The sequence below is a fragment of the Mustela putorius genome, unplaced genomic scaffold (assembly GCF_011764305.1).
Source record: "Mustela putorius furo isolate JIRA1106 unplaced genomic scaffold, ASM1176430v1.1 tig00000765_pilon_pilon_pilon, whole genome shotgun sequence".
Classification (NCBI taxonomy): Eukaryota; Metazoa; Chordata; class Mammalia; order Carnivora; family Mustelidae; genus Mustela; species Mustela putorius.
Genome location: NW_025421470.1, coordinates 3955528 through 4170172, shown reverse-complemented (window position 1 = coordinate 4170172; position 214645 = coordinate 3955528). Strand labels below are relative to the sequence as shown.

At 53.2% G+C, this 214645-nt stretch overlaps 4 protein-coding genes and 3 long non-coding RNA genes across 37 annotated transcripts; 3 read left to right on the top strand and 4 right to left on the bottom strand.

Annotated features, from left to right (window-relative positions):
• Window positions 1-4205: 4205 nt before the first annotated feature.
• FAM3B (FAM3 metabolism regulating signaling molecule B) lies at window positions 4206-61226 on the top strand. Of its 5 annotated transcripts, none has more exons than XM_045084479.1 (8): window positions 4206-4273; window positions 25399-25542; window positions 40786-40909; window positions 51851-51909; window positions 52812-52862; window positions 53830-53917; window positions 54935-55067; window positions 55552-56628. In XM_045084479.1, the coding sequence occupies exons 1-8, from the start codon at window positions 4213-4215 to the stop codon at window positions 55717-55719; spliced, it is 828 nt and encodes a 275-aa protein (XP_044940414.1). In that variant the 5' UTR covers window positions 4206-4212; the 3' UTR covers window positions 55720-56628. The 5 variants fall into 5 exon arrangements, with proteins under 5 accessions (XP_044940414.1, XP_044940415.1, XP_044940411.1 ...); XM_045084480.1 differs by lacking the exon at window positions 4206-4273 and adding an exon at window positions 19554-19644; XM_045084476.1 differs by lacking the exon at window positions 4206-4273 and adding an exon at window positions 24574-24921.
• LOC123393201 lies at window positions 25966-28664 on the bottom strand. The gene is made up of 2 exons (XR_006607928.1): window positions 28531-28664; window positions 25966-27765 (listed from the first exon to the last, which is right to left on the bottom strand). It is a non-coding gene; the product is annotated as an uncharacterized LOC123393201 (long non-coding RNA).
• Window positions 52780-65358, bottom strand: LOC123393199. Of its 6 annotated transcripts, none has more exons than XR_006607924.1 (8): window positions 64819-65358; window positions 63445-64076; window positions 62140-62231; window positions 61647-61806; window positions 58347-58844; window positions 57892-58026; window positions 55535-55632; window positions 52780-55044 (listed from the first exon to the last, which is right to left on the bottom strand). It is a non-coding gene; the product is annotated as an uncharacterized LOC123393199 (long non-coding RNA). The 6 variants fall into 6 exon arrangements; XR_006607925.1 differs by lacking the exon at window positions 55535-55632 and having other exon boundaries at window positions 52780-53322; window positions 53410-55044; window positions 64819-65344; XR_006607921.1 differs by lacking the exon at window positions 55535-55632 and having other exon boundaries at window positions 64819-65356.
• A 920-nt stretch (window positions 65359-66278) lies between these two features.
• MX2 (MX dynamin like GTPase 2) lies at window positions 66279-94897 on the top strand. Of its 14 annotated transcripts, none has more exons than XM_045084471.1 (15): window positions 66282-66416; window positions 71886-71934; window positions 72045-72197; window positions 72747-72939; window positions 73846-73983; window positions 76043-76197; window positions 78221-78359; window positions 81765-81963; window positions 85207-85285; window positions 86903-87025; window positions 87337-87478; window positions 88451-88609; window positions 89064-89140; window positions 90598-90852; window positions 92099-94897. In XM_045084471.1, the coding sequence occupies exons 3-15, from the start codon at window positions 72084-72086 to the stop codon at window positions 92327-92329; spliced, it is 2004 nt and encodes a 667-aa protein (XP_044940406.1). In that variant the 5' UTR covers window positions 66282-66416; window positions 71886-71934; window positions 72045-72083; the 3' UTR covers window positions 92330-94897. The 14 variants fall into 14 exon arrangements, with proteins under 14 accessions (XP_044940399.1, XP_044940406.1, XP_044940396.1 ...); XM_045084461.1 differs by lacking the exon at window positions 71886-71934 and adding an exon at window positions 70418-70630 and having other exon boundaries at window positions 66289-66416; XM_045084473.1 differs by lacking the exon at window positions 71886-71934 and adding an exon at window positions 66502-66562 and having other exon boundaries at window positions 66371-66416.
• Window positions 94898-97596: 2699 nt separating this feature from the next.
• LOC123393200 lies at window positions 97597-100689 on the bottom strand. The gene is made up of 3 exons (XR_006607927.1): window positions 100363-100689; window positions 99027-99195; window positions 97597-98392 (listed from the first exon to the last, which is right to left on the bottom strand). It is a non-coding gene; the product is annotated as an uncharacterized LOC123393200 (long non-coding RNA).
• Window positions 100690-102378: 1689 nt separating this feature from the next.
• On the top strand, window positions 102379-131621 carry MX1 (MX dynamin like GTPase 1). 6 transcript variants are annotated; one of them, XM_045084268.1, is made up of 16 exons: window positions 102379-102435; window positions 106112-106192; window positions 107586-107697; window positions 110988-111023; window positions 111521-111713; window positions 112772-112909; window positions 115525-115679; window positions 116360-116498; window positions 116969-117260; window positions 118734-118812; window positions 120351-120473; window positions 120821-120962; window positions 123380-123538; window positions 125097-125173; window positions 126557-126808; window positions 130961-131621. In XM_045084268.1, the coding sequence occupies exons 3-16, from the start codon at window positions 107608-107610 to the stop codon at window positions 131189-131191; spliced, it is 2106 nt and encodes a 701-aa protein (XP_044940203.1). In that variant the 5' UTR covers window positions 102379-102435; window positions 106112-106192; window positions 107586-107607; the 3' UTR covers window positions 131192-131621.
• Window positions 131622-136330: 4709 nt separating this feature from the next.
• Window positions 136331-170754, bottom strand: TMPRSS2 (transmembrane serine protease 2). 4 transcript variants are annotated; one of them, XM_045084265.1, is made up of 15 exons: window positions 170671-170753; window positions 161978-162048; window positions 159822-160044; window positions 154540-154626; window positions 153712-153831; window positions 148225-148351; window positions 146968-147078; window positions 144713-144756; window positions 143213-143384; window positions 141870-142045; window positions 140889-140984; window positions 139091-139233; window positions 138852-138947; window positions 138457-138609; window positions 136419-137885 (listed from the first exon to the last, which is right to left on the bottom strand). In XM_045084265.1, exons 2-15 carry the CDS (start codon window positions 161990-161992, stop codon window positions 137874-137876), a joined length of 1575 nt encoding a protein of 524 aa, XP_044940200.1. In that variant the 5' UTR covers window positions 161993-162048; window positions 170671-170753; the 3' UTR covers window positions 136419-137873. The 4 variants fall into 4 exon arrangements, with proteins under 4 accessions (NP_001373056.1, XP_044940200.1, XP_044940201.1 ...); XM_045084266.1 differs by lacking the exon at window positions 170671-170753 and adding an exon at window positions 170514-170615; NM_001386127.1 differs by lacking the exon at window positions 138852-138947 and having other exon boundaries at window positions 136331-137885; window positions 170671-170754.
• Window positions 170755-214645: the final 43891 nt, after the last annotated feature.

Genomic DNA, 214645 nt, shown 5'->3' with positions numbered 1-214645 from the left:
TCTCCTCTGTCCTTCATTATCAGATTCACGGGCTCCCAAGCCGGGGCTGCTTGACCTGGCAGGGAGGCGTCTGTGGTGGCCACAACGGGGTGTTACCCACTGGCCCACAGGACATAGAGATCAGGTGTGCCGCCAGATGTCCTACCCTGTCCAGGACGACCCCATGGCACAAAATTATCAGGCCCCAAACATTAACAGTGCCTAGGTTGAGAAACCCTATACACTAACTCGGTGGGATCTAATTTTGCTTATACATTTGGGTTACCTAGTATCCTAAAAATGTCACCTCCTGGAGTCTCTCCCAATGACTTCAGAATCTTGGGGGTGAGACCTTGGCACTGTACTTCCCAGATGCAGTTGTGGTTCCATTGTGCAGCCCCAGCTGAGAAGCGGGCCTCCCCCCTCCACGGACTGTAGTGATGGAAACTGCAAGCTGGGGAGAGGGTTGGTATTAGGGACTTTTCATCACCCTACAGTTGCACGGCATACATTTTTTATTTTTATCCTTTTAATTAACATTGAATGCATCATTTGCTTCAGGGGTACAGGTCTGTGATTCATCAGTCTTACACAATTCACAGCGCTCACCACAGCACGTGCCCTCCCCAGTGTCCATCCCCAGCCTCCCCACCCCCCACCCGCCTCCCCTCCAGCAACTCTCCGTTGTTTCCTGGATTAAGAGTCTCTTAGGGTTTGTCTCCCTCTCTGGTCTCCTCTCTTGTTTCATTGTTTCCCTCCCTTCCCCTATGATCTTCTGCCTTGTTTCTCAAATTCTACATATTAGTGAGATCATATGATAATTGTCTTTCTCTAATTGACTTATTTTGCTTACCACGATACCCTCTAGTTCCATCCACGTTGTTGCAAATGGCAAAATTTCATTTCATTTTTGATGGCTGCATAGTATTCCACTGAATATACATACCACATCTTCTTGATCCTCTCGTCTATTGGTGGACATCTGGGTTCTTTCCATAGTCTGGCTATTGTGGACATGGCTGCTATAAACATTCGGGTGCACGTAACCCTTCAGATCACTACATTTGTATCTTTGGGGTAAATTCCCAGTAGTGCAATTGCTGGGTCATAGGGTAGCTCTATTTTCAACTTTTTGAGGAAGCTCTGTGCTGTTTTCCAGAGTGGCTGCACCAGCTTGCATTCCCACCAGCAGTGTAGGAGGGTTCCCCTTTCTCCGCATCCTGGCCAGCATCTGTCGTTTCCTGACTTGTTAATTGTAGCCATTCTGACTGGTGTGAGGTGGGATCTCACTGTGGTTCTGATGTGTATTTCCCTGATACCGAGTGTGTGGAGCACTTTTTCATGTGTCTGTTGTCCCTCTGGATGTCTTCTTTGCAGAAATGTCTGTTCATGTCCTATAAGTTCTTTATACATCTTGGGTACTAGCCCTTTCTCTGATACATCATTTGCAAATACCTTCTCCCATTCTGTGGGCTATCTTTTGGTTTTGTTGACTGTTCTCTTTACCTTGTTACCCGCATGGGCTGCCAGGGTGTGGAGTGGCCTGAAGACAAACCACGTTTTGTGGTCTGCATTGTCAGGACCTGGGAAAATCCAAGGACCTCCTTGTGCACTTGGGGGAGGGGTCTCAGCCTCTTCCCTGGGGGGAGCCCAAGGGACCTCTGTTGCTCCCTTTCCCATCGATGGGCAGCATTTCACCTTGGCCTCTGCAAGCACAGGCCCTACAGGGCGGTGTTCACTTCATTCTTACGGAAACTGTGGAGGTCGGTGGTTAGTAACAGTAACCACCCTGCCACGGCGCGGGTGACAAAAGGAACGGCTGGCTACAGAAAAGGCGTAGGCGGGATTAGGACCTAGAATTTATACATTCGAGTCACATGAAATCTCTGCTTTATTCTGTTTTCCATACAATTCATTTGTTCACTCATTCATGCTTTCACGCATTCATGCATTAAAAATTTGCTGTATGCCAAGGATCATTTTAGTTGCCCGACACACAAGTCTGGGAGAGTTCTTCCCCATGGGCCACTCATGGACTTGGACCTGTGGGTGGGGAGATGAGCGGACCGGCTCATTATAACGCAGTGTTACAGACGCCCCAGGCAGAGCACAAAGGACAGGGCCATCACGCTCCCCTCAATGTGATTCCCATCAGCTGTGTGACCTTGAGCAACTCACTGCACTTAGATCCTCAGCAGCGGCCCCATCTGTGAAATGGGCATAACGATGCTCCTCTCCTGCCCGGTTGTTATAATACGAGGTCATTGAGGTAACAGGTCTGAAGGAAATGTTTAATTCACTCCCTCACCACCTCATGAAGACACTGGACAGAAGAGAGGGCGGGCAGTGACTGGAAGAACTTGAATCAGAGGAAAAAGTGAAACTTCTTTTGTTTTATCCCTTTAGCAAGAAGGCAGAGATTTTCATTAAACAGGTTTGGAAAATTCTCTTGTCACCTTTAAAAAAGATGTATGTGTATTTAATTACTTGCCACTCTGCTGATCCCAGTTTCACTTTATAAACGAGAAGCAGCTTTTTGCTTATGTCGAAAAGGAAGTCTCCATTTTCAGAACAGAATAAGGCAGGACACTTGGTGTGACTGCTCGGAGGCAAGGTGGCCCAGGAGTTTTTGCTTTGCATTCTTAATCAGGCATTCTGACTTGTTCTGTACCATGAGTCAAGAACAAATTAATGGTTTCATTTTTCCCCGAAAACTGTTTTCCTCCAGCCAAACCCTATACGGATCAAACATACCTTCTGTGTCAACACTCAAGCCTGGGAACTGAAGGTATGACATCAACTCTCTTCTTGATCCCTGTGGCCCAACTCAAATTACAGTTTCCTGGTAGGAGCTAAAAGCATTGCGTTATGCAACAGAGGTTCCAAAAATGCTGGCGTGTTACTTTTGCCAGCTGAACCCAACATGAGCCCTTGGAGATCAGGCCTTCAAAGACAGAAGCAGACTCCCCCTAACTTCCTCCGGGAAGGTGGCATGGCCCTGGGTGTGGATATCACACTGCTCTGGACTGAAGGCTGGTGTCCCCCTCAACATTCTTCTGTCGTAGCCCTCACCCCAGTGCAATGCTGTTTGGCGATGTGGCCTTTGGGAGATAGATCAGATGAGGTCGGGAGGGTTGGAGGCCTCGTGATGGGATTAGCGCCCTTCTAAGAGGAAGAAGAGATAGCACAGAGGCCGGTCTCTCTCCGACCCACACGGAAAGGTCACGTGAGCACACAGTGAGCCTGCAGGTGTCGGCAAACTGGGAAGAGAGAGCTCCCCAAGAACCTAATTTGCAAGCACCCCAATCTTGGGTTTCCCAGAACGGTAAGAAGATGAACTTGTACTGGTTACGTGGCCCAGTCTGCAGTAATTTGTCATAGCCTGAGCTGACTGAGAACTGCCAGCCTGGGCAGAAAATGGCTTTGAGGGAGTTGAATAACGTGAAGCCGGAACGTTTCCCCAGCCTTGCATTTTAAGAGGCATCCGTTCAGCACACATATAACTGAGGAAAGCTTAGTGAGCGCCGCACCCAGGCCTGTGCACTGGGGACGGAGAAAACCCCTGCCCTGCCTTCCAGGGACCCACAGGAATGCAGGTGCCTGGAGGTCATTAACCCGGCTCTACACCAGCTGTGTGGAAGCAGCCCCGGCAGGATGGGGAGAAAGAAGAGCATTTTCAGAGAAATATTTTACCGTGGGGGTTCATTCTAAAGGCCTCCTCACGCTTCCCCCAAATGAGGCAGGATGATAAGGGGCAGAGGAGAGTGGGGAGGAATCCGGACCCTGGCTCGAAGAAGTGCAGCAGGTGTGGGGGCCGTGGGGGGCGGACGGCTAGAACCTGGCTTGGGGCCTCCTGGCCCAGAGAGCTCACAGGCTACCTCACAGGGGGCCTATCCCAAAGGCCTGTCCTTTCCTGACCCTCTCCTGGGCCTCCGGGACTTCCCTCCTGCAGGGAGGGACGTTTCTGAGCAGTCCCAGCCACCCTAACTCGGGAAAAGCGCCAGGCGCGGCCTCCGCGGCGCTGTGCTCTCCCTGTGCCTGACCCACCCTGGGTCCACCCAGCAGGAGGGGCCTCGGGTTTGGGGAGGTCGGGTGAAGGCGCAGGACGGATGGCAGCTCCCAGGGGACACGCTGGGGTGAGGGGGCGGGGGGCGGGGGGGGGGGGAGAGGCCGGCCGAGACAGCGCCCCCAGCGGCGGGCCGGGGAGGCGACGCGCCTGCGCAGTCCGGGGGGATGGCGCGGGCCCCACGAGGCGCACCGACTGCTGCACGCGGCGGGGGGCGACGGCGGCCGGGTGAGAGGACGCGGGGCAAGGCCGGGCGGGGGGGGGAGGGGCGGGATGCTGGTCCCTCCGCGGGGGCGTCTGGAACCGGGGCTGCCCCTCACGAAGGCCGAGACCCCGGGGTCGAGGGGGACCGGCACTGGGGTCGCGGGGACCGGTACCTAAGGTCGGGGATGAGGTGCGAGGGATGGACCCAGGCTCCTTCCTCTCGGCCGCCTGGTGCCCCAGGACCCCCGGGCTCGTCCCCGACCGCACGAGGGCAGCGGACAGGGCAGGGTGAGCCCCCGGGTCAGACCCCCCGCCTCGGCTTCTCCGGGAAAGAGGGTCCCTGCCGGAGAGCAGCCGGGGCCGGCGCGCGGGGGCGCCTGGGAGGGAGGAGGGGCCGCCCCGGGGTCCCCCGTCGGGCGCTGTCGGGGTCCCCCCCCCCGGGGCGGGCGGTCGGCGGGACGTCGTGGGGCCGCGTGGCGCGGGCGGGTGGGGCTGGGGACCCGCGCGTCGGGCGGGAGCGAGCGTCGACGGAGCGCCAGGACCGCGGCGACGGCCCCGGGCGCTGTCCTTCCCCGACGCGCGCCCGCGCTTCCCCGGGGACCCCCGGAGGAGCGTGTGAAACGCCGTGCCCGGGCTCGGGACCGCACCGCGGGCGGGGTGGGGTGTCGCCAGGCCCGGGCCGGGGCCGCCGTCCTCCGCGCGCTTCGCGGGAGGCGCGCGAGAACCGGGGTCGCGGGCGCCGTGCAGGGCCGGGCGGTGCGCTCGGCCTGGCGGCCGGTGGTCTGGGGGCCGCGGCGGACCAGGGCGGCGGCCCCAACCGCAAATCCCTGTTTCAGAAACTCTTTGTTTTCCTACATTTAGCGGTTTGGGGCTGTTAATACGTGTGCGGTTGAGCCATTTTCTTTTGTTTTCTTTCCCAAAGGACGGACCTTTAGCAAACATCTTTTCTCGGGGCGCCCGAGTGGCTCGGCGGGTGAGCGTCCGGCTCTTGTTTCAGCGCAGGTCCTGATCTCGCGGACCGACAGGGCCCTGGGTCTGTCCACTCTGCGCGTGGCGCCTGCTTAGGATGCTCTCTCTCTCTCCACCCCTCCCTCCTGCTCCCCCTCTTCCTCCCCCTGCTCTCACACTCTCTTGCTCTCTTTAAAAAAAAAAGAAAGAAAGAAAGAAAGAGAGAAAGGAAGAAATATCTTTTCTCATTGGAATATTCTAGAACAGGTGTCAGAGTGGGGCTGTGATAGTCCCTTAACTTTTTTCTAAATCAAAGCTGAAATTCAGCTCATTTTTCTCTTGATTACTTATGACAGTGAGACACAAACTAACTCATTAAAATAACACTCGCGACCTAGGGTGCCTTCAATCAGCATGTTCTGGTACCTTCTCTCCTCTCATTTCTGAGGTGGGTGTTGTGGACCCCTTTACTCCTACATTAGTTCACACCCCCAGACCACCCAGCTGCTGAGAGAGACAGAACTAGGGGGTCAGGGTCAGTCTGATCCACTTTCAGTGCTCTTTGTCCTAAAAATTTGAGCCACTGCAACCAGCAAAAATGATTTCATAAAAGGTGAAAAACAGCTGCAAAGCATGCGAGTTGGGGAGTTGGTTTGCTTGTTTTTATTTCTCAGGAATCTTGCATTCTGGGTGAAGTGCGAGTCAGCGGATCACAGGAGGGGATAAAGGTGAGGAGGAGGCGACACCAGGGGTCACACAGAGTCTGGGAGGTCATTGTGAGTGTGTGTGCACTCTCCCTTGGCCCCTCAAAGACCGGTGACCTCTCAATTCTTATACATCTTCATGAGAGAAGCACGGCCCTCCAGGAATGTAGGACCCCTGCCTGCAGGGCCTGGGAGCTAAGAGAGCCAGGTTCTAGCTTAGTGCTGTGAACTACTAAAGTGTCCTGTGTGCGTGTCCAGGTGCAGTGCCCAGGGATCTGGCATTGAGCTGACGGGAGCGTATGGCATCAACCGTCTCCAGGATCAGCCAGTTAATACCAGTTTATATTACCGATTTGTATTACACTTTTGGCCAAAACCTCTTTTCCAGGCTCCCATGGACCCTCCCTTCTGACAAATGGGCAACGAGTGTGTTCTCCGGGAGTGTTCTCTCACTTCTGTCTCATTCATGTCCATGACGCTTCGGTGCCTTTTCTCCGCACAGATGATTCACTCCCTGCACAGGGCCTCTTCGTGAGATGGTGAATTCTGCTTCAGCTCCTCCCTGCCCCGGGATACCGACTGTGACCAACATGATGGTGCTTGAAACAGAGAAAGGAACATTTTGAACTATAGGATATAAACACTCCCCATTTTGGAGTGTTTAGGAGAAAAATACTCCAAAAATTTGGACTCTTCCTCACACCGTAAGTGTCCGTGTCAGGGTAGATTTCTGTAGCTAAGGGTGTGACTCAGTTTTTGGTTTCTGTGAGCAACACCTTTTCAAATGAAGACCCTGATGTCACCGTGGATTATCTGCACAAAAGCATCTGGCTCCTTGGAGAGATTCGCAGAGAAACAGTCTGCAAGGAACAGCTTGACAAGCAGGAAAAACAAAACCAGTTCGGAAGCTTAGACGTGCTGCCCTGTACTCTCACTGCCCAGTCCTTTCTAAGAACAATGGCTGTTCAGGAACAGACGGCTGTACGGTCAGCGTAGGACCTTCCCGAGTGTGCTACCATCTGGCCCACCCAGGTTGCTTCCGGAACAGCCCAGAAGGGCCTCTGGAAGAAGGGCACCCGGCCCCTCCGTCTACACTCTCAGCTCGCCTCTCCCCATGGCTTTGGACCTCATTCAGACTCAAGACATCTCTAAACTAAGTCTGGGCCACCTGCCAAGCCAGAGTTCACAGTACCTGGATTTCTCCTCTCAGCCTGTTGCAGACAAGGACATTTTGACCAAGTTGTGGTATAGAAAAGGGTTGAAAGTTTTCAACCAAAAGCTGCCTTCCCCAACCTCAGGCTTCTTGCTTTCCGTCCCGTCTTGCCCCAGGGCAGACTCATGTCCTGCTTGTCATCAACATCCCTGCCTCCGCCCTGGCATTACCAGTGCCTTTCCGCATGACCCCTTGCACAAGAGCTTTGGGGCGCTTGCCGTGCATAATCTCTTCCACTTGAGGGTTTCCCACTGGCATGCTCCTGTCTGCGGGACTTCCCCCACAGGGGATCTGTGTTTCTGCTTCACTTTTCATAGCTGCCCAAGTCCTGGTTCTTTGTCAGTTTTCTTCCTGATGTGTCTCTGGGGCATAAACAGTGCTTGGTGTCTAGCAGTTGCTTAATAAACGTTTGGCTAATTGAATTGAATTGAACTAAGGCCTGTACCTTTCCCAGAGCTCCTCTATCTGGGTTTCTGGCCCCTTGAAAGATGAACACTTCCTCCCCTAAGGTTGGAGAGGCTCAGAAGGGTCAGCCCTTCCGCTGTCCTTCAGCCTTCCCAGGAGGCTTTCCAGGGCATGGAAGCCTTTACTTTCCTCCTGGCTGTCCAGCTGACCAGGATTCTGAACAACTTCACCCCCAACTCAGGAGAATCTCTGGCTGCCTAAGCCTTGTGGGATAAAGTCCAGAGTGCATTAATAATTAAATGTCTCGGGGCCTGCTTAGCTTCAGGCTGTCTGTGCCAGTACGTGCCACATACTCATCTAATCACAACAGTTCTAAAATTTTATAATACCATTTAATTAGCACCCCCCAAAATGAAATACTTAGGTATAAACATAACAAAATATGTACAAGGTCTATGTGAGAACTACAAAGTGCTGTTGAACAAAATTAATAAATGGGAGAGATATACCATGTTCATGGATAGGAAGACTCAGTGTTGTCAAGACCTCAGTTCCTCCCAACTCTAGATTCAGTGCACTCCCAGTCAAAATACCAGCAAGTTATTTTGTGGGTATTGACAAACAGATTCTAAAGTTTATGTGGAGGCAAAAGACCCAGAATAACCAGCACAGTGCTGAAGAAGAACAAAGCTGCAAGACGAACATTACCCAACTCGAAGACGTAACTATAAAGTTGCAGTGATTAACATAGCACAGTGTTGGTGTCAGAATAGATAAATAGATCAATGCAACAGAATAAAGAACTCAGTAATACACCCACATAAATATAGTTAACTGATCTTTGACAAAGGAGCAAAAGCAATACAATAGAACAAAGATAGTCTTTTCAACAAATGGTCTTGGAAGACTAGAACATCCACATGCAAAAAATGAATCTAGAAATAGACCTTATACCTTTTACCAAAACTAACTCAAAACTGATCCCAGACATAAATATAAAATGCAAAACTATAAAGCCCCTAGAAGATAAGATAAGAGAAAACTGACAGGACCTTGGGTGTTGTGATGACTTTTTAAATACAACACGAAAGGTATGGTCCTGAAAGAAATCACTGATACACTGGGCTTCATTTAAAGTTAAACATGCCTGCTCTCCGAAAGACAGTGTCAAGAGAATGAAAAGAGAAACCACAGTCCAGGAGAAAATATTTTCACAAGACACAGCTGATAAGGAACTGCCCCCAAATATACAAAGAACTCTTAAAAGTCAACAATAAGAAAACAAACAGCTAGATTAAAAATGGACCAAAGGCTTTAACAGACACTTCACCAAAGACAATACATAGATGTCAAAGAAGTGGATGAAAAGATGCTCCATGTCCTATGTCAGGAGGGAAATTGAAATTAAAATGTTGGCACCACTAACACACCTATTAGAATAGGTGAAATCTGGAATGCTGGCAACACCAAATGCCGGTGAGGAAGCGGAGCAAGAACCCTCGCTCCCAGTTGGGGGGAATGCAAAAATGGTGTGGCCACTTCGGATGATTTGGGGGGTTTCTTACAAAGCTAACTCACTCTATTCTTCCTGTATCATCCAACAATCACACTCCTTGGTATTTACCCAAAGCCGTCGAAAGCTTATGTCCACATGAAAACCTGCACACACATGTTGGTAAAGGCTTTATTGATAACTGCCAAAACCTGGAAGAAACCAAGATGTCCCACAGCTGGAGAAGAGAGAAACGGACGCCTCCAAACCATGAGTTACTCAGTGCTAAGAGAAATGAGCGATCAAGTCATAAAAAAAAATATATGGAGGTAAGCAAAATACATATTGCCAAGGGCGAGAAGCCTGTCTGGAAGCCTTATACTCTGTAGTATTACGGCTGTGTGGCGTTCTGGAAAAACCCAAACCGTGTGGACAGGACAAAGATCGGTGGTTGCCAGGGCCTGGGGGAATGAGGGATGAGAGGCAGAGCGCAGAGGGTTTCTTAGGGCAGTGAAACTACTCTGTAGAACACGGCAGGGGGGAAACCACTGTTCAAAATTTGTCCAAAGGTATAGAATTTGCAACCTCATGAGTAAACCGTAGTGTAACCTGCGGACTCTGGGTGGTTACGACATGTCAATATAGATTACGAATTTTTGACCAGTGTCCCCTCTGGTGGGAGATGTTGATAGTGAGAGGGGCTGTGGGGGGGCAGGGGGTCTATGGGAAACATCTGCTTTCTGTTCCGTTTTGCTAGGAACCTAAAATGGCTCTGGAAACATGGTTAATTAAAAAAAAAAAAAAAGACACCTAGTATATATTTGGCTCTAAGACATTGAGGTTCAGTATCTAAATCAGACTCCTAACGCTTCCCCCTGCTGTCTGTTGTCCCTCCTGACCCGTGTCACACACCTTTAGTGGAGTCGGCGATTCGCACGTTAGTTCACGTGTGCATGGGTTCTCCAGAGATCTGGTGAGAATCCCTTTGGCGTCAGGCTCTGTGCTAGGCACCGGGGCCCGGCAGTGTGGGATGAGGCCCTGCTTTGGTGGGGCCTATATTCTGCTGAAGGAGGCAGACATACGCAGGTCCTCAAGCAAGGAGAAGGGCAGGGTAGTGCTAGAGGTAGTGAAGACGAGAGCAGGCAGAGAGGGGTGAGGCTCTGGGCTTGGCTCTTGGCCATTCAGGGAAGGCCTCTCTGGAGAGACCCCCCGGGAGTGCTGGTGTAGATGTCATGGAGGGGCCTCATTATCCCCAGCTACCAGTCTCAGGGCTAGACACACCTGCCCCTCATCTTTTATCTCTTCTGCTGGCTGTCCGTCACAGTCGACGGCACTTCTGTTGAAAACGCATTACTCCTTGTTTCCTGTACTGTTCCTCCAACACCCCAGCTGCCATTTGCCCCCTACTCCATAGTAAGCTCACGGTCTTCCTGGGCTCCCCAAAGATGCACCCTCACCTCTGGGGGAAGCGTGCCAGGAAACTACATTTTATCCAAGGGTACTTCTGAAGTACCCAAGTTAGCATCGAGGAGTATGATAGTAGATCCTCCAATGCAAAAAAAAAAAAAAAAAAAAAATGGAGCCCAACTCCATCAGGATAGACACCGACTTCAATGAATGGCTTATGTTGAATTATGGCCCATTTTCAATTAACTGGGTCACCCATGAGTTTTCAAGCCTTGACTCTATATTTTCTTAAAGACGCCCCAGAGTGGTAATGACTCAGGCCCTAGCAAAAACGAACACAGAGATTTTCAGGACTGAATTACCTCCACTGGCCTCAAGGCATTTTTTCGTATACATATATTTTATCAAATACAATGCCCAGTGCATAGCCAGTCAGGCAAAATCTCCATAATCTAGAACCAGGAAAAAAGCTTGAAAATTTCAGACAAGTTGTAATCAGCCGATGTAGACTGTTAACTAGCTAGACTAATTACGATTGACAGAACAAGAGGAGACCGTAAGATACCTTTAGTAAACAGAAAACTAGGAAAAACAACCTAGCAGTTCTGAGAAATATCCAAATCACATTTCTAGAAATAAAAATGTGACCATAATAAGACTCAAAAGAACAGGTTTACCAGCGGATTAGATAGAGCTGAGTGTGTGATTCGTGAACCGGAGAGTGAAGTCTGAAAAAGCTCAACATAGCCCGAGAAACAAAGGATGGGAAAGAAAGGGAAAGACACCCGCGGAAGCAGAAGGGAAGTTCATGTCCAGAAATTTCCAGGCATTTCAACACGTTCAGTCTCCATCTGTGCAAGAAATACGAAAAACACTCAACTTCGTTGTAAAGAAGCTAAATCTAGTTCTTTACAAGAAAATTTGAGAGGCCTCATTTAGCATTTTATATGCTGTGGATCTTTGCGATGGAGAATTCAAGTGAGCAGCTGGGTGACTCTGCCTCTGCAGACCCACGCAGACAGAACTGAGGGGTCGTGACTGTGGAACACAGCTGTTAGGAGGCCCCGGTTGTGCTGTAGCCGTGATTTCAGTGAGCACGCGCTCTCACGGAGAACATCCGCTTGGACTCCCATGGAGTCCTCTAGAGTCCCCACTCGCTGAGCGATGGCCTTTGTGGCAGTGGATGCTTCACCTCGCCATCCGTGAGACAGCTGAGAGGGCCTCCCTTCAGGCTGTTGTGAGCGCACAAGAAGATCTCTCAGTACGGCCTCCAGGACAGAGCATGTCCTGTGCTGGGGACTCTGCAGCCATGAGCCATGACGGCGGAATCCCAAGTTCATGTGTCAGAGGAACATGCAGAGATCACTAAGAACTATCAGAGCAGGAGACAAGGCAGAGAAAATAGACTACAATGTCCAGACATCAAAACAAGTACACATGGGACTTCATAGGATGAAGGGGCCATTCAGTCCATGCTGGGAAGTGATCCTTCCAGAAAGAGTGAGCCACTGGCTGGCCAACTGGAAGAAAGGAAGTTTGGGTCTCTATCTAAATCTTGTGTCGAGAGGTCAAATTTTTTAAAAGATTTTTATTTATTTATTTGACGGAGAGAAAGATAGTGAGATAGGGAGTGGCAGAGGAAGAAGCAGGCTCCCCATTGAGCCAGGAGCCATCGGTGCGCGGCTCGACCCCAGGACCCTGGGATCATTACCTGAGTTGAAGGCAGATGCTTAATGACTGTGAGCCACCCAGGTGCCCTGAGGGGTCAAATGTTTTAATCAAGAAATGGAAACCCAGGGCTCCTGGGTGGTTCAGTCGGTGAAGCATCAGCCTTTGGCTCAGGTCAGGGTCCTGGAGTCCTGGGATGGAGCCCTGTGTTGGGCTTCCAGCTCAGTGGGGAGCCTGCTTCTCTCTCTCCCTCTGCCTGCTCCTCCCCCTGCTTGTGCTCTCTTCTGTGCACACTCTCTCTGTCAAATACATAAAATCTCTTTAAAACTAATTTAAAAAAAATTTTTAAAAAGAAATGAAAACATGGGGGGAGGAGGGGCGGCCTTTCTATGCGAGACAAGAACTCAAAAGCCGCAAAAAGAAAAATCAGGTAACTTTTTAAAATTGTGCCAGGGGGCAAAGTCCATACTAAAAAACAGGAAACATTTTTTAATTATCTATGATAAGGGACTAATTACTACAGAATCATAAAAAGTGTCATATACAATTTAGAATTACAGAGCAGTGTGTACAGCAAGTGTTCCTTAGTTGGGGGAGGGGCTATCCCATATTTAGGTGCATGAGAGTGTCCCCTCCAACCCCAGCTCTTTGTTGTTGGCTGTTTGCCTTTGAGTGTGTCTTAGCAGGAGACGCATCCGAAACGGCAGTGCTTTCCTCAGTAAACGGAGAAAATCCTGAAGGGTAGACACTAGCCTAGAAAGCCCTTAAGATGAAATAGGTGTGCACCAGCGAAGCTAGAGGCAGGTCAGTGAGTGCCACACCATCCAGGTGTGTTTTGGCAAACTTTGGTCAAAATGAAGGTAACACAAGCCCAGCGGTTCCATGTCTACGAATCTGTTTCATTTATGATTTCAAAGTAGGCTCTGCGCCCAGTGTGGGGCTTGAACTCACAACCCTGAGATCTAGAGTCACATGCTCCACCCACGGAGCCCGCCGGGCGCCCCAAGCCCGAGTATTTGTTGTTGTTGTTTTATTCATCTCACGCAAGTGAAACGTCCTGTGTGCAAGACTTTTGTCGCCGTTTCAGTCCTCGGAAGACATGAGAAAATCCGATGTCTATAGTCGGGAGCCGGTGGAGACCTCACGGGCCATAAGCGCTGTCAGATCCCTTGCAGCCCTTGGAAGAGTGTGGGAGTCTCTGTCTACACAAGGGTCAGCCGCGCTGAGATACCTTGAGAAGCCAGGTGTGGGGCCGCGTGAGCGCGTGCGCTGGTTGGCCGAAGCAGGTGCATTATTTGGTGGGGAGAGGGTTTGGTGAGGTAGGTATAAAGAAGTCCCGGAAGGACACCCAAAAAATCAACAATTCTCATTTTCTGTTAGGATGAGGAGGTGATTATCACAATTTATTGTGAACCCACTCTTTAAAAATTGACTACATATAAATGTATTATCTAGGCAAAAAAATCATTTCTCACAGCTACTACAAATTAAAAAGAAAAAGACAAACAACTTAAGAGAAAAACGGGAAATTTATATGACTACACTCCTGGTTCCTGAAAAAGAAATACACACAAACCACAAATAGACTTTAAACCTATGAAAATATGCCCAAGCCATCCCTTTAGTGAAAGAAGCCAACAGAATCATACAAAGACGAGTGAAGATCAAGGAGGTGGACGATAGGTTGTGTTGGGAATTGTTTGGACGCAGGGACCTTCTCCTGTGCAGCGGGCAGGCATGGGGACTGCTGTAACTTCTCCGGAAATACCCATTAAATCCAGAACTCACCAACCCTCTGATTCCGTAACTGACTTCCAGGAATTTATTCTAAACGCACCTAAGCATTTATGTCAAGGTGAACGCCGGCAGGTATTACAGCATTGTTAGTAGCACGACAGACACAAATGACCCAAACTGCCCTCTGAGCCCGTTTTTAAAATGTGTCCATCCAACAGCAAAAGCCTGGGTGTGTTTCTGTAGGAAGCTTTCTAAGATTTTACAGCGCAAGAGGCAAGTTATGAAACACCATGTACAATGCAGTGTTTGTGTCTGGAGGCCGAGGGAGAGACACGCTGGTTTGCATGTGCAGAGACCGGCTCCGAGGGCTGGCCCGAACTGCTAGTGACAGCGGCTGTTCCTGGGGAGGGAGCCCTGGGCCTCGGGTGAGCTAAGGAAGAGCTGTGAAGATGAGCCGGTGGTCCAGGAGGCCCAGGGGCACGTGGGGGAATTGAGGGGCGGCTGTTCGTGTCAGTTTCAGGCGCACAGTTCCATGCGTTACTGTACGTGCTCCCACGGCTACTTACCCTCTGTCCCCGTGCAAAGGTATCACGATCTCAAACTGTACCGTTCATCCCTGTGACTTACCTCTATTACACGTAGAAGTTTGTGCCTCTTCGTCCCCTTCCCCGGGTCCCCCGTCCCTCCACCCCCGGGCCCCCCTGGCAACCACCAGTTTGTTCCTGCACTTATGAGTCCATTTCTGCCTTTGTTTGTTTGTTCCTTTTGTTTTTTAGATTCCGCAGAGACGTGAAATCATACGGGACTTGTTCTCTAACTTAACTTCCCTGGGCATAAATACACTCTAAGTCCCCCCACGCTGTCACAGACGGCGGGATATCAGTCTTTCCTGTAGCTGAGCGTAGTCTGCGTACAGCACGGCGTCGTATCCATGCCTCTCCCCGGCGGCACTCAGGTTGCTTCCATATCTCGTAGTGCGGATTTACTTAAAGAAATTTTACTGTGACGTGGCTGTATCGTACGCTCAGGCAAATGTCATTTGCCAGTTTGTAGTATGCAGCACTGTCTTGTTTTTATGTGTCTCCTTCTAGCCTTATATGCGTGAATGTCCACTTCGGTTCCTGCTTTTCCACTTAACGTGCATCTCATGTGTGATTTCCATGTATATTACAAACAACATATAAGCTTTTAAAAAAAGACTTATTTATTTATTTATTTTAGAGGGAGAGAGAGAGTGCGTGTGCATGAGCGAGTGCAGGGCCAGATGGAGAGAGAGAGAGAGAGACAATCCTAAAGCAGGCTTCCCGCTGAGCAGGGAGCCCAAGGTAGGCCTCGATCCCAGGATGCTGAGATCATGACCTGAGCTGAAATCAAGAGTAGGACGCTTAACCAACTGAGTCCCCCCGGGGAACCCCAGTAATATATAATCTTGATAATATATAATCTGATGTTCTTGACTAGAGTTCCAAGTGTTTAAAGTGATTTATTTAAATAGTCATTTTCTTTTATTAACCTCATAGATTGCTTTACAGTTTTCACTGTTAATATACGTAGCATTTCCTCTTTAGAAAAAAAAAAATTCTTAGTATAGACCAGAAGTGGAAATTATGTCTTTTTATAAGATTTTGTTTATTTGAGAGAGAGAGGGAGTGAGAGAGAGGGAGAGGGAGCAGGGGGGCGGGCAGAGGCAGAGGGAGAAGCAGGCTCCACGCGGAGCAGAGAGCCCACCCCGTGATCATGACCTGAGCTGAAGGCAGAGGCTTAATGGACTGAGCCACCCAGGCGCCCTGTCTTTTTAAATTTTTAAATAGTGGGAGCTGCTAGGGGTAATTGGAGTGACCATGTTTGTTGTAAACCTGCTAAGCATGGGGAGTGGGGTTGGCGTATAGACAATGAGAGCAAGATCAAAACAAACCCTAACTTAACCAGGCGGCGGAAACCTCGTGCCCTGAAAACTGTAAGACATCGCTGGAAGAAATGAAGGAAGTGGCCCATAAATGAAAAGACATCTGGTGTTTGCAGATTGGGAAGTTAAGTATCTGACGCTATCAATATCACCAAAAATAATCTATACGTTTATGCAAGCCCTATCAAAATCTCGATGGTGTTTTTTGTAGAAATAGAAAAATCCAACCTAGGGGCACCTGGGTGGCTCAGTTGGCTAAGCGTGTGCCTTCGGCTCAGATCATGATCTCAGGGTCTTGGAATCGAGCCCCGTGTTGGGACTTCCCACGGAGCCGAAAGTGTTTCTCCCTCACCCTCTGCCCTTCTGGAAGTCCATTCGTTGTCTCGCTCGCTCTCTCTCAAATAAATAAAATCTTAAAAAAAAAAAAAAGAAAAGAAAAGAAAAAAAAATTCAACCTAAATTTCCCATGAAGTCCAAAGGGACTCTGCATAGCCAAAACAACCTTGAAAAAGAAAAAGTTGGAAGGCTCACACTTCCTGATTTTGAAACTCATCCTAAAGCTACAGTAACCAGGTGGCACTGGCCTAACGACAGATTCTGTACATGTCCACGGAGTCTACTAGAGAGCCCAAAAAGAAGCCCTTGCACGTGCGGTCAGATGATCTTCCACATGAATGCCAAAACTGTCCAATGGGGAAAGGCCGGTCTCTTCAGCAAATGGTGTGGGCAACACTGGACATCCACATCAAAAGAATGTGGTTGGCTCTCCCTAACACCACACACAAAAGCTAACTCAACAACTAAGGTCAGTCCCCAAACTGTGAAACTCCTAACAAGAAACTTCCTAACACTAGATTTGGTAATTTTTTGGACAGGACACCAAAAGCAAAAGCAGCAACAACAACATTAAAACTACGTAAATGAGACCATATCAGACTGTGTTGCAAGACACAGCAGCTGAGAAAGCGACCTATGCCATCAGCGAGTACATTTGCAAACAATACATCTGATAAGGAACTCATACCTAGAATGTTTGAAGAACCCATACAACTCTGCAAAACAACAAAACCAGACTATAAACTGTGCAAAGAACTGGAACAGGCATTTCTCCAAAGTGGATAACAGATGGCCAACAAGCCCAGGAAACGCTCAACACAGCTAAGAATTAGAGAAATGCAAATCAAACCATGGTGAGATACCCACTAGGATGGCCACTATGTAAAAATTTTAAAAGTAAAACAAAATGTGTTGGTGAGGATGTGGAGAAATTGGCATCTTGTACACCGCTACTATGGGAAACTGCACGGTGTTTCCTTAAAAACTTAAAAATAGAATTGCTATAGGGCCCACCAATCTCTATTTCTGGGTATGTATCCCGAATCACTGAAAACAGGCCCCTGAAGAGATGTACCTATGTACGTATGTACATATGTGTATAGATGTGTACAGATATGTTCATAGCAGCATTATTCCATTAGTCAAGAGCTGGAAATAACCCAAGTGTTCATCAACAAATAAACGGGTAAACAAAATGTGGAATACACATATAATAGGATATTAGTCAGCCTGAAAAAAGAATGAAATCCTGAGGATTTTATATTCAGTGAAATAAGCTGGTCATAAAAAGACAAAATAGTGTATGTTATACTTGGGTGAAGTTTCTTTCTTTCTTTCTATGATTTTATTTATTTATTTGAGAGACAGTGAGCGAGAGAGATAGAGAGAGAGCATGTGCAGAGGGAGAAGCAGACTCCTCACTGAGCAGAGAGCTCGAAGTGGGACTCGATCCTAGTAGCGCGGGATCATGACCTGAACCGAAGGCAGATGCTTAATCAGCTGAGCCACCCAGGCGTCCCTTAGGTGAAGTTTCTAAAGTAGTCGAATTCACAGAAACAAGGATGGTGGTGTGTCCAAGAGCTGGGGGGGGGGGTGGGGAGTCGATATTAACAGGGACGGAGTTTCAGTTTCGAAAGACAAGAAGGTCTTAAGGTCTGTTGCACAGCAATGTGAATATACTTAACGCTCCTGAACTGTTCCCTTAAATGTAAATTTTTTAAATGTAAATTTTTAAATTTGGGAAAGATAGTAGATTTTATGTCTTGCATTTTTTTTTTTTTACCATAATCCGAAAGAAAATGAAAACAGGACATAAAACTCAGTCTCCAAAATCAGGTGAGCTACTCAAAGGTGAGACTTGGTCAGTGAAACCAAGGTCCACTTTAACGAGCTGGTGTGCTTGCTTAATGCCCAGGCAGGCATGCGTACACGTCTCAAGTCCTAGGAACTGTGCAGACCCTGTCTTCTGATCTCCTGGATTTGGGAGCCAGTGGGGTAAGAGTGACCTGGAAGAGTAAAGCCAAACTATTCACAGGATATGTCTCCCCAGGCCCCCTGGCTGGGGCCACCCAGGAGCGGTCAGGAGGCAAAGGCTGGTGGAGGAGGGTCATGGTGAAGCCCCTTCTGACAGCCACAGCATGACGGGTATCCCGGGACGAGGGGAGGGGACTTTGCGCTGCACTATTGAGGCCTCTGGGCTTTCCAGAGAGGAGAACCAGGAACGGGGGAGAAGTGTGGAGCCGGCGGAATCTGGGAGTGGGAGTGGGTCTTCTGTAGGACCCTGCCCACCTCGAACACTCTTTCTGCAAATGACCAATGGCGCTTGGAGCCTTAACTTGCCCTTGGCAGCCTGAGGCCACTACGACTACAGTGTATATTCCAAAGAGTGACAGAAGCCTGGTGGACGTCAGGATGTAAGTCCACAGAGAGCAGCTGGCTTGTCTTCTGGGAAGCTTTCTTCAAACACCTGCCAGACTCCCACCCTGGCACCCCTGGCCTCTGTATGAACAAAAGGACCTGCACACCTGTGACCCTGACCATGGAGTAGGGGGCACTGCCCTTACCCCACTCCCCCAAATCAAGCCCTAAAGTGAAGGAGACAAGAGGTGGAGGGCTGTGCTGGGCTGTGCAAACCACCGCGGCAGCAGGACTGTCCCTGAAGAAGCAAGGAGCCTTGCGACCTTGGCCCAGGGGAGTTGACCTCCAACTTGGACCCTGCTAGGACTCGCTTTGACGGTTAAGAGGCTCAGGCCATGCTCATTTATCTTAGTAGCCATTTCCCCCGTGAGACATTACACTGGCCACTGAGGCTGCGAAAGAACGGTGAAGGGACACAGTGTCGCTGGGGCCTGGGGGCTCCGCAGTTAAGCATCTTCCTTCAGCTCAGGTCATGATCCCAGGCCCCTGGGGGGGAAGGAGTCCTGCTTCTCCTCTCCCTCTGCCGCTCCCCCTGCTTGTGCTCTCTCAGGTACACAGAATCTCTGAAAAGAAGGGCAGGGGGTGGGGGGGCGGACACAGCGGCCTCCGCGGGGAACAAACCCTACTGGGCACTCCTGGCCCGCGTGAGCCCGCAGAGGGCCGGGCGGAGGGAGCATCCCGCCCCGCTGCCGGCCGAGCTCGTGGGCGCCGCCCCGCGCACCTGCCCGGCCCGCACCCGCCGGAGCTGCAGGCACCCGCCCCGCGCACCCGCCCGGCCCGCACCCGCGCTTCCGTCAGGCCCCGTCCGCCCGCCCTTGGCTCTCCTTCCCGGTCGCCGCCGGCCGCTTCGAGGCTGCGTCTCTGTCGCCGCGGGGCCCCTGCGAGGCTCGCTCGGGTCGCCACAGAGCTGCGCCTGGAAGATGCGCCTGGGGACGCCGGGTGAGTGCGACCTCCCGGAGGAGGGCGGGGGACGCGGGCCGGGGAGAGCCGTGCCCTCGCCCTACTTGGGACCCCCCCCCCGCCGCCCCCGCCCCTGCGCGGGCCCGAGGGCGGGGCAGGCCCTGGGGCCGGGTCTTGCCCTGACCCTGGGATCAGAAGGTGGCTCGGGCAGGGCCAAGTCGCCGGTTCCCATGCGGATAGTCCGACACCGGCTCCGGCTCCGTGAGTCTGATGCGCTGCCTGAAAAGTAGGGGGGGCGGGCAGAGAGGAGGGGGCTCGGTCCACGGGGAGGGCACGTGCTGCGGAGTAGGGGCGCTTCTGGGCTCCCCCGCTCCCCGCGCTGCTCTGGCGAGGGTCGAGGGTCACTAGCCACAGGTGCCACTGACCAGCCCAGGAAGTCATGACAAGTGAGGGACCGTGAGGCAGCCTGCTTAGGTCGGTGCGGTCGGCTGAATGCGGAATGCCCCGTGGACTCTGGCTATAAAATTTCTGCTAGCATCTCTCTATAAGGCCATTTTTATATTTTCCAAATACCAAATTACTTGAGACTGCAGAAGGCTTGGGGAAAACTAGGAAAAAGGGAAGAGGAGACGAAAGTCATCCCACGAGGCATGTTGTCTCTCAAAGCCTGCCTTCCGGACAGCAGCCTCTGCCAGCGGTCCCTGGTGCCTCGCCACAGGGCTCACTCTGGGGTTCCAGGTTAACCCGCCCGCCTTTGTTCCCCCTGACTGGGTTTGCTCTTTTCTTCTGGAGCAAGGCAGCATACCTTGTGCAAAAATGGGCAGGTCTGAAATGGCAAGTTCTCTGGGCTCCTGTAGTGGCCCGTCGCCCTCCCTGGAGGGCAGCTTGTCTGCAGGAGGTGGTGGACTAAACCATCCTCTTGCCTTGGGGCACACATTCCAGCTGTGTGGTCACACTCCAGAAAGTTCTAAACACCACCTTTGCGGCTCCATTCCCAAAGTTTGGCAAGACAGATTTCAAGACTTTTCTTTATTGTGTGAAATAGTCCTGTTCTCTACAAAACTGCTTGTTTATGAACAGCAGTGTTTTTGGTAACTTGTGTGGATTGTATAAATGGGTGGCAATGTATGTTTCTTTTGCGGGGAGAAAACGTCTCCCTTGGGGCATTACTTTTACTTGATCTTAGCCCAATGTCCGAGAAGCGACGGGGCGTTATTATCATGCTAAGTATTTTGGAAGATTTTTTTTTCATGATTTCTAGATTTTTAAAACATTTTGCTGGCTACTTGGTGGAAAATGCTGAGTATTCTTAGACTACTTCCCCTTACCGACCCCTTTTCCACACATGGCCCTTGTGAGTCACTCGTGGCCCATGTGTCCTTTTGCATAAAGCTTTGGCATAACTCAGATCTGTATTTATATGGATATATGTGCTTTAGAGAGAGTTGCCGCAGAATCTCAGAACCATGTTACTTTGGACTTTGTGAGCTCGGGATTTGGCAGCATTCTCGGAAGCGCCATTTTCCTGGATACTTGGGTCAAGCCCTGGGTCTGTCCCAGGTAGAAAGATCACGGGGTCGGGGGGGGGGCATTCCGATGGAAGGAAGGGATGAAGTAAGTTAAGCCGCCACGGCTCTTCCCCTGTCCTAGGACAGCTGCCTAGTAGCGGTTATCCGAAGTGCTCAAAAGCAGGTCATTGGTGTGTGAAACTTTCAAGGCAGATTCCCTTCCACACCTCCTGTGATGTTCAGATGTGTCTGTTCCCGGCCTTTCTACCAAAAAGCCTCAGTCAGTAGGACAGGGACAGCAGCTACAAAGCGGCTCACCCACCCTCAGCCCTCTCTCATCCCCCTCCCCAAGACAAAAGGAGCAGGTGTGGCCGTCTCCAGGGGGATTTGGTTTCCCTTTGGCAAGGCTGCTAGTGACAGCTTCCTCGTCCTACATCATGTTGAAGGAGATGGCACCAAAGTGTGTTCTTAGGGGTTCAGAGTTGCCTTCTTCAGGGTCCCCGGGGTAGAGGGGCAGGAGGGTGCCCTGAGATCCCCTGACCTGTTCCTGGAAGTATCTGGCTGCCAGGGGGACAGACCTGGGAGCCAGACCAGCTGGGGCCAGCCAGTCTCGGGGCTGGACACCTGCTTCAGTCCCCAGGGTGAGTGAGTGCACACCAGGTGGGACTTGAAGCAGTTCCCTGCGACAGGCTCGGACCCTCGGCAGCAAATGACCCAGGAACATTTGCATTAGCCTGGCCGAATGCAAATTGGTTTGGGGACTGCTGTCTTCTCCAATGTAAGTGAAGGGTCCGGGACCAAACTGAGACCCCAGGAGTCTGAGCGTGGGGAGGAGGGTAGGAGACACACACAGAGGCACACATGCAGGGTGGGTGAGGGTCTCTGAAGAGGAATTGAGCTGACTCCCTGCCCGCGCTTGGACCTGACCTTTGCTCCAACCCTTCCATGTGGCACCTGCTGGTCAGAAGCCCGGAGGAGGACATGTCTGTCGGCCACTGCGGATGACTTCATTACTTTACAGGAAAAGGCCAGATCCTGGTTACAGTATCACAGAACTCAGCATACTTCCTCCCTGTCCTTACCGCCCCGCCCCCGCCCCCGGACGCCCCACGCAGGTCCAGGAGCCATCTTAGCTGGGGTCTGGTTCCTACTGTTCCCAAATGAGTGCTCACCTGTGCCCCTCTGGGACTCGTGGTTCTTTGCTGCCCAGGGTCCGAGCCTGTCGCAGGGAACTGCTTCAGGTCCCGCCTGGTGTGCACTCACCCTGGGGACTGAAGCAGGTGTCCAGCCCCGAGACTGGCTGGCCCCAGCTGGTCTGGCTCCCAGGTCTGTCTCCCTGGCAGCCAGATACTTCCAGGAACATAAGGCCTGCACACGGGCTGCAGGTCCAGCTCCCCACTGGCACGGGTCTCCAGACTCTCCAAGCGGACTGGTCCCAGTCTGTGCAGCCGGATCTGCCCTCCGCCTGGAGGTGGTTCTGGCTCTAGGTCTAGGCTTCTCTCTAGTTCCAGAATCCAGCTGCTTCCAGCTGGAACTTCACTGGCTCACCCCTCACCCGAAGCACGGGGACTTTACAGCCGCGCAGGGAGCACTGGAGCGTGTCCAGGGTCGGGAGCTTACCGCCTTGCAGGCCAGGCCGGCCACGGTTCGCAGTTGCGCCTACGAGGACTCGGGACTGCCGGCCGCTCCTTGTGGCCCTCCAGGTCACTTCTGCTCATGTGTCCTTGTTCATCGCGACTGGACCACGCCTCCCTGCCCTGTCGCTGTCCTTTACGCATGTGGAAGGTAGCATCGTGTTCTGCTCCAGGAGCTAAACAGCACCTCGGCTCAAAGACCTCACACCAGACACGGTGACTAGAAGGTTCTGCGGAGAGTCTCTGGTTCACTGATTGTCTTCTTTAACTACGACACTTGGACAAAATAAGTCCAGCTGTGATCTGACACACACGGACACACTGGACTACTGCTGACACTACCGATGCTGACTCTGCTTCCAGCAGTCATTCCACACTGCTCACTCCGTGTGCGTCCAACAGAATTTTCTAGAACCTCCACGACCCACACGCTGTCTGGCTCCGCGGGCACAGCCCTGGAGAGGGAAGACCCTCGGTGTGCTCTGCCAACAAGGCGTGCGAAGGGCTGGTGTGAGGGTGTGTGGCAGCCTGCACTGAGGGAGGGGGAGCCGCAGAGGAAGAGACAGAGGGGGCCGGAGGTCACGGAGGAGCCCACCCCGAGGCAGAGGACAGACTGATGCAAAGGTACCGAGGCCCGCCTGGATCCGTGGGACCCAGCGCAGAGCAAGCAGAGGTGCCAGAACTGGCACTCAGTTTGCTCCCTGGGGCTGGTTTTCTCTGCTTGAGGTGTCCCTTCCGCGCTGCAAACGGCCCTGGTCTACCCCGTCCCGCCCCTGCATAACCTTCTAACAACGTCAGACCGCGTGGTCTGGAAAACGGAAGACTGTCGTGGGTGTGGACGCGCCCACTTGAGAAAGACCAGCTCGCCCCGGTGAATCTGAGGGATCCCACCCGAGTCCGCCATCAGCGCCGCCCGCTGAGCTCAGGGGCCGCCCCAGGCGTGAGCACATCCCTGTAACCTTCCACAGACCCAGAGGCCAACCAGCGAGGAGGGTTCCGGGTGGAATACAGGGAGGGCCCCAGCCTGGGAGGTCTGGGCCTCTGCCCCTGCCGTCACGGCGCATCCCCAGCCCCACACTTCCACGTGTGAACCAGCAGGAAGGGGCCCCACCTCGGGCCTCAGGAGTCCAGAGCTCTCGGGTCCCACTGTGTCATTGGCTTCATACCCCGATCAGGCTCCCTTTCAGCTTCCTCCTGGAGCTCCGGGGCAGGGCGGAAAGCACCAGCCCTGTGGGCACGCGGCCAGCCCCTCCCTTAAAGCTGCCTAAGGGCCTGAGGACAGCCCTCCCCACTGTCCCCGCAGGAGCAGACTCAGCTGTGGCTGATAGAGCCGTTAGCAGCAGGTGTCCTAACAGATCGGAGACACCAAGGGCTTTAGGCGTCTGTGCCGGGACCGGGACAAAGCTGCGCTAGAGCCTCTATTACATCCCCTGCGATGCGTCCACACGTTGTCTGGAGCACGGGGCGGGAGGTTTCAGCGAGAGGGAAGACTTAGGACGGTGGTGGCCTGGGGAGGGGGAGGCAGTAGAGACAAGAAGAGTCTCTGGAGGGAGATTGATGGTGCTGGTAAAGCCTGCGAGGCCGCCCGCGGGTTCCATCAGGGCGGGGAGGGGACGGGACGTGCGAAGGAAAGGAAGAATCCCAGGTACTGGCCTCTGACCCCATCCATCTGCTGAGATGGGCCACACGGGGTCAGGAGCGGCTCTGGGGAGCTGGGGGCGGTGAAGGGGTTTCCTCTGGGACATCTCAGAGTGCGGAGAGCAGGCTGGCATACGGCCCCCCCATGGGGAACTCAGAGCTGAGTGTGGGCAAGCTCAGCTTGGGATCCGGAGGAGAGGCCCAGGCCGTGCCCGGGGAGGGAAAGCCGGCGGAGAGGGCCAGGACATGCCCACAGAGTGGGAGCCCCGTGGAGTGTCGTCGAGGGAGGACCGGGGTGCCTGTCATGGGGGGACGTGTTCCGGGCCGCATGGAGGATGTGGAGGCCTTGGCCAGCCCAGGAGGGGAGAGGCCTGGCAGCTGTGGGAGGGGTGGTTCTTTCCAGGTGCTTGGCCCAGTGTGACAGCCAAGGGCGTTGTGGGGTCAGGTGGGAGGGCCTTCCCCTCCCCGCCGCTCCCCTCCCTCCTTTCCTTCCTTGTTCTGCCTTGTAGCCCTTTGGGTGATCATGAACGAGTCCTGCTCTCTGAGATGTTTAGTGGGTAAAATCGGAAAGGCCTGGCAGCCGTTTGCCTGTGAAGGGACAGGGAGCTGTCCCCTCAGCCTCCCCGGACCTCGGATTGGGAACGCCTTTTCCTTAAAAACTGGGAGGAAGCTAGCAGAGCCAACCAGCCAGAAGGAGCACCTCCAGGGATTTGCCGCGGCTGCACAGCTTGGGTTTCCCTGCAAGCCGGTCTGTGATGGTAATGACGGGTCCGGTGGCTTTTCCCAGGGTCATGAGGACGCTGGGCAGGCTCACAGGGCGTCAGGTGCTGTTCTCAGCATTAACAAAACAGTCCCTGCCCTCTGGACTTTGCAGTCCACTTCCAAAAGCCTCCTCCCAAAGGAATGAGCCACTTTGGTGTTTAGGCCCATGTCAGGCGTGTTGGGTCACGAGGCCACTAATGAATCACCAGTGTCACCATCTGAGGAAGCTCTAAACAGCAAACAGAAAAACTTGGTGTGGAAAACACCCATGTCTTGTTTCTGTTACCTGTCGCCGAACCCCAAATGCTTAGTCCAAACAACACCAACTAAGCCGAGGTGGCGTCACTACATCCCCACCTGCCACTTCCCCGGGGGCGAACTTCTCAGAGTGCGGGGCAGACCCTGGTGCAGGAAGTGGGCTTAGGATGGCACCTGTCCCCCCAGCATCACAGTGGCAACTTGTCTGTCCCCAGGCACTTTGAGGACCGTGGTCTTCTTCTTCGCCTCCATATGTGCATGGTACTCCGGGTACCTGCTTGCGGAGCTCATTCCAGAAGTCTCCCTGACCAGTGCTGTCTATAACCTCAGGAGCATCTCGGAGAAGCCCCTCCTGAAGGGTGAGTGCCGAGCCCCGCCGCGGTCGTGGCAGTGAGGAGCGGGCCTGGCCTCCTCGGCTCTGCCCCAGCTGGCCGTTTTGTGTTGACGTTGGTGATGAGGATGGTGAGAGTCGTGAGAAAGTGAGGAGGAAGGGCGGGGGGGGGGGAGGAGAGGGGGCGGGGGTGGGGGGGGGTACCTGCCCCTTCAGTTCCCATCCCTTTCCAAGGTCGACACCCCTGCTCATCCCTGTGTGAGACCCCCCCAAGGCAAATTATGATGATAGGAAAGCAAAGAAACCCCATTTCCAAGATGCGTTAAATAACAATCAGCGCCGGGAATACAAGTCCGTGAGGGAATGACGTGACATCACAAAGTCTTCACTAGACTCTCCACTGGCAAACAGGCGGGACGCTCAAGGCGCAATCGGTCCCTTTTGGGGAATCTCATGGTAAATAGGCATATTTTTAATACAGACATAAATTGTAGAAAATTAACTTGCACAAATATGCAGAACTGGGTGATGATTTTAGAAATTTGTAAAAGTTGGGGGCGGGGGAGGGTGGCGCCTGGCCGGCTCAGGCGGTGGAGCGTGTGACTGTTGGTCTGGGGTTGAGAGTTCGAGCCGCACGTTGGGTGTAGAGATCGCTTAAAGAGAAAATGTTAAAAAATAATAAACCCTTTTTGAAAAATGTATAAAAGTGATTCCTTTTCAGATTACCTCTTACGACCCCACCCCCGAAACCCGACAGTTTCTAGAAATCAACTGTGACCAACTGTTTTATTTTTTAATTTTTTAAAAAAGAATTTACTTATTTAGAGAGAGTACAGAGGGGGGAGAAGAGGGAGAGGGAGAGAGAGAGCATGTCAAGCAGACTCAGCACTGAGTGTGGAGCCTGACGTGGGGCTCCATCTCAGGATCCTAAGACCTTGACCTGAGCCCAAACAGAGAGTTGGACACTGAACCAGCTGTTCCACCTGAGGGCCCCTTGGTGTTTATACATTTTAAAATAGATTTTATTTGTTTATTTGACAGAGATCACAAGTAGGCAGAGAGGCAGGCAGAGAGAGAGAGGAGGAAACAGGCTCCCGCTGAGCAGAGAGCCTGATGTGGGGCTCGATCCCAGGACCCTGAGATCATGACCTGAGCCAAAGGCAGAGGCTTTAACCCACTGAGCCACCCAGGCGCCCCGGTGTTTATATTTGTAATAAAGTTTCCGCAGTGCCCATGCTTGCCATTGGGCAGACCCGGGAGGAGGCCCAGCACTGAGGCAGAGCCCTGCACGTGAGGTGTGGGGGACACCCTCAAGTCTTTCTCATTTTCTCTGTTCTCACATGAAACGTAAAGTCTGCCCAGGACATGGGTTTGCTCCTAGGAGCTGCCTCGATGCCAGCCCTTTCAGAAGGGCCCATTCACGAGTTTTCCACTCCTACCAATGCCGGCCAGGGAGGCCCTGTCACCTTCACCGAAGCTACAGCACTGTCCGGTTATTGGAAACCCAAAGGGGGCAGGAGCACAGTAGAGGGGTGGCTGCAGCTGGTGTGAGGGCTGCGTCCTGACTCTGGCTGGCTGGGGCTCCACTTTGGAAGGACGCAGCTTTCCTGGGCATCTGGTGGGCTCAGAGTTTGGGGGCTGAGCCTAGTGATTGATGGAGGGTCTGGGGCTCATGTGGCTAAGAGAGTAGAAGGCACTGCGCCAGGCTTGGGGCTCTGCGGGCTCTGTAGCAGGGCTCACTCTGTGCCGTTGTCAGGCCCCCAGGGAATGGCCTCAGAGAAAGCACAGGTGCCCTTTGGTTTGGTCAGATGCTGCCTCAGCCGGTGCCTGGCCCCTCTGGACACCTGTATTCTTCCATGCCTGCGGAGTACCCAGGGAGGTGGTGATCCCCGGCTTTGGACAGGGTTCACGGACGAGTGGAGCTCCTGCCATCAGCGCGGGAACCTCTGTTGCGCTCGGCTCAGCACAATGACTCTGACACCCTCCTGGGAATGTCTATCTAAACGCCCTCAGTGACCCCTCATGTCTGGTCCAACGAGAAGCAAAGGGAGGGGCATGTTGATGTGTGAGATCAGTGTCCGGCATGGAGAGAAAGGGGCGGAGAAGCCAGAGGCACATGTGAGCACCTCCCCCCGTGGCCAAGGCCATCCAGACTGAGCCCACTTGCTCTTGGCCCTGACGCACACACGCCTCCCCCAGATCTTGGGCTTCCACCGAGTCCATGGGTTGCTTTTCCACTTCGTAAACTAGTCTTTAAAAAAAAAAAAAAAAAAAAAAGTTTTATTTATTTGCCAGAGGGTGAGCAAGAGATTGAGCACAAGCTTGGCGGGGAGGTGGGGGAGACAGAAGCAGGAGAAGCAGGCTTCCTGCTGAGCAGGGAACCCAATGCAGGACTTGATCCCAGGACCCCAGGATCGTGACCTGAGCTGAAGGCAGATGGTCACCAGCTGAGCCACCCAGGCGCCCCTAAACTATTCCCATAAAGGGACCCAACTCCCTGTGTGGCCTCAGAGGCCCTGCGATCCTGGCTTGGGTTTTCTGAAGTTAATTCTTACCCTGTGAGTCCGTGCTCGCCAGGGTTCATACCATCTTCATGTCGCATGCTGGCCCCCGCCCCCGCTCTGCCGTCTTTAGGAGACTGTAAATCTGAGCCCATCCCAAGTGCCCCTGAATCTCTCTGGTTTTCTAGACCTGGTCCCTCTCTTCCTACTCCGGACCCTGGGCTGTTGTTAGGAGTTGGCGCACTGACCGCTCTGGGTCACTCCGTTCCTCATACTGAGCGAGAGGGCTTCCTACCAGTCTGGCGCCTTCATGAAAGAGGCCTGCTGTCCGGGAAAGGCAGAGAACCCCGTGGCTCCCTCTCTCCCGGCGGGCCTCAGTGTCCCTCCACCACCCCTGCCCCCGGCATGGAGCAGGGCTGCTCTGGTTTTATTGTCTCCTGCCCCTTCTCCCCGGTTTCCGCACCAGCCCCCGCAACCCCTCTGAGGTGTTAAAGGACATCTTTCTGTTTGAATACCTCGTCGCAGAACCAGCTGTCCTATTTTGCGGATGTGTAGCTGTTACCAAAATGTGCTGACCTTCGGCCGCGGGCCGGGGGCCGTTGGGGCAGGCTGCAGCTGTGCGTACCGGACCTTTGTCCCCGTGCCCCGCCCCCTTCTGCAGCTCTTGCGTTTGTGTCTTGCCCATTTTCTGCGGGCTGGTTCTGTTCTTGTTGATTTGCAGGGAGTTTTTAGATATGTTGGAGGCTGTCGATGCCTGTTCCCCACATGGCATGTATCACAGTCCGTGATGATCTATCCTAGCCTGCTTTCTGTCTCTTGCACTCAAGATGAGAGCTACTCTGTTCACTGCTGTCCCTGTGGCGGTGAGGACGGCATGCAGTGTTGACAGGTATTTTGTCAGTAAGTGTCTGTGCAGGGAGAGTTTGTGCATCTGTGGACGAGTAAGTCCGGTTGGAAGCCACATACACCCCCCCACACACAGCTTAGAACCCTAGCCCCCAAAGATCAGTTTCAGGAGAGAGCCAGTACAGGAGGATCCTGTTGAAAGTTTCTCCCATATACTCAGATGTGAGGTCATTGAATCATTTTCTTAGAAGCTCTGGTGAGACCGAACCAAGCCAACCAAACCAGCCCCGTTGAGCCACCTTCCTAGATCCTCAGCCAAGATGGAATGAGCTGGCAACCGCTAACGCCTGCTGTCGCAAGAAAAAGCCGGAAAAACTACATTTAATTCTAATTCTGCCCCCAAGTACTGGTCATGGCCTTCGCGATCCCTCCTCTGTCAGGGAAGGGACATTGCCGGTGTCTCTATGTCTGAGGTTCTTCCTGGTTCCAAAATGAACCCTCCCGTGCAGAGTGCTGCATCGTCTAGCTGGTAGGGCCTTAGCAACCTTACTTGGCCCCACAGCGAGGGCACAGAAGCAGCAATGTCACTGTCCATGGGGGGCCTTGGAGACAGAGGTCCAGGAGAGGTGAAAGAGTGCCACACCCCACAGTCTCTCCGGGGGCGCCCTTCCTCGTCGGCATCACCGAGCAGGACAAACCGGTGTGCTGACATCTCGTCCCCCTTCCCCGTCCTGGGGCGCCCAAGAAACCATGATCACGACGGTCAGAGAGACCAGCACTCTTCGGTGGCTTCTGGGCTGTTATTTCTGTGGACTGGACTTTAATCTCATCCAGAACAATGAGGCGCGTTGACCTGGCTACAATGTGGCCAACGCAGGCCCAGGCAGCACCCTCTTGTTTGCCTGGCTTACGCAGCAGGAACACATTTCTGGAATCGCCTTGCTCACTTAAAGGGTGAGTGTGGTCATGGTTCCCAAATCAGGAAGTATTGCAGAAAGACAGGTTCCTGGACCCTGCTCCAGGAAATTAAAAATCTATGGGCTCCAGGTGGAGTCTAAGAACCTCTGTTTGTTTTAGTGAATGTAAGGATAAGAACTAAGCTAAGAATTCTCTCGGCAGGAGAATGACCTCTGAAACTGCCCTTCATGGCAGAGGCCCGCCCTGCTGAGCCACACGGCCGGTCAGGGCCCTGGGCCTTACTTAAACCCACAGGCAGGCGTTTCAGGAGACAGGGAAGCAGGATACCGAGGAGCAGACCCACTGCTCCTCCTGGCTGGGCGTCCGTTCCCACGTATTCTTGTGGGCTTTACCATCCAATCTTTGGGGAAGGAAATTTCAGAAAAAGCGCTGAGGACCTACATGGAGCACAGTATGTGGTACTTAACAGATAGTTTTGGAATAAAGATCTGTGAATCAGGAGTGAATCTGGTGGGGAACATGGTCGGAGAGGGGGGGTTTGGAAAGAGCTCTGTCTTCTGAGAAGGTGTGTCTCCATCTCCACACCCTCACCCCGAACAAAGAATATGATCTTATTTCTTTGTTCCCATAATGACGTTTTGTGCTTCTAGGGAATGGGTAGAGTGTCAAGCAGGCCTTTCTGAAACGCCGCACAGACTACGCGACCGCGCCAGGCCCTGGGAGAAAATACCTCCGCCCTGTCCTCCCTCGTCCCAGACACATTGTCCTCCGAGAATCTGATGAAAGTCAAGGCCCTTCCTCGGGGAAAATGCACCTGTGCATACCCACCTGAACGGCACGCACATTCTGCTGGGGCCTCTGCATGGCAGGCCACAGTCGTGGACCTGCCCTCGGCACTCCCTGCGAGGCATGGGGTCCTGCTCCCAGTCCACCTCAGCACCTCGGGGTGCTGGCTGCCCTGCGGTCAGCCGTGTGACCCCACGGGATGAGGACGCAATGGGAGATCATCCACATGGGCCCCCAGGGACGGCAGTACTGGGAAACTCCGGCATCAGGCCTTCAGGGGTTGCGGGGTAAGAGGATGGGAGAGATGGGCCGGCCGAGTCTTGTCTGGTTCTGCGCTTGCTGTGCCGGGCTGGTCACCTTGTTTCCGTCCCTGAGCCCCAGCCAAGTGCAGCTGGGTGGCTCAGTGGGTTAGGGCTTCTGCCTTCGGCTCAGGTCGTGATCCCAGGGTCCTGGGATCGAGCTCTATCTACATCGGGCTCTCTGCTCAGCAGGGAGCCTGCTTCTCACTCTCTCTCTCTACCTGCCTGCCTCTCTGGCTACTTATGATCTCTCTCTGTGTCCGATAAATAAAATAAAATAAAATCTTAAAAAAAATCTGTTGGGTACGTGGGGGACGGTCCCCCTCTGCCAGTGAACACATCACACCTGTCAGCGTGCCCAGCACATTCAGGACAGACATGGTCCTTTCCATCACTGGGCTGAGAGGATCCCGTAGCCGTGCAGTCCTACAGCCTGTGATGAAGGCATAAGGACCCACCAAGACTGTCCTTCTCCAAGAGCAGAGGGCAGTCCGTGACTCTGGTGTCATCCGTGTGGGTCCACCCAGAAGTGGGCAGGTCCCCGTGCTTGTTAAGGGGACAGCATCTCCTACACCAAGCAGTGCAGGTGACAGGTAGGATAAATGAGGATCCAGCCCACTTTCCAAGTATTCACTCGGGGGGCGCCTGGGTGGCTCCGTGAGGTAAGCGGCTGACTCTTGATTTCAGCTCCGGTCCTGGGACCAAGCCCCATGTCAGGCTCCAAGTCCACTTCTCTTCCTCTTCTTCTGCTCCTCCCCAGGTTTGCACACAGGTGCTTTCTGCCTCTCTCTCTCTCTCTAATAAGTTAATTAAAAAAAAAAAGTATTTGCACTGGATTGGCTATATACACAGGATGTCTGTAAGTCAGGAAATAGGACATACCTACTTTTTTCTTTTTTTTTAAGATTTTATTTGACAGAGGGAGAGAGCACCCAAGCAGGGAGAGCCGCAGGGAGAAGGAGAGGGCGGAGCAGGCTCCCCGCAGAGCAGGGGCCGACGCGGGGCTCTACCCGGGACCCTGGGACCATGAGCTAAGCCAAAGGCAGACACCCAACCGGCTGAGCCACCCAGGCACCCCAGGACACACCTACTTTTAAACAGTATGTTACATTTTCAGATTTGCTCAATGTGTTTTTAGGTGAATTACCTCTACATTTAAAGTAATGGTTATTATTATTAATTTTTTTAAAGAGCTAAAATAAATACACTGTAGTGTCCCAAATCTAGAGACACCGAGAATATATGTACTTATAGCACTTTTTCACATAAATGGTTGGACCCTTGCTCTAAACTTAGGTAGCTGGAGATTGAGAAAATCTTAGCGGATATATTGCTTGAAAATTTATGTAAGTGACATACTGCTTGAATATGTTTGATCTGTGTTCACCAACTTTGCAGATGCCATCTGTATGCACAGAAAAGTCTGGAAAAAAATGTGCCAAAAAGTAGAACAGTTAAGATTCTTTAGAGTGAGAATGTGTAGGACTTCTTCCTTTATTCTGATTTTCTTTTACTTCTGATTTCCTTCTGCAGAAATTAAATTAGGAAAAGGAATATCCTGTGGCCCTTTCTTGTTTAAAAATATCGACTAATAGGAAGAAAAATCAGTAAAGGTGGACCAGAGCTATAGCCATGAGCGCTCAGAGAGCCTCCCTGTCCTTTGTGGCTTTTGCACGGGGCTCGGGGCAGGGACAGGGTTCAGGTTCTCTGACGTCTGGAACATTTCTCCTCCTCCAGAGGACAGATGTCTGCTTGGTCAGTCAACAAACAGTGGGGCAGCTGTGTGTAAGCACACCCCCTTGGGGCTGGGAGTAGAATGGAGAGGAAGCAGGGCAGCAGGGAGGTCAGCCCGGGGCGGGGCAGGTGAGGAGGGACAGGGTGATGGGAGGGCTGTGAAGGGGCGCGTACTCCCTGGAGAACTCTGTGTCCCCTGCCCCTACCCGGGGCGCCCCGAGGCTAGGGGCACACCGGCTTCCCCACGCTCCCCCCTCCAGCTCCGCGGGGCAACACACTCAGCCACCCATACCTTGAGGTGAGCAGGGAGGCTCACGTGCAGGCGATGGCCACAGAGCGCCCAGCCACGGGAAGGGCCCCCTCAGGCAGGTCCCCACCCCTGCCGATGGCTGAGCCCTGCAGTGTGGGTGTCGCTCTCGCCGGCAAGAACGACTCGGAGACTCCCGTAGGGGCGAACCTTCTTCTTTAATCGCTTTTTTCTTTCTTCCCCTTTACCCTCGGCGCATGCGTTTTTATACAGGCAGTGTTACCCAATCACCGCAGTGCTCATGCACCTCCCGCGAGAGTGGACCTAAATGAACAGCCAATCATATTCAGTCCCTTACGGCTCTTACAGTAGGCCTCCTGTACTGGCTCCCGACATCTCCCCCTTTTTTATTTATTTATAATGGCTGAGATGGTGCCTGTCTTAGGTTGCCAATCCTCAGCACACATGCTTACCCGTCATCGGGTACTCTCCCTGGTCGAAGAGCCCCTGTCTTAGGTTGCTATGGTGTGGGATCAGTCTTACCCGTCTTTGACTACCGATCTAGCATGCTTAGCCCTATCTGGGGGGAGGTACCAGCTTCAAGAGCCATCATGGCTTGAACCATGAGGTGTTATTGTCGTTGATTGTGACGGACACGGCCACACACCCAACGTAACATTAGTACGTTAGCTGTGATTAAGAGAACAGCCATGGCACCAAGTCCGGCCCACTGTTTGAGGAACAAAACAGATTGCTGTAACATTTTTTTCCACTCACTAACAGGTGCAATAGTTACTTTGGTAGAATTTATGGATATAATTTGAGCTCGTAATTGCCTAGTTAAATTTTGAAATTGACGGGTCCAGGTACCATTAAGCATATTTCCTAACTGTCTAGAGAGGTTAGCTGCTAGGGATAAGTTGTTATGAGCTATAGGGGTGATACAAAGTCCGGCCATATTATGTATGTATCCTATCGACACAATTGACTCTAGGATATCAAGTTGTTCCTGTACAAGATCAACCCTTTGATTTACAATAAGGATCCCAGCATGCAAATGTCCATTAATTTGTTCTTGTGTAGCCAATGCTTCAGCGACCATTCCTGTGACGTTGTTGAGCGCAGCTGCTGTCTGTACCGAGGTTGTCAACACTACCGCGGCAGCAGTAGCAGCGGCGGCGGATGCTGCGATAGCTGCAATAATGGCTGCTGTTATTCCAAAGTCTCATTTATGTCGTCGAAGCAGCACCGGCAGGTTGTCGGGGTTCACAAGAGAGACTAGATGACGTCATCCACAGGATCCATGGGCTCCATGGCCACCAATCTCGTGAGCCTCTCTGGCACCCAGATGGGTGATGGCGCATCCTGTGGGAAAACACAAAGAGATCCTCGGTGCCATCGAAGCACCGGGTCTGGGCCTTTCCATAGGCCCGTAAGTATATCTTTCCATTTTACCATTGCTTGCGTATGCTTTTGTTGCCCCCAGTGTCGCTCTGCTGCAGAGAGACCATCTTGATCTAGCGTTAAAAAATTTAAAATAAAATTTACAAGGTTTGTGAGGTCATTAGGTGTTGAGTAGCTCTCCCCTATTCCCCCTTTTTTTATTTTTTTGTAGGGTAGTTTTCCATGTTAGGTGTGCTCGTTCTACAATTCCTTGACCTAGGGGATTATATGGTATGCCAGTGCTGTGTTGGATATTATAGCATGCTAGAAAATTTTTAAAGGTATTTGAGGTATAGGCCGGGGCATTATCTGTTTTCAGACTTTTAGGTATTCCCCAGCACGCAAAGCTGCGTAGGCAGTGGCTCATTACATTTTTTACATTTTCACCCCTTAAAGGGGTAGCCATGATGATTCCGGAGCAAGTATCGATGGTAAGGTGTAAGTATTGTTGTTGACCAAACGAGGGCACATGAGTTACATCCATTTGCCAAAGATGGTTGGGCATAAGGCCTTTAGGGTTTACATCCAAGGAAGGCGTCGGAAGATGAACACAACAATTGCCACAGCTTTTTACAATGTCACGGGCCTCTGCTCTTGATATATTGAATCTTGTTTTTAGCGTTAATGAATTCACATGCCATTTCCTGTGATAATCTTTTGCTTCTTCTATTGCTCCACAGAATTCAAACCTTGCATTATTATCAGCTATTCTATTTCCAGATGCTACTGGTCCAGGTAGCTCAGAATGAGCCCTTACATGCCCAATATAAAAGGGGGCTGGCCTTGCCAGCACCGTTTCTTGGAGGTTTTTTAGTAGGGAGGCGATAGGTGATTGGCTTGCTGAAAAAATTGCTGTCTCTATCTGCCTAACGGCTAGTACTGCATACTTACTATCTGAATATATATTGATGTTTTGATTGTGAAACCTTTGTAGAACCAGCATAATGATTAATAGTTCTGTTTGCTGTGCCGATTCACCTGGTACTACCGCTGTTATGACTTTTCCCTCAACCACATAAGCGCCTGTTCCTTTCTTACTGGCATCAGTGAATATAGTGATGGCATTGGCCAAGGGCTCTGATTTGCAAATTTTTGGCCAGATAAGATGTGTATCTTTACAGAACTCAATCAATGGATGTGATGGATAATGATTGTCAAATGGTATGGGATAGGATGTCGCCAGGATGGACCACTCATCTATAGTGTTCACAAGGGTGGATAGCTGGCTCTTGTCATAGGGGACTATGCATGAGTCGGGTAGCTTCCCGAGAACTCGTATGCCAGTCTTGATAACTTTGCCTGCCGTTATTGCCACAGCAACGGGATAAGGGGTGATGATTCGGGCAAGACTATTATGTAAATACACCCACTGAAGAGGCCCACCTTGCCATAGTACTCCTGTGGGCGAACCTGGGGATGGTACAACAACTGCATAAATTGGTTTGTCTAGATCGCACCTATCTGCTGTAGTCGAAGCCAATCTTTCCTCAACCAATTGTAGTGCCTTTATAGCCTCGGGCGTGAGCGCCCGTGGAGAGTCCAATTTGGAGTCTCCTGGCAAAATATCAAATAATGGTTTTATTTTTTTATTTTTTTTAAAGATTTTATTTATTTATTTGTAAGAGAGAGAGAGTGAGAGCGAGCACAGGCAGGCATAGTGGAAGGCAGAGTCAGAGGGAGAAGCAGGCTCCCTGCGGAGCAAGGAGCCCGATGTGGGACTCGATCCCAGGATGCTGGGATCATGACCTGAGCCGAAGGCAGCTGCTTAACCAACTGAGCCACCCAGGCGTCCCTCAAATAATGGTTTTAATTCTGCATTTGTCAGTTTCAGATAGGGACGAATCCAATTGATATCCCCCAGGAGTTTTTGGAAATCATTTAAGGTCTTTAAATGATCTCTGCGAATTTGAACCTTTTGAGGCTTTACTGTGGAGTCAGTGAGTTGTAGGCCCAGATAGTCCTTTAAATTTGCTGTTTGTATTTTCTCAGGAGCAACAATTAGCCCCCACATCGCTAACTGTTGCTGCAGAAAGGTGAATGCTGAGGTGAGAACCGATGTATTGCTATGACAGATTAGGATATCATCCATATAATGGTAGCAGCAAACATCTGAGAACTTATTCCGTACTGGCAAAAGAGCCTTGCCCACATAGAGCTGACACATAGTGGGACTATTAGCCATACCCTGAGGGAGCACTGTCCATTCATACCGTTGGTCAGGCTCGGAATGATTAACAGCTGGCAAGGTAAAAGCAAACCTCTTCATGTCGTCCGGATGGATCGGGATAGAGAAAAAGCAATCTTTAATATCTATAACAATAGAAGGCCAATCTCTGGGCAGGGCAGTAACAACGGGGAGGCCCAGCTGAACAGGCCCCATTATTTGCATCTGATCATTTATCTGTCTCAGATCATGTAATAATCTCCATTTTCCTGACTTTTTCTTTACCACAAATATAGGGGTGTTCCATGGGGATCTTGATTCACGTAAATGCCCTGCCTCAACTTGCTCTCTAACTAATTGTCTAGCAGCCCTCAGTTTTTCTGTAGTTAACGGCCACTGAGGCACCCACTGTGGAGTACTTTCCTTCCAATCTATTTTTATTGCCTCAGTGGCCGCTGGGGAAAACCCTGACCTCCCATGGGTGTTGGGTCAGGGGTCCCTTGTCCATTGGTCCATGAGACCTCGGCCTGGAACATATCCCATGGCTTTCATCATGTTTCTTGCATTTTCACTATAATGATTCTCAGTAGTTAATACTATATTCATTTGCTCTAACACATCTCATCCCCAAAGGGTTACAGGGAGAGAACAAACATATGGCTGAAAGACTCCTTTATGACCCTCATCATCTTCCCAATCTAAAGATGCTGCGCTGACATCTGGGCTGTGAGCAACTCCTAGTCCTCTTAATGTTTGATTGGCCTTGACAAGGGGCCATTGTTTTGGCCGATCAGCTAAATTTATAATACTTTTGTCTGCCCCTGTATCTAACAGCCCCCAGAAGGGTTTTCCTCTTATTTTTAATACTGTCATGGGCCTGTTGCTCATATCCATAGTCAGACACATCAAATCATTTCCTGTTGATCCAAGCCCTCCATCTCGCAACCTTCCTGTAGACTTATATCTGTCATGGTGGCTGGGCAGGATTAGGAGTTGAGCAATCCTATCCCCAGGGTTGATAATGGTGATGCCTCTTGGAGAGGAACCTAAAATTTTTACTTCCCCTGAAAAATCTGGGTCAATAACCCCTGGGTGGATAACGAGACCTCTAAGAGTGGTGGAACTTCTACCCAGAAGTAATCCCACAGTACCCTCTGGCGGGCCCCCATGGAAATCCGAGGGCACCGCCTGCACACCCATTTCAGGGTTTAAGACCATTCGGGTGGTGGCACGCAGGTCAAGTCCTGCTGAGCCTGTGGTGGCTCTTCTGGGTCCGTAGGGGGAAACATCTGTCTCGCCTTCTGCGGCAGCGCCATGACCGCCCCGTACATTTGGTTCGGGCCCCGGGGGGAAAGGCCCTGGTTCCCGTTTTTTTGAACTCCCCCAATTATTTGGTGGCAGCCGATTTCCGTCCATATCAGTGACTGAGTGGCAATCGCTAGCCCAGTGATTCCCCTTTCTACATCTGGGGCATAGCTGTGGTTTCAGTCCTCCATAACCTTTATTTGGATGCGCCTCTTCCACCTTCACAAATTGGACTGGTTGACTCTGTCTTCCTCCTCGTGCCTGGCTGTTGCGCTGTGGGCAGTCCTTTTTCATATGACCTTCTTGCCCACATAAGAAACACCCTTTGGTCCTAGCCCCATTTGCACCTTGCAATGCTTGTGCAAAAGCAGCAGCCATGACCTGGCCCTGAACTAGAGGTCCTGTGATATCCCTGCAGACCTTGATATACGCTGACAAGTCTTTTGCTTTCCAGGGTCTAATGGCTTCTCGGCACCATTTATTGGCATTTTCAAAAGCCAATTGTTTAACTAGGGGCATAGCCTGGTCTACGTCCCCAAACATCCTACCAGCTGTTTGTATCAACCTGTCCACAAAATCTGCATAGCGCTCATTCGGCCCTTGTAGCACTTTGGATAACTGTCCTTGCAAATCTCCAGCACCCCTTAACGTCTTCCATGCCCTCAAAGCTGCGGTTGCTATTTTGTGATATACCCCTGGCGGATAATTACTTTGTGCCTGTGACCCAAAATATTGTCCCTCACCTGTTAACATGTCTAGGTTCCACTGTGGGTTACCTGCTGCTGCATTTCTTCGCGCCGTGTCCTGGCAATTGTCCTGATTCTGAATCTTCCATTCTAAATATTGCCCACCAGATAAAACTGCTCTAGCCAAGTTACTCCAGTCTTCAGGAGTGAGGTAAAGGCTACCTAGCGTTTCAACCAAAGAAACCGTAAAAGCAGCCTGAGGCCCATAGGACATAACTGCTTCCTTCAGCTGCTTTACGAGTTCAAAATCTAGGGGCTGATGATATCTTTGCTGATGTTGATCTTCCATGACGGGGAAAAACCCTTTTTCTGGCCCTAATACTTCTCTCCAATTCTGTGCGGTGCAGCTTGCACAATAGCAGGCCTTGGCGCAGCAAGGTTTATACGGAGGAGGCCCCTCGTAAGGTGGCGCTGTTGGGGCTGGGCGCGTGGGCACAGGATCTAAGTTATCTACCACTTCTGTCTCTGTTTGGAACTGCGCCATAGCTCCTTCTTCCGCTTTTAATCTCAGCTGCGCCATAACTTCCCCCTGCATTTTGAGCTGCGCCATGGCCTTCTTTAGTTCCTCCTCCTTTTTTGCAAGCTCTCTTTTCATTTCTTCCACTCTCTGATCATCGGAGGGACCCCCTCCCGTCACTTCTCTTATCACCCGGACGGGCGTTTTCCTCGTCTGAGGTTTCTTCTGAGCTTTCACTTTCAGAACTGGAATCTCTCCAGGATCCTTTGCAAGACTCCTCTTTTACCTGTTCTAAGATCTCTCCTCCCTGTAGAACCGCCTTGCGTATGGGTTCGCAGGACGATTGTAAGCAGACCTTCACTAAGGACCAAACAGCGAGAGTTCCTGGCGCAGTGCGCGGGTCGCGCCTGAGGTCCTCCCCTAGATATTCCCATTGGGGAATATTAAGCAATCCCTCCTCTAAGAACCACGGAGCGGTTTGACCCACTTCTTTTAGAAATAAGCGAGCCTTCTTATTTTTCAAAGGGGTCCCATTTGCTTTAAGAATGTCAGTTAGCGGCCCCAGCATTTTATATGCAGCCATCTCGTTTCCCATCCCGGAAAGCTTTACTCTCGTCCTTATCCTAGGAACTTTGCAGCCATCTCGTTTCCCATCCCGGAAAGCTTCCTACGCTCGTCCTCGACTTGAGGAACTTTCCCTGTCACTAGACAGAAATAGGTGCACTCTTTACCTGATCGTCGCCGACGCCATGCGTCTCTCACGATGAGAATCCCGGGTTTCGGCACCACCTGTCGCTCTCGGCCGCAAGAACAACTCGGAGACTCCCGTAGGGGGCGAAACTTCTTCTTTAATCGCTTTTTTCTTTCTTCCCCTTTACCCTCGGCGCATGCGTTTTTATACAGGCAGTGTTACCCAATCACCAGTGCTCATGCACCTCCCGCGAGAGTGGACCTAAATGAGCAGCCAATCATATTCAGTCCCTTAGGGCTCTTACAGTAGGCCTCCTGTACTGGCTCCCGACAGTGGGGGTGCTGGGGAGGGAGCCCTCTCCCTGGCCTGTCAGCACTGACCTCATAGCACCCCCGGCAGCGGAGCCCAGTGCCTCAGGCTCAAGGGAAAGGAAGGGGGTTCAGGATAGCCAGAGTGGGGGTCCGGGCCTGTGTGTACGTGTGTGTGCATGCGCGTGCGTGTTTCAGGGTGTGTAAATACACAAGCCGGAGGACTGTTCCATGTCTGGCTGTTTCCTAGTTCGCCAGCCCTCTCAGACCCAACGAGCTCTCTTTCATTGGGGTATAAAACTCACATTGTGGGGCGCCTGGGTGGCTCAGTGGGTTAAACCGCTGCCTTCAGCTCAGATCATGATCTCAGGGTCCTGGGATCGAGTCCCGCATCGGGCTCTCTGCTCAGCAGGGAGCCTGCTTCCCTCTCTCTCTCTCTCTCTGTCTGTCTCTCTGCCTACTTGTGATGTCTGTCTGTCAAATAAATAAATAAAATCTTTAAAAACAAAACAACACACATTGCGTGCGGGGACCGTCCGGGAGGCGAACAGCCCCGGCAGGCGCGCCCGCCCCTTCGGAAGCTGTGACCCCGCCCCACGTCCTCTCCCTTTCACGGGTTTGTCATCGGAAGACAAACGCCGACGAAGTCTCCCGTCTGTTTAGGGGAATTTCTGACGCGCCGATGAGACGCTGGTGACCCCTTCTCCCCTCCACCGGGGTCTGGCCAGCGCCAAGCCCCGGGGAAGGGCCGCTGTTGCCGGCCGGGCAGTGGGCTCGTCTGATAAACTGTTGCGGGCGCTGACTCCTACCCTCTTGTTTGCTGCAGCCCCAGCCCCTAAAAGGCAGAAATGCGATCACTGGACCCCGTGCCCCTTGGACAGCTACGCGTATCGCCTGCTCAGCGGGGGCGGCAAGGACAAGTTTGCCAAAATCTGCTTCGAAGATGAGCTGTAAGTAGGCGTGTTGAAGAAGAAAACAGAGCGGTCCCCCTCGATTCCTCCCCTTCCGCGGGGCTGGCCAGGCACCACATCTGCGCTCAGGAGGGAAGGGCCCGGCCCTGGTCCTGGGCACCGGCTCGGAGCCCGCTGTGGGACGGAGCGCGCCCCCGCCTTCCCTGCGGGGCGACGGGCAGCCCGCCACGGCTGGAACTTGCCTTTGACTGCAGGCGCAACAAATATGTTGTGCTTCTCTTTGAACGGGTGGCAGGTCCTTCCCAGTCACAGAAACAACAAAATTCATCAGACGCGGTTTTGCTCGCATTTTACTTTACGAGCCTCACTGCTGAGATGAAAGCGGGCGCTGTTTCTCTTTGCCGCCCGCCGCTCCTTGCTCCGGGTCTGAGTGACTGCCTGCCCCACGATAGCCTAAGTAAATCCCGCCACCTGGAACGGGCATGGCCTAGTGTTTGCACCGGCTTGGGCAGTCACCAATCGCCACAGACCGGATGCTGAAACAACAGACATGTATTCTCCCGGCCTGGAGGCGAGCCGTCCAAGGGCAGGGTTGGGTGGGGTTGGTTCCCTCTGAGGGCTGTGAGCTTGTGAAGGGCCCTGTTCTCCCTGTGTGCTGCCATGGTCTTCCCTCCGTGCGTGTCTGGGCCCCAATTCCCCCTCGCCGCCCGCCCTTCTCTGCCACTCTTACTTCGTTGGTCTCTGCGCTGGCCTTGTCCTCCTAAAGGGCATGTGGCACACTGGCACACGAGCCGCCTTGGGCTCGGCTTCCCCTCCTTGCGTGGCCTCAGCACATCCCCAGTCCCTAGTGGGAGGAGACGGGAAGCCTGGCTCCCCTCTGCGGGTCCATCGCTTGCCAAAGGCTTCCTTCACTCAGCCACGGAGTTTCTCCACAGACGTTTCTCCACACACACCCCCGGGTGGGGCACCCCGTGAGCCAGCTACGATGAGAAACGTGGCCCTCGTGCTCCGGGGGCTTGCCTCACGGTGCAGGGTTCCCCAGCTCATGGCAGGCCGGCGAATGGGATTGCCAGTGAGGTCTGTGGATGGAACAAGGCGGGATGTGGCTTGAAAATGAGCCGGGTCCCCTGAGAAAGAAGTGGGGGGCCTGGGAGTGGGCGGCGGCCGTGGGACGGGGACCGGACGCTCATCCCAAATCGTGTCACCAGGAGGGGAGTTGTTCCGAGTCAGACCCCAGAACCTCCACAGTGCCCGAAGCCTTCTCTTGATCCTTCAGAGCAAGAGCACCACGCTTCCCTAGTGTAGACCAGGCACAGAGACACCAGCTGGGTGGGACTTCCGGGAGCTGGGCCATCTGTCATCCCTGCCCCCCACCCCGGTCACAGTGCAGAAAAGGAGACGGCTTCACAGGCAGATTCAGTAACTCGCCCCTCGTCACCCAGCTAGTTAGCGGCCAGGCCCAGATTCCGCCCTGGCGTCCATGTAGGTACTGCGTAGACTGACATGAGTCAGGCTGTCTAATGGAACAGCTAACGTACAAACACGGGGGGGGGGGCAAGTGCCGCTTGCCTGCTTTCAAACAGTGTCCCAGGTGGTCTTCAGAATGCAGTGTGGCCTAAAGTGGGGTGGCCTCAAAAAAAAGCAGGTAAAAAAGAACAGAGGAGGGAACATGGACAGAGACCCAAGGGGAGCCTCTCGCCTGGCTCAGCGTCGCGTTCTGTTGTCATGAACTCCCCGAACAAGGAAGTGCTGGGTCGTGGCGACTCATCATCTTCTAAAGAAAAGATGTGTTTATGTAGAAAGACAAGCAGGCTCCTGCTGCTGGTTTCCTTTGTAGGACCAGCCCTCCCCGGGGGCAGCCACCTCCACGGCCTTCCTTCACATCCCCACACAGCAGCTCATGCCCACGCCTCTTGGTCCCCCGCGCCAGGCGTGATCCGGGGACCGGCTGCCGCGCGGCTGAGCAGTCCTTGGCCATCGGCTCTCCCGTCGTCCCCCACACCGTGGTCCTGACTCGGTTATTGTCCGGCCTGCGCCATTGTAGTTTGATCACAACCCAGCGACTGCATAAAAGTAAGGCCACCAGACAGAAATCCGAAGGGCTTTACTGGATCTGAATGTGCCATTGAGGGAGGAACGGGGGAGGACAATGGCCAGGAAGTCCAGACAGGAGTCACAGCTCCGTGTGGGAAGCCGGAGTAAGTGCGATCTTTCAGTGTCATTGTTCCCAGAGACCCGCATCCGTTACCTGCTCTTACCTGAAGTCACAGGGACATGGGGAAAGCTTCCCTTTGAAGGGCAGAGTCAGCATTTCAGTCGTGACCGTGAGCGTGTGGTCTGCAGACACACCCAAAGGGTGTCCTCCAGGTTAGCTGGCTTTTTTTTTTAGCCTGGCTAAGCGAAGGTCCTCCGTAGCTGAAGCATGTTGTGTGTGTGACTGTTGTGGACCCTTGTCTTTTTGTTCGTTGTTGCTTGCTTGGCTTTCCATGTACTTACATCAGTGTCAACCCTAAGCATTCCTCTAGTGAAAATAAATCTGATCTCACACCAGATACTCATCAGGTTCATCTTCTGGAGCCTTCTGACCCACTCGGGTCCACCAGCTTGCTCTTAGGGCACCAGGCAGCTGTTGCCCAGCATTCCTATCCACTGCTGTCCCGGGATGACCTAGTAGCCCTCTCTGGAGTTGGAGCTCCGCTTTCTAGGATACAGCACCTTCCAATTTCCTAGACTCCTCCTCTGTTTTGCTGAAGATAGGGTGATCAGACATCACCTGGGTGGGGCCCCAATCGGGTAAGGAGGGTGATTGGCCATCAGAGGGAGGGGGATCTGGAGAAACTGAGTTGCCAGGAATCTTCTGAAACTGGACACTGCAGAAGTAAACACAGAAGTCCAAAAGTCAGGCCTCATTAAAGAAGGAGCTCAGGCGACTCCAGGGCGAGTCTGGTGAAGGAGAGAATCTGTGTAGGCACAGAGGGACCCCAGGCAGGCCTGTTCCTGCAAGACCCAAGCTCTCCTGCTGGCCAGCATGGGTTCCAGATGCTCCTGTGGCCTTGCCAAGCCCTCCTGAGACTGCATGGCAACCTGAAGCACGTCCAGCTGGGCTTGGTCCCCATCCTTTGCTCAGGGTCAGACTTGTACTGTGGTCTGACAGCTCTCCGTGCTTAACCCAGCCCCTTCCCCACCTCCTCTAGTAGGCATTTCCCTATACAAATTCTTGTGTGTTCTATCCGGTTCTGACATTTGTCCCTCGGAGGACTCAGATTAACACAGCAAGAATGACTGTTTCCCCATAGTCTGTCCAGCACAGCACACTGACAGACACTTGGATCTCTGGCATTCTGAGAGATGAAAACAGAAGTCTCAGGTCAGATTTTTAACTTCATTGTTCTTGTTAAGAGTGAATTGAGGACCTTTTATGCTAAGAGCCTTTGTATTTATTTTCTGTAAACTCTGTTTATACCTCTTGTCCATTTTCACCTCTTTCCTTGGCCTTTCTTTGTCTATGTACAAGATTCTTTATATATTAAAGTAATTAGGCTTTTTTGTGTGTTGTAAAACTCTTCTCCATATTTTATCTTTTCACTTACTTAAATGGTATTTTTAAATATGCTTGTGCTCTAGTTAATATAAGATCTTTAACAAAGAAAAAAAAACAAACTTCATAGTGAAAGCAAAAATTTTAAATTTAAAAAAAGCAACAAAACTAGAAAGCAATCCAAGTATGATGGTACCACAGAGAACAAATGTATCTCACATAATAGGAAGTGGTCTGAAGGTCACCAGTGAAGGAGAACAACTCTTAGATCATAGTACATCAACTCCCAATGATGCTCCAGACAAGAAACACATGCATACGGAACTGAGGTCATGGGGCAACCCAATGCCCTGAAAATGGGAGAGACAGGTGAATTCACAGCATCACACCTCAGCTAGAGCCAGTGTCAGACAGGGATCCTGCAGGGGCAATTGACTAGTTGCTGGAGACTGAATTTGGACTGTTTTGAGAGATTAAAACTCCTAGAGAAGCCCCTACACTCTCCTGGTTTTTCTGCCAGGAAGCCCACCTGGCTCAGAGTAAAGATCAAAGAAAAATCCCCTCATGCTTTTGTCAGGGGGAAGGGAGAGTAGCTATTCTGAAATATACCCACAGTGTTCTCTCTTCTCCTTAACAATGGTCTACCTTCAAGGGAAATTGTTTTGCCAGAGTCTAACCAATGTGAGTTTTACCAGGTACTAACTGCCCTGTTGGAGGAAAATACCCAGCATCATTCTTTCTCACCTTTCTGGATCACCTAAGGAGTGAAAGAAAAAAAAAATATGGCCACCTGTGAAGGCCACCGCCTAGTGACACAGACTCACCAAAAGAATGAGACCCAATCTTAGGACTGTAGAACATTTCCCCTTCCCCACAACTTACCACCACATAAATAAGCTCCTTTAAAATAACAGGGGGTTACAGCACAAAAGAACCACAAGGCTAAAGCCCAAAAAGGAGTCTCAAAAAATAAATAAATAAAAGATAAAAAGAGGGGCACCTGGGTGGCTCAGTGGGTTAAGCCTTTGCCTTCAGCTCAGGTCATGATCCCAAGGCCCTGGGATCGAGCCCCACATCGGGCTCTCTGCTCAGCAAGGAGCGTGGTTCCTCCTCTCTCTCTCTCTGCCTGCCTCTCTGCCTACTTGTGATCTCTCTCTCTGTATCCAAAAAAAAAAAAAAAAAAGATAAAAAGAGTCTCTTGGGATACCCAAGACATAGGGGAAAAGTTTTAGTCTTTGACACCTACAGCCACAGCATATAACAAACACAGCTCACTCCTAGCCAGATGAACATAAAGATTTCAGAATAAAGTTCTATTTATCTCTGTTCCTTTTAACTGACATACAAATGTCTGGCTTTTAACAAAAATAGCAAGGCATACTAAAGGCAAACAACACAGATTGATGAGATAGGGCAAGTATTAGAAGTTAACTCAAATATGGCAGAGATTTTGCAATTAGTAGATCAGGAACTTGAAACAATGGTGATTATTATGCTCCAATAGAAAAGGTGGGTGGAATAAAGGAACATATGAGTAATGCAAGCAGAGAGATAAAAAAACCCCAGGAAGAATCAAAAGGAAATAGTGGAAATTGAAGACTGTAACAGAAATGGAAAACACCTTTGATGGGTTCATCAGTAGAACAGATACAACCAAGGAAAGGATCAATGAGCTTGAGGTTATGTCAAAGGGATTTCCCAGAGTGGAGGAGGAAAAGAAGACAAAAATGACTGAAGGAAAAAACAAAAACAGAACAGAATATCCAAGAACAGTGAGACAAGTACAGAAGGCATAATGTGTAATAGGGAACCATAAGAAGGGAGAGAGGAAGGAACAGAAATATTTGAAGTAGTGTTGTGCTGGAAATTTTCTAAAATTATTGACAGACACGGAACCACAGATCCAGGGAACTCGATGATACTAAGTAAGATGAATACGAAAACATCTACACCCAAGTATGTTATATTCAAACTACAGAAGACCAAAGGCAAAGAGAAAATCTTGTAAGAAGCCAGAAGCAAACAAACCAAACTAAAACAAAACAAAAACAAAAAACCCCACTTACCTATAAAGGAAGAAAGAGAAGAGTTATATTGGGCTTTTTTTCAGAAACCATGCAAACTAGAAGAGAATGGGATGAAAGCAAATGGTTGAGGCTGTTAGGTTCCCATCAGTGTATGAAAGTTGGTCCACCATCATACTCACCAATACTTGTATGGTCATTTTTCTAATCTTGGGCGTCCTAATAGGGATGTAATGGTATCTGAGGTTTAGTTTGCAATTTTCTAATAACTAATGATTGTGCATATCTCTTCCTGTGTGTTTATTTGCCATGTGTGTATCTTATTTGGTGAAGTATCTATTTAAGTTTGTGGTCAAGTTTTCATTTTTTTTTTCTTATTACTATTGAGATTTCTTTATATATGCTGTATACAAGTCCTTCATCAAATACATGATTTGCACATATTTTCTCCCAGTTTGTGGCTTGCCTTTTTCTTCTCTTAACTGTGTTTAACAAAGAGCAGAAATATTTTAACTTTAATGAGGTCCAATTTACCAGTTTTTTTTTTTTTAATTTTAGGATCATACTTTTTGTCTCATATCTTAGATCTTTTTGCCTAACTCAAGGTCACAGAAATTTTCTTCTATTTTTTCTTTCAGAAATTTGATGGTTTTAGATTTTTCATTTCATACACTGTGAGGTAGCCATTTGGGGTTAATTTTTATGTATGGTATAAAATATGGATTGAAATCATTTTTTTAATGTTGGTATCCAATTGTTCTAGCACAATTTATTCAGAATACTGTCTTACTCTACTGATTTTCCTTTGCACCATTGGCAAAATCATGTGACTATATATGTGTGTATCTAATTCTGGATTCTCCAGTCTCTTCCATTTATCTGTCTGTCTTTTCACTATATACAATGTTTTGATAAATGTAAATTTACAGTAATTCTTAAAGTTTAATAACATAATTTCTTCAGTTTTGTTTTCCTTTTTCAAAATCATTTTCTCTATCCTAGATTCTTCCCATATTTATATGAATTGTAGAGTCAGCTTATAAATTTCTATGCAAAATCCTGTTGGTTTTTTATTGGAATTGCATTGGAACTCTAGATCAATTTGGGTAAAACTGACATTGTAGCAATATTTAATCTTTTACTCAGCAAACATTGTTGTTCTCCATTTACTTAAATTTTCTTTAACTTGATTCAGAGATGTTTTTATGGTATTCAGTGTACATATCTTGCAGCTCTTTTACTATTTTTATCTCTAAGTATTTCATTTTTGATGCTGTAGTATATTTTTTAAAATTTTTAATTTACAACTGTTCATTGCTTGTATATAGAAATAGAATTGATTTTTGTATAATGATCTTATATCCCACAACTTTGCTAAGCTCACTTATTAGTTCTAACAGTTTTTTTTTAACATTGGATTTTCTACATAGATGGTAATGTCAGCTAACTATCCCCAACCCAGCCCCAATAAAAGGCAGTTTTACCACTTTCTAATCTGCATGCCTTTGTTTTCTTTTTCTTGCCTGAATGCACTGGAGAGAACCTCTGTTACAATGCTGAATGGAAATGATGAGAGTAGACATAATTGCCTTTTTCCTTGTCTTGGAGAGAAAGTATTCCACTATTCATCATTAAGTATGATGTTAATTAGGGATTTTTTTTGTAGGAGTCTTTCTATTTCAAGGTTTCTGAGAGTTTTTAATCAGTGATAGATATTGGATTTTGTCAGATGTTTTTTCTGTATCTCTTGAGGGGATTATATGGTTTGTCTTTCTTAGTCTGCTAATATAGTGAATTACTTTTTTGAACATTAAACCAACCTTGCCTTTTCTGATAAATCCCACTTGCTTGTAATATCCTATCCTTTTAATATGTTGTTAGATTCAGTTTGTTAAAATTTTACTAAGAATTTTTATATCTGTGTTCTTGAGGGATATTTGTCTGTGGTTTTCTTGTTATTTTTTCTCTGGTTTTGATATCAAGGTGGAATGTGGTGGTGAGTATTCACTGCAATACTCTGAGACAGTTGGTAAAGAATTAGTATTATTTATTTAAGGATTTGGTGCAATTTCCCAGTGAAGACTTCTGGCCTAGAATTTTCTTTGTGAGAATATTTTTAACTACAAATCTCATGTTCTTCAATAAGTACAGAGGTACTCAAGTTATCTGTTTCTTCTTGAGTGAGCCACATTATTTGGGGGTGCACAAAGGAAAACAGTAGTTTTCTACTACTTTCCTTAAACTACTGATTTCCTTTATGTTCCCCCCAGTACTCCGAGTGCATTGTACTCTGGTCATCAAACGTGTGGTCGTTTTCCCCCACTTCAAGCAGTTATCTGCAGTACCAGCTGGTGGTTGGATCTACAGTTCAACTTGATTCTGATATACCTACTTGAAGATGGCCTCAGACTCCGCAGGTTAAGGGCTTTAGTTTCACAAGACTTTCCACCACCACACCCCTGCCAATTTCACATACCAATCACAAGTCCCAGATTGTCATTATACTTCTGACCGATTGCCTGTAAACCAGAGTTCCCATGCACCCCTCTTTGGGTTTGGTTATTTTCCAGAATAGCTCACAAAATTCAGAGCAACACATTTTCCAACTCGTTATAAAAGAATACAGTAAGGGGGGAGGGGCACCTGGGTGGCTTAGTGGGTTAAAGCCCCTGCCTTTGGCTCAGATCATGATCTCAGGGTCCTGGGATCAAGCCCCGCATCGGCTTCTCTGCTCAGCAGGGCACCTTCTTCCCCACCCCCTTTCTGTGTCTGCCTCTCTGCCGACCTGTGATCTCTGTTTTTCAAATAAATAAATAAATCTTTAAAAAATTAAAAAAAGAAATAAAGCTGAGATACGTCCACCCATGCATCAAATGTGTAATATAATCACACAAACGTCTGTTTGTGCATATGTGCATGTATTTCAACTGGGTATTGTTCTGGGGGGGGAATTGCACAGATACCCTCAACTTCTGTGATCTCCTAGAGGAACTTATAAGACTCAGGAACAGCTAATACTTACAGATAAGGTTTATTACAGCAAAAGACAGAACAAAAGTTTCTGTATGGTCTGCTGGTGGTGAATTCTCAATTTACTTTTCTCTGAAACACCTTTATCTCATCATCCTTGCTGTAAGATTTTCCCAGGTAGTGTTTCAGCCCAGACAGAGACCGTTCCATTGTCTTCTGGCTTCCATTGTTTGTCTTGAGAGTCAGTGAACAATTGAATTGCTGACATGATGAAAGTAATGGCCTTTTTCCCCCCTCTCCGACTGTCTTTCAGCATCTGTACCCTGTTTCTGTTGTTACTGCTTTATTTTCTTTGGGGCTCATTGGGCTTCTTAAATACATACAAATCAGAGTTCTTCATCACATTGAACAAATTCTCTGCCATTTTCTCTTCTGCCCCACTTACCTTCTCCTGAGCACCTGAGACCCCTACAAACATATGTCAGATCTTATTACTATGTTCTCAGTAGCTTTCAGTCTGTTTTGTATTCTCCATCTTTGTATCTTTCGTTGTAGACAGACCTGTTTTCCTCTGAGCTGTGGCTCAGTTTACAGATCTTCTTCTGTGCCTGATCTGCTGTGAATACCCTCCACTGACTACCAACTGTGCTTGTCACATTAATTTAGATTTAGAGCTTCATTTAGAGCTTCTAGCCAGTTTGAAATGTTTTGCTTTTACTTACTGTCTTCATTAGTATTTTAAGTATAGTTACTTTGAAATATTTTGGATAAATGAGGTATTAGCTGGTCTCTTCTTTTTTGAGGGTTTTTGCTTGGTATAAACCAGGGACTTAGAATCATTAGCAGAATAGAATGGTCTGAATAAATGTTAAAGACTGAGATTTAGGGGGACCCACCTGGTTGACTTAAAATCTGGCTGCTGTTATTCAGCTCTGATCTATTTCTGGTTCATTCTTATTTTTGAGATTCAACCATTTTTTACCCCAACCCAATAGATTGGAAGATTTAACATGGCCTTCCCTTTGGTGGGCCTGGTCTTCCAACTTTTATCCCCCAAGCCTCACCTCACATGGTTCTCAAAAGTGCTACTCATCTCCTTTGATACTTTTTCTGGAATTAGTTAGCAAATGCTCCTGAGGCAAAATAACTTCATTTGCTGGGCTCACCCCCTTGAAACTCAGTATTCCCCCACATCCTGGCTTCAGTGCTCTTTATTTCCTTGTGAAGTCTCCAATACAGTCTAGTAGGTACTCTTTAAATCCCATTTTTAAATTTTTCTCTATGAGAAGTTAGGTTCAGATCACCCCCACTTCCATTATCATAAATGGAACTTTCTTTTTCTTTTTCAAAATATTATAGAATATTCTCTAAAGTTGTCAAAAAGCTACTCTTCCAAAAAGGACTCATACTAGAAAGCCCCCAGGGGAGTTTAGATAAATGTGTTAAGAGCAGATAGAAAATGACAGTGCTGTAACCACTATTCTGAAGCATGGGAAAAGGAGGAAAACTTTCAAATTCTTTTTGTGACACTAGCAAAACCCTGACTCTAAAACCTGATGGGGGTGTCAGGCACCTGAGGGGCTTAGTCAGTTGAGTGTCTGCCTTCGGCTCAGGTCATGATTTCAGAGTCCTGGGACCAAGCCCCACATCAGGCTCCCTGCTTAGCAGGGAGTCTGCTTCTCCTTCTGACTTTCTCCCCTCTCATGCTCCCTCTCTTTCTTAACTAAATAAATGAAATCTTAAAAAAAAAAAAAAAAAAAACTTGACAGAAGGGGCAAACACACACAAAATTCTAGAATCTTTAATAATAAATACCACCTCCAAGAAAGTCAGTCTTCTTACTGGTTTTAGGTCACAATTCATTTGAAGTTGGCCCTATTCTCCAACTTAAAAGTGAAAATTAAGTGAAATAATAGGAAGTATTTATTTGAGGAGGTAAACTGTCTTCCATTTTGTGGCTTGATGAAAGGATCACCAAGAGTCCAACCAGGCCTCTGTCAGTATGGGGAAAGAGAGTGTATACATGGGGAGCAGACTTGGGTGAGATCCATGCCCAACTGATCGACCTCTTATGACTTCCTGTAAGATGGAAAATGAATGCTTAGGAGGTGGTGGAAGAGTGTGAGAAAATATTTGTAAAGAGCCTGTGCTCAACAAATCCTAGATTTTCCTGTCTCCGGCCATTTGTCTAGATTGTAGGAGTAAGAGCAGCTTCCGTGTTCCCCAAGGGACTGATTCTGTAGAAGCTTGGGGGTGGGTATGTGTGGAGCAAGGATGAGGGTGACTTTCAAGGGATCTGAGCCAAGGCCCGTGCATCTCTTCGAGGAAATGGCAAGTGCCAGTGATAGGGACCAGCGTTCTGCCAAGAGAAGGGCTTATTGAACAGGGAGCCCTACTCATTGCTTAGTAAGACAGGGATTCTTTGACTGACTCTTATTTACATTTCAGGCTCATGGGAGAAAAGACTAGAAATATTGGAAGAGGAATAAATATTGCCATTGTCAATTGTGAGTTATTAAATGTTTTCTTTTAAACTTCCCAAAGTTTCCACGGTTGGATTTTCAAAGATACCTTGGGTTTTCAATGATTTTTGCAAATGATCTAGTCTGGGATTCTATTTTAATGCATTTTAAAATTCTTTGATTATTTTTATAATACCTCACTTTACAGGTTATTTGTGGTTCCTGGAAAAAAAAAGAAAAAAGTCAGGGGCTCCTGGCTGGCTCAGAAGAATGTGTGACTCTTGAACTCAGGGTCATGTGTTTGATCCCCATGTTGGGTGTAGAGATTACTAAACACAAAGTTTGTTTTTTAAAATAGTCTAATAGGCCTTTAAGAAAACAGTAAAGGACCAGCAGAAGGCAGGGGTCAAGTTAAGCAGGCTGTGAGGGCACAGACCATTCTGGAGTCGCTCTTGGATTCCACCCTGCAGAGGGTGAGGCTAGAAGCCGGTTTCCACCTCTGTGAGAAAAGGCCAATTAGGGCCTCAGGGGAGCAAGTCTTGGCCTATTCTCAGGCCTGGGAAAGACATCCTGTCACAGCTGCCACCAGAGGCCCTTTACCAGGAGACCTGTCAGAGGTTTTGGGAAAGGGCTTTGTGTGCTGTGACTGAGAGCACGTGGGGTGCATGGTCCCCTGACCACGGGGCTGTGGGAACCGAAACAAAAACACCTGCTCTGAGAATCCCATTGGAAAACCTAAAGTCCGAAGCAGTGGGTGCTCTGGGGTTCCTGTGGGAGAGGCAGGGCAGCAGGACAGAGCAGAAGGTCCACCTAGCTGGCAGTCGGCAGGAGGACCGTTCTAGAACTGCTGACCAGGCCAAGGAGTGCCGTTTTGAGCACCATGGTGCCACAGATGGGCCCTGAGTCCACTGAATGTTCTTTTTAAAAACCATTTCTTTTATTTTCAGATGTGACTGGGAAAGCGATAGCATCACGGTATTTTGATATGTTTGAAGGTGGTAAGAAAACTCTTTTCCTATGAAAACGAATTAGAAGCATGAAGATAAAAAGACACAAATCAAAGTGTCAAACATTCTTAGTTGTCTACTAAAACAAGGTGCCAGAAGCTCGTAGGAGTATTCTAGAACAGTCTGACAGAAGCCCTCTTGTCTCTTAATTGAGTTCATATGATCAAGTTTGAAGGCATTAGCTAGAACATGTCTTCTCGGGTCACACTTGTCCTGGGCCTTTTATTTTTGTTGCTTCATCAGATAATAAGAGAAAACATTTTTTAAATCAAACGTATATAAAACAATGGAATCAGCCTCCAGGCCTGGACATCATTATTCCCGTCCTGTTTGTGGTGCGCCCCTGCACTCCGCGCACACGTCCCGGAACAGGCGGCGCACGTTCTCCTTCCGTGGCCTCCAGTCTGGGCACTGGGCTTGAGCGCAGAGGTCAGTCAGGTTACGGCAGCCCCTTTTATTTTTATCAAACAGTAAGAATTATTAAAAACAAGGCTTTATAAAGAGAACAGAGTAATAAGAAATGTCTGGACACACTTACAGGAACTGTGCATTTTCACTCTGTAATTAAGGTGAGCACCGCCCAGTGGGAAATAATGGGGCTTGAGATCAGCTTCCTGTTGTTGCTGTGAGGCCCAGATACGTCCCTCAGCAAAGACTTGCCACACTCAGTCCCGTCTGCAAGTCTGATTTCTGGCCCCCTTCTGCAAGTTGGTGTCCCGGGACCCCTCTGCAGTGGTTGTCGCTGGCCTCCGGTTAGAGTCATAGGATCCTCACAATGTGCTCGTGTCCCTCGCCTCTGTGGGTCCCAGCCTGGAGCCCAGCGGCCATCCACTCACTAGTGGAGACGAGCTCCAGGAATTAGAAGATTCAGAGGACACAGCAGCTAAGCCCAGAGGAGGCACAGCGTCTGGGGGAGCAAGCAACAGGGACCTAAAGCAGATTTGCATTGACCTGACAGATAACTCTGGACCGATGGTGACCTTCATTCAGAGTGCACCTCCCAAGTCCCTGCTCTTCATGGTGACCCAGGACGACGGTGCAAGCAGGTGAGCGTGGACGGGCTCTCCCCTGTGGCAGGGACAGGGGAAGCCGGCTGGAGCAAGGGGCTTTCTTAAGGAAAAGGAAGGGGAGCCCATCACAAAGTGGACTGTGTTCAGTCCTAGACGCTAAGGAATATTCTCGGGAGCAAGAAAGAACCGCCACGGACCCGGATTTGGACAGAAAAGCTACACTCAGGGTGGGACTTACAGAAATAGGAAAGGAAATCGGGAAAGACTTCTCTATATGAATAGCAACTGATTGAAAAGGAAACACACACACACACACCCCTTCCTGTGGGAGGAAGTTGGTCTGGCCCCCGTGTAGCTCGGAAGCTTGCTCTTCTGAGTAAACACTGGTGTGTTCACTGCCAAACCTCCATGAGCCTTCCACGAACCCCAGAGTACTTCTGTACCCTGTAAGTCTGGCTCCTGAACAAGGCATTCCCCAAATTTATTTGGCCTCGGATCCTATTTTTAATGGGGCATCTCATCAGACAGAAGCTATCTGATACATGCTTGGAAAAATTCCGATTTAACTCGGGAACATCTCAGCCCATTTTTTTCTTTCCCTTTCTGCCTCCTCCCTTCGCTTACTCTAAGTCGCCTGCTCTGACAATGGTGGCGTTGTTTTAGGGTTTTCTTTCTTTGGTGATACCGACCTTTCTGAAAACGAAAGGGACTGTTTTGACCTGTTCTTTCACCTTTCGCCAACTTCTGCCTCCTTTTGTGGTGAGTGAACAGGAGGGGCAGCCAAGACCAAAACCGACACTGGCTGAACGGAAAGTGTGATTGGATCCCAAGACACAGGGCTTCTGAGAATTAAGAATTAAAGCTCTGTGCCCAAACCTGAGGCTCAAAGAGCCCCTGATGTGGCCGTATGTTTAACTAGAAATTTGACGCCCTCCCGCTGGACGCCCCAGGAGGAGGTGGGTTGCTCTCGAAGCCTCTTTGCTAGGACAACGGCGGTGTGACACACCGAGGTCCCCACGGGGACATTCACACGCCTTTCCTCTCTCCCCCCAGGCTGAAGGAGGACGCCAAGAAGGTCATAGAAGCCCTTGGAAGTAAACAAATCAGGAGCATCCGGTTCAGGTCCAGCTGGGTGTTTCTCACAGCAAAAGGCTTCGAGCTTCCTGCAGAAATTCAGAGAGAAAATGTGAGTGCTTTTAAATGTCGCTTCCCACAAGTGGTTAGTGTAGGACACCCTGTAATTTCTAAGGTTGTGGGTCGGTGATGGCTCCTGGTCCCCAGGACATTCCTGCACGAAGTGCGTGCCACACGGGGCCACGCGGAGCCGGCTGCCTGGGTTTGAACCCTGGGTTCGCTCGTGGGAATGTGCCTGGGACTCTGCATTCCTGAGTCCCGGGCGAATGGCAGTAGGGGCCTGATCCGTCGTTGTAAGTAAAATAGTCCATCATACGAGGGTTGTAGACCTTGCCCGTTACATCAGGAAAAGGCACTCGACTGAAGCGCACGCTTCCCAAATCTCTTTAAAAATAGACAGTTCCTCATGGGCTGTGGGTCCCGCCTTCCGTCATGGGTCAGCCAGCATGGGCTGGGGCAAGCCTCTCGGGCCCTTGCCTGTGTTCGGAGACCGGTGACGGCGCCGGGTGATGGGCTCACCCGGCCTGTGTGTGCAGGTTCCGAAGACACGGGATAAACCCAGCTCGCGGCGCTGCCATGGCTCAAGCCGGCTTGCTTTTAAGCCCCCATCGTGTCCCCTTTATGGAAGAGTAGAAAGAGCAAGAGAATCAAGTTGTAATGAATTAATTTGGTCGCCTGTGAAAATTGCAACTGAGCACTGGTGAACGTCAGACCCCAGCTGGCGCCTCTGGGGACGGTCACATGGCCCCTTTGGGAGACACAGCTCTTTGGGAGACAAGACAGCTCCCAGGAGAGGAAGGAGCAGTCGCATGACCATGGAGCGAAGTCACCGACTCTTCCCAGGGAAAGGCTTCCTCTCCTGGAGCCAGAAACTCGGAGGAGACAGAGGCTGGGCGCCCCCAGCCCGGGCGAGTGGCTGCTTCTGACTTCAGGCTGGGACCCCTGGTCTTGGTCCTGGTCCCCTCCTGGCACCGTGTGCTGTGGCTGTGGGTCTGGGAAGGGAGACAGATGGAGGCAGACCGCGGCTGGGCCTCTCCTTGTTGGCAGGATCCCCTCGCAGGGGAAGGGGGCCGGGGGAGGTGGGAGGTCAGTGTGGCCGCGCGAGCAGGTGACTCATCGCCGGCTCCCAGGGGCGCCCCGCAGCCCCTCTGAAGCCCCCCGGACGCAGCACTCTGGAGGCTCCGAAATCAGGCTTGTTTAACACGCGTCGACAAAAGCACGTTTCCCCTTGTGACTCTCGCGTGCTTTCGTGGACCGAGCCAGTCGTGCAGGACGTGTCGGGAGCGTCTACTCGGTGCTCTAGCGTGGACTTCTTGGTACTAGTGACTGGGTCTGGACACCACCCAGTGTACCGGCAGGACCTCAGACACATGTCCCAGTGAGAGACATGCCCCGGGCTCTGTGTGGTAGCACCGTCTGGACCACACGGCATAGTGCGCTAAGTCAGGCACAGCCAGGGGCTGGGGCTTGGCGTCCTGTGTCAGATTTGCCAGGGGCCACGAGTGATCCCATGCAAACCGCTTGACCTCCATGGGCCTGTCTGCTGCTCTGGGCAATGGGTTGAAATCTAGGTAGCTCCTCAGGGCCCGGCGGCTCTGACGGGGAGATGCACCCCGCAGACCCGTGGCCTTCGTCAGGCTGACCCCGCCGATTAAGACAGCATGCCTCTCCTCGGCCCTTGTATGATCAGCAGCAGTCTGGCCCTTTAAGGATCTCCCGGCTTCTTCCGCTCAGCTGTGTGGTCTTGGGAAAGTTACTCAGCCTCTCTGTGCCTCAGAATCCTCTCTCAGGAGAAAGGAATAAAGACCACGCCTGCCTACCGTGGAGTAAGTGTGACCACACCTACCACACCTGAAGAGTACATGAGAATAGTGTAGAGTCCTGGAATCCAGAGCGACTTTGCAGGCCACCCGAGCTGCAATCGCAGGGTGGGGCCTGGCGGGTGATTCTGATGCACGGGAAGGGTTGGACCCATTGTCCTGATAGAGGTCCCAATCCCCTGTGCCCCTCCCGGCTTCCCCCTAACATCACCTTCTGCCCCCCCCCCAGTTGCGTTACCCCGTGCTCTCCTTCCTCCGCGCTCCCACCTCCCTGGGGGCCTCTCCCCGCCAGCCGCGGGTCGGGAGGCAGCCAGAGCGCAGGCCAGGCCCCGAGGAAAGTGCTGCCCTCCCTGCCATGCCTCTGGGGCCCCAGGGGGTCCTCGCTATCGGAAAAGCCTAGAGTGAGGAGCAGCTCTAACGTCTCAACAGCCAGCTTCCCTGTCAATGTTCCACTAAGATGTTTAAAATAAAATTGATTTGAATCGCAAAGTAGCAATGGCCCTCGCTTCCTTATCTTCTCTCTGAGGAGAGTGAGCTTCTGAAAGGGGAGAAATCAAAGGCAGAGTGGGCGTCCAAACGCTGCCCTGGACTTAGAAGACCGGCGTCTCGGAGCAGGGGCGCTACGGGAATTTCAGGAAAAGGCCTGTCTCGCCTGTACGTGTGTGTTGGTCTCGGTCGTTCCAAGAGTAGGAGGATGAGACCTGAGTGCTGTGGGCGGTGCTGGTGGGAGCTGTTAGAGCCGTGGCTTAGGGACACGAAAGGGGCTTTGCTCAGATGCTGACTGAGGCCTGAGCCGGGGCAGGGCGTCAGGCGCGTCTCACCCAGAGAGCGAGTCGAGCACTACTGGGGAATCAGTACGCCTTCCTGTTTGGGGTGTGCAGACTTCCTGCTGGACTTCCCAGGGGTGGTGTTTGGCTGTGTGGGGCGGGCCTTCCCAGCCCTGGCTGGTCCCCAGCCACTATCCCCACCCTGCCCCTCTTGGCTCCCAGAGCCAGCTTCCCAGGCACAGCCCGCAGGTCACCCGCACGTTCAGAAGCCTTCACCAGCCCCACTTACCCATCGAACTGAATTTTTAAATGTAAGAGACTTGCTTTGTTTCACACTACCCAGGGAGGGGTCAATACAAAGTTGTTCCACGTTCCTGTCCCAGCTTAAAGGGAAACTGTCCCCATGTCCAGAGCCCCAGACATCCTGCAAGTGGAAGAGGAGGAAGGCCTTGAGTTTCTTGCAGCACACCCCCAGAAGAAAAGCGAGGGCATCCACATCATGAGCCCGAGGAACACCTGAGAGAAGCTTCTGCTGGCAGCTCGCGTCGCTGTGCCATTGAAAACCCGGCTGACATCAGCATCCTAACCTCCGTGAATCCCCAGCCAGGGCACTGGGCTGCAGTGGGCTGTTGCCAGTCACCTCCCTCCTGGAGCCCTCCAGGAAACCTTCCAGGAGCCCAGACTTGGGTGGTAACTGATCGCAGGGCTGACCACCAGCCCGTCACAGAGGCGTCTTGCACTAACCTGCCCTCCATCGCTCTGTGGAGCACAGACTCTCCCCTGCACACCGTGGACATCGCCATTCCTTGCAGCAACAGTGGAGCTCCCTCAGGGGGTCCGAAGTGGAGGACGCTGGCCTGGGAAGTTCTGCGCATGCGTGGCACCGTTTCCTGGGTGCGCCCGCGGGCGGTCGTGTCTTACTTCACAGAGATGCTGACAAGATTGCAGAGAAGAACAGGCCAGCGCTGGAAAGGCCGTGACCAAGGAGGGATTTCAGGGCGCACTGCTCCAGCTCCTGACTGACGGCTGAACTTGAAGGTGCAGGCTCATCAAGGACAAGCAAGTGCGCGCTGGGCCTGGTCAGCACTTCCCTCCCGAAGACTCAGTCGGGTGCGGAAGGCTGGTTGGCTGCTCCCGCTGCTCAGGCCGTGGAAGGGGTAGGAGCAACCACTGAGTGGCCCTAAGCTGCTCCTCCACAGAGGCAACGCGATAGAAGTAAGATTGATGGAAAATAAACAGTGTCTAAAAAATAATAAAGTAAAAATAAAGCGTTAGAGGCTGATCCAGTGTTCTAAAGGAGGAGGAATCTGAGACCTACAGACTTAGACATAAAGGAGATAGAAGCCTGAAGCAGCACAGCCTGAATCCAGACCTAGACATTCTCGCCCTGAGCTTGGTGACCGGAGGACTGTGATGTCACTTGCCTGAGCCTCCTTGTCTTCGCCCTGAACTGTGGGTGGTCAGCCTGGCCCACTCGGTGTACTCAGCCCGGGATCATCTTTAACATCACCTCCCGCGGTCTCCGTCTTAGTCCCTGGCAGTCTGGAACCAGACCAGTCTGGAACCCTTCTCTTAGCAGCCCAGCCAGTCCACTCCTACTCTGATTTCCATGCTGCAATGCCCCACACGCCGCTTCGCCGCTACCCCTCCACTTGGCTCTCCTCCACACATGACAGAGCTTTCCCATGCGGGGCCTTTGAGGAATGGGTCATGTTCTCAACCAGTGAATAGCCAGACGACTGGATATCCATATGCTGAAGAATGAATTGGGATCCCAACCTCACACCATATACAAAAATTCAGTTAAAGTGGATCAAATAACTAAAGGTAAAAACTAGAACTACTGAACTCTCAGAAGAAAACATAGGCATAAGTCTTTGTGACCCTGGGTTAGACACAGTTTCCCTGATAGAATAGCAAAAGCACAGAGGACAGAAGAAAGCACAAATACTATCCAGAAACTGAAAAGGTAACCCACAGAATGGGAGAACATATATGCAAATGAAGGACATGTATCCAACATATATAAAGAACTCTTACAACTCAATAATAAAATGACAACCCAATTTTAAAATAGTCAAAGGATCTGACTGGGCCATTCTTCAAAGACAGATAGATGGCCGATAAGCCCATGAAAAGATGCTCCTCGCTAGCCATTAGGAAAATGCAAATAAAACCCAGTGACTCACTAGGATGACTGTAATACCAAAGACCTACTAAGAAGTATGGACAAGGATGTGGAGAAATTAGAACCCTCATACACTGCTGGAGGACATGTGATATACAACTGCTTTTGGGTAACATTCTGGTAATTCCTCAAAAAGTTAGACATACAGTTACCAGATAACCCAGTAATCCTACTTATCAATATTTAGCCAATAGAATGAAAACATATGTTCATCCAAACACTGGTAAGTGAATGTTCATAGCAGTATTACCCACAATAGCCAAAAAAAGGGAAAACAACCCACATGTCTAATTAACAGATTAAAAATGTATAATAAAATATGGTGTACCCATTCACGGGACTATCATGCAACCGTATAAAGAGACGACATGCCGATCTATGCTACAACATAGGTGAACCCTCAAAATATGCTAAGTGAAGAAAAACCAACACACAAAAAACAAATATTGGTATGATTCTGTCTGTATGAAATTTACAGAAAGACAAAATCTGGAGAGACAAAGTAGATGAGTGGCTGCCTAGAGCTGTGGACAGTGGAGTGACCACTGACAGGTGTGCCCCTGCTTGTTCAGGGGACTAGAACGTTTGAAAGTTGGTTGTAGTGATGGTGGCGTATCTCTGTGAATACTAAAAACCATTGAATCCTATGCTTAAATGGGTTAATTTTATAGTATGTGAATTACCTCTTCGTAAAGCTGTTACATAGAAAGGAATATAAAACTAGAATTCCACAGTTCCATAACAATGCAAATTATCCCTCTTTTGTATCAGGCTAAGGTGCTCTGTTACTGTGCAAACATCGAAGATATGAAGGGTTAAAGCCCAGTCAGTATGAACACACATTTGCTGAGTAAGGGCCGCGACAGTTTCCCTCAAAAAAATACTCCCCTAAACCCAGAGAATTGAAAATTAAACCTTTGAGCTATGCTGTCCAGTATGGCGGCTTCTAGCCAAATTTGCATTTATATTTACCTTTATTTAAATTAAATAGAATTTAAAATCAGGTTCATCAGTCTCACTAGCCACATTTTAAGTACTCATGAATGCGACGTGGCAGATGGCTACTCTGCTGGACAGCATGGACGCTAGAACATGGCCTCATTGCAGAAAGTTCTATAACTTCATTAACACCTGGTTCAAATATTATTAAGAAGCACATTGAGGGGAAAAAATCAAGTATCCAGAGTAGGTTAGAGCAAATCCCGTTCTAGGAAATGATTCTCTTTATATGACTTTGCTAGTAACTGACACGTTAAATATTTGTTGAAAAGATTAGTGGCTAAATAAAATTCTTCTCTTTTCTTCACACAGATCAACCACTCTGATAGCACAAGGAACAGATACTCTGGCTGGCCGGCAGAGGTGCAGATAGAAGGCTGCATACCGAAACCACCGAGCTAAAGTTGCACACACCCCTAATAAACGTGTAATGTGTAGACCCGTGTGGTGTGGTGTGGTGTGGCCTGGCCCAGGAATCTTGGCCGACAGTCAAGATTTGATGAGCATTTGAGGGCTCCTTCAAGCGAGCCATGTTTGCTGTATCCAGTCCTGGCACACAGTATGTTTATGCCAGAATTTCTCTAATGAAGGCATTCCCGAGCAGGAAGACTGAAATGGATGGGGATGGTGAGGGGAGGCGGGGATGTGCCCTGGGAAGGAGAGGCTGGGGGAAGCAAGCCCCGTTTGTCGGGGGACAGAGCCACGTGGGATTGGACCTATGCATGTGCCCTAAGACACAGCGACGAAACACACCCTCCTTCCGGGCTGTCCTCTCCTAGGACACTGAACGCGGTCAGAGGGCTTGGCAAAGCTGCCTTAGTCCGCTCCCACTGAGCCCTGGGGGTCTGTGAGCTTACTCATCCACCCTGCAGATCTGGGCACGTCTGCCTTCCAGCAGGAGCACCACCACAGTAGCGAAGAAGACCCAGACGAACACAGGGGTGCACTCCACGGGGCCGGCAGGAGGAGCCCCGGCAGGCCCAGTAAGCTCTGCTCTCAAGAGGACAGCTAGATACCCTGCAATTCCCAGGAACACATCGTTAGATCCAAGTGTCCAAGATACCCAGGCTTGGTGAAGGACGTCCAACGACGCCTCTGATCTGGGGTTCAGGCAGCCACCCTGTGGCCAAGCATCCATTCTAACACCACTCCGGGCCTGGCTCTGAGGTCGAGTTGGGGGTCTTGCCTCCCGGAGCCTCCAGCACTTCAGGTGGAAGGGGAGGACTTGGGACGGGTGAATGTGTGCGAGCATCCTTATCAGGAGGACGCCTTTCAACAACCAGCAGCACCTGGCACTTTGAATGTCAGCACCCTTCAAAGTGGCAAACCACCCCTGGCTTGGTGACTTACTGTGGCACTGATTTCTTCTTCATTTGGCATGTGAGTCGCAGATCAACCAGGCTTGGCCGCAGGGTGCTGGGAGCCAGGCCAGAGGAGGGTCCCTGTAGGCACAGAAGTCAGAAGGAGCAGGAATCCCAGATGCCCCCGAGCCCCTGGCAGGACACACATGGGTGAACCCTATGCCCTGCAGCCCATTGCCGGGTGGTATCAGGGGTATCAGCCATGCGGGCACAAGGGGGCTGTCCTCCCACAGGCAGGGGTGAGTGTGAGCGGGCACACACTGACCCTGCAAGCCAGGCTGACGAGCTCTGGGTCTCTGGCCCCAGGAGGATCTGGTGCCTGCTGGCCCGAGGCCCTGAGCAGTAGTCCCTCGGGGAGCCAGGGCCTCTCTGCAGCGGAGTCTGCAGACCACCAGTGAGGCACGTGACTCAGGCCCCATTATGGACTAAATTCGGCCCCTGCAAGATTCCTAAGTTGAGATCTTAACCCCTGGGACCTCTGAAGGTGCCCCTATTTGGAAATGGGGTCATCACAGGGAGAGCAAGTTAGGGGGAGTCGGGTGGACCTCGAGCCAGGGTGACCGCGTCCTTATGCAAAGGGGGACGTGGACACGGAGCAGAGGCAGAGGTCCGGGTGACGTTTCCACAAGCCAGGAAGCCAGAGATGCCGGCAAACCCCTAGAAGCCTGGGGAGAGGCCTGGAGCGGACAGATGCCTCCTCCCCATCCCCAGCCCGCGGAGGGCGTGCAGGCCGGCCAGCGCCTCGGACTTCTGGCCTCCGACTGAGGGAGAGCAAATGTCTGCTGCTTAGGTAACCGGGACTGTGGGGTGTGGTATGGCCCCCCCAGGGGCACGGCTTCTGTTCCCTTCCGGTGCTAAGCTCCGGCACCCATAGACCCTCTGGGCAAAACAAAGGAGGAGGGAGCCTCCGTGGTCCGGCCGGGGTGATCATGCTCTCTGACCTCAGTGCACCTCGGGACCTCCTGGCCGAGCAGGTCCCGGACTTCTGTTCCGGGATGGGAGGCTCTGGGGCCGCCCCCGCCCTGAGACAGTGCTGGGACCCCTCGGGCTCCCGGGGTCTCCCTCACCCCGCCCCGGGAGCCCCTGTTTGCTGTCGACGAGGGCACCGAGTATGGGCGCGTCGGAGCCTCTGGGGACCAGCCCCCGAGAGAGCCCCGGACCTGCCCTCACGCATCTCTGACGCTGACCCAACACAGAGCTTCCTGAGAACGCCCTCCTCAGCCCTGACCTGGGCCATTGTAGTCCCTCCATCAGGCTTACGTCTTCTCCCCAGACTTTCATTTTCCTCCATTACCTAGTGTGGCCGCCAGCGGGATGGTTTCCACAACGTGGGCACAGAGATCTCTGGCCTGGGTCACTGCTGGGGCCCTGTGGGCCCTGCCACCCGTTCTCTTCGGGCAGCTCTGGCTGTACGGTCCTGAAAGCTTCTGCCTCCCGGCGCGCACTGGGGAGTTCGCCGCAGAGAGCAAGGCCCGCAGAGGGATGGCTGTGTGACAAAGTCCTCCCCTGCGCTGGGGACCGCTGCCTCCCTGAGGAGCGCCCTGTCCCCCACCGCCCCAGCTGTGTCCCCCCCCTTACCGGGAAGCCCCTTCGGGCCCCTCTGTGGGAGGGGTTGGGGTTCTGGGTTCTGTGAGGACGGGGTAGCTGGGAGTGTGAGACGGCGGGGGCTGGGGGCTGCGGGGACAGTTGGAGCTCGGAGGACCCTGGTCCCCAGAATGTGCATCCCCAAGAGTGAACTTGACCTGAACCGCGGACTCTGGGTCATGAGGGGTCAGTGCAGGCTTGTCAACTCCTGGGACAAAGATACCACTCTGGGGGGCTGTCCATCCCGGGGGAGGCGACGCACATGCTGGGGCAGCGGGAAATGGGGAACGTCTGTGACTTCCCCTCAGTTTTGCTTTGAACCACACCGCTGTCAAATATAGTCTAGTAAAAACAACGAAAAGCTGCTGATGACAGATGACACGGGTGGACAACCAGCCCTGAGCGTCCTAGGGACCCAGCCTGCCTTCCCAGGGCAGAGCAGGGGTGAGCTCTCCCTGGAGGAGGGCAGACCCCGCCCCTCCCTAGAGTGAACGGGGGTGGGGGTCCCCACACAACCCCACTCCCACCTCCCGCAGCATTTCCATTACCAAGACGCCTCTGACTCTGCACACCCCAAAGCAGAACGGAGAGCTTGTTCCTGACCTGCTCCTGACCGCGAACAGGGTGTCCGCCGCTGGAATGCCCCAGCCCCGGGGAGGACTCCTCCCGCCCTGCTCACTCTGCCCTCCCTGGGGCCGGACATCCCTGTGCTTGAGGGCTTGACGCGACGTGCCTGTGCCCAGCCCGCCCCGTGCGGACCCCCTGCTAGTCCTCAGGCCCATCCTGACCCAAGGGCCCAGTGTAAGCCTCCCTGGAGAGGTGGGGCCCAGAGATGGAGGAGGCTGCGGTCTCTGACCTTGCAGAGCCCCCACCCCCGCCCCGCTACTGCGCCCCACCACAGCACATACCCCCGCACCCCTGCCGGGCCTCGGTCTCCACAGATCCCTCCATCTCCTTAATCTTGAGCAGTCCTCATGGCGTCATTTGTACACTTGAGAATGCCAGATTGGAAGGAGAGGGCCGCTGGACGGGGGGGGAGGGGGGGGGCACCCTGGGTCCAGGGGGCTGGACCCTTTGAACACACCTGTTGGCATCCCACGGAGACTCAGCAGGCCAGCTGGGGGTGCATCCTTACCCCCCACCCAGCGGAGCGGACAGCCCGCCTGGTCTGTGCTTCGATGCTCCCGAGATTGCTCCCCCCTTGGCTGGGCGTGTCACCATCCTCTGGCTACAAGGACCCTGTCTTGTAGGGTCCGGGGTGGGCTCCCTCCCGGAGAGGCCGCCGGGAGGGGGAACATGCAGGAGGGGGTGCCCTCTGGACGGTAGATGGAGGGCTGCTGCTGCTCTCGCTGAAGATGGGGCCACTCTGCCTGGACGGGGCCTTCATGGTGCCTCTCCTGAAGCCATGAGCACGCCCCAGGACTGTTGGGAAAGACATGGGTGTCGAAACAGAAAAGCATCACACAGCGGGTAAGTGGCCCACTCCCTGCTGGGGTCAGCAACGGACCCCGGATCCTACAGTGCCCAGATCTCCAAGACTATCTCCCCAAGACCTCGAAGGCAAAGGTTCTAATTTTCTTCTTTAAAGGAAAACCTGCCCACAAGGGCAATAAGTAAAATGAATGAACAAAGAATTGCTTGGGATTCTTTTTTCATGATTTATAAACAATGTTTGTTTCGATTTTGGGGAGGATCAGCCTAGGCCCACTTCCTCTTTTTTGTGCAGGCCCGGCATCCTGAGGGCTCCTGAGGTTTCCTGGCAGCTATGCTCTGGTGATGGGCATCCCCGACTTGCTTCCACTCCATCACAGAACTGGGGACCTGCAGGACCCTTGGGCACATGTTTGCCCTTTTGCGGGGGACATGACCCAGGACCAGAAGGTCAGCAGGGTCAGGGCTGAGCTCCCAGCTGGGAGCCCCTACAGTCTGGCCTCTGCCCTCTTCCTGGCCCGGCAGAGAGCTCTCCCAGCGCAGGGACCCCCGGGAGTGTGGGGGTGTGCACTGAACAAACAGGTTATTTCAGGGAGCTGCAGAGTTCCCTCCTTCAGGTCTGCAGGTCTTCCCACGGGGAGAGGATGAGGATGGTCAGGGGTGGTTCAGGCGTGCTGCCATGGGACCCCCTCCGAGCTTTGAGATCACAGACCTGCAGGCACCTCGGTGTGGGAGCCGCACGTGAGGGGCCGAGTCAATCAGAATGAAACCAACTAAGACTAAGACCGTCAGATCCTAGGCTCACTGGCCTCGTTCAGGAGGCTTCGAGCCGCGCAGGTGCCCCTCTGTATTGGACACAAGGAATAGAATGTTGCCATCATCGCGGAATGTCCTAGAGGACGTGCTGCTCTACGTCCCTGGATGTCCACGTTCTTCCTGATACCAGCCTCCCCCGAGAAGCCACCATCCCCGACGCCGATTCTCCACCCCATGCATCTGCCCCCCACCCATGCCCCAGCCCTCCAGGACAATCCTGCTGAGAACTCCAGGGTGAGTCACAGGGTGCCGGGCGGGGGTGGGGGGGCAGCGTGCTGCTTTTTCGGTTTCATTTCTGTGGTCTGGATTTCTGGTTTCATTTCTCTCGGTGATGCTCGGGGGAGTGAGCCACACAGCATATAAAAGGAAGCCAGGAAGGACCGGATGACTCTCCTGGTGCAGGAGCACTTGCGAAGAAGGCAAGAGAGCACCAAGGTAAGGGGGCCCATCCCTCCCCAGGCGGCTGTGCTGGGAGGACCGTGTCCCCACGTCTTTCTGCAGCAGATGCGCCTTTTCAAAGGATTTCCCGGGAACCGTGGCTTGTGCCGGAAGGCAGCAGACAGAAAGACAAGTTTCTGAAGGTGCCCCTTGGGAGATTCGGGGAGGCTTGGTTGGCGCGGGGTGGGGGAGGGGGCACCTGCACGTCCGGGGTGCATTCTAGAGGGCGCGGCTAGTCTGGAGGCACAGGCGGCCCCCCACCCTGAAGCTGACCGAAACCTTGCGGCCACAAAGGGGTGGCTTCTGGGACGCCTGGCTCACACATCCGGGGGTGGGGGGAGCTCTGCGCCCCTGTGATGCTGTGAGTTGTAACAAGGTGAGCTAACGCTTGTCCTCCGGCTGTATATTACATCCCACAGTCAGCAATGCAGTTAACAACACTGTAGTGCGTATTTGAAAGTTGCTTAGAAAGTGGATACTAAAAGTCCTTATCAGAAGAAAAATTGTCACTATGTGCCAAGACTGGATGTTAACTAGATTTACTGCAGTGATCATTCTGCAATATATTACAAATGCCGGGGGGGGATATATATATATATATATATATATATATATATATATATATATATATATAATTTGATCTTCATCTTGTTCCTGACACAGCTCCTAAAATCCTGGGGATTTCTCTAGTGGAGAGAGCCTTGTCTTTTGTTATGTTAATAAGGACTTTGGAAAGCCTCCAAGGGTGGGGCTGGCCGCTGAGTCCTGCCGGGATTCCGCCCCCTGACCTGGGGGAGGGAGCGTGGCTGGAGGTTGAGGCAGTCTCCAGGGGTCAGTGATTTCATCTGTCCTGGTCTGTGCAATGACACCACCATAAAAACCCAAAAGGAGAGGGTTTGGAGCGCTTCCAGGCTGGTGAACACGGGGGACCTGGAGGGCACGGAAGCGCCCCCTCTTTCCCAGACCTCGCCCTGAGCATCTCTTCATCTGACTGTTCCTGAGTTTCGGGCTTTTGTCATAAATCAGTAATCTAGTCAGTTCTCTGAGTTCCCTGAGCCACTTCTGCAAATTATCTGAACCCCAGGTGGCTGTGGCTGGAACCTCCCCTCTGTAGCCCTCAGAGACAGGCGACTCCTCGCACTTGCGGTTGGCGTCTGCAGTGGGCTGGAGGTGCGGCGGGCGCACGAGCCACCTGCCAGGACCCAGCCCGTAGCCTGTGGCGGCAGATGCTATTTTGGGGTAGATCATGAAAGAATTAAGTGTCTGGTGGTGTGGAAGAAACCCCCACACGGGAACTAGTGTCAGACTTCAAGCCCTAAAGCCTGGTCTCCGGGCTTCGGGTGCCTTCAAAGTGGTCCCTCGAAAGAGACACTGAGGCCAGGTCCTCCCAGCAGAGAGTGGCATTAGCAGGGGACAGATGAGTATCAGCCACGACTGTCTGTGTCTCAGGGCCGCCAGAACAAGGTGCCACGCGCTCGGTGCCTTAAATGGTAGAAACGTCTCTTCCCCCCGCTCTGGAGGCTGGAGGTCTGAGGTCCGGGTGTGTGCAGGGCTGCGTCCTTCCTCGCCTCCTCCGGCACCTGGTCGTGGCCGGCAAACCTGGCATTATTGGGGGAACACATCTCAGGGTGCTGGGCTGCTCCCCGGGTCGCGCCAGCAGCAGGAAGAAGGCCCGGGTTCTCCCGAGGACGGAGGGGAAGTGAGAAGCACCTCCCTTTCTCTTTCCTGAAAACGTGACAAAACACCAGAGAACCTGATTTTTGTAACTGTATTCTGCTTTCAGGAGAAACAAAATTTCTGAACTAGTGTGAGAGGAAGAGAGCTGTCCCCACAGGTCTGCGAGGCCGTGCAGGCTCGGCCCGGTCGTGGCGATGGTAGAGCGACCCTGAAGGCACAGCAAGCGGCCAGGTCCAAGGTCGACAAGCTGCAAAGCGATAGAAAGGTCTCCCCTCTGCGCAGAGCCTGTGTGGCTGCGGAGCTGCTCGCACAACTCCGGCCTGGGGCAGGTCCCGGAGGCCAGGCTCCGGGGCTGGGGGCCAGGGAGGGGCGCAGGGCACTGGGGTCCAGGCCCTCCCCGCGGCTGCGCTTCCCCTGGGGCTCCGCAGAGTGAGAAGAAGGTCCAGATACAGTAGAATCAAAAGCAGGAGGACAGGCCCTGGGGGAGCAAGGGGCTGGTCCTCAAGGCTGAGATCCAAAACCTACCCTCATGGACGGTGGCCCTCTGTGAAGCGTTTTCTTCTCTTTTTTCTTTTTAATATTTACTTTATTTTATTTACTTATTTCAGAGCGAGCACTAGTGGGGGGAGAGGGACCAGGAGTGGGGGTCCAGAAGGGTGAGGGAGGGGGCACGGGGGCAGGGGGGGGAGGGGAGAGGGTGCAGGGCCACTGGTGGGAGGATGAGAGCCCGGGGAGAAGCAGGCTCCCCCCGGAGCGCGGGGCTAGACAAGGGGCCATTCCGGGACCCCAGGATCCTGACCTGGAGGAAGGCAGACACTCAACTGCGAGCCCCCCGGGCGTCCCCTGTGATGTGTTTTCCAAATGTGAATAACTTCAGTATTTCCTCATTGTGGAAACAATCCACTGTTGGTTGGAGTCTCGAGCCTGTTGCCTTCTAGCCGGGACGGTCCCCCAGCCCTTCAGCCCATCTTCTCCCGCCGCCTGCACACGCGCGGCTCCGTAATCCAGACCGCGGGGCTCGCAGGACCGCCGGGCACGCAGGGAGCATCAGGGGCCCTTTCCCGCACTGCCTATCCGTCTGTCCCTCTGTCCAACCGCCCCACAACCCCCTCCCGCCTCTTTCCTCGCCCCTCCGGGCACACGTACCTTCACCCTGCATCGGTATCCCCCAAATTCCTCCGTCCGGGGTGCCCTGAGTGTCTCCGTGACTGGTTCATGGTGCCCCCTTTTGGGGGAGCAAGAACCCCGGCCCCATCCGTGTCCTTGCAGCTGGACTAAGAATCACGTGGCCACGAGGCAGATTCACAGGAGAAAATCCAATTTAGCAGCGTGCGGACGGGGAATCCACACAGATGTGAACGTCCCGGACGGTCGGGCGACAGGGGGCACCCGTGTCATCTGAACGGAGAAGAAGGGCCGGGGCTCTGGGGCTTCGGAGGGAAGGAACCCGCTTCACGGGGCGACAAGAGGCGGCTGTTTGCGGATTCGGGGGTCTTCCGCCGTGCAGATCAAATGCGTCTCTGCTGAGAACCTTATTCTGGAAAGACCCCCCCCCCCAGTCCAGATTCTTCTGTGGGGTTAAGGAGGGGGCAGAGTTTCTCCAGAGCCCACGGGGTCTCCATTGCCAGCAGCTCAAGAGAATGCCCGCGCCAAGTAGTGCGTTCCTGGGGGTTGGAGTCTGACCCCTTCACCCCCGACCAAAAGAAATACCCAATAGTTCTATCAATTAATTGCTGCTGTTGGGTCCAAACAACTCAGCAGCAGCAGGTTGTGTGGTGTCCAACAGGTGACTCTGTGCCCCCCTGAGAAGTTTAAAAACCCACGAGCGACCTTGCAAGTTGGCTGAGGTTCCTCAGGGTGCCCGGACGCACCGTTTGGGAACCATCGCCCGACCACTCTGGGCAATGCCTTTTCCTCACCTGCATGTCCCTCAGAGGCTTACCTGTGAGGTAGGGAACCTGGTCACAATGTGGGGTGCTTTCGACAGAGGGGGCCTGTCTCCGAGGACCCCGCAGCGAGGGATGATGGGATGAGTTTCCTCCCCTCTGGGTTGCGGGCGCAGCCCCTGGAAGCGGACTCCAGCCCGTCACCCTGCAAGGTCCAGCTGAGAGTGGGGGCCGGCAGGGTCCCTCTCGGATGCTTTCACCCCAGAAGAAAGGGAGGGAAGGAAGGAAACCCTCCCTCTGGGGCGGCCTCGGTGACCCCCGAGCAGGACCGGCCATCCTTCCCCTGCCCCTGCGTCTCCTCCCTGGCTCGCTCCTTGGGTGCCTCCGGTCTCCCCCGGTCCTGTGCGCAGCCCTCTGTGCTCTCTGTCACCTCAGGGACGGTGCTGCGCTCCCAACCTGATCGGGTCCTGTCGCCCCGCCCTGCCCTGCGTGAGCCCCACGAGTGGGTGTTTCTCCACACTCACTTCCCGGGGTCTCTCGGCGGCTCTGCCCTGTCGTTGGCTGTGCCCCCCCGCCCCGGCCCAGAGCCCCCACCAGGAAAGGTGGAGAATGAGCGACCCCTGCAGACCACCTCCCGCATGCCCCGCTGTAAGTTGCTTATGAAGCAGTTCCCCGAAACGGGCCTTGCCTCTTGCTGGCTGTCTAGGGCCAAAAGGCACAACCAAGCCAGCCCAAGAACAGGACAAAGAAGGTGGTGCTTGGGACAAGCCAAGGACACCGGGGCTGTTTCCCGAAGCAGGGTCCCCTCAAATAACAGAACTGGGAAGGTTTATGCTAAGGGCGCGTGCATATTTGTGATGGGGCTCAGACGATGGGACCACAGTGTGCCTCTTAAGGGACAGGGTCCAGGTCCTGAGTGATGGAAGCCAGGGGCCGCCCGGGGCGACAGCGTCAGTTCCCTGGGTCCGGTTGCTCTGGGGTCTGTGTGCTCTCGGGGTTGAGATCCCGCAGTGGTACCCGCAGAGCGTGTTGGACCAGGTGCCCGGCTGGCTCTGCAGGGGCAGCGTTCAACTCCCGATCTCAGGGTTGTGAGTTCGAATCCCACCCTGGGCGCAGGGATTCCTTAAAAAATAAAATATTTAAAAGAATCATAACGTGCTGGGCCAATCTTTACTTTTGAACCAGCTCTGGGAGTTTCATCCTCACGGATTGCCCCTGATACCATTGTGCTCTCTCCTGGCCTGCCAGTGGACGCTCGTCCTCACGTTCTTCTCTTCCCCTAAAATCCTTCACTACTGGGCTCTGTTCTTCTGCAATTTCGCCATATCTCCAGAGGTTCTGCAAGAAATGTGCTCTGGGCGAGTAGTGCTGGTCAGGTACACATCCCAGGGTGGCCGGGGCCTGAAATGGTCTTTCTTATGTCAAGAAGGCTGCATCTCATCTTTCTTTTTCTGGAGACCACTAATTCTTTCTGTTTGCAAAATCTTAAAACAAGAATAAGGCCTGATAAGACTCTGGGGACGAGAGCCAAGGAGCGTAGCAAGGCCTACAGCCGCACGAGTCCCCACGATTCCCTTGTGAGCCTGCTGGCCGCCAATGGCAACAGTGCGCAGGCGGATCGTGTCCTTTACTCTGACGACAGGGAGCCCGTGTTTCACCAGGAAAGCAAAGTCCTCCACCGTGGCCCTCTGCAAAGGAATTTATTCTGTGTACATATGGCGGAGGTTAATAGAACTTGCATGATTTTCTCATTTAAGATTAAATAAGTCAACAGATTTGTTCTTGAGGTCTGCGGGCAGGGGTGCACGGTGTGGAGTTGGGCGAGGTGAGGCTGGCCAAGGTCCGGGCTAGGAGGGGACTGCCCAGGGACGGTGGGCCACTCTGCCCTCCTGTGTCTTTGCAGAGTTTGTCAAGGAGACGAGGCACTAAGCAGCAGAGAGCACAGCCCCCAGGTCTGACTCGGTGAAGGCCGATGGCTAAGGCCCACAGTTCTGGCCCCTACTGGAAGCCCAAGATGTTTCCTCCCCAACAGCAACCAAAAAAGGACACGAATTTCTTCCAGCCGCAGCCGCCACCATCTGGAGAGACAGCAGGACACACGATGTCTTCCCGAAAGCATCAGGTGGGGGGACAGGACCCAGGTGACCTCACCAAAATGCTTCACTCCCTGACCCTGCAGCAGCCGGAAGGAAGCAGGGCCCAACAGAAGACAAAGGTAGGTCACGCAGAGGGACATCAGGAAGGGTGTGTTCCAGCTCCCGGCCAGAGGTGAGATCCCCAGTCATGGCCATAAACCCACAAGTCTGGTCCAATCCTGCCAGTAAAGCCGGTGCCCCATGGTCTCCTAGGAACCTTTCAGGCAACCACCAGGATAAACCCAATCTCTGGGGCAGCAAGCCTGGGGCTTCTGTCCCAAGGGCCAGGGTTTCCTCCCTCCCTGCTGGAGGAGATGCTACCGTCAGCATCACCATGGCTAACCCACCCCACTCCCAGCCCCACCCCTGCTTGGCAGCCCAGGGCCTGGTTCCCGTCCCCACTCTGGCCAGGTGCTCCCACCGCCGGGTGCTTTCTGCCTGTTCAATGAGGCACCTGCCAGCCAGCTACCCCACATCGGTGGAAGCAAAGCCTCTGTGAGAGGAGAACACGGGGACCTCGCTGGGGCCCACCCACCTCCTGTCTGCTGAACTGTCTGCACCCCAGCATCAGGGGAGGCATGCATCCTGCCCCAAATCCCCAGTGACGATGGGAATCCTGCCTTTCCCAGGGCCCCGAGCACAGGCTGGCTAGCCAGTACGAGGAGAAGGTGCGCCCCTGCATCGACCTCATCGACTCCCTGCGGGCCCTGGGTGTGGAGCAGGACCTGGCCCTGCCCGCCATCGCTGTCATCGGGGACCAGAGCTCGGGCAAGAGCTCCGTGCTGGAGGCTCTGTCGGGGGTCGCCCTCCCCAGAGGCAGCGGTAAGCACCTTGGGCCAATTTCTCTCTGCAGCCTGCTGGGTCACCCGCGGGCCACAAGGCATCCCTCGGGGGCTAGCGTCTTCATAGGCAGGCCCTGGAAGGCTTAGGTCTGCAACGCATGGCTGGGCTGGCAGGTGTGTATGTGGGGGGCTAAGGTCCCTCACGGCCCCTGGGTTCCTGACCTTTTTCTCATCAATAGCTCTTGCTGGGCTTGGGCTGGAGGAGGAGACGATGCTGCCCTTAGAGGACCGGCAGTATAGACATGTGGAATGCTCAGGACTTCACAATAGGAACGCCCAGCCCCAAGCAGCTCAGGGAGGTTCCAGCCTTGAAACCCAAGAATACCCTTGAACCCCGAGAATGCCCTTGAACAGCCTCCTTCAGACGTCCCGACTCTTGCCCTGGCTCTAGCTGCCTTCTCCCCACCGACCCCAAGTGTGAGGGGCTTGGAGGGGGTGGGGCCGAGCTCACTGCTCCACTCATCCATCTGTCCTCGGCCCTCTGCGGCCACCCAGACGAAGGCTGGTCCCGCGGCCAAAGCCCAAGGTGGGACTCCAGCTCAGGTGTCCAGGGAGCCCTCAGACACACAGCCTCAACTCAGGTTTGTGTGACTTCTAGAGCAACATGAGGGGGACGGTGGCTACGGTCGGCGTGGAGGCTCAGTGACCACAGAGCACAGGGCCCCGGGTCGGGGGTAGGGCGTACAGCTGCAAATGTCTCTTTCCTCGGACCTGTGCCCCTTTGTGCCCGCCCAATCCAAGCCTCTGTCCTTACCCAGCCCTGGAGACCGACCAAAACTTCAGACGAGGACTCCTGGGACATTGGGGCAGCTCTCTGGGGACAGGGGGAAAGGGCACCTGCAAACCCTCCTTCAAGGGACTTAGCCTGTCGGGGACACTGTCTCAGGGATCGTGACCAGGTGCCCGCTCGTGCTGAAGCTGAAGAGGCAGCTGCAGGAGAGCGCGTGGAAGGGTCGGATCATCTACGGCACCAGGGAGGTCCAGCTCCAGGACCCCTCCCAGGTGGAGAAGGAGATCCTCAAAGGTAGGAGGCCGGGCTTTCTGCAGGTGTGGCTCTCGGGGCGCTCCCTTGCGGTCCCGTCCCCTTCTCTGCCTCCCGGCCATGGGGCCTCTTCCTCACAGGCTTTTCCGTGCTCCGGTCCTCCTGCCTCCCACGCTGCCCCTCCTCTGGGCAGTGCCGCCCACAGGACACACACACCCCCACTCTCCCGGTCACCACTGTCCTGAGCCACCGCCCTGCAGATTACTAAAGCTGATTCGGAACGCGGAGGGGCTCCGTGCGACTGGTCACAAACACGGCCTCTCCCTGTGACTTCCCGGGCTCAGATCCCCCAGAACCCCAATTGCAGGCCTCAAATGGCTCAGCAGAGGGACCGCCTCCAGAACGGAGAAGTCCGGCCCCCCAACCCGGTTCTCGTGCCCCGCCTGCCGCCCTGCGGAGGGAGAAGGCTTCTCCAGCCCTGATGCTCCACTCACTCTCTGATCCAGGGCGGCCCCGCGGCTAATTCCGGGAGGCGGGGCAGGAAGAGAGGAGGTATCGAGCCCACACTGAGGAGCAAGGCCAGGTGATGCGGAAGCATCGCTCTTATGTCTCCATGCTTCCCCTTAGCCAGCGACCAGTGCCCTCTGTGTCCTCGTCCGTGGCACATGTGTGTCGTGACATTTGTCGTCACGCCCGCCCCTCCCCCTGCTCCTCTCATTTCCGGGTTTCCCTCGGCGGTCCAGCCCCTGGGCCCTCACCTGGTCTGCAGCAGCCAGTAGTCTGGGGGCTCGTGGGCACTGCAGAGTCTCAGGGAGACACCCCAGACCCGCCCGGCTGGAACCTGGACTTGAACCGGGCTCCGCAATGCGTCCTACGTGCTCAGAGTGCGAGGAGCCACGCTTGGAGCTGGGCCGGCTACGTGACTCGGGCGCTCTGCACCGAGTCAGACCCCAAGACCTACCCCCATTCAAAATTACTAAGAATCTCAAGACCGTGAAAGCAGATTAGTAAACCAGGCGGGGGCCCCTCCGAACCATGGGGCTCCCCGTGACGGCTTGGGCCCCACGTGCATGAAGCAGGTCGTGGCTCTGAGACGTGTGCACGAGGCATCTGAGTCGGTCCCTGTTCTGGTTGTGGCGCCAACAGCCTGCAGGAAGGCTGGCTTTCTTCTAGCTCACCCCCGGGGTGCTCCCGGGAAGGGGCGCGATCCCCAGGACTTACCTGGTGGCCCCTGTCTGTTCGAGGGCATCTGGACATCTGGGTGACGGGCAAGCGAGGACATGCACAGCCCGGCAGCCGGAGAGTGACAGTGGAAGTCGGGGGCGGGGGGGAGACTGTCTCAGCTCTGCCCACACGTCCTCCTCCCGGCCGCGAGGTTTGCTCTGCACCGCTCTCTGCCTACACCCGCACGTCTGTTCTTCCTCCCCGCACCATTCCTAGCTTGTGGAGGGGACGGGAGCTCCATGTCGATGGCTGTCTTTATGGACACCTTCAGACCCCCGACCCAGGGACCCCGTCCGTCCGTTGGCCACCCTCTAGGAGGACAGAGACCGCCCTGCTGCACCAGCAGAGCTTGAGCCCAGCTCAAAACAGAAAGTTTCTCCTGTCTTTGAACCCTGTGGCCCAGTGGAGATACTTGGTGTCCTCAGGACAGGGCGGCCAGCTTCCCGCAGAGTGAGCCACGCGAGAGAAAGCAGGCGCCGGCCGCGGCGTTTCCTTCCTGCTGGTCACACACAGTCACTCCCACCATCTCTGTCCTTGGACCGAGGTCCCTACATCCGGCCCCCGCACAGGGGCTCACCTTCGGGAGGGAAGGGTGTGGAAGAATTTGCGGCTGTATTTGAAGCCGCTATAACACGCACTGGAAAATACTAAAAAGCACAAAGGGAACAGAACCCTTTCGTAATCCCATCGTGAGCGTATGGTATGGCACCCTCTCCCCAGGGCAGGGGTGAGGGTGTTCAGTGGCCCCCCAGGTGGCCTCAGAGACCTCTCCTCGGGCCTCTGTGAAGTGTTTCCTAAGCACCAGGGGCTCTCGGCTTTTCCTGGGAGGGGTCGTTAATCTGGACTCTGGGTTTGCCCCCTGCCTCGGCCTCCGCAGCCCAGAACACCTTAGCCGGGGACGGAGTCAGCATCAGCCATGAGCTCATCAGCGTGGACATCATCTCCCCCGAGGTTCCGGACCTGACCCTCATCGACCTCCCCGGCATCACCAGGGTGCCTGTGGGAAACCAGCCCCAGGACATCGGGCTGCAGGTGAGCTTTTCTGGGACTTGGGAACGGGCCCAGCTGGAGACAGGAAGACTTCCTGGTCTGGGCGGGCGGGCCCGGGGGCTCTGGAGCGCCACCACCCTGGCCCTGGTCTCCGGCCCTGGTCCCCAGCTCTGGGACTCTGGCTCCGGGCGGTTGGGGAGGAGACCAGGGGAACAGTGCGCAGGGCATGGAGCAGAGGCTGTCGCTCCCCAAGGCTCTCTGGTGGCTCCAGGTCCTTCAGCATGAAAGTTCCCCGCATCCAATGTGCTCCGGCCACAGGAGCTCATGGGCCACATCTGTCACTGTGCCCCGTTCCTCCCCTGCTCCAGCCGCACCCGAGCCCTCGACAGTCCTCAAGCCCTCCAGCTTTGTACCTTCTCCTCCCTCTCTCTGAAATGCTCCCCCTGCCCAGATTTCCATGAGGCACCTTCTCCCGCTTCCTCCAGAGCGCTCCCAAAGGCCACCTTCACCGGGATTCCCTCCCTGATGCCCAACACCCCGCCCCTGGTCCTTCCACTTCTATTTATCGTCCCTGTTGAGTGTCTGTGTTCCCTCCTGGGACAAAGACCCCCGAGGGACATCACCTGTGTGTTCATGAACCTCTGCATCCTGGAATGGACCTCCCGCTGGGGGTGCCCGTCAAGTCCATTGCATGAAAAGAAGGTGAAGAAGTGTGTTTCCCGTAGTGCTTCCTACCCCGAGCCTATCTCCCCCCCCAAGGGACGTCAGCAGGGTCTGATACATTTACCGTTGTCACGGCTTGGGAAGGAGGGGCTGTTACCGGCATCCAGTGGGTAGAGACCAGAGACGCAGCAAAATTTATTCTGTAATGCGCCGGCTAACAAACACCCCCCGCCCCCGCAAAGAGCTGTGCTGAGCTGTCCGAGGTGCTGAGGAGGAGAGCCCGGAGTGGGGTGCTCGCTTACAGACCTCGGCAGAACAGGTGCTGCCCTCGGGTGTAGGGGAGGGAATAGAGACCAAGAAGACGAGGACTTTTATTTTAACTTAAAGACAATTCATGTTCAATGGGACTCTATTCCATAATGTTATTCTATGACATGAGTTTATGCTATTAACTAGCTTATAGGAGTTGATTGTTAACTTTACTCAGGGAAATTTTCCCACAGTTAGGACCTCACGGAGCCTCCTGGTGTTTGTCATCTTTATTCGATGCCATCACTGAATTGCTTCTACGACGCTAGCCTGCACTTACATGACACAAGTTTCCCATTTGTGGCTGTGCAGGATTATTTCCTTGCGCAACATAGAATAATTTCATGGGGCATCATAAGAGAAAAAAACTCTGTGTGAATTGCACCCAAATATACAGAATTGTGTTCCTAGGTGTCGACTTTCTCCACGTTGGTTTGTACTGTCTGAGGGGAAAATATTTTTGAAATTCGATACATAAGGCTTGTGCTGCCCACATCTCTCTTTTGCCTATAGATTCTAAGGAATTTTATTGGATTTCTCTAAATTTGAGTGAGCTAGATTCCTTCTAAGAAGAAACTCCAGAAAAAGACATTGATATTGGGGATGAACACGTGGAGAGATATTATTGACGTCAGATACTATGGTAGAGAGCACTGAGCACCTGCCACTTTGGGCACCGTGGGGGACTCGGCATGGGTACTGAGAGCTCACAAAGGTACCCCCGGACTCCCAGGGGAAACAGGACGCACACCAAACACTGTAAGAGAAGGCAGACTGTCTGAAGCATCACAGGAGAGCCTTGGAGAAGAAGGAGAGTTCTAGTCTGGCTACAGGGACCAGAGAGTTGGCAGGAAAGAAGAAATATCAGTGGGGGGGGGGGATCTGAAGGGGTGTAGGGAATCAGCAGAGAACCCGGTAAAGGCAGATGGCACAAGTTTGTCTGGGGAAGGGGGCTGGCCGCATCCACGCCCAGAAGAGTAAAAGCCAGGTCATGCTCTTGGATGTTGACTTGTCACCAACACACCTGTCTAGCTGGACTGTTGGTTAACCAAAGATAACCTTTTCCTTTGTGTGATTTTTATTTTTCCATCAGATCAAGGCACTCATCAAGAAGTACATTCAGAGGCAGGAGACAATCAACTTGGTGGTGGTCCCCTGCAACGTGGACATCGCCACGACAGAGGCGCTGAGCATGGCTCAGGAGGTGGACCCCAGAGGAGACAGGACCATAGGTAAGACGACAGAACCAAGCTTCCAGAGGACAGGGAGGAAGGGGGAGACTTCTGTATTTAGAAGTTCGCAGAACATAGCCTTATTCCCTGCAGAAGCTCCATGGTCTTAGGACACCTTCACCCACTGCTGATGGCAGTCTCCACTCACAGTCAGGGTGACAGGTGTGGCCAGAGCCTGCAGGTCTTCATCCTCTTTCTTCACTGGTATTTGCAAACCCTTCCGGATGGGGGGCCAGAACTGCCTTGTCCGCTCTCCCACCGTGGCCCGGAAGGGGGAAATTGACCAGCCCATCAGCTCTGCTGTTCCACAGTTAAAGGTCTTGGAACCTATTGGCACATGGCAAGGACCTTCATAAGGCCTCAGGGAACATTCTACCGGGCTGATGTTGGGGCATAAGAGTCTGCAGAATTGGTGTTCAAGCAGAAGTCTTTGTGAGGAGCTGGGTTCTCTTCAATATCTTCTTAAAAAAAAAAAAAAATTCACCCTGGAAGGTGTTACAGGGAACTTGACTTGAGAGCACACACAGTCTGGGTTTGAATCCTTGTTCTAGCACTCAAAGGCTACAGAGCCTTGGGTAGTATATTTAACCTCTCCGACCTCCCTGTCTTCATCCACAAACTAGTCTCACAGTCCTACCTATGCGGTGGTGGTTGGGAGGAGTCCATGAAGAAATATCGTATAGCATGGTCCGTAGCTCCAAGCATGTAGTAGTTTCTCAGCAAAGGAGAGCTGCTCTTTTTTTTTATTAATAATTCCGTCACTCAACATCACTTCTTCCTCAGTCATCCTGCCTACCAGGGAGATGACCTCCTGAAACTTTGCAGGTCATTTCCTGATGAAACGCATACCTGCTGTGTAATTGCGTTTTCCGTTTCTTCCCAAATAAATGCCTGGTTTTCCAGGAAGGACAGAAATGAATCTTAGGGGCACAGACCTCCGGTATATCATTTCAGTCTGTGCTGGACCCCCCTGGTGCGCTGTTACCTATCGACTTCTGCAAACTTCGCCAACACACCGAGCCAGACAGAACACTCAGCCTTTGGGTCCCTGGTCGTCGTGGCTCCGTGCTCTTTGTCTTCTCTTGATCCTAAGTCAGGAAGGATGCCTCACTGATGGCCACACCAGGTGACATCATCTGTCTCGTAGGGTCAGCTGTCTGGATATTAGTAGGTCTATAGAAGGGGGGGCAGCCGGGAGTCAGTGGGTGAGGACAGAGTTTCAGTTCTGTAAGATGAAGCAAACCGTGGGCAGGGGTGGGAGGCAGGTGGTTCACAATGGTGAGGATACGGACACCACTGAACTGTCCACTTTAAAGTGGCCCAAACAATAACTTTTATGTGATGTACATTTTACCACAATTGTTAAAAATACGTGGGTTTTAGAAACAGGAGGAAGCAGCCTGTTTTCATTCGTTCATTATTCTTCTCATTAGCTGCGTGATTCGTGCACACACGAATTATACAAACTTTCCCACGATTTTTTAAAAAGAGAACCGAATGCCTGTCTATACAGTACTTGGGATGGGCGAAAATAGAACAAGGTTGATGACGCCAGCCCGTCCCCCTAACCTGCCCACTGTTCCACGCATGGTGCCCGCTTGGCCAACCCCAGCGGGACTCCTGTTGCCACCATGGCACAGAGATGGCGTCTGGAAAGTCGCCAACGCCCTCCGTGCTGACACGCTTGCAGTCCCTTCTCTGTCCCCGTCTCCTGCCCCTCAGACCCAGTCCGATGACTGACCACTCCCTCCTTCTCGAAATCTCTCCTTCCTTTGCTGGAACACGGCCCGCTGGCTTCCAGGTCAGCCTCTTCAGTGGCCACTGGAGGTCACATTCTTAGTCTTGCCTGGTTGTTCCTTCCCTTCTCTGACCTCTGAATGTCGGAAACCCAAAACGTGGTTCTGAGGTCTCCCCTCTATCAACACGTGCTCGTTAGGGAAGCTGACCATGGCTTTGAGTCTCTCTCTGTGCTGGCGACTCCCAGATCTAAATTTGTAACACTTCCCTTTCCCTGGACTTGACACCTCCACTTGGACGTCCATTGAATGTCTCCAGTGGAACGTGACCAAAAGACAGCTCCCGACACCCCAGCCCTCCAGCTCTGCTCCCTCCCACGGCTTCTTCCCACGCACAGCGCCGCACCTGCCGGCCAAGTTCTAGAGCCAAACCTGAGAGTCACACATGACACCTCCTTCCCCGGCTTCCATGTCTGATTCATCTACAGTCCTGATGACTCTGTCTCCAAAACTAAACCAGGTCTGTCCACTCCTCTCCGTCTCTTGCTCACCACTAGACCAGACCCCCATCGTCTCCTGCCCAGATGACTCAACCATCCCCTGACTGGGTCTCCAGACACTTGCCTTGACCCCTAGACCCCCCCACTGGCCTTTAAGCATGTAAATAAAGTCAGACCCCTCTTCAGCTTTTTCTTTATTGCTTGTATATTTCTAGACTAATCTGGCTTTTACCCACTAGGGGGTGAGGGGATAGTCACAAAATCAGGGACCTGGCAGTCCTGTTCTCGACCCCTTTCTCAATACCTAAAGCAGAGTGCTTAATAGGCATCCTTAAATTCAGTATAAATATGTCATGTACTCAGGAAAGGGTTAATTGAAAAATAAGAAATGCTGATGACCGTGCCTTCTCTATGGCCCAGTAGTTGGGACACAAGACGATCTTCACGAACTAAGGCTGTCGAAGGAGGCGTGAGTGTTTCCTACTTGAGTTCCCGGCTTCAAACAGAGGCCCTGGGTGAGAAGATCGTCTCCCCCCAACAACGGGGCGTTCTCATCGCAAACCTCCCTCGTTCTTATCTTCCTGCTTTCTCGGACTCCAGCTCTGCGTTCTAGGCTTTCCTGAGTGACCTCTGGCTCCCAGGAGGGGCCTTCACAGTGCTGCCGCCTCTCCCGGTGGAGGGTCCGTTCCTTTCCCGGTGGAAGGTGCCGGCACAGGTTCAGAGACCTGTCGGCTCCCTTGGGGACACGGGGGGGCTGTGCACACACAAACCTCTTAGTGAGTGTAGAGGCACGCTCTTGAGGACCACCCTTGGTAATGGGAAGGTCAAACAGAGAGAAATCCCACAACTCAGATGCTGGAGAATTTTCAGGAAATAAGAAGCCAGATGGCCAGATTTCACCCCAGATTAAAAACAAGGACAAAGAGTGGAAGATGACGTTAGGTATCCCCCCGTGACAGACCAAAAACAAAGTGGCTATTTGAGCAAGTGAAGATGCAGGTAAGAGGCGTGGCGAGGGACTGCGTGAGTGGGGTTTCAGGCCCTGCACGGTCGGAGCTCCAGAAGGCGTCCCAGGTCCAGGCCAAGGCAGCTCCCAGAGCCCGGCGGCAGTCAAGTACACGGGAGGAGAAAACTGACCCCTTCCGCCGTCTTTGCCTCCCCTCCCCCAGGAATCCTGACCAAACCGGATCTCGTGGACAAGGGCGCGGAACCCATGGTCATGAAAGTGGCTCAGAACCTCACGTACCATCTGCAGAAGGGCTACTTGATGGTGCGGTGCCGGGGCCAGGAGGAGATCACCAACAGGCTGAGCCTGGCCGAGGCAACCAGGAAGGAAACGATGTTCTTCCAGAAACACCCGCACTTCAGGTGAGCTCCCCAGGATCGTCCCAGGACGGCCCTCTGGGAGGGTCGGCTCCGCCTTCCAGGCCAGACGGGGCCGGCGACAGATCAACGCGGTCAGTGTGTTCACCCCGGGTCTGGGGCGGGGCCCCAGGATCTGTGTTTCCATCACGTTCCTGGGGGCGGCCAGCGTTACCGGTGCAGGGACCACGCTGTGAACACCAGGACTCAGGTCCGTGGAGAAGGGAAGTCTTGGACCTGCTTTGTCATCGTGTGTCCGAGCGGAAACCCTTGAGTGCGCGTGGGCAGGGACTCACCTGTTGCGAGAGAAATGCGCAGAGCAGCACTTGAAAAATGGTCTTGTGGCACCAGCTACGGAGCCTCGCCGTGCCCTTAAAATCGGTTGTTCACAGATTGAACACACGCGCATTTGTAAAACCCTGACAACCGTGCCCGCTGCTGTTGCTTAGTGAGCACCATGTGAATGTTTAACTTAACTGTATTGTGGTAAGAACCTAACATGAGATTAACCCTCTGAGCAAATGTCCAGCACACAACACCGTCTTGTTAACTATGGGCGCGAGGCTGACCAGCCACCTCCAGAACCTTCTCATCTTGCGTCACTGGAACGTTGTCCCTGGTGATTAGCAAGTCCTGATTTCCCATCCCCCGGCACCTGGCGACCACCACGCCACTCTCTGGTTCTGTGAGTTCAGCCGGTGTAGACAGATCACGCAGGCAGCATCAACGGTTTTTGCCCTTCTGGAACCGGCTTGTTTCGATCAGCGTGACGTCCTCAACATTCCTCTGTAGGGGAACGGGTGTCAGAATGCCTTTTTTTTTTTTTTAAGATTTTATTTATGTATTTGACAGAGATCACAAGCAGGCAGAGAGGCAGGCAGGGAGAGAGGAGGAAGCAGGCTCCCCGCTGAGCAGAGAGCCCGATGCGGGGCTTGATCCCAGGACCCTGAGACCATGACCCGAGCCAAAGGCAGAGGGTTAACCCCCTGAGCCCCCCAGGCGCCCCAGGCTGCCCTTCTCTTTAAAAGCCGAACCATATTCCTTTGTGCACCTTGTCCTCATCCGTTCGTCCAGCCGTGGACACTAGCTCATTCCCGCGGCTGTCGAACGAGCCACAGCGCGCGTGGGAACGCTAACGTCTCTTTCCGGACTTCAGTTCTTGTGCTAAATGCCCAGAACTGCGATTGCTGGACCGTACGGCAGTTTCGTATTACAATGTCTTGAGGACCTTCTACACCGCTGTCCCCAGAAGCTGCACCATCGGCCTTCCCGCCAGCAGTGCACGAGGGCTCACGCGCCTCCACCTCCTTGCCGACACTCGTGGGGTCTGGGGTGTGGAGTGCTGTGTCGTTGTGCTTCTGATTTGTGTTCCCCGGATGCCGGTGGCTACGAGCTTTTTCTCACGTACCTGTTTGCCCTTGGTGTGTCTTCTCAGAAGAAATCTCTGTTTGAGAACTGGGCCTGTTTTTAAGTGGGTGGGGTTTTGGTTTGTTTGTTTTTTAAGATTTTATTTATTTATTTGACAGACAGAGATCACAAGTAGGCAGAGAGAGAGAGAGAGGGAGAAGCAGGCTCCCCACTGAGCAGACAGCCTGATGAGGGGCTCGATCCCAGGACCGTGAGATAATGACCTGAGCCCAAGGCAGAGGCTTTAACCCACTGAGGCCCACAGGTGCCCGGCTTTATGGGTTTTATTGCTGTCGTCATCGTTGACTTGTGGGAGTTCCTTGTATGTTTTGGAAACTGGCCCCTTATCAGCTACGTGGCTCACACCTACTTTTCCCGCTCCGCAGGCTGCTTTTCCCTTCGCTGGTTGTTTCCATCGCTCTGGAGAAGCTTTGGAGTTGATGTAACCCTATTCGTTTTTGCTGTGGTCGCCTGTGTTTTTGGTGTCATATCCATAAAATCATTTCCAAGACCAGTATCACAAAGATTTCCTCCTGATGGTTTCTTCCAGGAGTTTATTTTTTTCCCCAAGATTTTATTTATTTATTTATTTGAGAGACAGAGAGGGAGAGCATGAGAGGGGCGAGAAGCAGAGGGAGAGGGACAAGCGGACTCCCCGCCGAGACGGGGCTCGATCCCACGACCCTGAGATCACCACCTGAGCTGAAACCAAGAGTTTGACGCTCAACCGACGGAGCCACCCAGGCACCCCTTACATTCAAGCCTTTAATCAGACTTTTGTGTAGCAGTGTAAGAGAGGGATGGCTCCAAGTGCACTATTTTTGCACACGGCCGTGGTTCCCCATCATCTTTCGGGGAAGAGACTGCCCCCGTTACATATCCTGGGCCCTCCATCAGAGACCAGCTAATTGCATGTGCATGGGCTTATTTCCCGGCTCACTGTTCCGTTCTGCTGGTCTGTGTGTCTGTCTTTATGCGAGCACCATATTGTTTCAATTACCGTAGCTCCGTACTGCATATTTGAAATCGGGAAGTAGAGCGCCCTCCAGCTTTTTTCTTCTTTATCAAGACTGATTTCACTATTCGGAAATAATTGTTACAAGAAATAAGACACTAGTGTGGGCGAGTCGCTTATCCTCTAGGAAGTTAAGTTTTTTGGTTGTCCTGTAGCTAAGAAGATGACTTACCTGCTGAGTTTGTTGAGATGATAAAAAGAGAAAATAAAGGTAACCTTTTGAGCACCCAGCTTGCTCGAGTTTGGGCTCACCCCATAATTAGGAACTGTCTTTCGAATGCACTGCTTGGCTTTCTTGATGGCCTGTGTCACCCTAGGGAGCTGACACTTAAAGCCCAGAATAGGAAAATGATCATATATGTTATCAACCTTAGAAATAGAAGAGTGAGTTCTTTTTTCCAGCAAAAGTGAATTTATTTTGGAATAACTGAATTGCGATTTGGGACATTCGAGCCAAAGGCAAGCTCAACAAACAAAGGAGAGGAACGTTATCTTACGGAGAAGAGGGAGGGCTTGGGTTGTCTGGAACTCAGTCCACTGGAGGAAGGCTAGCGTCCAGGGTGCTGACGGTTTTTCGTTGGCTGAGTCGCAAGGGTGGTGGGTTGCTTGTGGGAGAGTCAGCTCACGTCCTTTCCAGCTGGGGTTCACAGCCGATGTTTCTCTCCCAATGAGGAGTCTTCTGCTGGGTCTGGTCCGGACACCCTGGGTCGTGGTGTGGCACAGGAGCTCCCCCTTCTGGCCTCCCGGCTCCATTTCAGCGAGGTGTCCCCGACCACACGGATAACCAGGGCGCTTCCTGAATGCCCGTGTGTTCTGTCTCGTCTCAGAGCTCTCCTGCAGGAAGGAAAGGCTACGGTGCCCTGTCTGGCGGAAAGACTGACCAACGAGCTCATCTTGCACATCAATGTGAGTCAACGGGGTTGGGTTGCCTCTTGTAGAAATTACAGCCTACCCAAGTCCCTTGGTCGTGCGACCGCTCAGCTGCCCGCACCAGCCGCTCAGCAAGTGCATTCTGCAAACCAAATCGCTCATGGTCAGAGGTTCCCAACAGAGCTTCCAAAACCTGGAGGCAACAGCTGCGGGCTGTTGAGGCAAATTGTCGAATCCGCCCATCTGGGGAAGCAACGAGAGGAGGAGGGAACGGTCAGCCAGCTGAGAAGGCTGAAAGGAACCGGCACTGACGTAGCAAATACATCCTTTTGCAAGAGGCTAACACTTCGTCAACCTCGAAAATGAAACAGTCAGTGATTTTTACCAACCTGTCAGACAAAAGCAATGAATTCTTCCGAGCCAGGAAACACATACTCCGAGAACACTGGTTGGAAGGGGCCAGAGCTTCTCAAGCTGCGTGCACAAGTCACCCGGAATCTGATTTCAACTCAGATTCCTGGGTCCCCATCCAAGTTTCTGAGTCGGTAGATCTAGGGGGTGGGGCGCAATGAATCTGGCCTTCTAACTTCCCGGGTGGTCAGAGGACATACACAGAGGAGCCCTGCTAATCCAGAAACTGCCCGCAAGACCCCACACACCCTCCTTCCAGGCCGCAGCGATCCCCAGAGGTGGAGGGCGCAGAACGGCGCCCGGCCCCCAGACAGCCCTCCTGGCGCCTCTCCAGGCCCTTCCTTCTCCCCCTCCTTCCTTCTCATCAGCATCCTTCTCATCGCTGACTGGCTAGGGCTCCTCCCAGCCCCACACTGATATCCAAGACGTCTCCTCTACCGTAGCCCCGTTTATCCGCTTATAACACCCAAATGATCATCAGCAGAACATTTTACTAAAGAAAACTTACATTATACGCAAGTGTACTTGTTCCCTAAAACTTTTTCTTAAAGATTGTATTTATTAATTTGGAAAGAGACAGAGGACGCGGGGGGAGGGGCAGAGGGCGAGGGAGAGAGAGAATCCCAAGCAGACTCCCCGCTGAGCACAGGGCCACGCCTGGGACTCGATCTCGTGACTTGAACCAAAACCAAGAGTTGGATGCCTTTTTTTTTTTTTTTTTAAGATTTCATTTATTTATTTGACAGAGAGAGATCACAAGCAGGCAGAGAGGCAGGCAGAGAGAGACGGGGAAGCAGGCTCCCTGCTGAACAGAGAGCCCAATGCGGGGCTTGATCCCAGGACCCTGAGACCATGACCTGAGCCAAAGGCAGAGGCTTAACCCCCTGAGACACCCAGGCGCCCCAAGAGTTGGATGCTTAATTGCCTGGGCCACCTGGGCACGCTTACTTATTCTCTAAATACAGAGCACCACCCAAGCCCAACCTGGCTGTGCCCCGATTCCTCCCTAGTCCTACGACCTCAACAAAACGGCAAATTCCTGCACGCCACGGTTCAGGCCGTAGGCGCACTCATTGCCCGCACAGCCATGCCTGGGGTCCTCGACGGGTGTCCGTGTTCACAAGCCTCACACAGTGACAGGAATTCCAGATCCCCCTCAAGAGCTTTCACAGGGGACTCTGTCTAAGAAACCTGTTGGCCAGTGTCACCAGCGGTGGGATTCATTGCCGGCTCTTTGTTCAGAAATCACTCCCGCTGCTAGAGGAGCAAATACGGGAGAGCCACCAGAAGGCCACCGAGGAGCTGCACCAGTGCGGAGATGACACCCCCAGCAACGAGACCGACAGGATGTTCTTCCTGATCGACGTGAGCTTGACTGGGGCTCCACGGGACACTCGGCACAGAACCGGGCCACCGTGTCACCAGACCCCCGGAGAGAGCCACACGCTCCCCGGTGGCCCGCCCCCCCCCCCGATAGTGGCCTCCCATACGTCCCTACCTGTGGCCTGCTGGGAGCCCTGTTTTGTCAGGGAGCTGCTCACCTTTCCCCCCACCCCGGGGTCTAGGGAGGTCCGGTGGCTGCCCGGCTCCCCCACCACCACCACCTGCTGCCCCAGGGAAGCCCCCGGTTCTTTAGTGGCATTACAGCACAGCCTGATGACTTTGTCTCATTTTAGAAAATCAAGATGTTTAATCAGGACATTGAGAAGCTAACAGAGGGAGAAGAAGTGGTCAAGGAGAAAGAGACCCGCTTATTTAACAAAATCCGGGAGGAGTTTGAGAACTGGGTGCTCGTGCTCACAGCCAATACCCAAAAAGGTAAGTCCTGGGACAAAGCTCCCCCTAAACACGGGCCCAGAGGCTCCTTGTGGCTCAGAGGAAGCGCGCAAACAGCCGAACACGCCACACGAGACACCAGGGGCTCCTCGGCCCTCCGTGGGCGCACGGCCCCCACCAGACACAACTCCAGCACCGCCAACCTTCTTGCTTCTTTGCTTTGAGACTAGACAGTTCTGCTCACCTCCTGTGCCTTCCTCTCCTCGCCCCTAATGCAGAGGTCAGTGGTTTGATAAGAACCACTTGCTCTGCTTGGGGAAGTTCCAACGTCCCATCTGCTAGAGCCCAGATGCCTGCAGGGTGTGTGGTGTGTGTGTGTGTGCGCACGGGCACGCGTGTGTGTGCGTCTGGCACTTGGAAAAAAATACCACTGTTCACGTCCTTGGTGGGATTCCTCCAACTGTCGTCTGGACGTGTTCTTGGGAGATCTGTGAATCCTATAATAATATTTAAGTTTCTGTTTTCATGGTACGAATCTGGTACCTTCTACCCGTTACGAACACTAAACTCGCCTCTCAGGCTGAGGACTCTCAACTAAAACACGTTTCCGTACGATAACAATTTTGTTTCTTAAAAGCCAGTTTTCCTTCATCTGGTATTATCAGACCATAATTCTTGTTTTCATTATAAAAAAACTCCATTTAGGAATATTGCCTTAGGACGGAGTGGGTAAGCAAGACTCCAAGAAAAAGATGTTTGTATTTTTTTTTAAGATTTTATTATTTTATTTATTTGTCAGAGAGAGGGGGAGAGAGAGCCAGCGAGCACAGGCAGACAGAGAGGCAGCAGAGGCAGAGGGGGAAGCAGGCTCCCGGACCAGCAAGGAGCCCGATGTGGGAGTCGATCCCAGGACCCTGGGATCATGGCCTGAGCTGAAGGCAGCCGCTTAATCAACTGAGCCACCCAGGTGTCCTTGTTTCTATTTTTTAAATGGTGGTTTGTTTGATCCTGCAGTTAAAAATATTATTCACGAAAAAGTCTCAATATACGAGAAGCAGTATCGCGGCAAGGAGCTTCTCGGCTTTGTCAACTACAAGACGTTCCAGACCATAGTGCACCAGTACCTAGAACAGCTGGTCGACCCCGCGCTCGCCCTGCTCCAGAAGGCTGTTGGTGAGGAGCTCTCCTGAGTGCCCTTCGCACGGTCCGCCCAGCCCTGTACCGTCTGGAACGCTCAGTGCCCCGGAGGGAGGGGTCGGGGTGCAACTATCAAACCCAGCAGGAAGACCTTCCTTGACCACTTAGCGGGGAAGACGAGAGTCAGGGGAGCGTTCTCTGGTCACCCCCTACCCCCTCCACGCAGCCACGTGGGGTATGGTCGGATGCTGGTCCTGGACAGAACACACACTCCATCCGAGCACGGGAAATGGACAGGACCTGGGCAGGGCGGTGGCGGTTTTGTGTCTCCGTGGGACAACGTACTGTCCCTCCTCCTCTCCTGGTTTGTAGGTCTGGGGAGCACAAGGTTGGAACGGGGCCCCTGTAGCATGATTTCTCTTTCCCTGCGTCTCTAACCCGTGTTACTCCCGCTTGCAATTTATGGCTGCCTTGTTCTTTCTCGGGTCAGAAATCATCCGGCAAACGTTCTCCGACACAGCCAAGAAGCATTTTAGTGGATTTTCCAACCTTAATCAAAGAGCCCAGGTAAGCACCCACAGTCTACGAGCGAGTCACCTGTACTGCTGGCTCTTTTGTCGGGGTCTAACCTTTGAAAGAAGCAGGATATTTACTGTCGTCTAGGAATTCCGAGGCCGCTGGGCTGGCGGCGGGTAGTCTGCACTCCCTGGGAGGGACAGAACAAAGCGCCCGGCCGAGTTCCCGTGTCTGCGGGAGACGAGCGCAGGCCGCAGGCTCGGTGCTGGTGCTCTGAACATACCTGGTGACTGACCGCTTCTTTGAACCTCATTCCACTACAAAGGACAGGATCGTCCATTAATCCTACTCCAAAATCTTTCTAAGTTGGACTTAAAAATATTGTCGCAGCTGTGTGGGTTTCTACGGAAACAGCTCTGATGCCCCTCTCAGGGACGGGAAGCAGGGGTGCTCCAGCTCCCCACCCCCACCCCGGGCTCTAGATGAAAACCTTCTTGTGCTCAGGGCTGAGCCAATGGGACTGAATCTCATTCCGCAACTCAAGTGAGCAGGAAAGAGAATTTTTGCACCATTTTCCCGTAGCAGCTGGATGTCTCCTTTCACACCATTGGCCAGCTGGGGAAAGCGCTGTCTGACTTCAGACCTCTCCAGCTCTCCCAGGGGCTGTGTCTGAGGCCTTGGGTGCCTCCCCAGGGGATGGGGGACAGGCCTGGTCCTGGACCGCCATTTCTCCAGGACAGCAGCTTGTCCTTCCGAGGTCTCAGCGGTTGGCCCCCTGCCCCCACCCCATGCTCCTGACCCCAAGAAGGGGCTCTTCTGCACCAGGTCACCCTTCCCTTCCTGGAATACCTCTGACCGCTGATGCGACGCAGGAGTCGCAGGATTCCTGGAAAACACAGATGTCCAGGCGGTACCTCGATGTGTTCATTTGTGCAGATTCATTCTCAAAGGCGTGGATTCAAGCCAGTTAGGGAGACCAGAGGGATGGAGGTAGAATTACAGAGTAGACACCATCGAGGAGGCAGGCAGACGGTCACGTGGGAGCGAAGGGAGGTCAGGGCAGAGGGGAGCACCGGCGCGGAGCCGCGGGTGGGACCCTGCAAGGGCAGAGAGACAGGGTGTAAGAGGACACCGTGGCGTGGGGCGGGGAGCCTCCCTAGAGTCCCATGTAAAATCGCAGGCCTCTGACCTAAAATTATGTTTAATACCATCTCAACAGAATAATACTTGATACGATGTTTAAATCAACCAAGGGGAGGGGTGCCTGGGGGGCTCAGTGCGTTAAGGCCTCTCCCTTTGACTCAGGTCCTGATCTCAGGGTCCTGGGATCGAGCCCCCCATCATGCTCTCTGCTCCGCGTGGAGCCTGCTTCCCCCTCTCTCTCTGCCTGCCTCTCTGCCTGCTTGTGATCTCTGTCTGTCAAATAAATAAATAAAATCTTTAAGAAAAAGAAAAAAAAAACAACCAAGGGGAGCCAAGAAGTCATGTGCTTTCTCTTCTCCAACCAGAACAAGATTGAAGACTTAAAAACGAGACAAGCAGAAATAGCGGAAAATCTGATCCGGCTTCAGTTCCGAATGGAGCAGCTGGTGTACTGCCAAGACGAGATTTACAGCGTGGTTCTGAACCAAGTCCGGCAAGAGGTTTTCAACCCAATAGGAAAGCCCATGCAGAATCATGAGATGAAAACGTCTTTCTCAAAAGATACGTCTTCGATGTCGTCCATCACTGAAATTGGGGTGCACCTGAATGCATATTTCTGGGTGAGCATGTGTAGGCTGGGGCAGGGATCTTTGCCCCGCAGACCCCGGGCATTCTGATTGAAGCTGCTTCGCAGGGTGGGGGCCCCTGCCGGGTATGCAGCCCCTTCTGCAGGGTAACTGTTCACATATTATCTCATTTATAGTCAAAACCCTGGTGTTATCAAATAGTTGCAACCCTATCTAGGGATTTTCCACTAATTCGGGAATTGGGGAATCAGGTTTGTAATGGGACACGGCACGTACTCAAAACGCATTCCAAGGGCAAAGTTCTTTCTATTTTATGCGATGCATGAATCCCCAAATTGCTAGCATCAGAATACAGCGAGATACGATCAGCACTAACTTTTCTAGTCAGCATGTAGCTCTCCCTGATGTTCAGAAGGCACTCGGGTCTCCAATGGCCTCAGACTCACCAGCTGCACAAAACTGGAATGAAAATTCCTTCACTTAGATTCTGTGACCCGAGCACCTCCGGAGTTTCCAGACCTCCGTCCATGGACAGAAATGTGGAGTGCATAGAAAGGAAGAAAGCTTTTAACCTGCAAAGGAGCCCAATTCCTAAAGCCCTTTCTTTCTTTAAGATTTATTTGTTTTAGAGAGAAAGAGCAAATTCCGGGGGAGGAGAAGGAGCGGAGGGAAGGGAGAGAGAAGCAGACTCCGCACTGAGCAGGGAACCTGATGCGGGGCTCGGTCTCATGACCCTGAGATCATGACTGGAGCTGAAATCAATAGTCAGACCCTACCTGACTGAGCCACCCACGTGCCACCCCTCCTGAAGCCTTTTCTGAATCAGCGTAGAAAGGAGTTACGCAGATGTGAAGTCCAGCTGCCCGCAACCTTGTTCCTACCCATGCAGACAGGGACTGAGGTGGCCGCTAACACAGGTCTCTGTCTGCTCCCACAAGGGACCGGGGGATCGCAGGGCCTGGAGGTCTCTCTGGGGAGGTGGAGTGGGGATGAGGCTGGAGGAGGAAAGGGGCAGAGCTCCCAGGAAGGCGGGCATGTCCAGAAGTGTGCTCCAGGTTCCCGCTAGCCTGCCAGTGGGTTCTTAGTACTGTGGGAGCACCTGCCTGGTCGTGGAACTCAGGCAGCCCATCTAGAACCTTCCCAGGTCTCAAAGCTGATCATGGCAATGGGGTGCCCCCGGACCTATCGAGGCAATCACCCACAGGTCCAAGAACCCCAAGGCTTTGCTGCCACCACAGGCGGAGACCCTCCCGCTGACCGTCTTTATCCCTTCTTCTAGGAAACCAGCAAACGTCTGGCCAACCAGATCCCATTCATAATTCAGTATTTCATACTCCAGGAGAACGGCAGTTGCCTACAGAAAGCCATGATGCAGGTCCTACAGGAGAGGGAGAACTACTCCTGGCTGCTTCAAGAGCAGAGCGATATCGCTGCCAAGAGGAGGTTCCTTAAGGATAAAATTTACCGGCTGTCTCAGGCGCAGCGCACGCTCTATAATTTCTACGGTTAAAGGGGGCGCGTCTGTGGAGGGGCACGATGCTTCAGGATTTTCTCTTCTGTGCATTCACCTTAAGGAGAGGCGAGAGGTGGCCTCTTACCTGGAACCAAGCTTTTCTGCTGCCCCCCTGTGTCCGCCTTCTCTGTACTGCGCTTGCGCTCAGCCCAGAGTTTGTATCTAAAGTTCGCACTCACTCGGGGCTGTCACCTCCGCCAGGAGGTCCTCTCTGATCTCCCCAAAGAGGTGGCTCTCCAGTCCTTGAGCCCCACAGCCCCTGGTCACAGCGTTGTCAACTATTGCTCTCTTTCTTTGTTAGGTTGTAGGGCCCCAGAGGGGGGAGGTCAGGATCATATTCTTCTGTATTTCCAGAATCTTGAATGGCACCGGCTACACTCTAGTCCCTTAATACATGATCTGTCACTGAACACGTGAATGAGGAAGCCTCCCGGGTGCTATGGCTTTAATCAAGACTTGGGTGGTTTCAGAAGGTGTCCCTTGGCTGGCCGCTCTCAGAGCAATTCAGCCATGCCACCTGCTCCCCGGGGTTGACCGTAGCCGTGTTTCCAGCCCCCCAAGGGAAAGGAGCTCGAATGATACCAATTCTAATGTGGTTTCCTGGCTCCAGGGAGCCCCCGTGTGAAGTCTTAAAGAGAAGGTTAGTAAGGAGAAACACTTTTTAAAGAGTGTATTTGTTTATTTGACACAGAGAGAGAGAAAGAGAAAGCACAAGCAGCATGAGCAGGAGAGGGAGACACAGACTCCCCACTGAGCCAGGAGCCCAGTGCAGGGCTCGATCCCAGGATGCTGGGATCATAACCTGAGCCAAAGGCAGACACTTAACTGACTGAGCCACCTGGCGCCTCAGAAAAAAATATATATATTTTTTTTTAATGCAGAGATTTATACCAGTGGCCATCTCTAGGTTGGAGGATTGTGGCTAATTTTATTTTGTCCGTCATGCTAGGCAATACCTACTTCAGAGGAATTTTAGGAGGGTCAAGGGTAAGCATTTCTGCAAAACACCTGTCCCAAAGCAGGTGTTCAAAAATGCCAGCAATTCCTCCCTCCCCATCCGACACCTCTTCCTTCCTTCCTTCCTTCCTTCCTCTCTAGGTCCGTAGAGCACCCCTCGGCTTCTGAAACCCCTGCAGCCCACTCTATCTCCCTGTCCTTTGATACTCTGCGAGGCAGCTGCTCTAAGGTGGTAGAGGAGCCTGACCTCATTGTTTTGCACCCACACGCCCCGTGGTCCCAGCACCCTTGGTGGAAGGGACCATCCTTCCTCCCCCACTGGTCTTAGCACCCTAGTCAAATATCATCCGGTTGTACGCGGAAGTGTTTATTTCTGGGCTTTCTGTTCAAGTCCGCTGGTCTGTGTCTGACTTTAGGCCAATACCACCGTGTTTTGGTAACAGTAGCTTTGCAGTCAGTTTAGAAATCAGGAAGCGGGGGTCCTTAACTTCCTCTTTCTTTCTCAGGATGGTTTTGCCCACTTCGAGGTAGCTTGAGATTGTACATGAATCGTGAATCTTAGGGTGGGCTTTTCCTCTCTCTACCAAAAATGTCATTGGGATATTGACCGGGGACGGTGCTGACTCTGGAGGTCACTTTGGGGGATACCTGCATCTTAACGATATGAAATCTTGCAATCCATGAACACGGGATGTCTTTCCATTAATTTATGTCTTCTTTAACGTCTTTGAGCAATGCTATTATCATTGAGGCAGGCATTGAGAGAGAGAGAGAGAGAGGCGCCGCCCGCCCGCTTGGCGGTCGCCTTTTTTTTTAAGATTTTATTTTTTTGACAGAGATCACAAGTAGATGGAGCGGCAGAGAGAGAGAGAGAGAAAATCAGGCTCCCCGCTGAGCAGAGAGCCCATGCGGGACTCAATCCCAGGACCCTGAGATCATGACCTGAGCCGAAGGCAGCGGTTTAACCCACTGAGCGTATGGGTCTTTCATTTCCGTGATTAGGTTAATCCCCGAATTGTTTATTCTTTTTGATGCTGTTGTAAGCGGAACTGGTTTTCTTCATTTCTTTTCCAGACCACTCATTGTTAGGGTTACAGAAATGCAACGGACTTTCACTCTTCAGTTCATATCTTGGTACTCTCCAGTTTGTGCACTAGTCCTAACAGCTTTTTGTTTTTTGGTTTGGGGGGGGCAGAATATTTGTGGTTTTCCACTTGTAAAGTCATTAAATCTTTGAACCCTCTGTGAACAGAGATCACCGTACTTCTTCCTTTCCAATCTGGATGTCTTTCATTTTGTTATCTTGCGGGATTCGTCCTCGGACACCATCTTGAAGTGGCAAAAGTGGAGCGTCTCTGGTTTTAAAGAACCTTTGCGATATTGAAGCTAACCGTTACGGAAAGAGCATAGGAAAGAGAAAATATTGATCTTTGTTCTGGCAACCTTTACTTTTCTTTTTTCTTTCGTAATTTGGATTTCCCCCCTCATTTTATGAGTTGGGTCACGTAGCAGCTCTGAGAAGACCCACGGCTCCTGTTCCCTTGTTTGTGGCCTTCTTACCTTTAAATTGTAAACGCCGTTGTGAAAGTAAAGTCTGAGAAAAAGCAAGTCTGATCATTAATATTTGTTCCATTAATTGCATGTTCAAAGCTTCCCCATTTCACACATATGTGCACACGCCTGCACACGTGCACGCACACAGAGCCTTGGCCGAAGCCACTCATTTGCCACCTTGGGACTGACCCCAAGCCCAGGTGTGAGCACGCAGGGAATGCGCCCAGGCTTGGTGTCACCGGGTCCTGGAGCTGCCGCGGCAAAGTACCGCGAGCTGTATGGCTTCCACGGGTGAAGTCTGTTCTCGCACACTCTGGAGGCTGGATGTCTGATGTCAAGGCACAGGCAGGGTTGGAGCCTTCTGGAGAGGAGGGAGAAGGTGTCCAGCCTGCCCCCCAGCTGCAGCTGTCCTGGGCAGTCTGAGCCTGGCAGCTGCGTCTCCCAGTCCCTGCCCTGTCCTTGCGGGTCTTCAACGGCCTTCTCTGTGTCTCTCAGGCCTAGGTCCATCTCCTTTCTCATCTAGAGACCCCAGTCATCAGGCTGAATCAGGATGACCTCATCTTGGGATCCATAACTTAATGACATCGATAGAGATGCTACTTGCAGATGAGCTCAGGTTCCCAGGCTCCTGGGCTTAGCACAGGAACACAGTTCTGGGGGGCCCACAATGGGGAGCACAGCACCCGGCTTCCCAGTTGGGTGCAGAACGGGCCCGTTCCCATGAGAATAAGCACCCGAGGGTGCTCCCCTCACATCACCGACACCTGTGGCCCACCAGCAGGGTGCTGAGCCATGTGGTCCCTGGGGCCCCACCATCCCCGGGGCCCTCAAGCCCCCGCCAGACCCTCTGCACCCACCGACAGGTGAGGAGAGAGGGGGTAGGGGATCGGCAGGGAGGTTCCCGGGAGCCCAGGAGATCGCTCCCTCCCGCGTTCAAGAGCAGGTCTTGGGCTGGCCTGCACCCAACTGCAAGGCAGACTGGGAAACGTAGTCCAGCGAGGCAGACAGAGGAAGGGGAGCCGGTTTGGGGTGTCACCACACTGGTCCCCACACCCACCGGGAGCATTCCTGGAACCAGACATGGGAGAAAAAGATGTGTTCCCTGCTCTTGTTTCTTCCACCTGGGTCGCTGACTCTTGCACACGCAGGCACACATATGCACACAACGGTTTCCTCCCCTGCGGCTCCCGTGGGGCTGGGGTTTTGCTCCTCACGAGTGCAGAAGGAAGACCAGCCAAATGGGAAGCAAAGCTATTCAGTCAGACTACTGCAGGGAGGTCAGCCGCCATCACCGAGGTCCTGGCAGAGCCTCCCAGGCAGGGAGGGGAGCAGCCAGGCTTCATGGGGGGAAACACAGAGGCTCCCCGCGAGCCTGGAGGGGGCTGTGGCTCGGGGAGGCTGGGCCCGGCTAACTAGAAGCAGACATCCCATGTGACTGTGTCGAGGTGTACTCTCGGCTTTCTCTGGTTGGTCTGAAAGCAGGAACAGGGACCAAAAAATTGAAGGCCCCGGGGATGGTGGGGCCCCAGGGACCACATGGCTCAGTTATTAAGCAAACCCTGGTCATTGGGGGCTAATGGTTATGAAGATTATTGTTCAGCTTTCTGGACTGTTGGCAGAGAGCCTGCAGATTTCCTACATCCGACTTACAGCAGGCGGCTCCCTGGGCTGGTCAGGTTCTGGGCAGGGGCTGCAGGAGCACCGCGTTTACAGACGGTCTGGCCACCGTGGGAGTCCGGCTAGTCTCTCCCAGCTTCCCTTACCCTGTGACACCTTCCCTTCTCCAGGACTTCCCGTCTTGTTTCTACCCTGTGAGACCCTAGGATGCCCCTTTCGGCATGCACAGCGACACAGTCAGATGGTAATCTATCACTATGTAACAAAGTATCCCAAGCTCTAGCCCCCCAAATTTCCTGTCTTGGTGTCTTGGGATCAGGGACTCATGTGTTCTTCAGCGGGTGCCACTGACTCCCGGTGGTGTCTCAGGGAGCCAGTCCAGGGGCAGGCCAGGCGCCTGCTCTCTTAGCCGGAGGCTCGGCGGCAGGAGGACCGACCTCGTGATGGGCTGAGGAACGGTCCCCCAGGTAGCCGGGCCCTAATCCCTGGCACCTGTGACTGAGCAGAACCGCGTACAGTCTCTGCGCAGGAGCGATTCTGTGCTGAGGCTCCATTTTACCTTCTGGCTAATGAACTCTTGAACTAGGTCGGAATCCAGAATCGTTTTACAAGGGGCTGATCATAAGATCCAACAAAACGACTGGCATTCGGCCACAGACTGATGATATGAACTCTAGGAAGACGAAGAGTTAATGAGTGCAGCCAGGGATACCTTTGTTTGAAGACAGGGAGAAAAGAATCCTTCAGCTGGTGATCGAAAGAGGCTCAGCCAGTCAGCACTGAATTCATGGGTTTTTTTCTTCCTTTCCTGAATCATGTGACTGCCTCCTTCTTCTTTCTCATAAAGCCCCCTTGCTTTCCCTACCCAAGCCAGACACTTTTCTGGTTACTCTGGAATATGCACTCCCAGAGTCGCAATTCGGAGGCCCCAAATGAAGGCCCTTGCCTTCTCCGAGCTTTGCCCTTCTTCCTCAGGTAGCAGCTACTGTGTTCATTTTTTTAAAAATACTTTGTTTCTTTATACACCTTGAGCAGGTGGAGGGGCAGAGGGAGAGAGAGAGAATCTCAAGCAGACACCATGCTGAGTGCAGAGCCGGACACGGGGCTCGAACTTATGACTCTGAGATCATGACCTGAGCTGAAATCAAGAGTCAGAGGCTCAACCCACTGAGCCACCCAGCTGCCCCAGAAGGCGCGGGGAGGGGGGGGGCAGCTACTTGAAGTGGAGAAAGGGTCTCTACGGGTCTGAGGAAGCTACACACCTTGAGATGGGGAGAGGACCCCGAATTATCCAGGTGGGCGCCAGATGCCATCCCAGGTGTCCTCATGAGAGGGAGGAAGGAGCAAGAGGAGCTACAGGGAAGTCAGCGCCAAGAAGGAGCCGATGGGAAGATGCTGGCTTTGGAGAAGGAGGAAGGAGCCCCGAGCCAAGACAGGCAAGGAACGCAGCTCTCGAAGCTGGATAAGGTGAAGAGAAGCGCTCTGTCCAGAGTCAGGGGAGCACAGCTCTGTCAACACTGTGACTTCAGCCCCTGGGAAACTGACCTTGGGCTTCTGACTTCAAAACTAGGAGAGTAAGTGTCTGTTGTTTTAAGCCACCGAGTTTGTGGCAATTTGTTACCATAACTGCGAGAAACCAACACGGCCCCCAAGCTCCCTCGCCTGTCTGCGGGTGGCTGTGGCCAGAGACGTGGGTTCCTTGCCACATCACATGTTGGTCCATTGGCACAACACGGCAGCCCAAATGCAAGGGCTCTGGGGTTATCGGGATCAGGATGGCATTTGGTCCGCAGAATTGACTGGGTTTTTCTGAAAGCTGTTCAACCGAGTGGGACGCCAGGCAGTGTGGAAATCTGTTCCCATCATGGTACCTGAACACGGAAGACGTCTTAGAAATGCTTTTTGCAGCAATGAGTGATGACGGGCGGGTGCCTGCAAAGGCAACACAGAGAACAGGAAGGCTCATGAGAACGTGGAAAGGAGCCTCCATCTCTCACGAGTCGGTGATTTTGGGCAAAGGGGTCCACTTCTCTGAGCCTTCCCTTGCTATTTGAGTCTGGCTCTGTTGGAGATCTTCTGTGTAAAGAAATTGGCCCAGTAATACAGCATGAACGCTCCACAGCCAAGGAATGGCACTTTTAATAGAGCTACTGTGTGAGGGCCTCTCCACTTCCTACACTATAGATGGCCGCCCACTTTCCATAGTAGGCAAGTATCCCACTTTTTTTTTTTTTTTTTTTTAGATTTTACTTATTTATTTGACAGAGACACAGTGAGAGAGGGAACACAAGCAGGGGGAGCGGGAGAGGAAGAAGCAGGCTTCTTACTGAGCAGGGAGTCCAATGTGGGACTCCATCCCAGGACCCTGAGATCATGACCTGAGCAGAAGGCAAACGCTTAACTACTGAGCCACCCAGGCATCCCACATCCTATAGTATGAAATACTGAGCCCAGCTGCAGGCAAGAGGAGGAAGGAGGCAGCCTGGGTTGGAATTTGAGAATTGGCGGAAAGAAAAGGGAAGGCCCTTGGGGAAAGTCCTGGGAAGGCAGGTCAGAGGGCTCCTACCTCCCGAATCGGAAAAATAAGCTTTCACAAGGTGCCTGGAGAGTCCCCTGAAAATGCAGACTGATTCAGAGGTTCGGGGTGGGCCTAGACCCTGCAGGTCTCACCGGCTTCCAGGTGATGTCAACGCCCCTGGCCTCTCCTTTGAGAAGCACGAATCTATGACTCGGGTCTACGGAGGAGAAAACAAAACCGGGCCAAAGGCTCCCTACTCTGGGCTCCCGCTCCGGGCAGCACGCAGGGGACGCTGCGCGGGACCTCGGGCACTGCTCTGCCCTTCCGCCTGGACGCCCCGCGAGCGCCGCCCCCACCAGCCCACAGCCCCTCCCCAACACTGCTCCCTCCCCGTCCCCGGCCCCGGCAACACCGCGCCAGGCAGAGCTGGACGTCGGGGAAGAGCCCCGGCCAGAGGGCCTCCAGCCGCCGCCCCTCCCCCTCCGGCCCCGCCCCTCCCCCTCCGGCCCCGCCCCTGCCGCCTCCGGTCCCGCCCCGCCCCCTCCGGCCCCGCCCCGCCCCCTCCGGCCCCGCCCCGCCCCCTCCGGCCCCGCCCCCTCCAGGGCACCCGCAGGACCGTTTCCCGGCAGAGGGGACATCCGGGAGGAGCCCGGGTCTGAGAGCCTGGGCCGTCGCCGCCCCTCGTCCGCCCGGCGCCGCCCCTCCTCCTCCGACTCCGCTCGTTCCCCGCCTCCCGGCGCCGCCCCTCCTCCCCGGCCTCCTCCCCCCTCCCCCTCCCGGCGCCGCCCCTCCGCCCCCCCCCCCCCCCGGCCTCGGCCCCCCCCCCCCCCCCCCCCCCCCCGGCCTCGCCCCCTCCTCCCGCTCTCTGACGTCGCGTTCTGCAGTCCGAGAAGCAGGGAAACCGAAACTGAAGCCGAGTAGTCTCGGAAACGCGAGGTCGGGCAGCAGGTGCTTGGGGTAATTCCCCGGGGTCACCAGAGAGCCCTGTCTGCTGGATGACTCCCACCATCATTCATCCGGTAGTTATTTCTAGAAACATCTACCATGCTGTGGGCCGCGAACTCTGCTAGATCCCAGGGCCTGGTGCTGCCTGCCCTGCGGACAGCCTGGCGGCGTTCACAGAGGTCAAGGCAGTGTGATGAGGCTCCGTGCCATGGTTGGGGATGGGAGGGAACCCGGGGCTCTCCGGGAGCCGGTGCCCTAGGTCTGGGGAAGACGGCGGAGCCTGTGGGCTGAGAAAATGCTCAGCGCGCAGGGGTAGGAGGGGGAGCCCCTTGAGCTGGAGGGCTTGTGCGTAGGGAGCAAGGTGTTACCTTGGGGGGGGGGGGCTGAGCCAGGTGAGGCTGGCCGTGGACAGGCCTGGCACACCTTTGGAATATCTTACCTGCTCCCACCCTGCTGTGGGGCCCCCTGCCGCATGGAAGCTGGCCCCCGCCGCTTCCCTGGGGCGCGGACACCGGTGTGGAGATAGGGAGTCGCGCCTGGGGGCGTGCCTGGCTCTCCATGAACCCCAACGTGGCCGTCCCTGGCGGGTCAGGGCCAGGCCCGCAGGTGAAGAGAGGGTTGGACAAGGTCCAGCGAGACCTGACAGGGCCGGGTAGCTGTGACAGCACTGGCCGCAGGGAGTGGCGTCCCTGGGATTGTGTGCTCCTTCGTTTCCTGTGGATGCTGTGTTTTGGTCAGCTGCCTTTGAACGGACCCAGGAAACAACAGGAAGAGGGCAGTACAACCCAGAGCCCCGGGCCAGCTGCACCTTCAGTCTGCACAGCAGACAGCTCACCCACCAACCCCGGTCCTCACCCTGGCATTATTAACTCGTTCCACCTTGTTGTCACATATGCCCCAAGTCCTGTCTGATTTCGTTCATTCCTCAAAGTGTGGCTGGGGAGAGAGCCGTGTGTTTGAAGAAGTACTGTCGCTGGTCGGAGGCACCTCTTGTCTCTTCCGGGGCCTGCTCACACTGTCCCGTGTCCGCGCACTGATGATGGGAAGAGCCTCTGTTCTCCCCCCAGAACCCCAACACAGGGCCCTGCAGAGCAAGGGGACTTCAGCTATATTGTGGGGCCCCCTTCCCTCCCACCAACACTTGCCCTGACCTGGAGCTGAGGCGGGTTCTGGGCTTGTTGTGGACCGGGAGTGACCCTTCCTAACACAGTCTTTGGGGAGCTTGTTGTCTGCAACTCTGAGCGAGCTAAGGAGCATGGAGGCAGGGGCCCGCCCCTTCCAAAGGGGAATGGTGCTCTCCACCCGCAGAGGGTCACCCTTGGGCCTGCTTGTCCTCAATTCCACCTTCCATCCACCTCCATCCTGGAGAAATCAGATGCGCCCGACTCAAAAGAGGACTGGAGGTGGGCCGGGAGGGAGACGCGGGTCTAGTGAAAATTAATAAAGAGAAGCTCGCGGAAGTGGATTCCGGATGCTGGGTGGGGAGGCTGATAGCGGAGCCGTGCCACTGGGAGCCGGTGACAGGAATGGTCGTGAATCACAGACCCGGTGGGAGACTCTGCAGCAGGTGAGAACCATCCGTCACGGCCCCACAGGGAAGGGGGGTGCATCCCCCACCAGCCATCGGCCACCCCTGCAACTCAGCCAGCCAGAAGCCGCCATCGGCCCAATGCTTGCCTTTCTCCAGCAGACTTCTGTTCAAAACCGCCCCAACCAGCTGCCTCCATCTTCTCCACAACATAATGTTCCCCTCGTCTGTTGCACTTGCCTGTGGTTTTGCTGTAGCTTGCTTGTCCCGATTTACAATTTTTTGTGCTGTTCCCAAATAAACCCATCCTGTGGTGGTGAAATAACTTATTATTATTATTTTTTTATTTGTAAGGATAAGAGCTTTCTGCATGGGGAGGGGAAGTTGGCTGGGAGAGCAGTGTTGGGGGGGCAGGTGTGGGTCACTGACGTAGGATGCTTGCCAATCCCTGCAGGTCCCGGAACGATCCAGAGGAACCGCTGGCAGGAATCTAGACCCCCAGTGATTAGTGCACCTGCTGGAAGCCCAGACATTAAGGGACTGCCCAGGTTCACGGCTGCCTTCGGCTCTGGATGGCTCAAGGCTCATAAGGCAGCAGTTCTCAAACTGGCTTCCGAGGCCCCGCACCTGAGTTTCTGATTCCGCAGGTCGTGGCCCCAGAATCTGCATTTCCCTCCAGTTCCCAGGGATGCGAGGGCGCGGCCCGGGGATGGGCTGGAGCGCAACCGGGGCGCCACGCAGAGGCCGCAGGGGGACCCTGATGGACAGGCACCCGGCGGTCGAGGGGAGGCCGTGCGGGGTGGGCCGTGCGGTTTCGTTTCTGCGCCGCGCCGGCCCCCCTCCCTCGCTTCCAGGGGAGTTTCGTTTCTGGGCGGCCGCGGCGGCGGCGGCGGGGGTGGGGGCGGGCGGGCAGTGAGGGGCGGCGCCTGGCGCTGCATAAAAGCGGAGGGGCTGCCGGGGGCACTCGCGGCTGTGCGGGGACCGGTGAGTGTCGCGCTCCTGCGTCGGGCACCCCTGGGTCCCGGCACCTTCCAGCGAGCTGGGGGAGGGGGTGGTAGGGGTGGAGGGGGATGGCTGCGGAGACCAGCGCCAGGGTGGGGGGGGTGGGGGTTGCAGAAGCTGGTCACGCTGATGGTGCTGATGATGGCCGTGATGGAGGCGCGCGCTGGGCTCGAGCACGCCTGATTCTGCTTCTCGCCAGCAAACAGGTTGCTAAGCCTCCTGATGACTCATCAGAAACGCCCCCCCCCCCCCCCCCCCGCCCCCACTGCCACCCGCCCAAACCTGGGGGCTTTTCTGCTGGGGGAGGTGGGCAGGCGGAGGGGATGGCGGCCAAGGGGGTCTCCCAGGGAGCCAGTCAAGGGGTGCGCACTGAGAAAGTTTCACATCCACCGCTGGGGGTCTGCAAGCCCACCTCAAAGGAGGACCACCGCTTGGATTCTTTTATATTTCCTGCCCTTAGCCCTCAAAATAAGCGTTGGTTTTTGCCAGCAACACTGGGTTTATTGGGGGAATGGCCGAGATCTGCAATCCGGGACACACAGGCTCTGGCCAAAGTGCAGACACGTCCCACCAACAAAAGGACAGGAGCGTTGTTTTCTGGAAGGGGGTTGGGAGGGGCTGTTGGACCCCAGGTCCCCTGGAGAAATGCAAGGGTTTCAGGGTGGTGGCAGGCTCCTGTTGGCCGGGTTGCAGGAGTGGCCGATCTGTTGTCGGAGACGCAGTGAGCCTCCTTCCCGGTCGGGCCGGAATTGATGATTCTCTTCTGTTGGGGTGTGTAATTCACAGTCCTGGGGATGACTGAGGGGGATCGAAGGGTACAGACCCCTTCTGACCTCCCACTACTTAAGTGAGGTGTTAATTTTGTTACGTTTTACGTTGCTAAGGAGTGCAAACCAGGCAAGACAACAGTGGGGTTGCGTCGATGAGGGTCTGCGCTAACCTGCGGGCCACGGGGAGGCTAGAGTGGAGGGTCCGCGCTAGAGGGCGTTCTGAGCAGCCGAGCCGCCCACGGGACCGAGGGGCAGGTGGGAGGACCGAGGCTTCTGGCGAGGTGCCCTGCCCAACATACCCCCAACCCAGGGGGTGGAAGGTTGCCCAGGGTCTCCCTTTGCTGTGGCTTGTGCAGTGGGGTCGGCCTGAGGGGGTGGGGACCTGCTAATTTTCCAGAATGGAGGAAGGTAAGACAGTCTTGGGACCTGGCAGGGGGAACCAGGCTCGGAGACCGGCCCTCCCCACCAGAGACGACCTCTGAGCTGTGCATGTGGGATTCCCGGAACTACCTGGTCAAATTTTAAGTCGGATTTTTGTCAGAAGCAGGGTCAAGTGATGCTAGCCCCCAGCTGTCACTCCCAAATGGCTCCTAAAATGTCTAACTGTGTCAGCTTTCCACTTTGGAGCAGAGCTGCTGGCCATGGCCAGCCACCCCTGTCATCTGCACAGCACCCCCTCGCCATTTTCTTCCTGGCTTCCCTCCCCCCACCTCCGGGCACTGAGCTCAGCATGGTTAGGTAGAGAACATCAGGTCTAATGTACTAGATATTCTCCCCTTCCCTCACAAAAAAAAAAAAAAAAGAAGAAGAAGAAGAAGAAGAAAAGAAAGTAAATGTCTGGGTTTTTGGAAGGCAGAACGCTCTCAAGAGAAGTAAATTTAAGTTCTGCCAGGATTATTTTTAAGACTGGACTTAATTTTGTTGGGCAAGTTTCGGACTTTGGATCAGGCATTCAGCAGGATGCATTGGTAGGTTTTTGTTTTTTTTTTTAAGGTTTTGTTTATTTATTTGACAGACAGAGATCACGAGTAGGCAGAGAGGCAGGCTAGGCAGAGAGGCAGGCGTTGGAGGGGGGAGGGAGCAGGCTTCCTGCTGAGGAGAGACCCCAATGCCGGGCTTGATCCCAGGACCCTGGATCATGACCTGAGCTGAAGGCAGAGGCTTTAACCCACTGAGCCACCCAGGCACCCCTGGGAGGTGGTTCTAATTAGAGATTGGACCTAATAAGAGGCTTTCCCACAAGGGAAGTGACACACTGAGCACCCCTGGAGGCCACCCCTACTCCCTGCCACAGAGATTCCCCAGTGACGCTGCTGGGGGATGGTGTCCAGGTTTGGAAGCCGCTGGCAAACTTCTACCCTCTGGAACCCAAAATGCCAGGTCAGGGGATAGCCGCCTCCGTGAACAGCGGACATGGAGTGTTGACAGACCTGCCCTAGCTCATTTCTCTACTTCCTGCCCTAAACCCTGGCAGTGAGAAAAGAGGTTCCCTGGCTGCTAGGGGGTGAGGAAGATGAGTGTGGACAGAAGTGTGGGGTTGGCGTGTCTACCTCAGAACGCCCCGAAGTCTTGTCTGTAAACACAAGACATTTTATGAGCGGTTTGGGGCTGAGAGCTTGACTCCATCGAGGCCAAAATGAGTGAACGCATTCAGTTCGGTCTGACAGCGGTAGCGGGATGCTGATGGGTAGTAAGAAACGGGCTTTAATTCCTGAGATCGCCCTGCTCCTGAGATCCAAACTGATCTTCAGAGGTGACCTCTGAAAGGGTGCAAACATCTAAGAGGTACAGATAAAACTTTGAGTTCAAGGAATTGTCATCATATGACACAGAGGAGGGGCATATATTCGCAAAATCCTCTATTCACCAAATTTGAACCCATGGTCATGGCAGGGCAAGCCCTGGGGACCACCGATGTCACCTTTCTCGGTGCATGAGGGCCAACTGAGGCAGCTGCGGTCTTCAGCCTGGGGCCCCAATCCGGGACCTCCTGAGCACCCAAAGCATTTCCAAAGGCATGGTGGGGGAGGAAGGGGGTAAGGAAATAAATTTCCAGATTGCTCTATTCCATAAGTACTCTTTGTAATTGACTGCTTTCCAAAAAACCTTTCTCCTGCTTGTGATGAAAGAAACACGTCCCCTCCCTAGTTCTCTCAACTGCCTCAATATTTATTTGTTTATTTATTTATTTATTTATTTATTTATTTATGTTTGTTAATTTGAGAGCAAGAGCATGAGCAGGAGGGGCAGAGAGAATCTCAAACAGACCCCACACATTGGCTGCGGAGCCCAACTCGGGCTCGATCCCCATACCCCGAGATCACGACCCAAGCAGAAGCCAAGAGCTGGTTACCCAACTGACTGCACCTTCCAGGTGCCCCTCAACTACCCCCCAAATTAAAGGAAGACTGCAGAGCTCCTGGACGAGGGTCTCATGAAGGAAAGCACAGAGAGCATCCGAAAAAAAGTCACGATTCAGGGGCGCCTGGGTGGCTCAGTCAGTTAAGCGGCTGCCTTCCACTCAGGTCATGATCCCAGCAGGGTCCTGGATTGACTCCCTGCTTAATGGAGAGCCAGCTTCTTCCTCTCCCTCTGCCTGCCTCTCTGCCTACTAGTGCTCTTGTCTCTATATCTTTCAAATAAATAAAATCTTTTTAAAAAAAAAAATCATTGATTCGGGCAGTAAATTTACAGTAAGGCTCTCTGCCTTATGCATCTATCTTAGAACTAAAATATTTAAGATTTACCAAAAGGATTCCGAGAACTATGGCCTTGCCTCAATGCGCGTCCCCTGCACATGGTTCTCTGCCAGGGGACCTTCCCTTGATGAGCACTCACGTTTATTCACCCATTTGTGGTCTAATTTGTAAAATTTGCATGATTTCAAGGAGGTGTGGGAGAACGACTCTGCGTTTCTGCCTCAACTAGTCAGCGATACGTCGTCAAGTTAAAAGGGAGGTGTATTGGAGGTAAGCAGGTGCTTTTTATTTTTCATAACATTTATTTCAAGTTATGGAAATTTTTTCACTTACTTTTATCCGAGGTTATTAGGGATAGAAAATGTAATATTTAGAGACGTGTGGTCCCAGATATTTTAAAAAAAGAATTCCAAATTACGTACGTATGTGTTTTTTGGATACAGACGAGTATGCTAAAGTGGTTGATTAACTTCTTTCCAAACAAAATGATACTGTATCTGTACCATATCTGTATGAGAAGGCGGATGTTAGCCAAACCTATTGTGGTAATCAGAATAGGTTCAAGATACAGAAAATATTTAAATCAAACCGTCATGTTTACGCCTGAAACTTACACAGCGATCAGTGTGAATTACTTCTCAATAAAACTGGAAAAAAACAGAATAAAATAAAGAACCTTAAGATACACTCATATGGGAGAAGTGGAATAGAAACATGAAGTCGGGCGCAAAGACGGCAGACTGAAAGAACTTCAAGTTCGGGCGTTTTTGTTTTTTTTTTTTTCAACTATCAAATTTCTCCAAGTTTCAGAATCTCACAGCTCCATTGGGAGTGGTATTATAATAATTTTACTTTTGCATGTGAATTTTAGTTCATTTTATTTTTTTAAAACATTTTATTTATTTATTTGAGAGAGAGACTGCACACATGTGCGCCCCCATACTGCAGGGTTGGGGTTGAGGGGGCGGCAAAGGGAAGGAGAAGCAGGCTCCCTGCTGAGCCTGGACCCTGGAATCATCATGACCCGAGCCAGAGGCAGATGCTTAACCCACTGAGCCTCCCAGGGGCCCCTACATGTGAATCTTTTTTTTTTTTTTTAAGATTTTATTTATTATTTATTTGACAGACAGAGATCACAAGTAGGCAATGAGGCAGGTGCAGGGGAGCGGGGTGCAGGGAAGCAGGCTCCCTGTTGAGCAGAGAGCCCGAGGAAGGGCTTAGTGATGCGGGGCTCCTTGAGCAGAGAGCCCGATGCGGGCTCTATTCGGGGCTCCATCCCAGGACCCTGGGATCATGACCTGAGCCAAAGGCAGAGGCTTTAACCCGCTGAGCCACCCAGGCACCCCTACATGTGAATCTTAAAAACACATCCATCATTTCATTCTTTGCCACTATTTAAATGTGTGGCGAAAAAATTTTTAGTGTTCAACCTAAAATTGTAACGGGAAATACCTAGCCGGAAGGACTCCTCAGGGGTCTGAGAGCACGTTCCTAAAGACAGTTGAGCCGGAAGGCAGGTGTGTTCCCATCTGTCATTTGGCTCTTTGTCATTTTTTCCCCAGTCCCTGCAGAGTTGAGGAGCCCCCAGTGTGTCCAGTGGTGTGGTTCGGGATTGAAGGTGCCGGCTTCAGAATTGTGTTAACCCTCATGTGCTTGATTGTAGGTTGCACTGATAGAGGAAGAAGATGGTTAATTCTACAGGAAAAATCACTGACTCAGACCCTGGTCTGATACTGAATGGACTTGCCGATAAGGCAGAGAAAAATCCAGACATGGTAAGTTGCTGCCTGAGCACCTCTGTCCGTGTGGACAGGAGCTGTGCTGGGGGCTGTCCTTGTCGAGCCCCGAGATGCTTGCCTTGTCTCTCCCACCATGCTTGCCTGTGCGATCCCTCCTCTGTTCGGCCGGGGCCCCTGTGGCAGCCCAGCGTGGTGTTGACACTTGGCCTTGGCCGACACTGGTTGCTGGGAGGCAGTTTCAGCCTGGGAAGCCAGGGGAGATGCTGAATGCTGACGGGCTCCCTTAGGAACTGGCCTGGGCTCTGTGCCCAAGGTCATGGATCATTACCCTCTTTCGGGTTGACCCCATCTTCATAATCAATGCTAAATAATATCTGAAACAATATTAAAAGCCACATAGAAGGACATAGAAAGATAAGAAGGTCCCCAGTATCACGTCCCTTACCAGACTGTAACCAGCAGCCTGTGGGGCAGTAGGAACTCACCCCACCCACACCCTCGTGCTTGGCTGGAGTTTGGCCTTTCTTGGTCACCTTGAATGTGCGTGTCTTGTAATCCAGCGATTCCGTTTCTAGCTAGAGACCTTGGTTCTCAATGTGTGGCCCCCACACCAGCATCCTCAGGGAAGTCTGAAATGCAAATGTGTTTGTAATGTAGATATCATCCAGAAGCATCCCCCTTCCCTAGACCTAAAGAACTAGGAGCTCCAGGGGTGGGGCCTACCGGCTGTGTTTCAACCGGCCCTCCAGGTGATCCTGTCTGTGGTCAGGTATGAGAACCACTCAGACACTCCTACAGGGACCCGCCGAGAGCCATCTTCATAGGGGTGTTGTTTATGATAGCGAAATCCAGAATCGATACAAGTGCGCGGGGATGGTGGACGCATCTGTAAGTAGCAGGATGCTCGTGGGGCAGGATCCTCTTTAGGAGTGGGAATCTAGGCACTGAGACCTGAAACACCATAGTGGCGAAACAGAGCCAAGGCACAGAAGAAATGTGTGGTGTGGTCCCATTTACGTGAAGTTCCAAGTCAGGCAGCAGGAAGCCGTGTATGGCTTCAAGTAGGTGGTAAAACCATCAAGAAGAACAAGAACGTGGTTCTCAGAGCCTCAGGATGGAGGGACCTTCGGGGGGGGAGGGGTAACCCCAGGAAGGGGATGGGGGAGGGCACAGGGACTGTCCGGCGTGCTGCGATTATGTGTTTTCTTTTTTTTTGGATTATGTGTTTTCTTAATTCAGGGAGTTGTTTCATGCAATATCACTATTATTCATGTTGTATAAACTCTTGTGAATGGGTGATTTAAGGAAAAGGAAACAAGGGGCGCCTGGGCGGCTCAGTCGTTAAATGTCTGCCTTCAGCTCAGGTCACGATCCCAGGGCCCTGGGATCAAGCCCTGCCTTGGGCTCCCCATTCAGTGGGAAGCCTGCTTCTCCCTCTGCCTCTCCCCCTGCTTGGGTTCCCTCTCTCGCTGTGTCTGTCTCTGTCATATAAATAATTAAAATCTTAAAAAAAAAAATGAAAACAAAAAATGAACCCAGGAGGAAGGCTAAGTGGGAGGCTGGTGGGTACAAAGGTATAGCCAGGCCACCACGGGGCTGTCCCTGGGGAGGGTGAGCTCCAGACCCTTCGGAAGCTTGCTACAGAGAAAAACTGCAGCAGGCGCTTGCTGCAGACGTGGCCAGGAGGCTCTTCTTCATGCCTGTTGCTTTAAGGGAGAGAGATTGAGGTCAGGGTAATATACGAGGAGGACAAGTGGGGACATACAGACATCCAGAAATGTGAGGGAGAGGAGGGAGAACTACTAAGAGCAGGTTAGCATTAGGGGGGCCTGGGGAAGGAAATCTGTTAGCTCTCAACAGCAAGGGGCTTGTGGATGAACAAAATATAAATAGCTTCTGACCATGATATAAAGGAACTATTAAAACTTAGGTATATTACGAAGCCCATTCTCATATTTTCTTCTTAATCAGGTTGTTTTCTTGTCAAGTTTTGAGAGTTCTTTATATATTCTGCGCCTAAGTCCTTTGCCAAATAGCTGTTTTGCAAACATTTTCTCCCAGATTATGGCTTACTTTTATTCTCTTAATGGTCTTCTTGAAAGATTGGATGTTTTTGATTTTGATGAAGTCTGATTTATTGATGGTTCTTTTATGAATTGTGCTTTGGGGGCCATAGCTAAGAAAACAGGTCCTAATCAACAGCCACAGAGATTTTTCTCCTGTTTTCTTCTAAAAGTTCTGTAGTTTGGGGTTTTGCATTTAAATCTATGATCCATTGGAGGATAGTTTTTTATACAGTGTGGAGGATAGGTACAAAGTTGTTTGGTGTGTGGATGCCCAGTTGGCCAAGCACCGTTTGTCTTAAGTCTTGTCTTTCCACTGCATTGCCCTTGCACTTTCGTCAAAAATCAGTTGGCCATAGATAATGTCAGTTTATTTCTGAAATACATGTTCTGTTCTATTGATCTCTTTCTCCTTTTTTATACTGATATCACATTGTTTGGTTACTGAAGCTTTTTAAATAAATATTGAAATGAGGTAATGTTAGCCTTCCTACTTTATTCTTCTTTTTCAAAATCACTTTGACTGTTCTAGGCATACTTAGACCATTTATATTTATTGTGGTTGTTAATGTAATTAAGTTTGAGAAGATTGTTTTGCTATTAGCTTTCTCCTTGACCTATCTGTATTTTATTTCCCCTTTCCTCTGTTCCTACCTTCTTTCAAAGTAATCAGATTATTTTTTATGATCTTTTTATCTCATTTATTGGTGTATTAAATATGCCTATTTTAGGGTTTATGGTATACATCTTTAACTAATCAACTCTACCTTGAAGTGGGAGTATGTGATTTCCTGTTTAAACAAGAACCTTAGAACCGTATGCTTCCAAACCATATCCTTCCATTTCTCCCCTCCCAGCCTTCGTGCTGTTTTCTTTTTTAGAAGATTTTATTTATTTATTTGAAAGCGACAGAGAGAATACACAAGCAATGGGGGGAAGGGCACAGGCAGAGGGAGAAGCAGACTCCCTGCTGAAGCAGGGAGCCTGACATGGGACTCGATCCCAAGACCCTGAGATCATGACCTGAGCCAAAGGCAGATGTTCAACCGACTGAGCTACCCAAAACCTGCCTTAATGCTATTTTTATCATGAATTTTAATTTGACTCTATTACAAACCCCAAACATATGTTCTTATTATTTCTATTTGGTCATATGTCTTTTAAAGATAGTGAGGTATTCTAAAAAAGTATAGTAACCATTTCTGACATAGATTTCTTTGTGGTGATTCAGATTTTCATTCAGTCTCATTTTCCTTCTGGCAGAAGGGCTCTAATATTCCCTGTGGTGCTGATCTGCTGGTGAGGAATTCATTCACTTTTTTATGTCTGAAAAAGTTTCTGTCTTCATTTGTTAAAAAGATATTTTAGCTAGGTATAGTTCTAGGTTGATGGATTATTCCCCCCAGTATTTAAAAATGTTATTCCCACTATCTTCTTGTTTGATTATTTCTGATGAGAAATCTGCTGTGTACATCTAATCTTTGCTCTTCAGTGCCTAACATGTTCTCTGGCTGTTTGAATCACTTTCTCTCCATCACCAGTTTCGAACAATTTGATTAAAATGGGCCTTGATACTGTTTCCTATGCTTGGGGTTCATTGAGCTTCTTGGGTCTTTGGGTTAATCATTCAAGTTTGGGAAATTTTTATCAATTATTTCTTTTAATATTTCTTTCTGCTCCTTTCCCGTTCTCTTTTGTGAGCTCCATGAACCTATGGTATTTGGCTGATTGAAGTCTGTTTTGATAGAAAATGATCTGCAGGCCATGATGGAATTCTTTGATTCTGCTTCCTTTAGGAGCCTGAGAACAGCCTGTGTAACCACTATGAGGAGAAGGTGCGCCCCTGCATCGACCTCATCGACTCCCTGCGGGCCCTGGGTGTGGAACAGGACCTGGCCCTGCCTGCCATCGCCGTCATTGGGGACCAGAGCTCGGGCAAGAGCTCCGTGCTGGAGGCTCTGTCAGGGGTCGCTCTCCCCAGAGGCAGCGGTAAGCACCTGTCCTGTGTATTAGTCAGCTCAGGCTGCCCTAACAAGATGCCACAGATTGGGAGGCTAAAAAACAGAAATTTATTTCTTATAGTTCTGGAGGCTGGAAGTCCAAAATCTAGGTGTTGGCTGGGTTGGTTTCTCCCATAGCCTTTCTCCTCACGCGGGTGACCATCTTATCATTGTGTCCTCATACAGACTTTAGTCTGTGCACACATGTCTGGGATCTCTTTTCTTTTTTGGATGGATGCCAGTCATATTGGTTAAGGCTCCACTCTTAAGACCTCATTTAACCGTAATTACCCTTTTAAAGAAAGGCCCCATCTCCAAATGCAGTCGTATTGGGGTTAGGGATGAAAATGGGAGGTGGGACATGACTCAGTCCACACACCGTCATGTGGCACATTTTTATGTGTATTGTATGTAAACTTCACTTCGTGGCAGGTCTACATAAATGTATTTGGGCACCCAGAACCATGTGGGTGTCTGTCCTGAATCCTTTCTCAAGAAGTGACCCTCCTTGTGGGAGGTAAAGACTGGTGCTCTGGTCAGTGGTGCTGTTTGAGCGCCAAGGCCAAGGGATAACGAAGGCTCCAGGGGAGGCGGCAGACCTGAGATGGGCCTTGAAATATAGGTCAGATGTAGCAGAGGGTGGGATCTGGAAATTTACAGCAGGAGGGCGGTGGTGAGGGGGCCTGGTGAGAGCCATAGGCATTCCTGATGGTAGTGGACAGTGTATCCTGGGGGATAATGGAGGACACTTGCCTGAGTTTGGCGGTTTCCAAAACACTGGCATGTCACGGGAGCTGATGGCAAAATGCTGAGATGATGGGAGAAGCATAGAGTATTGACTCTCAAGCATTAGTGAGCAAAAAAATTACCTGGGCTGTGTAGTCCAGATGCATATTTCTAAGGCCACCCAGATGTAAAGCATCCAAGTATCAGAGAATGAGACCAGGAGGTTTTAGTGGTCTGCCTGGATGATTATGGAAACATCAAAGGCCACCCTCTAAGACCCCTAAAAGCAAAGGACAGGACTAATGTGGACATGGTCTCCAGGGATTGTTACAAGATGCCCTCTGGTGCTTAAACTGAAGAAGGTCACGAACCAGGACGAGTGGAGGGGCAAAGTGAGTTACCAGGACTTCGAGAAGGAGATTTCAGACCCCTCGGAGGTGGAAGCAGAAATTAATAAAGGTGAGGGCCTCGCGTCCGTGCATCATCGCCTCTTTGGATGTCTGGTCACCTGTGTGAAGTGGGAGGGGGTCCATCTGTTACTGATCCTACCTTTCCCTGTCTGGGCCCGTCCTGCTCCCCTGGGAACCCTCCCTCCCCAACCACATCTGCGTCAGGTCCCAGCTCCCAGGTAGCTTCTCTTCTCTGACCGCCATTAAGACCAGCGCTTTGGACAGAATCTGACCTCAGGCATTCGTTGCTCTGTTTGTAAGGATCTGAGAGTGATGTGAATTTTAAAATTTAAACAAGGAGTATCTGTCCCTTACTCAAAGGCTCTCCCACTCCGCAGGTGGGATGGAGGAAGGAGCTGGGTGTAGGCCCAGGGAGCCCCTCTCATGTTCACCTGGAGAAAAGGCATTCTGGACCATCCCCGAACCCTCTTTTTTTTTTTTTTTTAAGATTTTATTTATTTATTTGACAGAGATCACAAGCAGACAGAGAGGCAGGCAGAGAGAGAGGGGGGGGACGCAGACTCCCTGCTGGGCAGAGAGCCCGATGCGGGGCTCGATCCCAGGACCCTGAGATCATGACCTGAGCTGAAGGCACTGGCTTAACCCACTGAGCCACCCAGGCGCCCCGACCTGAACCCTCTTTAGAAGCTTTTCCTGGGCCTTTTCTTCCAAGAGTGAAATGCATGTGGGTGCATAATCCTAGCTCAGGTTGACGGATGGGGGTTCTCAGTGAACGCAAACCACACCGATCACTCAGCCTTCTTAGAGCATCTGAAAGGAGAAATAGCGCTTGAAGTCGGTCGGGACCAGAGTGACCTGTTGGCTGCTGCTAGGACTGAGTGAGGTGAATAAACGGCCTTCCCCTTGTTGACCTGACTTTCTTCCTCATTTGTCACCGTTAAGGTTCAGTTATTGGAAGTGGGTTCATAGCCGCATGACCTCATACTCAGCAGCAGAAAAAAGTGAGTTTGGTTTTTATGAAGGTGGAGGCACTAGGTCGCATTGATAGACCGTTTGACCGAAGCTGAAGGATGTTTAATAGAATGTTACTCTGTGATCGTTGGGGCAGAAAACCACCGTGTATACCAGTTGGCCCTTCCCACGTAACAACCCGATCTCCAGACCTCGTGGCTTGGAGCTGTTTGCTTCTCGCGGTTCCGTGGCTCAGCGGGGCAGTTCTTCCCCTCCAGCTGGCTTCACCGGGGCTGGCAGTCTAGGATGGCCCAAGCCCAGGGCTGGAACGACCAGGCCTTCTCTCCATGTGGTGGCCGTCCTCCTCCAGAGTCCAGAATGGGCTTTTTACGTGGCGGGGGGCGGGGGGGGGTCCCAGCGGCAAGGGAGAAGAAGCCTCCATGCTCCAATTCTTGATCTCTCCTGGGACCCATTCTGTGATGTCCTGTCAGCCAAAGGAGGTCCTGTGGGACACTCTCTGGATGGGAGAAGGTCGCCCTGTAGAAGAGCGCGCCTACAGTGATGGCAGGGAATCTGGAAGCCATTTGGGCAAGTGGGTCGCTAACACGGGGGTTTGAGTGATCTGCCCGTTTTGTTTCTCTCTCGCGTGGATGTCTGGAGGCAGGCAGCCCAGAGCTGGTTTGGGGGTTCCAGTGTCAGGAGCCAGACTCCCTTGTTGTTTCTCCACTGTGTGTGGCCATCAGTCCCGATGCTGCCTGATCTACACGGAAAGCCCCTGTCGCGGCTCCAGGGACACCAACACGGAGCTTCTCCTGTCTTCCCAGTGGAGTTTCTGGAGGTTTCCTGTGACTTCGTCACACTTATCCCATAGGCCAGACTTAATCTCATGACCGCGTGTCCGGTCAGTGGATACTGGGGGCATGGGTGACATACACGCCGTTGTCACCGTCACTCCTGTCCCCGAGTTCCTGATTGCTATAAAACGAGCCAAAAAGGCATCTGGATTTGTGGAAAGGAGTCCAGGGGTGTTAGCTAACAATTTGATGAAATACATTTTATCTTTTTTAAAAAATATTTTATTTATTGAACAGAGAGAGAGAGAGAGGGAGCGAGCATGAGCAGGGGGACGGGTAGAGGGAGGAGCAGACTCCGCCACCGAGCAGAGAGCCCACTATGGGACTCGATCTCAGAACCCCGGGGTCATGACCCAAGCTGAAGGCAGACGCTTCACTGACTGAGCCCCCTAGACCCCCCAGAAATACATGTATGTCTTGAAATTTTCATCATTAAGGAGTCAGAAGCAGAATGAGATCCTGTATGGGAATACCAATGCTCATCAATTTCTCAACAAGAAAAATTCCCCCCCATAAGTCCCCAGACCATGTTTCAAGAGTTCCCATGTGTTTTTATTTGCTTTCATTTTACTTTGTTGTTAATTTCCTAATGGCGTCAAAGGGAAGGTTTAGTGTCTGCCCCACTCTGGACCGGTACAAGTCGGGGTGATCCCGAGAGATGTTTTCACTAAATGTTTTCTGGAGACAGTTCTGGCCACTGAAAGAAGATACTGAGTTATCCTTTGAGGTTCCTTTTAGCTCCAGAATGGGGCGTCTCCTCCCAGTATGCCTTGTCCGGGACTCGCGCGGGAGGACTGGCTGTAGGGAGATGCTTCTGCTCGAAGCTGTATTGACTTTTTCTCATTTTCCCTTTCCCCAGCCCAGAATGCCATTGCTGGGGAAGGACAGGGGATCAGTCATGAGCTCATCAACCTGGAGGTCAGCTCCTCTCACGTCCCGGATCTGACCCTTATAGACCTCCCTGGCATTACCAGGGTGGCTGTGGGCAATCAGCCGGCCGACATCGGACGCCAGGTAAAGCCTCGTTCCGGAGGGTGGAGTGGTGCCCCAAACACCAGTGGGCTTGGGGCTGAGTCGGGAGAGTGGACATCAGGAAGTGTGAGGAGGATTGGGACAGCGTGGCGGTCTCCATGGCCACCACCTGAGTTGCTGGAGTCCGATGGAGGCTTCCTGGGGAGACTGAGGCCGATAGGGAGAACCAGAAATCCATTCTACACATGTGTGGGGTATCCACGGTGACCCATATTTAGTTATTAGTTTCGTCGGGTGGTGTATCTAAGCCGAAGTGTGTTAGGAAGGGGTTTTATGTAGGGAGAGAAAGCATTAGAAACAAGAATAATGACACCTTCTTACTGGCGAATATCACCCAAGGGGTTAAAGATTTAGGGCACAGACAAGCATGTCTGGGCATCTTGTTTTTCCCTATGGTTATCAGCTGTGGAGTCCTAGGAGGTGGTTCATGAGCTAAGATCAGGGGGTCCCCCCACCCCCGCCACGCCGCCCCGCCCCTGACCCCGGAGCTCTGTTTCTGTTGCTGCGAACTTGGTTTCTCATCACTCTGGCTTGGGCAATGCCACCAGGCTCGTGCCGTGGGCTCATTTCTTTCGAGGAGCTACCCCTGGGACTCTGAGGTCCCGAAGCAAGTGCAAGGTCAGGACCTGTCCTTGTTCTCATACATTCTCTCTTTCCCACAGACCAAGCAGCTCATCAGGAAGTACATCCTCAGGCAGGAGACAATCAACTTGGTGGTAGTCCCCTGCAACGTGGACATCGCCACCACAGAGGCGCTGAGCATGGCTCAGGAGGTGGACCCCGACGGAGACAGGACCATAGGTAAGAAGACTGAAGAGCCTAACAGCCGTAGGTGGTAACCTTCACTTTGTGGTGGGCTTAGCAGATGAGGCCGCCGGTCCTGGGGGGACCTGTGCTTCTCCAGGTGTGGGCCACGCCTCCCTGACCTGCATCAGAAAGAGCTAAAAAATGTTTAGCAATGCAAGGCCCACCAGACGCCCTAAGGGAGGGTCTCAGGGCAGAGCCCAAGACCCTGCATTCTAAGATTTGCCTCAAGAAGGGGGTTCTACGGCACAGGGAAGTTTGAGAACCAGCCCAATAGAGAATGAACGCTTCCGTTGGGCAGAAAGAAAAGTAAAAGGTCATTACACATGCTGCTGTGCCTCTGGTATGAGGGCCAAGACCTGGGTGAAGCCGGCCTCCCCGTGACCTGGGTGAAGCCAGCCCCCCCAGCTGCCCACGGGGGCACGTGATCTTTGCGCTGCCCAAGCAGTGGTTCGGTCCCTGGCCAGGAGCTCTGCCCGTATGGTGGTCCTGCTGTGTGCCCTCGAGCAGGCTGAGAGGGAGCGGTGCGTGGCCTCTAATCGGAAGACTCCGGCTTACAGGAATCTTGACAAAGCCTGACCTGGTGGACAGAGGTACCGAAAGCAAGGTGGTGGACGTGGCACAGAACCTTGTCTGTCACCTGAAGAAGGGCTACATGATTGTCAAGTGCCGGGGCCAGCAGGACATCCAGGACCAGGTGACCCTGGCCGAGGCTCTGCAGAAAGAGAGAGACTTCTTTGAAGACCACCCACATTTCAGGTACCCGGCCGTGTTTTCGCGAGGGCGAACCAAAACCTGGGGAGAAGGGTTGCTGCCCAAAAGCAGACATCCGCAGCGTTTGCACCTTGGCAGTGACCGTGGGAGTCCCCCGGAAGACCAGAAGAGGAACTGACAAAGTTACCAAGAAATGCCTTTCAAGGATTAGAGAGGAGGGAATTGGCTACAGTCATTTCTCTGGTGTGGTGCTGCTGCCAAAATAAAAACATAAGTGCCTTAAAATAGGGGGGGAAAATCAGAAAGCCCAGAAGCTGACCAGGTACATGTATTTGATGTATGATATGTGGCCTTTCAAATCAAATCAGATGTGTCCGCGTTAGTCTGATTATCAATCAGTGGCGCAGCAGGGAATTGTCAGTTTTATGTACAGTTTACCACAATTAAAAAATTGACAGGTGTGGAAACGGATACTCAGCTGTGAGTGAGTGTACCCTCACAAACAGACTTGTAAAATCATGGTTCCCTGCTGCCCTGTAAAATAAACGTCCGAAAAAAGTCTTTTAAAATATAAGGAATCCTGTAATCACTCAGCGAACACAGATTTGGGTAGAACGAGAATAGGCCTTCCTTCCTCCAAGCATCTTGTGGTTTAGGCTCTGGTCTTAGGGACGGGTGTGTCCCCTACATCAGTGTCCACCACGCTTCTCTGTAGGCACTCACCAGTGTGTTTTTGTGAAGCCCTATGCCACCACGTATCCGTAGATTTGCACGTATTACACCCAGAAGGGTGTGTGTGTGTGTTATGAAAACTTATTGGTAGGCGACCATGTGCATTTTTATAAAGATCAGGTTTTATAGCCGGAGGTCGTAAACGCTTAATATATCAGCTGGAAAGGGTCACCTATACTATTTTTTTTTAAGATTTTATTAATTTGAGAGAGAGAAAGAGGGAGAGAGCATGGGAAGAGGGAGAAACAGAGGGAGAGGGAGAAGCAGGCTCCCCACTGAGCAGGGAGCCAGACACGGGACTTAATCCCAGGACCCGGCACTCACAACCCGAGTGAGTCACAACTGAGGCACTCCTATCCCCCCCCCCTTTTTCTTAAGTAGGTTCCGTGGCCAGCACAGAGCCCAACGCGGGTCTTGAACTCACAACCCTGAGATCAAGACCCCAGCTGAGGCCAAGTGTCAGATGCGTAATGGACTGAGCCACCGAGGCGCCCCACACCATTTTCACATTAAACTTTTAATTTTCATTGCAGTCAGTTAACATGCCGTGTCACATTCATTTGAGGCATACGGGACAGTGACTCAAGACTTGCATACAGCCCTCTACCACTCAAAGTGTCCGAAATAAGTCCGACGGGGGCATCGTCATTCCGTGCGCACCGGTGCGGCCCATCGGTTGGGTGCCCACTGGAAGTCGCTTGACTCTGTGGGCAGCAGAAAGCTGACTCGCAGTTTCTGGCCATGCCATGGTGGATGTGTGCACCGTCTCCTCTGCTCTGTCCGCAGGGTTCTTCTGGAGGAAGGAAGGGCCACAGTCCCCTGCCTGGCGGACAAGCTGACCTCCGAGCTCATCATGCACATCTGTGTAAGCACGGGCAGAGCGGTCCGTTTTCTGAGTAGAACCCCGCAAACCCGAAGCTCTGCTGCGCAGGCTGAGTGACCCACTGATGATCCCGGGGGCAGGCGATGTTGCAGGAGTGGGTCTGTGGGTCTCCAGAGCAGCTCTGCCTTTCCAGCAAGCTCCCGGGTGCTGTGGACGCTGCTCGTCAGAGGACCACACGTTGGGTGGGAGCCTGCATGGCCTAATTAAAAATGAAAATCTTACGGGCCCTGCACCCACGTTCCCTTTCTCCTTACCAGCTGCTGTCATAACGCCTTGGTCGTTGAGATGATCGTAGTGTTTCATATTTTAGGTCTCTCTGGGGTTTTTTCTCAGAACTTGTATGGATAGAATCTCTTGCAGTTTCCCGTCTGCGATCCCTTAAAGAGATTTCTTGGCACACGTCTCTCTTGCATTTTGCGCTTGATAATTCCCAGGTCAGAGGCCTTGGTGCCCTGGATTCTGCCGGTCCCCCCCCATGACGACTTGGCTTCGGGTTTTGACTCTGGGCCTGTTTTGGGCTGTTTTGGCCACTCAGAGAACCCCAGATTTGAAATCTGTTTCTCCAGGGAAAGGCAGCCTTGGCTCCTGCCAGCCCCTCGGAAGGGCCTGCTGCCGATTCTCTGCTTGACGCCTCACGGAGTGCAGGTTTGGGCAGCACACCTGTCTGAGGGCTGGCTCGTGGTCACAGATTATCAGTCCTGATTTTATGTTCTGCTCAGCTCCAGGTTCAGGTGTCCCGTGCAGTCCCCGAGAATGGGGAGGGAGGGCGGGGCTGTTCCTAGCTGACCCACACAGCAAGAGCCTGGCTCTTTGGGGTCCCGGCTTTATGGAGAAGGAAGATGCCGGCTCATTGGATTCCCTGCCTCCAGCAAGCCCGCCGGATTTCCTCTTAGCCCCAGCCAAGTCCTTTTCTTTGCAACAGATGCCCCGTGAGGCCAAATCTGGTTCTCCTCTTGCTCTGCTCATCCCCGGCCTCCTACGTCACCCAGCCATGCCTCCGGGTGTCCGTCCTGCCCCTGCCCACCCACCGATGCATTTCCAGCAGTGTCTTCCCCATGTCCACTAGCATTTTTTGATGTTTGTGGTGGAAGACGGAGCTGGTGCCCGCTGTCCACCACGTTGTCAGGCACAGAAGCCCCTAGTACCATTCATCTGTGGACAGCAGGAAAGTGGTTGGATCTCAAATGGCTCCAATGGCCGCTTTTTCAGACCCCTGAGACGAGCGGCTCTTTCTAATCTGCGGGCAGAGTGGTGGTCACGTGATCACAGAACCACTCGTTCCTTCTCCGACGGCGGCAGGCTCCACGCGGAGTGGTAGCCTCTGTGCCTCCCTGAGGCTGTCCCCCAGGGGAGCGGGGACATGGGGAGGGCTTGGTGGCATCAGCACCTGCTAACACGCCCCCCATCTTCTCTCAGGAGGAAGCCAGGCAGTCGGGCATACCCTGCGGAGGGAGGCCTGCGAGCTCCCGCTCCTTCCCGGTCCGTATTCATGTCTGTGCCTTATTTTCTCTTTTCCTCAGAAAACTCTGCCCCTGCTTGAAAATCAGATAAAGGAAAATCATGAGAAAATAACGGAGGAGTTACAAAAGTACGGCTCAGATGTGCCCGAAGACGAGCACGAAAAGATGTTTTTTCTGATAGACGTGAGTGTCGCACATTGCCTCGAGTCCAGGAGTCACACATCTTTGTCCAGAAAGGGATCTTGTGCCTCATGCACTTTCTTCTTGCTCCCCGAAAGCTGACCCAGGCTCGGTCTGCCTTCTTGGCCCCAGAGAGGAGCTGGGGCGAAGGGACGGTGGGCAGGGAGTGACAGGTGTCACATGTGCTCCCTGAGACCCGAGGGACAGAGTCGGGGCAGAGTGTGGGGGTCTGTCGCCCCTGGAAGGGGGCAAGGAGAGACTCACTTGCCTTCTGCCTCCACGAGACCTCCCCACGCCCCCACGTGTGTTTGAAATACCTCCACTTACCCTTATGCTCTCCTTGTTGGCAGAAAATTAATGCCTTTAGCCACGACATCAACTCCTTAATCGAAGGGGAGGAGTCAGTGGGGGAGAATGACAGTCGGCTCTTTACCAAAATCCGGAACGAGTTCCACAAATGGAACACTGTGATTGAGAAGGCGTTCCAGAAAGGTGAGTCCGGGGTGCCACCGGTGACCTGGAGAGCGGGCTGGAGTGGGAGGGGGGATCGCAGGAGGGCAGGGGGTGCGGTTGGTATGGACGCTGGTGATGGGGGCGCCGGGGCGCAGGGCGTGGAGACCACACGTGACCCAGCCCACCCGCCTGAGCTCGGGCCAGCAGGGGTCAGCTGTGGATTTCAGACGACACCCGCGGAGGACACACCATGACTGATTTCTGCTGACCAGAATTTCCCTTTGACCTCTGTTCTTGGCTTTGTGCTTGGGACAGAGGAAGATACCTTATGCATTTTTTACCCAATTCAAGGCCCTACCTCTCAGTCCTGCTTGCTCCTTGGAGGAGGTGCAGAGGGCAGCAGGAGATTAATAACAGCATTTCTTGTTGGGAAAATGGAGCCGTCCTCGCCCCATCCGCACAGCTCCCGCGCGGCTCCTGGAGCTAACCCCATAACACAGATGGCTGCACACCACTGTGTGATGTGATCTTCCATCGGGGAGGGACCGCTGTCCCTTTCAAGGAGACGACCTCTGGCAGCCCCCCATGCAGCCATCCCTCAGCAAGTTTATGACAGTACATAGCCCATGAGAAATTAGCTTATTTTTTTAAGATGCTAAATTCCTCCCAACAAATGATCAGTTGCAAATCATTGGGGACCCACATGCAGGTAAATGAATTTAGACCCCTAAGTACCCCCTTATGCAAAGATAAACTCAAAATGACTCAGAAACCAAAATGTGAGCCCTAGAATGGTAAAACTTCTAGAGGAAAGTGTAGATTTGAATCATGTCCTTGGATAGGCAGTGGATTTTAGACGGGACGCCTATAGCATGGATGACCAACAGAATAACAGACAAAGTGGACTTCATCAAGATTAAAAACTTGTGTGTGTCAAATGGCACCCCTCCCCCCCCATACAGAATGGGAGGAAATATTTGCAAATCGCATGTCTGTAAGGGCCCCATATCCAGAATATACAAAGAGCTCTTCGGATTCAACAACAAAAAAAAACCAAATCATCCAAATTAAAAATTGACAAAGGATTAGAGTGGTCATATCTCTAAAAGGAGACGTACAGATGGCTCAGAGGCACGGGTATAGACTCAGTGTCATTAGCCATCAGAGGGACGCAAACCAAATCCACAGGAGAGCCCCCTCACACCTGCTAGGATGACTAACACGTGTTTCTCCAGATGCCTCTCTCCTCAGTTTGTAGATGCCGCCTTCTCCCTGTGACTTTCCTGTGTGGGTCTGTGTCCTGCTTTCCTCCTCTAAGGACCCCAGTCAGATGGGATTTGATCATCTCCATCTCCAAACACAATCACATTTCTGAAGTGCTAGGGATTAGGACTTGAAATATACCCATTTTGGGGAGTCACAATTCAGCCTTTGACAGCAGACCATGGACTATTACTCAGCCGTGGAAAAGCATGGAGCACTGAACTTGGTACAACATGCATGAGCCTTGAGGCCATCATGCTAAGTGTAGGAAGTGAGACACAGAGAGCCCCAGGATCTTTGGTTCCATTGATATGAAATGTCAAGAACAGGCAAATCCATAGAGATAGAAAGTAGATTAGTGGTTTCCAGGGGCTGCAGGGGGCGGAGAGTGGGGAGCATGTGCTGATGGGCACAGGGTTCCTTGGAATGATGGAAGTGTTTGAGAATTAGCTGGTGGGGATGGTTGCACCATGTCCCTCATGCACTAAAAATCACTGAACTCTACACTTTATTAGGGTGAATTAGTATGTGAAGTATATCACGATTAAAAAAAAAATGCCTATGAGAAAATTTCTCCTGACGAAAAGAGGAGACCCAGACCACGATTCCTGGTTAGTTCTTCAAAAAGAGAAACCAGAGCTCTCTCATCGTGCACCAGTGGAAGTATCCTCCGTAGTCCAGTTTGTTGAGAATTTTAAAAATTGCAAAAGTATAAAGAAGAAACAAAGTGTTTTATGTAACAAACAGTGATGTGATGTTTCTGGTTACTCTGTTGTCTCCTCTGATCTATGAACAATTTCTACTCCTGCTGTTGTACGTGGATACTTGGATGTGTGATGAGTCACGGATTCTGGATGGTGATACAATTTCTTCGGTAAACAGCTATAGAATTTCTTCCCCAAGAGAAAATTCCTTCCTTCCTCCCACGGTTCACTGTCCTCTGACCTCACATGCTGGCTCCACACTTGCCGCCTTGAGATGACTTCAGGAAAATGGTCTTGAGATCCATTTTTTTACTGCAAACCCTGATTTTTTTTTTCCATTTGCAAATCAAATTTGATTTTTTTCCCCTTGCCTCTCTGTGTTTTCAGAAAGTCCAGAATGATATTGTATTAAAAAACAAAAACAAATCAACAACAAAAAAAAAACCCAAGGTTCCGATGGTAAAATAACTCCAAATCCTTCTTTTCCAGGTTACAAAGCTATATATAAACAAATAGAGAAATTTGAAAATCGGTATCGTGGCAGAGAGCTGCCAGGGTTTGTCAATTACAAGACGTTTGAGATTATCATAAAACAGCAAATCAAAGAACTGGAGGAGCCTGCTGTGGATATGCTACACACGGTGACGGGTGAGTTCTTGATTTTGCTTTTAGGCATTTTATTTCCAGGGGAGGGAAAGGCTTGCACAGTGCCGACCTCCACAGCTCTCCTCCTGCAGTGTTTCTTAACCTCCCAAGAACCCGATTAATTCTCTGGTTCAACATTTCAATTCAGTTCTGACCCATCTTCCAGCTTAAGGGCTCAGACCCGCAGGACCTCTCCACCTTGTCCATGCTTCTGATGGACATGTTACTAATTAGAGTTCGCATAGCCCCCTCCTCAGGCTCTATACTTTGCTAGAACAGCTCACAGGATGAGGAACACACTTTACTTATCTCTGCTGATTTATTTTAAAGGATGTACTTACCTTAGCCAGTTTACTATAAAGGATGTGAATGAAAGAGATCCATAGGGGAGGTCTAGGAGGGCCCCAAGGGTGGGTGCTTTTGTCCTGTGGCGGGGGGTACCATCCTCTTGGCCCATGGGTGTGTTTGCCAACCTGGAAGTTCTCTGAACCCTGTCACTTAGGGGATTTAAAGGAGGTGTAATCAATGATCACAAAGACATAATCAATTATCAGCTCCACCCCAGCCCCTCCCCCCCTCCCCAGGGGTGGCAAAGGGGCGCTGTAAGTTCCAGGCTTCTCCTCCAGGCTTGATCTTCCTGGTGACCAGGCCCCCCATTCTGAAACTGTCCAGGGCCCACCAAGGGTCACCTTGTTAGAACTAGAGATACTCCTACCACCCAGGAGACTGCTTCTCCTGCTGTCTCTCTTTCTCTGTCAAATAAGTAAATAAGATCTTTTTAAAAAATGTAAATTTTCTGATGATAAGACCACATTCATGTGTTTTTTTTTTCAAATAAATAACACGGCCATTTAGAGCTCAGTGATGTGACAGTGTTGTGTCTTACTATAAAATATTTATATAGTTATAGCCTACCAGAGATTATATTTCTTTACAACTATCTTTGTTTAGGGTGAAAAAAAAATTTTTTTTAAGATTTTATTTATTTTAGGAAGAAAGCACAAGAAGGGGGATGGGCAGAGGGAGAGAGAATCCCAAGCAGATTCTCTGTGGGATGTGGAGCCTGATGCAGGGCTCGATCCCAGGACCCTGAGATCAGGACCTGAGCCCAAACCTAGAGCTAGAATCTTTTTTTTTTTTAAGATATTTATTTATTTATTTGACAGACAGATCACAAGTAGTCAGAGAGGCAGGTAGAGAGAGAGGAGGAAGCAGGCTCCCCGCTGAGCAGAGAGCCCGATGTGGGGCTCGATCGCAGGACCCTGAGATCATGACCTGAGCCAAAGGCAGAGGCTTTAACCCACTGAGCCACCCAGGCACCCTAGAGCTGGAATCTTAACCGCCTGCGCCAACCTGGCGCCCCAGGCTGCAAAGTTTAAATGTCAGCGAAATACACCAGAGACTTTAAGCCAGAGAGCCTCCAGCAAAAATGGCACGTGTATGTCCCAGAATGGGAAGACACGGCAGGAGGGAGGGGAGGAAACTTCATTTCTGGATATTTCACCCTCTTTTTTTTTTTTTGGCAATGTGCGATGATGAATGAATCTTGTTTTTTCCTCAGATATGGTCCAGGCCGCCTTCACGGGTATTTCAAAAGCAAACTTTGATGAATTTTTCAACCTCTACCGAACTACCAAGGTAAAACTGACCGCATGTTATTTAAAATAATAATAATAATAATAATAATAATAATAATAATAATGTCAGCCTGATGCTGGAAAGTAGATTTCTTGCATTAAGACCGTCTCAACTTTACTGGGTGTTTGGAGAAGTGAAGAGTCCCGCTCGGTAGTGGAATTGACCGGTGGTCCTGCCGGTGAGGTCTGGTCGGAAGCAGTGAGGCCGGTGAACGAGTGAGACGGAGGATAGAAACCAAATCCTCAAAACCACTCAAACGAAGGAGACCCATAGTCCCCGGGGAACCCCGTCGCCTCTGATCACAATGGCTTGAACCTTGAAACTCACTGTGGAAGCCGCAGGGATGCCCGGAGTCTTTGGAGAGTGAAGAGGCAGGAGGAAGTCACACCTCCCTGGTCCACTCTCAGAAACAGGGCTCCCCACGGCTCAGCCCGGGCCCGCGTGGCCCAGAGCATGGCCTTGGCCAGCTTACGTGATAGTCACTGAACCCTCACGTTCCAGAGGCTGGGGGGCTCCTACTGAGGTGCTCAGATCCCACGTCTGCTGAGGACCCAATTCATGGCTTGTCGTGGCCGCTTTTTCCTTGTATCCTCAGGAGAGAGAGAGAGAGAGAGAGAGACAGAGAGGGAGAGAGAGAGAAGGAAAGCACTCTGCTGTCTCTTCTTACAAGGGCGCTGACCCCATCTGTAAGGGCTTCACTGGCCAGGCCTGACCCCCTAAAGTACCCCCCCATGCCATCACACTGGGGATTAAGCTTTCAACCTGTGAATTTGGGGGAACACACACCTTGCCCCCCAGCACCCAGCATCGCTGGGAAGATGAGCTTGGCCTTGCACAGGCTGGGGGGCTTGGGGTGGTCTACTTCTGCTGCCTGGACCTCTGGAATGAGCATGGAAGAAAATGTTTGGGCCTTGGGGTGCCCCTAGCACTTCGCGTCACACTTGGTGGCCCTGAGTGTGAGTTCCGGGGAGTCCAGATCCTGTCTGTGTGAGAGATCGACGCCCCAGCCAGTTTCTTCAGACTGTTGGGACATGAAGCATGCAGAATTGAACTGACTTAAATTTTTGGCCCCGCTCTTATCCCCACGAGCTCTCTGATGGGGCCTATAGTCCTCATTCGATGGGAAAGCCCCCCCAAAGAGAAAGACAGAAGCTGAGACCTTGGGCCCACAAGCCAGCCCGTTTGGGTTTCAGGAGGGGCGTCCAGGCTCCTGGGAGGTTCCGCGCCCGGCCAGGGTGGGAGCCCCATCCTAGACAAGCCAGTGTGGGGTGCTGTCTTGGCCTACTTGGGAGCCAGCTGGCCATGGGCTCTGCGGAGGACCTCCTTCCTTGCGCCGGTGATCTGTTTCTGAGGGACCTTCGTTGTGCTTCTCTCTTGCTGCAGTCCAAAATTGAGGACATTAAATTTGAGCTAGAAGAGGAAGCCGAGAAGTCCATCCGCCTTCACTTCCAAATGGAGCAAATCGTCTACTGCCAGGACCAAGTGTACCAGCGGGCGCTGCAGAGGGTCCGAGAGAAGGAGTCGGAAGAGGGAAAGAAGAACCAGAAGATAAACAGCATGATGACCACTGAAGAATTTTCTCTAGTAAACATCTCCTTGTCTGAGATCTTTGAGCATCTGATGGCGTACCATCAGGTAAGCCCGTGGGCACCTCCAAAGGCCGGTTTTCAGTCTGTGTCCTTGTCTCGTGAATGCCTCTTTGGCCTACCGGTCTATGCACGGTGACCACTGGTCGGCTCGTCTTCCAGGCCCTTCTGGGAGCTCCGTGGAGACATTGTGCCTCGGAGAGGTAAGCAGAGGCCGGGGCTCGGAGCCACCCACTTCTGGTATGGACAGGCTGTGTGGCCCTGGCCAGGTTAATTGACCTCTCTGAGCCTCAGCTTTCTTCTCGGTAAAGTGGTATTTCCTCCCAGTTCTTGTGAATCTTCAGTGAGATAAGCATGGGTAGGACCCTCTGCTCAACGTCAGTGGGCAATGGCTGTGTTCCCAGTAGAAGCGACTCACAGAGACACATGCTCTGGTGGCTGCTGTCCATTTCAACGAATGCGGAAAGCAGTGTCGTTCATGCTGGGGAAGGACGTCCACCTGAGAGCCGCAGAGATGGGTCAGGGTCTGGACAGGTAAAGCAAATAGGCATCTCTCGGTTTACCAGAGATCTCCATCAAGTCAGTATGTGGATGCTTTCAGGCTTTTCGAATTCGACAGCGCACGCAGGTCTCCCGGGATCTGGCTGTCATGCAGATGTGGATTGCAGGTGTGAGGTGGGGTGAGGATTGTGCGTCTCTAATGGGCTCCCAGGAGATGCCCTTGCTATGGGACAGAGACGGTCAGACTCCATTGCCTGCAGACGCTGTGACGTGTGCCCACATGAGTGAGTCCTGTGAAGGGCTAGTCAGGAGGCACCCATGCACCTTGGCTTCTTCCGCAGTTACGCCTACTCCCTGTCTGGTCGTGGGCCTCACAGAGTTGTTTAGAGGAGGCAATGCACAGACAGAATCCCGAGAGGAGACTGAGTTGATGGTGGACGATGTCCCCCACCCACCCCGTCCTGAGCCCTCCCTTCTCCCCAAAAGAGGTCCTTCTCTGGTTTCTTGACATCGTCCAAGGGAAAGCTTTCTTCTTCTTCAGGAAAATCTCTGTTTGGCGCTTAAGGCCTTCAGCTGATTGGGTGAGGCCCACCCTTGTGATCTCAGATAATCTCCCTTACTCAGAGTCAACTGACTGGAGATGTTAACACATTTACAAAATCTAGAAATATCTAAGTTAGCATTTGATTGCATTAACTGAGCGATTTGGCCGGGCCACGGTGATCTACGAAAGTAGCACACTCCGTTACGTTGATGAATTCTCCCCCACAGACGGCCTGCACTTGGCAGTTTGGTCTCCACTGAAGTTGTTGGCTTCTTGACATGGCGACTGGTCGAACATAAGCTCTTGTTGTGTTTTCTGTTACTACAGTGAGGTGGGGTGTGGTTTCACAGCGCAAGAGCTATTTCTGTCTCCTATTTAGGAAACTGTGCTTCCGGCAGAAATTCTCTGCAGAACAGGGTCTCAGAGCTTAGCGATTTGTGGTGCAAATACCCCAGAGTTTCTCGTTTGCCTGGTGACTTTCTTTTTGGTGGTTTTAGACCATGCTGGTGTGTTCTAGATTTCTGAGTTGGGCTTAATAGTTATTTCCTTGTGGGGCTTCCAAACTTTTTGTCAAAATGTCTCCACTAACGCTGCTGGCCTTTGTCTCTGAGATTTAGAAACAAAGTCTATACATTAAAAGTAATATATCATTTCAACTTTTATATTTAAACTGTGATCCACTTGGAATTACACGGTGTCCAGAATGAGGCTTGCCCTAGATGGCTGTTGGTTGTCCTTGAACGATCACTTGAAGACCCTATGCCAGGCCTGCTGGTGCATAATATGCCTTTAATCAGTCACCCTCCTCCTCTGTGTCCTGGGGTCTTTTTCTAGATCCCGAATTATCTTCTATTGGTTTCCTTTTCCTAAGTCGGTATTGACATGATTACATGTGCAGCTTTTTATACAAGTCTTAAATGTTTAGTGCAGCTGATATCCCCAAATAGTGCGGTAAAATATACATCAGGTAACATTTACCATCTTAACTGTCTTTATGTGTCCTGGTCAGCGGCTTCAGGCACACTCACACTGTCGTGCAGCTGACCCCCTGCCTGCTTCCAGGACGGTCCGCATCTCATCCCCATGACACACGGAGTTCGCCTCTTGCCACCCCGATCCTCCCCCATTCTACCTTCCAATTCTGTGGATTTTCGTATTCAAGGTAGCTTGTGTAAGTAGACCTGTGCAACCTCTGTCCCTGCGTGTCTGGCTTATTTTACTTGGCATAATGTCCTCAAGGCTCGTCTTTGCTGGGACACTTACACTTGCCAGAATGCCTTCCTTCTAGAGTCGAGTGACTTTCCATCGTAGGGACCGACCGCATCTGGTTTATCCGCTCATCTGGCTGTGCACATTTCACGTGTCTGCCCCTTCGGGCCGGATAATGCTGCTGAGAACTGTGGGCCCACCTGGCCTTGGGCAGAAATGCTCCGCCCGTTCTTGTTTGTTCATTTCAGTATGAATTGTCGGATTCGCTTATCCCGTTCCGGATGAGATGGGTGGTGCCGACGTGCTCATGGCGCTTGGATTCCTTGACCGGTCTGCCAGGGAGACTCGACATCCTCATGATGGGAGATTTCTCTGTCCAGGAATATCGAGGGTGTCTCCGCTTGAAGATCTCCTTTTGGGGCAGCCTCGGACGTGTTTCAATGCTCTCTTTGCGTAGACTGGGCACACATATTCCGTTTCGTCTTCTGTTTGCTGTCGATATGGTCTCTGCAGCTGATTCTTGTGCGTTTTCCCCCTTCCCTTTCCAGTTTCACACCTGGAGCTCCGGCTTCCGATCCTTTTAATGCGACTGGAAACAGCCGCGGAGTCAGAAGGCAGCCTCCTCTTATCTGAATCTAACGAGAATGATACTTTTCTCCATTTAAGTATGATCCTCCCTGGCTAAAAGCAAGGTTTCAGTGAGCTGTGCTCCCCCTTGAGGTTCCAGGGGAGAATCTGTCTCTTGGCCCCGTGCAGCTTCTGGAGGCCGCCCGTGGTCCTCCGTGCGTGGCCACTCCTCCATCTTCAAAGCCAGCAATGCCGCATCTCAGACCTCCTGCCGGGCCGCCCGCCGTCCGAACCTGCGGCCGGCCTCCCTCCTTTGCACCCGGCCCTCCAGAAAATGGAGGATACTCTCCCTAGTTTAACATCAGCTGACGATCTTGACCCCATCTGCGTCCTCAACTCCCCTTTGCTGCACGAGGGCCTGTGCTGTTCTGTGGTCAGGACGCAGGTGTCCCTGCAGCCGTCTGTCTCCCTGGTGCAGATGTCCCCAGGTCAGGGATTGGCACAATGGCCCCGTGGGTAGGTGAGGGCCAAGGCAGCTGACTGTCACCACTCAGAAATTTCTTCTCCATTACCGGAGAGATGGTTTCCCACAAACACGGCCGGTCTGGGGGATCTCCTGATGGTTCCTTGTCCCCTTCCCTCTGCGTGCTGTGGTGGCAGGCCACATCCCTCGCTAACTGTCACCCTGGAGCCCAGAGCTGTGTCCCAGCTCTGCTGCATGGCCTCTCGGGTTGCCTTCACTGAGCGCCTAGTCCACGCCTGGCCTCTCTTCCAGCTTTTCCCTTTCCGCTTGTTTAATCTTTTTAACTGTCTCGTGGGGCCAGGTGCTCAGAGTCTCACTATTTTCTGGAGGAAGGAACGGAGGCACAGGGCCAGGGAAGGGACGTCAGCGTGTCTCAGGAGGCGTTCAGTGACAGGTGGGGCCTGCGGAAGGAGGAGGCGGGGAGGAGTGAGGAGGAAGGCTGACACTGACTTGGGACACGCAGACACAGCAGAGGACGCCCCTCGGTGGCTTTTGACAGCCCAGCCCTTTTTTCTGCTAAATAATTTTCATGTGGATTAAAAACCAAGTCTTAAAATCTTTCCAGCAGAGCTGCAAATCCGTTGAAATTGGTTTTTGTTCTCAGTCTGTGCATTTACCCTTTACAAGCCCATTTTATCCTCTCTGATCAGAAGGAACACGAGTGCTCAGGACTCCCGGGCGGGGGAGGCGGCGCTGGGCCTGGGGCGCTCCCTGCACCGGGGGTTCCCCAGAGGACACTGCTGGGTTGGAGGCCCAGCCGGGGGCGTTCACCTGCCCAGCCGTGCCCGATGCTCACAGGCTGCCGTTGGCCCCTCAGCCCTCCGTGACGGTGACTGTGACCTCTTCTTCCCCACCAGGAGGCCACCACACGCATCTCCAGCCACATCCCCCTGATCATCCAGTACTTCATCCTGCAAGTGTACGGGCAGAAGCTGCAGAAGGCCATGCTGCAGCTGCTCCAGGACAAGGACACCTACAACTGGCTCCTTAAGGAGCGCAGTGACACCAGCGACAAGAGGAAGTTCCTGAAGGAGCGGCTGGCACGGCTGGGCCAGGCTCGGCGCCGCCTGGCCAAGTTCCCCGGTTAAGGCAGCTCCCGGACCCGCCCGCGTCTCCAGGGCACTTCTGCCGGGAGCGGGACCCGCGCTCTCCCCTGAACCCATGCCACAGATCCGTGAGCAGGCAGCAGCCAGTCTTCCCAGCCACGCTCTGTGCTTGTCCCTGCGCGGGCAGAGAGCCAGGAAGAGGACGTAGGTCGTGGTTTGGCCTGGAGGACTGCTGCCGCCACCGCTGCCTTCCCGCTTAGGAACAATGTATTTCCACCCTCGGGATTGTTCCCCCGAACCTCTGTGTCTCCCGTGGGGACCAGTGCATGCGAAGCAGCATCGTAGAAAGCTTAGTTCCTGCTTTGTGCACCTTGCTTTCATGCCGCGGATGTTTCGGGAGCATCTGGAGAGCTTGGGACAGGCATTCTCAGACCCTGTATCTCACTGATTTGTGATAAACTCGTTTCTTCCAGACATGCTTCTGACGCCTCATGTTCTGGGGGGAGGACCCTGAAAATGATAGCGGGTGAGACCCCCGTGGCGCCCACGCCGGGCCCTTGGTCGAGCAAAGAGCATGGCTGCTCACGAGAGGCCCCGGCGAGATGAGGACAAGCGGTAAAGCAGCGGGAAACGAAGGAAACAGGAGGAGTGGGTGACAGGGTCAGAGGCCCAGGGTGACGGGGTCAGAGGCCCTGGGTGACGGGGGTCAGAGGCCCAGGCCTCCCGTGAGAAGGTGAACACACTGACCATACCGTCTGGGGCATTGGAGGTTCGCTAAGAGAGTAGCCCTTTAACGTTCTTACCGCAAGAAAAAAATATCCCTCTTTTCCCCCTGGGAGGTGCGGGAATGTTGGCTAACTCGACGCGCTGGGGTGAGTACTTCACAAACAGGCAAAAAGCGCCCGCAGGGTCTCTCCTGCAGATGGCTGGGAGGCGGCAAAAGCCTTGACCTTGACTTGTCCTTGGGGAGCCCTGCAGCATCTACTGTTCTCCTTGGTCTGGGGCAGGGGACCTGCAGAGACACCTGGCCGCAAGTGGCTCGGGCGCAGGAACCGGAATGGCAGGCTGTGCCCAGGCCGGACACAAGGGAATCTGCCTCCATGTCCCGTAAAAGCCGACAGGAGAGCCGTCCGAAGGAGGGCGGGAGAGAATGTTCTCCGGGGACATGTCCTGCACAACCAGAGTGGGCGGTGGGAGCACTTTCTGCCGGCTGTCCAGAAACGGAGTACCTGCCCCAGGAGCTGTGTGTTCCCAGGCAGCGGGGGCTTCGGGCCCAGCCAGATGACGGCCTCGCCGGGGTAGCTGACTGGTGACATGTTCCCCTCCCAACCAGCCCCAAACCCCAGGTCCCTTCTGACCGTTGGGATGCTAGGATGCCCAGTGCTTTGGCACAGTCTGAGAATTTGCTTGTAAGAGGGGCTGTCCGGAGAACCATGGGAGGTTCAACCAGTTTCAATCAGCTCCCAGCACGGGGCAGCACCTTATGCCTTTCATGGCTGACCACAGGCTGGGACGGGTTTCCTTCCTGCTAAGAGGAAACATTATTACCAATGCAAATAGACTCCTGCAAGAGTGAAGGCAGGTGGGGGGTGTGGGGTCCCCTCCAGCAGGTGGTGCGAGGCCTGTGTCCCTTTAGCACAGGGATGCAGACCAGCTTCTTGCGGGGTCTGAGTAACGTCTCCTGCACCAGGCACCCCTGCCCCCCACGGGAGGATTCTGCAGGGACCAGAGGCACCCCGGAGCCCGGAGATGTCAGTGTTGCTCAGGGGTCTTCTTTTGCTGTGGTTCCGATTTTCCTGGAGATTGAAAGAGGAGGTGGAGGAAGAAAGCTAGGATGGGCTCCGTAGAATGGAATTTCCGGCGGGGAGCACACCTGCCTCGGACTCAGGAGGTGCTTGGAATCACTTTCATTTCGGCCCCAAACAGCAGTTGTCTAGGGATTCCCCTGGGCTTGTCCTGACCTGCCATCCACAAGGGACAAGTGGACTGTCCCTACTCCCAAGTCGACTGTCCCCTTTCCCAAAGAGAGAGAGAGTCACCTGGTGTGGCTTCTTCACTCAGAGGACAGCCAGGCTCAGACGGGGGCGCCAAAGTGCCCTCCCTGTTCCCCGTCCCCCATCCCTACCCCCCACCCATGAGGGACACTGCCAGACCAGAGCCTCTCTCTCCAGATTCTGCTGCCCCCTCTAGAGCACTAACAGGAAAGGCCATCTATCTGTGAAGAAAGAACATGCTAGAATACCTACGGTCCCCACGCAGGAACCCTCAATTCAGGTGAGTCGGGTCCGGGGCTCCGCACCCCATGGGCTGGGGCTGAGTTTGGAGCAGAGCATCGAGAGGAGCTGGATGGAGTCGAACGGACTGAAACAGGAAGCTTTGGTTTTCCAGGACAGCGGGTCTGACATGCCGTAGGTGCTTAATAAACGCTGTGAGCGGAAGTGGAGCCTGGGACACACTGAGCATTTGTTCAGAGGACTTTCTGGATTCGTGACTGTCTTCTGAGAAGCTTGAGCCCTTGATTACTGTCCTTGAGGAAAAGCAAAGACAAAAGCAACCCCCCAGCCAGAAAAGCCCCTCAAACGTCAATTTTCGTTTCAGAGGGAATTCCGGAATGAATGCAAGCGGCAGATCCCCCAGCAGGCGGCAGGGAGGGCAGCAAGAGGCACACGGACCTTGGCTTTCAGCTGTCCGACCTAGTCTTTTCCTCCCAGGGAAGAAAGCCCTGAGCCATTCTGTGGGATTTCACTTGGGTAGAAGCTCGGTCTCCGTCGTCACAGTGAGCTTCTAGCAAATAACCATTTATGGGGTTGGTTCCTTAAAACGAAGCTGGGACACCAGTGAATTTTTTAAATGTCACTTTATTCTGGTACTTCTCTTAGAACACCGGGTTTACTGTGGGGAGGAGTTCTGGTGTGTGTCGCACGGAACATCACCCTCCCGCAGTCTGGGGCGGCGGCGGAGGGCCGGCCCCGTGGAGTTTGGCTCCATCCAGGGGCGCGTGCAGCACCTTACAACGCCAGGCTCAGGGCGAGGCCTCGGTTGGAAGGGAAAGCAGAGTGGGATCCGGTGAGCCACAGGAAAACAGAGAAAAGGCTGAAAACCAGCCTGGAGTCTGGGTTCGAGGCAGGACTGTCCCCCATGAGCAACTCAGCTGGAGGCACACCAAGGGGGTACAGGTTTCAATGCTGGGAACTCACCCGCACAGCCAGGGGCAACACAATGACCAACCCAAATTGTCAGAGGCAGGCCCCTGGCCAGGGCGGCCTCTGCCATTAAAAGATGGTGCCTGGCTAGTTGCCAGGTGAGGATGGCTGCGTGAGACTCAGCAAAACACCCAAAGAGGAAGGAAACAGCATTGGTTGCTAGCGAAGTTGTTCGTTTAGGTGCACCGCCTGATTCGTTCCTTCCTGTACCCTGCTCGCTGATTGGTCATGTAAGCGTATATAAGTGTGTAGACTTGCGGAGAGAAAGAGAGAGAAGATGCATCCGAACCAGGGTTCTTGTCGACCTTGTGGGGCAAGGGCGATACCAAATTACTCACTTTTATCAATACTGCTGTTTTCACTTTCCTCTGACTAGTATTTGGGGTTTACTTATATTAAGTAAATTTATAAAGGTTTTATTTATAAAGGTTTTATTCTGAGGATTTTATTTATTTGAGACAGAGACAGAGCGAGAGCGTGAGCGACAGCATGAGCAGGGGAGAGGGGCAGAGGGAGGAGAAGCAGACTCCATTCCATGCTGAGCAGGGAACTCCAGGCCGGACTCGATCCCAGAACCCCGAGATCATGACCTGAGCAGAAGGCAGACACCCAACCTACTGAGCCACCCAGGTGCCCCATGAAGATTTTAATACTAAATACCAGCCTCTCCCTAGCTTCAGCATTCTGGCTAGATCTTCCAAGTGAAACCAGCCTCATCCACAAGTAAAACCACTCACAAGCACACTCCGGCTTGGAAACTAGAACTGAAAGGATCGTCCACTGCCAGCCTGTGTGGACACCGGAGGACTTGTGTGACCCGTTATTCGTGGATCCTTTATTTGAGAATCCACCTAATTGATAAAATTTATTTGCAGCTTCAAACTCCACACTCGCACGCTTTGGTGGATGTGTGCAAAGTGGCCAAAAACGTGAGTGGCCCGACGTGCCCGCTTGAGCCGAGCACAGGCAAGGCGAAGCCCTGCCCTCTCACTTCAGCTCTTGCGGTCCACAAGCGTTCCTTGGGGTCTGATTAGTGCCACGTTCCCAGCATTTTATTTTCACTGGTGACTCTCGCGGTTTCAAACAGCTGCTTAGGTGCTGTCCTGAGCCCTGGGCTGTGATGTGATTCACCGGGCAAGCGGGCATGTGGCTAAGCTTCTCGAGGATTCCTGGTGCCATTGGCCGTGAGCTCCGTGCTACTGCGTCAATGTGTATTCAGTGAAGTGCCTTTACACAGACACCTGCAAAACAAGGTCATGAAGAGACCAGCTGACAAAGACGGGAGGCTCCTGGGCACCTTATCCAGTCCGTTTGTCCCCTGGAGGCAATGATTTGCTATTCACTAAACCAGCGTTCCTGCTGGTCTTCAGATACGTGATTACCATGACTAAAAGACTCAGCTCTATTTAAGCGTGTTGCCTAACAAAAAAAACCTATTTTACTTTTTAATACTTTTTCTGTAATTTTAGCACATCTTGATATAATGAACACAGTCCCCTGTCGTGTATGTAGGACCCACAGGATCTGCGCCATGCAAAAGATGTGAATGCATTTCTGTTCTCGGGCAGAGAAAAAACTCATCCAGTCTTTCTCTCTGGCTCAGTCCCCAACTCCATGGGGCTGGAGTCCAGGAGAGCTAAGGAGGTAGCGCTGCCCCCAAGAACTGAAAGGGACTTCGGAAAGACAGCTGTAAGGGACAAGACGCTGAATGCATTTTTGGACAGGTTGACCCTGCAGAGGGCTGTGTAGCATAATGGGCAGGGAGGTCTGGATGAAGGAGCTGGGTCTCAGGGCCTGAGTCTCAGGGAAGCTGGAGCCACGGGTGATGCCCAGGCAGGAGATACCGCGGGTCACCTCCGACAGGCCAGCCCTGAGGGCCGATGAAACTAATCATTCGACCACATCTGCCCACACCCCGTGCCTCACCTCCACCCTCAGACCAGCCCCCTCGCCCCTGCCTCTGCTGTGCAACACCTACCCAGCATCACTGCCCTCCAAGGAGAGGCAAACTGGTTCTGTGTGCCACCCAGATCTCCAAAGACTCAATGAACGTTTGGCAAAAAAAAAAAAAAAAAAAATGCATAATTTATTTGTACAATATTTCACAACTGAATTTACAGTTTAAAAAAGATACAAAAGAAGATACAAAGAAGACAAACAGTGGTCACAGAAAAAGAGGTTAAGGAAGGAACACATTCTCACCAGGACAGTGCTTTTGGAACATCTGACTTGGGGAGCAGGCGGAGTGCCAAGGGTTGGGAAGGCCCCCGAGATGCTGCCGCCCAGGAGGCACGCAGATCCCGGGAACGGGGCCCCACGACCTTCCGCTTCAAGGTGAAGCCCCAGCGGTAGAATCCTTCCTTCTTTTCTGGGAAACCAGCAGGCCTGAGCGAACGCAGAGCCTTGGAAAGCAGTATTCACAGCCAAGAGCCCCGGAGCCCCGAAGCCCCCACTCGGCAAACCACGGCCCTTCCCTCCCTGGGAAGCCTGAAGGGCGACAGGGGCCTCGGGGAGTCCGGAACGCCCCTTCCTCTTCTGCGGTGCTGGCCCAGGCACTGCTGCTCAGCACCTGTGTGCGGGACGCTCTGCAGAGCAGTTCAAGTTGGCCACTGTCTTGCGCTTGGCAAGGACGATCACTTCAAAGAGCCAAACGCAGCAACTACTTCCGAGGCGTGGGCCAAGACTCCGCGAGCACTGAGGTAGTAACACGTAGAAACTTGACATGCAACAGTGTATCTTCAATCATGCATCCCTGATTTCCCCTGGGGTGACCTCGATTTGCATGTGATTAGCAGGCTCCAGAGGGTCGGCAGGGCACCCCATTCTCCAAGGAAGAGGGGGTTGGAGAGCAAGGCTAGGTCTCCCTCAGGGGCGCCCCACCCCATGCGCAGTGACCACCAGCCCAGCCATGCTCAGAGGTGGCGTGTCTGCAATGGCTTTCCTTGTTCTGAGGGCTCTGTCTACGCTCTTGCCCTCGCGAGCAGGAGCAATCTTGTCTTCAGCCATGAAGGGCTGGTCCCCTGGTTTCCAGCCACCACCCGGGGCTGCTGAGAAGGCACTAAAAAATGATCAGCAAAGACCCCTGTGGGTTGGCCAGGGGTAGCCCTAACCGGCAGTGACCCCAGAAGCTTGCCCTGACCGTCCCCCCCAGATTCCTCCCTGTCTATTGCCAGCCACCCAGCAGCTGAGAAGTCACTAGCCCCAGGTGCATCCAGAAGTGGTCCCCACAGTGGGTTCGGGAGGAAGATCCCAACACGGCAGGCCCCCACCCCCTGTTCTGCACTGGCCCTAGGTGCCCACACCCCGCTGGGCCCTGTCACCCCTTTCAGACGAGGGGTCAGGGAGCAAGGGCCTGTGGCCTGTGCAGAACTGTGGAGAGCGCCAAAGACAGACAAAGCCACTATTTAATAACAATGAAAGGACCTTCCAATCATTTCTAGAAATACACGGTGCCCAGAGAATGAAGAACCGGCCCCTTCACTTTCTCACGGACACAGTGCCAAGGACACAGGGCACATGGATTAGCTGTTTGCCTGTTTCAAATGGAAGAAAGAAATGATGTTATTTCTTCAGCCATAAAAAAGGTAGCCAATTGTTGTTGTTTTTGTTTTCTGCTAGACTGACTTCTAACCAAATGAGCGAGTGAGGGGGACCAATAGATATTTGTCGTAGGAAGGTCAAGGAGTTGGGTGGCCCCTCTGGATTGATTCAGGAAATTTTCAACTTTCCGTATCTGTGGGCCCTGCTCCTGGGCTCCCAGGGAAGCTGTACCCCAATTCCGGTCATCACCGCCTCTCCTTCTATCCGGGAACTCCCGCTGCTCCCCCAGCCCAGGGCACAGAAATCTGGCTCGCTCTGCTCTCTGCCTGTCACCGCAGTTGGGTAGGAGTCGTCTAGGCATGCTGGGGAGCAGACCGGGCTGAGCCCACCTAGGAGGCATGGTCTGCAGGGCCCAGGACGGCCCGGGGACAGCGGGCTCTGGACTCCGAAAGGCTCCTGGATCTTTGCAGGGAGCCATGCAGACTGCACACCCACACCCCACAGACTTCCGGGCTCTGACACCAGACTAGGAGCCCTCGGGGAAGAGGGGGACAGGAAAGTTACCCTCATTTGTCGGTAAATCCAGTCCGTAAACACCGTCACGTTTCCGTACACGCCTGGCCTGTTAGCTTTGGCGCAGCCCGATCCCCAGCTCGTGTCCCCAATCAGCCACCAGATGCGGCTCTTCAAAGTGACCAGGGGACCTCCGCTGTCACCCTGGGGGACGCAGCAAGGGCAGAGGTTCAGACCACAACCCGCGCACACAAGCGGCCACGCGCCGAGGGCGGGGGTCGAGGTGGGCGCCCCGTGGGAGTCACGCGTGGGGGCGCGGGTTTCAGGGCTCCCCGAGAAGGGACAGCACTATAATTCGCAGAGACCACGTGCGGGTAACGAGTCTGCGGGCACCAGGCAGGAGTTACCAGCTGCTGACCGTACTTTTAAATAGTTCAGAAACTTACTTCTGCCCCCGCCACAAGCTGACGAAATAACCCCCGGGGGCGCTCGCGGAGGGCAGCACGCGCGTCCCCAGCCTCAGCACCGCGCATGGCCAGGGCCTGAGGAGCAGGAGCATGGCCAGGGCCTGAGGAGCAGGAGCATGGCCAGGGCCTGAGGAGCAGGAGCGGGCTCGGCGCGGGAGCGCGGACGCCCCTCCCCCTCCCGCCCCTCCCCCCACACCCCTCGCGGCATCGGCGCTCACCTGGCAGGAGTCGGTGCCTCCCCGCAGGTAGCCGGCGCAGATCATGGCCGGCGTGACCAGGCTGTTGTAGACGTACTTGCTGTTGCACCGCCAGGGCTCGATGAGCGGCACCATGACCGCGTTCAGCTCGTCCGAGGTCTTCCCTGAGGGGAAGGACCACACGAGCTGCCGCGGGCCTCCCTCCCCCGCGACAGGACACCGACGGGCCGGCCCCTCCCCGCCCCAGGTCAGCCTTGAGGCGGGGGCTGTGCGCTCGGTGCTGCCGGCTGCGGGTGCTGTGCGCTCGGTGCTGCCGGCTCCGGAAAGCCATCCGCGTTCTAGAATCTCCTCTCTCCACCCAGCCACGCGGTTTGGGGCTCCCTCCTCACCAGACCCTTCCTGGGTGGCCCCGGAGCTTCCACACACTGCCCCACCTCTCGGCTCCCCTGCACGTCCAGCGTGAGCCCTTGCCGTGAGCCCTACAGCTTCCCTCCTGCCTTGACACCTCCACATGGCTGTCCTCCAAGCACCACGGGCTCCAGGAACCAAAACAGAGCCTCTTCCTGCTCTCCTCAACCTCAAATGCTCCTCAAATGCTCACCACCCAGTGGCCCCCGCTCAGGCCATGGCACTACCACCACCACCACCACCACCGCTCCCCCAGGGCTCAGATCACAAAGCACAAAGCTGCCCTCGCTTCCCTGGGTCCCTGGGTCCCTCTCCCGCCTCTGTGGACATCCACTCCATCAGCAAGATGGTGGCTCCGTCCCAAACGTGCACTGGTGTCCCCCACTCCAGCCCACCACCCACGGCTGAGCTGCCAACTGGTCAGGCAGGACCACGCCACGCTTCCCCACACTGGGGTTCAGCCCCCTCCTGCCTGCATCCTTTGCACTCCCCAGAGAGCCACCAGATTACGTCATTTCTTTTTCCAAAATAGGATTTATTTGAGAGAAGGAGCACGTGTGCGAGCAGGAGGAGAGAGAATCCTCGGTTCGACTCCTCTCTGAGCACGGAGCCTGAAGCGGAGCTTGACCTCAAGATCCTGAGATCATGACCCGGGCCGAAATCACAAGTCAGATGCTGAACCGAATGAGTCACTCCCGTGCCCCTGTTCTTCCCCTTAAAACCTGCCGATGGCGTCCCATCTCACGCAGAATAAAAGCCAGCGTCCTCCCCATAGCTCACGAGGCCCCGCATGGCCCACACCTTCACCCCGGCTCACCGCGCCCCAGCCACACCGACCCTCGTCTCTGGTCATTCGGATCTCAGCTCCAATGTTGCCTCTTCCAAGAAGCCTTCCCTGACCACCTCTTCAAAGCAGCCAGGCCCTCGCTGTTACAACTTCCTGCCGTTTGATAGCCCTAATTCCGTTACCTGGTTCCTGGCTGGCCACATTCTGCCCCCAGACACCCACGAGAAAATGCGGACATTATCCGTCCTGTTTCGTTCTGGGCTGTGCTCCCAGCCCATGGGAGGCGCCCCACAAATCCGTGCTGATTTCCTCATCTGTCTTGGCCGCCGCGAAGCCGGGCACACAACCGTAGGCTCACCCGCGGTATCTGTGTTCACACCGGACGCTGGGTGCCCGGCTGGCCTGCCCCTCCCCGACACGCACCCCCACGCTGCCCCGCCTGGAACTTTTCAGCTTGCTTTAGAGGAGGTGCACGTGCGCCGCACACACTTCTCACACGGCCGCGAACCACGCATAAGATGCCTCCTCGCACCACTAAGCGCTTGCAACAGGAGGGAGCAGAACCAGGATTAAACCTGGGACCTCCCCCTTCCAAACCGCATGCTGTGTCCCGGGGGACCTCACCTTTCTCGTGGGTGGCCCCCCACCCGGAAATCCAGCAGGACTGGTTCGGCTCCAGCATCATGCCGGGGTTGGGCAGACACACCGGTTTCACTTTGTCTGCTCCAGAAGAGAACACACGGTGAGCAAGTCTGGTCTAACCGAACGCTTCCTGCGACGGTCTTCCCCCGGCCCTTCCCCACCTGTGCGCGGCCGCTCGTGGGAAATTCCAGATCCCAACGTGTCTGGCACTCCCGCTTTCCCCCCTGCACCCCTCCTTCGTACAGGCGGGGTGCTCCCTTCTCTGGAGTTACTTGCAAATGGGATTACTGCCTCTGAACATTCACATTCGGGGAGCTCCCCCCCCCGCTGCACCTCGGAGGCCCCTTCCGGACACCACCCCCACCGACCAGCTCCTTCTGGGTCCAAACCGTATCCCAACTTGAATCCAAACACCTCGAGGGGAGGGACAAGGCTCTGCCTCGTCTGTACCCAAGCGGGCTGGAACATTCCGCAGGGACCCTTGCACGGACTACAATGGCCAAACACGAACCCAAGGGGAACCCTGTGTGTTTTTTACTGTTGTAAACTGTGAAGTGTCTTATTTTGGTGGGGGTCATGTGAAAACGGAAAAGTACTGACAAACGTTAGACCAGCAGTTCTCAACTACAGGCGATGTCTCCCCGAGGATGTTTCCAGCAACAGGACACACTGCTGTCACAGCGGAAAGGTGCTGCTGGCCTCTGGGGGTGGACTCCAGGGCTCCCACTCCGTGTCCCACCCCGCGCAGGAGGGCCCCGCAACCGAAAGCGGCCAACCCCGAATGTCCACGGGGCTGTGGATGGAGCCCCTTCCAGACTTCCGCGTGCTGAAGAAATCATCGCTCTGTAAGGGGCAGGACGCCCCGCGAGCCAGCCCTCCGCACCCCTCCCTCCGGTTGGTCATCCACCTCTGTCCTTAAGACGCAGCGTAAGTGGCGCGCGCCTCAGGGACACCGGGGCGTACCGCTGAACGTCAGAGGCGTCTGCAACTTCATTAGAGCGATGTCGTTGTTCTTGGTCTTGGAGTCGTAACTGGGATGGGAAATCACTTTCCCCACTCGGTATCCGTGTCCGTAGAACATGAAAGACTGTCTCAGCACGCCCGCGAAGACCGTCCAGTACCGGGGGTTGTTCAGGGGTCTGGAGGACAGAGCCCAACGCCGCTCAGTGTCTCGGCAGCGCGAACATGAAACACTCACGTGGTGACTGCAGAAGTCACACGCCGGAGCCAGGTGTCCCAGAGGGGCACGACCCGCTAGAAGCTACGTGGGAGGCCAGCGAGGTGGTCCTGGCTCTCCCATCCCCCGGCCCCTCCCCCTACGTCGCCACGAGCTCCTCCCTCCTGTGCTCCACACCAGCCTGCAAACCCTCCAGGTGCTGAGACACTTTCTCTTGGGCCGGATGCCTCCAAAATGAGGTTTCACACCTCCTTTCTGGCGGGACAGAGTCTCACCTACCTTTATGTGGTAGGCCATCTTCTGGCATACAGTAGGTGCTTAATAAATGTGCACCAATGTCTAGACTCTAGGTCTAACAGCCATCTGGGCATTAGCCTTATCGAGGGGTTTCCCTTGAAGAGAATCCCGGATCCCGGCAGCCGTCAGGAGGCGGGGGGAGAAGGGAAGGAGGGAGACCTCGCTCTGTCCACCCTCCCCACAGCCCCGGGAGGCGGCGGCTCGCCTGTCCCGCAGGGGTGCAGAGGGGACACGGTGGTCAAACACCTTGTGTGAACGGCCGAGGCCACACAGCGGGGAGATGGCAAGGCTGGGACCCAAGCCGGGCACAAGCTCCCTCTGACTCAGAACAGATCTGCTACATGAACTTTCCTCCCAAATTCGGATGCGACCAAAAAAACTCTGTTTAAAGGAAAAGGCCAACACTGTAAATGCTGGCCGCCCTCCCCGCTCCCCACGCATCTGTGCAGGCAACACCATCACCAAGGCTGCCTAACTGCGGGGCCCAGGGAACCCCGGGCAGAGCAACGCAAGGTCCTCCGGTGTGCCGTCTTGAGGACAGGCATCCAGGGAGACCAGGCCTCCCGAGGACTCAGCTAGGATGCAGGCTGGAAAGGATCCTGCTCCCAGCATCCCCCACACGGCAGCCCGCCCAGAGCCCAGCATGCTGGGGCGCCCGCAAGCACCCGCTGGGGGGTGGGGGATAGGCTTGGCTCTGCTGCCCACGCACGAGCCCACCGGACCCTCCAGCAGCATCACGAAGCGGGTGCCGTGCCCCATGTACAGGCCAAGAAATCAGAGCTTGCCCCTAGCCCCAAGCCATGCCCGAGACCCCCTCACCCCAAGGACTTACTCCTCCACACAGTGGGCGGCTGTCACGATCCACTCGGGGGTGATGATGGAGCCCCCGCAGACGTGGGTGCCCTGCACGTGCAGGCTGACCTGCCAGGGCCAGTCCCCCGGGGACGCGCTGCTCCCGCCCACGATCCGGCTCTGGCGCATCGTCTTCCCCGCGACCCCGCACTCTGAAAGCGACAAGCACCGCGCCGTGGGCACCAGCGGGGCCGACCCGCCGGCTCCATCCACGTCTCCTGCCAGACTGCTGGGGCCCTGCGGCTGCCTCTCGGTCCCACTCGTTTGGGTCTGAATTCGACAGAGTGTGTCCTAGACGCTCCCCGGACCCCCCCCAGACCCCGGGGAAGCTTCTGCCGGCCTTCGATGCCGCCTGTCATTTGGCCCTGATCCTGTCAGGGTCTCCTGCACAGCCAGGTGGGGGATCTTGGATAACAAGGGGCCCCTGCCTGCTTGAATGCTCAGAGGCCCCAAGGTTCCTGAACAAAGCAAAGGCGGGTGGGGAGGAGAGGGAGGGGGAGGAGGGGGAGGGAGGAGGGGGAGGGGGAGGAGGGGGAGGGAGGAGGGGGAGGAGGGGGAGGGTGGCAGGGAGCGTGAACCCGCAGTGCCTGGCCTCGTGCCACTTGTGCCAAGTTCTTTGCCAGAAAGGGAGACGAGGCTTCCTTTGTGGAAACCCGGGGTCACCGGTGGGGAAAAAGCCTCGTTTACAAGACAGAGCCTCCAGATGGGAGGGGGAGGGTGAAGCGGGGGCCTGGGAAGCACAGGGAGCAGTTCACCGTGGACCAAGACCAAACGAGAGCGGGAGGCTGGAAAGGGGTGCTGAAGTCCCAGGGGATCCCGTCTCCGAGCCCCTCCCGTCCCCTGCCCTGTCCCCATCCCCGACAGCGTAGAGGAGCTGGCTTCCGTCAGTGTCCCCCCATGCGCCTGCAAACTGCTGGAGCGTGGGAGTCTCATGCCCCACGAGGCGGACGGCGAGGGCTGGAGGATGGGGCAGGCACCACGCTCTCTTAGGGCCTGAAGCAGCTTGAGCTGAGCCCAGCCGGGAAGCAGTGGCCGGGACCCCCCGGGAGAGGCTACTGGATTCACCTCCTGAAAAGCTGAGCTTTGGACCCAGTAACAGGGCCGGGCCACCCCAGAGAGGGGAGCACAGGGACGGTGCCTCCCACACGGACAGCGGTTTGGAAGCTGTAAGTAATCCCCACCCGGGGATGGGAAGAGCCACGGCCTCCAGCCCCACCGGGAGGGGGGCAGGAGAGGGGGGGCCGTTAGGTTCCCGAGACTGCCTGTCCTCAGGGGACGGCTGTCCTGGACCCGAGGCTGAAGGCACCTCTAGCACACCGTCTTCCCAGAAAGGTGTTCCTTGCAGGGAGCCGGGGTGCGGGCAGGACGCAAGGCTTCCAGACACATCCCAGCCCATGCCCCCACCTCCCCAGACACCAGGGAGGCATTTCCGAGCCTACTGCGTGTTCCCTGTTTAGGGGGGTAATCGAGAATCACTTACCTATACAACGCAAAGAAACCACTGTTTTCGAGGCGCAGATGTCACTGCAGAAGAAGAGGGGACACTCTGGTCACTCTGATGCTCAACCCTCAAAATACTTAGAAATAAACATTTTCTTCCAATGTTCTCACGGCCCGGCCTCCCCAGTGTGGAAGGGCCCACGACCGAAGACCCGGATAAGGAGAGCAGATCTACATGGGGGCACCGAGTTCAAGCCCGGCTTTCAAGTCTCCACTATGTGCCTTTGGGCGGGCTACGTCACCTCCCCGTGCCTCAGTTTCCCCATCTGTAGAGTGGGACGAGAAGGGTACCACGTCGGAGTGGCACCCTGTAACATGGCTACAATTTTCATCCCCAGGACTCGAAGTCAGCCCCTGGTTTTGTCCGGAAGCCATCCGGAAAGTTCCGGGTTCCTGCTTTACAACCACACGGAAAGCAAGGGCAGCTGATCACTGACTCCGGAACCAGAGAAAAGTTACTCGTTTGGGAGGGAAGTGTTTGAAGTTACATCTGAAAGATGAATGACCAACTATACATAGTGAGGGAGAGAACCAGCCCTAAGGTGCTGGCAGGAACCGCGTCCCAGCCACACGGTCGCCGACAGCCCCCTCTGCTGGCCACCAGGAGGGATGGCACCCATCTGCCAATCTCACCGTAGCCCGGCTTCACGCCCGCCCCCTTCCAGAAGCAGTGCTGAGATTCCAATCACAAAATCACCCTCGCTTCCTAACCGCACCCGGTCCAGAGCCAAGCCCTGCTTCCTGGAACCTCCCCAAAATGATCCAACAAAAGCTCAAGTCTGTTGTACAAAGTGCCCTCGGCCACCCTCACACTGAGAGCCCCGTGCTTCCCCGGACACTGCGGGTCCTGCTGGTCTTGGACTGCGGGGCTTAACCACCCCGAGAGAGGCCACGTTCCCATGAAGAAAAGATGTTTTCTGAGAATCACAAAGCCAACTGTCCTCTCCGTGGAGCTGCCGCGTGCGGCCGCTCGGACCCCAGTGGGAGCCTCTGACCCGGGTATCAACGCAAAGGAAGGAGCCTTCCACCCGCCCCCCCACATGTACAGGACACCCCATGCCAGCCACAGACTTCCTCGTCTTTCCTGCCAAGCCGGCGGCCACCTCGTGAGCTCCCAGGGCTCTCGTGGCCAGGAGGCAGCCTTCTGTCCCTGCTCAGCCCCGAAGCCGCAGGGAAGTGTCCGCAGAACGGAGACACCCAGCGTTTACGAAGAGCCCCGGCAGCTGTGCTTAGCAGAACACAGCCCTGCTGTTTTGATGCCTGCACCTGGCGAGCACAGCCCTCCTCCTGGGCTCACCCTGTCACATTCCTGGGGACAGCCAGGCTGGGCAGCTTGGGCGGAAGTCAGCCCCCATGCACCGCGGTCAGCAGCCACCAGGAATGCAAACTGCTCCAGCCTCCCACTCAAGGGAAAGGAGGGGCGGCATGGTGACTCCCAAGTCGAGGGCAGCCCCTGGCAGCTGGCCGACGGGGAGGAGACGGCTTGGCTGGCCACCTGGGGATGAGCGATAGGGACCTGGGAGCGGACCAAGGCCTACGCACAGAGGACACTGTGTGACTTTTACGTTAGAGAACATTCAGGTAATAATGATGATCCCGGGAAGACAGCAGGACACTGATGCGATCTCCGGGAAGCAGGATTCCTGGGCTGAGACTGGCAAACACCCGCGCAAAGTGCGATCAGTTGGTCCCCAGGTCTGCGACCCTGAGGCTTTCTCTGGACACACACCCTGTACAGGTAGCATGTACGTCTCTAATGTCCAGGGAGTAAAGAAAAGCAGTAAGGGGGCGCCTGGGGGGCTCTGTCGGTGCAGCGTCTGCCTTCAGCTCAGGTCATGACCTCGGGGTCCTGGGATCGAGCCCTGTGTGGGGCTCCCTGCTCTGGGGGGAGCCTGCCCCCCCGACTTCCCCCTCCCGCTTATGCTCACTCACTCTCATTCCGCTAAATAAATAAAATCTTTTTAAAAAAAGAAAAGACAGCGGTACGGAGAACTCGCCATTTTATGACGTCATCCGATGCCGTCAAGGGCACCAACAGTAAACAACCCTGAGCTGCTCCCCAAAAATGACCCAGAGCAACCAGCCCCGCTTACGGGTCCCCTCTCCCGCCAACGAGAAACTCAGCGACACCCGGGATTCCGGCTCAGGGAAAGCAGCCTCGGCACGGACTCCCCGTGGTGTCTCCCGGTCGCTCGTTACCCATCTTCTTAGAGGGAGAAAGGCACCGCCCAGCACCTGTGGTACAGCTTCTTGTACAGGTCCGTATTGCCGGCACTTGTGTTCAGCTTCATAAAGCTGGAGGCTCCGCTGTCATCCACGATCCCTTGGCTAGAATAAAAACTATTCCTAAAAGAGGCAGAAAACGTTAATTAAAACAACGGCTTCCCGATAAGCAGCCCCGAGTCCTGTGCCTCTCATCGGACTTCTCTTGCAGGGGGTTCCAATTAAGAGAAACACCGACGGGCATTTGGAAAACAAAACCCCAAGTTCAAATCAAGTGACCTTGGGTTAGAACCATCTCGTCCACTGCCCGGCAACAACCTGGAGTGTCCGGTAAAAGCTCTCCACTGGCCTTTCTCTAAGCTCCCAGGATCAGGGAGCTCCAGGGTCAGGATAAAGAAACCAGAGGACAGGAAGTGTGAGCACAGGAACTTCAGGAAAGGGACAGACGCTGAAAGCCGTCCGGCTGTAACCTCCCCTCAGGTCCTGAGCTGTGAGGGGGGCCTCACTAGGTCATCCGACTGCAATCTGAGAACGGCATTTGGAAATAGTACGCTAGCTAAGATGCCAAATTTCTTATCAAGTGGTAACTAATTTTGAAAACCGGCCTCTGGCGAACCCCTTAGGACTGCACAAAGGTCATATGGGGACACTCCAAGGAAGAGGTGGTGGCATTAAGGTAACATGGCCCAGCCTTTCCCCATGGGCCCAGATGGCTGCCATGCCCTCCAGGGGATGCTCTGGTGAGCCTCCGGCTGGGAACCCCTGGGAAGGGCCCTCCTGCCTCTCCCACCCTCCCCGTGGCCCCGGGAAGGGCTGAATTCTCTTCCATAGAGATCTGATGTCCCTTCTCTCCTGTTCAAAGGCTTCGGTGCCTCCCCCAAGCATGCACAGTGAAGGCCAAGGATGATCTCTTCCCTCTGACTCCCCCAGGGACCCGCCCCTGCCCATCTCCACCGAGGTCCCATGGAGGACCGCGGGGGAGGTTAAGGCTTCAACTCTGCCTAGAGGCTCCTGGAGAAAAGAGCCACCAAAGACCCTCAGCTAGCACCTTGGACCTTGGTGACCCCCGAGTAACGGAGTGGGACGGCAGTGAATCTTGGTCACCAGAGGCAGGAAGGGAGCGGGGGAAGGGGGCACGCAGTGGGCACCTGCTGGCTTCCCCGGCCAGCCCTGGGCAGGAGACCACTGTCCCGGCGTCGGTGTGCCGGGACATTCAGGGAGGAACGGAGAGGATCCTTCCCGGGTTTCCGCAGCTGGGGCCACACTCACCGGTAGCCCATGTCCTGGCAGGCGGCCCTCCCGTAGCTGTCGCTCCAGTCGTCCTGACACACGGGGTGCCAGGACTTCCTCTGGGCGGAGTACACCTGGAGGATGAAGTTCGGGCCGTAGAGGCGAACTGCGGCAGGGGAGAGGCTCTGTGAGCTCCGGGAGGCCGTCCGTCACCCCCGAGCCCCCAGCCCTCGACACAAAGGCTCAGAGGGGGCCGCACCGGGTCCCTGGTCCCCAGGCACGGACCACCCCGGAGGGGGTGTCCCCGGTCTGTCCCTTCTCAGCTCTCGCGTGCTCTTGACCCCACAGAACCGAATGCAGGCGCGGGCCGAGACCCGCTCCGGATGTTCAGCAGCAGCGTTCGTCCCAACGGCCAGAAGCGGGGAAGCCTAAGGGACCGTCCGCGGAGGAACGGACAAAGTGCGGTCCATCTCCACCACGGGGTACCCCCAGCCCTGAAAGGAGCCAAGCGCTGGCCACGCTTGCACCCCTGTTCGCCCCTGTTTCTGTGAACTGCGCCGAGTAGGAAATCCACAGCCAGAGGGCAGGTGAGCCACTGCTTGGGGCCCAGGGCGGGGGAGGGGCAAGCGGGGGTGGGGGGAACCCTCAGCCTTCCCTTAGCAGGTGACAAAGCATTCCAGAACTGATGCGGGGATGGCCGCACTTGCGTGGACGTGTAAAAACCACCAAACTGTATAATCTGTTTTGTTTATTTATTTGACAGAGAGAGAGAGAGATCACAAGTAGTCAGAGAGGCAGGCAGAGAGAGAGGGGGGAAGCAGGCCCCCGCTGAGCAGAGAGCCTGATGCGGGGCTCAATCCCAGGACCCTGGGATCATGACCTGAGCCGAATGGCAGAGGCTTTAACCCACTGAGCCACCCAGGTGCCCCCCCTTTTTTTTAAGGTTTTATTTATGTCAGAGAGAAGGAGAGAGAAAGAAAGTGCACAAGTAAGAGGGAGGCAGGCAGAGGGAGAAGCAGGCTCCTCGCTGAGCAGACAGCCCGATGCGGGACCCTGAGATCATGACCTGAGCCCAAGGCAGACATTTAACAGATGGAGCCCCCCAGGTGTCCCCAAATTGTGCATCGTAAAGGATGAATTTTATGGTATGTGAATTACACCTTGATACGCTGATTTTTTAAAAAGTAAGTGAATAAGGTAAAGGGTTTCTTAAAAATGACCTTGAAACGATCCTTTTGAACAACAAGCTGACCCCTCATGCCCTATACCCTGGGTCCCAGCGGGGCGCCCCAAGCTGTGCCTGGCGCCCTCACACACGCTCTACCTCGAATCCAGCAGCGCCTGACCCAAATGACCCCAGTTCTTTTGCTTAAAGAAGCAGAACATTACAGACCTAGTTTAAGCCTCGCTTTATTCCGGTGCCTTCTGGATCCAGGATCCCGAGAATGTTCCCTGTGAGCGGCCGCGTGGAGACGGGCACAGCCACAGAGTGGGAGCCCGTGCAGCCGCAGGCCTGACCCGGGTCCTGAACTAACAGAAACGACCCTGAAAAGGGCCGTGAAAGAGGGCCCGCCGCGAAACGCTCTGTTCCAGGCCATGCAAAGTCGAAAAGCGTGTGAAACCGTGAAACCGCGCTCTGAGGTCTGGGGGCGGGAACCAGGGGATGTCGAATGTGAAAGGAGAGCCGGTCACGGCAGACCTCATTCCCGCCGCCCGTCTGTGGCCACAGCTCCCTGCATGTCCTGAACGACACCTTCCAGCGCAGTCCCTGCGGAGCCCGCAGCCCCAGGCTCATCCTTTCCTGATGCTTCCGGGGTGAGTGACCCCACATGCCCCGGGCCAGCCAGCCACGTGCTCCGTGGGCGGACAGACGCGCTGTGCTCCAGCCGGACAACGGACTAGGACTGTGCGCTAAAAAGAGAAGAGCCACCACGCCAGGAAAAGCCAGGGAGGAAGCTCAAGTGCCTATCACAGCGAGTGTCAGAAGCCCATCTGGAAAGGCTACAAGGCACAGGATTCCAACAGGTGGCACTCTGGAAAGGGCACGAGATAATAAAACCATTCGTGGTTGCCGAGGCCCAGAGAGGAAGGGGTGGAGAGGCAGAGCGCGGATGGTTTTCAGAGCAGTGAAAATCCTCTGTATGATATGGGTACGATATGACGGTGGTTACGGGTCACGATGCATTATTCAAACCCACTGTCCAAGTGCAAACACATTATGCATTTGCCCGCATGCCAAGAAAGAACCCAAGCATGAATTGAGAACTCAGCTCACTCTTCATTAAGAAGACTGTATTAATCATGGACTCATCAATTAAAATGAAAGCCCCCTACCAGCACAAGTGTTAAACATGGGGCAGATGTGTGTGGGGCGGGGACCGGGGGAGTCCGGACCAGACGCTCGATCCTCTCTCTACACACTCAACACTGCTGAAAAATAAGGTCCGCTAAGTTTTCTAAGAAGTCACTGGAATTAAACATAATTTCAAAATTAAAAATAAAACAGACTCTGCAGCACAGCAGAAAGCAAAGGAGACACTGCCTTCTGGATTTGTGGTCATTTTAGAGGCTTTTTTCCCCTCCGGTGTCTCTGTGATCAAACGCTAACAGGGAGAGGTGACGTGGAGTCAGGAGGACACCGGCTGGGACGATCACCGGGGAGTGGACACAAGTGTCCCACTTGGTATACCTGGAACTAATATTCCCCGGCACGCTCACTAGCTGGCATATGAGTAAAAACTTGAAGGGGCACCGGGGGGGGCTCAGTCGGTGAAGCGTCTGCCTTCGGCTCAGGTCATGATCCTGGGATCCTGGGACTGAATCCCGCGTTGGGCTCCGTGCTCAGGAGGGATCCTGCTTCTCCCTCTCCCCCACCCCCTACTCATGCTTTCTCTCTCTCAAATAAAAATAAACTTAAACACACACACACACACACACACAAACTTTTAAAAAAACGCTAACTGGGGAAACATGACAGTTGATACACCAGAGAGCTGGAGATGGTCTCAAGTTCAAATTCTTTTCCTCAGTCTTAGGAATTTTTCGGCTTTGCTGAGGTGTAACCGACCAAGGACAATCGCCTAGGCAGGAGGGGTACGACCCGGCGTTTGGAGGCGGCACGCACACCCTGTGAAGCGGGTGGACGTGCCCACCGCCTCACGCAGCGGTCACCGTCCTCCGAGGGGAGAACGCCTGAGGTCCTCCCTCCCACCCAGTCTCAAGTGTGCGAAACAGCGTGCTCCCCGGGCCACCCCGAGCTGTGCTTCAGTATCTCCCGTGACACCGAACGGTCCCGGAAACCATGGCCACGGACACAGTACGTGTAATTCAATACACATACGCATATTCGAGAGCAGGTATGCTCTGAGCAAAGAACGCTCCGCGCCTGTACTGGAACGCTCTCCCGGGATGGGTGATGCTCCAGCGTCAGAAGACGCGCGTTTCAATGACGGTAATTTCCGCTCTAGGGGGGACGAATTAAACGCACAGCAAAGGTGTGTTCTGATCTGATACAGAGGACACACGCAATGCCGTGTGCACCAATCTTGTTTTCTATCAGTAATCGATGGGGAGTTGTACAATCCCGAATTCAGCTGGGTCGATCAAATTACACACATGCCAACGCTCTGACCCAGCTGTCTTGTTTCTGGGGGTGTTTCTCCCCGACGTGCTCCTACGGTTGGAACACGCGTGTCATGTCCATGGAGACGAGGGGACTCCCAGGGCCCTGAAGCCACACACCAGAGCACAGAAATGGTCCCCAGGATGTGCCATCTGTGCCATCAAGACCTGCCCGTCAGCTTTTCCACTTAAAAACTCTCCGGAAGGAGAAGCAAGAAACACCTATTGCTGCCTGAGAAAGAAGCGTGATTGGCTGGTGAACGGGCACGCGCGTGTGCGTGTGCACATGTGTGTACGTGTGCGCGTGTGTGAGCACAGCGGGGGACATGGAGGTGTCCCTGCATATCCTTTGGTACTTGCTGATGCTGATCTGCTTGAGGACATTAATTCAAAGTATTTTAAAAAACACAACTTAACCATTAAGAGGAGGGGGGGGTCCTGCAGGACACAGCACGTCTGCTGGAGTCTGTCCTCGCACACAGCACGTCTGCTGGAGTCTGTCCTCACACACGTGCGTGCCAACACGTGGAAACACCAAACGCCATCACACAGGACACCTGAACCGCGCTCCACGAGCCCAGATGCCCCCGACTCAGGAGAACGGTGACAAACCATCATCAGCAACACACGGGGGAGACTCAGCTGTGTTCTCAGTTGCAGGCGCGAGTGGGTCACTGCCCAGCACAGACACTCCCCGGCGCGGGCGCGGCACGCAGGACCGAGAGGCTCCAGTGGGGGACAGGTGACCCCAGGGGCCCTATGGTGCCGGGGCCGGGGCCCACCTTCCTCTCCGGACTCCCCCCGACGTGCCCCCCATAGGTGCCGAGACTGGGCAGGGAGAGCATGCAAGGCGGCAGTCCTCACCCTGGAGGGCACAGGACTAGGCAGGGGACCCACATTCCCCGCCGGCCACAGGCCTCCCCGTGCTTAAATAAAGGGGAGGACTTAGGGCAAACCTGAGGGGAGAGGGGAAAAGCTTCTGGTCATAGTCCTGCTGCTCCCTCGGACTGCAACTTTGAAATTTGTTTAAAAACAAGAGGTTCTTGGGGGGCCTGGGTGGCTCAGTGGGTTAAAGCCTCTGCTTTGGCTCAAGTCGTGATCTCAGGGTCCTGGGATTGAGCCCCGCATCTGGCTCCTTGCTCAGCAGGGAGCCTGCTTCCCCCCCAACCCCATGCCTGCCTCTCTGCCTACTTGTGATCTCTGTCTGTCAAATAAACAAATAAAATCTTAGGAAAAAAAAAAAAAAAAGGTTCTCAGTTAAGCGTGTCAGAGGGGCGCAGTACCACAGGGCCACGGCCACAGCCCCACAGCCAGGCAGACGGGCTCACACGTTGTGCCAGAGGACAAACTACAAGGTCATCAGGAGAAATAAGCCAGCTGCACACCAGAGGCAGAGGTCAGCTACACACACGGCGGATAACGCCAGCTCCTCCACGTCCGCCCACCCACACGACACGGAAACAGCCCACGGACGGTCCCTTCGGCAGGGGCCAGGCCGGGGTCAGGGTCACGCCGCGGCTAACTGTCCATGGGTACAGGCATCTCATCCGCACACGCACCCTTTTCCAGGACATCCACTCCACCTGCCCTGAAATCTCTCCTAACGATTAACAGAAAATAATAAAAAGCCAAAGCCGGGTGCCTCTCTGTGACGAGAGATCCCCACCGTGCTGAAGGTGAGCAGCTTGAAAATACAGAGCCCAGCTCCGCGCTTGGGAGCCCGCTGTCCCCCTCCCACCGCTGTGAGGCTGGGCCAGCAGTGTACTCCGAGCCTGGGTCCTTGTCTGCAGTTAGAGCATCTGGGTCGCGGTTCAGTGACCTCCCCTGGGTGCCCAGGACGGGGCGCAGTCTGGGCATCAGGGCACAGAGGCTGCCTCCGCGGGTGCACACGTTGCCTCGACTTACCGCATCGGTTCTCGTCCTCCCCGCTGGGGCAGTGCAGGACCCCGTCGCACCAGTGAGAGGGGCTGATGCAGGTTCCCGACGAGCCGCACTCTATCCCGGACACGGAGCATTTGTTCTCCACTTGCGAGTGACGGGAGGGAGACCCAGTCAGCCGGAGACGCCGAGGAAACCTCACGCACACAGCGCGAGTTCCGGCGTCCTCTCTCAGGGTCCCAAGTAACAGGAGAGAAGAACCCTTCCCCCCTCAATGTTACTAAGGAGCAGATGTGTCCTTGCCACCATCAACAGCAAAGCAGCAGCACTGGCAGTCAGCAACAGAGGAGCACCTGTTGCAAGTGGGAGGGCCCATGGCCTTGGACTTGGACAGCACCCCAGGTCCTCTCTGCCACACAGGTGACCTCTGAAGCTGAGTCCGCACTGCCCAGGGCTGACAGAAAAGGCCGGGCTGCAGGTCATGAGGTGGCACAGGACAGTCACACCCCAGCACGTAATTGGTGATGCGGCCACCAAGATTCAGGGACAGGTGTGGCTGAATTCCGAGGCCAGGACTCTGTGCTCCCCGGTGCCGGGGGATGCCTAGTGCCCACAGCACTGGCTACAGCTGGAGTGGGTCAGTGCCCACCAGCCCACAGACCAGCAGGAAACATTAAAGTGACTCAGGACAGCCCAGACCATGCGGTCGGATGACCATGGTTACTCATGTGTCCCCATCACCAAAGAGAAGAAAGAGAAGACAGCTGCTTGGGGGAGAGAAACTTCAGGAAGGCTGGTGGGCCACCCACGGGGAGCAGGCGCCCCACAAAGGCTTGGTTCCCCTCCGACACTTACTGAACTTCCAGAGCAGAACCGCAGTCACGGCGGCTCCCGCCAGGACGGCCCCCAGGGAGATGGTGATGCACAGCGCCTTCTTGGCCTCTGGGGAAGGGGGAGAGCACATGACAGAGTCACAAAGTTTCTTTAAGCTCCACTCTCAAATCTTACCCGCTCCTTTTAAAAGAGGATGGCACATGAAGCAGAAATTTCTCATACACTTAAAAATGAGACTTAAGTCCACAATAGCCAAACTATGGAAAGAACCTAGATGTCCATCAACAGATGAATGGATCAAGAAGATGTGGTATATATACACAATGGAATACTATGCAGCCATCAAAAGAAATGAAATCTTGCCATTTGCAACAACATGGATGGAACTAGAGCGTATCATGCTTAGCGAAATAAGTCAAGCAGAGAAAGACAACTATCATATGATCTCCCTGATATGAGGAAGTGGTGATGCAACATGGAGGCTTAAGTGGGTAGAAGAATAAATGAAACAAGATGGGATTGGGAGGGAGACAAACCATAAGTGACTCTTAATCTCACAAAACAAACTGAGGGTTGCCGGGGGGAGGGGGTTTGGGAGAAGGGGGTGGGATTATGGACATTGGGGAGGGTATGTGATTTGGTGAGTGCTGTGAAGTGTGTAAACCTGGTGATTCACAGACCTGTACCCCTGGGGATAAAAATATATGTTTATAAAAATAAAAAATTAAAAAAAAAAAAAATGAGACTTAAAATTTTAAGAACATGTCCGGGAGATCTTACATCTCCCACAGGAGAAGCCATGATAAGAAGTAACCTTTACTTATGGTAAGTTTTTTTTTTTATAAAGATTTTTATTTATTTATTTGACAGACGAGATCACAAGTAGGCAGAGAGGCAGGCAGAGAGAGAGAGGAAGAAGCAGGTTCCCTGCTGAGCAGAGAGCCCCATGCAGAGCTCGATCCCAGGACTCTGGGATCATGACCTGAGCCGAAGGCAGAGGCTTTAACCCACTGAGCCACCCAGGCACCCCAACTTATGGTAAGTTTTAAAAAGTATGGCTTTGTGGGGCACGTGGGTGGCGTGGTCGGTGAAGCGTCCGACTCCTGCTTTCAGCTCAGGTCATGATCTCTGGGTCATGAGATCGAGCCCTGTGCTGGGTTCCCCACCATGCTCTCTCTCAAGTAAAGAAATAAGTCTTTTTTTTTTTTTAAAGATTTTATTTATTTATCTGACAGACAGAGATCACAAGTAGACAGAGAGGCAGGCAGAGAGAGAGGGGGAAGCAGGTTTCCTGCTGAGCAGAGAGCCCGATGCGGGGCTCAATCCCAGGACCCTGAGATCATGACCTGAGCCGAAAGCAGAGGCTCAACCCAATGAGCCACCCAGGCGCCCCAAGAAATAAGTCTTAAAAATATAAAATGTTATGGTCTTAGAGTAGTCCAGTAAATTATTCATGTAAAAAAATGCCTAAAAGAGGGAAAAATACCTTGTTTCGGTGATGACAAGTATAAGAAAACAATAGCAATGTCCCCAAAAGATCACCTCCCTGGCAACAGTGCTCAAGGCAGAATAAATCGTCCTAACCCAAGACAGTTCAGGGAAAGGCTGCCGCAGAGACCCGTGTCCTGTCCTCAGGTGCCATGTGTGGCCGTTTGTGCTTCAAATTCCTCTTGTGACATTTATGAAATACTTATTCATTCGTAGTTATGTAAATTCAAATGCTCAACGGCTACATGAGGCCAGGGGCTGCCTCTATGGCAGAAATAGAACGTTCCTGTCCCTGTGGAACGTTCCACTGGGGACCGCTGACATCCGTCCACTCTTTGGTTTAGGCAGGAGCACTGGGCTCACATCTCGGCCAAGAATCAAGTCATTTGGAGCCGGTCCCCAGTGCTCTCCAGTCAAAACAAACCCACAGGTCACTGCTGGTCAGAGCCAAAAGCGATTATCAAGGGTCAGACACACCACACCCAAGACAGGTGTATTCCTCAGAGGAAGCAGGGGAGAGGCCGAGGGGAGGGAGCAGAGAAGGCATTCACAGACCCTCCCACCCCCTCAGTTTACAGGAGGACACCCAGGTCGGTATCCCGGAGTGTGGGGGAGGCCGGGCCCCTGCACCCATCTGTGCCTCTGGAGTCTGTTGGACCAGGGCAGACCCATCCAACCGGGCTCAAAGCCACGGCTCTCGTCCTGCTGCCACATTCTCAAACCCTAGTAGCGGGCTTAGGAATCGCCTGTGGCGCCCGCTAACGTGTTTCCTGGCTGGGGAAGGGCAGGCGTAGATCTGCAGTCCTAACAGGTTCACGGGGGAGGCAGAGGCCACTGGTCTGGAGAAAGCCACATGCCACCGAACCACGATATCAGAACACAGGGCTGGACAGGGCAGGGCGGAGAGGCAGAGGACACTCAACAGGGGACATGGCAGATGCCCAACGTTGACTCCTTAGCCAAGGAGGATTTCTTCCTTTCGGGGGGCTTTCCTGTTCTTTGATCCTGGATAGACTGACCTGGGTATTTATCTAGGATAAGATAACGCCTGCGGTGAGCCAAGAGCTATTACATGAAGTCTTCTGCAGGTCTCACTGAGCAGACAGCAATCTGCCCAGCTCTCACGGGGAGCACGCAGGCAGGGGGAACCCTCGAGGCTACCTTTAGAGGACAGGCACCTTGCAATCAGTTGTCTGGTCAGCCCAGACTTGACTTGGGGCCAATCTGCAAACGCAACGCCGTTGCATTTAACGACAACAGACTACTCATGTACCGTGGTCACCATTGAGTCCGTCTCTCATGGACTCGGCCCTAACTCGGCCAGGGTCAACCATCTGCATCAGACCGTGACCTTCAGCACTCCGAAATCCAGACTTGAGGGTGTGTGAGCACGGGGACTCAGCGTGGAACCTTTAGGACGGTTGCTGGAGCAAACAGACAGCAGGGAGGCCCCAGAAGGCCCGGCCCCTGCACTCCTGATGGGTTCCTCTGGATTTGTGCTACTAAGTAATGCGCAAAACACTCTCGAGGATCTGAGACGGCTAGATACTGCACGATTTCAAACGTGCGGCATTCTGGAAAGAAAAGCCAAACTATGGAGACTGAGATCTGTGGCTGCCACAGATGGGGAGCTGCAGGGGGGCTGAATGGACGGAGCATGAGGAATTTCGAGGGCGCCGGAACCATTCCGTGTTTTACTGTAATGATGGACATGCCGTTACACTTTGGTCAAAAGCTACAGAATATACAACTAAAGGGGCGTGATCCTCATAAAACTATGGACTTTTAATTAATTAGTAATAATGTATCAGCATCAGCTCATCCATTGCAACAAGCGTGGCAATGCTCAGGCAAGATGATGGGACAAACTTGGGGGTGCAAGAGGGGGTATATGGGAATCCAGCGCTCATTTCTGTAAGCCGGAAACTGCTCCAAGACAGTCCGGTAATTTAGAAAAATATGTCCAAGGCCAAACATTAAACTTCTAAAATGTACATGCAAGTCAATAAAATGGTTTTCAAAATAGCAAAGTAAGGGGTGCCTGGTGGCTCAGTGGGTTAAGCGTCTGCCTTCGGCTCAGGTCATGATCCCAGAGCCCCAGGATCGAGCCTGCTGCTCCCCCTGTTGTGCTTGCTCTCTCTGTATCCGATTAGACAGACTTCCGTCCCGTGCTTTCATCCCCTGGATGGTGACATCGGTGTCACGCAAGTGGGCTCGTCTTGTCTGCCTGGGCTGGACACTGACTAGTATGAACTCCAACTCTGAATGTCTAAGAGGGGACCCTTGGTTTCTAACCAAAGCCCTTCTTTCTGGGGGAGACAAGTATACCTCTGTGGCGTCTTCCTGCCGATCCGCAAGGCAACCTCAGACCGGGGGTCCTGGTGCTCGGCACCTCGGACATCTTGGCCGGGCGGTTTCAGTTCTGGGACGCCGTGCCGTGCACCACAGGTGTCCCCAGGGCCCCCCGCACCCACCCGGCAGGTGCCACGCCGGCCTCTCCCCGGTTAGAGCAAACAAGGGATCTCTAGACACTGCCGAGTTCCCTGGGAGCCGGATCACCCCCAACTGCCACCCGAGGGACTTCGGGGCACAGAGGGGGATTTCCCTGATGAGAGAGGAAGGGGTAGAGGGAAAAGGGGTGACTGCGGAGGAGGGAGATGAGGGATAGACCGGCTGACAGGAAGAAAGAAGGACCAAGAGCCGTTTTTGAAGAGTGAGGGACGCAGAGCCCCGCGGGGTCAGGAAGACAGGCGACAGCGCCGGTGAGGGGCTGCCGGGGTCTGGGGCGGGGCACGCCGGGGCTTCCCGCAGCACAGGTGTTGAGGACTCACTTCTATCCTTTAGGAGGTGCTGGGGGCACATGCAAGTTCGCGCTACTGTTCCTCCTTACGCACGCCCTGGGCACACGCATGCTCGCCAAATAAAGAAAACTCCATCAGCTAAAACGTTGCTGGTTTGGCCACGAGTACTCCTACCGGCTGAACTGGCTGGCGGCTGTACCAGTCCACCGGGCCGTTCTCAACACTCCACTGACCCGCACAAAAAGCTGGGAGGGGCAGGGCGCCTGGGGGCTCAGATCGTGATCCCGGGGTCCTGGGATCGAGCCCCATATGGGTCTCTCTACTCAGAGCGGATCTGCTTCTCCATCTGCCCCTCCCTGCCTGCTTGTGCTCTCTCTCTTGTATAAATAAATAAAATCTTTAAAAAAAAAAAAGCCGGAGGGCTGCGGGAAGGAACAGATGAAGGAGAGGTAGGCAGAAGCATGTGGCACTGAAAGGGATCCGTCCTCGGAGCCCTCGCCCTGCCCTACGCCCGCTCTGCTCTGCCCCCGAGACCCTTCAAGCCCAGACATCCTCCCGTGTGCCAACCACACCAGCCACTTCATTCGCCAAGCCTGAAGCCCTCACACATCTTCAGCGAGACCTGCTGTATCCAGGGAACCGCACCGCAGAGGAAGGGTGGGTGGGGGTCCCGCATCGGAGCTTACCCTTCATTCAGGAGGACGCACGGACAAGCCGCGGAGGCAGGAAGAGGACAGGGAGGACCGGCTTGGGAGATGGATCCCCCTGGGTGGGACGGGCCACGCTGGGCCAGGAGAGTTAAGGACAGTAAAGGAAGGGCTCTGCAGCCCGGCCGCTCTCCACGGCCCCGGGCAGGAGGCGAGAGGGCAGTGACCGTTGTGACAACGGCGGAGAGGGGAGGGGCCTGGGACCCGCCCCAGCAGAGAGGGAGGACAGTCGGCGACAGAGCCCCCAGGGAAGATGGCCCCCAGCGCTGGTTCTGTTGCAGGAATGAAATGCAAAAAAGGGTCCTACTTGCGGTACACGCCGTCCCCGATGGGGACTTGGGCTGCGTGCGGACGGCGGGTGTCGAAGCCTGCGTCAGCACCCTGGGGGTGTACTGGGGCACCGCGGGCGGGTAGTACGCGGCTGGATACGCCACGTAGACACTGGGGACCGTGGCCGGCGGCGCCGGATACAGGCTTTCGGGCTGGTATCCATGGTTTTCATAGTAAGGTCCAACTCCCGGCGGTGATCCCTAAACCATGAAAGAAAAAGTGAGTGAAATAAACGTCCGGTCACCCTCAAGGCTGGGCTTGCGTCCGTGGTGCTCGGACACGGAGCTGAAAACCTGCTGCAATTCTCGTCGGGCCAAACGCTGAACTCATCTGGACGAAGAACCAACCAGAACTTTCGATTCACAGTCAACAGTTTTTGTATTTGCTTGGTTACTGACTTTTTTTTTTAAATAAAGAGAAAGGAAACGGTCAACACTGAGATTGAGTGAAAAAAAAGGTAAAGAAAAAATGTGTAGTAGCCTGGGCAGGAGTCCACAGCCAGACCCTGAGCTGGAGAGCACGAGGGCAGCGGTACCCAAGCATCTACACTCCTGGCCTCCTGGGAACGGGACAACTGTCCCCCACGACAGTGCAGGTATGACTCGTGGACCCATTTTGCAGAGAGGAACACTGAGTGACAGAGGGTAAGAAATTTACCGAAACAGTCATCCCGCACGTTATTCTGAACGTTCCTTTTCTACTTCCTTCTTCTGTAGGACACTTGTCACCATTGACTGACGGACATTTAGAGAGTCTGAATGCCATCCCGCTGCGATGAACTTTCTCCCAAGGCACCACACCTCTACAGGGGCGGGGGGGGGAGCATTCGGTCTCTGCGCCCAGGACAGGGACGGTGCTGCCCCAGCCGCAGATTTATTTCATGCCGTCCCCGCCCGTGTCCTTGGAATGTCCCTCTCCTTGCCCTCTGTCCACTCAAACACTGCCTCCTCTGGCTGCCCCCGCACGACCCCAGCTGGCCAGTCTGCGTGTCCCCTGCTTCTGACCTCCTTAACTGCCCACTGGCGGGGCCACACGGGGAGGCCACCTGGGCTCCCCCCATCTGAGAGCCCTTCAAACTTCTTCCCACTCATTCATTTCTCCCCCTGCTTCTTGCTGACCGGGGGCTCAGACAGGACTGGTGTTCTGAGCCGAGGCAACGCCATGCTTTATTTTAAGTGGGGCCTCCAGGGAAGCGAGACTATACAGGAATGAGCCAGAGTTAACTTCCACTTAATAACTCACCCATGCTCTCCTTCAAGTCCAAAGACTGTTAACTCTGAACCAGAGCGGTGGACAGAAAGAGAAACAGTGTAATCTCTCATCTAAAAGGGGCACCAAAGGCCAAAAAAAAAAGTAGCACATGGGTTTGGTCTCTATCAGAAACATCAGAGAACATGCTGTCCCCCCAGGAAGGTCGCGGCAGGCACAGCGGGCTGTCCCGGCGAAGCCCTTGTGGGGGATCTGAAGTTTAAAATGGATCCAGTGAAAATAAAAACCAGCAGCTGCTGAAGAGGGAAAAGCAGGGGGCTATTTCCCAGACAAGATACGGCGGATGTTGGTTAATAACCACAGGTCTGTGCCGTGTGCACGCATTCCCAGGCCGAAGAGGAACTAGTGAGAGACAACGGGGAGCGAAGAGGCTTCGTTTGTCCCCGGAGTTGTGTCGGGCGCTGGGGCGGGGGCGTCCAGGGAGAGGGACAGTCAGCCCAATGCGATTTCAATCTCGGCCTCCTTCAGTTCACTGGGACGCAGGGCGGCACAGGGGTCCGCTGGCCGGCGATGCCTCCCGTACCCGCTCTTCCCTGGGACCCACTCCCTCCCAGCGCAGCGCCCCCTGCCCCGGGCTGTCCCCCACAGCCCAGCCTGAAACTCACCTGTGCCAGTGAGCGGGGGCGCACACACCCCACACCCACCCGACAGCTTGGGGCGCTCTCCGCGGGCGCAGCTGCTGTGTGTCTGCACCCTGACCTGCCCCCGCCTCCCCCGTGGAGACAGCGCCCTGACCCGCTTCCCGGAGCGCACCCATTCCCTGCGGCCAGCTCTTAAAACGCAGCCCAGCACACACTTCGGAAAGTAACAGCGGAAGTAATGGAGCGAGGGAAAAGTCTGGGAAGGTAATGATTAACCACTTACTGCGTTCAAAGCCATCCCGGTGTTATCAGCAGCATCGGGTGATGGCAAAGATTCTGGACGTTCAAGATGACCTAGAAGAAAGAACGGTACCACTGTGTTATTTCGATGCCGGTTGTTTTGAAGAGACACACGGAGAAAGAACTAGAAGGTGTTCTGGGTGAGGGTCAGCTCTCTCCGGGGCTAAGGGCAGTGCTCCCCATGAACCTTGGCCGTCACCTTCGTCCGCCTCTTCCCCACAGGACGCGCCCGCGACAAGCAGCCGGTGCCCGCACCTCTCTGGATCCGGGTCACAAAAGATGTGGAGGTGGGCACGGTCCCGATCGGGCGAGGATTTAAGGAGGGGTCCAGTGAGCCACAGCAGGCCCAGGGATGCCCCCTCCCTCACTCCCGCAGACAGTGCCCGGGGAGGAAGGATGGGCGCCCACTGTGGAGCAGGTGGCCCGGAGCTTAGTACCAGAGGGAGGCCACACCTGCCTTCCTAAATAAGCCACACGGAACCTCCCACTTCTTAATAAACACATGGGAAAAGTACTCCATAAAACACATCCGCACGCACCCATTTCTTCACGTACTACCCCAAATCCAAAAAAGAAAACATTTCAGAGCTAGCCCTTTCTTTTAGAAGAGTTTATTTATTTGAAAGGGAGAGATCACAAGTGGGCAGAGAAAGGCAGGGAGAGAGAGGGGAAAACAGGCTCCCCGCCGAGCAGAGAGCCCGATGCGGGGCTCGATCCCACAAGCCTGGGATCATGACCTGAGCTGAAGGCTGAGCCTTAACCCACTGAACCACCCAGTGGCTTTTGACAGTTTCCAAGGTTGGCAGTGATGAAGAGAAGGTTCTGTTGTTGGCAGACGCTGGCAGTCATTTCTAGAAAAACCACCAGCATGGAAGCCTCCATTCAGGCATCACGCTCTCCCTCCTGAGCGCGTGAAGGGCTTCTCCCCGCCCCTCGCTGCTGTGTTGGAATGACCAAAGAACGCTTCAGAAAGAGCCTTCCAAACCCTCCATCCCAAGACCACATTCCCGATGAGAAAGCTCTGGGCTTCATGCCCGCCGAAACGTGCCGGGCGCACAGTAGGTACTGAAACATCAGCAGGCGGCACAGTGCCGTGGTTGAGCCCGTAATCTTTGGGATCTGTGACCTGGGGCACGTCAGTCAATGTTCCCCGTGCCTCAGTGGTCTCCTCTGCAGGGAATGAGAGTGTCCCCCGGAATGGCCTATGGAGGGAGCTGCTGCTGTTCCTGTTCGGGGAAACTGATCATAACACCGACAGAGGCGCCTCGAAGGGGCAGGGGAGGCGGCCAATACCGAGGCATGTGCAGGTCTGCAGATTTGCCTCCGGGGTTTCTCCCCAAGTCCCAAGTCCACCAGCTCAGAAACGCTGGTGCAGCTAAACGCAGCAGAACCGGACCCAGGCCACTTCCTGCCTCCTGTCCGCCCCCCAGCCCAATTATGACTGGACTCGTTAAACTACAAACAAACAAAACACACGAACTCGCTATCAATAAAAATGTGAACATGGCTTTTCAATCGTGGGAAACCACCAATGAGTAAGTCATGATAAAATCGCATCTGGTCATTTATCTACTTCCCACGGAAAGCTAAAATACGAGAATGAGGGGGCGCCTGGATGGGTCAGTCTGTTGAGCGTCCAACTCTCAATCCAGCTCAGGTCTTGGTCTCAGGGCTGTGAGTTCAAGCCCTGGGTCGTGCTCTACCCTGGGCGTGGCGCCTACTTCCTAAAAATAAAGGGGGGGAAGGGCGCCTGGGTGGCTCAGTGGGTTAAGCGTCTGCCTTCGGCTCAGGTCATGATCTCAGGGTCCTGGCAGCGAGCCTGCGGTGGGCTCCCTGCTCAGTGGGGCCCCTGCTTTTCCCTCTCCAACTCCTGCTTGTGCTCCCTCTCGCCATCTCTCTCTCTGTCAAAGAAATAAAATCTTTTTCCAAAAAAAAAAAATCAAGAAATTTTAAAAAATAAAAGAATGAGTTCATATTGACAGCTCTGAGGGTTTTTTTAAGTTTAAATAACAGGTCAACACCCTCTGGGTACGAGGAAAGAAAAGATCCTCCTCTACTAACACACCTGTCCCCCGTCTGCTCCTTACGGCCATGAAGGCGGTACCCCCACTCCACGCCGGACCTCGCGGGGCAGAACATCGTAGCATGTCTCCCTGAAGTTCCCTTCCAAAGCATCCTGCCCACACCTCAGCACTATCTCACCAGGTCTAGGTTTGGGTGAAGTTTCAGGAAATGAGAATTCGACCCCCTGGCCGTGTTCCCAGTTTAGGAGCCTTCTGAAAGGACTGATCCCCAAATCCGCTCTTCCTATTCATGCGCGATCCCTAGCAGTGAGAGACCAGGAAGCTGGGGAAGGAAGGCGCACAGGCGTCTGCGGCCACAGATTGTCCCATAAAAGCCACAGGACCCAGAAGTAATCACAGGATAATCCTATCTCGTCCAGATCCCACGGCCCACAAAAACCTCCGAGCCAGAAACACCCAGTGCGCCCAGATGGGCCCCCGCGGACTTTGGAACAGGAGATGGGAGTCGTGCTGCCTGTAATTTCTCTGGCCAAGAAGCAAGAAGGGGGGACGTGCCTCCCTCTGGAACCGGATTTGCGAGAACCACCGCCGTCTGGCAGGCCCGGGAGCCACACCGGGTCGGGTTCCTTTTCAAAACAGGCCATTTACCGAAATAACGTCGTGCGTCCAAAAAACACACAGTACAAAGCACACAGACCCCACACCGCAGGCATTCCTGCAGTGAAGCGCATCTCTGCAACCGGGTTTTGAGCAGAACAAGGCAGCCAAGATCTGAGAGCTCGACGCCCAAATGCTCTTTCCTGTCACTTAGAGGACACGGACGACTGTCCCTGATTCCGGAGAGTCCGCCATTACAAAGGGCTCGTCCTACAAGTGGCGAGAGAGCAAACGGGTGACAAAGTTCCTCGTCCCTCCTCGTCCTCCGCCTGCTCCCACACCAGCACCGACCAAGTGGCCCACTTGAGTCACACGACACAACACTACACGGCAGTTTCGGTCACTCCGGGCTCTCTTCTCGGAGAGCTGAGTCATCCCCGAGCACCTGCGCAGCCAGGGCAGGACCGCGCGGTGACATCCTGCCTGTGCCCCACGACAGGATGAAGCTATTTCCAACCACGAGTCTTTTCTCTGGGGATCTCAGGAGGCACTTGCTGTATTTTGAAAACCAGCAAACCGATGCACACGAGGTCAATCTCATAGATCCAGACTCCCATCTGGGGGCCCAGGGTCTTCCTCATACCTTCATCCCCGCCCATCCCACCGCACACGACCACTCACGCGTTTGCAGCTGCGCGGAGCCCCACGGGGCGCCTTCAAGACGCCGGGGGAGTGACGGGGTGGGACAGGATGACGAGGCCCCACCGTCCTGGACCCCCGCACCCCCCTCCTTCCAACTCCGAAGCAAGCAACACCAACACACACGCCCTGTCCAATAAACAAGTGATCCCTGAACGCTCCTTGTGTCTCAACCACGGCCCAACATGACATCATACGAAAAGATGCTCTCATATCCTGTCGCAGATGCAAAGTGCTGTGAGACGTCAGTTACGGGACAGTGGTGGGTCTGATCAACCCTTCACACAAACAAGTATGAGACAACCGGACGGAAAGCCTGCGCGGTGATTCACACGGGAACGAGAGAGACAGAGACAGAGACAGACAGAGACATCACCTGGGAGAGGCACCGCCAGCATCTTCCCCGTTTCTTCTTCCATGAATGCCTCATTGTCCCGGTGCGATTGCAAACTTTTTAGGGCAGGAATTGGGTCGGGTTCTTTTTGCTCGTTTGCTTTCTTCCAAGCTAAGCTTTGTAGCTTACAAGAGTGTTCTGATATTTTCTGAGTTCCGGAGGCCAAGTAAGAAAGATGGAATTTGAGAGCGAGCGCCCCTGGACGCAAGCAGCCGCCACGGTGAGGACGTGCGTGACCTCCCAGGCGCAGGTGAACAACATACTTAATGGGACACGGGCTGGAGAGGCTCCCAGGTCCCTCCGGGAGGGAGGAGTCCTGAGACTGCGAAGGCCACGGCTAAGGGTTAAAGACCTCGCCCACGCCCATCCAGAGAATGGGATAATCAATGAATAGGGTTGTTTCGAGGACACTGTGTCCAGCAGTGGCCAAGACGCACGATAGGCACACACGATAGTAACATCATGACAGCAACTACAGTTTACCTGCTGGCCCTGGAGGAATGGTTATGTCCAAAAGAGATCTAGCTTATTCTGTGCAAGGCAGAGGACGAAAGAAAGCAGGACACAAATGGTCAGCCACGTCAGAAAGGCAGATTTGACTCAACCCAGAAAACCACATTTCCAGCAATGCAAGTTTAAATATCGACGAGTTGCCTTGCACAGAACCGTGTTCACCAAACTGTGAACCATCTGATCCACCATGGAAGGTGAGCTATCCACGTGTATGTTATCCCAGAAGATTCTAGAACAGAACCGAGCTCTGGCTGGGGGCCAGGCAGGGTGATCTTACATGGCCTGTGGTCAGACACTCACAGAAGGAGCTCCAAACCTGACATCCGTAGACACAGGCTCCGCGTACCAAGTTCTGATCAAGGGTTGAAATGAGGTCAGGTGTGGTGCCCCGCCAGGAAGGCCCCTTGGGGAGCAGGGACCATGGGGGACGCTGGCGCTGGGTCTCGAGCCCACGCAAAACCTGTTCCACCTTCCAGCTCCTCTCTCGCTTGAAGACGTTTCTCTGTCAAACGTCCGTCCGCTTGATGCCACGGCCTCTTCCCGGGTCCCCCCCCCCCCCCGATCCTCCTGTTAACTCTGCCCTTCCGGGAACTTCCAGAACCTCCAGACTTCAGCCGTGGCTCCTGCAACCCTCGCGGCCCTTCAAACTTCCTGTGCTTTCTTGCCCTATCTCTGCTCGCTCAGCCCCCCGCACACACGGGCCGGTGAAGCCTCCCAGCCGAGCTCCGTCCACGCCGACAAAATGCCTGGAGTTTTCACCCAGAGCCAGCCCTACCCTCCTCCTCCCTCACTCACCTCTACAAACCTGTTTCTTTCTGTTTTTTGTTTTCTTAAGATCTTATTAATTGATATGAGAGAAAGAGAGCGTGACAGAGACAGCAGGAGTGGGGGTGGGAGGCAGAGGGAGGGGAGCCCGATGCGGGGCTCGATCCCAGGACCCAGGATCATGAGCTGAGCCGAAGGCAGACGCTTCACCACCTGAGCCCCCAGCCGCCCCTACAAGCGTATCTTCAAGACACCTTCCCTCTTCCCTGTGCACAATCTAAGTAACTGCCCACATCCCCACCAGAAAATCAGTGTCTGCCTTTCTCCCTTGATGCCCCTAAGGCTGACCGTGACATTTCCACATGTGGCTGGGGCCAGGATGGTCAACGCACAAAGCCTCCAAGTCTCCCTCCTCCACAGCCAGGCTGACTACCCTGGAGGCTTCCAAGCCAGGGTTCCCTCAGATGGCCGTTAGGGTCCCCACTACCAAGCCAGAATGGGACTCACGTGATGCCCCTGCACCCCAACCCCAGAAACCACCACCTTGTCCTGGTGCAGACCCAACGTCAGGAGGTCCCTGCGGGTGCCCTGGAAAGCGGGGGGCAAGGAAGAGCAGGGAAGACTCCGCAGCTGTGGGAAGCAGGCTGACCCCAGGAGATCCAGAACAGAACAGAGGTGGGAAAGCGGGCAGATCCGGTGCCTCTCCAGAACCCCTCACCCTCCCCAGCAGCAAGCCAGCTTAAGTAACCAAAACGGACCGGCCACCAAACTGACCGAGTCCATTTCCCTTCCGTTTCCTACTCCCATTATCAAGGCTTGGACTCGACTCCCAGGCCTCCCAAACCTGTGATTTTTCTGGAGGATTTAGAAAAACAGTGAACCGAGCTCCACTGTCCGTCTGATGCGGTGACCCCACAGGATCACAGAGCTCTCCCGGGTGTCCGGCCGCAGGTTTGGGCCGGAGATGACCGAGGGCCAGCTGCACTCCTGGCGCTCCCTTCCTGAGAAGCCCACGTGTGTCCGGAGTGCCCTGTCGACCACACGTTTTGACCCAAATCTTGTCCCCCATCAATCGCCCCATTAGCCAGGGAGCTCAGCCCGCGGCACTGCCCCACGGAGGAGTCCCGGACGCTCCTGCCCAGCTTGCTCTAGAAGCTTCAGCACAGAGCCCAGGTGCGGCTGTGGGCAGGCGGAGCCAGCCCGGCCGGCCAGCAAGCACAGGCCTCATGGGGCTTCCTTGGGCCTGGTTCTCAGCTCCCTCCCCTGGCCCTCCACCCTGGTGCCTGGGACACACCAGTCTCCAGGAGGAAGAGGCAGTCGCAGGACCGACCAGAGCCCTAAGGAACCAGATGGCCAGGCTTCATCCCCAGTGGCCTTCCACGGCTTCCAGGATCCTCGGCCAGCGTCTCGCCTCTCCGGTGACTCCCGCTGAAGTGAAGGACGTTAATTTTTTTTTTTTTTTAAGATTTTATTTATTTGTCAGAGAGAGAGAGACGGGAGAGCGAGCACAGGCAGACAGAACGGCAGGCAGAGGCAGAGGGAGAAGCAGGCTCCCTGCCGAGCAAGGAGCCCGACGTGGGACTCGATCCCAGGACACTGGGATCGTGACCTGAGCCGAAGGCAGAGGCTTAACCAACTGAGCCCCCCAGGCGTCCCAGTGAAGGACGTGATTAAAGAGTCTGGAGTGACACCTGGCTGGAAGAAAGTGCCCCATCCACATTTGCTGTTATTTTAATACCAATGTGGCTACATTTTCTCCTACAGTTCTGGCGGCGGAGCCCAGGGCAGAGCAGCCGAGGGCGCGAAGTCGGAGCACTGAGCCCACTCAGGGTCCTGGCAACAAACAGCGTGGCCTTGCTGGGAGGAGGCGGACTCTGGGAGCGCTGAGAGTGAAGGCGCTCGCTGGTCCGGGCCAAAAGCAAAGGCCCGGGCTGCCCAGCCACTGGTATTTAAAAACCACAAGAACAGAGAGGAAAGAGCTGAATGACCGTTTCCAGGCACGAGTCCTCCACTAAGGGGCTCCCCCAACTGGAGAGCTTAGCATGTTTCCCTGGCAGTGTCCTTGCCTTTCCCAGAACCCCAACTTTGGGTAAGGTCTGCAAGAGGACCGACCTCCCCTCTGGGAAAGCTGGGAAGACAGAAGCCACACCCCAGTGACTTGGGGGGACCCCCCATCACCTGGTCCACCAGACCCCCTCACCTCGCTCAGCAAGGGCATCCTGGGAGCCTGGACTCCGTGGGTCCCTGCGCCCCAGGTTCCTGGGCCTGGGTGAGCTCTGCCCACATTCCCAGTGGCCGGGCCACCCGCCTGCAGGGGAGGTTGGTGCCAGCCTCACTTCCTGGAGAACCTTCCGCGACCTCCCAGGCTAAGTCAACAAGCCTCCTCTCCCTTGGGCTTCCTAAACACCTTGGAACTCCGCTTGGCAGCCTGTGTAATTTTCCATGATCCAGGGGACCCTCCACAGCTGCCATGACGGCAAGGATCAGGGACCCCCTATCTCAGCCCCAGGGCCACTGCTCCCATTGGAATGGAGGAAGGTACAGTCTCAGGGCTGAGTCCTGGGTGACCTGCCCACCAGGTGGACCTCGGGTAGCGAGCCACTAGGATTCCTCCTGACCAGGCCTGCTGCCTGTGCGGTGGAAAAGGGATTGGGGCTTCGCTCAATTCTAGGCCACTGTGCTGTGCCCTCAGGGCTCTAGACACCCAAGCGCCCTCTGGGCTGGGGACGGAAGAACTCGAGCCATAAGGCGATTCTTCCCCAAGGCCGGTGGTGGGTTCGCCGCCCAAGATATCCACTGCCAGGCTGGTGCGCTCCGCCGCGCGGCCACCGTCCGAGTCCCGCTGGACGGCGTGCGTTGGACGGAAGCGCCCAGGGGCCGGCCTTGTCCCCGGCAGGGAGCGCGCGCGGGGGCCAGGACCGCTCCTCCCCGCCGGGCTCCACCGGACCCTCAGGTGGAGGGCGCTCAGGCGGCCTGGCTCGGATCGCCGCCGCCGGGGTCCGGCTGCCGACAGTGCCTCCCCGGGACCGCCGAGCCGTTCCGGCCTCGCCAGGGGGCCCGCCCGGGAGCCTTTCCCCGCCGTCCGCGCCGCCCTGGCCGTATCGCTCCCGGAATCTCAGCGAGTTTCCAGTTTCTCCCCACCTCGGGAGGGAACCAAGCAGCAGAAGGAGTTCAGGTAACACTCCGGGGCTGCAGAGATTTTCCCGAAACAAAGAAACGGGTAGACAACTCTGTCCTCCTGTCCCCCAAAAGAAAACGCGCACCCCTGCTCCCCAGCTCCGGGCCGCAGAAGGCCGATGGTCCAGCAGCCGACTGTGGCCGAGGGGCCGACCCCGAGGCACCCACTACTCCGACCAGTGAGCCAGAGCCTCGAAGCAAAAGGTGCCCGGGCCGCGCGCAGCCAACGCGGTGGCCGGGGGGCCTCCGAACGGCGCACCAAGGGATCCCAGGAGGGTCGCAGCCTCCAGCCCCACCGAGGGCCCTTTGCCCGGCCCAGCCCGGAGAGTCCCGCCGGTGGAAGGACGCACCTGCCGCGCTCACGCCGCGCACACCTGGCCTCCCGTCCAGGCGCTGCCACCCAGCGCGGAAGGGGCCTGACTCGTCTTCCGGCGCCCAGACCTTCCTTTTGCGCCCGGGACCCGCACGCCAGACTCGCACGGAGAACCGGCGGCGCGCGCGACTTACCCGAGGGGCTCCCGGGCCGGGCGCTCTCCGCCCCTTGCCCTTCCTCCTCCGCCGCCGCCGCCTCCCCCGCCCCCGCTCGTCTTCCTCGGCCCGGCGCGGAGTCCCCGACGCTCCCTGGCGCTCGCTTAAATCCCGGGAGGCGGTGTCCGACTGCCAGGGTGACACCCCTAAACGCGGTCCCCGGTGACCTCCAGCAGGGGGAGGGGGGAGGCCGGTGCGCGGCCCCGGGAGGGGCGGGTCCGGGCGGGGCGCGGGTGGCGCTCGGGTGGCAGGAGGAGGAGTTTCCCCCAGGGAAAGCCCGGGAAGCGCTTCTGGCCCCGGCCGGCTGGGGGGATCCCACGGAGTGGGTTTCGTTCCCCCACCCACCCCCGGCGGGCAATGGGGGCCGGGAGGAGAGTGTCCCCCTCCCCCGTCTCCAGGACCGCTCCGGTGGTGGGCGCCTCGAATTCGGATTAAGGAAGGAAATTCTGGGGAGCCCTGATTGAGTCCCTGGGTGAGCCCCAGGATCTGCTGCTCCCTGAGCTCCTGGGCGCGAGGACCCTCCCGCCGGCCTAGGCCAGCTTTCCCTGGCCTGCAGCTCCCAAGTTCCAAGTCCCCCCACGGCTCCCGAGGCCCCCACGAGTGGTGTGAGGTCTTCCCACGCAGCGCAGGCAAGGGACGCCCGGGAGGGAAAGGGTGAGCTAAACCGTAGTCCAAAAGGCTTGGCTTTTCCCGGTGCTCCCGAAGCGGGAGAGGAGGAAAGCTGAATTCATTCCGAATCACAGGCCTCTCTGGCCTGCCACCGGACTCTCGGGTAGAATTTTCTCTCCCACCCTGCGCATTGGGTCCCACCCTTAGATCCAGATAGCCCGGGGACCCACCCAGCTCTCCTGTTTCACAGGTGTCCTGGTGGCCCGAGGCAAAACGTTCCAGGACGTGTACAGCACCCAGGTCCGGTGGGACAGATGAAGATTTAGTGAGGTCCGGAGCCGACCACCAAGAAAGAATTCTTGAGACCTCTGTGATGCAGAACAGTGGTTTATTAAAGCACGAGGACAGGACCCGAGGCAGATGAGGCGTGGCTGTTTTAGACCTGCAGGTTGGAAGGTGCCGGTAAGGAAAAAGGGAGGTTTCCAAAGAACTTTCGTATCTCAAGATAACAGAGGCCTTCACTTGTCAAGTTAAGGTTGTCTTTTCCCCTCTAGCAAGGCATTAATATTAAGCTAGTTGGGAGGTTCAAGGAGGAATGTCACACAGGGCCCACCCTGGGGGGGGGCGGGGTAGGTTACGAGGTGTCAGCTTCCGCTCTGTGTTCAGCCCGCCTCCCGGTCCCTCATCTGGACTGTGTCTGGAACTGTCTGCAAGTGACCCGATGGTGGACCCGGCTCCCTAATGCCCACCTTCACACCCGGTGACGTGTGTGTTTCTGTAGTCAGCCTCGTGTGCGGGTGACTCTCTCAACACGCGTTTCTCCTTCTCTCGGCAGCTTCACGAAGGTTTTGCTGGCGTGTGCACAGCTCCCTGAGCCTGCGATCGGGCTGGGTAGCCCGCGGGACCTCCGCGCGAGAGGTGGGCGTGTGTACCCAGTCTCGGGCTCCACGGGCTGCTTCTCATCCCCTTCCAGGATTCCCGCTTCAGGGGTGAACACACAGCCCGCTTCCGGCGAGGGAGATGGCGGGGCTTTGGGGAGGGGGTCTGGGGGTTTTCTCACTCTTCTAAGGGAGCTGCAGAGCCCCACTTACTTGTGCTCAGGAATCGCCTCCCCATCACTGTCTTCCCAGCACCCTTGCCATCAGCACGAAGCTAGCTCCAGGGAACGAAGGCTCCTCCATCAAAACAGACCGCGTGGAGAAAACTAGAAACTGAGTTCCTCTTGCTGTCATTGAACTGCTGCGTCACACCGGCTCTGAAGTGAAGCCCGCTTGCGACTTCTTTTGTGAATAATTACGGCAGAATTTGCAGGAAAACTTGGGAAATCCTCAGCCACAAGAGTGAAGTAGAAGTATGTATCCGGGGAAGGGAAGAAGGAATCCTAGTGGCAGGTCCAGAGCCCGATACGGAGCTGGATCTCATGACCCTGAGATCAGGACCCCGGCCAAAGTCAGGAGCCAGGCTCTGGACCGACTGGGCCACCCAGATGCCCCTAGAAGCCAGGGTTTTTAAAGATAACTTAGCAGAGGGGAGCCTGGGTCAAAGCAGCCTGTTAAACCTCTGCCTTCAGCTGAGGTCATGATCTCAGGTCATGAGCTCGGACCGAGCCCCACGTCAGGCTCCCTGCTCAGTGGAGGAGCCTGCTTCTCCCTCTGCCTCTGCCTGCTGCTCCCCGCACCCAGCTCACGCTTTCTCTCTCACACATGCACTCTCTCTCAAATAAAGAAAGAAAACCTTTAAAAAAAAAAAATGAGAAATAGAGTATATGCTGATTACGTCCAACCCCAAAGAAGAAAAAAATGGAGTAAGTGGAAAAGAACTCAGTGAAGCCAAACAAAATGAAGCAAAGAAGGCTGAAGGGGAAGAGTAACACTCCGTCCGGAAAAGCCGGATAAGAAAACACAAAATACACACGGAGACGAGTATGCAGCGTACCTCAGCCATCATGCGTGGAGATACTCTCAGTTGGGCTAAACCGTCCAGGTACTATGAATAGGGTTAAAAAATACATAGATTATCAGATTGCCTCATTTTTTTTAAGACCGTAGTACGCTAGGTTATTCATTAGACGTATTTAAAACGAGCTGGTTTGGCTACATTAGTAATGGACCAAATAGACCTGAGAATAAAAAGGTTTTATTGAGAATAAGGAGAGCCCATGATAATGACAAAATGCCTAGAAAATATAGTCATTGAGCTTGCGTACACCTAACAACAGTTTCCCAAAATGTCTCAAGGAAACATTTCTAGAATTACAAGATCTTTACAAATCCACCGCCTTCTCTCTCGGCCTGCAAAGGGCAGGCAAAGAAATACATCAGTGAAAAAACAGAAGATAACAACACTGACGGGGTTTAGGAATATAGGTGAGGTTCACTGGCGTGAGGTCCAGAGCCGGCGACCAAAAAAGAATTCTCAAGACGTCTCTGGTGCACAAAGGTGATTTTTATTAAAGCTCGGGGAGCAGGACCCCTGGGCAGACAGCGCGGAGGCGCCTGGGTGCTGAGCAGCGGCTGATTGTGTCCTTGGGAGTTGGGGGAGGTGAGGAGGAGGAAGGTTTCTAAAGGATTTTCATATGTTAAAGAAGACTCCGGAGGCCAGAGGCCTTCCGTTGTCAAGTGAAGGTTGTTTTCCCTCTAGCAAAGCATTAAGATTAAGATGGCTGGGAGCTTCCGGGAGGAAAGTTACCCTCCGGCCAACTCAAGCATTTTTCCACCGGCTGTGTGTGAGGGGGACACTTCGTTGTATCTACGTTTCCTTCTGGAAGCTAGGTTGATAGAAATGCTTTGTTCTTGCAAATTGCTGAGACTTTTGTAGACTGAGGATGACTCCTGTCTTGCAGGTTTGTGATCTCTCTAACTTAACTATTTGTTTTTCCTTCCCTCAGTTTTAGGGCAGCCGGGAGTGCCTGAGGAATGGCGCATACATCCTATGGGGGCGGGGGAAGGGGGTCTGCCCTGTCCTCAGCCGGCCTTCTGCTACCTCACCAACACAGGGAGCAGACTTTATCAATGGACTTAAGTAGATGCGTACACCAAATAATTGGCCAGAGGATCTTCCGTGTTAGTTCCTAGGAACAGTTAAACTTACTATTCTAGTCTTTCAAAAATTCTTCCAAGGAACTGAAAAACAGAAGATACTCATTTATCAATGCCTGAACCAGCGAAAATAGTTCAAGGAAAATTACAAGCCAACCTAACTCACAAATATAAATGTAAAAATCCTAAACAAATACTAACAGAATGAATCCAACTCTCTGCAAATAGATTATGATCAAGTTGGCTTTATCCTGGTAATAGGATATTGCTTTAACATTAGCAAAGCTATCAATATAGTTCAACACAGTAACATAAATCACAAAGCTAAATTCAGCCTGCCTCTTGTGATTTAAAAAAAAAAAAAAATGTCCTTTGCGAGGATGAAATAAAAGGCTTGGTCCCAGGCTCAGCATGCGCCGTGTGTCCGGCTCTGTGGAAATGACAGTGACCTTCTATTAAACATGCTGCATGCTAGTGACCTCCTTACGGGATGGGCACATTGGGAATCCCAGTTTAACTCTGGGGACGCCCCGCTCTGGGAGGACACAGCGCTCCCTGGTCCCACAGGTGTGCTGAGACCAGAACTGGGTCTCTGGGCTTGGGTGTCTCTTGGGCAGCTAAGTAGGGCTGAGGCTCCGGCCAGGGAGGGCGTTCTGTGTCAGAGACCCCAAATCTTAAAGGCCCCTTGGCTCGGGAACCCAGAGGCAGGCAGTTCCGGAGAAAGCGGGTGGGCTGGGGAGTGATGGAGGGAAAAGTAGGGTCATGGTAATAGAAATTTTAGCTTGAGGAGGGGGAAGGAGGAGCAGCACTCAGGGGCCGCATGGCTTCCCTTGGACCCTGTCCAGCAGGAAGGACCAGGATTCCTGCCCCGCTATCCTGAGAGGTGCTGGTGGCCCCAAGCTCTGCTCTCAGAGGACCCCTGGGTCCAGTAGGTCAGAAGGGGGGGCTTTCCTTGCTACCTCACTGCCCGAGCCTCCCTCTGTTACCCTGGGGCCGCCACCCGGAAATGGTGTGGGTGTGTGTGGGGGGCGGGGCGACAGGCTTTCCTGGACTAGACCAGGGCATCTCTGGCCGCAGGTCTGTGGCAGGCTTCCCAGGGTGTGGTATCCGTCCACCAGAGTCCTGGTCACATGTGGTCCTCCAAGCTAGACATGGCCTTGATGGCCGGTGTCCTGTCACAGAGAAGCAGAGGTGTGGAGAAGATGTCCCACCAAGACAGACGCCAACCCCCGCCCCCCAAAAAACTTCCTGCCTCCCAGAGAACCCAGAACAGGACAGAAGCTACTTAACCTCTTGATGCCCCAGTCTCCTCTGTAAAGTATCACAAAGATGCAACTCTGGCGAAATGAGTTATGGCGTGTTCAGGTTTCGAAGAGCACGCGGCCCCTCCTAAATGCCTAGTTATGACCACCGCTACTTCTACTACTACTAGAAAAGTGCTCAGGACGTACTTCCTCTCCTAAAACACGCCTAACAAAACACCTACCCTCATCACGTTGGGAACATATTCTAGACTCTCCAAGATGGCACCCATAGCTCCAAAAAACCATAAAATAAAGGTACTCACTTTTACCTATGTGAATTAATCCATTTCTAATTGATCCACTCTACAATTAGCCTCTGGATGGGTGAACCCCCAACCTCCCTCTGCCTGGGGAGTCCCAAGTACTGCCTCTTGTCGAGCCACATTTCTGCAATGGACCGGCCAAGCCTGATCTCCCTAGTGCAGTCTACACTCCATCTACCCTCTCTCAGGGGCCCAATAGAATTGCTCAGTTTGTGTTAGTGAATGCAAACCTTGTTTTCACCGTGTCGAGATGAAAGGTGACATTACGTTGTTGATGCCAGCATTTTGGACATCAGTGACAACATCACTGCAGGCTCCCAGGACAGTGCGGATGCCAACCGGCTACCCACAGTGCCCTTTCAAGCATTTTGATAAATGCAGCACCAGTGCTAACAAGAGCGAGTTATCATTGAACAAACTTCATTAAAAGTCAACCTCCAGAATTCTATCTCAAGCACACCTCCCAGGCTTTGACTGGAGGGTGACAGAAGTCAGAGCTGGAGAGGCATATGGGGGCTACTTTGCAAGGTGAGGTGTCACAAAGCCTTCCCGTTCACATGTCCTACTTTCTGAAAGAACAGGGCCCAGCAGACCAGCTGCCCAGCTCGCCCATGAGGATTCTTTAGGGAGGGGCTGGACGTTCTCTGCACCAGAAATGTGTACAAAGCCAGGCTGGCAGCCTCTTCAAGGTGAGGCAAGAGGGAGGCAGTGAGTGGATCCAGTGTGGGACAGGGAACATAAAGGAGCTCCTTCCTCCTCCCCACCCCCCCACCCCCCCACTCCCCCCCCCCCCGACCTCACGGACACCTGAGCCCTCACTTTGCATGTGCTCAGACAAGCTACTACATAGAGCAGGGCTGCTCCTGGATGGGCGCGGAGATGCTTGTGGTGGGCACCAAGGCAGGGCAGGCACCAGCAGGTCCAACTCCCCTCCTTTGTCCTCTGCGTGGGTGCGATCTGCAGAGGGTGTGCCATACTTCTCTAGAGGGAAGAACAAACATTTGACAACATTTGGAAGTGGGCTGGATCAGAACTCTAAGACCCATTCAGAGAATCTGGTTTGACCTCAGTGCTGGGGCGTCCTTAAGAGTTTAAGACAGAAGGTGAGATGAATGTGCAGCTCTGGTTTCTGCCTCCTTCCCTCCCCCCAACCCCCTCCCCCCCAACTTAGGTACAGGGCAGGGAGGGACAGTGTTTGCAGGGGTGGAGGGGGAGTAGTTAGAAGCCAGGAATCGTGTTCAGCTTTATTTGCATAGCAAATGTTCTTCCATCCCTCTTATTATTTCATTTTGTAGCATTTTATGAAATCTGTTTCTAAATGAGTAGTGCAGCCTTTATTATTCATCTCAGAATGCACTGAAGGGGGTCAGAGTAAGTCTCACCAGAATGGACCCCTCAGGCTTGTGCACTATTTTGAGCTGAGGGTAACTGACACCCTGTGGGCCTCCAGATGATTCTGAAAACAAGAGAAATTTTGCCCCTCCCTTAACTACATAGAAGAATCCAAACTGAGGGTCTCTCCCAGAACCGGAGTTATTAGCAGAGATAAATTTATCTGGGTGACCCGCCTGTGGGCTTGGTGGACATCTGTTTGCCAAACATCTGTTGTTGTCTCATCTCCCTGGGAAGTGCCCTCCTCCCCTTTGAAACCCAGACCCCTATCCCATTTCTTGGCTCAGGAGGGACTAGATAATCTCATTAAGCTCTCTGTCTTAGAATCTTTCACATATGTGGGGTTTCCATAGTTATGAAATTAAATTTTATTTTTTCCTGTTAATCTGTGTCATGTCAATTTAATTCTTAGACCAGCCACAAGAACTTTAGAAGGGTAAAGGAAATTTTTTCCTCCCCAGCAGCACATACGTAGGGCCTATCGAGAGAAATTAAAATGTATTAACTACCAAAGGCAAATCCATTTCCAGAAAGGTTGCTCTGATGAGATGGGTCTCACCGAACCCCTTGTGTGACCCCTGGAGATTTGTCCTCCCGTCACTTACCTTTTTTAGGGGTGTTGATCTGGTTACATTTTTTTCTTCGAAAGAAAGAAAAATTAGAAATATTTCATTCATAGAAAGGTGTGGGTTTTTTGGTTTTTTTGTTCTTCTTGTTTGTTTGTTTTGTTTTTGTTTTTTTGAGCGAGATAGAGTATGAGTGAGCAGGGGAGGAGGGAGAGGCGGAGGAAGAGCATCTCCAGCAGACTCCCCGCTGCGCACAGAACCTGACGTGGGACTGGATCTCACCATCCTGAGATCACAACCTGAGCAAAAACCAAGAGTCCAACACGGAACTGAGTTAACCAGGTGCCCCCATAGTAAGTTCTTAAAGATCTAAAATTTAAAGTTTTTTTTTTTTTTTAAGGTATTGCTCATCATTAAACATACTGTTCCCCTCCTTGCTTATTATGATTTCTTTTTTCTGGCTAAAATGCACAAAAATCATTTTTAAAAAGCCCAGCCTGGTGATTCTATAGATGCGCTCTTCAATATTCACACTTAAATATCCTTCAGACTTTGAGTGGCTATTTGGGACTCCCAGAGCCTCCACGGCCAGACCTAGGTACAGCTGTTGAATTTACCACCATCTTTCCTGCCCCGCTCCACCTCCAAACCCACGGCTCTGAGTCAGGAAGTCAGCTTAGGGAGCTGTCCCTGTTTTCTGTCCCTTTCCTGGTGATGGCTGGCCCAAAGTTTCATAAAACCTTTAAGTGTCTCTCCCCAGAGAAATGACATCCAGCCACGAGAGCCGTTGTGACATGTTAAGTGGGCAACAGCAGAGTTGGGATGGGTCAATATGCTTCAAAACAGAGCAGGAACCCATGGCACGGCCCACAGCTTTGGTGAGCACTGTTCCTCCTCCCCTTTCTTCCGCACGAGGACAAGCCACATGGCGACTTCTTGGATGTCACACCTGTGTCCACTTGGAACATGAACTGTGGCTGATTGGCGAACAGCATAGTTTGTCTTGACTTGAACGATTCTCGTTCTATTCATTTGGGGACCTGTGACACGCTGAGCACAATTTAAATATGCACACATGTGCTCGTACATGTGTACGTGTATATACACACGTGTGCATGCACATACATGTAAACAATATGTCAATGTATATGCATATGTATCTGTCTATTTCTCACCAGTTTTCAGAAACCGTAAGCGCTTTAGTCAATCTGTCCTTCAAAGAATGAGCATGGGAACCACCCAGGCCCACTCCCGAAATAGTCCCCTATCTCCAGGACTTCCGTATTCCCGGCCAATGACTTGATTGTTCACCACTGAGGCTGTGGGAAGGCGCACAAATTCTTCTACCATAAGTATCAACGGGTTAGGCCCTGAGATTCTTCAAATCTCTCCTTCAAAACTCCTTCCTGGGTTCTTTCTACTAGTCTGGAATGTTGCGAGAAGGATCCAAACCCAATTCCATTCAAACCATCCCCCACACGACCCTGAAGGCCCCACCTTAAGCTAAACTTCCTGTCCTCGGTTGGTCCTCGGTTGGTCCTCGGTTGGTCCTGCTTGGCCTCCCCTCTCCCAGGCATCTCGAAGGCTCTGCTTTATCACCAGGAGTGAGAAACTGGTCTTTGTCTGGGTGCATTGGTGGTTATCTGTCAGCCTACTGCTGACAATAATGATGATTTTATGTAGATGCACAGTGATAAATTACTCAACAAAGTAATAGAGAAAATAAAACAGGGGTTGTGTTCCCAGTTGTAAAAGTCTTTCAGTCCTGGGTACAAAATGTCTGTTGTAAAACAGTACATTATTCCATTATAAAGAAAGAAAACAAAAATACACTTCCTTCTTTACTGACTGGGTGTCTCCCTGGCTGTGGGCCCTGGAGGGACTGGAGATGACCCCTCTGTGAGCTAAAGGGCTGAGTGGGTATGAGAGTGCCCGCCACCCAAAAGGACAGGCTCAGAGCAGTCCCGGCCACACCGGGCGGAGCGGCCCAGACCTCAGGGACCCCTCAGGTCAGGGCACTGAGGGGTTTGTACTCCACTTTATCTCTAAGCACTTGCAGAATCTCACAGGCAAATTGCGTAAGTTCTGAGACTTAATTCCTTTGCAACCATAAAATAGGCATACGAACAGCTTCCTGTACTGCACAGGATTCAATTAGCCAATGAATGCAAACCATGAAAAATGAGACAAGTAAAAGCTGTCATCTTTTCCAAGGAAGGGAGAATTCCTAGACCAGTTTAGGTCTAGGATTGGCTGGAATGAGACATCCATACCTGGGGTTGTCCTGTGTGGCTGTGCAGGTTGCATACAGTGCAAATCCAGGGAGTGCCTTCCACATTTGTAGCCACGTTTATGGCAGTTTTAACATGGCAGGTTTCTGGCAAATGCCAGAAAATGTCCTGTGGGAGAGGTGATTTATTCCAGTTCACACAAAAGTGCTGCACAAGCCCCTGGTGAGGCTGCCTGTTCATACTCTGTCTGGTAAGACAGGAGAAACTTAACCTGTAGCAGTACTCTCCTCCACGTGCACTGTAAAGCTGAATCATGGTTTTGTATCCTAATTGTTCTTTGACTTAAATGTATGATTAGAGGCCAGAAGCAAAGGCATTAATCACTTTAAAAATAGGTCAAGCCACTTTGGACGGATTTATAACAAAGCTCTCACTTGGTTGTAGTGGTCCAAACCATGAATGACATGTCTTACTAGAAACAGGGTGCTAAAGCCATTTGCACGGTCATAGGGAACAGGGATGGCATCCGAGTGACCGGCCCTGGCATGGGACAGGTTTGGAACTGCCATGAGCTATTCCAGAAGGTGCTGGGTCCACCTTCTGGGACCTTGAAGCCTTGAAGACGGTCCCAGAGTCCTGTCTCCCTGGAGGTCCGAGGTCAGAAGCTATTGCTAAGTAGGAAACATCTTTGCCTGCTCTGTGCTCCCTCCTTGCCCCCTAAATTCCTTAGCTTAGAGACAATGAGGAAATGTCACACTTTTGTGTGGGGGCCCCACTCACATACTTCTGCTCTGCAGGGTTACTGGGCACCTACCTCGTGCCAGGCCCTATGCTGGGGGTACAGAGGGAGCCCACTGTGAGTCATCATGTCGTTTGCATCCCGTTAAGGAAGGCAGAAACTCATAAACAATAACTACCAATAAATCCGATGTGCTAAGGGCTAAAAAGAAAAGTAAAAGCAGGTCAAGGGGGCAGAGTGATGATTAGAGTAGGCTCCTGCTCATACTGGAGGCAGGGGAGGCCCCCAAGAGGGCAGGAGGGGTAACAGATGCACCTGCAGGAGGAAAAGCTTTCCAGGCAGAGGTCCCTGCCGAAGTAGGCGCGGGGCGGAGAAGAAAAGCCCAAGAGACAAGAACATAGAATAGAAGGGACTGGGAGAGGGGCCAATGACGCAAGTCCTCTGAGCAAGAAAAGAAGTTTTATTTATTATTTATTTTTAAATATTACTTATTTATTTGACAGACAGAAATCACAAGTAGGCAGAGAGGCAGGTGAGAGAGAGAAGCAGAGAGAGGAGGAAGCAGGCTCCCCGCTGAGAAGAGAGCCTGATGCGGGGCTCGATCCCAGGACCCTGAGACCATGACCTGAGCCAGAGGCAGAGGCTCTAAACCACTGAGCCACCCAAGCGCCCCAAGAAAAGAAGTTTTAGGTTGTATTCTGTGTTGGGTGGTGGCAGAGAGATCGCACGACCTGGTTTGTGTGTGGAAGGGGCGCTGTGCTCTCTGCTGGGATAAGAGCGAATAGCTGGGGAGCATGCAGGTGACGAGGGTCCTTGGAGAAGGTGCACCCAGAGGTGCCCGGAGTGTCCCTGTGCCTGGGGACAGGTGGTGGAGCGGGTAGGATTGACACGGACAAATGCATGTGGGCCTCGCAGTGAGAAGTCAGAGAGGTCGCCAGGGACTTCGGTCTGAACAACTAGACCAGCGGGGGCGTCACGGACCGGGACGGGGAAAGTAGATTTGGGAGACGAAACCGAGGACACGGCTGTGGGCATGTTGAGTCTGAGATGCTGCTCTGGGCTGAGTCTGAGATGCTGCTCTGGGCTGAGCACAGCACTCCTCCCACCCCCAGGCGTATGGGGAAGCCCTAACCCAGGGCCCCAGAGTGACTGCCCTGGAGATAGGGCCTCTATGATTCAGTCAAAACGAGGCCCTTAGGGCGGCTCTAATCCTGTCTGACACACGTCCTTATAAGAAAAGGAATTTGGATGTGCGGAGGGATGACCATTTGAACTACCGGAGGAGGAGACCGCCACGCAAAAGCCAAGCAGAGAGGCCTCAGGACGAACCAACCCTGCCCACACCTTGATCTTGGACTTTTGGCCTCCGGAACCTTGAGAAAGAAAATTGCTTGAGCTGCCTGGTCTTCGGTATTTAGTTATGGCAGCCCGGAGCACTTAACTCCAGGGGCCATTAGCCCTCCAAGTGGGGACGGTCGCTACGCCGTCGGAGCTGAGGGAGTGGACACAGAGTTGGGGTCAGCAGAGAGATGCTGCTGAAAGCTAGGAGCTAGGCAGAGCCCCGGGGGCACCTGCGTGAGGGCGAGAGGGACCCACGGAAGGAGAATGAGAAGGGGCAGCCCGTCATCAGGTGGGATGGGGGCTGACCCAGGGAGGGAGCGCCTGGGAGGCTGAGGGACAGAGGGTTCAAGGTGAAGGAAGCAGCTGGCTGGCACGTGCAGGAGGACCAGACTGCACCCGGCGGCCACGGGGGGAGGCAGTTCTAGGGGAACCGCGGTAGCAAAAGCCTGGTTGCTGGGAGTCAGGAGAGAGCAGGAGAAGGAAGGCATGTGTCATGCCCTTCTCAGCACAGTCTTAAGGCCCGTCCAATAATAAACGATTTCCTTCTACGCTGTTTCTAGAAGGAACACCCAGGGTAGAGAACGGGCATTCCTGCCGGCTCTCCCGCACCCCACACAGCCCAGCCTATGCCGGCGGGAGGATGGCAGGGCAGAATCGGGTCCTTCTGGAAGGGACCATCGTCTGCCACGACGATGGAGTAGCTCTGGGGCCCCTGCACGTGACTCAGAGCTCAACCCGCCCCTTGCCCTTGGTTCCAGGAAGCCCAGAAGCAAATCTATGGTGTCTACCTCTACAGTCCGTTGCTTTGCTTCGCTTCCTCTTCGTGCGTCTGTTGGTTCGTTTCAATCACCTCATGCGGGTCTTCGCTCTCGGTTCCATGCCTGCACCCGACGAGGCAGACGAGCGGCGCGTGGGCAAGTCAGTCCCCGCGAACCCACTTCCCGCACAGCCCTCCAGCTCTTCCGGGGATGGACGCCTGGTCGGTCTGAATTGCTCTATGTCCTCCCAGAGTCCCCGCTCCGGCTTTATTTTGAAGGTAGGTTTCACCGTCACAATGACAACCATATTTAATTCTCAAATTTTCAAACCAAAAGAATCTCCTCATTTCAATTTAAAAATTTACTATTCGATGTCTCGCAGTGGCTTAGAAAGAAAGGCACAAACCCAGAGCGTCGCTGGTTAGATAAGGGCTCCGGCCGTTAGGCAGCCCGCGATGTGTCGCTGAGAATGGCGTGAATCCGCCACGAGCATCGCGGGCCGAGCGCCGTCCCGCGGGCCCTGCTGTGCGGGAGGAGGTCCTGCCCTGCCCGGCACAGGGAACTTCCTCTCCCTCGAAGCAAATTCCTCCTCCTTCCACTTTACAGCCTTTTAGAAGGGCTGCTTCTAGAACCGTCTCCTCAAGAGTTAGGCTTTTGGACTCTGAGAACCAGAAAGCCCCACTTCTGGTGGTTTCCCTCAGTCGGCCACCTCGAGCTCCAGAGAAACAAATTCTGGAGTTGGGCTTGGGAAGAAGGAGGGAAGGAAAACATGTGAGTTCATTCCTAAAACTACCCAGACACACGTGAAACCGTCGGTAATACCGTTGCACGGGACTAGGGGGCTTCACAGACTCCTTTGCCACCGGGACATTAGTGACACGAACGGGGATGTTTTTGGCAGGGGGACGCCTGGGTGGCTCCGTCGGTTAAGCGTCTGCCTTCGGCTGCCTTCAGGTTGTGATTTCAAGTCCCACGTCCGACTCCCTGCTCAGCAGCTCTTAAAACAAAAAGAAAAACAAAAACAAAACAGGATTAAAAAAAAAAAAAAACACTTTTTGTCCTGCATGGAGGGGTAGGGAGGTGACCCAAGAACTTGAGAATAATGGGACAGTTGCTTTCTTTCTTTCTTTTTAAGGCTTTATTTATTTGAGAGAGAGAGAGAGCAGGGGTGGTGGGAAGGGGCAGAGCCGAGCAGAGAGCCCGCCCCGGGGCTCGATCCCAAGACCCTGGGATCATGACCTGAGCCCAAGGCAGATGTCCCACCGACTGAGCTACCCGAGGGCCCCAATCAGTTGCTTTCTGACAGTAAAACGTGCAAGTCAGTTCACAGTGGACGAGAGCAGAGGAGGCCACATGCCAGGGGTAAAAGGACCAGGCGCCAGCAAGACCTTGCCTGAATTCAATCGAGCACGTGAATGTGGCTGAAACAAGTGATCATCCCAAACAGCGGAGGGTTGCTCTCACGTGGAGGTGGGGGAAGGGCCCCCACGGAGGCCGTCTGCATGTAAGTGTGCATGATGTCTCCACTCATTCTCCAGGGGCACGGTATGGAGAATCACCTAAAAATCCCAATTGAAAAATGCAAATGCATGAGTCCTACTTTCGAGAACCTTTAAAGCTGATGCCGGTGGTCCAGAATGCAGTCGTGCACCCCCTCCCAGCTGCCCTGGGGCTTGGGGGCTGGGGGGCAGCTCCAAGTGGGGTTTTCTGTCTTGTCGGATGACGGGGGTTTCATCTGGAAGGGTGAGGGCCAGCTCTGCGCTGTGAGTTGCCCGGGGAGCCGTCCCCCTGTCCCCGCTACTGACCGCTTGGACCGAAAGGCCCCGGGGGGCGGCTGACGTCTTGCTGGCTTTCTTTTGTTAATTCAAATTTCAAAATCATCAGAAAAGAAGATGGGATATCTAAGGCGGCACGTTTGCAGCTTGGCTGTCACATCTGTGACGGTGAAATTTAAATTTCAGGTCACAAAGCAGTATGTTGACCAAGATCCCCGCCCGTCCCCAGCCTGCTGGCCCTGGGACGCCCTCAGCAGGGGGAGGGAGAGAAGACCGGATTTCGATTCCGTCCTGTGGGTAAGTAGCGAAAGGTCCACACCGGATAATCAGTCTTCTATTTTACGAGTCATCCTGAAAGCCAAGCGGGCTCTCCTCCTAAATGACACATGTGGGTTTTGGAAGCACTGAGAGGGGCACCCACCCGAGAAGCCGCACCTGAGCCAGGTGCCTGGATGTGGGGGGTCTTGAGGCAGATTTAAGGGGGCTGCTGGGCGTGGCAGGGGTGCCGGGCGGAGGGGAGCATGAGGCGGCGGCTTGGGGAGTGGCTGGGAGCAGAATCTGGGGTGGTGCCTCCCACTGGACGCCTGGGTGAGCGGGAGGCTGGCTGGGACCCAGCAAGGTAAGAAGGGAAGCGGGGAGAGAAGCCAATGGAGCTCAGCGAACGACCAGGAGGGTTTCCCGTCTTTAAAAAGGCAGCTCCTTACCCGAGAGACACTTCTGCTGGAACTAAGAGCCACATGCCGTGGCCCCTGGGCCGCCTTCTGGTCTCAGTAATTAACTCTTGCCTGGGCTGCATAGGTGCTCCCTGGAGAGCGGTGGCTGACCAGCGTGCTCAGGTCAAGCTGGTTAAAGTCAGACACCTGGTTTCATTTTATTTTATTTTTTTAAGATTTTATTTATTTGACACAAAGAGAGAGAGACAGCGCGAGTCGGGGGAGGGGAAGAGGGAGAGAAAAAAAGCAGGCTTTCTGCTGAGCAGGAACCTGAGGTGGAACTCGATCCCAGGACCTTGGGATCATGACCTGAGCCGAGGGCAGACGCTTCACCGACAGAGGCACCCAGGAGTCCCAGACGACTGGCTTTAAACCCTGGCACCATCATTCATGAAACGTAATCATGAAAAGTGGCTGAAATTCTCCAGGGCGGACACGACAGGGGACGATCAAGAGACACAGGTGTGGAAGGTAAAAACCCGCACTTGCCAGCCTCGGCTGTGCCCAGCCTGTCCTTACCACACCTGGATGGCGTCTGACAACTGTCAGGATTCCTTTCCAGGTGTTCTCCAGGCCTGGGCCACCAAGGAGATAGGGAAGAAGAGTCTTTCTATGTTTACAGAAAAATGGTGATGATAGCTTGACACTGAGCTGCAGGGGGGAGCCAGCTGGACGACCTGCCCGGGGACTCAAAACACTGGGGTCTTGGTCTTGAGGAAGGAGCCTCTGGCCCAATTCTCAGAACCCGGGAATTCTTGTCTGCTTACTTAGGATAGCTGGGCTTCTAGGTGTGAACTGTCTTCCCTTACCCCGAAATTTAATGAAGAGGAGGTCAAAGGAGAACCACGTGCATTCTTCTTTTTACAGACCCTGGACTAATGTAACTTCCTGTGCGAAGACGGTAACTAGGCGCCATTTTGTCAGGGAGGAGTTCGGGAGGATAAAGGAGCTTCTGGGGGCCACGCTGGTCCTTGTTCAGCAGCAGCCAATGAGAGCGCCCAGAGCAACAGGGCGATACTGGAGAAGGTCAGTATTTTTGGAATATGTAATCTGTGATATCAGTTATATTAAATAAGTACAATAAGTAGACAAATGATAAATTCTGTTGTGAAATGTGATCACATAGATGGGTTAAATATTTCTGGCCCCCCCAAATTTGCATGGGGAGATCCTCACCCCCACTGTATTCAGAGGCAGGGCCTCTGGGAGGCCAGTAGGTCATGAGGATGAGGCCCCATGAGTGGGGTCAGGGCCCTCATGGATGTGGTCCCCCCGCCCCCGCCCCTGCAGTGCTTCCTGGCCTCTGGCCCCATGTGAGGACACAGGGGGAAGGCGGCCCTCCGTGCACTGGGAAGAAGGAAGCTCCCAGAAGGTGCAGGAGCCTTGAGCTCAGTCCCCCCAGACTCCAGAACCGTGAGAAATGCTTGCTGTTTGAGCGTCCGGTCTATGTTGAAGTCGTCTGAATGAACTAAGGCAAGAAGTTGTCTTTCTTTTTCTTTTCTTTTTTTTTAAAGTTTTAAGAGGGTTGACCCTGTGCTCAGGACTTTGATGGTGTTTCCTGAATGTGTCAGGAAGATTCTGGGCAGATACTAGGACTCAGGGGCCATGAGCCCGCTTTGCAGAGGAGGCGTGGAGTTTGAGCGTGTCCTCAGGGGCCATGAGCCCGCTTTGCAGAGGAGGCGTGGAGTTTGAGCGTGTCCTTCCGAGTCGCACGGTGGCCAGGAGCCCACCAGGATGCGGGAGAGGGGACGGAGAGAGGTCCAGGATGCGGGAGAGGGATGGTCTCCTGCACGCCCCCAGCTGAGCAGCTGGGCTGGGCCCTGTGCGGTACAGATGTAGGAACGAAGTTAGGATTCCAAGCTGACGGCCGAAACGGAATTCTTAAGACACCGCTGGTGCAAAAAAGTGGTTTTATTAAAGCACAGGGACAGGACCCGTGGGCAGAAAGAGCTGCCCTGGGATCACGAGGAGTGGCCTTGATATACTTCCAAGGTAGGCGGGGGTCAGGGAGAGCGTAAGTCTCTAAGGCATTTTGGAAGCTAGGGTTCCAGGACCTTGAGGGAGCTCACTACTGTTGGGAAAAGGTCATTTATTACTAATAAAATCTGAGTCATGAGACCCTTCAGATGTTTATCAATGGGGCATGTGCTTGGGGGATGATTGCCAGCACGTATCTTGGGGGGTTTAGAGATAAAGGAAGTTTCCAAAGGAATTTTTATATGTTAAAGTCAATTATAGGATCCTGGAGGAGGTCAAGCTAGGACTGTCTTTTGCCCTTAAAGGATTAACACTCAGGCAGTTGAGTCCCTAGAGGAAGGTCACTCTCTGCCTGTTTCAAGGACTTATGAGTGGGTTCTAGGTAGTAAGGAAAAGTAATCATTCTTCTTCTGCCTCTGTTTCCCACAGCAGCACCACCTTCAAGGTGGGCGAGCTGTGGGGGTGGGCCAGCAGGCAGGGCTGGGACCCCTTCCCAGAGTGGGTGACAGCAGGGTCACGCCCAGGCCTGAGCCCTTGGAGACTCTGTCATCCCCTCGCCCAGCTCCCAGATGGCCACGCTCTGGAGGTTGGGTCTCTCGCATTTCCAGGTTTCCTTCTAGGCCACGAGGGAGGGCTGGCCAGGATCACCGGTTCTATCTGGTAGTGCGGCGGCGGCTTAGAGACAGGATGAAGGGCTTGGGGAGCAGGCAGGAACGGGAATCAGTGAGGAGAGGCGGCGGGAACCCTGACCCTCACTCAGCTGGGGCACGCAGCTGGGAAGGGTCCCTAGGGTGAGGGGCCTGAAGCCCCCCGGGGACCGGTTCTGCTGGTGGGAATCTGGGTGGTGTGTGTTTACTTGTTGAGTGATTCAGCTGCTTTTCTCACCACTGGCTTGGGGGAACTTCTCCTCTTCCCACTGTGCAGCCTGCGGTCACCCGGGGCCTGGCCTGGTTTTTCCAGTTGGACCAGAAACGCCTGTCGAGGTGCTTTAACCCCTGGGTCTCGCGAGCATCCTCCTCTGGGCCTGGAGGAGAGAATATTTCCTTGCACGCATCGGGGCTGCCCCTGGACACACCGGCTGTGTCCATATCCCTAGATAAGCATCCGGACTGCAGTGATGGGTTCGGGTTCTAGGCCCCCAGGATTGAGCCCCCGTTGCCAACGACTGAGCCCTCCCTTTGGCCGGTCACTGCGCCAGTGGTCCCAGGGCATGAGGGAGCTGAAGGAGATTTAAAAAGAGAAAAAAATTGCTAAGCCAATGCACAGACCTGAACATAAAATCCCAACCCTGACCAGCAGGACCCAGGCCCTGGGAGCTTTGGGGACTGGGTTTTCTTTGGTCTTACGTATTGAAGCTCTTGCCTGAAGTGACTGATGGCGAAACCAACAGCCTATTTCCACAAGGCCTGAGTGTGTCCTGCTGGGACAGGGCGGCCGGTGCTTCTGCCAGAGGCCCTCCTAGGGTCGGGCCTCTGTTGTGCGGGGGGCTGAAGCTTATCCAAGGCAGGCGGACCATCTTTAAGAAGTAAGACACAAAACTGTAAGTACAAGAGCAGATCAGAAACTGGTTTCTCTTTCAAGTAAGATGAGAAATCACAAGAAATGATGAACGCTAAAAGGCAAACAGTACCAGAATAGCATAAATCTAGAAAAACGGCCTAAGAGTTTTGTTAATTCTGTAATAACGTTTTAACTCCATGTTGGGGCGCATACATACTTCCTACGACCACGGCTTAAACACGGCCTGTCTGTGGAGGGAATGGATAGACCCTTCTGCGTTCCTTGGCCTGGAAGCTTCTAGAACCCACGAACGTAGGGTGCTGGGCGCCGTCGAACACCCAGCCTGCACGGTGGGTGGCAGGAGCCTCCTTGGAAGCCATTCCCACCCCTTCCCGTTACCAGCAAATTACCAACACATGACGGCAGACAACACAGGAATTACTCATCCCGCCTGAAATGTAACCCCAGCGCCCGTCCAAGTGCGCCCGAGGCGGCTGTGGCATCAGCAAGGGAGCTGGGTCAAAGCGCAAGCGTGAGCAGAAAGAGGCTGTGGTCCTCACAATCGCGGTAGAAATGTTCCACGTTTGCCGTGTTTGCAAAATGCTGGGACCCCACGAGCGCCCTCCCAGGGCTCCCGGGGAAACCCCGCGCTGTGCTCGGACTCGAGGCTCCGGAGCGAAGCCCGGCTTCTGGGGGGCGGGGGCGGTGAGGGGCTGAACTCGACACCAGAGGACAGGCGCTGAGCCAGCGCAGACCTGCCGGGAAGGCCCCCATCTGGCCCTCCAAGCCCTTCTGGAGTCTGCGCCTGCAGGTGACAGGCGATGGGACCGAGCGCAGACCCGTCGTCCCGGTGCCGTGTGCGATCACAAGCCTCTGTGCCCTGACTTCTCTGCAGCCTCATGTGGTTAGAAAAAGGCACTCTGGGCTCATCGCCTTTCCCTAATGACAAGCAGGAAGGAGCCCCGGGCTGAGGTGTTTGGGCCCGAAAGTTGGCGGGAGGGCGTCGTCATCAGCCTGGATGAGAGCGAGAGCGTCTGCGGGGCCGTGACTCGTTCAGGCTTGGGCCCGTAACGCTGCAGTGTGGACGCGAGACCACGTGGACTGGGCAGAGACCGAGGGAGCTGAAGCCTTGGGTCTGGGCTGGGGGGCCGTGGGGGGGGGGCATCATTTGTGTTCAGTTGTGGGGACAGTGAGTGTAAAGCCTGAGGTCGGACGGGGTCACTGAGCCTGGAGCCGGTGGCGGCAGCTCAGTGGGTCCTGTGGTCAGCAGAGGACGCGGAATGGCGCAGAGAAGAAACCGAGCCAGGGCGGGCCCTGAGCTGAATTGTGCACCAACCGCTAAGCTCATAGGTTGAAGCCCTGGCCCCTGGGACCTCCGCAGGTGACTGTGCTTGGAGACCGGGCCTTGACGGAAGTGGTCGGTTACCGTGAGAGCATTAGTGTGGCCCTAGTCCAAGCTGGTGTCAGAGCAAGAGGAAATGCGGTCACACAGAGATGCCACGGGTGCGTGTACAGAGGACCACCACGTGAGGACACAGAAGGGGGCGGCTGTCTGCGTGCCACGAAGAGAGGCCACGGAGAGAGGCCACGGAGAGAGGCCACGGGAGACAGCAGTCCTGTCCACACCGGGGTCTCAGACTTCCAGCCTCTGGACTGTAAGAGAAGAAAGTCCTGCTGTTTGAGCCTCCCAGGCTGTAAGACTGGGCCTGCAGGCTCAGCCAGACTCCTCTGGGGCGAGGGGCGTGGAAACCCAAGAGAAATCGTGTCCCATCGTGTCCCAGTCTCCAGTCTCGACACTGCTGGGGGTCAAGTCAGGTGAGGATTGACTGTGGCCTTCCAAGTTTGCATTTTGAATTTTTGTCTGATACCAAATGGGCAGGTAAATATTTGAAATAGTTCAAATGTCACAGAAATATACATATATAAGAAGAAATAAGGTGCTACAGTATCGAGTACCTTGAAACATTTTCATTGTCTTTTTTTTTGAAGATTTTATTTATCTATTTATCTATTTATTTATTTGACAGAGAGAGATCACAAGTAGGCAGAGAGGCAGGCAGAGAGAGAGGAGGAAGCAGGCTCCCCGCTGAGCAGAGAGCCCAATGCGGGGCTTGATCCCAGGACCCTGAGCTCATGACCTGAGCCGAAGGCAGAGGTTCAAACCACTGAGCCCCCCAGGCGTGCCTGTTTCCATTGTCTTGAACACACAGTAATAACGAGGAGGATGTGAAAAGGGGCTCCGGGGTGACTCAACCAGTTGAGTGTCTTTTTGTCTCAGGTCATGATCTCAGGGTCGTGAGATGGAGCCCCAGGTCAGGCTCTGTGCTCAGCATGGAGTCTGCTCAAGACTCTCTCTCTCCCTCTCCCTCTGCCCCTCCCCTCCTCAGGCTTCCCCTCTCACAATGCAAATAAAAATCAAAATCTTAAAAAAAAAAAAAAAAAAAGGCAGTATGTGAAAAGAAAGACGTCGGCTGAAAACCAGAGTGTCCAGCAGCCACAGCCTGAGCCAGCAAGGGTCTGGGGTGAGCTCCTGGCCGAGCACAGACACCCAGGAGCATTTGGAGAGATGAGGAACCCGGCTCAGACTACGGGGCTTGCAGCACTGGCCGGAAGGGATCTGTACAGACCGCTCTCCTGAGGTGTTCTTATAAACCTGGGAGGCATGCGGACAAGGGCGCTGCCACAGGAAATGGGGGAAACCCAGCTGCTGGGCCCGGCTTCCCCAGTGAGGATAAGACGGGGCCTTGAATGCCAAGGTTAGAGCTGACTCCGAACAGGGAGCAGCGGTCAGGAGGAGGGAGCCACAGAGATCCACAGCACAGGGGCGGGTGAGCTCTCCAGGAAGGGGCTGGACACCAACACCTCATTATGAACCCTGATGCTGGGCGACACACAGGAGAGCTGATCCTTAGAATATGAACTCTTGCTGAGCAAACTCATTTTCTAGAAGAGCTGGCAAAGGCTTTGTAATAGGCATGTGGGCCTGCTCCCAGCCTGGTGGAGGAACTTCTGTTTTTTTATTTGGATTTTGTGCTGTCCTGGATGGAGGTCATTTTTTGTGTATAGAAAAGACTACCTGCAACTACCTTTAAAGCATCTAATATTTGCTGCAAAAAATCACTTGTCTACCAACTGAAAAATTGGAGAGTCTAGGCAAGCTAGGCTGACTCGCCAGGCACTGAGGTCCCTGACTGACCAGAGCCCATGGCTGGGACTTTTCACTCTCACTGTGACATCTGAGAGGCCACCAAGTACCGAACACTCGAGCAAAAATGAACTGTGAGGCAGGATGCTACAAGAACACTTCGGAACATTAAGGATGATGGGAAATCCGAAAGACCAGAGAGCAAACAGATTACTGAAAAGTGGAAAAAATTCACAGACAATAAACATTGTTTGTTTGTTTTTTTTTAAGATTTTATTTATTTATTTGACAGACAGATCACAAGCAGGCAGAGAGGCAGGCAGAGCGGGTGTGGGGGGAAGCAGGCTCCCCGCGGAGCAGAGAGCCCGATGCGGGGCTCCATCCCTGGACCCCGGGACCACGACCCAAGACAAAGGCAGAGGCTTTAACCCACTGAGCCACCCGGGTGCCCCAATAAACCTTTCATCACCAATACCAATGGGGTGGACAGACAGCAGGGGAGCGACCGTCCTCACAGACAGCAGGGGAGCGACCGTCCTCACAGACAGCAGGGAGCGACCGTCCTCACAGACAGCAGGGAGCGACCGTCCTCACAGACAGCAGGGAGCGACCGTCCTCACAGACAGCAGGGGAGCGACCGTCCTCACAGACAGCAGGGGAGCGACCGTCCTCACAGACAGCAGGGAGCGACCGTCCTCACAGACAGCAGGGAGCGACCGTCCTCACAGACAGCAGGGGAGCGACCGTCCTCACAGACAGCAGGGGAGCGACCGTCCTCACAGACAGCAGGGAGCGACCGTCCTCACAGACAGCAGGGAGCGACCGTCCTCACAGACAGCAGGGGAGCGACCGTCCTCACAGACAGCAGGGAGCGACCGTCCTCACAGACAGCAGGGAGCGACCGTCCTCACAGACAGCAGGGAGCGACCGTCCTCACAGACAGCAGGGGAGCGACCGTCCTCACAGACAGCAGGGGGAGCGACCGTCCTCACAGACAGCAGGGAGCGACCGTCCTCACAGACAGCAGGGAGCGACCGGGAGCCTCACAGACAGCAGGGAGCGACCGTCCTCACAGACAGCAGGGGAGCGACCGTCCTCACAGACAGCAGGGAGCGACCGTCCTCACAGACAGCAGGGAGCGACCGTCCTCACAGACAGCAGGGGAGCGACCGTCCTCACAGACAGCAGGGAGCGACCGTCCTCACAGACAGCAGGGGAGCGACCGTCCTCACAGACAGCAGGGAGCGACCGTCCTCACAGACAGCAGGGAGCGACCGTCCTCACAGACAGCAGGGAGCGACCGTCCTCACAGACAGCAGGGAGCGACCGTCCTCACAGACAGCAGGGGAGCGACCGTCCTCACGGCGCTGAGCAACAAGAACCGTCACGCCGGCCTCTTGTCTTAGTCATAATCGAGAGCGCGTGTGAACATAAAGGTATTTTCAGACAAGGAAAGAGTCACAGAATTTTCCTTGCGTCACCTCCCTTTCAAAGAATATTCACGCAAGAACTTAAAAGTAAATTGAAACTAGTTCAGGTGGTAGTTTAGGAAGTCATGGAGAGCACAGAAATGGACCCAAACGGGGGCGCCTGGTGGCTCATGAGGTTAAGCATTTGCCTTCGGCTCAGGTCATGATCTCAGGGTCCTGGGATCGAGCCCCGCATCAGGGTCCCTGCTCAGAGGAGAGTCTGCTTCTCCCTCTGCCCCCTCCCTGCACTGCTCATGTTCTCTCTCTCTCATTTGCTTGCTGTCTCTCAAATGAATAAAATCTTAAAAAAAAAAAAAATGAGAGAAAGAAAGAAACAAGAAAGAAAACAAGAAAGAAAGGGACCAGAGCATACAAAGTGAGCTCTTCTGTTGTCAGAAAGCACAGCAAGGAGGTCCCCAGACCCGGTGACTCCGTGACCATCCTTGGCAAAAGGGGCTTTGCAGGCGTGGTTAAGGGATAGACCTTGAGACGGGGAGAAAACTTGGACAGCCGTCCAGGTGGGCTCGGCTGCATCACGAAAGAACCTTCCGAGGGTCAGGATCGGAGAGAGGTGTGAGCATTGCAAAGCTCGAGAGAAGCAGCGTGGCTAATGCCGAGAATGGAGGAGGGTCTGAGAGCCGAGGAGTCCGGCAGCCGCCGGGCGCTGGAAAGGACAAAGAAAGCAATTCTCCCCCGAGACTTCAGAGGGATCACAACCCTGCTGACACCTTGGTTTTAGCTTGGGGAGCTCTGTGTCTGACTCCTGATCTCCAGCACTGTAAGAGAACAAAGTTATATCATTTCTCCCACCAAGTCTACGGTAATTTGTTACAAGAGCAACAGACCAGAAACCGATGCAGAAGGAAGCTTTTCCGCATCTGTGCACACATGCACACATGCCCTTTTGGGGGTTTAAAATGGGAAAAACCAGAAAGCTAGGTGACAATAGCAATCATTAGAGGTGTCTGTGTCTCCTGCAGAAGAATAGAAATGCTGATTTTCTTTATATTCTTAAGAAAATATATCATATAATATGCACATTAAGGAAGGACAGGCACTAAAAGTGTAGAAATCACGGGAGTGTGGAGTTCAGGGAGCTTCGTGAGAGCAGTGGATGGAACGGAGCAGCCGCATCCTTGCTGGGGGGCCGACACAGGCTGCATGTGCCACGGTGGAGGGGAGGGTTGGGTGCTGGGGGAGCAAGAACCCCGGCCCCATCCGTGTCCTTGCAGCTGGACTAAGAATCACGTGGCCACAAGGCAGATTCACAGGAGAAAATCCAATTGAACAGGTGCCTATGGAGAGTCCACAGAGACGTGGACATTCCGGACGGTCGGGAGACAGGAGGCACCCGTGTCATCTGAATGGAGAAGGGCCGGGGCTCTGGGGCTTCGGAGGGAAGGAACCCACTTCACAGGGTGACAAGAGGCGGCTGTTTGCAGATTAGGCTGTTTGCGGATTTATCCGCCGTGCAGATAAAATGAGTCTCTGCTGAGAACCTCATTCTGGAAAGACCCCCCAGTCCAGATTCTTCTGTGGGGTTAAGGAGGGGGCAAGGTTTCTCCCGAGCCCACGGGGTCTCCGTTGCCGGCAGCTCAAGAGAATGCCCGCGCCAAGTAGTGCGTTCCTGGGGGTTGGAGTCTGACCCCTTCACCTCCGACCAAAAGAAATACCGAATAGTTCTATCAATTAATTGCTGCTGTTGGGTCCAAACAACTCAGCAGCAGCAGGTTGTGTGGTGTCCAACAGGTGACTCTGTGCCCCCCTGAGAAGTTTAAAAACCCATGAGCGACCTTGCAAGTTGGCTGAGGTTCCTCAGGGTGCCCGGACGCACCGTTTGGGAACCATCGCCCGACCACTCTGGGCAATGCCTTTTCCTCACCTGCATGTCCCTCAGAGGCTTACCTGTGAGGTAGGGAACCTGGTCACAATGTGGGGTGCCTTCGACAGAGGGGGCCTGTCTCCACAGACCCAGCAGCAAGGGATAATGGGATGAGTTTCCTCTGACGGGTCCCGGGATGAGTTTCCTCTGTCGGGTCCCTCTCTCCCTGCTGCTCTAGGACCGGGTGGGTGGTGAACAGAGGCTCCGGGACAGTCCCGTCACTGACAGGAAGGCAGGGTCAGGATTCATCGTAATTTTGAACTCTGGCTAGGTGGGGGCTTGATTGAAGTTGGGTAGGGTCCCAGGATTGATGGGAAGAGCCAGGAAGGGATTTTGAGGGAGAGAACTGAGAGAGCCTTGGAGCCGTGAGTACAACTCAGTGAAAGGTTGATAGATAAGTCAGGAATTTTCTACAGTGAAAGCTCAAGTTATTTGCCTGGAAGCAGATGCCAGGAGTGGTAAAGTTGTGCTAGTCAACACGGTAGTTGGTATCTTTTACTTAGAATGAGGTGTGTGTGTACGTGTATGTGTGTGTGTGGTTTCTGCTCTCAAATCAGTTAATCTCATTAATAGACTCATTTCCGATAAACAGTCAAGATAGAAGTTACCACCATGTCAACGTCTGTCCTACAGACCTATATCACTGTCCCCAGCTGTGCGTTAATCAGGGTGACGACAACAATTCAAGGGCTGTTTTCCCACACTCAGTTCCCTGTGTCCCAGATACTTTAAAAATTACATTTTCTAGTAGGAGAGCATGTCAGGTGAACTCAAAAACTCTAAATATATTGTCAAATCAAAAACCAACTCGGACTTTAGTATGGAGAGACTTTGAACAAAGTCTCAGGGGAGGGAAAGGGACCTGGGTCAAGGGGAGGGCACCATGGCCATAGGAAGATCATGCTGACTAAAGATTTGGCAGAATCTGAAGAGCCAGGCAAGGTGGATTTTGTTCCTAGAGAGGAGTAGACAGAACTTGAAGGAACAGGATATGTGCAAGTGAGGTAGAGGAGACAGCAAGATCCCACAGTAAGCTGGAGACATGTGCTGCTCAGGCCAAAGTTCGGTGGCCTGGAAGGAAAGGATCTTAACTCTGTTGACAAGCATTTTGTTTCCATAGAGCAGCGGGGATGAGCAGTTGAGCTAATTATTTGTGAGGCAAAGAATGGGAGTTTGGGTGTCTGTGCCTGAACTTGTCCCAGATAAACCAGGGGGCACCTGTGAGTCCTATGGAGTCATGTGAGGAAGGGCGTTCCTTGGAGTCAACCATTTCCTGGGACACAAAAGGGAAAGGGGATTTCTTAACCCTCTGGCAAAATTCAATACTGTCCGTATTTAATATACTATAGTGAGAGGGCACCGGGAGGGGTGGGAGGGGGAGATGCAAAGTCAAAGAGAAAAGGATACACGTAAAATTCTTGACTCTCCAAGAAGAGCTGGTTCTTGGTGTCCAATCACTGGGTTATTTAGATTCAGTTGGATACACTGCATCTTTTAAAAAAAGATTTTATTTATTTATTTGAGAGAGAGCCAGACCACTGGGGTGGCAGGTGTGGGAGAGGGAAGGAGAGAAGCAGTCTCTGCACTGAGCAGGGAGCCTGATGTGGGGCTTAATCCCAGGACCCAAGGATCATGACCTGAGGGAAGGCAGACGCTTCACCGACTGAGCCACCCAGGTACCCGCAATTGGAGACACTTTAAAGATGATGAAACTTTTCTGAAAACTGTCAATATTCACAATGGGCTGGATTCCATACTTCACTGATTAATGTAAGCTGGTGTTTACCTGTCAGCTTAGAAAGTACAAGGAAGGGCACCTCGGTGGCTCAGTGGGTTAAGCCGCTGCCTTCGGCTCAGGTCATGATCTCAGGGTCCTGGGATGGAGTCCCGCATCAGGCTCTCTGCTCAGCAGGGAGCCTGCTTCCCTCTCTCTCTCTCTGCCTGCCTCTCTGTCTACTTGTGATCTCTGTCTGTCAAATAAACAAATAAAATCTTTAAAAAAAAAAAAAAGAAAGAAAGAAAGTACAAGGGACACATGATCTTTCAAAAATACTCTAAAAGTTATACAAGGGAAAATTTGAAGACAGCTCCTCTCAGTGGGGTCAGCCCCTCCAGAAGATGAGCCAGAGGATAGGAAGAGCCTTCCTGGGGAGACAAGGTGGGCGGAAAGAGGTAGACTTTTTTTTTTTTTTGGTTCTTATCCGAAAAAGAGATTTAATTATGTTGACTTCTGTTTTTGTGTGAAACAGTGGGCTATTTACTTGTGGCCCGTAAAATGAATTGGTAAAGATTGCTGGTGTTTTGTAGGCACTAGATACAATTAACATATTGCCCATCTGCTGAAAACGCAAAAGCAGCAACCAGTGCTGATGCCCAGAGTGCCTCCCACTTTGCTTAAATTCAGAGTTGCCTCATGTCCCTGAAGACAAGGGGCATGGGCCGCCAAAGGCATTTTCATATGAGAAAACCCATAGGGGATTTAAGGACAGATCAAATAGTGGAAACTTAAATTAAAACAGAACATTTATTAGTTTCCTTACACACATTAAAAAATCGGATATGCTACAAATAAATTCCAAACGGCGGTAGGGCTGATTTTCCACGCCCCGTTGAATGAAGCGGTGCCTTGGTGCTCTGCGCATGCGTGCCGCGGGCGGCGCCTCGGGCTGAGCCGCCGGGCAGCAATCCAGTGCTCCGTCTAATTCCTTACAGCTGCCGCCAGCTGACCACAGTGGGGTGTTGTCACCAGAAACTCTACCCCAAACTGTACTACTTACATAACAACTTTGTTTCCTTGGCATTACTTCTGTAAGTGAGTTGGCGAAACATGGACACCCTATGGCTTTTAATGTGGTCTTTAAAAAAAGCTTACTTTTAACACCCCAGTCCTCAGAGTGTGAGGTCATGCCTTCTGGAATCACTCAGTCCGCATTAAATATCTTTTCTTCTTTGTCTCCTGTTAGTGATTCAAGCAGGTGGCTACCCGAAGCATCCCAACCGGGCACGGACTGAGGTCATTTCAGGCCATGTGCTTCCAGGAAAAAAGAAGTTTGCCTTCTGTAAAAAAGCAGCCGATGCTATACTTCACAATACAAACATTGTTTGAAAAGCAAGTGGGAGTGTCTTATGATATGAGAGACTTTATATGAACTTTAAGAGAAGGCAACCGAATCTCTTCTAGGGGATGATTTTTGTCAGGGGTGGGGGAACTACTTTACTGAGGGATATAAGCAGTGACTGTGATCACTGTAGATTTTGAGGTCCTGGAATCATCAGTGGCTTTTAGTTGTCGCTGTTATGCTTCTTGCTTATCAATTGTTGTTAGGTTAGTTTTATTATTAATTTAACTGGTTTGGGGTTGTTTGGTTACAGTAAAGTGTTGACAGGGTTTTGGTCTAGAACTTTCTAATAACTAAGCCCTGTACCCTTGGCGTTCATGTGTGTAACACCCCTTCCTCCCCCCACAAACACACTTCCAGGCAGGCTTCGATGGAGGCTCATGCTCAGGGAGCTTGCTGGGACTATGACAACATGTTGCTTGTGAATCCACACAAATTAAACTATGTGCAAAATTCTCTCAAGGAAAGCATATTAAAATTATTAGATCATTTAGAGTTTTATAGAGTATTGTTTATAACATCAAGTAATATGTTAGAGGCTAATATTCTTTTCTAATGGAGGAATAACTAAATGATTCATATGCATTTCTAGGGTAACTTGAGTATCTACTTCTATTCATCTCTGTTGCAGTCACCAAGACCTTCTCTGTTGTGGAGTAAAAATGGGTAGATGACCCCAGATCTCTGGGTCTTTGCTCTAATTCAGTGCATTGAAATAAAAAAAAAGGTTATGACTTTGCTGAGCTTTAAATCCTGGTTTTTTGTTTGTTTGTTTGTTTGTTTAATTTCTAGGAGCCCAGGAGATCTATGCACAGTGGAGAGCACAATTGTGTGTGCACACATGCATATATGCTTTCACAGGTGCAAGCAAGTGCCCCATTATGATCTCACACATGTTCACTCACTCGTGCATATGCATGGGCTCACACATGTGTATATGCTCAAATACGACAACACACACATGCATACAGATGTGTTCACACATACACACACATTAGACACACAAGCTCCTGTCATCTTTGGTTTCTTTTTATAGGAAAAACAATTTTATTCTCTAGGTCAACCTTCACCCAGAGAGAGTGGGCTAGCTTCAGCTTTTACTGCTGACAGGAGAAGAGGAGGAAGGAACAAGGAAAGGGGGTGAAGAATCATTGTAAGTTTCATACATTTTATATAAATAATCATGTTTTATAGGTATATGGAGTGATCAATTATAGTTCAAGAAAATTCTCATTTCTCTTCTCACGAAAAAACTTATGTAAATGATAGATCTTGAAATAAAAACTGTCTCCAGGTCTTGTTTCACAGAAAGGGAGACAGGGTGTGGTACCTGACACTTGACACTCAGTTGGCACTGGACCCATCATGAGCCACCCCCAAGCCTTTGACAATGGTCCTCTGGAATGCCACCATGGTCAGACTGTATCATGGACAGAGCAGGATAAGAACCAGTCCCAGAGCTATCCCTGAACCTGGCTGGCCGTCTCACTACCTGGTGTGGATGTCCTTATGGGACACAAGATCTCATTCAAGGCAATGCTCTGTGATAGTCATTCTCTTTCAGGTAAGGAAACCAAGAGCATTTTGTATCTTGGTAGTAGTCCTGGATTTGGGGACTTATGAGGGTTTCAGGAGCCATTCTTTCAAATAACAAGGGTCTTCAGAAGAACCACAAAATTCCATACATATGGATGGTTCAGTTGGTTAAGCGTCTGCCTTTGGCTCAGGTCATTATCTTGGGGTCCTGGATCAAGCCCCAATTTGGGAGGTCCATGTTCAGCAGGAAGTCTGCTTGGCTTGTTCCTCTCTCTCTCTCCTGTTAGTTCCTCTCTCTCTCTCCTTAAATAAATAAGATCTTAAAAAAAAATAAAAAGGAATTGCTAATTTCAAAGTTCTATGGACTGCCAAGCAGAGAGAGTTTATGGAAATACACCCTCAGATTCACCGTGTCATCTTCCGTTCTCTCCAAATTTAGGAGATACGGTGAATGACTCCTTGTCACCCATTCCATTCCTGCACCATTTCGTAGCAACAGCCTGTGACTGGAGGATGGATCTCAAGGCTAGAAAACCCAAGCCAATCATAGAAGCTTCCTTGATAGCAATGGGTCTGAGCACTCCATGGAAGCCAGTCAATCCATGGCCTTTCTCTAGTGGCCAGGAATTGGCTGGGGCATGGACATGCGAGTGGTTTTGGCCAATGAAACATCAAGGGTGGTTGGTCGGCAGCCCCTGGGAAAGACTCCTTGGTCTTTGAAGGGATGTTCTCTTCTCACTCACTGAATGTTAACATGTATGCACAGTTATTGCTGGTGCCATCTGACAACCAACCACTGTTCGGAGGAAGGTTGTACTGTAGAAGGCAGATTGGAGACTCAAACATGCCTTGCTTTTTGGTGACTTTGTTTTCGGTTTTTTTTGTTGTTGTTGTTTAAGATTTTATTTATTTGACAGTGAGAGATCTCAAGTACGCAGAAAGGCAGGCAGAGAAAGAGGGGGAAGCAGGCTCCTTGCAGAGCAGGGAGCCCCATGTGGGACTCTATCCCAGGACTCTGAGATCATGACCTGAGCCGAAGGCAGAGACTTAACCCACTGAGCTACCCAGGCACCCCAACTGTGTTTTTTAACTAGGCAAATTCCCAGCAGATGGCACACTGGAATTGGGATAATGTGGGAGAGTCTAATAAAGTAACCATTTTAAAAAGGTGTGCAAGAGGTAAGTGTGGAGCCCGCTTGGAGTAAGTAGCAGTGAAGGCACCTCTTCTGTCCTGCCCTCCACACCTCAAATCCTAAAGAGGGAGGGGATCCTTCCCAGAACTTGGAGGCAGAGAGGCTGTGTGAAGACAGTCCTTCTGAGGAGTGGGGGCTGCAGCCAGCTTGAGGGGTCCCTGCAAGGAGACAGCTGGGAAACAAAATGCCCAAACTCACAGCCACTTCCTACTTGGGTCTTCTGTTGGTGCTTGCCCTTAGCAAAATTCAACTGGAAGTCCATCTAGGCAGACTTCTGGGGTAGACATCCCAGAGAGGGCTGGGAGGCAGTCTGGAGGGCAAATGGGAGCTTTCTGGAACACTGTAGAGCAACTGAACCAAGTAGAGCCAGGCTTGAGGCTGCATGATGTAGCAAATTCCTTGTTTTAAAGGCACATTGAATTGGGTTTTCTCCTTCTGGCATCCCAAAGCATCCTAATATACATACATAAAATATTTTATGTACACAGTTATTCTAAATATATAAATATATATTGGCTGTAAATTGAATGAACAAACTCAAAGAAGGTCCTAAAGCAACCTGCCTACTGGTGTCCAGGCCTAAACACAGGCCATGTCACTGGGAGGTCAACTCCTAAGCAGGAAAGGACACATGCCCCACATGTGACAAGAGCCTGCAATTGGCTCACTCTGGGAAATAAAGAGCAGGGCTATGGTTTTCCTCTTGTGAACAAAAAACATGTTGCTTTTGATAAAGACTGTTTTCCTGGCTTTGAGGAGGGGTGGAGACACAGGTGGAGTCAACGGTAAGCCTGCCAGCCATCATAGGAGAGAGTAGAGGCACTGAATGGACAAAACAATAGGAGCTTGCAAAATAACGTCCCAGAGTACATGAGAGGAATAAATACCTTGAAAGCGTTTCCAGTAAGTACAACAAATGGGACAATACCTCTGAGGAAATCCAAACACTACAGCCATCATCAAAGGGCTTTAACTCACTGCAACACTCCACTCTTCAAAGACACAGAGACATGGGTTATAGTCGGAACGAACAGCTTGCACAGTTGGGATCAAGAAGTGGGTGAGAAAAATGACTGATTGGAGAGCCTGGAAATTTAAAAAAAAACAAAAACACACAAAACAAAACTGGAAGTATCGAGATAAATGATTTAGTGAAACACAACTAACTCTGAAGTAGACACAGTTAGAGAGAGAATTGGTGAAATAGAAGATTGCACTGGGGAATTAATGCTAATGAGACGCACAAGAAAGGAAATGTGTGAATGAGAATGGAATAGTATGGAGGATGAAATGAGAGGCTGAAAACATGCATCTAACAGAAGTTCCAGGATGACAGATGACGGGAAGGGGTGGAGAAAGTATCCAAATTGTGATAGCTGCCAAGTTTTTTCAAAATTGAAGATAGGCACGATTTTCCAAATAGAAAGACAGCACCAAGGAGCAAACAGGATACGCACCAACAAACCCCCAGCCAGATGCACTGCAGTAGGAATGCAGAATGTCAGGGACAGAGAAGGCAACTAAGCGGTGCCAAGGAGGAAAAAAGATAGAATCCGTCACACGGAAGTGATACTTAGACTAATAGCTGGCATTTCACACTGACGGTGGAAGATGGTGACTGAACATTTGCAAAAGACAGAGGAATGTGACTTTCAACCCCAAAATCCACAAGCGATCAAGTTACTATTAAGATCAAATGCAGGGGCACCTGGATGGCTCAGTGGGTTAAGCCTCTGCCTTTAGCTCAGGTCATGGTTTCATGGTCCTGAGATTGAGCCCAAATCAGGGTCTCTACTCAGCAGGGAGCCTGCTTCCCCCCTCTATCTGCCTACCTCTCTGCCTACTTGTGAGCTCTGTCTCTCTCTCTCCTTGTCAAATCAAAAAAAAAAAAAAAGATCAAATACAGAAGGAAGACTTCAGACTCAGAAAGAATGAGGAATCTGACACAGACTTTTTTTTTAAGTTTTTTTTTTTTAATTTATTTGACAGCAATCACAAGTAGGCAGAGAGACAGAGAGGAGGAAGCAGGCTCCCTGCTGAGCAGAGAGCCCGATGTGGGGCTTGATCCCAGGACCCTGAGATCATGACCTGAGCTGAAGGCAGAGGCTTCACTGAGCCACCCAGGCACCCCTAGCACAGACTTTTGATGAAAGAAAGACAGGGTCAGTGGCTCTCAACCTTGGATGCCCATTAAACCACCTTGGGGGAAATTTAACAGCTCCAGGGCCCAGGGCACACCAAGAGCCACAGGTCAGCTCATTCATGTGTCCTGAGGTGGGTCCAGCATTCAGCCCATGTTGATGTCACTATGCTACCTAGAAACTTGAGGAAGAAGGAAAATGGATCCAGAAGCGGCTCCCAAGAACACAGGAATGTCAGTTAATATAATGTGTCAGTTAATATAATGGACTATCGTTTGGGGTGAAAAAATCCTCCACAATAACCTCATTGGTTTGGGGGAGCTCGTTATTGGACAATCTAATTTCTCTGACTTGGTTCTATCCCAGGTCAATTTTTCTCACTCCCTTGTTATGTGATTGACCTTTGTTTGGAGGAAAAAAGGTCTGTTCAGCAGCATGAGTCCATGATGGAAGGCCGTGGATATCGTCTTGCAGCGCACTGGAAACACCTGGGGAGGGTTGCAAACCTTTTGCTGCTTGGGGTTTCTGCCCTGAGGTTCTGCTTTCCTGCATTTGGGGTGATGCCGCAGTGACAGGGCTCTCAGATCCCCGCTGGGGCAGCCAAGATGGAAACCCTCTGAATTAGGGATTCTCTGCCAAGGACATGAGAACAAGCAGGGGAGGCAAACTCGGGTGCTGAACTTTTCTGGAAACCTAGAATTAGCGGATTGCCGAGTCCTTCCAAAGGTACAAATATGGCTCCTTTTCACAGTTATTTTTTTTTTAGACAAAGAATTCATGCATTAACCAAACCAATGTCTTTTGGTTGCACTGGCACTATCTAGAGGATCTGTGGTTAATTTAAAGAATTGCTGACTTCTGTTTCTCCCGGGGCCACTTGTGGGCATCACGTCTGGGGCGTCTGTCGGCTCGCGGGAGCGCCCGGGGTTCAAAACTCTTATCTCAGCCATGCTGTTACCTGGGGGACTTTGGACAAATCAAGCCATTGTCTGATGGGGTTACTTCCTTAACCGGGAAGCGGGGAGGCCCGTCCGTCCCAAGTGTACGTGTGGTTCAGTCACCTGATAGCCAGCTCTCCGGAAGGCACTGGGTGGTGATGGACGATAAGGAGGTTACCCGGGGCTTCTATGGAAGCCTAGTGACCTTTGTCCAAACATTTCTTTTTTTTTCAACAGATATTTATTTCCATGGAGCACCCACTATGTACAGCCTCTTGTCCGGACACTTCTGAGTCTGAGATAGTAAGACACCGTCCCCACCCTGAAACTCAAAGTCCCTCTGGAACAATGATTTCTGGAACAGGCGTTACAAACCCAAATGCCTAAGGAACAGACGGTGGGCAGTCTGGACCCGCGCGGGTCCGGAACACGAGCCGACAGTGGCTGTTTGTGTCTGCCTCGGATGGAGGTGTTCAGCAGCACGTGGTCTCCTCCCCCGGCGCATTTCTGGGCTGATTCGGGTGAGACCTGTTCTCTAAAGTAACACAAAAGCTGGCCCACTTTAGGAGGATTCAAGCGCTCCCTTTTACAACTCCCATTCTGCTGGCCGGCTTGTCAGGGTTTTCAACGCGTTACTGTGCATGAAAACCGCTCAGGCACCTGGTGCAAAACACGGATTCCCTGGGCCACCCTCAGAGGCTGCCGGTCAGTGGGCCCAGGTAGGGCCCAGGAATCTGCATTTTAAGCCAGCGGTCACACTTGGGGAAACAAGCCCGCTCTCTGCAGGTTTGGGACCGCCTTCCCACAGGCTCCGTCCTCCAACGGCCAGGTGACGTCCCCGGAGCGGGGTCATGTCCGCAACGCCCCCAAACACCCACTTTGCTGACTAACTGCTTTGAGAATATGGACTAATGGTTTACGGTTTCTTTCCTGGGACACTTCACGAGCCTCAAGGCAATCTTGTGGTCCACTTGGTCGCTACGGTCATGCTGTCACCACAAATGGCCCTTCAGTGCCAGGGCTGATGGCACTGTCAGAGGCCCTGCCAAGGGTGTGCTTCTGTGAGGACTGGGTTATTAGTGTGTCTAAGAACCCTGGAGAACACTGGACCAGTCCGAGCTCCTCGTTTTCACACCGGGAAACTGAGGCTTGCCAAGGCAATGGGCGGCCCCGGTCCCGCACCGAGGCTGAGGCTGGCCTCCCTGGGCCCCTCTGCTCTCTCCAGCTTTGCCGCCTTTCCTCCTGGCCTCACCGGATTCTCCCGTGGGGGTGCCCTGGGAGAGCTGGTCCCCACCATTTCGAGGGCTTTTCCATCAGCACAGAACGTCTGTGGCGTGTTGACTCGCTGAGACCTTTGTCCGGGGCTGTGGCCCTACCAAGGTGGAGGTGGAGAGAGACTCCAGATGTCCCTCCACGCTCACCCCCTGCATAGAACAGCTCTGCCTGGGCCAGAGTTACCTCCCTGCCGAGGGGTGGTCTTCAGTGGAAGCTTGCGGGTCTGCACGCCGTCTGTTGTCTCTCAGGAGGGTAACAAATGCAGTCTCAGGTCACCAACATGGGGACGTGGCTTCCGCGGTGGCAGGTGACGCCTGCTTGACCCTGCCGTGGTCTGCCTGTTTGTGTCCTCCCCCATTCCTATGTGAAACCCTCACATCCCCCACCTGTCCCTGCCCCAGTGATGGCCTTAGGGGGTGGAGCTTCGAGAGCTGCTCGGGTAATGAGGGCAGGACCCCCGTGCATGGGGTTAGGGTCCTTATAAAAAAGACCCCAGAGAGCTCCCTGCCGCCCTCGACCACGTGAGGCCACAGCAGGAAGACACAGCCGTCTAGAAGGCAGGACGCGGGTCTCCCTAGACTTGAGATCCGCCAGCCCCGGATCGTGACCTTCCAGCCTCCAGGACGGTGAGAGACAAGGGCCTGCCGTCTCTAACCCCGGGGTGTGGTGGTCGGCTGCAGCCTGTGTCCCACGGTCCCTTTCCCGCCTGCCCCAGTCGAACCTCATGTGTGGCAGGCCGCTCTGGAATGCCTTGCGGTCTGGCGGCACCCGGGACTCTGGACGGTGCTCTGAGACGGCTCTGGGGCCCTCTCTGCCTTCAGTCCGTCTGCCTGCCGCTGTGCGGGCCTCTTGCTCCCCAGACCTTGACTTTGCCAGCACACGCGCGTCCTTGAGATGTTTGTCTCTCTTGCACTGGGGCCCCGTGCTTCTCCTCCTCCACGCTTCCAAAGGTGCGCCCTCAGGACGTCCCTGGCTCCAGGCTCCTCACCGCTCCCCCTGGACACTCTGCGCGTGGGCATCGTGTGTGTCCCGCTCCGGCCAGCTGGCCTTCCACCTCTCGGCTCTCTCGGGCAGCTGTGGACCAGGAAGCTTGCCCCCCGTGTCCTTGGAGGGGCAGCTCGGGGGCACCCGGACCAGACGGCACCCACAGCTCCGCAGTGATGTTGCTGAGAGAGGCCACGAGGGCAGAGGACAGAAGACAGCTCGTTGCCTCTCGCTCAGCTCCAGTCCTGAGGAAAGCCCCGGGAGCCATCCCTTGGGCCATCCTGCCTCTTTTTGCCCCCACGTCCACACAGCCAGACCTCCCTGCTCCCCTAACTGGGGGTGACCTGTGGCCCAGGGGACCTGGGACCCCCAGCTGGTAGATCCGTAGCCCCCAGGTTTCAAGGGGCCTGGACCCGGGCTGGGGACCCCTGTTGGTGGAGCAGAGGTTGCTCTGGAAGAAAGTTGTCCTTTCTAGCTGCTCATTCCAGCAGTTTCCACGGAGCTCTTAGTGCGTCTCAGTGGCCACCGGCGGGCAGGACAGAGCAGGTGGGTGCTGCAGGGGCGGCAGGCTGCCCTTCCGGGAAGTTCACAGGCAAGTGGGGAAGAGCTACCCTGAGAACCCGAGGCAAGCACGGGCCCCGAGACGGGGACGGGGAGGGGATGGGTTCCAGGGGAGCCTCTGAGACGCAGAGTCTCGTAGGTGACCCACACGTTTGCCAGGGTGGGGCGGGGAAGGGGACGAGAAGAAGTCCAAGACGGCCAGTGGTGACAGAGGGGACGGACAGGATGTTCTCGTGGCTGTATCTGAAAGGCTCGCACAGCTCTGCCCTCTTCAGTCATGCTCATGGATCCTTTTTAAAAAGCGTCTTGTTTAGGGGCTCCTGGGTGGCTCAGTGGGTTAAGCCTCTGCCTTTGGTTCAGGTCATGGTCCCAGGGTCCTGGGATGGAGCCCCGCATCAGGATCTCCACTCAGCAGGGAGCCTGCTCCCCGCACCCCCCGCCCAGCTCTGCCTGCCTCTCTGCCCACTTGTGATCTCTGTCTGTCAAATAAATAAATAAAATCTTTAAAAAAAAAAAAAAAAGCATCTTGTTTAGATCCTGGAGGGATATGGACCGTGTTCCGTCAGTTTCAGATGTGCGACAGAGTGACCCGATGCTTCCCCACATGGCCTGCTGCTCGCCCCGGCAGGACCCGCCTTCACCCTCACCCTTCGTTGGTAGGCAGCTTCCAGAGAGAGGTAGATGTTCGCCGCGACTCTGATGCTAGACCTCATGCACCTATGTTCAGCCTGGGGATTGAGATGTCCTGTGAAGGAAAACACTTTGGAATCCGCACGTCTGCTGTCGGGGACTGGCCAGGGGAGAAGGGGCAGGGGGCTGCAGCCGGACCTGACTCTGGGTCTGGGCTTTCCGGCAGGTCACCTTCATGTTGCCCACGGCAGGTTTCCTGCTGAGAGACGCGAGAATAACTGCGAAATCCCAGGGCGTGCCTGCGACCCACCTGTCGAATCGGTGACACCTGCCTTTCTCCACCTTTCGATGAAATGCTTGGTTTCTGGGGGTGACTAGTGTGGCTTATGAGTCACTTGTCTCTAGAAACCAGCCTCCCCAGCACCTAGCTGCTTCCTTGTTGCCAGATATGATTGCTTTTTAGAGTTTTCTCTTCTAAGGGCTTCTGAGGGACATTCAGCACGATGTGAACTTCCTGGGGGAGTCCCCGCTTTTATCCCCCAGGTCTTCCTCTTCTCACGTGACTTGCCCTCCCCGACAGCTCAGAGCAGGCACCTGATTTCCCAATGCCTCACGCTGTCCTTCAGTGCACGGCCTGTTCCCGTGTGGAATCGTCGCCTGCCGCTCATGTCCTCAAGATCCCCTTCTTCTCCCCAAAACTCTGCGTAGGTCTCCCGATAACACTGCTCGGACGTCAGTTAGCATTGCTGTTTGGCGCGGATCAGTGGGAGGGGCGGAGAGGGGAGAGTCAAACCAGCTTTTATTACACGGTCGTCTTTCAAGCTACTGTCAGTGTGTATTTTATTTTTCTTCATTTTTAAATAGATTTATTTGTTTATTTGAAAGACCAAGAGCAGGGGGAGGGGGAGAGAGAATCCTAAGCAGACTCCCTGCCGAGCACGGAGCCCGACACAGGCCTGGATCTCAGCATCCCGAGATCATGACCTGAGCCCAAATCAGAAACCGGACCCTCAACGGACCAAGCCCCCCAGGAGCCCCTCGATATGCATTTTACATTAGGCTTCCCAGAGGTTGTGTTTGAAACTCGCTGGCAGAACTCACAGCCTGTGGTTGGGATCTCCCACAACCGGCCCAAAATTCAGTGTCGTTTCAATAATGTGTCCTGGGACCCACTTCCTCTACTTGATCGTTAGGAAAGATGTTGTTTATTAATGTTGGATAGTTTGTCGTCCAAAGGCCAACAGCTGCTGACTAGTAGAGTCTGAATTCCAAAGCCAGATATAACCTCTGAGCTGAAGATTCCCCTAATATTTTCTTTTTTATTGTTATTTATTTTTAAAAAGATTTTATGTATTTATTTGACAGACAGACATCACAAGTAGGCAGAAAGGCAGACAGAGAGAGAGAGGGGGAAGCAGGCTCCCTGCTGAGCAGAGAGCTTGATGCGGGGCTTGACCCCAGGACCCTGAGACCATGACCTGAGCCAAAGGCAGAGGCTTTAACCCACTGAGGCACCCAGGCGCCCCTCCTCTAACATTTTCTTAAATTAGATCGGGCCTGGGCTGAGTTATCCCAAGGACTGTCCTATAGTTGATTTCCCTCATGGGTCCCTGAACCCCGATTTATAAACCAAAGGGTAAAGGGGCAGTGCAGTCCTTCCAGGCTATTCCTAGGAGATGGGGACAGCCCAGGTGCTGAATTCCCGTTTCCTGGGGTGGGGCTTTCTGGGAGGGAGGGGTTGGGGGAGCCGTTCCCAGGCCTCCACCCTGGGAAACCTTATGCGTGGCAGGTACAAGGGGCACCACTATCCCACGCAGAGGTAGGCACGGCCTGTGTCCCGCCCCATGGTGGCAGCAGTGGGGGGTTTCCTCTGCTTCTCCAGGGGAATGAGTGAATGCATTCTATTAGCCTTGCCGATAATGACACGGGCACCACTTCTTGAGACCGGTTTCCATGGTAAATGGGTTCTCTCATGAGGTGTAACTTAACACAAACCCGACCCATCTTTTACACTCTAGTGAGAATTAGTAATGGTTTGCCTTCCTTCTGCCCTCTAGTAGCCAGATAGAAAAGAGAAAGCTGGTGAAGCACCCGGGTCACAAAAGGCTTGGGGACCTAAAGTCCAAGGACGGAATGAAAGGACCCTGAGTGTAATCTTTGTCCAATTTACAGTCTTTGTGGGATGATGGGCTGTGACTCTGTTGAAAGCCCCAGAGAAGGGACCGGGTGCCTAAAACTAAAGACTGGGGACCACTGAAGGAGCAAGTCTGGCTTTAGGGTCAACTCACTCCTGCCACTCCTTCCTCTGTGGCAGAGACAGTGAGTAGCCATGATCTTAGCTCAGCCATGATCCTAGCTCAGCTAAGATCCTAGGGTGCCAGGACCTCCGGGTCCCCAAGCGGCTCCATATATGCTAAGACCAGCTCTGCTCTGAGGTCCCCCAGCAGACCTTCAGCTGCCCAAGGCCACTCTGGTCCCTCTGCCTTGTCCCCAAGTCCCGTTTCCTCCTAACAAGTGGCTGAGGTAACATTCAGCAACTGGCTATGTGTCAGGCCCTGCTGGGGACCAGGATGTCATGGCTGGACAAACTGGCAGTGACCTGCCCTAAGGGGGCTGCTGGAACCCCCTCTTGGGGAACATGCACCCCAAAGCCGTCCAGCGCCCAGCAAGGATCACATGCCGGGGTTATGAGGTCCTGCCCGTCGCCTGCGTGTTGCGGCTGCCTGGACCTGGCCTCCCCGTGCCGGCCCCAGCAGGTGTCCCTGGTCCCTGCAGGACTCAGTTCCCCCCTTGCTGCCATTCCGGAGCCTCTGCCTCACACACCGAGCTGTGAGGCTTTGCACAGACCACGCTGCCAGCCGTATCTTCCTAACTTTACTGCAAACTGCCTTGAGCTAAGCTTTAAGATCAAACACTCCATTGGCATGTTGACCTAGTCTTTGTATGAGTCTTGGTCCAGACTTGGGATACAAAGTGGCTGTGAGCACTCTGGGGCCAAAAGCCAGCGGGGAATGCTGAGGAGAGCCAGACAGGCCTGGAATGTGAGCACGGAAGGAAAAACGGGAGGACAGAGTCTGGAGGGTGCGCCTCCCGATGCCGGACACTTTGCGGGGGCAGCCCCTCCTGCAGGTAAGAGGGGGTCAGATCCCCCGGGGGGGGGGCGGAGCAGAGCAGACCCCAGGCTGGGGACAGCCACCAGGAGTCGCAGGAGCCATTGTGAGGGAAGTACTTGGACTTTGCCAGCATTTAAGGTGGCTCGGGCAAGTCCATTCCATTTAACAGCGTTTTAATGGTGACTTTGCATCTCGGGTGATTTTACAATGGTTTACAGCACTGGGTTTGGTTCATTCTGTTCCTATAAAGTTGATGGGGCGCTCATGTTATGGAAGAAGCTGTGCAAACAGACACCTGTTTCCTGGTCACGTAGCCAGTCACAACCAAGCGGAGAGGTACATCCCAGACGTGCTGGCTCCCAGGATGTTGGCCAAGTCCACGGGATGGAGTCTTTGGGCTTGTCTTGTCCCTTCCTGTGTGCAGGGCGCCCTCTCCGGAGAGAAAGCATGGGCACAGCAGCCCAGGGAAGTGGGGAGACCCGGGGAAAGGGGGAGCAGGCAGAGTTGGTGACAGAGTGGGTGAACAGGCTTGCTTGTGGCCCCATCCCAGGGCACCAGGAGGTGCCCAGAGCTCAGAGAAGGCATTCATAGGCTGCGGTGCCTGCCCTAAGCCCAGGAGAGCTTCTCCAGCGGCGCCCACAGGTTGTCATCCCATACCCTCTCCTGAAGCAGTCTTCCCGGTCACCCAGTCAACAGAGAGGTGGCCAGGTCACTCTGGTCCTAGAGCCCGTCTGCTCATAGACACACTCCCTGGAGACATCCAACCTAGTGGGAGGTGGTATAGCTCTCCTTGAGGGGGGACTTGGAGCCCGAGGGAGGTGTGGGGTGGGACAGGAACTCCCTGTGTTTAAGTACAGTTGGAACTGCACAGGGCTAAAAGGCAGGTGAGAAAACATCGGATCCTCCAAGGGGGGAAATCTGATGGGGCCCCATGCAGACAGCTGGTGTCCCCAGAGTTTATACCCCGGGCAAACAATGACAAATGAATGACAACTAAACCCAATGAGCAGAAGGAGCCAGCCAGCAAGTGCTCCTAGACTGAGTGGAGGGGAGAAGTCTTGGGCCACCACCATGGCCCAAGTTCGCTCTTAAGTAGGGAGGAAGAGAGCACAGCTGACATCCCAGAAGCAGCACAAACTGACCTCAGTGCCTCCTGGTCAGGCGCATGGGGAACGCAGCCCTGGTGCTGTGGTGTTTCTGCCAAAAATGCATCACCCAAATTTAATCATGAGGAAACACTGGGAAACCTACATGGAAAGACGTTTGGCTAAATAACCGGCCAGTCCTCGCCCAGAGAGTCAAGATCATGAAAGGCAGAGAGACCGGAATACAGGAGACTAAAGAGGTGTGACTAAAGAGATTCCCACTGCCTGGAAGATGGGGTGAGAAAGTCTGATGATGATCTAACCGGAATTCTGCAGGGAGATACTAGAGACAGTGGGAAGGCTGTAATACTCAAAAAAGTAATGGTTAGGAACTTTCCAGAATGTTAATAGACATCAACCATTAGGTCGGAGAGGAGAAATGACTCCAAAGCAAATAAATGAGAAGGAAATCCATATATACACACAACATAGAAAAGCTGCAGAGCATCAAAACAGAATAGGAAAATCATAGACACAGACATGAATCTTCCTTAAAATTGGGAGGGAACAGGAGTGTCCACTCTCCACCTCAGCTCAGAACTTTACTAGAAAAATGCACTCAAGGAAAAAAGATTGGAAAGGAAGAACTAAAATGATGTTCATTCACACGCAACATGACTGTGCATGGAGCATGGGAAATCCTAAGGAATCCACAAAATACAAACAAATGGCTAGAACTAGTGTGCAAATATAGAAAGGTGGCAGGATGCAAAATGTTTTGTTTGTTTGTCTGTTTGTTTGTTTGTTTTTTTAAGAGAGAGAGTGATGGGGAGGGCAGAGACAGAGTCTCAGAGTCCCCACTGACCGCAGAGCCCGATCAGGGCTTGACCTCACAACCCTGAGACCAGGACCAGAGCCCAAATCAAGAGTTAGATGCTTAACCAACCGAGCCACCTAGGCATGCCCAAGGTCAGTATTTTTAAAAGTCAAATTTTTCTGTGTACTAGAACACTAGAAAATGAACTTTAAGAAAATTGTTTAAAGTAGCATTGAAAAATGAAACACGTGGAGATGAATTTAACAACAAGTATATATATATATATATATATATATATATATATATATATTATATAACTATACAAACATCTAAGCAGGAGAAGAGCAATGGGACATGTTTTCAGATCCAAAGATTCCCACTGGCAACAGTGCTATGTCTGTTGTCCCCAAATTACCCTACAGATTAAATGCAATCTCAAACAAAATCTCAGAATCTTCATATTGTAAAAGTTTTCAAAATTCATTCAAAAATTTACGTGGGAATCCAACAGACCCTGAAGAGCCAAATTAAAACAAAACAAAACAAAACAAAAAAACACTAATAAAATTTGAGGACTCGTACTACTTGACGTCAAGATTTACTTTAAAGCTATAATAATCAAGATGGAGTGGGGTTGGCCTAGGATAGACCAGTGCAACAGAAGAGCATCCAGTGATGGGCCCACATTTATCTGGTCAATTGATTTTTCACATTTCAGCCAATGCATTTCAGTGGAGAGAGGGAGCCAGGAAGCTGGACTAAAGAGATATTCATATTAGAAAAATGAGCCTCTGATCCTCCCCTGTGCCATGCATAAAAATTAATGCACAGTGGATTATTGACTTAAATGTAATAACTAAAACTGCCACCTTCTGTCTTTGGGCAGGCAAAGACTTTTTAGGCAGGACGCTGAATTCCCTAGGCAAGAGGGAAAAAAAAGTTGACCATTAGATTTCATTCAGAATCTTCCAATAAAAATCATGAAGCAAATTGACAGGTGACACAGAGACTGGGAGACAATATTTCTCATATAAATATCTGACAAAGGACTTGTATTCAGAATATATAAAAAAACTGCTGTAACTTGGCAATACTCAGTACGGTTATAGTCTTCAAATTTCAGAAACATAGTTTCCTATAAAGTTGTTAATGCTTCAGTAATAAATAGAATCCAAGCACATGTTAACTGGAGTCTCTGTGCAGTCTTAGGCAGGCTGTAATCAAGGTGTCGGATTACCTGTGTTCTCATCCGAAGTTTGATTGGGGAAGGATCACTTCCAAGCCCACTCTGACCGCACAGTTCTTCCTGGTTGTCTGGCTGAGCCTCAGTATCTCCTGGGCTGCTGGCCAGAGACCACCTTCAACCCCAAGAGCCACCCCCAGATTCTTGCCATGGAGGATTGTTCTCCATGACTGCCTCCTTCCTCCAAGCCAGCAAGAGAGTGAGAGCAAGGCTGGGGTGGAGGGAGGAGGGAGAGAAAGGGGGGAAGGGAGACAGAGAGGGAGGGACTCCAACAAGAATGCTGAAGCCTATGTGACTGGAGTCACATACCTGCAGACACACTGTTGTGTTCAGTTGGTTAGAAGCAAGGTGCCCATCTCTCCACACTTGAGGGGAGAGCATTGCACAGGGTGTGGAACCCAGGACTGGGAGTGGGGGGTTGCAGGGGCCACTCGAAGAGTCTGCCAACCAGAAGTCCAAGTGTAGATCTAAGTTTTCCTTGACTTTCCAGAAAAGCTGTATTTTACCAGTAAAGATAAAACAAATAAATCAACAGAATTGAACAATGTGAAAGATGCAGAAATTATTCTGTGAATAGAACATTTAAAAAAAAATTATCACAAGGGGCACCTGGGTGG

Excerpts from the sequence above, each read along its gene's own strand:
- FAM3B (XM_045084476.1), top strand. The coding sequence starts at position 24,687 with ATGAACGAGTCCTGCTCTCTGAGATGTTTAGTGGGTAAAATCGGAAAG. Across the intron at positions 51,910-52,811 it reads AAATATTGCCATTGTCAATT|ATGTGACTGGGAAAGCGATA; the intron begins GTGAGTTATTAA and ends TTTTATTTTCAG. Across the intron at positions 55,068-55,551 it reads CAGAAATTCAGAGAGAAAAT|GTTCCGAAGACACGGGATAA; the intron begins GTGAGTGCTTTT and ends CTGTGTGTGCAG.
- MX2 (XM_045084461.1), top strand. The coding sequence starts at position 66,366 with ATGACTCTCCTGGTGCAGGAGCACTTGCGAAGAAGGCAAGAGAGCACC. Across the intron at positions 66,417-70,417 it reads GAAGGCAAGAGAGCACCAAG|GGACGGTGCTGCGCTCCCAA; the intron begins GTAAGGGGGCCC and ends CTGTCACCTCAG. Across the intron at positions 87,479-88,450 it reads CACAGCCAATACCCAAAAAG|TTAAAAATATTATTCACGAA; the intron begins GTAAGTCCTGGG and ends TTGATCCTGCAG.
- MX1 (XM_045084268.1), top strand. The coding sequence starts at position 107,608 with ATGGTTAATTCTACAGGAAAAATCACTGACTCAGACCCTGGTCTGATA. Across the intron at positions 115,680-116,359 it reads CGGCCGACATCGGACGCCAG|ACCAAGCAGCTCATCAGGAA; the intron begins GTAAAGCCTCGT and ends TCTTTCCCACAG. Across the intron at positions 117,261-118,733 it reads GAAGACCACCCACATTTCAG|GGTTCTTCTGGAGGAAGGAA; the intron begins GTACCCGGCCGT and ends CTCTGTCCGCAG.
- TMPRSS2 (XM_045084265.1), bottom strand. Across the intron at positions 147,079-148,224 it reads TGCCAGGACATGGGCTACCG|GAATAGTTTTTATTCTAGCC; the intron begins GTGAGTGTGGCC and ends TGCCTCTTTTAG. Across the intron at positions 144,757-146,967 it reads TACAAGAAGCTGTACCACAG|TGACATCTGCGCCTCGAAAA; the intron begins GTGCTGGGCGGT and ends CTTCTTCTGCAG.